Source organism: Mustelus asterias, chromosome 5 (genome assembly GCF_964213995.1).
Source record: "Mustelus asterias chromosome 5, sMusAst1.hap1.1, whole genome shotgun sequence".
NCBI lineage: Eukaryota > Metazoa > Chordata > Chondrichthyes > Carcharhiniformes > Triakidae > Mustelus > Mustelus asterias.
In genome coordinates this window covers 88,775,651-89,064,008 of record NC_135805.1, presented here as the reverse complement: position 1 = coordinate 89,064,008, position 288,358 = coordinate 88,775,651, and the positions used below count along the sequence as shown (strand labels likewise).

Sequence of the window (288,358 nt, the reverse complement as noted above, 5' to 3'; positions counted from 1 at the left end):
TTGAAACTCTGATTTTCCAGCTTCGTAACTTGCAGCAGACCTCGAGGTAGAGATAATGCCACTGCTGGCCTCTAGCTTTTGGCCAGCAAACCACTGCAAGAGACAGAATTCTCACTCCAGGAAGGCAAGAAGACCTGCTTCCAGCTCGCCAGCAGAATCTATAATACCAGGGAGGAAAGAGAGAGAGAAAAAAGCTGCCCGCAACTTGAAAACCACACCAGCTTCTAACTAAAAGACAGCAGCTAGCAATCCAAAACTGAAAGTAAGGACTCTTGCCACCTCATCTGTCAATCATTCTTCCTCCAAAAATTCATGGTCATAAAAAATTCCAGAAAGTACATGAGGTCCGGAGTAAAAATAAACAAAACCCCATTTAAACAGCAATAAAAAGACTACTAAGCAGGCAGCTGGTGCCAAAATGAAAAAAAAAACTGCTTACAATCTGCAGAGAATGGGATTTAAAAAAACATTTCTTAAAGGCACACTAGCATCACACTCCACAGATGCTGCCACACCGACTGAATTTATCCTGCATTTTCTGTTTTTACTGGGGAAATGTCAAGTCTATGGGTGTTGCAATTTTCCCTTGATAGCTAAGATGCTTCAAGATGGTCAAAGTTAAGTTCTGAGTTGCAATGCCTGGTGAACCTTTTAGCCCAAGACAGTATCTTGCTAAAATAAAGTTGAATTGTGTACTAGGGACAGCTGTCTCCAGGGCCGCTAAGGCTTTATCGACCAATTGAAGTGGTTCCTCATGCTCATTAATGATGCTGCATTCCATTTTGCTGGCTAGTAATTTAATTAACAACCTCTCCGAATGGTGACGAGCTGAACATGAGTAAACAAAGATAACTCCTTGCAAATTGTGGACTTTCCTCAAGTGAAAGGCACCATTACTGCTCGATATTGTCATTATGGTTAGAAATGTCTCCACCATTAGTCACATATAAAAATTCTCTAGAAATACAGGGTGGAATTTTGAGCCTGTGTTAGCCGTCACCATAAACAGCGATGCAGGTCCAAAATCTCATGAGAGTTGGGAAACTCAGGAGATTCTCACTGGCGAAATCTCTTTTCCCAATTTTCCACGCTCCTCACCAGTGACCTAACGAGATTCCCACCAAGGAAGATCGAGAACCTCATTTTAATCAATTAAAATATCTTAAGTGACCCATCCTGCCTGCTCTTCCATTCTCATTGAATATACAATCCGCATCAATGTTTTACAACTGCTCCATAAAATCGTGAACCTGGCGACCTCACCTTTGAAGGGGATATATTGGAGGTGAGTGCGCAAGTTATCACCACCCATCAGGGAGTCCATTGCAAAGGGGGCACCAGAGAGGGCATGGGGGAACCATCTAGGTTATTCTTAGGGATGAGGGTGGAGGTTTGAACCCTGGCAGCTGGGAGGATTGCTGCTCGCAAGCCTCTGTGGGCCTTCATTATCATGGTGCTCTTGGTCTCCAAGGGGTCTGCTGCTTGGTACGGACTTTGTGCATCTCGGGTCATGACCGGGGTTTAAGCGATGGTTCCTCTGAGGAATAGCCTTTCTGGAGTGGCAGCTGGAAGTGGTTTGGAGTTGGAAAATCCACAGGGTCAGCACAGCGGGTGACTGCTGGCTCAAGGTGAGGTGTAGTAACACACCAGGTTGGATGGGCAATGTGGGGACTCTGACATGGAGTGGTGATTAGCTCTATGAGAGCAAGAAGACCTTGACACAGAAGGGATGATGAGGCCAGTCATATTTATTCCCCCCCCCCCCCGCTCCAGGTGAGCTTCGCTTGCACAGTAGAAAGTCACTTCACTGATTACATCCCTGACCCTTCTTTGATGAGTCAATTATGCCCATTAAGTCAGTATTGAAATACATGATTCTGCCATGGATTGGCACCATTTAGTTAACCTTTGGGAACTGCCCTCTACAGAGGAGGCCTCCTGCTTAACATCGGGGACCTGAGGTGGAGGGTGTTGCATGCAGCAGTCCCATACAACTGCAGAATACATTGGTTCACCGACTCCCAAGATACCTGCCCTTTTGCGGTCTTGTAGCGTCCATGGACCATTCGTTCATAAGTTGCCTTAGACTGCATCCCCTTCTTAATTATTTAAAAAATCTTTTGTTAGAGCTTTGTTTGCACTTCAGCCCCATGCTCCTGATCTATGGATAACCAGTGTGGAGAGGGGTGGGGAATGAGGAGGACCTCCTTGTGAACTTGCTCCTGGGCCTGGCCAAACTTGCCATAAACAGGTCCAGGCAAGAGGCAATCTGGGGGTTATCCAACCTGACTGCCTGCCCCTCTACCGCAGCTACATTCACAGTCGGGCATCCCTGGAGAGGGAGCATGGGGTGTCCACGGGCACCAAAGAGACTGGGGTGCCTTATCGACCTTGTTAATCACATTTGGTTTGATTTTTAATGTTTAATTTGTGATTTGTTTTTGTTTACGGCAGTTCCTCTTTAAGCTGCTGTCCCTTTTACTTCATCCCTCAATTTATTTGACTTAGTTTAATTGGTTAACTCAAAAGAGTTGGGAACTGAGCCCCCTCACATTGAACTCCATGGCTGGTCTTGCTGTTGGCAAGGGTAACCTCAGGACCCCCATTTGGTCCCAACGACAGGATCCCAAAGCTCAGAGCAAAATCCAGCCCATGTTGTGTGCAAAAGTTTCCTGCCACCTGCACAACATCCTGTTTTTCAGTATTTTTTATTCACTGCAGCCAGGACACTTCAATGATCTGAATGTGTTTTGTCTTGAATTCATTGAGATACCAGGGCAATCCAGAAGGATTGGTCCCCTACTGTTCCCTATTCCCCTTAAAAATAACAAAATGTGTCAGTAAAATCAGCTACTGCGACTCTTCTCAGGGCTATTCTCAGTCAGACCCCATCACTTTGGTGGAGAAGTTGCAGAGACCCCACCCCTTTCCCTGACTATCCAGGGAGCTTACCAATCGCCCATCAGGAGATTCCCAAAGAAATTCTGGGAAGTTTGTCTTTGACCAGTGTGAAATGACTCAATACCATTGCAAAGAACCTGCTGCATCCAGTACAATAACATAAACTGCCAGGAAAACAGAACGAAGCTGTGTGTGTGTGAAAGCGGACAGCTGCAAACTGCTCAGCCCACACAAATTTAAAATTGTAACTCTGGTCAGGCTGTAGGAGTGCAACTCATTCGGTTGATGATGACATGTTAAAAATATTAAGTGCACACAACTTGTTTAAACAGTTACTGTCGACAAAGTTATCAAAAAATAGCCTTGCACCAAATTTGTGTCTGTATTTCTTTTATATGAATCCACTTATTTTAAATAGCTTAATGCTCCATTAAAGAAGTGGAGAGAGACATTTAGTATCTGCACGTTGTGTTCCTAAGATGATATCATCAACTGTTATTCAATTTATGAACTTTAGAATCTGTAACTACTCATGCTGGACATAATTGTTTGCATTTCGAAAGCTATTGAGTTCAGGTGTTATTAATGTTTACTTTATTACAAGGAATACGTAACAAATTTTGGATCTGCCTGAAATATATTCTCTCAGATTTGTATTATCAGTCTGTCCTTTAAATGAATGTACACTGAGGAGTTAATGTCTACTAATCAGTATATAGTTTTACAATAGCAGGACCCAGTAACGGTATTTGACAAAGTGGATGCTGTGATCATAGTCGGTACCTTCATTCGCATTTCACTAATGTTCTCAAATGTGGGCTCAGGAAAATACATTTCCGGAGTTGAGTCCAGAAACAAATCATTAAGACATTTTATTTTAAAGACAGTAAGTGAATTTTGCAGAGCAAATCACAGTTATTTAAACATAATCTCATACCCTCCTCGTAATTAAGGAAAGAATAACCTGCCCTGATTAGCAGGTTATAAATATATTTGCTTTTGGTCAGTCTTGGCATTGGAATTGATTAAGGCTTATGCTGGACTTCTTTATTTCCAAGGTAAGTTTTCAATTCACACTTTCATGGTTATTATTCCAGTCTCTGGGTTACGAGTTCCATAACACCACTACACACACGTGTTCCTTAATACTACGTAGACAGCAGTTCTTCATTATTTGTGAAACAATCACATATAATTAGTACAAGCACAATGTGTTACATGATATAGAAAAAGAATAAACAAAATACCTTTCCAACCTGTATCTGATCATTGACCAATGTCATGGTATGCTTTGCCATGTCCAAGGTAATTTGAATAGTTGATCTTCTACTATTTTTAAAGTTGTTTTCACAGTTCTGTTTGTTTCACTATTAATACATCTTTTACTAGTAACAGAGAATAATCATGTGTTTTAAAGGCAACTATCTTCTGTGCCACAGATTCTAAACTTATTTAAAAAGTCTCATGCAGAAGTTCATTAAAGTGAATTCCATCAAGCGGATAATCCTCATCTCGTGGTCTAACTGTCTTCAAAGATTTTTTTCACGATTTGTCAGATTTAGCTCATTGCTTCTACACCCATGCTGATAAGCCCTTATAGCCATTTGTACTATAGAGGACCTCTGACAGCATCCAGGAAAATTCTCCAGAGTATTTCCCCCAATATCAGTGTTATCCATGATCTATAAAATTTATCACAAACCAGGTTAAAGTCCAACAGATTTATTTGGAATCACGAGCTTTCGGAGCGCTGCTCCTTCATCAGATGAATGGGGGTTAGTTCACAGACACGGTATATATAGGCAAAGACACAATTACAGGATAATTACCGATTGGAATGTGAAGAATGATTGGAATGCGACTCTTTACAGGTAATCAAGTCTTTACAGGTACAGACAATGTGCATCAAGAGAGGGAATACTCACAGGTTAAAGAGGTGTGAATTGTCTTAAGCCAGGACAGTTCATAGGATTTTGCAAACCCAGGCAGTATGGTGGGGGTTACAAGTAGTGTCACACTACTAGACTTTAACCTGGGGTCGTGAGATTTCTTACTGTGCCCATCCCAGTCCGGCATCTCCACCTTATAAAATTTATAATCTTGAATTTCCGAAGAAAGTCTTTTGATTAATCAATGCAAAGAACACTATTAGACATCTCGAGCAACGTTTTTGATGTGTAAATGGGGTCTTGAGCAAGGCAGTTCACAGAGAGTCTCCCATTTTGTAATCATGTGTTGCTTCTTGTAGAACCTGACTGTGAAAAGAGCAATACACCAGAGGAAGGACAGCTAGAGGACTTGTCCTTATCTAATGAGGAGAATTCAAATGTCGGTGAGCGAGAAGCAAAAGAGAAATCCTGAAGACGCCAGTTTGCAGTAAAAAAACCTTCTGGATCAGTTAATTGTCCAGTGTGATACTTGATTTCTTCATTTCACTCAAACCTTCCCCAATTCTCCTCTGCATTAACAGTCTCACTGCCTTCTCTGTCTTTCCACCCTGCAATTCAGAATCTCCAACCTCTGAGTCAACTATTACATACATGACTTCTTGACATTTGTGGCAATAAACCACACTACAGACAAATTTGAAAATAGAAAAATGTCTTTTCAATAATAGTCAAAACATAATTTGTCACCCATGTGCTAACCCATAATGCTTTTCTTTTTTTCACTGTTCTAGCATTCCTACAAGATGTTCTCCACGTGACTTTAACTTAGCTGGAGGAACGCTCATTCAAGTGAGGAGTCTTGAGTTACTCATGTTTGTTGAACTTTGGGAGTTCAGACCTGGGAGCAGGGCAGTGTTGTCCAGCTAGTTCTCTAACACCATGGCAGGAATTTGTTAAGATGGCATCTATCACACTTGCCTTTCTGGGATTTCTATTTTATTTTTGTAATATGTTTTATACTGTGATAGCCGACTCACTCTTTTGATATTTGTTTTTCTTGCTGGATCAGGCAGAGGAACGAATGCCTTTGCACCCAGGCATCTAGTATACTTACTTTGCACTTTCAGGTTCGATATAGCAGGGCCTTTATATATGATACATAGGAGTTCCAGTCAGAAACATTTGTTGCTCATTTTAGTCCAGTCTACCATATGTTGGGACCACAATTATCCAGTAAAAACTTATCTTATCTCTAATCTTATGCTGTGAAGGAAACAAGAATGATGAAAAGCAATGTGAGATTTCTGGAATGAGGCATTTCTGTTCACACCTTGGATGCATCACAGCCTCCATCTTTTCTATGTCCCCATTCACATTACTGCTTTTTGCCACACCCAATGAAAACCCTTCTTAATTGCTTCCCCCCCCAAGAGGTTGTCTCTGGGCTGGTGCTCCTTCAGTGTAAGATGTCTAAGAGGGATTGTGACAGTGACAAAGGCTGTGTCTTTTAGTCAGTCATCGAAGAGGTGGGTTTCTTCCTCCAAGGCACTCCTTCTTCTATAAAATTAAATACAGAGGAGCTTGTTTAACTATGGAGAAGGTGACGTTACCCTTTGGAAAAAAAAAAACAGGTGCTTTGTATTGTAATACTTGGAGAAAATACACAAAACATCTCTCACAGTCTCTCCTGTTCATCTGAAACTATCAGACTCCCTCTCCCACAAACTCAGAGTTCTGCGTGATGGCTCTTCCCCCTGATCATATTGCTCATGTAATTGCTAGTACTGAGATTTGCCTTTGAAGGGGAAGAGGGCAATGCTAAAGAAACGTGAATGGCATGAACCCTGTCTCCAGGCGAGCACATGCATTCCATGATAATGTTCAGACTGCAGCGTCGTAAAGGCAGAGACTTTTGGTTTAGGTTATCAGATAATGAAGTTCACAACAATTGTTTAATTTAATATCTTTATTGACCAACAGTGAATTACAGAAAGAATTGATAGTTATCATAATTTGTGGGAACAGAGTACAGTGGTTTTAGCACATTATGCTCTTATATCTGTTCTTTGTTTTCTAGCCTATGCTAACCATCAGCAAACCCTTTCTATTCTAACAGTCAACTGCTACCCACATCCACACTTACACCAAACTAGTTTTGCTTTAACCAGCATCACAGAACCATCTGGTTATGATACAAGGGCATGTTTCCTGTATCACTCCCCACACAAAGCTTATCTGTCTATATGTCCTCTTTCTGCACAACTGATACAGCTGAGTCAGAACATGAGGTTACTATTAATTGCTCACAAAGACATTGCAGGTTTAACAAAACTACGACCTCATCCTGATACAGTAATAGTTTTAACTGGTTCAAAAAAAAATTCAACATTCTAGGAAAAAAATATAAAACAACATCATGGCCAGATTAACAGCCTCTCACCAGTAGTCAGTCATTTGTTATTATTGCAAATTTTACCATGGCAAGAATGGAAGAATCAGTAATGTATAAAGTTTGTGACATATGTATTCATTTATGGTCATATGACTTTGGTTACCCACAGGGCCATCACTAAAAAACGATGAAAGGAGCAAATGCCTTGTCCATTCAAATTCAGCCTCCTTGAAGACTAGCTCAGTGGCAAGCTATGTAAGTTGACAGAGAGATTGGTGGTTAAGGTGATTCTCAAGTGTTTTCAGCAGTGTTATGATCTCCGTGGAGACTGCTAACTTTTTAAAGAGATATTAATCTCCCAGAGATTGACTCAAAGCATTATATGAAAAGATTCCACGTTTTAAGACTTTTACTGTAACAAACACACTAAAATCAAACACTGACTAAACATTACAGCCAGCATTTTCCGGCCCTGTCACAGTGGGACCCGTTGCACGTGATGTGGTGGGCCAGTCTAAGGTCCATTGACCTTCGGTGGGACCAGACGGTTCCAATGGTGGGCGGGCCGGAAAGGTTGCATTGTGCTGTTGGGAAGTTAGTGCTGGAGTGGGACTAATATCCATCCACGTGATTTTTCTTTTCCTAATCTGCTGGAAGTTCATCCCAGAATCCTCATTATGCATCAAGGGAGGATTTGGAGCAGTAATATCCTTCCTTATAGACTTACCATTTCAGGGAGAGAGAACAATTCAGAGCTGCAGCATTTGAAGCATTACAAACATCCGAAGGGAGCAAGGTTTCCAGTTGGCAGTGGTTGCCGATAACTAAATGTCTTGACTGTGAAACAACCTCAGGTAGACCATTGTCAGAAGGGCACTAGATTTTCAGATGCATTTGAGAACATTCTCTTGACTGAAATGAAGGCCAGAAGATTGTTGGGCACTGAGATCAGGAAATCCTATGAGAGAGTTTGGGCTTTCATGACGGCTTTTGCAAAGGTAATTTTGTGATCTCCATTACTCCAATAATTCTCACATAATATTGGATGAGGTTGAATGACTTCCCAAGGATAATTAAAGTAAGCCAGACACCAGCACAAAAGCATATCTCTTGCATTTACTGCCTTGGAGAATAACCTGGAGTTATGACTGCTGGATGTTATAACATGGCTATGTTTTAAACTGTCTCCTTTAAATCAAGTTAAAATAGAGTTGTGGAGAGAAGCATGTGATTTCATACAAAGTCTGCCCACAGACAAGCCCACATGACCATGTTGCCGTGGGATAAGGTACAAGTTTTAACACCTGCGCATAAAATAAAACACAGCTGTTCTTGCTGCTTGCAACCTCTCAGTGAGAGTCAGACAAGAAAGATTTAGGGGAGAAAATACACAACAATTGTTGTGGTGCCAGGCAGAGAAAAATTATTGCTTATGGGCTAATCAGTAAGTGGAGTGCTGTTGAGGCCAAAACCTTTATTCAGGAAAACAAGGATTGTGAAAAGTTAAAGACCACAGAACCATCAGAGGGTACTTTGCATTGGAAAGTCCAATCGATTTTCAGCAGATTGGGAGAAAAATCACATGGGGGACAGATATTAGTTCCACTTCATCACTAATTTCCTGACAGGACAATGCAAACTTTACTCATACTTACCTGTCCTTCACTTACCTTTCCTCTTTTGTATCCATAGTTCCATCATCCACTTCAGGAATAGAAACAACATCTGAAAAAATAATTCGCATTTAAATGATTGACAATTGCTTGCTTGATCGTACAAAATTTGAGTATTGCTGAAAAAAAGAGACATGCAGTGAAAGCTTTTCACCTTGCACATATCAGAACTCAAACAAGAATGTTAAATTTCAAAGGGAACAACAATTTATATTGTATGAGAAAGGGGATTCTGATTGATTCACAAGTCAGCTTTGCTTGGTCAAGACATGGCAGCATCTTTGCTGATGAGCAAACTAGTGGGTGGAATCACCCTGGCCTGGCTGACGTGGATTCAGAGCTGTGACCTGGAGGAATGTTCAGAGGAATGTTCCTTTTGCGTTCCTGCTCCCTAGTACTCATTCTTTCTGGAGATGGGCTCAGTGTGACAGTGACTACACACCCCCTGGGTCCAACTTGGCCCATTAAGGATCCTTTAAGGAAATGGAGGGAAAGTTTATGGCACTGCCAGGACCTTTCCAATGGTGGACAGGCCTCCTTGATGATGCTGGAGCCCATAAGGTATAGAGTACCTTCTCAATGGCATTTGGGGGGCAGGGGTGAGGGCACTGGTGCCTTTTTTTTAAATCGCCCCAGAATGTAACCACTGGGATGTGTTGGTCACAGCCATTGCCACAAACAATCTAGTGTAGATATTCCCCCTTCACATCAATGGTCTGACAGTTGTGGCCCTGAATGAGTGACACGTATAATAGAACAGGTGGCTAGTCCACCAACTTCCTGCCCACCCTGAACTGTTCCTTATGGCATCAGTGAGCCCACCTGCTCCTAAGCCTATTGAGGCTCTTAATTGGGAATTTAATGACAAGTTAATTGCCTTTTTCCAACTTAGCCGCAATAATACTTGAGGAAGGCGGAGGGATGGAGGCCTGGTCACTGTTTCACACCTCAGGCTAAAAGTTGGGAAAGAAGAGGGGATATCCCCCTGGGGCTTCCCTGTGTCCATAAAGGGCACCCTCCCAAGATGGTAACCTTTTTGTGTTTCCCCCATCCCTGGGCTCCAGAACCTGATGCCCCATCCACCTCCCATCCCGCCCTGGGATACCCAACCCCTCCCTGAACTAAAACCCCAGACTTACCCTAAAGTCTGACATCCATGAATCTTCTTTGAGAGAGCTAAGAGCAGAAAAGTGGGATCAGGAGAACCCCATGGGGATTCTCCCCATGATATAACCAAGGATCTTGTTAAGTGCATAGTTATAAAAAGAAACCGGGATAAAAAATATAGTGAATAAATAAATAAGATCAAATAAAAATCACAATGTAAAGAACAAAGACATGTAACTCCTGAAAGAGAATGGTAAACCACAGTACAAATAAAATCACATAAAGAAAATGCTGGAAATCTGAAATTAAAAAAAGTTAAAACACACAGCAGATGAATCAGCATATGTAAAGATGTAAAAGGTTGTTAACATCAGGTCAAACCATCGATCAGAACCAAAAACTCAAAGTCAAGCAAGCAGTTAAATCTCATTGGTTACAGAAAGGGTGCGGATCAACAGATACTGGAACCACAGGAAGGAAATTAATGGGTTGAGTGATCTGTGAGCTGTATTGTTTGTACTTGTTTTCACATTACATACCATGTAATGATATACTTTGAAGTTGTTCAGAAAATAAGTACGTGTATGTTTTTGAAATACCCATATTTTTACCTCTGTTCACTTCCAACAATCATAGAAATCATAGAAATCATAAAAACCCTACAGTGCAGAAGGAGGCCATTCAGCCCATCGAGTCTGCACCGACCACAATGGAGTTGTTCCCCAGACAACAGACATTCACGAGGTGAGAATCTATTTGTCCTCAGCTGGCAATGGGCCACAACAAGGTGGAAGAATAAAATATTTAGCCACATCCTGTTTTTCTTTCTAGCGGTCTTTAAAACAAAAATAGAACAGCAGAATGGATTTAAATTGTAAAGCTTCTACAACCATAACATTTGAGGATTGTTGAAAAAAGACACATGTTTTTAAAGCTTTTCATCTTGCATACATCAGGACAATTCGCAAGGATACCAGGTGTAAAGGGAACAACTGTTTATTGCTCCATGAGAAGAGAGTGCTGATTGGTTAGCAAGTGGTCTCTGATTGGTAGAGGCATTACCTCAGAGAATGCACCAGTTAACTTGGTGGCTGACAGTTAACTGCCAAGCTTTGTTTAAATTCCAATCAGGCAGGTTGACTGATTGATCAAGGCATTGTCTTGGTGAACCAATCAGAGAATGACTGTTGCCTATCTTGTTTCATTGAAACAGGCACAATGTGTGTACAGGTTCTTTCTGGCTGCAAAGAACAGTGCCATGTATATATATATGTAGCTTGTTTCATACATAAGTGTGCCATACTCCAAGCCCGATTCAAATTTGATGGATAGCTTACTTGTTCTTAACGTAACTATGAATCAAGCGATGTTGTTGAAAGTGCGCCTAGCCAATCTAATACACGCATATTGCAGGATTCTGAATGACTTGGCCAATTTTCACGTGGAACGCGAATGTCTGATTGTGTTGCGAAGACTCAAGGCTAGCCCAGACTTACAAATCTGTAAATCCGACACAGAAACTGAAATAGCCATCCTTAACAAGTGTGACTGCATCAACAAAATGCACGCCATTCTTAATGACAGGTCCAAATTTGTATCCATTGGACATGCCACTCAGACAGCTTAAAAATGCTTGCTGGACTTGTGTAAGAACAACAAGCTGCTGGGTATATATGATAGAATTCATCTTCATGACTCACTGTATCTGCATCTATATGGGCTGCCCAAGACACACAAATGTGATGTCCCTTTATGCCCTATCTTAAGTACGAGTATAAATTGTTGTTCCCTTTATATATGGTAGTCTTGTGAATTGTCTTGATGAGTGCAAGATGAACACTTGCATAGCATGGGTCCTCCTTGGTGAGGATGAGGAGTGGGAAAAGCACATCAGGCTAGCTAGGGCAACATGAGCAGCTTCAGGCAAGAGAAACAGAAGTACTATGAGGCCAAATTGTAGGTGCAATTGTAACCTGCAGAAATAGAATATCTTACCTCCTTTGGACCTCCTTCACCAGGATCTCCAGTGCTGCATCTGAGAACCTATGCACTCTCTCTCTACTGCCAGGCAGAGCTCTCCACTCTCTCACTGGAAGTGGGTACCAAGGGATCCACATTTACTGCTCTTTGAAATTGCATTTTATCAGTATTTGCAAGGTCAACCTGCAGGTTTCTGGTTTAGCATTTCGAGGCAAGTCTGAAGTATGTCAATCAGCAATTAAGACTGAAAAGTGTGCTAAATTCAGACTTTCAAGTAGGTTATTCATATTAGTACAGCAGTTATTTTGCACCTGTTTTCATCTTTTAGCCAAAACAACATCTTATAATTTCAATATGTACATTGCAGAATTTCTTGTTGGCAAAATTACATTTTGACGCAACCTGATTATTTCAGATCTGATGTCCCTTAGTGCAGAATGTGGAAGGCAGTCGACATCAGTTAAATATCAATGTTATGCATGCAGCTTTTGAACATTGTCACAACCCATCTTACGGGTTAAAAATGGACACAAGCGATAATTTCATGTAACAATATCCCAAGCCCAAAATGACACTTAAATGTGTTTTGTTCCAGGCATCAATCGCAGGCACTTAAAACAACCGCTAGGCACCTTACATTTATAAACAGGGTCTGGCACATGTTTTAGGCCTCCTCGAGAAACCTGGGTATCATACTGTTGAGTAGGAGCTAGGCTTTATCTTCTCCACTCCAGACTTTGCAGTGGCCATCAACAAAAGATCATTTGTTTTTAAATTTGAAGATGTTCCTTTGGTGCCAGGAGAAATGGGTCTGCTCCTCTGACTCCACATTGCACCGAGCACGTATCCAGATGGCAGCTCCCCACCCCACCCCACCCCCAACTCCTGTCCTGTGGTCACACCATCCTGACCAAAATCTACCTCTGGGCCATTGCCAGTCAGGCACTTGGCCCAAAATTCATCCTTTCCAAATGAGCAATCTGCCTGTGGAGTCATAACAGATGGCCTTGCCTTATACAAGTAACATTAATGATGCCTACAACCCAATTTCAGTCTCATCTCAGGTCCGCTTTCTATGTGTGATGCTCATTCCTGAAAATAGGCCAAAGGTTATAGGCACGGTTTTCCCAGAAAAATACTGAATGCCCAATGGGAGGGAAAACGCCTGTATTTTGGCCACACTTAGTTTAATGAGGCCATCAGGAGATTTATGCCAGTAAGGGATGGAGGGGAAGGGGGAACCTAATCCCGCCCAAGAGGCCGGCATCAGACTGCTGAGGGGGCCACTGCATATGCGCTGATCTCCCAGTATACTGGGAGATCGGTTGACATGCATCTCCCCCCAGGTCACTGGCCCCCCGATTGCCAGCCCCATGAGGAAGATATCAGCTTCAGTGAGACACTGTTCGCTTAGTCACTTCAAAAAGGAATCATTCCTGAATAAAAACGCCCTGGAATTTCATGGGGCAGTTTCTGCAGCCACAGAACAAGAACAGAACTACCCCAGTATTCAGTTCATCCTCTAATATAAATACAGCATCATTCTTCCGGAAAAGAGAACTTACTGAATTCCTAAGACTTTGGTTAGTACAATTAGTTCTGTAAGCAGATGAAAAATGCAAAAAAAGGAAGGTGCTGAGGAGCTTAGTCAGCAATGAGCATCTATCCTTCCCATGAGAAACATTGAGGCCTTGTTCAGATCCACATTAAAGATCCCATGAGATTATCCAAAGAAATCTTCCAGTATCCTGATCAACGTTCATTCCGCTGTTCTATCGATAAAATAGATTAACTGGTCATTCTTCCCAGGGAGGCATAACAAGGTGTCAAATAAATACAAGATTTTTCTTGCAAAATCTTACTTCCCATTGCCACATTTTCATTGCACTTTTGTGTCAACCATTCCTTGTTATAAATTCCTATGCCAACGATTTTATTGGAAACTGCCGATGTCAGTGTGTCACTCTATAATTATACCTGTCAGTGTTGAGGGCTAAAGTGCCTCAGTTTTACATCGCTCAGAAATTGCAATGTTGTGACCAAATCTGCTTCTCTGCTTCATAAATTGCTGCAGGTTCATTTAACTATAAACAGTCAGATGAAAGCAAGTAATGTATTACGAAAAGGACAAAAAGTATAACTTCAAAATAAAGGTTGAATGATTTTAGCACAATCTGTCCCAATCTTTCACCTCCTAACCCTGATTCATCTGAAGATTACAATTGATCATGACTTCTTATGTACAAAGGTTTTATCAAATGTAGTTCAAACAAAGAGTGGTACCTGAGGCTAGGGAAAGGAAAAAAAAGAATTGAATGCCAACAATTTGTTTGGAGCACTAATTTTGTCCTATCATCTCATCATCTGAAGACAATGACTTCTTACCAGCATACAGTTCCCAGGGAGTTGTCACTCTTTGTTACTTTGTCCAGTGAGCATTATGATGTTACAGGCAGAGTGTGTGGAGATGTTACAGTACTTTGACTTTGGGTATCGGGCATTTTATTGTTGGGGCATCATGATCAAGATCCTGTCACTCAGTAATTGCACATGTGCCCTTCTATTGTGGCATACTGGATAATGATCACTAACAGGAATCTGATCTGCTTTTCTTCTCCTGATTGCTAGTGCACTGAATCCAATTACAGTATCCCAACTAGGGCCCCATAAAAACACATTGGGCCATCAGTAGAGCTGCTTTAAACCAACAACTTAATTTTAAAAAATCACCAAATGCTTGTCTTTTAATACTACTGAAACAAATATAGCAATGGACTAGCAGTGATCTTCAATGGTTTAAGAACAATAAATTAGAAGCTGAATTTTGGAATGGCGCTTACTTGAGACAGAGAGATTGTAGAACAGAATGATTGGAAATTGATTATCAAAAGTCTACTGGCCATGTCTTAACTCACAGCTGGTTCCATTCACCTATCACCCCAGCACTTGCTAACCAGTGGCTTCTGGTCAAACAACAGTCTTGATTTTAAAATTCTCATTCCTATTTTCAAATCCCTTTACGGTCTTACCCCTCCCAATGTCTGTAATCTCCTCCAGCCCCATGACCCTCAGAGATATCTTCACTCCTTTAATTCCGGTCTCGTGTATCCCATGTTTATTGTTCCACCATTGGTGATCATGCTTCCAGATCCCTAGGCTACAAACTCTGGAATACCCTTCCAAAATCTCTCCATCTCTCCACCTCATTTTTCTCTTTCTCCTTAAAACCACCTCTTTGACCAAGTTTTACGTCATCGGACCTATAATCTCCTTATATGGTTCAGTGTCACATCTAGTTTTATAATTCCATTATAATATTTCATTATGTAGCATAAATATAAACTATTGTTGAAGAAAGGAGACATAACTGAAGTTAACGGTAGTGACTTTTAAGGGGCATCTTGACAAATACATGAATAGGATGGGAATAGAGGAATATAGTCCCCGGAAGGGTAGGGGTTTTTAGTTAAGTCGGACAGCAGAGTCGGTGTAGGCTTGGAGGGCAAAAGGGCCTGTTCCTGTGCTGTAATTTTCTTTGTTCTTTGTTTTAAAAGTAGTGAAGAGAATTAATAATACGGGAAGAGGTTTGAAGACATTAGAAGTGAAAATGAGGAATTAAAGTTTATTTACTAGATCATTAAATGCTTGAAACCATCATTATATGCACAAGCAGCTACCTAATTTAATAAATACCCCATTTATCGAATATATTCACAAAATAATTAATTATCTTCTCATTTAGGAAATAGAGGAGTGATGGAGCCTCATGGAGGAGAAGAATTAAACATGATCAGTTCAAGTTGTTTCCTCTTCAATCAAGGCAGAGAGATAACCAACATTGGTTGCCTCTCAGTTTTTCCATTTTTCTGCAATCAATAAAATTTGCTTTGTTTGTTATAATTCAAGCATAAAAATTAGAAGCAGTAGTAAACCACTCCAGCCTACTCTGTCATAAGGCAGCACGGTGGCATAGTCGTTAGTGCTGCCTGCCTCACAATGCCAGGGACTTGGGTTCAATCCCTGGTTTGGGTCACTGTCTGTGCGGATCTACACATTCTCCACGTGCCTGCGTGGGTTTCCTCCAGGTGGGCTCCGGTTTCCTCCCACAGTCCGAAAGACGTGCTGGTTAGGTGCACTGCTGTGCTAAATTCTCCCTCAGTGTACCTGAACAGGCACTGGAGTGGGGTGACTCAGGGATTTTCACAGTAACTTCATAGCAGTTTTAATTTAAGCTTATTTGTGACACTGATAAATAAACTTTTTAAAAACTCAATACAATCATGGCTGAACTTCTGTCTCAACCCCACATTCCTGGCTACTCCCCATATTCCTATTTCCCTGAGAGATCAAAAATCTATCTCAGCATTAAATATACTCAACAACGGAGCATCCACAACCCTCTGAGGTGGAGAAGTGCAAAGTTCACAACCTTCTGAATGTGGTTTCTCCTCATCTCAGCCCTAATTGATTGACCCTTTATCCTGTGACAGTGCCCCAATTTTCTAGATTCCCCACCCAAGGGAAACAACTTCTCAGTGTCTACTCCATCAAGTTTCTTCAGAATTGTATATATATTTCAACGTGATCACTTCTTATTCTTCTGAACTCCAGAGAGTATAAGACCAAATAAGAAAGAACGTGAACGTGGACATTTCAATGAATCAAGAGATTAAAGACTTTTTAAGGATCTCTTCAAGGTCTTCTCCTGAAAAAGGAAACTTAATAATGCAGGCTTTTCAATGATCGTAATGCAATGACAAAGGAGTAAAATAATCCCTTTGTTATACTGGTTGAAACAAAGCTTATTAAGGTGCAAGTAATTGCATTAGGAATATAAGGACTTTCACCTTCACCTGTCACAGGCAATTATTAATGTGCACTGAGAAGAGCTGAGATTTTCTTGTCTCCAGAGCAATAATCTGCATTCAACACATTACCACTCAGCAGCAGAGGCACCGGTTCTGTTGCAAACCTGGGCAGAAAAATCTCTGGTTGGTGACAGTTGCAGTGGTGACTCTAATGTGATTTGGGAAAGAGGGAAGCAATGAAAGCTAATGAGGTACTGATAATAATAGATGATATGCAGCGGTTCATTGAATATCAAACGTTAATTAGCAACAAAATTGCATTTTTCATTTCTATAATTTCCAATCATTTTTATGCTTTGAAGGAACCACTAACTTTAGCAGCAAAGGTGTATCCCTTTAAACCACACAATTCAGGGAAGTTACAACCAGCTCAGCCAATGAAATTGCAAATCAGAGTGGAATAATGTTGTAAATATGGCCAAAGAGAAACTGTTGAAATTGCACAAATACATTTTCATGTTTTCCCAGCATTTTTAAAAATTAATTCTGAGGATGTGGGTGTCACTGGCTAAACCAGCATTTATTGCCCATCCCTCATTGCCCTTGAGAAGTGATGATGAGCTACCTTCCAGAATCACTGCAGTCTTGTGGTGTAGGTACACCCATCGTGGTGTTAGAGAGGGAGTTCAGGATATTGATTCTGTGACAGTGCAGGGACAGCGATATATTTCCAAGTCAGGGTGGTAGATAACTTGGAGGAGAATTTCCAGGTGGTGGTGGTCCCATGTATCTGCTGCTCTTGTCCTTCTAGGTGGTAGTACTTGTGGGTTTGAAATGTGCTGTCTAAGGAGTCTTGTTGAGTTGCTGCAGTGCACCTTGTTGCTGCTATTGTGCATCGCTGGTGGAGGGATTGAAGATTTGTGAATGAGCTGTCGATCAAACAGGCTGATTTGTCCTGGGTGGTGCCAAGCTTCTTGAATATTATTGGAGCTGCACTCACCCAGGCAAGGGGAAAGTATTCTGTTACACTTTTGACTTGTGCCTTATAGATAGTGGACAGACTTTGGGGAGTCAGGAGATCAGTTACTCACTGCAGGATCCCAAGTATCTAACCTGCTCTAACCCAATCTGGTTGATTCTTAAATGGCCTTTGAAGTGGCCCAGCAAGCCACATAGTTATATCAAATCGTGAAAAAGTTTCAAAGGAACAAAACCAGACAGACCATCTGACATCGATCAAGGAACTGGAAATGTCAATGTTAAATCCAGTCCTGTCAACCCTGCAAAGTCCTCCTTACTAACATTTGAATGCTAGTGGCAAAATTGGGAGTGCTACCCTCAGACTAGCCAAGCAACAGCCTGACATTGTCACACTTATAGAATCATATCTTACAGATAATGTCCTAAACACGTTCATCACTATTCCTGGGTGTGTCCTGTCTCACCAACAGGAAGACCCAGCAGAGGTGCGGTGGCACAGTGGTAAACAGTCAGGAGGGATTCACCCTGGGAGTCCTCAGTATCAACTCCAGACCCCATGAAGTCTCATGGTATCAAATCAAACATGGGCAAGGAAACCTCCTGCAGATTACTGTGGGACATCAGCAGCAGCAGAATTAGAACATAGAACATAGAAAAGCTACAGCACAAACAGGCCCTTCGGCCCACAAGTTGCGCCGAACATGTCCCTACCTACTAGGCTTACCTATAATCCTCTATCTTACTAACTTCCATGAACTTATCCAAAAGTCTCTTAAAAGACCCTATCGAATCCGCCTCCACCACCACTACCGGCAGCCGATTCCACGCACCCACCCACCACCCTCTGAGTGAAAAACTTACCCCTAACATCTCCTCTGTACCTACTCCCCTGCACCCTAAACCTGTGACCTCTTGTGGAAACCATTTCAGCCCTGGGTAAAAGCCTCTGAGAATCCACTCTATCAATACCTCTCAACATCTTATACACCTCTATCAGGTCACGTCTCATCCTTCGCTTCTCCAAGGAGAAAAGACCTAGCTCTCTCAACCTATCCTCATAAGGCATGCCACCTAATCCAGGCAACATCCTTGTAAATCTCCTCTGCACCCTTTCTATGGCTTCCACATCCTTTCTGTAATGAGGCGACCAGAACTGGGCACAGTACTCCAGGTGGGGTCTGACCAGTGTCCTATACAGCTGCAGCATTATCTGCCGATTTCTAAACTCAATTCCTCTATTGATGAAGGCCAGTATTCCATACACCTTCTTAACCACAGCCTCTACCTGCGACGCTGCTTTGAGCATCCTATGAACCCGGACCCCAAGATCCTTCTGATCTTCCACACTGCCAAGCGTCTTACCCTTAATATTATATTCTTTCATCCTATTCGACCTGCCAAAACGAACCACCACACACTTATCTGGGTTGAAGTCCACCTGCCACTTCTCCGCCCAGTCTTGCATCTTATCTATGTCTCGTTGCAACTGCTGACATCCCTCTACACTATCCACAACACCACCAACCTTTGCGTCATCAGCAAACTTGCCAACCCATCCTTCCACTTCCTCATCCAGGTCATTTATAAAAATCACAAAGAGCAAGGGTCCCAGAACAGATCCCTGGGGCACTCCACTGGTGACTGACCTCCATGCTGAAAAAGACCCATCTACAACCACTCTTTGCCTTCTGTGGGAAAGCCAGTTCTGAATCCACAAGGCAATGTCCCCTTGTATCCCATGCCCCTTCACTTTCTCAATAAGCCTTGCATAGGGCACCTTATCAAACACCTTGCTGAAATCCATATAAACTACATCTACCGCTCTTCCCTCGTCTATGTGTCCAGTTACATCTTCAAAAAATTCAATTGTTCTCCATCACAATCTGTCACCTCATAGCCAGGCAGACCTCCCACTCCACCATTACCGCCAAGCCAGGGGATCAACCCTGATTCAGGAGGGCATGCCAGGAACAACACCAGGCACACCGACAAATGAGGGGCCCGATTTCACCATTTTGATTCAAAGTGCTGGGCAGACTTGAAACAGGGAGTGTTTCAGATCCGACTTTTAGACCTGTTCTGAGGTGTCCCCATACACACTCTGCCTGCAAAAATATCAGCAATTCTGAATCACACTGCACAAGCCTGTGGGTGGGGCTTAACATGCCCGAAACACTAGCTCCGATCAGAACCTCCAACTGCGCATGCGCAGAAAAAATGATAGAATGCCGTTCCCCTGCCACATCCCTCCCGGGCCAGATAATGCCTCCCCTTGATCCCCACAGGCATTGCCCCACCATCCCAACACTACTGACCTCCTTATCCCCCCCACCCTCCCACCACCCAGACCGATCGCGGGCTCCTACTCCCCACTCCCCTTCCCCCCATCGTTCTCAAGCCAAGTGGCAGCAGAGCCCCCTTCCCCCCCACTAATCTCAGGCAGAGTGGCAGCGGAACCCCCTTCCCCCCACCAATCTCAGGCAGAGTGATCCACCCCCCCCCTTCCCCCCTCCCCCCCCCCCCCCCCCCCCCCCCCCCACTGATCTCAGGCACAGTGGCAGCGGACCCCCTTTCCCTCCCACTGATTTCAAGCAGAGTGACAGCGGAGCTACCTTCCCCCCCTCCCCCCACTGATCTCAAGCAGAGAACCGTCGGATGCTCGGCACTTATCTCTTCACTAACCCTCACCGATGGAGCGCTCGAATTGGATTTATATGGAGCATGTGTGTTTCGCGCCGATTCCAGATGGGCGAACGCAATGGTAAAGGGGGAAGTGCCGGTAAAGTTGGGCGTGCAGCCCATTATGTCAATTTAAACACATGCAACTACATTTAATTGGCCGTCATGCCCGTTTCGGACTCAGCCCCGATTGTGGCCATTTTCGGGCCTTGGTAAAGGGGGAACCGGCACAGAGGTGGACACAGATCACGCTACGCACCTCACGGCCTACTTTACCAACTTGACCAACCTGGTGAAGCTACTACATAGAATTACTTGCATGCCAAACAGCATAAGTAACAGGCGGAGTTAAGCAATTTCACAAACAGATCAGATCTAAGCTCTGCAGTCTCATCGTATCCAGCCACGAATGGTGGTGGACAATTAAACAACTCACCAGAGGATCAGGCTCCACAAATATCCCCATCCTCAATGCTGGAGGTGCCAAACACATTTGTGCAAAAGATAAGGCTTTTGCTACAATCATCAGCCAGAAGTGCCGAGTGAATGATCCATTTTGTCCTCCTCCAGTGATTGCCAGCATCACAGATGTCAATTTTCAGCCAATTCGATTCACTCCACGTGATATCAAGAAATGGCTGAAGGCTCTGAATATTGCAAAGGCTTTAGGCCCTGACAATATTCCAGCAATAGTACTGAAGACTTGTGCTCCATAACTAGCCATGCGCCTAGCCAAGATGTTCCAGCACAGCTACAGCACTGGCATCTACCCAGCAATGGGGAAAATTGCCCAGGTACATCTTGTACACAAAAAATGGAACAAATCCAACCCAGCTAATTACGGCCCATCAGTCTACTCTCAACCGTCAGTAAAGGTGGCACAGAGATTAACACTGTTGCCTCATGGCATCAGGGAATGGGGTTCAATTTTGATTTCGGGTAAGTGTCTGAGTGGAGTTTGCACGTTCTCCCCATGTCTTCGTGAGTTTCTTCCAGATGCTCCGGTTTCCTCCCACAGTCCAAAGATGTGTAGTTTAGATGGATTAGCCATGATAAATGCACAGCATTAAGGGATAGGGCGAAGCGAAGGGCCTGGGTGGGACGCTCATTTGGAGGGTCAATACAGACCTGATGGGTCGCATGGCCTCTTTCTGCATTGTAGGGATTCTATGATTCTAAAGTGATAAAGTAACAGTACTATCGTGGCACTTGCTTAGCAATAACCTGCGCACTGATGCTCAATTTGGGTTCAACCAGGGCCAGCCAGCTATTAGTTTGGGATGTGTTTTATGGAGTAATATTTCCAGGGAGGAAGACTCAAATCTATGCAACTTATCACAGAGCCCTTGAAATGGTTCCAATGTGCTTTTTGACACATAACTTCCAATGTTCCTTTGCAGTGTGGTCACCACCAGGAATGGCAGGGTGGTTCTCCCTTGCTTAACTTGTACTGGTGATGAATCTGCTAAAGTTTCTGTGCGGAGCCTAACTTGTGTACTGTGCGCCAACAAGCAACGATATCACCACCACAGAAGAGCAAATTACTGCCAATGCTGGAAACCTTCAAAACGGAAAATGCTGGAAATACTCAGCAGGTCTGACAGCATCTTGTGAAAAGAGAGCAGAGTTAACATTTCAAGGTGATGGCCCTCAAACATACCTAACAAAGAAATTTGGAAATGGTTCAAAGACATGCAGCATGGTTCATCTTCAATGATTATGTAAAAACACCCATCGATGCTAGATTCCCTGGAATGGCCGATACTGCAACAAGGAAGACAGCTGAAGAGGCTTACACTGTTTTACAAAGTAAATCACCATGAAGTTGCTATTGATTTCTCACAATATGTTAAACAAGTTTTCTATGTTTCTATGAGGCTCCTGGATGAGTACATGGGACTTAATAGGATGGAGGGTTATAGGTAGGCCTAAAAGGTAGGGATATGTTCGGCACAACTTGTGGGGCCGAAGGGCCTGTTTTGTGCTGTAGTTTTTCTATGTTTCTATGTTTCTAAGTGTCCCCTGAAGAAGGGAAAACATCAATTGGTTTGTGCCTCCTCAATGTTGCACACAAGCACAAGCATTACTGAACAGCTTCATACTAAATACCAGACAAGACTAACCTCCCACCAGAGATAACTAACCAAATCATGTCACAAGAATTTTACATATACATTTAAAAGGGGAAATAAGAACAGAATGCAAAGTATAATAGGAATAGCATTCTGTCATGACAAATTCATAGTTGACACCTGTCCTCTCGTACCCTGTGAGTCACTCTCCTGGCTGCCATTCCAGGAACATTCACCAACCCATTCTAACCTCTTGGCCGGGATTTGTCGGATGATGGGATTTCCTTTCCTGCCATCTGAGGAATCAATGGGGAACACATCCCGCCAACACTGTCTGCCCCACAGCAATTTCACACTTCAATGAGCATTCATTGGCTGGAGGCCGAACTTCAGCCCCTCACTCAGAAGGAAATCCCACCAATCAGGTTGGCCAGTAGTTCTCCAGTCCCTGCAGTGCCAGAAGCTGCAGTACACAGGACTGTGCCTGCAATCAGCCCCCAGTGCCTCAGGGCCGGATTCCAGAGGGGGGGGTCTCAGGGCAGGGAGGGTAGGAGAGGCCTGGGAGGTGGGTGGACAGGGGGGGAATGGTGTGTCGGCAGGGTGGGAGGTCCTGCAGTTACCAGACCTTAAGTTTGGGAGTTGTTGTGGGACTCAAGTTAAAAGGGGACTGCTGATGGAGGCACCCCTGACCCCTTCCCACCTCAGATCTGAACCCAATTATTTTCAGGCTCCCCCGATACCCTGAAATTTCTCATGCCATCCTAAAAATTGAGGCTGCATGGGAAATATCCCTTTAAATGGTGAACAATTGGCTGCTCAAGGGCCTCAACTGAGGCAAGGGTAGACGGGCCATCCAAGCCCCTGCCTGTCCCAGTGTAAAATTTGCAGCAGTCCGGGGTGTGCGGGGAACCTAATGGGAAGCCCCATCTGAGGAATTTACACTCAGCCCTGCCTACAAAAACACAGTGAGGGGAGCATAAAATTCAGGCCTTTGTCTTCCTTTAGATATGCTTCACTGGAGGGATGAAGACCTAGTCAGGCCCTTTGCTTCCCGTCTGGATCCTGAAGCAACAGTTCTGCTGCCTGGACCAGTCAGGGGAAACCAGATGGCACTCACCAGAATGTGATGTGATTTGTGATGATCTGCTGCATCCCCAACAACCTGGTTATTATGAGGGTACAGGCCTCGACCCAGGCCTTCAGCGACCACCTCAGGAGGATGCAGAAAAAAGGAGAAGGCATTCAGCACCTCCACCATCTGACAGTCTGCCCATGAGCGTCTCATCAGATTCCAGGTCACCTGAATGAATCCCTAGATCTCTGTTGCTCAACACTTTCCTACTTTACCGTCCCTCTGTCACAGACCATAGCATACTGTCCTTGGGGCTAAATCCTGATATAAAATGCACAACAAAACAACCACTCAATACTAATTTTATCCAACAGCACCACTGGTATCCCATATAAAACCTAACTATTTACCCGTGTGAATTCTTTCGAGACTGACTTGGGACTGTTGTGTGCACCTAGGGTGCCCCCCTCGCAAGTGCTACTCCAGTGACTGGTGGAAGAATGGGGGTGGCTACAGATGGTCTCGTAGGATGCCCCTGACCTGGAGAGCCCCAGCTGTGGACTGCACCAGCTTGGCATGGGTGACAGAAGTCTTGGACTGGCTGGCTGAGAGACAACACTAAGCTAACCGGTAAAATGGCGGTGGTGGGAGGACAATGAGAGAGGACAGCAGGTTCATGCATCACAGAGTCATTGTCAGCCCCTGGGATTGGTCCTCAATAATCCCAGTAATCTGTTGGACTTCAGTGAGACACCGCAAACCCCCTTGAGCATTGGTACCCGTATTGGCAGCGCTTTGACTTTGCATGTCACCAAACGAGGCTTGCAAGGCAACAAGCAGAGATTTCATGATCTCAGACAAGGTTTTCACTGCAGCACTCAGACATCGTGTGGTTTCTGCCTCTGCTGCAATGGAAGCTGAGACATCAGTCACCAGGTACAATATTACTGTTGCATCTACAAGTGTTCTCAAGGACTTCGCCACCACTTCCATACTGAAAATGATATGGGCTCCAAGTCCTGTACAAAGCTCTGTATCAAGATGGAGCTGGACTCCTCCATGGTGCTTAGCAGTGAGATGAGGACCTCTGGCAGACCGGCCACTGTACCAATCATTTCTATGTGCAGACCCATCAGCATTGCCCTATATGCCACCGCAACAAAATTCTCATTGCAATGCTCTGAAGCAGAACAAATCCGAGAGTTCATCTTTCAGTGAGCTGGCAAATACGCTTTCTCCCTGGCTGCAGCCCATTTGTGCTCAGTGACTCATAGCATGCAGAACCTGTCTCCATACTACTTTTAAAAATATGCACAGTGCTCGAGACGCATAGTGCCAGAATCTGAGCTGGTAGCTACAAGTGTCAGATCTAGTAATGGTGTTTCTTCCTCTGGGCCTTTAGCCTCAAGCACCACTGGTCTGTTGGGCTTTGGGAAGTGAGAGTTGGGAGAAAGCCAGAGGTTCATTGTTACACCATCTGCAGTTGTACTTCATAACAGATCGCAGGATGAGGGTGAAGTAGGATTTGAGAAGGTACATGAAATAGGAATGCACAGTCCTCCTGGATGGCTTCAGTGATGGCCACTCCAATTATCTGTCTGCGTGCTGTCTCCTCCATGGAGATCAGCACATGCAGTGATGCCTAGCTCTCACTGCCAGTTTGCTGCTGCTGTCCTCTATTACCGGCCACTTAGTCCCGAAAAAGACAGAAGTGTGTTAGTTGTGCAGCACTATTTTTGGGTGATGTGCCTGTCATAGCTAAATAGTTGGAATTATGTGGAAGCTGTGAGAAATGGGTGTGAGATGTGCAATTGTGGTAAGTGTGAGGGTGAGTTGGAGCTTATGACTGGTTGGCATGAGTCCTGATTTTTAGAGATTGTTGAAAGGAATGGGGCTTTTAGTAAATTCTTTCACAGGATATGGGTGGCGCTGGTTAATCTGGCATTTGTTGCCCATCTCTAATTGTCTTTGAGAAGATGGTGGTGAGCCCTTCCTCGAACCGCTGAAGTCCATGTGTGGTGTACTGCATTGAGCAGTACTTGAGGATGATGCTGCAGTTACTAAGATATGGCATTTGAAGATGCATTCACTGACCTTGGCAACATATGAGGTCATTGAACATCTATGAACACTGTACCCAGATCCTTAGGGCCTGACTGCTCACATCGACTTCTGTGGTTTTTGTACTTTCATGTGTCTGCTGTATCTCATTGGAGAGCCTCCTGGCTCCCTATGGGTAGATCACCTCTTTCCTTTCAACCTTCTGCACAAAGACCTCCAGGACAACATCTGAGAATCAAGAAGCCCTCTCCATGATGTGCTGCACTATCACTCAAGTTTATTGATATTCTGAGTGTGCTTCTCAGCCAATAGAATCAGCTGCAGGAGCCAGAATCCACCTCCCCTTTAAGACATGCACGATGGCTTTAAGAAGATCATGGGAATGGGACTGATTGGATTGCTCTACAGAGAGCCTACATAGATGGGATGGGCTGAATGGCCTCCTTATGTGGCATAATGATTCTATGGCTGTGACTGTATTAAAGCTGAAATTCCACAGGAAGTTAGCTTCCTGACACACTTCAATTTTTTACTAACTTGTCCTGAGCAGGTTGATCTCTCCTCGATGACCTGACTTAAATGAGTCTTGCTACAGACCTGCTTCAATGCACAAGATGACCAAACTGGGAGGATTATTAGCCAGTGCAGTGATCGCTGTAGTTTAACACCATGAGGAGGAGCATTCCAAAGCCAGGGTTCCAGCTCTAATTACAAATTTACTGAACCCTGCTCAAAATGTCTCAGCTGAGAACAGGATTTGGTGTGTACGTCATATCTCATGGGTAAAATATCACAGCAAGGCATATTGCCGGGCAGTAAATGTTGGTGAGCATCTAAGGAATGAACATTTGGTCACCATTGGACCAATCCCAGTATAAATGTATACCTTCAGCAGAAAAGGTCTGTTAAAAAAATCAAAGCACAGGAAAAGGCAGCCAGTTGTGTGGATAATTAGAGAGCTGCTGCAATTTACATTTCTCAGTCCTTTGACAAGACTTTTCAACATTAAAAGCTCGTGAATGAAGATACTTTCCATTAGCTGTGCAGATCAGAAGGAAGTTGCAGGAATGGTCTTTGTGTCGTTGTCAGATGTAAACAAGGTATCAGCGATATTCCTCTATGTCGAAGTTCAGGTGACATTCTCTCTTCCACCTTCTCCCGTCGGGAAAAAGATACAAAAGTCTGAGGTCACATACCAGCTGACTCAAGAACATCTTCTTCCCTGCTGCCAACAGATTTTTGAATGGACCTACCATATATTAAGCTGATCTTTCTCTGCACTCTAACTATGACATTACATTCTGCACCCTCTCCTTTCCCTCTCCCCTATGTACTCTATAAACAGTATGCTTTGTCTGTATAGCAAGAAACAATACCTTCCACTGTATCCCAATACATGTGACAATAATAAATCAAATCAAAGTTCATATATGAGATATAGTCATTTGAGTGCAATACTGGAGAGGATCCAGCCAACAGCCCCCATCTATGTAGTAAGTATTTTCAAGAAAAACAGGCAGAAAATTGGTGGGGTAAAAGATAATTGTACGAAATGGCAGAATCGTTGGAATTGGTGGTGGTTAAATGATGTAAACCAGCACTCAGGCCCACAGTGATCACAGCTTCACTCCAAGGGACCCTTGATTTGAAAGCACTGATGATTTTCCCTCGGGAGGCTTAGTCAGTGAAGCACGCTCTTCATGGCTTGTCAATTTGCTTTAAATTTAGAGAGTGTCCCCAGCTTGCTCAGCAGAAAGCAACTTTCAAAAGGACAAGCCAGTCATTAGAATTTGATGAATGTTCCCAAAATCAAGGGCGAGGCCGACTGGCATACCGATAACCTGGGAATGGATCAAATCACGGCCTTGCAGCCTGTAGTTGCTTGCATGATAATGTCCACAATAAGTGTTACTGCTTACGTGAGCGAGTGGAAGAATAAGCAAATATTGGTGAGTCCAGGCGAACAGAGGCTTTGTTAGTCAACTTGCCATCCAAAGGGATTAATTAATATTCGAGAGAACACAGGCTCAAATCCCACTATGGCAGTTTGGTAATTTGAATTCAGTTCAAAGAAATAGAAGTAAAATGATGGTATCTGTAAAAATGATCATAAAATAGTTAGATTATCGAAGGACCCAACTGGCTGACTGGTGTCCTTTATGGAAGGAAACCCATCATCTTTACCTGATCTCTCCCATATGTGGTTCCGTTTCACACCAATGTGCCCTTTTAAATGCCTAAACAAAATATTCAATTATAAGTAAATGCTGGTTCTGCAGGTGACACCAACATCCAGAGAATGCATGAACAGTCTTCCTATTAATTATAGCTGAAAATATATTTCTATTTGGTAAATTTCAATTCTGAGCCTTTCAGTGGAGTTTGTGTCCTCCTGCTTATCAGGAATAGCAGGTTGAGTGAATTTGAGTAGGATATTTTTCAAAGTGCTGAGTCCTGCACTGCAGGGATATAGGAGGCAAACAGGGATTGCAGATAGCTTCATATAACCCGACCTTAAAAATTGAATGTGACTTCACAAAGGCTTGAACAATTGACCGATTACAAAGACCTCATTCTATTTTCAAACCCGACCACAGAAAGATCCTTAGGAACAAAATATATTCTCAAGTTCAAAACATTTTTATTCAGTACCATTTTTTGGGAAAAAAAACTGTCTTTCTTAACTGTATTTTTGGATGAGCCGTATAATAATGCATGCCCCTTTACAAAATAGGTTAAGGGTTATCACTACTAAAAATAGATTAATGATATCAAAGTATGTGGCCTAATCTCCATCCTGCACCAGGCCATGACCAAAATCAACCAGTTTAAGTTGTGGTATCTATTTAATAGAAGCTAATGATTTGATATACTTAAATAAATGTAAAGCCATTTATCTTTTTTGGAATTATACCATCCACTAAAATACTTCTAATTTGTTCTTGCACAGGGCATTTTTTGGCAGTCCTCCTGCAATTGGTATAAATACTGCAATTTTGCATATTGTGTGGTTAGTTGAAAGTTGTAGTGCTTTCTAGAAAATCATCGAGGGCCAAGTTTTCCTCCATTTGCTATTTGTGAAAAAGTATATGCAAGTAAAATAGTGGTAACTTTTCTGAACTGGTGATCCAAAGGCCTGAACGAATAATGCAGAGGATGAGAGTTTAAATTCCACCTTGACAATAAAAGTGTTCAGAAAGGTTGTTATAAAAACCCTGGTTCACTTAAGTCCTTTAGTAATGGCCACTTCCCTTCCTTACCTTGCTTGGTTTATTTGTGAGCTGCATCAAGCTGTGTGTAGATCCTCGGTACAGTAACAGCAAGTGCCACTATTTTTTGAGGTTCTACCTGTCCCAAGTGTTGCGGAGGATGGGTCTGGCCACATTTCCGCGGAACGCTCCAAGTAGTTGGACCGTACCGCAGCACCTGTCCTTCGTGGAGAAATTCTTCTGGAAACACACCTTTGACCACATGGCTATCAAGCAGTGGTCAGCACGTAATGTCCTTGAGGCCCTGAGAGAAAAGGAGACGGCAGATCCTGTCGGATGGTTCCCTGAGCGGACTGTCAATGTCATTTGGCAGAATGCCTCATCACCAGAACTCACAAACAAGCACCAAGACCTGGCTTGGCTGGTGGTGAGAAGGGCACTCCCCGTCAGATCCTTTATGCACGCCCGAGGTCTCAACCTCACCGCACGCTGTCCTCGAAGCGGCTGCGGGGCTGATGAGACGGTCGCACACCTCCTTGTGGAATGTGCCTTTGCAAAGAAGGTCTGGAATGAGATGCAGTGGTATTTGTCGCGGTTCGTCCCGAGCAGCTCGGTGACGCAGGACTCTGTGCTCTACGGGCTGTTTCCGGGGACACACACCGAGACAAATATCAACTGCTGCTGGAGGGTCATCAACTCGGTAAAGGACGTGCTTTGGTCCGCCCAAAACTTGCTGATCTTCCAGCTGAAAGAATTGTCCTCGACCGAGTGTTGCAGACTGGCACATTCCAAGGTCCAGGACTACGTGCTCAGGGACGCGCTCAAGCTTGGGGCAGCCGCCGCCAAGGCACAATGGGGAAAGGCCACCGTGTAAAGCGTCTCAACCGAGGCAGACCGAGGGCCGGGTAACTGCAGAATACCCTCGGCCTGCGTAACTGTGTGCCAACCTGAAAAATAACGGCACACAGTAAACTCTGACACATGTACATAGTTTTAAGAAATGAAATGTAACGAAATGTAATGTTTTTGTAAATAAGCACTGTATTGTACTGTAAAAATGATTCTTTTTTTGCACTGTTTATGACTTTTGGATCTGTCATTTTGCAATGTTTTATTGGAGAGTTTTGTTTTGTGAATAACGTATATTTTTGAAATTTACAAAAAAAAATTTGTGTCTCAGCCCCACACAAACATAGTTGATTCTTAACTCTGAAATGGCTCAGCGAGCGAGCTACTTAGCTATGTTTTGCACCATCAACTTTGCAAGAGCAACCAGGGATGGGCAATGGATGGCTGCTTTGCCAGTTATGCTCCCTTTTTTTTAAAGTAGGGGAACACCACGGTTCATTAACTTATTACACCGTGGAAAATATAGCCATAAAATATTAATTGAGATGTAGACTAAATTAAATGAAGGAAAACAGCTATTTCCATAACACTGATGCAGTGAACATGTGTCTTACAAGGCATATCTAAAGTAATATTTAAAGAGACAAATACTCAGTCACAAATTTGCCAACGATATCCTGGCTTATATAAAACTGCCTTAACTTATAGAATTATTGGGATGCAGTCATTCACTATGACTTACCTTCCTGCAATGATTACATGACATTTTTCAGCAAGCTTATCCAAAAGAAAGTTGCACTTTATTGTACCATTTAAGGCAATGAATCTTGTAAAGGCCTACAGTAAAGACATGACGACCATGAGCAATTGTATCCTCTACCAATTATCAATTCTTGATCCAACTGTGGAACAACGCCGAAAAAAGATTCAGTTCTTCAGGAGGACACTATTAGAGGTTTCATTGTTTGATAGTATCATTAAATTCATTGATTCAATAGTTTGGTTGTGGCTGTAAAAGTCAAGCCAATCATTAACTTTCCAACACAAGGTAATTGTAAAGACCTGCATGAGGCACCAAGGCTGAATCCAAGAGTTCGCTTCCCTGATTATCCAGAAGATGGAAAGGTTCATCTCATTTCATAAATTGCAGAAAAAGTGAGAATCACGAACAGCTTTATGCCATTGTTGGTTTTCCCAGTGTTAGGTGTGGTTATGATACAAGATGTTTTGGGGCTTATTAATTAATTTAACAATCCACAAATTCTTAAATTTTCTCAATATGCAGGTGATGTGAGATACTCAAAAAGGATCCACCACACAAATTGTCCAGTTCCAAGGGTCAAGACATAGCTCAGCCAATAGTTGGTACTGATGTTCTTTGAACATGCTAATAATCTACACTGGCACTGCCAGAGAACCACACATACAATTTAAGACCATAGGTTAGACTTTGCTAACAGTGTGGAGCTTTGCTGAACAGGAGAGTGGGTCACAAAACTGGACTGATTGTATTCAGCCACTTATCTGCAACACATGCCCCATTGGACTCTGCAATATAGGAGTACTGCCTTGCAAATTGTATTGCCTTGCCATAGGCAGTCCACAGAAAAGCAAACAAGACATATAACGCACTAAAGCAACACAATCTATCACTGAGTAAACATTTTAATACAACGGTTTTGATGCCTTGGTCACCAGGATGGGGCATACTCCCTTAATACTGCACTTGGGTGTCAGCCGAGATTTCTGTCCTCAAGTCCTGGCGAAGGGCTAGAACACAGGGACCATTAACAACTGTGCCCATGGCTGACATGCTACATAATTCTAACCTCAAGAATAGATGATATGAACTTGGAGGTAAAGGAAAACCTGTAAATTTAACTTTTAGATCTATGAATTAAATTAAATATGCATACGTTAAGGATACAGATAAAAGGTCATATCTCCAACAACGCTCTCTCCTATCTAGAAACCAGCTCCAAAGTGTTTCCAGCCAATCAAGGTGCAGGGCTTGAAAACTAGCCTCACAGCATTATTGAAGTAATTAGGTCGATGCTTTGATATAAGCTCGATAGCGATGAAGTAATTAATTGACAACCCAGGGAATAAGATATAGTTGAATTCTTGTCAGGAGCAATCTAAGTGTTCAGTCTTAGGTTTGCTGCGAGTTTAAAAATGCTTTGGATAATGTGGAAAGATAATTACACATTGAGCAATTTGCTGTTTCAGACTGTCTTACTGAAATTCTGAAATAACGTTTCCTCTGTTATTTGACTAATGATTCATTTTACAGTCATCCAAAAACTGCCATACCAGTGCATTTCTTTTATATGCTCAGATGTTAAGTTTTATGGAGTCTACAAATTGCATGAAAGCTTGAACAGAGAAATTTAAGTGAATGCTCTCAATGAAGCATTTCTTTAAAGCCAAAATAAATGTCTATTTAAGCATAAGTGAAGGAAGACTAATTAATATTCTGGGTGTGGATTCAAACAGAGATATCTGCAGATTGTTCAGTTTTGCATTGGGTTGTGTGCTGAGAACCACAGTAATTGCGTTATCGCATTCCACATTTGAATATACAGTATGTACTCATTGCAGATATTCAAAATCTATGAAATGATGACTACCCAGATAATCTACTCCACCTTTGCAAAACTGTCCATGCTCTCAAATAAAAGTGGTGGCCATCTTGAATGCAGAAAAACAATCTATGCTTGATCAGTTCAAGCGTCACATTTTCTAACTCGGTTCACTTATTTTCTTCTGATTTAGTTTTTCCACTGTTTCCCTGTAGCTCTGCACCATCTTTCCCTTCAGGTGCTTTGAAATTTCTGTTTTAAAGCTGCAATTGAAACTGCCTCTACTACTCTGTCAGGCAGTGCCAATTACTTGAAATTGGTGTCCGCTGATTCTTGGCCTTTCACTCAGGAAAACTGTTTCTCCGTATCTATTCTGTCCAGACCCTCCTGCTTTTAAACATTTCTATCAAATCTCCTCTCAGCCTTCTCTTCTCTAACCTATCCATGTCACTGAAGTTCCTCATCCCTGGAATAATTTTCGTAGATCTTTTCTGCACCCTATCCTCACATCCTTTCTGAGGTGCGGTGCCCAGAAAAGGACACAATGCTCCAGTTGAGGCTGAACCAGTGCCATAAGCTTCCTTGCTTTTGTACTCCATGCTGCTATTTATAAAGCTAAGGATCCCATACACCATTGAATGATCTTCTCAACCTGCCCTGACATCTTCAACACATGTGTACATATATCCCCAGGTGTCTCTGTTCCTGCGCTCGTTTTAGAATTGTACCCTTTTTTGATATTGCTTTTCTTCATTCTGTCAACCAAAATATATCACTTCAACTTCCCTGCATTAGGTTTACTCTGCCACAAGCCCACCGATTCCATTAGCCTATCTATGTCCTATTGAAGTCTATGCCTATCCTCCACAAACATAGAAACATAAGAAATAGGAGCAGGAGTAGGCCTTTCAGCCTTTTGAGCCTGTTCCACCATTCAGTATAATCATGGCTGATCATCAATAGCTTGATCCCTTTCACCCCAACAGCTATATCTAACTCTTTGAAAACCTACAATGTTTGAGTCTCAGCTGCTTTCTGTGGTAGCAAATTCCACAGGCTTATCACTAGGTGAATAAATTTCTCTTTATCTCAGTCCTAAAGAGTTTACCCCATATCCTTAGACTATGACCCCTCGTTCTGGACTGCCCCATCATCAGGAACATCTTTCCTGCATCTAATCTATCTCGTCCTGTTACAAATTTTTTGATAACGTTCCTCATGGTCAGCTCATGAAGAAAGTAAGGAGGTGTGGGATAGAGGGAAATTTGGCCGATTGGATAAGTAACTGGCTATCTCATAGAAGTTGGCTTTTGCTACCAAATAAACCTGTTGGACTTTAACCTGGTGTTGTTAAACTTCTTACTATCTCATAGAAGACAGGGGTGGTGGTGGATGGAAAATTTTCAGACTGGAGACCAGTTACCAGCGGTGTACCACAGGGATCAGTGCTGGGTCCTCTGCTATTTGTGATTTTTATCAATGAGTTGGAGGAGGGGGCTGAAGGGTGGGTCAGTAAATTTGCTGATGACACCAAGATTGGTGGAGTAGTGGATGAGGTGGAGGGCTGTTGTAGGCTGCAAAGAGACATTGATAGGATGCAGAGCTGAGCCGAAAAATGGCAGATGGAGTTTAACCCTGATAAATGCGAGGTGATTCATTTTGGTAGGACAAATTTGAATGTGGATTGAAGGGTCAACGGCAGGGTTCTGAGGAATGTGGAGGAACAGAGAGATCTTGGGATTCATATCCACAGATCTCTGAAGGTTGCCACTCAAGTGGATGGAGCCGTGAAGAAGACCTATAGTGTGTTAGCGTTTATCTCCACATCATGATTAGCGTTTATTAACAGGGAGTTTGAGTTTAAGAGCCGTGGGGTTATGCTGCAACTGTACAGGACCTTGGTGAGACCACATTTGGAATATTGTGTGCAGTTCTGGTCACCTCACGCTAAGAATGATGTGGAAGCATTGGAGAGAGTGTAGAGGAGATTTACCAGGATGCTGCCTGGTTTGGAGGGTAGGTCTTATGAGGAAAGGTTGAGAGGGAGCGAGGGCTTTTCTCTTTAGAGGGGAGGAGGATGAGAGGCGACTTAATAGAGGTTTATAAGATGATGAGGGGGATAGATAGAGTGGACGTTCAGAGACTATTTCCTTAGGTGGATGCAGCTGTTACTAGGGGGCATAACTATAAGGTTCATGGTAGGAGATATAGGAGGGATGTCCGAGGTAGGTTCTTTACTCAGAGAGTGGTTGGGATGTGGAATGGACTGCCTGCTGTGATAGTGAAATTGGACACTTTAGGAACTTTCAAGCGGTTATTGGATAGGCACATGGAGCACACCGGAATGATAGGGAGTGGGATAGAACAAAGAACAAAGAACAGTACAGCACAGGAAACAGGCCCTTCGGCCCTCCAAGCCTGTGCCGCTCATTGGTCCAACTAGACCATTCGTTTGTATCCCTCCATTCCCAGACTGCTCATGTGACTATCCAGGTAAGTCTTAAACAATGCCAGCGTGTCTGCCTCCACCACCCTACTTGGCAGCATTTCAGGCCCCCACCACTCTCTGTGTAAAAAAACGTCCCTCTGATATCTGAGTTATACCTCGCCCCTCTCACCTTGAGCCCGTGACCCCTTGTGATCGTCACCTCCGACCTGGGAAAAAGCTTCCCACTGTTCACCCTATCTATACCCTTCATAATTTTGTACATCTCTATTAGGTCTCCCCTCATACTCCGTCTTTCCAGGGAGAACAAGCCCAGTTTACCCAATCTCTTCTCATAGCTAAGACCCTCCATACCAGGCAACATCCTGGTAAACCTTCTCTGCACTCTCTCTAAAGCCTCCACGTCCTACTGGTAGTGCGGTGACCAGAACTGGACACAGTACTCCAAATGTGGCCTTACCAGCGTTCTATACAGCTGCAACATCAGACGCCAGCTTTTATACTCTACACCCCGTCCTATAAAGGCAAGCATACCATATGCCTTCTTCACCACCTTCTCCACCTGTGCTGCCACCTTCAAGGATTTGTGGACTTGCACACCTAGGTCCCTCTGTGTTTCTATACTCTTGATGGCTCTGCCATTTATTGTATAACCCCCCGTACATTAGTTCTTCCAAAATGCATCACTTTGCATTTATCTGGATTAAATTCCATCTGCCATTTCTCTGCTCAATTTTCCAGCCTATCTATATCCTGCTGTATTGTCCGACAATGTTCATCGCTATCCGCAAGTCCAGCCATTTTCGAGTCATCCGCAAACTTGCTGATAACACCAGTTACACCTTCTTCCAAATCATTTATATATATCACAAATAGCAGAGGTCCCAGTACAGAGCCCTGCGGAACACCACTGGTCACAAACCTCCAGCCGGAAAAAGACCCTTCGACCGCTACCCTCTGTCTCCTGTGGCCTAGCCAGTTTTCTACCCATCTAGCCACCTCTCCTTGTATCCCATGAGCCTTAACCTTCTTAACCAACCTGCCATGAGGGACTTTGTCAAATGCCTTACTGAAATCCATATAGACGACATCCACGGCCCTTCCTTTGTCAACCGTTTTTGTCACTTCCTCAAAAAACTCCACCAAATTTGTAAGGCACGACCTCCCTCTTACAAAACCATGCTGTCTGTCACTAATGAGATTGGTCCGTTCTAAATGCGCATACATCCTGTCTCTAAGAATCCTCTCCAACAACTTCCCTACCACGGACGTCAAGCTCACTGGCCTATAAGTACCCGGGTTATCCCTGCTACCCTTCTTAAATAACGGTACCACATTCGCTATCCTCCAATCCTCAGGGACCTCACCTGTGTCCAATGAAGAGACAAAGATTTCCGTCAGAGGCTCAGCAATTACATCTCTTGTCTCCCTGAGCAGTCTAGGATAGATGCCATCAGGCCCTGGGGATTTGTCAGTTTTAATGTTACCTAAAAAACCTAACACTTCCTCCCTTGTAATGGAGATTCTCTCTAACGGGTCAACACCTCCCTCTGAGACACTCCCAGTCAACAAGTCCCTCTCCTTTGTGAATACCGATGCAAAGTATTCATTTAGCTCTCCCCTATTCCCTTGGGTTCTAAGCATAATTCCCCTCCTTTCTCCCTGAGAGGTCCGACTTTTTCCCTGACAACTCTTTTGTTCCTGACATATGAATAAAATGCCTTAGGGTTCTCCTTAATCCTGTCTGCCAAGAACATTTCGTGACCTCTTTTTGCCCTTCTAACTCCCCATCTGAGTTCTTTCCTACTCTCTCTGTATTCCTCCAGAGCTGCATCTGTTTTCAGTTGCCTGGACCTAACGTACGCCTCTCTTTTCTTTTTGATCAGATCTTCAATTTCCCTGGTTATCCACGGCTCTCGAATCCTACCTTTCCTATCCTTCCTTTTTACAGGCACATGCCTGTCCTGCAGCCTTATCAACTGTTCCTTAAAAGACTTCCACATGCCAGATGTGGACTTACCCCCGAACAGCCTCTCCCAATCGACAGCCACCAATTCCTGCCTAATCCGGCTATAGTTAGCCTTCCCCCAATTTAGCACCCTACCCTTAGGACAACACTCGTCCTTGTCCATTACCATCCTAAAGTTAACAGAGTTGTGGTCACTATTTGCCACATGTTCCCCTATCGAAACTTTGACGACCTGACCGGGCTCATTTCCCAGAACTAGATCCAGTATAGCCCCCCTCTCTAGTTGGGCTATCTACATACTGTTCCAAAGAACCTTCCAATACGCATTTTACAAATTCCTCCTCGTCCAGACCCCCAGCCCTAAGCACTTTCCAGTCTATACCAGGGAAATTGAAGTCCCCCACGACAACAACCCTATTTTTTCTGCACATATCCAGAATCTCCTGACATATCCATTCCTCCACTTCCCGTGGGCTGTTGGGTGGCCTGTAGTATACCCCCAGCATAGTGATTGCACCTTTCCTGTTTCTGAGCTCCACCCACAGCGACTCATTACATGACCACTCTAAATTGTCCACCCTCTGCACCGCTGTAATATGCTCCCTAACTAATATTGCTACTCCCCCACCTTTTTTAGCCCCTCCTCTGTCTCGCCTAAAACATTTATGCCCCAGGATATTCAGCTGCCAGTCCTGTCCTTCTTTTAACCATGTCTCTGTCACCGCAACCACATCCAAATTCCGCGTAAGCATCAAGGCCCTAAGTTCGTCTGTCTTACCCGGTGTTACCCTCCTCGCATTGAAGCAGATGCACTCCAGACCTCCAGGCCCACTCAGGTCATCCTGCTCCAGAATGCTCTTCTTCTTAGCTAGCCATGCCCTGGCCCCGAGTTCGACCCCAGCCTTAGTACTTACTGACCAACTGTTTTGATCCCCACCCCCCTGCCACACTAGTATAAACCCTGCCGAAACACTCTAGCAAAACTCCCAGCCAAGATATTTGTGCCCTTCCAGTTAAGGTGTAACCCATCCTTTCCATACAGGTGCCATTCTCTCTTGAAGACTTCCCAATGATCTATGAATTTGAAACCCTGCCTCCTGCACCAGTCCTTTAGCCACGTGTTCAATTGTAGAATCTCCGTTCCTGGCCTCACTAGCACTAGGCACCGGGAGCAGTCCAGAGATTGCACTGATATGTTTCAGCTCTGCCTAACATGCTGGTATATGTCCTCATTCATGTTGAAGCTGACACTAAAAATATGCAGGCAGTGCCTCAGATAAATTTCTCTCCCATTCTAGACTATCACCAGAAACAAATTAATTTCTGTATTATCCTGCATTTACACAAGATGAAATGAAGGGTAGCCAGTGGGGTAGCATTCCATTTTTCCAATACTAACATTGATATGTTTTGCATGTATTTGCAGGGAATGAGCATCATTACTGAGAGAACCAGGAAAGCAGGGGAATCACACAGCCTTCAATAAGTATGAAAGAAATGTAGAGAGTCCGTTGAGGGATTGATGTAAGTATAATGTGAACACTTCCAGAACGGTTATCAATCTCCCTGCAGCCAAAGAATGCAATCCGGGAGATTTTGGAACAGTATTTTAAACTAATCAGTCCCATAACCTTTGTCCAAGGCAGATCATGCCTTACGAGCCTAATTGAATTTTTTGAAGATGTAACTAGACACATAGATGAGGGAAGAGCAGTAGATGTAGTTTATATGGATTTCAGCAAGGCGTTTGATAAGGTGCCCCATGCAAGGCTTATTGAGTAAGTGAAGGGGCATGGGATATAAGGGGACATTGCCTTGTGGATTCAGAACTGGCTTGCCCACAGAAGGCAAAGAGTGGTTGTGGATGGGTCTTTTTCAGCATGGAGGTCGGTCACCAGTGGAGTGCCCCAGGGATCTGTTCTGGGACCCTTGCTCTTTGTGATTTTTATAAATGACCTGGATGAGGAAGTGGAAGGATGGGTTGGCTGATGACACAAAGGTTGGTGGTGTTGTGGATAGTGTAGAGGGATGTCAGCAGTTGCAATGAGACATAGATAAGATGCAAGACTGGGTGGAGAAGTGGCAGATGGACTTCAACCCAGATAAGTGTGTGGTGGTTCATTTTGGCAGGTCGAATAGGATGAAAGAATATAATATTAAGGGTAAGACGCTTGGCAGCGTGGAAGATCAGAAGGATCTTGGGGTCCGGGTTCATAGGATGCTCAAAGCAGCGTCGCAGGTAGAGGGTGTGGTCAAGAAGGCATATGGAATACTGGCCTTCATCAATAGAGGAATTGAGTTTAGAAATCGGCAGATAATGCTGCAGCTGTATAGGACCCTGGTCAGACCCCACCTGGAGTACTGTGCCCAGTTCTGGTCGCCTCATTACAGAAAGGATGTGGAAGCCATAGAAAGGGTGCAGAGGAGATTTACAAGGATGTTGCCTGGATTAGGTGGCATGCCTTATGAGGATAGGTTGAGAGAGCTAGGTCTTTTCTCCTTGGAGAAGCGAAGGATGAGACGTGACCTGATAGAGGTGTATAAGATGTTGAGAGGTATTGATAGAGTGGATTCTCAGAGGCTTTTACCCAGGGCTGAAATGGTTTCCACAAGAGGTCACAGGTTTAGGGTGTTGGGGAGTAGGTACCGAGGAGATGTTAGGGGTAAGTTTTTCACTCAGAGGGTGGTGGGTGGGTGCGTGGAATCGGCTGCCGGTAGTGGTGGTGGAGGCGGATTCGATAGGGTCTTTTAAGAGACTTTTGGATAAGTTCATGGAAGTTAGTAAGATAGAGAGTTATAGGTAAGCCTTGTAAGTAGGGACATGTTCGGCACAACTTGTGGGCCGAAGGGCCTGTTTGTGCTGTAGCTTTTCTATGTTCTATAATCAGTCCCATGGATGAGGTGCCTGAAGATTGGAGAGTGGCAAATGTTGTGCCTTTGTTTAGAAAGGGCTGCAGGGAAAAGCCTGGGAACTATAGGCTAGTGAGCCTCACATCTGTGGTGGGTAAATTGTTGGAAGGTATTTTGAGAGACAGGATCTACAGGGATTTAGAGATGCAAGGACTGATTAGGGACAGTCAGCATGGCTTTGTGAGTGGAAAATCATGTCTCACAAATTTGATTGAGTTTTTTGAAGGGGTAACCACGAAGGTAGATGAGGGCAGTACAGTTGATGATGTCTACATGGACTTTAGCAAGGCCTTTGACAAGGTACCGCATGGTAGGTTGTTGCATAAGGTTACATTTCACAGGATCCACGGTGAGGTATCTAAATGGATACAAAATTGGCTTCTGGGTGGTTGTAGAGGGCTGTTTTACAAACTGGAGGCCTGTGACCAGCGGTGTGCCTCAGGGATCAGTGCTGGGTCCACTGTTATTTGTCATTTATATTAATGATTTGGATGAGAATATAGGGGGCATGGTTAGTAAGTTTGCAGATGACACCAAGATTGGTGGCATAGTGGACAGTGAAGAAAGTTATCTCCGATTGCAACGGGATCTTGATCAATTGGGCCAGTGGGCTGACGAATGGCAGATGGAGTTTAATTTAGACAAATGGGAGATGATGCATTTTGGTAGATTGAACCAGGGCAGGACTTATTCAGTTAATGGTAGGGCGTTGGGGAGAGTTACAGAAAAAGAGATCTCAGGGTACATGTTCATAGCTCCTTGCAAGTTGAGTCACAGGAGAAGAAGGCATTCGGCATGCTTGGTTTCATCGGTCAGAACATTGAATACAGGAGTTGGGATGTCTTGTTGAAGTTGTACAAGACATTGGTAAGGCCACACTTGGAATACTGTGTGCAGTTCTGGTCACCCTATTATAGAAAGGATATTATTAAACTAGAAAGAGTACAGAAAAGATTTACTAGGATGCTATACTAGGATGGTTTGATGTTATAAGGAGAGGCTGGATTGACGGACTTTTTTCTCTGGAGCGTAGAAGGCTGAGGGGTGACCTTATAGAGGTCCATAAAATAATGAGGGGCACAGATCAGCTAGATAGTTAATATCTTTTCCCAAAGGTAGGGGAGTCTAAAACTAGAGGGCATAGGTTTAAGGTGAGAGGGGAGAGATACAAAAGTGTCCAGAGGGGCAACGTTTTCACACAGAGGGTGGTGAGTGTCTGGAACAAGCTGCCAGAGGTAGTAGTAGAGGCGGGTACAATTTTGTCTTTTAAAAAGCATTTAGATAGTTACATGGATAAGATGGGTATAAAGGGATATGGGCCAAAGGCGGGCAATTGGGATTAGCTTAGGGGTTTAAAAAAAAAGGGCGGCATGGACATGTTGGGCTGAAGGGCCTGTTTCCATGCTGTAAACCTCTATGACTATGACTCTAATTTGTCATTAGCAACCACCAAGAAGGGGAAAGAAACTATGGGTGGAATCTTGAGCCCAGACTGTCCGCAAGGGAATGGCGGCACACGGGCAAAATCCTGAGAGTTTTGAAAAATGTGATTCTCGCCGGCAAAATCACGTTTAGCCATTTTGGACCAAGACCGCCGGTGAAGTGATGTGGAACATGCCATGAAACATCAGGAACCTTATTTTAATACATTAGCACCTCACTATAATGTGGGAAATGCCTATTGTATCAGAGGGGATATTGGGAGAGAGAGCAGATATGTTGAACGGGAAGCACTTGGATGGAAGTCACAGAGGGATGGAGGGATGAGGGTCTGGGCTCTGTTAGGACTCCTCAGCTGTCACTATGTTCTCACTCTTTCAGTGCATAATTTAGGAGAATCATGGAGCCTTTGGAGTTGGCCTTTCTAATCATCGTGATTGGCCAGCAGCAGAGACAATGACATGCTGCTGCACATGTCCAAGACCAGAGGCCTGCAGCGATCCAGGATCAAACTCGGAGACAGTAGCAGCCGAAAATCTTCAACCCAGGTGCTTATATCTTCAGATGTCCGAGCATCTGTCCAGGGGGATGGTGGACCACCTCTGCCACATAGTACATGAGATGGCATCTCATGGAACTGGAGGATGCCCAATACCTGTGGCCCTTAAAGTCACAGCCACACTAAACATTTTCGCCAATGGTTCCTACCAGGACAGCACAGGGGATATCTGCAGCATTTCCCAGTCTGCCATTCATAAATGTATTGGGAAGGTCACAGCCCTGTCTGCAATAGCAAAATGTTTATTAACTTGGACTGGGATCAGGTGACCCAGGACACCAGGGCCATGAGCTTTGCCCTCATAGCAGGGATGCCCCAGGTGCAAGGTGTCATTGACTGCACCCACATGGCTCTCAGATCACCATTGTGGCAGGCAGCATCACTCATGCACTGCAGGGGATTCCTCTCCCTCATGTCCAACTTGTCTGCAGCCACAAGATGTGCATTGTGCAGGAGTGTGCCTGTTTCCCGCGCAGCACCCGAGACATTTATATCTTGGGTCACTGGCAATTACAAGCTGCTTTGAGGGAGAGTGGCAGCTGGAGGGTTGACTCGGAGATAAGGGGTACCCACTCAGAACGTGGCTGATGGAACAGGAAGAGATGGGTGAGCGCCACATATCCTTGGATGATGAGGATGTTGAAGAGGGCTTCATAAAGCCGAGGAGGAAGAAGGCAGGGCTATGGACAGGGGCAGAATGGGCCACCAAGCAAGGGAGGCCCTTGTAACATCTCATTTTTGGGACGAGTGCGAGTAGCCTGTGTTAAGTTTTCTCCCAATGGGTGTGTTGGATCAAACAAAGGATGTGGTGCAGGATCATCAAATCATAACGTTGCACATATTCATGGGCAAGAGGCTGAAACCATTGACAGGATTCTGCAGGAGAATAATGATGACTTGCAGCAAGGGCAAAGCAATGCTCTTCTCATCCTCAGCGACATGTCTGACTCCTGTGTAATAGATGTTCCCTGCCAATGAATGGGCATATGGTGGGCTTCATAACCAGTTTAAAATTAACATCAGGTACTGCAGGCCCCTTTGGGGTAAGTGCTCAGATTTTCAGATTCAGCTTTCACCTGAGGTGGGCAGTCTCTCAGCATTTCGACAGCCCCTTGGCCTCTCGTAAACAGCTGCAATGTTGCACTACTGAAATACTCCAACCTTGATGCCAAGCGGGGTGGCGGCGGCAGAGAAAGGATGTCCCTTCAATGAATGCAGATGTGTGGGAAGGGTATCCAGGGGTTTGGGGCGGAGCCATTGCCTACAGCATAGCATCTGTAGTTTCTTCGATGCGGGAGAGACATTGCACAGCCACTCTCATATTCATCAGGGGCGGTTCACGTAGCTTTCGGCACCAAATGAGATGGTGGAGGCTCTGTGGCTAAGCAAAGTGAATATTTATTCAAGAACTATTTACAGTGGTGACCTTTCTACACTTGTGCCGACTTTCACCCGTGCCAACTAGGTGCCTATAACTTCCTACCCTTCCTGACTCTCACACTAGGTGCAGGTGCTTCCCAGGATCCACAGTTGAGATTGAGGAGGCCTGCTGACTTCCACACCCTGTTGCCTGAGATGACCTTGGTGGGTGTCCCCTGGTGGGCTTAGACCTTACAGTTTCTGGCCTGCTTTGGGCAGCACAGGTATTGCAGTGCCCCTCCCCTTGGTGTGTGGGGATGGAGGTGTGTCACTCACAGGGAGGGGAGACTCAGATGGGCTGGATAGCCCCAAGGTCCCCTGGGTGGAAGACCCCGGGTTGTTCCCCAGATGATCCTCATCCCTTTGGGTACCCAATTGTCCCAGTAGTCCTCCATAGCATGGAAGGGCATTTGGACTGAAGTCTTTGTTGCAAATCTTATTTATCTGCTTGATCAAAAGTAGTTTGTTTTTCTCTCTTGCTCCCTTAGACCCTGTTCACTCCATGCTGCCAGGATGTATGAAATGACATCCGCTGACATTTTCTGGAATATATACAGTCAGAGTTGGTAACCTGAGGTGCAAACAATGTTCTGCAGCTTTATGCAACCACACAACTTGTTCAGTCGACTTAATTTATTGTCCTTTGGTCTGTTTCCCCTGCAAACTGATCCACTCATGAAGATGCTAAGGTGCTGTACACAACAGCAGTACGGCACAAAGAGATATCTTCAGCTTGAAGCACATGATAAAAAATGATGGGCCGATGGTGCAATCCTGATGTATGGTACAAAATCCCTCTGGCATGTTACCAGTGTTTTTAATGGTGCACCTATCATTAATCACATATTGAATTTTTCCTCCTATAAGGACCTCCTAAACTAGTGGGACCAGGGCCCAACACCTCAATGCCACTAGAACAACAGGAGCCATTCACTCCACCGTGTGCAGGTGGTATGTCAGATTTATCCCCCCGGGTCCATTTAATGTAACTTTCTTGTGCAAAAGTGTTTTGGAAATTGTAACATGGTGCAAACTTGTTGCGGCATTGGGAGTCTTGTCTGTTGAGCTGGTGAGAGAACCATGCCGCCTTTTTCTGGGAAGGCCTGCTGTACCACAAGCCAATCAAGCAGTGGTGAGGCCAGCAGTGGGTCTTCCCTGGAATCAAGACTTCTGGGGGGGAGGGGAGGGGGGGGGGGGGGAGTATCGCCTGAGAGCTATTGGCCAATCAGAGGCCAACAGTTCTTGTGCTCAGCAGTCACTGAGGAGGCCAGGATGTGGCTGCTGCTGATGGAGAGGCACAGGAGTCCCAGGATCATGGGATGACCCAGGGCTGGTATTGGGGGTTAGGAATAGATGGGAGTCAGCTGCAGGGCAAGGGTTGTCTCTTAGTGGGGCTCCCTGCCCTTCTTGACGTTGAGTCCCTTGATCAGGAATGGAGTGCCTTTGATGGAGTGACTCCTCCTCCTCCACTGCCCCCCCCCCCCCCCCCCCCCACCCCTCCCCAACAACAGAGGTGACAAGCTGACAGGTCCACTTGCAGCTGGGTTAACAACAGTAGTGGTGGGACGAGGCCCTTGGACAGTCATTAATTGCTCATTTAAGGGTGGATGGGAAGGTTGATTACAGGTCTTCCCACTCAAAACACAAAGTGGTGGAGCTCAGTACACCACCTTTCCTTTCCATCTGCAAGCACACCACCAGTGAGAGAATAAGATTCCAACCAAAATCTGCTTGTGAGCTCTGAACAAAGAAATATTGAAAAGGGCAAAAAGAATCCAAATAGAAATGAGTTTGTGAGAACATTTATGTATTGTGTAGGATTCAAGAGGGCAATAGCCCAAAACAGGAGATAGTAAATTGTCCTCTATATTACCCCAATTTGCTTTTTCTATTAACTTCAATGGAAAAGCAAGTTGAGCGGAATTCAAAACAGGCTTTCATCTCTTTCACATTCCACCCAAGATGAATTTCACTCCCTATGTATTTAAAATATATTATTCAGTTGAAGGAAAATACACCTGTGATCAGAATATACCTTCAGACCTAAAATTGATCTCAGTTGTAACCCAGTGCTGCTCAATGATTTATTAAAACAATTCATTGAAACGGTTTTTCAAACCATAAAATGTAGCGCACGCTATCCATTATTACAAACACAAGTGATATAACAGCTATCTTTATTTGCTGTTGATCTGGTGATAAAATACATTTCATACAGGAGCTATATTTTGAATGTACATTCTCCATTATAAGAACAGGATTTTAAAATTTTTGAGAGAAAAATATAATCTGTAACAAGAAAGACAATACCAGAAACAAAGATTCTATGTTCTTTACAAGTGGCGTAATGTGGCAAAAATTCAATTGCCCCTGTGACAACATAGACCATTTACTGATACAGTTAAGTATTGAGTATTTTCAATGTTATTGACAATGCAACCTTTTATCTGCCATTGGGTGAATTTATTTGTTTTTTTCCATCAGGAAGTAAATGTGAAATATCTTGCCACTTATTTCCTTTTAACATAAAACATGATGTGCAACCAATATAAAGTAAAAGAAACATTATCTTTTAAATTCTTTAAAAATTATTTAATTACTTTAAAAATATTGATTTCTATATTGGTATTTGTGAAAAAGTTTTTGTTTTAAAACTATATATAGGCCTAATTTATTTTTACATATCTTCCATTATTAACTCAACAGACCCTCAAAAATTTGCATCAAAAGACAGAATATTAACACGCCTTCAAAGACAATGAGAAACAGTGAGAAGATTTTGTGCTATTTTTACAGCCCTTTTAAAACCAAAACTGACACAAATCAAAAACAAAACTTGGTAAAGCTACTGTCATGGTTGAGTGAAAATTACGGTATGCTGGTGTGCATATTCCCCATATAAAGACTTCATTGTTTAACAATGTTAAAAGGGAAAGGAAATTAAAAAAACCTTGCCATTATCAATAAATCAGATTATTTTGTTGGCCCCTTGAAAAAAATGTCCACTGCTTGACCTGTCTTTAACCTTTCCAATCTTTTTGTCCCATGCTTCAAAAGTCATAGGTGCCCTCTAAAATGTACTGAAGTCATATGCAACTGTAATGATCCATTATCAGGTTTCACTTGTGCTCACAATTACTGCTGAAGGAGCATTGTTGACCACAGGGTTATTATTTGGTCTGTGGTAATGGATTAGGGAACACTGGTATGCTAGAACTATGAAGATAAGTGTGCTGTTTACAACTGACCTGATCATCAGCATATTGCCTTCCTCAAGAAACTGAGATATCTGTTCTTACTGACAGAAAATAAAAGCTTCGCTTTTGTCATTTCGCAGACAGAGTTTATTTGACACACTATTCTAGGGCTTGGATCAATAATTTGTCATTTAGGAAAGCTTTTCTATGACAAAAGGGGACACATTGGAACATAATTATTTCAATACATTTTTAAATATAGTTATTGAAGTATGAAACTAATAATCTGGAAATTCCTCAACGCCATTTATCCTATGTTTTTTTTTGGAAATGGAACAGATTAATATCCTATTATAGTCTCCTCATTGTTCCTTGCATTGAGATATCAGGAGTTTAGAAATACTGTGAGAAAACATACAACGCAATCATCATGGGGTTTTCCATATCCTTAATCATACTGACCATTGGCAAAATTGCACTTTTTTTAAAACATTATACTCAATTGGATTTTGCTGACATTCAAATATAACCTGATGGTTAACATTTTTAAAACTTACTGCTGGATCCAGCAGATCGGTAGAGTCTTTCCTCATTCAAATTCAGCAATGCGCAGTTCATTTTTCAGTAACTTGATGTCAGCACATGGTTCTGCGTTTCGTCACAAATTCTAGAGACGCATCATCCTGATGGTACTTAATTTTACTTGCTGACATTACGGTTGCATTAACTGTATTCTAACATTTGCCAATCTCATAAATTCAAAACCAAGCACAGCAATTAACAAGCAGATTCCGCTTTGTGTTCAGGAGTTATCAGATTCTAACTAACCAGCCACCCATTGTGAAAAGTTGAAAGTTCATTGCCCAGGCCCCGAGAGTGGATAACATTTACTCACAAATCTTATTTCAGGGTGAGGAAATGACGTCAGCAAATGCAGTGTTTTCTGACTACGCAAATTTCAAATTTGCTTGCTCACATCAATTTATTTGAGGCCAAAGGTGGGAGGGCAAAAAAGCTAAAATATACTGGGCCTCTGTTAATATGAGCAGGTATTTAAATAATATATCAAACAAGTCTCTAGTAGTTACCCTGTTCGCTTCTGTTCAAAATTTTGTTTGAAAAAATAGAATAAAATCTGAACATGATCTTTAGTGCAAACTCTGTCTCATTTAACACATACCAGCCAAAGAAGCTTAGAAAAAGGTGCAATTGTTAATAAACTTTTCTTGCTGATTGAATATTTCTCTTGTGCATGGCATATGCCAGTCCAGATGAAGGAAACCTTGTTTATTTATCGTACCACCAGACAAGAAACACATAATTTAGATGGTCCGATGCAGTCATCATGACAAAATGCCCCGCATCCCTTACACATAATCATGGCTTTCAGCCTGCAATAACATTTAGAAGGCGAGTCCTCCATGTTGCCACCTTCAGGAAATGTTTGGGCAGATTGGCTGCTTGTATTTATTGACTGACCAGCAGGAAGTGTTGTCACAGTAACGGAGAATGACACCATATTTCCAGAGTTGTTTGAGACTTGGCTGTACACAGACATTCCTGTGACTGTGGAGCAATGGTTTACAGATGAAACAGAAGGAACATTGATACTGCTACTATGAACAGGTCTAAATGCAAACTGGGAACTTGCACGGTTTCCATGAGGGGGAAACTTTTGTTGGTGTTGAGTAGGCTGTTGAAATCCTACAGGCAGGTTGGATATCCTATAAGGGTCTTGGTGACTCTGCGTTAATTTGCCACCACCAACATGAGCTAAATTTGACTGGATTCCCTGATAGAATTCTTTAGCCACTTGTGCAGGAGACAGTAAAGGAGTGTTCTCCTTTCCAGTATGTCTATAATCATGTGTGGGTGCTTCCACTTTCAAATATCCACTGGATAAATTATCTACTCGAGGGCAGGCAATGGCGTCACCCGTTTGGGTGGGATCCTGTTCTGTTTTGATGAGTACAGATGGAGGATGACAGGGCACTGACCTGTTAATTGATTCTGATGTTACCTGAATGCTACCATCAACTTGTTTTGTTCTGTCTTCCTTAAGATCCTTGTCAGATGTTTCTATCAGACCATTTATACCAGCAGGAGCCTCGGTGTTCTGAATATGGGCTCTTTTCCAGCTCTCTGAACCTCTTCCATAGGTAGCTGTATTAAGAAGGTAATGGCCAGATACAGCTGGCTTAAGAGCAGACTTTGTGCCCATCAAACCAAATCGCGATCTTTGACCAACTGAAATACCTGCAGAGGGAAAAGCTGAACTGTTGACTTCGTGCTGTAAAGACACAGGAACTAAGATTTGACTCTGCACATTGCTCAGTATGGCCTGCTGAATCCTTTCTTGTGATGTGCTGTTGAGCATTTCTGGTTGACTGCAGTCTTGATCAGTGTCTCTGACTTGCTGCTCTTCATTGGTAGAACTGTGCTGTGTGGCCTGTTCAAACAACTTCTGTTGTCTGTGTTGATCAATTGATCCAACAACTTGTTCTGGTATTGTTTGAGATTGTCTTCCTTTGATAAGAGCAGTAGATACCTCACCAGACCCGTGAATCACAGTGGTGGCACTTCCCTCAGTCACAGATATGACTAATGTGCCATCAGGTGATGTCTTCATTTTACCATCGAGTGAAGTTTTAGGAAACTGAAATACAGGCTTCATCTCAACTTTGGTTAGAGGCTTAGGCAGGAATTGCTCTAGTGGCACTTCTTTCCCTTGCAACAACTGTGTAACCAATGGGTTATTGGCAGGGATGGAGGAACCAGTTTTTGGCACGGCTCCACAAACAGGTCCTTGTGTTTTAAGGCTAGGTACATTATGTGAAGTGCAAAGCGAAGGTGTAGATGTAGTAGATGCAATGATAGGGCTTTCTACATTTGTAATTGTTCCAGAAACTGGGGAGGCCACTTCCAAAGTTCCAGCTGTGCCTCCAGTTGCCACAGAAATAGAACCAGCTGCTGTGACAAACACATTGGCTGAAGTGGAAACCTGATGGCCTCTTTGTGTATCAAAAGAAATGGAGGGCAGCTGAGTATTTGCAGGCAGCTTTCTGTCCACATTTGATGCTCTAACACGAGAGTCTATCAAAGGCTGGTTATTCATTTCACCTGGTTTATTGTGCACTGCAAAATTTCCTGAGCTTTGAGTTCCTCCCTTTACATACTCAGAATTTCTGAAAACAGGTACAGGTTTCAAAACTGCTCTCGAGGTTGGACTGGACATCTGGTTTATAGTTTGTGTCTGCATTGGTGCAGGAGTGGCTTTTGTTGCAGCATTGCTTGTTGTCACTGAAGTTGTCTGCAAGGATGATAGTGAAGTCACAGATGTTGTTGCATGTACACTTGATATTGTTAATGCTGGTGTTCTAACTGTGGTTGCGGATTTGCTGGGGTCTGTATTGCTAACTGCAAATACGCACTGCGCCATGGGGGCTTGCTGTAATTGTGTTCTCGCATCCATATCGGTTGGAGTCTTGGCCGTTGCATCTGCACACTTTCTAGGTTGTTGTCCTGGACTATCAAACAAGGGCCCTCCAATACCTCGCCTGCCTCCAGTTCTGTCCATGTCCAGTGTGCTCCCCTGTCCTGAGATTCTACTGATCCCAGTCCCAGTCCCTCCTCCCCCTCCACTCCCTCCCCCCGGACCTGGGCCTGGAACTGCTCCACCTGCAGCTGCGGCTGCTGCTGCACGTTGTGCCTTGGCAAGTTGAGCTTTAGCTTTGATGTCTGCAAGAGTCCTGGCTCCAGTTCTCCCAGGACTAGTGACGAGCAGTGGGAAAGTGGCCCTTGGAGAGACCTGACCAGTCTGGGTAGGCACAGGTCTGATTCTTGAGACTGGAATCTGTAAGGGATTTAAAAGAAGAAAATTAAAAGGGCAATTATATGCATATTGAACTTTATATCTAGTTATAGATAGGAACAACAAGCAAAATTTTACAATCCCCTGTGGGTGAATTTGTAGATAAAGGTCCTATAAAACTCCATGGATGCCAATTCCGCCACCTACCACTGCTAACCTGGCAGCGATTTAACAGGTGGCGGGGAAGGCCTCAGGCACGCCACCTGCACTCGTGCCAATTGAGGCCCTTAAGTAGCCAATTAATGGTTATATCCCGCCCAGCTGCCATTTTTCAAGGTTGGTAATGGGCAGTAAGCCAGCAGGTAAATCTGCTTGGTCCTTTAGCACGAAAGTGAGTTCAAGGTGCCTCCTTCACGGGCCCTTTTTCTGATCAAAAGATCTCCGCCCAGAGTGTTCCTCCTTGTCTCCTTCCCCACCTGCCTGTACAACCGCCGCCCTGCGGTCTCCTATCCTGGCCCTACTGAGAAGTCCTTGCCACCACCACTCCACCTGGCTTACATGTCAGCTAGCTCCTGGTTCTTGGCGACTGCGTGTCACTCCCGGTCAGGCTACAGGGACCAGAGAGCTACTGGCCAATCTAATTTGCTGGCAGCTCTTGGATGTGGGCCTTCCTCCAAAGATGGGAGTGGAAGGCATATCTTAAGCCCTTTGATGTCCCTCAGAGCATTAAATGACTGCAGGGCTTGCAGAGCAAGTTTTATGTCTACCTTTTAGGTGGCCACCCATAAAATCTTGCCCAATGTTTTGTGGATTTTTGTCTTTAAAGTTGCATACGGTTTTTTAAACATAAGGCTTTCTAGTCCTTTAATGAAATTTAAAACAAAGTGAAAATATATAGTTCCTCACTGACTTTTTATAGAATGCAAGATAGAAACTTAAGGTGCTAGCAGTAAGTGTCTAAAGAGATTCGGAGCTCGCTTGTATCATGATGCATTTTCATTCCTCGCTTTATAATTAGAGGCACAGAGTACAAAAGCAAGGATGTCATGCTGAATCTTCATAAAACACTGATTAGACCCCCAACTGTAGTATTGTGGAAAGTCTGGGTATCACACTTTAGGAATGATATCAAAGCTGTCAGAGTGGATGGTGGTACCAGAGAGGAAAGACTTCATTTACAATGGGACACAACATAATTGGGATTGTTCTCCGTAGGGTGGAGTAGTTTAAGGGGAGGTTTTATAGCAAAATGGTTCATAATTTTGAATACCAAATTTCAAGGAAGTATTTCCAGTGGCAGAGGGATCAGTAATCAGAGGACACAGATTTAAGGCGATTGGCAAAAAACACCAGAAGCAACATGGAGAAACAATTTGCATGCAACGAGTTTTTAAGATCTAGAATGCATTCCTAAAAGGGATGTAGCAGCCAGTTACAAAAGGAACCGGATTAGTACTCGGAAAGGAAACATTTGCTGTGCTATGGTGTAAAGTAGGTAGGTTGGATAATTGCATAATACTTTCAAAGACCCAGGACAGGTAAGATGGGCTGAATGATCTCCATTTAAACTGTATCATTCTATGATTCTATACAAGTAAATATTTCCATTTATTACAGTTCACCACCTTCTTTTATCCAGTCTGTCCTCAGGTCAATGTCAGACTCATCAGCTGGAATTTTCCAGCTGTGCCCACTGGCAGGATCTTTAGGTCCTGCCAAAGGCAATGGCTTTGGGCTGGCTTGTTACATCTGCTGTGGAGGAACCTGCTGCGGCCAAAAATTCCAGCCCATCTCCAAATACATTTTTTTTCCCAAGTGATATTTGGTTTAAGCTACATTATGGAGACCAAGGAATCCTCTGGGGCATTGGGCTGGACTTAATGCAGCGTTTCGCGGCAGGAGACATGGCAGCCAAGCTCATTTATTGTGGAGAGGCTCTGTGTCAGTCTCCTGGCAATAGCGGCAAAAGCCTCCCCAAATTTATTTGGTGGGCGGAAGGTGCTGACCTCGGATTCTGGCTGCCGGTGAATGTCAATTAGGTTAAATTTATAAGCCAACTGACAGCCATTATCAAAGCTCACTACAATCAAACATATTTCCCATGTCATCAGAAGGCCGCCCAGCAAACCCTATAAGGGCAAGGTTGTGGTGGGGGTGGTTCCTCGCTATCAGGCACTCTCTGTCCGCTTAAGGATCCTGGCATTGGCCATGAGATTGGCCTCTGACCGCACCCCCCCCCCCCGCTCCATTTCTCCCCACCTCCATATGACCCTAACCCCACAATCCCCATCCTGCCATCACTCTTGGGACCCCATGATGATACTAGGCTTTTCGTGAGTGCATTGCCACCAGGAACCACTGCTCCTATTGGTGGCTGCAAGTTTCTGATTGGCCAGTGGCCCTGGCAGGCAGGATTTCCATCGCCGGAGACCCTCGTTGCAGGAAAGGTCCAATTGTGGCCACCTAAATGCCTTAAAGGCACTTGATTCCGTCAGCCACCCCCACGGAACTGATGGGGTTCCCTGCTAGTTCTCCGACCAGTGGGAGAGATTCCATTAGCCCACAAAATCCTGGCTATTGTATCTTGGACCTGGAATATGTAAAGAACAAGACGTTAAGTACCTTAAGAGGTGGGACTTTGAGTTCATGTGGCTCATCTTTGTTTCTGGGAAAATCCTTCGGTGGGGTCCGAAATAACTGGTGGTCCACAATGCGGGGTCTTTTCTCAGGACTGAGCAGAGACTCTCCTTCATTGGTAGACTTCCTCTTCAGACCCTCTGCAGTAACTTCCATTTGTTCAGCAGAATTTGGGACTTGGTCTTGTTTGGGAGACTCTTTGGTCTTGCTCTCCACTGATTCAAAAAGCTCAGGCTTTTTACATTTAGATGCTTCTGAACTCTCCGACTTCAGCTGCAGTTTGGGCTCATTTTGGTTTAATTTTGGCTTAGGTACCAAGGCTTTAGCCTCTGGTGAGATAACAGAGCCTATTTTTAAAGTTTGATTATCTTGCTGCAGCACTGAAGTAACACGGTCCACAGCCACCTTCTTCTTAGACAGGTTACTAATCTCCGAGGATTGATCGTCTTCATGGTTTTTAATAACTGGAGCTGATTTAGTGACAGATTGTTTTGAAGAGGCTGCAGATTTTGCTGTTTCTTCAACCTTTTCTTCTACTTTTAGCATCACTACTTCTTTGGTCATTGCTTTGTTGTCGGTTACTCCTTTTGGCTCAACTGGTGTTTCTGCCTTGATGGAAGTTTCTTTTTTGACTGATTGAAGAGGGGCTTGTTTGGATGGAGGGGGTTGACATTCCTCAACAATATTCGATAATGCAGTCATCTTTTCTGAGTCTTCCAGACTTATACCAGAACTGCAAAATGTTGAAGTTATTTGCAAAAAGTGTCAAAAAACATGTAAAATTAAAAATATTTTTTTAAAACATGTGTTCAAAAGCATTTACCCTCAAGCTTGTACAGATATGAAATAACTTTATTGCACCTCAATTATTCAAAAAATAAAAATGATGATTAACACTCACATTACTTAGACTTGTCTTAATTTAAAGCTAGTGCCTTAGTCAGTCAAGTGGGTAATTGTACAGCACAAATGATGACTAATTTGATATTCTGGTAAACATTATGAGCTACAGCCAATCAATGTACTTTTCAAAGATTACTGTTTATTACATGTCCACAACTGAAGGGGCATTAACATTCTGATCGAGTGCCTTTCCTTGTTTATCTGAAAAATCTATTTCTGCTTTCTGCCCTCCATAGAGATTAAGCCTATGAATTTTGAGGGTATATTTATAGCCTGCAGATGTGAAACTGGCAGCTGTAACTGTCCTATATAATGTAACAGAAAATGTTATAGTTAATTATTAGTGACTATATTAAATACAGGCTTCCTTTTGCCTTACCACTCAAAAGATGTTTCATTTACACTTGTTAAAAAAAACACTCTTTAATTAGATCTGCTGGCTCATACCGCAGGTCTGAAACCAGCACCTGCAGTAGAAGAGTGCCATGAATGACTGAATAGGAATTCCTTTGCTAAAAACTGAACACAATATAACCCTCATTGATGGTATACTTCAATAAAACAGAAATCAATATTGAATTAAATTGCTTACTTTTGACCGTAGTAATTCTCAAAAAAGCTTTCCTTCCATTGTTCCACCTTCTTTTCTTTTTCTATCTCTTGTCGTATTCTCAGCTGCATCTCTGGAGTGAACTCTCCTGTGGATAAATATGCAGAAAGTTTCTGAATATGCTTTACAGTGTGCACCGTAGTAGTATGAATGTTCTCATCTCAGCCACCTTTACAGAAGGATAATAAGAAAACAGTCAAATGTTCTGATTTACCAGATTTACCTGACTTAAGTATTCGAATCCATTCTATCACCAGTGACTTTAAAATAGATACCTATTTTAAGAGCGCTCTTTCTTGAAAAACAGACTCCAATCTTTTGACACCCGAAACAGATTTGATCGACTATAATGATTGCTGCTTGGCTAGAATCTGTTAGGTTTGCAAAGAATATTGATGTTTATATTGCCATTTGGAAATTCAAATGTGCTAAAAATAGGGAGGAAATATTTAGTACCAGAGAAATCAATATAGTTCTTGCCTCAGGAGGAACAGAGTCAAGTAGAGCTAAACAATCTGTTTATCTGTGTGTTATTGAAGAAAGATTTCAAACTAAAGTTTGGATGCTGTTTCCATGACTACGATCTGCGGTTTGAAAAATATCTTGCCTCAAATTATGACATTTCTTTTTCAGCCCAAATATAAAAACTGGAACCATTTCACTCTTCGCAATTCCCTCTACATAAATTGATGTTAACAATGGAAATGAATGATTCCCCATTCAAACAATTTTGCAGAATTGTTTTGTTCTTAACATTGTATGCAGCATAAACTGACTCACTTAAAGCAAAAACAATGCCTCTGACGTTAAACTTCAGCCATCAATTTAACTTAGGGTGGCACAGTGGTTAGCACTGCTGCCTCACAGCGCCAAGGACCCGGGTTCAATTCCAGCCTTGAGTAACTGTCTGTGTGGAGTTTGCATGTTCTCCCCGTGTCTGTATAGGTTTCCTCCAGGTGCTCCAGTTTCCTCCCACAGTCCAAAGATGCAGGTTAGATGGATTGGCCATGCTAAATTGTCACTTATTGTCAGGAGGACTAGTAAGGTAAATACGAAGGGTTACGGGATAGGGCCTGGGTGGGATTGTTGTCAGTGCAGGCTCAATGGGCCGAATGGCCTTCTTACGTACTGTAGGGATTCTATGATTCTAAATTCAAAGTAGCACAGAATATAAATATTTAGGCCTGAAAAGTAGGGTTTGATATTTAGCAGACAATGGCTTAACTCATTTGAATGAAATTCATCTCCACTACATGCGTTGAGTATCAACCCATTAATTTCATATGAACTCACAGTGTTCCTAAAATTGCTGAGGTTGGAATTTCAGAACAGCATATCAAATGTTGGAATGCTGATATTTCATATTGTAATTTCAGGGTGAGATTCTGCTGAGATTTTGACCGATGTGCATCACTGAGATAACAAAATACAACTCAGCAAAGGTATTATTTTCTAACTATTTACTGATATCACAAAATGTAAGAAAGAAATCTATTCCAATTCTCTCCCACAATAATTCCTCATCCTAATTATGAGGGCCAGCTGTATAAACTTGTCTCGTATTGTCTTGAGTTCCGAAGGTTAGAGCTGCTTTGATAAGTAAAATGATTACTGGATTCGACAGGACATATATATTGATAGAGGTAAAGTTTAGATGTGGAAACTGTATGCCCTGGTGCAGGAATTCAGAAAGAGAATGCATAATTTTAACATTAGAGCTAAACTACTTAGGAGTGAAATAAGAATGCACTCTCTCACACAGAGGCTAGTAGAAATCTCACACTCACTCCCTGAAAAGCTTGTCGCTGCTAAGTCGGTTGCAATTTCCAAGACAGAACTCAATAGGTTTTTCATCTATAAGGGTGTCAGTGTTTTTTGGGCAAGGCAGATAAATGGAGTTGAGGGAGAGATCAGCTATGATGGAACAGTCTGAGGAACTGAATGGTCAACCCCTGTTCCTGTAACGAATACAAGTTCATAGACATACATCATGGATCACTGGTCATTGTTGCGTACATGGGGTGGAACTGTAACTCTTATGGGGCAAACTGGTTTGTAAAGAATGCGAAATTTATTAACTTCAAAATAAATACTGGGATACCTTAATTTTAATGGCGTAGGATTTCATGCTGCCGAGATGGAGACAATTACTTTGGCCATTTATCAAATGTTAATGCAACACACCTACTGATATATGAGGAGAGATTGATTAGGTTGGATTGTTTTCGCTGGAGTTCAGACAAATGAGGGAAGAGGATCTCATAGAGACTTATAAAATTCTAACTAGACAGGGTAGATGCAGGGAGGATGTTCTCAACGGTGGGTGGGTCCAGAACCAGGGGCCATAGTCTGAGGATTCGGGGTAGACCATTTAGGATGGAGATGAGGAGACATTTCTTCACCCAAAGAGTGGTGAGCCTGTGGAATTCATTACCACAGAAAGTAGTTGATGCCAAAACATTGAATGTATTCAAGAGGCGGCTGGATATAGCACTTGGGGCGAATGGGATCAAAGGTTATGGGGAGAAAGCAGGATTAGGCTATTGAGTTGGACAATCAGCCATGATCGTGATGAATGGTGGAGCAGGCTCGAAGGGTCAAATGGCCTCCTCCTATCTTCTATGTTTCTATATAGCTAAATGTTCTCTATATGAAGCGGTATTCTGGCAACATTTTCATGGGAGCATTACACCAATTGTTTGTATGATGACCCTTGGGATTTGGGGAAACCTGTCATTTTGTAAGGTGTCCCTTTATTTCCAGGTGAAACTCAGGACTCTTCTGAAAAGGGTGTAATTGGATGGCACGGTGATGTAATGGGCGGCACGGTGGCACAGTGGTTAGCACTGCTGCCTCACAGCGCCAGGAACTCAGGTTCAATTCCAGCCTCAGGTGACTGTCTGTAGAGTTTGCACATTCTCCCCGTGTCGGCGTGGGTTTCCTCTGGGTGTTCGGGTTTCCTCCCACGATCCAAAGATGTGCAGGTTAGGTGGATTGACCATGCTAAATTGCTCCTTAGTGTACCAAAATGTGTAGGTTAGGGGGGTTAGCGGGGTAAATACGTGGGGTTACGGGATAAGGCCTGGCTAAAATGCTCTGTCAGAGATTTGGTGCAGACTCGGTGGGCCAAATGGCTTCCTTCTGCACTGTAGGGATTCTATGACTTCCTAGCAAACACTTCTGAGAAATATCCATGCAACCTGAGGTTGACATAGGGACAAATGTTATAAAGCAAAGGGTAAATAGACAGCTAATTGGAAAATCAATGTATAGTTTGTCTCTGAGCCTGCAGTTCAGAAGAGATCCTGCTGAAAAATCAGGGAGCGAACTCCAAGAATAAAGTGGGGGCTGGGTTATTGTGTGTGTCGTACAATTGGATAGGACAGAAATCTGAGAGAGAAGGAATTGATGACTGTAGATGACCACTGCTGTTTAGGTTTTTCCAGAGCCAACCAGACTATATAAAGTGATCTGAGAAGGAGCCTCTGGGGATTCCGTGCCATCAAGACTGTTGTGAATCTAGCCGGAGGGGTTCTGCAGGGGAATGCCATCTAGGTATTGGCTGAATCTGGGAACTTTGGATGGAATATAGCTGCTGGTGAAAGCAACTCGAGACCAAATCCATTTCTTGCGAAGTGAGAGATCCGATGTACCAGAAGCTGTTTTGGAAAGACGGAGGTTGCACGTGGTGCCATATTTGTGCCAGAAGTGATGTACATCTTGGCTGTACTGACTATTTAAAGTGAAATTGACCTTTTGAAATATGTTGATTTTAGTTGATGTGTTACAGTAAAGTTATTGAAAAGTGAAATTTTGCCCATCAGTTTTCTTTCCACTGGCACTCTGGGGATTTCTTTAAGACGTTATCAGTCTCTATGGGGATCGTGATACGTGTGTTATTTACTCAAGATTTCATACTGTTTTGTCAGAAATGTCCTTGTTTTGAAAGAACTGTTACATTTAATCTAGCTATTTTTAGAATTGGTATAAACAAGCAAAGTAGCAATGCACCATTGTATTTGGGACATGTTGTTTTTCTTCAGATAAGCATGAAGAGTTTTGAGTTTGTTTGAGGAATAGCATTTGAAGAATTAATAAAACTGTTGGCTTTCACAAGTTAGGGGTTCAAAGCAGAAACAAGATGGTTTTCTCAAATTCTTGTTTCAAAAAGAATGAAAGGCTCCATTCCATTCTCTGTTTGAAAGATAAGTTCCAACAAAAATGAGAGAAATGAAAGAGTCAAAACTTGTCATACATGACTGAACTTGCATATTCATTCTGAAGCGGTTCTACCAAAACTGATGCACTATTGAATTCCTCAATTGCTATATATTTGTTTTATAATACTTTTAATCTTTACCATTACTTGAACTTGACATTGCTATTTAATTGCAAAAGATTTTAATCATTCTGTTAAACATTGTTCTCTACAGGTGTATTTTAAGGAACTGTCTTTCAATAGTCTAACAGTCTGCAATGAACTTATGTTCTATGCTTGTAATGGTATATATCCCAAAGGTTAATAGTCATCCCACTTGCAGTAATAACAGCCCAGGTTTCACAGTAAGTAGTGGCCAGCACGACTGATCTCAAAGAAAGCTGTCCTCAAAGATCTAGCAACCTCCATGACATGAATTTCCCCTTTCCCAGTCAACTGAATCTGATGCAAGATCCAAAAGAATCTCGAGGCGTCCAGCAACACCAATGTCATCAAGCAGGCTCCATAGCCAATTACATTAAAGAGTTCTTACAGACAACAAATCAGGAAGTAAAATGCAACGATTAAAATTTTACTTCTTATGGATTTTACAGAAAGCAAAATAAAGATTGGGACATATACATGGGAAAAAGTTCTATAAAATATATTTATGTTACAAATCTATGCAATTATCATCGTATAGAAAAGTAATATTTTATATATTTATATTATTCACATATATAAAGGACCAGAAAGATTGCTGAGCAATAAATATGATGTAGCATGCTGTTAAAATCCAATGATACACCATTCAACAAGGCAGAATACTTTCAATTAAAAAAAGTGATAAGATAGCAAAAACGAAGAAGTTCACCTAATTTCAGATGATTTATAAAATTGCCATCTGTGGAAGTCAATGGGGTGTTTGCACTCTTGGCACAGGACCTCTAGCTTACTCCAGTTGGTCAAGTTTGTATTCCGGATTCTTTATTGCCGGTTCTTATTGACTATTTGCATTCTTGTACCTATCTCGGCAAGGAGGGAATGGTACAGCTACTTCTAAAGACTTGGTGGCACCCAGATTTGAATACAGCAGTGCAAACACAACTGGATCGATCCCTCATTTGCATGAGAAATAATAAGGGCAAAGGCAATAAATGCCCTCCCAGAACCACTCCCTTGCCAGATGGTCCTTTTGCCTGTATACAGCTTGATTTTATTGAATTACCAAAAGTAAATTGCTATAAATAGTGTTTCGTAATAATCGATGTGTTTAATAAATGGATTGAAGTCTTCCCCTCCACGAATTGTACTGCACATATGGTGGTGAAGTTATTTTTGACAGAAGTTATTCCCCGTTTTGGGGTACCCAAAATGGTGAGCTCAGATAATGGACCACATTTTGTGTCTCGGATCAATACTGAATTGTGCGAAGCACTCGTAATTAAACAACAACTGCACTGCATGTATCACCCGCAGGCAGCAGGAATTGTGGAAAGAGCCAACGGGACTTTAAAAGAAAAATTATCTAAATTGACTGAAGAAACTGGATTAAATTGGCTAAAGGTATTGCCCTTGGCACTGTTTCACATGCGGGTGACTCCACATTCGCGGACCGGACTGTCAGCTGCAGAGATAGTCTACGGTCGGCCAATGAGGACTCCCTGGGATGCCCATGAAAAACCCCTGGAGGGAGTAGACCTCCATGTGATGGGGGAACAGATGCAGAATTATTTGAAGCAATTAACACTTGCTCTGAAGTTTCTCCACTCACAGGTGAAACAGGCACACCTCCCAGAAAGCAGGGAGAGCCACCCCTCGATATCCAGTGATTGAACCCGGAGACTACGTATTGGTGAAGAACTGGGATAGAAAGAAGCTAGGACAATGCTGGAGCGGACCTTTTCAAGTGCTACTGACCACACCGACTTCCGTCAAGCTTGCAGGATGTCCAAGTTGGATACATCTATCCAACTGCAAGAAGATAGTCTCCAACCCAGATACGAACACAGGATGAAGATCTTCATTATATTTTTTGGACTTTCTGGACTATTTGGCCTTAATGGCCACTCGGTAGTGAAAAAGCGAACTACCCAGGGACTGCATGCCAATACCTATTTATATATGTCATATATTTATGCTGAAAAATTGAATGTAAGCAAGTGTTGGGTTTGTACCCACATCCCTGTCCATTCGAGGGAAGGAATACCTCTCCAATCCCTCCCATTCCAGATAGGAGAGAGTTGAATGGATTCTACATCAAAACCGAATAGGGTTTGAGGGAGACATGGTAGAATGGGAAGCGGCTGGCTATGAAATGACTACGTTTTCAGCTTGGTACCAGCCTGCTTATAATCATGCCTTGCTTCCACCCTCCCTTACCATCCCCTCGAATGATGTGCGAGGTTCCCTATGTTTTAGTAAATCAGGGAAAGGAAAGCTGATGGGGCAAAGTAGATGTAACTTTACAGCTGAGTGGCAAGGACCACTAGCAAACCTATCCACCAAGGGTATGTTTATTCTTGATTGGTCCAGGGTATGGAATATAACCTCTAATAGCTCATGGGCACATACTACCCCAATACCCTGGATGACATTGGCTGATGATTTTACGGCCTATAATGGAACACATTTCATATGTGGCACTAAAGCATACTTGTGGCTTCCTACCAATTGGATAGGATCCTGTTATCTGGGATATGTCGTACCCGACATGCACCACCTACCCTCACCCCTCGTGAGCCAAAAGGACCATTAGCGGAACCGAATGGTTCTTTATGATGGCCTTTCCACGATATGGAATGGGCAGGGCAGCCAACGAACTGATTCTTATGGCCTCAGCATTGGAACAACTGGCAAACGTAACAACAGCGGAAGCCAGGGCAACTGGACAGGCACTGGCTGAGGTCTCAGCTGAGCTGGTGGCTGTCCGGACCATGGCATTACAAAATAGATTATCTGTTTGCCTCGCAGGGAGGAACGTGCGCCATTGTAGGTCAGGAATGCTGTACTTATATCCCAGATGCCTCTGAAAATATCACCAACCTGGCCGACCATATTAAGAGACAGGCTGATCAAATTCAAGAGATTGGGGCTGTGAATTTCATGATTATGACCCACCGGGTTGGTTAGGATGGCTGGGTCACCGATTATTTGATTGGATCTTTAAGGCTTTTTCTTTAAGGATCTTTCATGTTACCACTACTGCTACTGGGGATAGGATTGCTTGGTTGCTTGTGCAAATGCATTTTTAATCGGGTCATGGATATACTTATTTAATTAGTTGTCATGATATTTGGTACAATATAAGCAAGGCTGACTCCGCATAACTTTAAGGCTGTATGAGTAAATAAAACAAGATAAGGTCAGGGATGATGGAGTCACCGACCTTCTTCTGTTACATCAAAGGACAAGATAAGGGTATGAATGATGAGACAAAGAGTTCTAGGAGGTCAGCAAGTTGTGCCATGATTAATGATATTGCTTATGATTCTATTACTGATCAAATTTCTGAATATGCTCTGGTCACGCAAACTGATAATGATTATATATAAATACTGAACTGATTCTTTGTGTAATTGCGGACTTGAGGAGGAATTAGCAAGTTGCATCAACCGCTCTCTGAACACAAGTTTTCAGCCAAAACTGCATACAGTCTTTAGTAAATAAATACTAGTTGTTTAGTCGGAACAAACTTTGTTGAGTTTTTCTATCACAGTCAAGAAGCAGGAAAGTTTCCACTTCAACATGCACACTTCTACAATATACCCTGTGGAATAGCACAGAAATTACTGACAAGTGACTTCTGAATTTCTGTGTGCAGATGTCAGTAGTTGCTGTTGGTTTCACAGTTGTAATGTTGGCAAGCATTGACGGTTTGTAAACTACTGGGCTGGGGTTGCGAGCAATAACACATCTTCTACTTCAATGCTGACATACTTTGGCATCTGGTTCCCCCAGTGGCACCACTTCAAAATTCTTACACTTGCGCTTAAATCATTTCTTGGCCTCACTTTTCTCTTTCTCTGCAACTACTTCCACCCAATGTTGCCTACTACCAACAGAGCCCCCACCATCACCCAACTCTCTTGTTCTTTCACCTCTGGCCTCATGTCTTGAATCTTCATAGTCATCTACTACTACTACTCCCTGACTTGGAATGGGATCAGGATACTGATCACCATTGATCTGCAGGAAAACAGAGTTGCCCTTAGAGGAAATATTGAGCAAACCCCTTGAAGTAGCACCTTGAAGATCTCAGAAACTAATAGATATTGTTCTCTATATTTCATCACCTAAAGTCTGCATGCCTCAAGTCAAAGCTGCTGCATTAGAGGTGGTGACATGTTTCATGGACTGTAACCTGGATTCCGGCTTCCCCAGAATGCTATCGAATGCTGCGAAGCTCCCATCGGTGTTCCCACAAATGAAAAAATGGCACCAAGATTCCTGCCATCTGCTGCAGTGCCTTCAGGTGAGTTTGATGCTCTACCAGTATCCTTCTTTTTGCAACAGAACACCTAGAGATCATCATCCAAATGCTCCTACCCTCTTTCAGCAACATCCTCCTCCACTACACTTCCTTTGGCTCCCTTACACAGCACGTAGCACCCAGTTTGGGTTACATATTTATATCTCTCTTTCTAGGCTGGTGAGTGCTTAGTTCATATGCTTATACTCCTAGGTTTTTTGCTGTACTTTTAGAGTCAATATTGGTCGAGAGCCTGTAAAGTGTAAAAGAAATGGATGACCATTCATCCATTCTGCCAACATAGGCTGCTGGATAGGAGTGTAATTGATGGCATGGATGAATTTCTGACTGACTGTCCAGGCTATTGAGAGTCCTGTTGCCATTGGATCAAATCCCCTCTTCGCTTCTTTCTTGTTGCTAATTCCGTGGAGGGAAAGCAATGGTGAAATGCTAGTCTTCCCTTTTCCTTTATTGTTCTGCAAATATATCATTGGTGTACGGATGTCAGAAAATTGACATCTTTTAGGATCTATGTACATTAGCAGGGTGTTCTGCCCAAATTTTACAAACGGCATAATGGAGTGCAATCCCCATAATTCTACTGCTTTCCGATCACATTAATGGACTAATGATGGCTATTTCTTCTCCTGTGATTGACAGGCATGCCATTTTTCTATGATGGGAATATAATGCATTTTATTTTCAATCATATACTGATTTATTTTAGAACTATTGGAGATTTCTGTATCACTTCTCTTACAGAGTGCTAATAGAGAAAGTATACACATGCATTGTAGAATTCGCCAGTCATCAAACAAAACTCTGCCAAATTTTGTTTGTTTGTTTATACTCTTATGCTTGTTGCTGTACGTTTAGTGATAATATTGGTCCACAGCCTGTAAAGTGTATTAAAAAAATGGATGACTGGCAGCTTGCTGCCAACATAGTTAGTTCTGTTGATCTTATGAGGGTTGGGGGTAGCCACTCACTTCCTGTGGCACCTCCTTCCAGCACAGTTTTGTGTATTGGCAGCTCTCTTGCTACTCACTTCCACAATTCCATTTTCGGCTTAAGAATATTTGCATCAGCCTCCAAGAGGGTTGAGGCTCTCCCTCTTCTGGTTCAGCTGGAACCGTGGCTTCACCAGCTGGGTGTGTTTTACGAGCTGTCCAACTTTGAAAGCTGCAGCCATACAATCAGTTCCTTCCTCTGGTCCCTCACAACTCCTCAATGGTGATTTTCTTGTCACAAGTAATGAGCTGCTGGTGAGACTTGGGTCTGTCTCTCGTCAGGCAATATTTGCTGACACCAGGTTTGCTGTCCATATCAGCATCGGTGTCAGGGTAGAGATTCTGCACTTAGTGATGCATCATGAGGCTTCTCAGAGAGACAATGCAAACAGGATTTATATATTTATCTAGCACTACCGGTTCTGAATCACTGATAAGTAGGTTTGTTTTAAGCATAGTACAGGGAGGTAGTTGGTATTAAGGTTGACAGTAATGATGGCCTGTCCTTTTACCATGGCACTCGCTAGTGTGATTAATATTAACTACAGATGAAATTTGAAGGTGTCAAGTCCTAATCCAGTTTCTGGTGGATTCTAGGGTAGACATTTTTTTTGCTTTTCCTGTATGTCTCATTCACTTTCACCTCATTATGCACTTCCCCAGTGTTCCTCACTGGTGTGCCGCTCAGCTCTTTGCTGATTTGTTCTCATGATCACAAATCAAACAGCAACTTTTGCTGCTACTCAGAGGATCTCCAAAAGCCACAGGAGCTAAAAGGCAGTGGGAGATGAAACATATATTGTCAGCTTAGAAAGAGTAGCAACCAGAAGAACCAGGTGAGATTTGAAGAGGTTGATAAAGATATTTGAGACCAACATTCCTACAAGTAGAGTGGAACAGGAGAGCCTCTTATTAAGCATAGATCACATGGATTAAAAAACACATTCTCAGACAAGGTGAGAAATACTTCCCAAGAACAATCCTGAGAAAGCAGTGTTGATACTAACGACCTAAGAAATTATATTAAAAAGCTGTTGAATAAAAAGTAAATTGAAAATTATGAGTAGAATGTATGCTCACAGCTTTACTCAAAAGTAGTGATTTTGATTTGATTAAGAAAGCCCACAAATGCCTCTACTTTCTCAGGAGGTTAAGTAAATTCGGCATGTCTGCTACTACTCTCACCAACATTTACAGATGCACCATAGAAAGCATTCTTTCCGGTTGTATTACAGCTTGGTAAAGCTTACTGCTCTGTCCAAGACCGCAAGAAATTACAAAGGGTCGTGAATGAAGCCTAGTCCATCACTCAAACCAGCAGCCCATCCATTGACTCCATCTGCACTTCCCGCTGCCACGGAAAAGCAGCCAGCATAATCAAGGACCCCACACACTCCGAACATTCTCTCTTCCACCTTCTTCCATCGAGAAAAAGATACAAAAGTCTGAGGTCACGTACCAACCAACTCAAGAACAGCTTTTTCCCTGCTGCCATCAGACTTTTGAATAGACCTATCTTATATTAAACTGATCTTTCTCTATGCCCTAGCCATGACTACAACACTACATTCTGTACTCTCTCCTTTCCTTCTCTATGTATGGTATGCTTTATTTGTACAGCGTGCAAGAAACAATATTTTTCACTGTATGCTAACACATGTGACAATAATAAATCAAATCAAAAAGGTGAGCTGCAGATATGAAATGGTCGTCTTAAGATTGCTGACCAGTTTTGAGATACAGGAATGCAGGCCAACTAGGACACCAGTTGGGGCACATACTCCTTGAATGGGGCCTGCGGAAGCACAGTCAGATTTTAGGTCAGAAGTTTGAAGTATTACCTAAATGTACAACAACATCTCATTTCTCACTGTTAATAATAACTGCATCTGTGAAATGTATTTAAAATACATTTTCAGTGAGGGTCTGGATACTTTTGAGGTTTCTGAAGCAAACATATAATTACATTATCTGGATCAGGATTTGTACTTCATTCAAATGACCACCCCAGAAAAAACCCTCAAGTCCTCATTCAATCTCAGCTGATTGATTTGTCAACTATAAAATCCTCCTATCCGCTAAGCAATATTATGGTTGTCAGGGAAAGTTAGAAAAAGTATTTTTCGTTGAGAAAATAACAGGCAGCTGAAGTGGAACATTTTGGTATGTAAAGACTGGTGCGCTTTTTCCCTTAAACGCACTAACTGACATTCTTGTCTTGTGATAACCATCAATTTGCCAACAGCACCTGGTGTGAACAGTGCGAGTTGGCAGTGCCAGATTTTATCACCCCATTCAGTATCACTTTGTGGTTTCACATGAAAGACATTCTGCTGATAGGTGTGCAAAGACTAGTTTTTTAAAAAAAGAGCCGAACAACAATTAGAAGTTCAAAATTAAGATTCATTAAGTTTCTAGCCAGGTATGGTTTAGGCAGGGCAATCTGATTTAAACCCACAGATGGCAGGTTCACAGCAGTGGTCCATCAGCCAAGCGCATGTCTCAAAGGTCTGAACCTATGGTTCTTCTTGTCCTGAGTAAGATTAGTATTGCAGTAACACAAGCATCAACAAGGTAAAACTAACCTGGCTCATGGTCTAATTCCCACTCACTTCACAATACTTGCAGTTAACTGTAGCCAGCTCCTAGAATTATAGCTTGGTGACTTTACTCTTCAGTTCTCTAGCAACCTCATGCTGAATGAAGACAAAAACTGCATTACAATTGAGCCAAACAAACCTCTTGTAACAGTACTGAACATGGATATCAGTGATGCTGCTGTGAGAAATGCTGATCGGAAATCAGGCATCTTTCTACAGGAATGATGAAATGTGGTAGAAAGTCAACCGCAAATTCCTACAGGATGTCTCCAATCATTGAATCAGAATGACAACAGGAAGACTTTGGGAGCACGTTATCTGCCAAAAGATGGTTTGGCTCACAGAAGTATATAGGAATTCATATTCTCTCTGGACATAACTTTATGTAAGTAACTTAAAATTGTCCAGAGTCAGATGAACTCTGTGTTTCTGAGACTAACAGAATTCCCACTCACCTGAAGAAGGGGCTCAGAGCTTCGAAAGCTTGTGTGGCTTTTGCTACCAAATAAACCTGTTGGACTTTAACCTGGTGTTGTTAAACTTCTTACTGTGTTTACCCCAGTCCAACGCCGGCATCTCCACATCATTTCTGAGACTAACCCTTTGTATACCTCACTCTTTTATCGTTCATTGGTGCCAAAGGCTCCAGCAGTGTAATACTCTCTCTAAATCTCTCCTTCTTTCCATTTCCTCGCTGCCTTTAAGAAGCTTCTCCAAACCCATTCTTTAACCTAGCTTTTAGCCACCCCTTTTCTTACATCTATCTTTGGGAAATTCTTTCATTTTCAGTGCGAATTGTTGTACCATGAGCACTTGTTATATATTATAATTGGATCCCTATAAGCTCTTCTGAAAAAGAGTAATGTTTACAAAGTAACAGAAAGCAATAGGAAATAATAAAAATACTAAAAAGGTGCTACGTATTTCAACAGATTACTTGTACAAGAAACCTTAATGAGTTTAAGAAGTAACTTGACAAATTCTTGTCAATAAATTGGATTCAGTGTTATTAGAAAATGCACAAATGGAATACTATGGATAGATGGCTTGGATGAACTGATACTACATGAAGCTTGAATAATCATAGCTCCTGAGTACCTAACACAGGATTCCTATGGTACATTCTCTCCACTAGCTAGCATCCCAAAGGCTTTACTTACTTCTTAATGTTGAAAAAATTGCTCGAGCAATTTCACACTGACCATTTTACGACAAATGAACTACTCAAGTGCTGAAAACTGCACAAATCTGAGTACAGACAGAACAGATGGTTTTAATAATAAAATTATGCAATTGTGTCACGTGCCTTTGCACGCACCATAACATAACCAACTAATAAGAAGCTATCCAGGCAGAAAGAGAACTGACTAATAGTAACATTCTCATAATCCTGTCGAGCTGATAAATTGTGATAGGAATGAAAATATAATTAATTTCACTTGGTAACTTTAGGTAAAATAATCCCTTTCTGTGCTATTGCTAAAAAATGGGATCAACAATTTGACCTCAGGTATTTTATGAACTAAAGAGGAACTATAGCTCACCCAAAGGGAAAGCTGCTAGTCTTGAAACTAAATAATCACTCCAACTGAATAAATAGTTTTGGTGGTATGAAAATCAACTATCCTCTAGTTAAAACTCGGATACTCTAATCTGACAGTTGGTACCTCACCTTAAAGTTGCATAACTGGTCATGTGTCACAGGCAATGAACCATTGTGTAAACCTATGTTTTAAAGATTCCAATTTTCAACTGAGGTTTCAGTAACAAGAAAGCACAGAAGAAAATAGATTGAAGGTGAGGGGCGGGAGATTTAGAGAAGATTTGAGGTAAAACATTTTCACCCAGATGATGGTGGGAATCCGGAACTCACTGCGTGAAAGGGTGATAGAGGCAGGAACCCTCACAACATTTATGAAGCATTGAGGTGAGCACCTGAAATGCTGTAACACACAAGATGACAGACTAAGTGCTGGAAAATGGGATTAGGATAGATAGGTGCCTGAAGGCCAGTGCATGAGCTGAAGGGCCTCCTTCTCTGCTGTAAAACTTTGACTCTAAAAATGAAGTCCCACAAATTCCTGGAATTATGTCAGTCTTTTGCCAGAAGTGGATTTGGGAACGTAGGCTCAAGATAGTTTGCTGAAATTCTGCCCAACTAGGCTTGGGGGGGAGGGGTGGGGTGGGAAGAGATTCTCCCAGCCCGCTGTGTTTGTCTAGCAGCGCAATGGGCCAAGAAGCATTTAGTGGGCTCCCCACTGGGTGCCACGGCCTCCGGGCGTCTCCGGGGCCAGAATTTGTGGCATCTTCAGCTCCACGCCAGAAATCAGTGTGGAACTGATTTAAATATTAAAATCCCTATTTACCTATCATTGGCAGGGCAGGCACTGAAATCTCCAGGCCCGCTAGCCTCACTCCCCCCCACACAGCAGGAGTGGTTCACTCCAGTGGGGTTTACTACTACTGCTCCCCACTAATGGGGAGCCCCCCCCCCCCCCCCCCCCCCCCCCCCCCCCCCCCCCCCCCCCAGGAGGTTGGGGGTATGGGAGGGCATTGCCAGTATGGCAGTGCCAGCTTGACTCCCAGCACTGCCCAAGGGGAAAGTGGTAATGCCCAAGGGGCGGGGCACCCTGGCACTGCCCACCCAGCATCGGGCAGTTCCGTTGGGACAGGGCCAGATGGGTCGGACCCTACAGGGGTAGACCGATGGGGGTGAGGTCCTATTGCCATTCTGAAGTTGGGATCAATGCTAGAGGGAGGGAAAGAGCTGATTGGGGCTGGCCATTGGGGTGGGGAGAAGGGTTGGGACTGCTGGAGGCGAGGGGGGGGGGGTCATCGGGGCTGGCCAGGAGACATCCAGGAGCCCAGCGATTGGGGTGGGGGGATCGGAGGGGCAGTGGTGCGGGGTCACGAGGCTGGCCAGAGATCAGGGGACCAGTAGTGCGGGCTCCCTGTGCATGCGCCAATCTTTGGTATGACCGATTGGCGCATGCGCAGTGGCCTGCTCAGCGCTATGCTGCCAGCCTCTTGGGCTGGAATAGGCCCCAGCCGCAAATTTCAGCGTGAATCTCCCTGAGGCACTCTGTGATGCACAAAGTGTGGGAGATTCATTCTGAAAATTTGGCTGAAGAAACCAGCGTGAGTTACTCCCAATTTTACACAAATTCAGTACCTATAATTTTTTGCCCCCGAGATCTTTAAATTCTGGCTGGAGGTTACCCATGGACAGATTCTGTTCCCATTTCAAAGAAATGTTGAGGGAGTTTTTGAACTTCGTTGGAAAATTCTTGCTTTTATGTCTGTGAAAGATCTTGATGGAATTAATGCACTTGGCCCGAGTGGGACTCTGTGGAGATCCCAAATCTTAACCAGAATAATGCAATCAATCCGAAAGGGGAAAAACTGACCTTTCTGATTATAGTGGTTTTAGCACGAGCTGAAAATTTCTTTTTAAAAGGAGAATAATTTTTCTCCAACCCATCTGGACCCACGGAGAGATTTGGAGTGGGCTGATTTGGCCTCGATTGGAGCAGGGGCCGCAGATATTATCATACCAAAGAATTAACTGCTGATTGTGCTCAAGCCACAAGTGACCATCCTCAGTGGGAATGTTTACATCGTACAAGTTTACATGAAAGACCGACTTTCGTCCACGGTTTAAAGTCTCTGGAGCCAGTGGACATAATTTTCACATCCCGCAGTAACGTCCCAAAATGCATGATATAGTACATTACTTAGAAATGAAATGACTTTTATCAAGTAGGTAGATACAACAGTTATTTTTGTGTGCAAAAATATCACATCGATGGGATGAACGATGAGTAATTTGGGTTTTGCTTTTCTAATGCTGCTATGGCACATTTAACATCCACCTGAATGCGACAGCATCATAACAGCTCCAACAATATAAAACTCCCTCAGTACTGCATTATTCAGGATTATGTGCTCATGGCACAGAGTGGGTCTTCAATTCTCAGCCTTCTGATTCAGAGCTCTGAATCCTGCCAACTGAGTCAATCTGACAATTGATGGATATTCTGTGCACAAATATACAACAATATTTTCATCTCTGAATCACAAAGCATAATGAACGACAGTTATTAGGAAAAGATGGAACTTAGGAAACGTGGGAGAGAGAGAGAGAGAGTGAGCGAAAGTAAAACTGTGGATGTTGAAGTCCTGAATGCGAATTCATTGAAAGCCTATTTCTCATTTTCAAATGCTACCTAGCTTGCGTTTTGCATTCTAATGAAAAGAATAAACAGTACTGTTTCATTCTTATGTGGCGACAGACAAGGAGGGGCGCTAACATGGTTTATAGCTCACTTACCTCCTATCTGAAAGACTTATGTTCTAAGAAGGAGCTTCATTGCACAGTTGCATATTTTGACTCCCATGGACATACATAGTGCTAGGTTTTGTTCAATTAGTTGCCACTTGTTGAATAAGAATTTCACCATAAGGGGTTGGAAGTGTAAAGCTACAACAAACCACAAAAGAGGAGGAGCACATTAACAAAACAGGGAGAGAGAGAGAGTGAGAGACGGAGAGAGAAAAAAAACATAATGCTTATACATGCAAACTGGCATGTTTCTTTCTTTCTCCCTCCCAGCTGTTAATAGCTGAAAAGCAACTTGATCACAACAGAGAGAATACATTAGCATGTACCTACAATTACTTAACTCTCACTGGAGGAGAGAGACTTAAAAACCACCTTGTCTTTTTTATTTTCTAGGCATCCATTATGAAGCTGAACAAGAAAATACAAAAATTATACCCTTGTGTCCTCCATCACAATAAGATGGACTAACAGTGATACATGTTAAACCACATGTTCTAACCCAGGATTTTCATGAAGTCAATTATGAAGTACATTCTGTTACTTTGGCGCAGACTTTGAATGAAATGATATAATCGAAGTTCTTCTAAGAAGGCAACATCACCTGATCTTAAATCTGGAGATTACAAGGTGCAACATAAATTGTAGATCATTTAATATGCACGTGAGGGGTTCTCAGCATTCGCTCAGACATTGCAATGTTAAGCTTTGGCTAAGTGTGGAGCTTTGGTGTTATAATCATTCCCTGAATTAGTTCCTTTCCCCATATCCAAACTGTTACCAAGCCAACCTTCTATCACCTCAGAAATATCATCCACCCACACCCTTCGTCCTCCCTCAGGGCTGCTGAAATTCAAATCCATACATTTATCAACCCAAGATCCCACTTCTTTAATGCTCTTGCTACCAGCATGCCTGCATTAACCTTGACAATCTACTCATTATTCTCCAAATTATATTAACTCATAACTACCACGTAAAATATTATTGGGCTCTACTCTCTTCTGCTAAAGCTTCTCATTCTTGGACAATCCTAAAATGCAAACATAACCCCTGGTGTTCTTTTCACTACTTCAACAATTTCCACTAACCCACTGGGCCAACTTCGTCTAAAGCTTCCCACTGTCCCAACTCATTTCTTTCTGTAGTTTCTCTCCCATCTCTCCTCACGTCCTCTCTGAGCTCACCTTGTCATGAGACCCTTCTCCTGCCTTTCAACTAAACTGTTGACGTAACTTCCTTTCCTGGTCTCTGTGCAAGATGATATTGTGAACAACTCTCTTTCTGCTGCTGTTCTCCCCCTCTCCTTTCAATCTGCAGTCATCACCGCTTACCTAAAAAAAACCCTTGACGCCGCATCCTTGCAAACTTCCACCCCATCTCCAATCTCCCTTTTGTCTTCACAATCTGTGAACATGTTATCATCTCCCAAATCTGTGCCCATCTTTCCCGGAGCTCCATGTTTGAATCCTTCGAATTAGGTTTCCGCCCTGCTACAGTAACGAAACAAAGCAGCTAATGTTCTCCCACATGACTATGAAAAGGTAAACTTTCCTTCCTCATCCTTCTCGACCTGTCTTCAGCCTTTGATATGGTTGATCACACCATCCTTTTCCAATGTCTCTCCACATCCTCCAATTGGATGGGACTTTTCTCATGTGGTTCCATTCTTATCTATCTAATTGTAGCCAGGCAATCACTTGCAGTGGCTTCTCTTCCTGTTTCCACACAGTTCCTCTGGAGTCCCCCAAGGATCTATTCTTGACCCCCTCTTGCTTCTCATCTAAATGTTGTCCGTTGCAAACAACATCTGAAAGCACAGCATTGATTTTCACACGTACATTGACAACACCCAACTCTACCTCACCACCATCTCTCTCGACTCCTTTACTGCTGCTAAATTATGAGAATGCTTCTCCAGCATCAAACACTGGATGAGCAGAAATTTCCTCCAACCAAATATTGTGAAGACTAAAGCTACTGGCCTTATATCTCCTTATTAGACTCAGCATCATATTTTGTTTTATAATGCTCCTGTGAAGTGCCTTGAGACAATTTATTACATTAAAAGATACAATATAAATATAAATTGCTATCATTGTAGACCATTCTTTTAGTTGCTATGTTCCTAGGCCAGAACATTTTTTTCCTAAATATCTTTTGTTTCTGCTGCAATTTCTGCTTACAACGCCCTCCTACAATGGTCATTTATTCCAGTTTCTGGCTCCTTCCTTCCAACATTCACTTTTACTTCTCTTCTACGTGGTGTCTACTTTGCACCTCCACTCTGTAATCTTTCTATATGTGGGGTATAGTAGAGAAATGCAAGCTGTTGGTGCTTTAATATAATACAACACTCCTTGCTAATACTGCTGCACAAAAAATCAATCGTGTTCCGGCACAATACAATAGTCCTCGTAGATTTTGACAATGCCAGGCTTCACATGCACTCTACCAAAGTTCTTCCAGGATCCGAGAAGGCAACAATCCATTGCATGGCTGTTATGATTCTCACAGATTTCTCCAACCTGCTCGGAGATATATCTCACAGCCAGGACAGCACGTTCTAGCCACCCTAGTGATAATGCTGTTTCTTTTGAAATAACTCCCTCCGATTTTTATTTCTTCCAACGTCACAAGAGTAACTAGGGAGTGGGTAGGGCCTCCTAAGGATCGACAAGAGATGGGTGAGATCCTAAATGAATATTTCTCATCAGTATTTACTGTTGAGAAAAGCATGATTGTGAGGGACCTTGGGGAAATAAATAGTGATGTCTTGAGGAGTGTACATATAACAGAGGAGGACTTGCTGGAAGTCTTAAAGCCCATCAAGGTAGATAAATCCCTGGGACCTGATTAAATGTATCCCAGGACATTATGGGAGGCTAGGGAGGAAATTGCGGGTCCCCTAGCAGAGATATTTGAATCATCAACAGCCACAGGTGAGGTGCCTGAAGATTGGAGGAGGGCAAATGTTGTGCCTTTGTTTAAAAAGGGCCACAGGGAAAAGCCTGGGAATTACAGGCTGGTGAGCCTCACATCTGTAGCGGGTAAGTTGTTAGGAGGTATTCTGAGAGACAGGATCTACAGGCATTTAGAGATGCAGGGACTGATTAGGGACAGTCAGCATGGCTTTGACAGTGAGAAATCACGTCTCACAAATTTGATTGAGTTTTTTGAAGGGGTAACAAAGACGATGAGGGCAGCGCAATTCATGTTGTCTACATGGACTTTAGCAAGGCCTTTGATAAGGTTCCACAAGGTAGGTTGTTGCATAAGGTTAAATCTCACGGGATCCAGGGTGAGGTAGCCAAATGGATACAAAATTGGCTTGATGACAGAAGACAGAGGGTGGTTGTAGAGGGTTGTTTTTCAAACAGGAGGCCTGTGACCAGTGGTGTGCCTCAGGGATCGGTGCTGTGTCCACTGTTATTTGTCATTTATATTAATGATTTGGATCAGAATTTAGGAGGCATGGTTAGTAAGTTTGCAGATGGCACCAAGATTCATGGCATAGTGGACAGTGAAGGAAGTTATCTAGGATTGCAATGGTATCTTGATTAATTGGGCCAGTGGGCTGACGAATGGCAATGGAGTTTAATTTAGATAAATGCAAGGTGATGCGTTGCGGTCGATCGAACCAGGGCAGGACTTACTCAGTTAATGGTAGGGCGTTGGGGAGACCATAAGACATAGGAGCGGAAGTAAGGCCATTCGGCCCATCGAGTCCACTCCACCATTCAATCATGGTTGATTTCAATTCCATTTACCCGCTCTCTCCCCATAGCCCTTAATTCCTCGAGAAATCAAGAATTTATCAATTTCTGTCTTGAAGACGCTCAACGTCTCGGCCTCCACAGCCCTCTGTGGCAATGAATTCCACAGACCTACCACTCTCTGGCTGAAGAAATTTCTCCTCATCTCTGTTCTAAAGTGACTCCCTTTTATTCTAAGTCTGTGCCCCCGCGTCCTAGTCTCCCCTGCTAATGGAAACAACTTCCCTACGTCCATCCTATCTAAGCCGTTCATTATCTTGTAAGTTTCTATTAGATCTCCCCTCAACCTCCTAAACTCCAATGAATATAATCCCACGATCCTCAGACGTTCATCGTATGTCAGGCCTACCATTCCCGGGATCATCCGTGTGAATCTCCGCTGGACCCGCTCCAGTGCCAGTATGTCCTTCCTGAGGTGTGGGGCCCAAAATTGCTCACAGTACTCCAAATGGGGCCTAACCAGTGCTTTATAAAGCCTCAGAAGTACATCCCTGCTTTTGTATTCCAAGCCTCTTGAGATAAATGACAACATTACATTTGCTTTCTTAATTACGGACTCAACCTGCAAGTTTACCTTTAGAGAATCCTGGACTAGGACTCCCAAGTCCCTTTGCACTTTAGCATTATGAATTTTGTCACCGTTTAGAAAATAGTCCATGCCTCTATTCTTTTTTCCAAAGTGCAAGACCTCACACTTGCCCACGTTGAATTTCATCAGCCACTTCTTGGACCACTCTCCTAAACTGTCTAAATCTTTCTGCAGCCTCCCCACATCCTCAATACTACCTGCCCCTCCACCTATGAGAGTTACAGACCAAAGAGATCTCGGGGTACATGTTCCTAGCTCCTTGAAAGTGGAGTCACAGGTGGACAGAGTGGTGAAGAAGGCATTCGGCATGCGTGGTTTCATTGGTCAGGACACTGAATACAGGAGTTGGGACATCTCGTTGAAGTTGTACAAGACATTAGTAAGGCCACACTTGGAATACTGTGTGCAATTCTGGTCACCCTATTATAGAAAGGATATTATTAAACTAGAAAGAGTGCAGAAAAGATTTACTAGGATGCTATACGGACTTGATGGTTTGAGTTATAAAGAGAGGCTGGATAGACTGGGACTTCTTTCACTGGAGCATAGGAGGCTTAGGGGTGATGTTATCAAGGTCTATAAAATAATGAGGGGCATAGATCAGCTAAACAGTCAATACTTTTCCCAAATGTAGGGGAGTCTAAAACTAGAGGGCATAGGTTTAAGGTGAGAGGGGAGAGATACAAAAGGGTCCAGAGGGGCAATGTTTTCACACAGAGGGTGGTGAGTGTCTGGAACAAGCTGCCAGAGGTAGTAGTAGAGGCAGGTACAATTTTGCCTTTTAAAAAGCGTTTAGACAGTTACATGGGTAAGATGGGTATAGAGAGATACGGGCCAAACGTGGGCAATTGGGACTAACTTCGTGGTTAAAGAAAGGGGTGGCATGGACAAGTTGGACCGAAGGGCCTGTTTCCATGCTGTAAACTTCGATGACTCTATGTCATCAAGGTCTAGCTTTTGAGTTGGGTGATTTGTCTCAATGCCTATATCAACCTACATTCAGCTTGACTGTCAACAGTTCTGTATGAAATTACACCAAGTTTAGATTTCAATCTCAAGAATAAGCAAATGTTCCACAATGTTGCTCATAACAAGTTTGAGGGATATATTATTTGGCAAAGACAGAAGGACGATATGGTATAATGAAGAAGGTATTATTGCGGCTGTTGTTGCTAAGGGAATGTTGATTACAAAAAAAGGTTGTGAAGAATAATATTATACCAGAATTGAAACAAATTTAAATAATTAGAAAATGTGATGAAATTCTACATTGGAAAAATTGTTTCATGTTCCATTCTGAATCATTTGGTCATTTTTTTACCACAGAAAGTTCGAGAAAGAATCATGCTGCTTGCATTGCAATCAACAGTTACTGGTTAGTTGCAGACATCACAATCTCTGCCTGATTCTGGCAGATGTGCAATTTAACTTTGCAAGTGTGCAAGTTAGAATACAATATCTGAAATGATGGGATAAGATAAGATACTAATAAGCTCACTTTGGTTTCCCTGTGAATTGTAGGTAATGAGATATTCATTATCTTTTCTAGATAATTGATAAATGATTCACAAGCATTGTGTTGGAAGATCATGGATCCCAGATGCTTAGCAGGGAATCTGATAACCCTTTCCTTTCTGGCTGTGAGCATCAAGAGGTAAAAGACACAGGATGTCAGAATTTAGATGCTATGAGGCAGTTCGGTAATAATGGTTGCGAGAAGGTTGAACTATAGAAGAGAATAGTGAGAAATTATTTTCTTTCAGCTACGTAAGATGACTCAGTCTCATAAGGAAGCATGGTGCAGGAAGCATTATAGTATTGCATCAAGGTAAGTTTAGTGAATTAAGCCCATCCTACCTGTTCTTCTAAATGTTCAGACCAAAATCAAGTGTGTTATTGATTCATATCAAACCTAATTTCACCAAGTGTTTGCTTACTCTGTCTTCAGGGGAATTGAAGAAAGACATGAAAAGAAAAATCTCTGAAGAAGTCACATGGACTTGAAACATTAACTCTGTTTCTCTCACCACAGATGCTGCCAGACCTGCCAGTTTTGCCAGCATTTTCCTGTTTTATTTTATATTCAAAAAAGACAAGTATTGAACAGGCAGCTCACATGACAGAGGGTCATCAACATATTATGCCCCCAGGTCACTTTATCACTTATGTAGATATAGACAGTGAGAGTCAATTCCCAGAGTCCTCAAAGACTAAAATTGAGCGGGGTGTGAAATCACCATCTGCTGAGCTCTTCCGTATCACAAGGAGTTTATGTCAGAATTGTACCATATTCTTTCAGTTCAAGAGTTAATACTATGTATCTGCGGCTATGATTCATGTCAGTGCCAGCTTTCTGGACCATTAATTGGAAAGCAGCAAAAGGAGGGGATCGTTCGGATGAGCAGTCCTATACCCAAAAAGGAGGGTGAGGGAATGTCATGCCGAGAAAACATGAAAGAAAAAAATTAACACTAAATATTAACATGGCTACTTTATCAAATTATTTTTAACAAATACAATGGGCAAAGGCTTTAAATTGACTAAAGCCATGACTGTCTATGATTCACAAAAGGAATTTCTAGCCTTCAGAAAACCACAACAACCAATAGTCCATTTTGCTGTTATTCCTACCAAAATGGATGACCTCACATTTACCAACATTGTAGAAAGGATATTGTTAAACTAGAAAGAATGCAGAAAAGATTTACTAGGATGCTACTGGGACTTGATGGTTTGAGTTATAAGGAGAGGCTGGATAGACTGGGACTTTTTTCTCTGGAGCATAGAAGGCTGAGGGATGATATTATAGAGGTCTATAAAATAATGAGGGGCATAGATCAGCTAGATAGTCAATATTTTTTTCCAAAGGTAGGAGAGTCTAAAACTAGAGGGCATAGGTTTAAGGTGAGAGGGGAGAGATACAAAAGTGCCCAGAGGGGCAATTTTTTCACAGAAAGTGGTGTGTGTCTGGAACAAGCTGCCAGAGGTAGTAGTAGAGACGGGTACAATTTTGTCTTTTAAAAAGCATTTAGACAGTTGCATGGGTATAGAGGGATATGGGCCAAATGTGGGCAATTGGGACTAGCTTAGGGGTTTAAAAAAAAGGGCGGCATGGACAAGTTGGGCCGAAGGGCCTGTTTCCATGCTATAAACTTCTTTGACTCTATAACCTTGTTACCCCGAAACATGCGCTAATGTCTCCTGAGACTGCAAAAATCAAATTGCAAGAAAATGCACTGAGGCCCTTTACATTTCTGAGGCAAAGTCCTCGCCAACAGAGTCTGTCTGCAAAGAAACCTCCTGTAAATCTATTAATGGATGTAACATTTAACCATCTCAAGAATCCAGGCCAGGAACATGCATCCTTTGTTTAAACCAAGGGGAAGTGGTGGGGGTTATGTCACATGATCCAGCCCTCCCCACCAAGCTGATAAAGCCTGTAATATTGCTCAATGAAGCTAAAAGAGGCAGTCTGCCATCTTCTATCAGCAAAACAGCAACAGAAACAGAGGTTTGTTTATGTGTAAATTGCCTGGTCCTCATCCACACTATTTTCTACTGGAATGGCTGAACTTCTGTTCCAGTGTCTACTACGAGACTAATTCATCTCTGTGTGCTTCTCCCATCGTGGAAGTCAGCATTACTGGAAATGTGGATTACCCTGCACCAGCTTCAGCCTGCTAACCTCTCGAAAGGAATACACCATTGAACTTTTGATTCTGGACTCAGGTTAAACAATAATTATTATTTTGTCTGTGACCTTTGGCGTGTACATTTTTCTTTCCATTATCTCTCTTTTATTGTATGAATGCAAAAAAAAGGCGGGAGGTTGCAAACCCTCTTCCCGTGTGTTGAGTGCGTGGAAAATAAACCAACCCTTCATTTACCCTTTCTGGTGTTTGCTCTCCAACGTCACCAGGAGTAGTACCCAACACCAGTATGCAGGAGACCCATGTCGCAAGATTGTTGCTGGAGCTTGGTGTTAAGCTAAGTAAAGCCAGTTTGCTGGGCTGGCCGTGGAGGTCCCAGTGAGCAAGGGATTCTTCATTGTAAGGGCAAACAGAGGTCTTCAGCTGTGGACAGCCCTTGCCTTCAGCGGGTCTCTCCATTGGGCCTGGGCGGCCCAAGTAGGAGGGACCCTCTCCACCAGGCTGCAGGCATCACCACATGGAAGCCTCTGCTTGCCACTGGGAGAAAATCAACAGTGGTGGGATGAGACTTTTCATGGTCCTTAAAGTGGCCTCCATGACCTCTGAGCAGGAAGAACATTTTCAACCCTCCCTGCCCGAAACATAATTGGGAAGAGGGCTAAGTGATGGGGGATTCCACCTCGTGCCCTGCCATCTGATTATATGGGTACCCCATCTCCTATGGATGTCCAGTGGGTTTTGGTGCGAGGGCAGGGGGAGAGAGAAAGGACGGGGGGTAGGGGGGGATTAATTTCTGCCCAACATTTCAAGTCAATCATTGATCTATCATCAGAGCTGGCAAAGGGTCATTGAGCTGCAACATTACCTCTCTCTCAGATGCAGTCAGGCCTGCTGAATATTTCCTGCATTTTCTGTACTCAGATTTCCAGCAACATTTTGCTGTCATTTTAACATGGAATAGGTGGCTACAAATTTAACAGGTGGAGGGAAATGAGGTAGAAGGGAAGGGATGGAAGGGTTGGGGTGGGGGGACGACTTCAGAGTGGGAAGTCAACAGCCTCATGCCCTAAAATTGATGGCTGGCAGTGAGGAGTGGGCAATTAAAAAAAATTGCTGGAGGATCAAGGAGTCCATGTTATGAGTGTCATGTAACTCATCAGTCAGCCAGATTGAAGTTTAACTAAGTAGTAATTGGAGTACGGCTATACTATCACTGAGCTTGCATATTCAGCTCGGAGGGCTAGCTCCTAGCTAGTCAGTACTGCATTAAAAGGATTAAGAAAACTGATACAAACAGAAACATGACAGAATCGGGTGATGGATATAGTATGACAGACGAAAGTGCTACAGGAAATATCACACCAAAAGGAATTGCACGCACATGCAAGGCTTTGAATATATTGTAGCTGAATCTCTCATGCCCTGGATCATGGTTAGGAAAAGAAAGTGGCAGGTCCTTTAGCTATGTTTGTTCTATCAGGTAGAAAGACAGTGCAGCAACCCAATCTGAGGCAAGTAAACAAAGGCATTCTTGCAGTGTTGTCTGTCATTGATTGCAGTGCCACACTTACAGCCAGAACAAGAGGCATTACTGCTTCAGTATTATCGAAGGGCATAACAGTGTTACCTATTCAAGGAATTTGTATATATGTTCGGGTATGTACATACAAGCATGTGTCCTGCACATTACTTTTTAAACCAGCAAACATCACTGAGGATATTTCTCAGAATTAGTTACCTCTTGAGGAAATCTTCTTAATCTATACTTGCTAAAAAATGAGCAACATTCCATGAATATATAAATTCTACCAAGCAATACTCAATTAACATGGCTGGAAATATACTCCACTCGAAAAGGACATTATGCGATCTATTTAGCTGCTTATTGCTAGATCAGCCTGCAACTGGAGAAAAAAAGCAAAGCAAGCAGCGTTTTATCAGTAAACCACAGGATATATTCTTGCAATTCATTGCTGAATAATCATGCCATTAACAGCAGAGAAATAATGCGTAGGTGCAGCCCATAATTATAGCATTACATCTATGTCCTAGCAAACCAGACAGTGATGAGTATGTTACCAAGACTGAGTGATGTTAAAAATTTAAATGTGGCAAGCTACAAAATAACTTGCATGGAACTACAAACTGCATTTCACAGAATCCTGACAGGGCAGAAGGAGGTCAGTCAACTCATCGAATCTACGCTGGTTCTCTGAAACAGCAGTCTACCTAATCCCACTCCCATATCCCCATAATCTTGCATATTTTTTTCAGACCTTTTTGAATACCCGAATCAAACCAGCTTTCATCTCCCTTTCAGGACTCCAACCACCCTCTGGGTGAAAATGTTTTTCCTCACATCACTCCTACTCCTTTTGCCCATTATTTCGAATCTATTGTGTCCTTATAGTAGAACACAAGCAGCCCTGATATTCAGAAGCTCAGACTCAATGGTAATACCTCCTAGTTGAATGGAGGCCAACTATTTGCTACAGGAAATAGTGAACCTTAAAAGCAAATTGAAGGGAACGGTCAGTGCAGGGAGAGTTTATGTTTCAGTTCTGACAAGAAGATTCAAAACCAACTACTTGGATAACCAGATTTTTCCAATCTGGCTACCTGTTAAAGTTGTTACAAGGTGTAACAGCATGGGCACCCAATAGGAATCCCAGGTTAGTCTGTGGTGCAATGTACTAATGTGCGTAGCACAAAAGTGGCAGTTCAAGAGTTTCTGGACAATACTGTTTTGCCAATATAAAGTGAATCATCCAGGTAGGAGCAGATGTGAGCACAAGAAATAGAAGCAGGAGTAGGCCACCAGGCCCTTCAAACCTACCCTGCCATTCAATGCGGTCATGGCTGATCTATACCGGCCTCAACTCCTTCTCTGTGCCATTTCCCCATTGCCCTCTATTCCTCAATCGATCAAATACTTTCCCACCTCCACTTTAAATACTTCTAATGATTCAGCCTCCACCATTCTTTGGGGCAGAGAATTCCAATGATTCCCCACCCTTTGCGAGAAAAAATTTCTACACGCTTCAGTTTTGAATAACCGGACCTTTATCTTGGAGCTATGTCCCCTTGTTCAAGACTCTCCCACTACTGAAAACATCTCACCATCGACCCTATCAAGCCCCCTCAGGATCTTACGTGTTTGAATAAAGTCATCCCTCACTCTTCTAAACTCTAAGGAATATAGGCCCAGACTATTCAGTCTTTCTTGATAGGACAACTCTCTCATCCCAGGAATTAGCCTAGTGAATCTCCTTTGGATCGCTTCCAGTGTTACTCTATCCTTGTTAAGGCAAGGGGACCAAAACTGTATGCAGTATTCCGGTGAAACCTCACCAACACCTTGTGCAATTGCAACAAAACCTCCCTATTTCTAAACTCCAACCCTTTTGCAATAAAGGCCAAAATGTTGTTTGCCTTCTTAACTACTTGTTGGATCTGCTTGCTAGCTTTTTGTGAATCGTGCACTAGAACACCTAGATCCCTCTGTACAGGAGATGGAGACCATATTTCGGGGTGGGTAGGGGGGAGCTAGGAGGCCCTCAAAGAATGTCCTCCAAAGGAAGTGGGACTGGTGGCTATGGAGATCGATTCTTGGAATCTGGCCCCAAGGACCTGGCAGCAGTGCCACAAAGGACCTAATGAGCGCACATGAATGCATCTGCACATGGCATCTCCTACCTTTCACATCAACAACCTCTAACGTTGCTCCATATATCATAACCCATCGCTCAGTCACTAGCAACTGCTAACACCCATGACACACCTAACGTTCATATACTCCCCACCTCATCTTCACAGAGCTTTGACTGATCCCAGCCTCATACACATCTCTCACCATTTCCAGTTCTTCAATTATGCCAGGAACATCATTTAAACAGTATCAAACAGTCACTGATATTCCACTCTCTCTCGAAGGACAAGGTGGCACAAAGTATATTCTTCCACTGAGCCCAATGGAGGTGATGATATCTTGAATCATGGGGCTGGCTCGGATAGAGCTCATATCATTCACTGTGACATTGGACATTGATGACAACAGTATTTTATTGCCTTATGGTCCTTCACCTCACCTCATCCTCACACAATGTCCAAACTGCAAGAGGTGTAACCATGGGTCTCTTGCTTTACATCCCAATGCTCCTGTCGCTGTCAGGGGGAATGGAAGAGTCTGGCTGCAATGTGGCACAGGGTATTGCACAGATCTTGAAGCCCATCCTTTTCACCTTGGAAGTGTTGGCCAATTCCACTGGCAGACCCAGCCGTGATGCAGTGTCGGGGACTGCTGTCTCCTGTCTCAGCTTCCACTGCACCATAGGCAGAAATCGCCCAATGTCTCAGTGCTGCAGTGGAAGTTCAGACTCAAGTTAGGAGATCTATACTTGCTGCCTTGCAGGCTCAGCTGGTGCCATCATGGGTGCAGACCTCAGTGCTCAAAGTGGCTGTCGGCTCTTGTGGCAGTCAAGCAATCTGTACACTAACATATTACTTGGATGCCGAGGTGTGTCCCTCAGGATGGGGCAGTGTACCATGAATCTGCTATCCTCTTTAAGGGTTAGAGCATTTGTGTCCCCACCACTGTTACTCCACTAGTGCCCCCGCTATTACCTCTTCTGGTAAGCCAACTCAGACTGCTGTTGCCTATGCTGAGGTCTTACAGTCCAAAGCCAGGCCCTCAAGGCTTAGGGTTGCTCAAGGTTGGGCTTGTAAGGCCTTCTGCGGCCTCCCTCATACAAAGTTAGTGGCTTTCCACAAATAATGCTATGGCCACTGGCACAATACGGCAAAGATGCACGAGATAATTGATTTCTGTTTGTACAATTAGATCCATCTTTGGATAGGATGTTAATAAAGTTTTTGTGGCTATTCTTTATTGTTGGATGGTCGCCAATGGGTTGTTGTGATGGGATGTTTCAAAAGGATGTAAAGGTGGGAAATGGTGTATCTAAGCTTGTCAAGCGAAGCAGTTTTATTGAAAGCAGAGTCGAAGAAAGTGCTCTGCGACACCCTCTCCACAGCAAGGGGATCCATGGTGCATTCTTCCTGCTTCCTTCTCTTCCTCCTCCTACACTGAGGTGGCCTCTGGACTCCGAGAGACAATGCCTGTGCCCTGATGGTGGCAAATTTTATGGATGGCGATTATAAACTTTGAAACCCAATTTGCCCCACCCCACCGGTCAGAGTGGACAAGATGGTGGAATCACTGTTCAAGCAGGTCAAATGTCTGCTCCATAATGCTTCTTGGTTGTCATCCTTTTCCCGCTGCCCTCGTATAATCGAGTGACAGAGGGGTTTATCAGCTCTATGTGCAGCGGTAGCTTTTGTCCCGAAGAGCCAACTTCTCATTCTCCATGGAGGTCAGAAGATAGTGGATTGGCAAAGGATGGTTACATCCTGGCGCTGTCAGGATAAGGGACATTAACAAAAATGGTGCATTGAGAGTAGTCATACACCAGCTGCAAGTTTATAGCAGTGCAGTTCTTATGATGCCTGTACCTCTTTCTGTTGACATTAATTGCCTGCAGAGTCATGCGCATGGAATGCATGGCACCCACTCCATGCACTCATATCCAGTTTGCCTCTGCTGAGGCAGAAAATGATGTACTCTCCTCGAGGGAAAGATAGCCTCCGTGACCTCCCAAATGCTTCAATAAATGGCTTACTGAAAAATGTTCAAGCAGGATCATCATTGCCCTACTATGAGGCTCCAGGTCAGATTGCAGTGGGTGATACACTTCAGTGACTAGCTCTTTGTGGAAACGGAGTTGCTTCAAGTTTTGCTCCTTAGTCAGGGGAAGTGTGAAAAAGGCTTTGTAAGCAGAGCTTTCTGTGGAGAACCCTCTTCTCCATCCTGTTTCTGTAGTCTTTTGCTGGTCATGTTGCAGATCCAAAGGTACTGCAAACACCGTCCTCCAACCTCAGTCACCAAATCCTGTTCCTCTCTGATTTTAAGCACCAAACAGTAAGTCAAAAAGTAACACAGTTGCAAACTGTTGTTTGGCTTTTTAAATATAATTGTTTCGGGGGATCCGAAGCTGTTGACACCTGTACAATTGGAAGTGATCAGCACACATGTGCACAGCACATATGCAGACCAAATTCCTGAAAGTAATGTCAAATCAGCTGCTGGAACGAGTGTTTGATCTCATGAGGGAACTATGCCTGACCTTCTAACACATGCACATCACACGGCATTGGGTGTTGTTCAAGCTATGGCATAAATGGTCAGTGTGCAGCTGAAACCATCTTCCTGTTTTGGCGCTTTCATATATAGGACTGGCACCAGCAGCACAACAGAGTCCTCTTCCACATCTTTTCTGTACTTTGTTAAATTAAAATTTCCAGCGTCTGCAGTATTTTATTTCTTTTCTGCTAGATTGGAAAAGATGAAAGTTTATTCATCAAAGAAGTTGGCAGGATGCCACTATAATTTTGCTTTAGAGACTTGTTTCTGCTTCACAATCTGAATGTTGAAAACCCTCCTCCAAAATTTAAACATGGCTTGGTAAATTTGAAACTAATTTCTTAAAATGCTATTTCAGGGTGATACTAGCAGAGATGAAACAATCCAACAGACTTGTAGACATAATTCAATGTTCCCATTAAGCATTTAACAACAAATACTGCGTGCATTGTTTTGTTTCTCTTCCCGCACCTCGTGGTGCACAAGGCAGACTTTCATCTGTTCTCACAGCGAGGTGTTTCCTGGAACAGGTTGCTCTGCATCAAGCATGGCTGACCAAGAGACTGTCCCGTTCTCACCGCTAGCCATTGGCACATCGGAAGGATTTTGCAGGTTGATTCTCAATCTGTTTGGCTGCATTATGAATACACCTTCCTTGGCCATCAAGTCCTCAAACCTGGAGCTTCTGGCTCACAGACATGGATGTCACCCACGGTAGCCCTCTTCTGTGTGCATTAGTGATCTTTAAATAAATGCTGCGTGCCCTCGCACGTCAATCCACCATTTACAGTTCAAAAGGATGGCACTTTTCTGAGCTGAATCATAATGAGCACTGGGAAGGTGAAGTATGGCATGTTAGAACTGCATCTTAATGTTGGGTTCACACCCCACTAAGTTTTACATCCCACTGAAATGTACACATAATATTATTTAATTATTTTAAAAGAAAGAAATATGAAGAAACGACATTCAATCCATTACTTTAAAGGCACAAGAAAAACACATGAGGCAGAATTTTACACTTCCCTGTCAACGGATTAGAAGGTTGGGGTTGGGGGGTGAGAATAAACGTTCTTGAGTGGGCTTCCCGCTAGATTCCCAACCTTCTCTTACACCAGTTGAGGCCTCGGGTGAACAATTATTAATTACTTAGGGGCCATTTTCTGCTCTGACTCAACTCTCAAGTTGGCAGGAGGTGTTGTGGGGTATGGGTGAAGGCTGGGTTCAGGCCTCGGGCAGGAAGCAGGGTGGGTGGGTTGCCTCCATCAGCAGGTCCCTCTTTACATCCCATCCCACCTCTGAAGGTCCAGTCACCGCTAAACTTTCCTCCCTGCCCTGGTCCCTCTGCCGACACCCCAATCCCCCTCTGCCCAAACCCCCAGGCATCTCCTACCCTCCCTGTTCCTGACAGTTTGGCTCTAGGGACTGGCATGCAGTCCCAGTCCTACCCATTGCAATGTCTGGCACTGCACGAGCTAGAGTTCTGCTGACCAATCTGATTGGCCAACAGGACTCTAAGGTGGGACATCCCCATCGCCATGTTTCCACCCCCCTACAGTGGTGGGTGGGGGGGGATGTGTTGCTTGCCAACTCTTTGGATGGCAGGATGGGAAATCCTTCATCGTAAAACTCCTAGCAATGAATAATCATGAACATTATTTGTCTATTACAAACTGAATTGTTTTTATCTCCTGTTACTTGAAATAAATACTTCCTTCTTTCACTACCTCAAAGCCTGCATCATTCCCCACAGAGGCCAGGTAATCATCTCCCAAACAACGGTCAATACCATTCTGTAACAGTTGGACAAGTTATTGGGTTGCTTGAGCCCATCACTGCATCCACATGGGGAATTGCTACATTTCCTTCTGGAATCTTACCATTCTAATTCATTGAACAATAAAACTTGTTATTTCGGAATTCACACAGAGAAGTTCCATGATTTGTACTTGTAACAAGGAGTCCTATCCCAATGTTGCCACATATTTAACATTTTAATAAGAAAAAAAATTGCTTTAACAACTACTTACCTTTCACACAGCTCTCTAAGATTAAAAGAATAAAGCTGGTTTTCATTCTGGTTTATACCTGATATATGATGCACAGATGGGAGGTTGAGAAGATTTTGGAGAAAACGGATATTATAATGGGCTAAACATGCAACTTAAAACACATTTTGGAACATGCAACATATTTTTCGATAAAACAGCATTTCACTGGGTTTTATATCATATTATTCTGGAAACTTCTGAAATATTTGTCTTGACGTGATTAAATGGTATCTTACAAGTGATACAAGTACATCACACATTGGTTGGATCTAGGGAGATACTCGTATCTCATTGCCAGCTATGACAAATACTACTTAATGTATAAAAGAGTTGCCAATAAAATTCAATATTTAAATTGACAACTACTGTATGCTTCTTCTTTTAGGTACAGGAATTCCAGTTGGGCATTTTAATCGCATTATCATTTTGTCTTTGCTAATTGAATTAAGTCACTCACCTTCTGATAGCCGTTCCTTCCATCCCTGGGCTGCAGAGGTAAAGAATTCATTATTCAGTGCTGAGGTGCTCAAACGCATCAAACCATCTGTACCCACCTACAAGAAAAATTAAAACACAATATTGGGACAAAAGTATCACAGAGGCAGCCACATGCACATTGTGGAGGAGGAGCCTTGGTGTACAACTGCTGCATTTACCCAGTAAGAAGTCTCACAACACCAGCTTACAGTCCAACAGGTTTATTTGGTAGCACAAACTTTCGGAGCACTGCCCCTTCATCGGGTGAGTGGGAGTTGTGTTCACAAACAGGGCATATATAGACACAAACTCAATTTACAAGATAATGGTTGGAATGCGAGTCTTTACAGGTAATCAAGTCTCAAAGGTATAGACAATGTGAGTGGAGAGAGGGTTAAGCACAGGTTAAAGAAATGTGTATTGTCTCCGGCCAGGACAGTTAGTGAGATTTTGCAAGCCCAGGCAAGTCGTGGGGGTTACAGATAGTGTGACGGGCGGCACGGTAGCACAGTGGTATGGACGGCACGGTAGCACAGTGGTTAGCACTGCTGCTTCACAGCTCCAGGGACCTGGGTTCGATTCCCGGCTTGGGTCACTGTCTGTGTGGAGTTTGCACATTCTCCTCGTGTCTGCGTGGGTTTCCTCCAGGTGCTCCGGTTTCCTCCCACAGTCCAAAGCTATGCGGGTTAGGTTGATTGGCCATGCTAAAATTGCCCCTTAGTGTCCTGAGATGCGTAGATTAGAGGGATTAGTGGGTAAATATGTAGGGATATGAAGGTAGGGCCTGGGTGGGATTGTGGTCAGTGCAGACTCGATGGGCCAAATGGCCTCATTCTGCACTGTAGGGTTTCTATGCTTTCTATGGACATGAACCCAAGATTCTGGTTGAGGCCGTCCACATCATCGCATTTACCCAGCCTCCATCGCATTTACCCAGGACAGATACAAAATTAAAATCACAGGAGGTGAACGTTGACTTTGGTGACAACGTAAAACAGCTAATAGCGAATGCCCCACCAATTCCATACTCCATCTGACTTTATTTTCCATTGACTTCAAAGGGAAAGAAAATGGACGTGATGTAAAACATACTGTTGGTTAAATATCGCTCATGTTACATTATTGCTAAAGTTAATGTTTCCTTTCAGTTTATATTTTCAAACCATAAATGGTGTTTTCTGAAAAATCAGGCTCCTCCACCATCACCAGATGTGAAATTGTGCAGCATTTAACCTACTCGGCCAACAGACATCTTAGATATTTACTGTAGATGTTCAATGAATTTGGTGTAGCCAGCCAGGACACTGAGAATCAAGCCCATAAAGTCCTTTGCCAAACAGAAGCAAAATTGTCCAATTTCATGGGCAGTGCCCATAATACAGATCCAATGATATGTTGGATTAAAGTGATAGCTAAGCATTCCTGATGATGACCTTAAACTGACATTGGGGCCTTTGCGTATGTTAAAGACATCAGAAACTGGGCAACGAATGCAAAGGGCATGCTCCACTCACTTTTTCTGATTCCGTCTGCTAACAATATGGCAGTAATGAGACAGCAGATTGCCATCAACAGGAAGATAATTATTTTATTTTAAGCCGAGCTAAATGTGGACCTAAGAGGAGCTGGATTCCTCCTTCCGTCCCCACTCGACTGTTGTTGGTTCCTGCTGATCCATGATCAGCCCCTCCTTTCCTCAGACTGAACAGCCAGCCCACAAATGATTTCGGGGAATCTAGCAGGCTGCCTCAGGAAACCTGTCAGGCATATTCAGCTCATTGGAATGATTCAGATAAAGCCCAGGCCCAGTGTGACTGCTTTGGAACTGGGAGCTCTTAACTTCAGAACTTATTGAATTTTATTGGCAAGTTTCCTCACAGTTGTTGGTGTTTATTCTGTGGGTATGGTTGGTGAGTCTCTGGAAAGGTTAACAATTGGGTCAGGGATCCTTTGACAGAGCACAGCACTTGAGAAATCTGACAGATCCACTGTGTTAGCATGCATTTTTTTCAATTTCATTTCTGCTGCATCCATAACAAATTTTCCCCCTCTTTGTTTCTTTATTTCTCATGCTTTTGATGAACACGGATCTCTTGTGCCTTCTTGGTACAAAATATTTACACATTCTTTTATCCATTTATAAATCTCCATTATCTCAACAATTTTCTTTTGTATTACACAAAAGTTCTCTATTAGCAGTTTACAGTCCATTTAACAGGTTAATTTGCTCTGTGGTGAGTGCATCTGTTAGTTCTGGTCCCTCATCTTCTTCCTATCACCTTTCTCTCTCTTTCTGCAACCCACCTTGCTGAAATGATGATGGGTTTTAGTCATCATCCTCTTAACAGGTACCAGCCCAAAATGTCATTTTTCCCTTTATAGATATTGATGACTTGTTTTGTATTTTCAGCAGTTTCTGGTATCTTTCCCCTCATAAAGTTGCCTCTTCAGTCTGTAGCTATAATGTCTTGACTCATGCCCCAACAAATATAGTAGAAGTTTTCAAATATGACAATGCTCCCCAAGTTTGCATTTGCCTTGTTTATACTGCAGTGGATGAGCAAATTTGTACGAGTTGTCTTGCTACTTTAACTTTGGAGACAGGAAATTAAATCATCTCATAAAATGATGTTCTGTGCTTCTGAAGCTATTTACCCTGACTCCTTCATCCTACTGGGCTGCATCTGGGGGCAGCACTCTTCTCCAAGTGGAGTACAATGAGTTCAATAAAATTGCATTCCGATGATTTGAGAACACAGCTGTCCTCAATGCAGTTTGCAGAGTTATTACTGCTGCCTCAAACACAATTAAAGTCGATTTGTACCTGCTTGGTGGTGTTGTTCAATCTGCCATATATGGCAAGTTTCATCAAATATAGAATTAACAATGCAGACCTGTAAGCCTCGTGAGCCACTCCTGCAGAAAGAAACAGCTGCAAAGAGGCTCAAATCGAGGGGCAGCTTCTTGCATCTCCACAGCTGCATTTTGCTGATTGGTCAATATATCTAACGTCTCAGAGGAATCCTTTCAACTAGGAGCCAGCCAAACGTGACCTACTTTGCAGTGTTCCGGTCACGTAAGGATTATGCTGGCCTCTGCAAAGCCCTTATACAGAAGTGGGGATAGAGCCAAACAAATTCTGTTGACTGTGACTGTGGAGAGGCATCTCAAGCAATGAAACATCTCCAAGAATGCTTTCTACTATCACTGCCTTGAAGATCTGAAGGTCGAGCCAGAACCAGCAGGGAACAGTGGTGAGGGAAGTTGCAGCGACATTACAATAGCAGAGGACAAATCAGTTGCTCATGTGTGTTCTAGCATTTGGTGGCAAAAACAAGAGCTGTACTTCTATTGATCGACCATATACCGACCTGTCTGTCCACCTCAGGAAGCAGGAGAAGCAGTCGTTGCTGGAAGTCTCCAGGGAAAACAGAAAACGTGTGCTTATTTATAAGAGCCCGCAAATTTGTGTTTACAAGTATGGAGTCCGGTGTCTCCACATCAATGTCAGTGGCTTTTGTCCTCTTCAGTTGTCCTAAAAATTAAACAAAGAAGGAAAATTTATTTCTTACTGTAACTACCTCAGAGCTGTAAGTTAAGAGTATTCTCAATTCCTTTCCACTCAATGAAATAAATGAGCTTAGAATTTCAGAATACCAGTTTAAAGCTTTTAAGGTAATATCTGAATGCTAGTTTAAGTCACTGGCCTGATGTTATGAATTCCTGCTACCCGTGGGCAATCTCATTTGTTGTGATTTTATGGCCATCAGCCAGACAAGGCAGTGGGCAATTGTCATATCTCTGTGCCAACTGTGTACTAACACTATTAATAGTTCATTATACATATATATTAAAAATTTCAATATTGTTGGTTGACTGCTATTCCAATTGATTTATAAACAGTCACACGTGAAGATTTAACCCAGCAGAATATAACCTAGTGTCCCAAATTTTCCAAAGTTATAGAAACACAGAAATGGACATTTGATTCTCCTGTTTTCACACACTGCAATTATCCTTTTGAGTACACAACAGATCAACAGTGAATTCAGTGAAACAGAAAATTCTAAGAATAGTACAGAATAGATTTTACCTACAGCTCTAAGCACTCATATCCAACAACTGAGCATTTCATTCTCTCTCTGGTTTCAGGAACCTCTTAAAAACAAATGACTGTGTTTATCATCTCCCCTTTACCTTCTGCTCAGAATCTGCCCCATAACCTTTGTAAAACTCTGCAACCTCCTTCCAGGCAATATAAATGTAACTGATACTTTTTCAACTCAATATTTTAAGATCAACACACATTAATTAAAACCATTCTTCAGAGGCCAAATTAATCTTTATCAATGCTATGAAACTGCATGATTAAAAATGTAACTATTGCTGGACTTCTTATAGCCAGTCAGCAAAAGAGGAAATCAGAATCTTTATGTGAGACATCTCAAATGTTTAGCTCAGAATGTGTTTTTTAAAAATTCATTCATGGGATGTGGGCATTGCTGGCAAAGCCAGCAATATTGCCCACTCCGAGTTACCCTTCAGAGTACCATTAAGTGTCCCTTTATATGTGCTCATGTTCCAATGAGTGCCCCGCATCTCGCTAAACATAAACTCAATTTATCCAATTAACAACTATTAATGGAATAATGATATTTTCCAAAATGTGACTGCTTTATTTTTTAAATAGTTTTCAGAACCTTGCACATCATTCATTTAGCATCTATTTGTTGAATGTACTTAATTGATAGAAGTCAAGCATTCCTATTATCATAAACATTTGATTGGTCTGTTTCAGAACTACTGCAAGTTATCTTTATCTTCTTTCTCAAGGGTCCAAGTTTCAATACATCATCAGCAATGATTTTCCTTTTGAAAAAGTTCCCACAATGAGCAAGCAGTCTTATCATTCCATCAGCCATTATTAAATACAGATGCACTCTGTAGGAATGCCATTGACCCAAGTAGGACAAAGGCAACAGATGCATGGGAACACCAGCATCTGAATGCTCTTCTCCAAGTCACACCATCATAATTCTTCACTGTTGCGAGGTCAAAATCCCAAATCTCCCTCTTGAACCTCACTGTTTGTGTACATACACCACATGGACTGCAGTGGTTCAAGGAAGACATTCACCACCACCTTCTCAAGAGCAATTAAGCAAGGGCAAGAAATGTGGGCCTTGCCAGCAACACTTGCATCCCAAGATCGAATAAATAATAAAAAAGGTTTCAGCACTTGATACATCACCCGAAAGTTACAAGATAACACCTTTATGGTTTGACAGTTCACCCTGAGTCCTTATCAGCAATTCAGGAGGAGCATTTTTATACAATTGGGACACTTTTTCAAAACTGGAAGAGTCTCAAGTTCCCACAAGGTTACATCCAATGCAAGTGTTCAATCACTTTTACATCACCGACTTTGGAATTTCAGAGTTTTATTATTCTAAATTTCAGTTGTCACAATTCAATATTACTTTTGTCTGACCACTGTCTAGTAGATGTACTTGAGAAACAACACTTCAAAGACTAGTTTCCTTCTCCAGGTTTATAATTAAGTCAAGTCAGCAAGGAAGCTCAGACAGTGGAATTGCATTTCCCAGTCACACTGCTGAATCCCTGAACACTGAAAATTGTGTGCAATGGTTCTTGCTTGTGTTCTGAGAGCATGTAGATCAAAAGGCTGAATCTGATTTTCTTCCCTTTCCACCACATTGATAGGAGACTGAAAGTACCACAGACAATGGAGGCTGGAATTCTTTTACAGCCTGAATTCCAGCAATCTCCTGAATAAAATATACATTTTTAGCTGTGTTGCTTTGTCCTATATTTTCTATTTGTAAGGAACTATAAATTATACACATTGAGACTCATTTTAAACTCACTTGCGTTGAGTCTCTCAGATCTTTGAGTGGGCTTCCTGCCCAGTCCTGGCAGACTTTGTTCCATTTTACCAGATGATGATGAACTTGAGGTTGAATTCTGAGGACTTGTTGAACACCCATCTGATTGTTTCATTTCCCAACCTGCAGTGACAGGTGATATTTTGTTTTTAAATAAAAACGAAAACTGAAGAGAACAAATATATGAAAAGCAATTTAAATAAGACACTGAAGTCAAGCACCAAGACAGAAACTTTCATTCAGGTTTACGAGTGTGCGTGTGTGCACACATGTCTGGGGCTGAGCTTTCTTCCCAACATACATTAACTTTATATAATAATGCCATCTCAAGACCCAGGCTGCGTGGGGTATGCCCATTCCTCCCGTGTCTGCATGGGTTTCCTCCGGGTGCTCTGGTTTCCTCCCACACTCCAAAGATGTGCAAGTTAGGTGGATTAGCCATGCTAAATTGTCCCTTAGTGTCCCAAGTAGGTTAGGGGGATTGGTAGGGTGAATGCTTGAGGTTACAGGGATAGGGCCTCGGTGGGATGTTCTGTCAGAGTTCGGTGCAGACTCGATGGGCCGAGTGGTCACCTTCTGCACTGTCGTGATTCTATGATACAATACCAGCCAGTTCTTGCTGGACAATGTTATGCATTCATGTACTTTTTCCAGTCATTATTTGCAACTTGATTTCTGGCTCGAGGACTTCATTGTTAGACTGTGATTCACCAGGGAGATTTGGTAATCTGAAGGAAATGATAAACCTAATAGCACTCGGTGAGAATTTCAAATAAATTTTGGATGCAACCTGGATGAACCAAATTCAAATTCTGAATTTTCTCAATTGGAATCCAAGATATTTAAAATGACAATAGTTAATAAAGTAAAGAACTCTGCACACTTGACATTCCAAATGTGACAGCTATACATTTTAAATATTTCAGAACAAGTAATTAATGTAAATTAATAAAACATGTTGCACAACATGTATGTACTGGTTACAGTTTTATGTGTACACAACTGTAACTATTAATTGTCGCTAAAGCAACTTTTCAATTGCTAACACATTTCTGGTTCTTTTAATAGTTCCCTTGGTACAGCTTGGTTGAACATTAAATATCAGTTCATATCAACACTTCAAAATTAAATGTTACAATGAGTAACAAAACAGTTAGGTTGGATATTGCCAGAACAGTTTAATATTTTTTAGCATTTTATGTTGTTATTCCATTCTTAGGTGTAATCAGCGAATCACTTGCGATGGCTCCCATTCCAGTTCCTGCATTGTTACTTCTTGAGGTCAGACAAGAATCTATCCATGGCTCTGTCCTTTTTCTCATCTCCATGCTGCCCCTCGGGCCAACATGAAAAAAACAGAGGGGAGTTTTACCCCCCCCACCCGCCACCGGAATTGTGGTGGGCAGGACACGGACCATGCAAAGGTCCATTGACCTCGGGCGGGATTTTCCGACCTTGGGGGAGCACAGTCGGAAAATTCTCCCCAGAGAATCAGTTTCCAGACTGCTTGTCTGATATCCAGTACTGAATGGGCAAAAATTTCCTCCAGCTAATTAATGGGAAGATTCAAGCTATTACCTTTGATCCTCATCATAATCTCTGTTCTCGAATCATTTATACCATCATTCTCCATGCAAGCTATCTGAGGGTGAACCAGACTGTTCATATCCTTTGTGTGGAGATGTCAGCGTTGGACTGGAGTAAGCACAGTAAAATGTCTCGCAACACCAAGTTAAAGTCCAACAGGTTTATTTGGTAGCAAAAGGCACAAGCTTTCAGAGCGCTGCCCCTTCATCAGGTGAGTGGGAGTTGTGTTCACAAACAGGGCAGATAAAGACACAAACTCAATTTACAAAATAATGGTTGGAATGCGAGTCTTTACAGGTAATCAAGTCTTAAAGGTACAGACAATGTGAGTGGAGAGAGCGTTAAGCACAGGTTAAAGAGATGTGTATTGTCTCTAGCCAAGACAGTTAGTGAGATTTTGCAAGCCCAGGCAAGTCGTGGGGGTTACAGATAGTGTGACATGAACCCAAGATCCCGGTTGAGGCCGTCCACACATCAGGACGGCCTCAACCGAGATCTTGGGTTCATGTCACACTATCTGTAACCCCCACGACTTGCCTGGGCTTGCAAAATCTCACTAACTGTCTTGGCTGGAGACAATACACATCTCTTTAACCTGTGCTTAACGCTCTCTCCACTCACATTGTCTGTACCTTTAAGACTTGATTACCTGTAAAGACTCGCATTCCAACCATTCTTTTGTAAATTGAGTTTGTGTCTTTATATGCCCTGTTTGTGAACACAACTTCCACTCACCTGATGAAGGGGCAGCGCTCTGAAAGCTTGTGGCTTGTGCTACCAAATAAACCTGTTGGACATATCCTTTGTGCCATATTTGAAAGAGAGGAGCTATTAACTACATATCCATTTTTAAGACTCCTCCTTACATCTCAGTAAGAGCATCTGACTCCCTTCCTTAGCTTTTCTGCTGCTGAAGCCCTCATCCATGACTATTTTACTTCTAGACTTGACATATTCTAACTTGCTCTTGACCAACTTTCCATATTCTTCCCTCCGTAAACTTGAGGCAATCCTGTGTCCTAACTTGCACCAAATTCCATGCACCCATCAGTCCTATACTGGCTTCTGGTCAAGCAATTCCTCGGTTTTAAAATTCTTTTAAAATCTTTCCAAGTCCTTGCCCCTCCCTATCTCTGTAATCTTTCTTCAAATCTCAGTACCCTGCAAGATACCTGCCTTCTTTCAAATCAGGCCTCTTGGGCATCTGTGATTTCTTGGCTATCCCTGTATAAATAACCCATTTTGTGCCTATTCTCTGTTCCTTCTTAGCTAACCAATTTTCTATCCATACTAATATGTTAACTCCTATACCATGAGCCTTTGTGGCACCTAATCAAGTGCATTCTGGAAATCCAAATTTCCCGCATTTACAGGTTCTCCCTTATCCAGGTTGCTGGTTAGTTCCTCAAAGAACTCTTTAAAAAAAAAATTAATCAAGTCTCATGGCCAGGATTTAGCACCCTCATTTGCTAGGGGCATGCATGACAACGGGAACACAAAAGCTCACGGGAGGCCAAAAATTAGGCAGCACAGTGGTTAGCACTGCTGCCTCACAACTCCAGGGACCCCGGTTCAATTTCAGCCTTGGGGTGACTGTCTGTTTGGAGTCAAGTTCTCCCTGTGTCTGTGTGGGTTTCCTCTGGGTGCTCCAGTTTCCATCACGGTCCAAAGATGTGCAGGTTAGGGTGCATCAGCTCTGCTAAATTCTCCCCCAGTGTACCTGAACAGGCGCCGGAGTGTGGCGACTAAGGGATTTGCACAGTAATTTCATTGCAGTGTTAACGTAAGCCTACTTGTGACACTAATAAATAAACTTTAAAAAACTAGTATTTGAGCAGTCAGATCTTGCAATGTGATTGTCTCTGCCCTCCACCACTAGGGGGCGAGGGGCAGTGCCAGGGCAAGGCTTCCTCTGGGATGGTTCATAGTGGGGGGAAGAGTTTCCTGTGTCCATGAGAGGAGGAGTGGTTGTTCCCCGTATGTATAGGGTGCTCATTGTTTTTATTTTTGGCTTTGTTGGAAATTGGGTCGCCCTGTAAAAACTAAAGCCGACACTGCTGGTGGGACAGGCTCTGCCAGTGTGGAGCCTGCCTCTAACATTTTAATTTCTCAAAGTGTTGGAAAAAGGTGGGAATAACCGACAGTGCAGATGGCACGCACAACGTTTTTCTTGCCTGAGTCAACACTTTAAATAAAAATGGAAAATTCCACCAAATTTCTCTTCCACAGAACCATGATGACTCTGCTGATTGCTTGAGATGTGCTAAATGCCCACCAATAACTTCCTGAATAACAGATTCCAGTATTTTCTCTCCGACAGCTAAGCTAACTAGCTTGTAGTTTCCTGCTTTCTGTTTCTCTCCATTCTTGAATAGAGGAGATACATTTGCTATTTTCCAATCTGATGAGACCTTTCCAGAATCTACGGAATTTTGGAAAGTGAAAAACAACACATCTACTATCTCAGCAGCCGCTTCTTTTTCAGATCCTAGGATGAAGTCCATCATGACTGAGGGAGAGGTCAGCTTTCAGTTCCACTAGTTTTCTCAGTACCCTTGCTCTGATGATTGCATTTTATTTTAGGGTTTCCCTTTGCTTTCACCTCTTGATCCACAATTATTTCTGGGATGGCGTTGGTTCCCTCTACCATGAATACAGAATACTGTGAATCTGTCCTGTAACTGTGAATATAAAGTGGCACTGTGCACAGTGGTTAGCACTGCTGCCTCACAGTGCCAGGACCCGGGTTCAATTCCTGGCTCGGGTCACTGTCTGTGCAGAGTCTGCATGTTTTCCCTGTGTCTGCATGGGTTTCCTCTGGGTTACTCCGGTTTCCTCCCACAGTCTGAAAGACATGCTGGTTAGGAGCATTGGCCATGCTAAATTCTCCCTCACTGTACCTGAACAGGCGCCAGAGTGTGGTGATGAGGGGATTTTCATAGTAACTTCATTGCAGCGTTAATGTAAGCCTACTCGTAACACTAATAAAATAAACTTTATAATAAAGATGCAAAATATCGATTCAATTACTTCGCCATATCCTTCTTTTCCATTATTAATTCCCCTGACTCACTCTCTAGAGGAATAAAACTCACTTTACTTACTCTTTTCCCTTTCAAATACTTGTAAAAATTCTTACTATCTTTTTTCTAGCTAACTTTCTTGCATTAAGGTTAACCCTAACCCTAATTTCCCCCATCTTATTATTCTATTCGTCATTCTTTACTGTTTCTATATTCAGACCAAACTTCTGACTTGTTCCTCAAATTTGTGGAATCGTACGCTATATCTTTCAATTTGCTACTATCTTTAACATCCTTAGTTAGCCACAGCTGGTCCACCCTTACCTGAGAGTCTTTCTTTCTCTCTGGCATACATCTTTGATGAGTGTTATGAAATAGCTTATTAAATGACAGCCACCACATTTCTATTGACTTATCCCTAAACTAATTTCCCAATTCACTTTAGCCAACTCTGTCTTCAATGCAAAATTCAATCATGTTATGATCATTGCCACTTAGGGATGCCTTTACAGTGGTGTCATTAATTAATTGTCTTGTTGCACATTCGCAGCTCTAGAGTAGCCTGTTCTTTGGTTGGCTAGAATGTGCTGCTCTAAGAAACCATCCAGAAACACTAAGAATTCATCATCCAGGCTACCTTTGCCTATCTGATTCAGTAAATCTATATAAAGATTATTAAAATCACCTATGATTATCACTGAACTTTTGTCACAAGCACCCATTATTTTTTCCTGTACACCCCATCCAATGGGGCCTATAAACTATTCCCTTGCATCTTACCTTTACTATTTCTCTTTCCAAACTGATTTATACTGTCATCTTTAGAACAAAGGTCATCCCTCTTTAACGTACCAGCGCCATCTTTAATTAACAGAGCTGATAGGTGTAGTTTATAGGCCACCAAATACTGATGAGTGTAAAAATGGTACGGCAATTATTATGGGGGACTTTAAACTACATGTCATTTGGTCAAACCAGGTCGGTTAAGGCAGCCTTGAGGAGGAGTTCACAGAATGTATTCGCGATAGTTTCCTCAAACAGTATGTAGTGGAACCTACAAGGGAGCAAGCTATCCTAGATCTGGTCCTGTGTAATGAGACAGGAATAATTAATGATCTCACAGTTAGGGATCCTCTCAGAAGGAGCGATCACAGTATGGTTGAATTTCAAATACAGATAGAGCATGAGAAGGTAAAATCCAATACCAATGTCTTGTGCTCAAACAAAGGAGACTACAATGGAATAAGGGAGGAGTTAGCTAAGGTAAACTGGCAGCAAAAACTTCATGGTGGGTCAATTGGGGAACAGTGCAGGACTTTAAAAGCAATTTTTCACAGTGCTCAGCAAAGTATATACCAGTGATAAGGAAGGACAGTTGAAAAAGAGGTACTCAGTCATGGATACCTAAGGAAATAAAGGAGTATCAAATTGAAAGAAAATGCATACAAAGTGACAAAGATTAGAGGAAAACTAGAGGATTGGGAAATCTTTAAAGGTCAACAGAAAGCCACAAAAAAAGCTATAAAATTAGTGGAATTCTTCCGAGGACATTACGAACGTGGTGGACAAGGATGTGGTGTATCTGGATTTCCAGAAGGCATTCGACAAGGTGCCGTACAAAAGACTGCTACATAAGATAAAGGTGCACAGCGTTACGGGTAATGTATTAGCATGGATAGAGGATTGGTTAACAGAAAGCAAAGAGTGGGGGTAAATGGGTGTTTTTCTGGTTGGCGATCAGTGACTACTGTGTGTCTCAGGGATCAGTGTTGGGACCGCAATTGTTTACAATTTATATAGATGACTTGGAGTTCGGGACCAAGTGTTGCGTGTCAAAGTTCATAGTTGACACTAAGATGAGTGGTAGAGCAAAATGTGCAGAGGACATTGAACATCTGCAAAGGGATATAGATAGTTTGAGTGGACATGGGTCTGGCAGATGGAGTACAATGTTGGTAAATGTGAGGTCATCCATTTTGGGAGGAATAACAGCAAAATGGACCATTATTTAAATGATAAAAAATTGCAGCATGCTGCTGAGCAGAGGGACCTGGGTGTCCTTGTGCATGAATCACAAAAAGTTGGTTTGCAGATGCAGCAGGTAATTAAGGCGGCAAATGGAATTTTGTCCGTCATTGCTGGAGGGATGGAGTTAGCTTATGAAGAAAGACTAAGTAGACTGAGACTATACTCATTGGAATTTAGAAGAATGGGGAGGTATCTCATAGAAACATATAAAATTATGAAGGAAATAGATAAGATAGAAGCAGGGAGGTTGTTTCCACTGGTGGGTGAAACCAGAACTAGAGGGCATAGCTTCAAAATAAGGGGGAGCAGATTTAGGATTGTGTTGAGGAGGAATTTCTCCACCCAAAGGGTTGTGAATCTGTGGAATTCCCTGCCCAGTGAAGCAGTTGAGGCTACCTCATTGAATGTTTTTAAAGCAAAGATAGATAAATTTTTGAACAGTAAAGGAATTAAGGGTTATGGTGAGCAGGTGGGTAAGTGGAGCTGAGTACATGAAAAGATCAGCCATGATCCTATTGAATGGCAGAGCAGGCTCAAGGGGCCGAATGGCCTACTCCTGCTCTTAGTTCTTATGTTTTATCTACCCCTCTACCTTTTCCCAACTTCCCATCCTTCCAAAATGTCAAGTACCCTTGCATATTTAGGCCCCAACCATTATCATCTTGCAGCCATGTCTCTGTAATTCTGTCCAATAAAAAAAACTTTGAAGCAATTTGCCTTGTAACTTTTTGAATCACAAATTTGACATGCTAAACTACTCAAATTCGATAGGCAAAATGTATGAACTTGAGCAATGTCATTTTTTAAAAATTCAATTGCTTTTAAAGTTGGTTTAGAACTAACTATTCCAAGATAATTATTTGAAATGCCTATGCACTTCACCATTATGGTCTTTTAATTTGTTATTGTTAAAATATTCTGTTTGAATAGCTTCCTTCCATTAGATGCAACTTTTTGCATATCAGAGTTCACCTTGGCTTGCTGGTAACTGTTAACAGCATCATTTCAGCCTTTGTGCATTCATTCTGTTGTTTATAATACGAAGCTTTGGATCATGTATAGACGATTTCTCACAGATTGTGGCTGCATCAGCATATGTACTTGGTGAATGATGCCTACATCTATTAACTCAGTTGACTGGACGATTGGTTCGCGATTCAGAGCAACGCCAGCAGCGCGGGCTCAATTCCCGTACTTGCTGAGGTTACTCATGAAGGTCCACCTTCTCAACCTTGCCCATCTCCTAAGTTGTGGAGATCCTCAGGTTAAATCACCACCAGTCTGCTCTCCCCCTTAAAGAGGAGAGAACAGTCAATGGTTATCTGGATCTATGGCAACTTTACCTTACATCTATCCACACAAAAGTGCATGCATTGCCTTACATTAATTTACATACCGCTGTTCTGAGACTACTTGTTTTAAACAAATAAATTATCCCATTATAGTCTCAGTCTTGTGTTTCGCTACAATTGTAACATATTTTGCTATGGCATTTCTTCACCGATATACATAAAACATCTGCGATAAAACTGATATATTCAAGAAGAAAATGTCCATTATATGTTCTTTTTTTGCAAAGAACACATAACTAACTATATTTGGGAAATAACTACTTAAAGCATACCAGTCTTTGAAGCTGTCTGGTCAGTAGCTTTTACAGACTTCAGTAGCAGCCGTGGGCTGGACGACACGGGTAAACCAGGCCGACACTGCTTTCTCTGTTGCTGCTGTTTGAGGGCCTGTGGGTTGGAAAAATGTTTTCTGCAGTCAATTGAGAAGCGTCTATTAATAGCAGCAAGTACATAGAAAAAACATACCAGGTGATTTTTTTTTCCTCTCCAGAGGCTGCAAAGTGTCATAATTGTAATAGATTTTCCTCAGGGATTCATAAAACCTCGAGTTTTAAAAAAAAATCCTTTGAAGTAATAAACAGATCAAAGAGACCAAGAAAATGCAGGGACAGTAAACGGTTGTCAGATATTGTAATATAATGATCATTAATAACACAAGTTATATGGACAGAGGGCCCCATTGCTTCAGTGTTTCATCAATGCACTTTATTGAAAAAAGATCTCAAAAAAATACTGATAGAATGCAGAGTGCAGATTCCGTAATTCCCAAATCACAGGTACATAATTTATCAGGGAGCATTCCTGCTCAGGAATTCTGCACAATTGAAATGGTACATGTGTTTATGTGCAAATGTTAGTATTCATAAACATCCCCTACAACATATTTTGGTAGCAGACATTTTGAAATGAGATCACTCAACGTAGCTATTGATCTACTTTATTTCTCCCCAAACTTTTATGCATTTCGATCAACTTGTGAGGTAAGTGTTTCTTGGTTTTATATCATAACACTAAAATTAATCATACTCTGATCGTGCAGCACGCAAGGTAAATAAATGGCAGAGGTCCTCTTCAGTATCCAAACTAAATACTTCTCCAGTGGGGTAATTCAACCTCTCAATAAATGTTTACGGATTCCAAAAATAGGAGCAAATGGATCAATTTTAAAACATATTTGAACCAAACTTCATTGTGCTTTTGTATTTTCCCACTGAACTAAGAATGTTCAAAACCGTTTTTCTCTCATGACCTTTGACAGGTTCAAGTCAACCCAAAAACTAAGTCCTAAATGTGAAATGTGGACTGCTTAAATACATTGGGCCAGATTTTTGATGGTTCAGAAAGATTTGGAGGGCCTTCAAAAATGGATGGTGGGATCTGGATTTAAAAGCCCTGCCCCATTTCTAGCCAAAATCAGTTTACCTGGTTGGATAAAGGGGGTGGGGTATCCAGTCAATATTAGTTGAGAGTTGAAACAGACTCCATTTTGGCTGCTGAAAGGGTCATAACCGAAAGGGTAGGTGTCATGAACTGGTGGAGTAGATGTAAACACTCGGGGCAGATAAAAACTGTATAATGGTCATGATCTGAAGTTTTTTTATGAGCCTGATTTTTAAACTTAAAGACAAAACAGGCTGCGGCTGTCACTGAGAGTTTAAAAACACTCTGCTAGATTGCTTTGATTGACAGGAATAAGTATCTAAAAAGTAGTATTTGGTCATACAGTTTCAATAGAGCCCTTTGTTGACATTTTTCCAAGGATTAGCATTATGATTTTAGGAATGCTTGGCTAAGTTTCAAAAACTAAAATGAACTCAGCGGAGGGTTTGGAGATTACAGTTTGATTGACAGCTTAAATAGGCTATCAAAGGAGTTGCTGAGGCGATTTTACAAGAATCTGGCAAAGTGTCAGGCTCAGTCAGCAAACTGGCATCTAACTCTCCAGTTGGATAAACAAACTTTCTCTCCAGATTTTGAGCCTTTTTAAAGAAAAAAAAAGAGTGGGTGTAGTTTATGTCTTCATTCTGGCGGATCGGGGACTCTTAGAACCAGCAAAGGGCACCACAGAAATCTGGGCGCCCTCTTTGATCAGAAATAAAAATAAACTCCTCCCACTCATCGGGTGCTCTTCCCCCCTCCCAACAATCACCGCTGGCATTTCCCCCCCATGTCTTAGTGACCACTTTCCTCCTTCCACCAGTACACAAATTAATTTCCCCCCCCACTAGGGTCTGACCTTGCCCCCTGACAAAGAGGGCATTGTCAAGTTGGCACTACCAAGTTGGACCTGGCAATGCCAACCTGCTAGTGCCAACCTGTGCCAGGGGCAGTGCCAGAAGATGTGGCCAGAGCACAGGCTGGTCATGACCCTCTTCCCAGGAGACTTTGCTCCTGGAGGGATCCCCTCGACAGGTTTACGTTTTTAAAAACCTGTCAAGAACCTCCACAGTGAGGTATGAATATTTAGTGAGGGGCGGGATCAAATGGTGAGGGAACTAGATAAATAGATTTAAATTTGAGTGAAAACTATTGAAGTAAAATGTCGTTGGTGAGCAATTGCGATCACCGTGCAATTCGCGATTTCCGGTTTTCTACAGATTTTCTGCCTCGGCCGGCAATCCTGTGCACAGAGAGTCTGGGTTCAAAATCCCGCCCGCTGTCTTTGTGCAAGAGTCTGAATAGAAGCTGATTTGTTTTTATAAGAGACTAACCGCGAAAAGCTTTTATGATTGGGATTTCTTTTCACCATCAAGTATGCAGGAGTGAGAGATTATGAGATTGTTCAGACTTTTCTTTATCACCAGATGTCTCCTGAAGTCTGCACATGATCGGTACTGAATGAGTGGCTATGCAGACAAAACGTACTGTTCATAGAGTACATAGGAGAGAAGGAAAGGGTAGCAGAATGTAGTGTTGCAGTTACAGACAGGCTGAAGAGAAAGTTCAGCTGAATATATGGTAGGTACATTCAAAAGTCTGATGGCAGCAGGGAAAAAGCTGTTTTTGAGTCGCTTGGTATGTGTTTTCAGACTTTTGTATCTTTTTTCCAAAGGAAGAAGGTGGAAGACAGTATGTCAGAGGTGCGTGGGATCCTTGATTATGCTGGCTGCTTTTCCGAGGCATCGGGAAGTGTAGATGGAGTCAATAGATGGGAGGCTGGTTTGAGTGAAGGACTGGGCTACGATGACAACCCTTTGTAGTTGATGGACGCATCATATGAAGTCTCTTTTTTTTTAAAGAGTCAGCTTTGTTTCTAGTACCTGAACAGTATACAGATTTTTATTCCACTGAAACTACCAATGTACTGACTAGCTTATTCTCTTGTTGCCTGATTCCATGTCAGAGTCCATAAAGGATCACACTGCCAGAGCTGGCACCTTCCAGGGATGAAAGTCAACTGATGTCCATACTTCAGTCCCAGCTGAAAGACTTCTTACCTCCAGAGTTGAGTGTCAGCACAGAAACCGCGACAGAATCTTTATCACTTCTGAAGCTGCACAATCCTGTACAGCAGTCTTGTCCCTGAGATAATTGTCTATTACAGAAGTTGGTGCTGTTTTGTCTCCATGGCCTCAGCAATTCTTCCCATTGCCCAGGACAGAGCAGCTGTACACAGAGAAGGTGGGGCTCTTACTACTAGCTACAGACAGTAGAAAGTCCTCCTGAAATTTCATTAGGAAATCACTTCTTTGTCTTTTCCTGAAAGGCTTACAGGAATCCTGTTGTTTATCTCCTTTGTTGTCTCAAGTTCATTGAAATCTCAAATCATCAATGACGTCTTCAGTCTTTGGTGTAGCGCTGAATGATATGGCAGTGACAGTCTTCTCTGGAGTTGAAGATAATGTACCTTCAGAAGCTCTTTTCCTCGGTGCTTTAAGGGGGAAACAAGTTCCTTAGAGTGACCAGAGTTACGAAGAAACAGAGAAACTAGAAGATGGAGTAGGCCATTCAGCTCTTCAAGCCTGGTCTGCCATACGTTTTGATCATGGCTAATCATTGAATATCCTGATCCCCCTTCCTCCATATCCCTTAATCCCTTTAGCCCCAAGAGTTATATTTAATTTTTTCTTGAAATCAAACAACGTTTGGCCTCAACTACATTCTGTGGTAGTGAATTCCACACATTCCCCACCACTCTCTGGGTGAAGAAATTTCTCCTCACCTCAGTTCTAAAAGGTTTACCCCTTATCCTCAAACTATGACCCCTAGTTCTGGATTCCCCCACTATTGGAAACATTCTTTCTGAATCTACCCTCTCTAACCCTGTTAGAATTTTGTATGTTTCTATGAGATTCACTCTCACTCTTCTAAACTCCAATTAATATAATCCGAGCCGACTTAGTCTCTCCTCACTAAGTCGTCTCACAACACCAGGTTAAAGTCCAACAGGTTTATTTGGTAGCACGAGCTTTCGGAGCGCTGCCCCTTCATCAGGCGAGTAGAGGATTTGGTTCACGAACAGGGGATATATAGACACAAACGCAATTACAAGATAATGGTTGGAATGCGATATGACAGACCTGCCATCCCAGGAATCAGCTTGGTAAGCCTTTGTTGTACTCTCTCTATGGCAAGGACATCCTTCCTCAGTTAAAGACACAGAAACTGGATACAATACTCCAGGTGTGGCCTCAGCAATGCCCTACACAATTGCAACTAAACATCCCTGTCCCCATATTCAAATCCTCTTGCTATGAAGGCCAACATGCCATTTGCCTTCTTTACTGCCTGCTGTACCTGAATGCTTACTTTCAGCGACTGATGCATGAGGACTCCAAGGTCATGTTGAGGATCCGCCTCTCTCAGTTTACACCTATTCAAGTAATAATCTGTCTTATTATTGTCAACAAAGTGGATAACCTCACATTTATCCACATTATACTGCATCTGCCGTGCAGATGCCCCCACACACAGCCTGTACAAATCATACTGAAGCATCTCTGCATCCTCCTCACAGCTCACCCTCCTACCCAACGTTATAACATCTGCAAATTTGGAGATAATATATTCAGTTCCCTCTTCCAAATCATTAATATATAATGTCAACAGTTGGGGTCCTGGCACAGATCCCTGCAGCACCCCACTAGTCACTGACTGCCAATCAGAAAAAAAAACATTTATGCCAACTCTTTGCTTCCTATCTGTGAACCAGCTTTCTATCCATCTCAAAACATTACCTGCAATCCCATATGCTTTGAGTTTACATAGTAGTCTGTTATGTAAAACCTTGTTGAAAGCTATCTGAAAGTCTAAATAAACCACATCCACTGGTTCCCCTCGGTCAACTCTACTAGTTACATCCCCAAAAATTCCATAGATTCGTCAAGCACGATTTCTCTTTTGTAAATCCATGCTCTCTTTGTCTGACTATATCACTGCCTTCCAAATGCCGAGTTATGAAATCCTTGATAATAGATCCTCGCAACTTCCCCAGTCCTAACATTAAGCTCACTGGTCCACAGTTCCCTGTTTTCTCTCTACCTTCCTTTTTGAATAGCAGGCTTACATTAGCTATCCTCCAATTCTTTTCTTCTAGTCCCAGAGAGTCCAAAGGTTGATGCTGTTCAGTCTTCTTTCCAGATCAGTCTTTCATTGAAAATTCCTCATCGTCCTTGCAGTTCAGTCATTCTGAAAGCTACATTCTTGCTTACCAGCAATGTTGGCATAGTGGCACAGAGATTAGCACTGCTGCCTCACAGCGCCAGAGACCCGGGTTCGATTCCCTGCTTGGGGCAGTGTCTGTGCGGAATCTGCACATTCTCCCCGTGTTTGCATGGGTTTCCTCCAGGTGTTCCGGTTTCCTCACATGGTCCGAAAGACATGTGGTTATGTGCAGTGGCTATGCTAAATTCTTCCTTAGTGTACCCGAACAGGGACTGGAGTGTGACGACTAGTGGATTTTCACAGTAACTTCATTGCAGCGTTAATGTAAGCCTACTTGGGGAGGGAGATGAGTAGGAATTGAAGTTGAAGTAGACATCTGTAGTTGTAGCAAGAAAGTTACAGAAATGCAATGTAAGTAGTTAAATACATATTTCTATATTGTTCGTGTCCACGCCTGGATGAATGGAGCTCCAACAACACAGAAGCTCAACACCTTTCAGGACAAAGCAGCCTGCTTGATTGGCACTCCATCCATGAGCTTAAACATTCACTCCTCCACTACCAATGCACAGTGGCAGCAGTTTATACCATCTACAAGATCATAGAATCATACAAATCCTACAGTGCAGAAGGAGGTAATTTGGCCCATCGAATCTGCACTGACAAATAATTCCACTCAGGCCCTATCTCCGTAACCCCCAAATATTTACCCTGCTAATCCCCCTAACCTACGCATCCCGGAACACTAAGGGGCAATTTAGCACGGCCGTTCAACCTAATCCGCACATCTTAGGACTGTGGGAGGAAACCGGAGCACCCAAAGGAAACCCACGCAGACATGGGGAGAATGTGCAAACTCCTCACAGACAGTCACCCAAGTGGGGAATCGAACTCAGGCCCCTGGAGCTGTGAGGCAGCAGTGCTAACCACTGTGACACCATCCTGGGAACTCACCAAGGTTCTTTGACAGCCATTTCTAAACCCACTACCTCTACCCCCTAGAAGGAGAAGGGCAGTAGATGCATGAGAACAACACCATCTGCAGGTGTCCTCCAAGCCACACACCATCCTGACATGGAACTATGTTGCCATTCCTTCACTGTCACTGGGTCAAAGTCCTTGAATTCCTTTCCTCACAGTTCTGTGGGTGTAACTACAATAGTGGGCTGCAGAGGTTCAAGAAAGCAACAGATCATCTGCTTCTCAATGGCAATTCGGGAAGGTAATAAATGCTGGTCCAGCTAGCAACACCCCCAGCCCATGAACTAATAAAAATAAAGTATACTTGGGGCGAGATGTAGTATAAAGGGTCAACAGGTGGGATATAATATAAGATGCAGATGATGATGTCGCACTGACAACAGTCGGTCACGTAGACTTGAGAGAAAGAGAGATTGGAGCATTATGCCTCGGAGTTGTCTGCCTGTAACCTGTTCAGATGTCGTTATAATAAACAAGAGTTAAGCAGATACCAGAGTATGAACTAACCAAGTACCACATCTGGAATCCAAAATAAAATGACCATCTAAGAACAAAATAGATACGGATTCAAAACATGCTGGCAATTATAGTTTGGTATGAAGGTATCTCATTTAAACATCCCCATTTCACATCGTATGTTAAGTATGGTCTTCAGTTGTAACATGAAGGGAACCGGAGTGTTGACTCATTAAATATACATGGGGTAACCCAAGCAACTTTCCACCAGCAAAGGAGAAAAAGAGTCCAGGGAATAAGAGTGTTACACATGTCAAAATATTGAAGCATATAAAGGAGCAAAACATTCGCTTGTCATAATGTGTTGAAACAAAAAATCTTAAAGTTTTAAAAACACAGGCTTACTGTCTGGAAGAATAGTTTTATCTGAGCATTACCAATTTCATTCCTTGTGAAAATATGTAGCTACATCCTCTGTTTTTACTGCTCTATTTTATCGGCACCTCACATCTGACTCATTTTGATTGGAAATTGCAGGGGCCCGATAGCTGCAGGATTCCACTCAATACCTGTTTCTATTCTAACTTATTCTATCCTACCTCTTATAAGCTTGATGGTTATTGCCCTGGGCAAAATTGCTATCTTTGGATTCTTTCCTTAATCCAACTAATCAGATTAGATTCACAGCATCGGCTGGGTTCAAGAGGGACGACAGCATTGCTTTTGCCTTTGCGCAGACTGAGAAGGAAGTCAGGAGCAGGTGAGAAACTCAAGGCGTTTTTTCAACAATACAAGTCTCAGAAAGGACTCAAAAAACTCAAATTTCTTCAAGGTTTTAGAGCTGTCTGCAGCTTTTGACATGGATGACTTCACCATCTCCACCAAATGCCCTCCATCGATGTGCAGCTGGATGGGATTTCACTAGCTTGGTTTCATTCTTACCTATCAAATTATTGTTAGTCATTAGAGAATGACTTGCAATGGCTTCTCATCCCACTCCTGCACCATAACCTATGGAGACCCCCAAGAATCTGGCCATGACCTTCCCCTCTCCTATCTTCTCACAGAATCACAGTTCTCCTCAGTGACGTCATCTGAAAACAGAGTGCCAGTTTCCATATGCAAGCTGATAACACCCAGCTCTACCTCATCACTTCTCTTGAATACTCTAGTCTCTAAATTGTCAGACTGCTTGTCTGACATCCAGTACTGGATAAGCAAAGATTTCCTCCAAATCAATATTGGGAAGATCAAAGCCATTGTCTGTGGTCCTTGCCACAAACTCCATTGCAAGTCACCAATTTCATTCATTGCCTTTGTTACTGTCTGAGGCTGAATTAGACTGTTCTCAACTTTTGGTACTAACTCCGAGATGAGCTTCTCACCGCATGTCTATTCCATCATTAAGACTACTTACTTCCATCTCCACAACAATTCTGGAGTCTTCCCTTACTTCAGCTCATCTGCTACTGAAAGTCTCATCCATGCCTTTGTTAGCTCTAGACCTAGCTATTCCTAACCAATGTTATTTTCTTTGTAAACTTGAGCTCGTCCGGTGCCTCGATATACAATATTGAATTTATTCCTAACAAAATTCACAACAACCCTGAGTAGTAAATCATCTCCTTCTGCTTCACATCCGTAACATTTATTTCAAAGCAAACAAGGAAAGCATGAATACATTAAACAAAACAAAATATTTTGATTGATGTGACATACTGCAACTTTATATACATGCTCACTGTTTCCCCCTCACAATCTCAAAATTACTTTTAACAGTTATGTTATTTCATATCTACAATTATTTTATTGCCAATATTGTCAATAATGTAAATGAGGAAAATGACACCTTCCATCTTTATCCAGTTCAAGTCAATTTATTTTCCTGGCTTGCTGATGTAATTGTGGGGCAAAATTTAAAAGTGAGCCAAGAAACATTGAAGTCAGGTAATGATTGTTCAATTTAAGGAGCCATTTGGTCCATTGTGCCTGCACCGGCTCTCCAAATAGGCAGCATGATTTCCTGCCATTCCCTTGTATCCCTGCACATTATTTATTTTCAAATAGTCATCTAATGCCTTCTTGAATGCCTCGATTTAACCTGCCTCCACCACACCAGCAGGCAGTTCATTCCAGACCAGAACCGTACGCTGTGTGGAAAATGTTTTCCTCACATCATATATGCTTCTTTTGCAAATCACTTTAAATCTATGCCCTCGAGTTCTCTGTCCAGCCCCCTCATGATTTTGAGCATCTCTTTCAAATCTCCTTAGACCACTTCTTTCCATGGAGAACAGTCCCAACCTCTGCAATCTATTCTCGCAACTGAAATTTCTCATTCCTCTTCTAAACCTCTTCTGCATTGTCTCCAATGTGCTCACATCCTTCCTGTAGTATGGCACCCAGAAATGTACATAATATTCCAGATGAGGTCTAGCGAGTATCAGCATAACTTCCTTGCTCTTGTACTCTATTCCCCTATTGAAAAAACCCAGAATATGATACATTTTATTAACCACTCTCTTCAACTGTCCAGCCATCTTAAATGAACAATGCACACACACATTCAGGATCCTCTGCTTCTGCACCCCTTTAAGAATTTTATCCTTTATTTTATAGTGTCTCTCCATGTTCTTCCTACCAAAATGCATCACCTCACACTTCTCTGCACTGAACTTCATCTGCAACCTATCTGTCCACTCCACCAACGTGCTGATGCCCTTTTGAAATCTAACACTGTCCTCTTTACATTTTACAATACTGCCAAGTTTTGACCAGATGCTGTTGAATGGAAAAATACTATACCACACAACTGGTGACAGAGAAAAAACATTTTAGCACATTAATTTTTATTTACATCTTTTTCATTTCAAAACGTAATTGCATTCAGGCAAAAAAATTGTGACGGTTATTCTGCACCCAAGCTTTGTTCTAGTGTATGCCATCACTTTTTCTGGAAAGAAGGTGGGGGGGAATTCTCCCATTTTGAGACTAAGTCCTGTGATGGGGATGAGAGTGTGGAGTGTTTTCTGCTGTGGAGACCAGCGGGAAAACACACCAAAACTTCCAGCCCCGACCTAATTAATTATTCACCTGGGTGTGTTCGGTGATGGGGCAGGCCTGAATGGTGCGTAGTCTGCTGTTGTGTCTGGGTGCCATATTGAAAAGGCCGTCAACATCCCTGACCCACCACTGATGAAAGGTGGATCTTCAGGACGTTCTGAGGCTGGAAGATGGACCCCCTCTAGGACACCAAATCTGGAAGGACCACATGCAGATGCTCCCTCTCACCCGCTGCTGTGGTGTTCCAGGATCCAGGGTTGTCAGCAACCATCCCAAACTCCAGAGGCATCCCAAAGCATTTTTCAGGTGAGTCCTGACGCCATGTTGTTTCAGACCTGTTTCGCACCGGCATTGCAAAGAATCTGGAATGGGGCAGGAGGATGCCTTTATCTGCATCCCAATTACAAGATGCAGTTGAGGTTCATGCTGGCTTCTGACTGCTATCCTGACCCATTAAGGTGACACCAGCAGAAAATCCTGCTGTAAATCCACACTGACATGAAACTAATTTCTGGCTTCCCATCCAACTCGATGGCGGGGACTTGGGAGGATTTTGCCCATGGATTTTTGAAAAGTTTTAGCTAACTATAAAAAAATCTAAAATTATTCTAAGGGCTATTACTAAAATGATACACTTTGTTACATATTAGATTCTGGCAAAACAGACTGGAGAGAAAACCTTGATCGCAACAGAATCTGCTGCATTAAAGCTGGATAATTTTATTTGTTCAGTTGTGGCTAACAGCAGCCAATGGTAATATAGTCAACTAAGAGTTTAAACTGGCAAACACCCTTCTAATCAGCAAGAATTAATTAACTGGGCTTTCTCCTGGTTGGAAAAATATCTCAAGTGTGAGGTGTCTCACAGAGCAATTCGGCATAAGAAAGGTACTGACCTGTTTGAGGGCCTTCTTGCTGTGCTTCTGGGATGGAGACATAATCTTATTCTGTGGGATGGAAGGGGAGGGGCAGCTTGACTGAGGTGAGGCTGGTTGAGGTGATAACCTGGATGAAACTTGGAAAAAGGAATGGAAAATTAATATATTCAGAAAATGAAATTAATCATGTAAACAGACCAACATCAAATTTTCAACTTAACAATCGTTCCTATGAGTTACTGAGTGATGTAAGAAGTCTCAGGACACCAGGTTAAAGTCCAACAGGTTAATTTGGCAGCACTAACTTTCGGAGCCAAATAAACCTGTTGGACTTTAACCTGGTGTTGTGAGACTTCTTACTGTGCTTACCTCAGTCCAACGCCGACATCTCCACATCATTACTGAGTAATAACATTTTAGTTTTATTTTCCACTCAAATTAAATTATGTTGAAATCATCACAATTGTTAACCACTGAGGGTAGACATCATCATGTTTGTATCGTATAGTAAGCACAACACCACATTCAGCAGAAAATAATAACGAACCACAAAACAAACACAACAGTTACCAATCAGTATGCAGTTGATAGATCCTAACACAATTCTCCAAAAGAATAACAGACATACTGATATTTGACCTCACAGACAATGACTGTCGAAAAGCTGGGGCAAAATGGAATCATAAAGCTGATTTTACATTTATGTTTTTAAACTGGGTACTTCAGGGTATTTTCCAGTGATCTGATGAAGAGTTAACTTTGCTTTGTTGGTTTATGCTTAAACCTAATCACTGAAATTAGATGGGTACATTCAAATCACAATATTCACTTTATTATGTGTAGAAGATACTTCATCATCATGTAGTTCATTCAGAACGACAATCTTCTGTTCTGCGCACTCACATTCATGTTATTATGATATTCAACCTTTGATGTCACGAGGCCATTGTTTTTATTGCCAGCTTCCTCCTCTTCAATCAATTCAACATCAAACCAATATTTTTGTTCCCTCTAAAAGCATGCAAGCCCGAAGCAAAACCGGAAAAAATAGGAATATAAAGATTTTGTTGTCACCACTTGATGCATAGCTGTATTGCTTTTATCAAATGCCTCGTAAATTTTGAGCAACAGCCATAACTAAAACCATTAAAAAGTCTAATCTTAGGCTAGATAAAATGGTATTTCATATTAATGAACAAAAAAGCATAACTTACAAGATAGAAATGGCAGGTCTGCTTGTAAATCATACAACATTTTATTGGATGTTATTGTCCTGCACAGCTCTGTAATGCATGTGACAAGAAAAGTAGGTCACACTTAGCCGAATGTCAAATGATAAAACAAAGTGAAAGGTCATAGCTGCTTGGTTGCTTAATGTTGTTCTTTCAAATGTTCATGTATTTATCACAACTTAGAGAAAATGTTAACAAAAAAGGCAAATAAGCTCCCCTCATTTTCAAGGCACCAAGTCCCTGATGTTGGCTAGCCTTTAAGGCAAAGGCTTAAGTGAAAGTTGTACTTTTACATGATAATGGGGGAGAAATTCATCGACAAGGCACCTCTGAGCATTTTAACACAAGTTTTGGTGGCCAGTCACTTTGCCCCATTTGCATTGGCCTGGGATGACGCTGATGATTGTCAATGAAGGAAGAGGAACAAAAAGCAGTGGAAATTCAAAAGAAACTTTATAGTGGGAAAAACCATAAGGTAATTGGTTAGAATATAATAGCAGTTATATTGTTAAAAATCATATGCTGTTATTAGGCAGGATTTAATTACTCAGGCTGAGAGTAAGAATGAGCTATAGGAGGATAGATAACAGATACTTCATCCTATATGCAATAAGCTCAACAAAGTTACAGGCAGAATTAAATTCCATGCGGATTCAACCAGCCTCTGGCCTGAACTCCAGCAGAGACTGGTATAACCCAATGTTTTTAGCTTTATATACCCAGGGAACCACTAGTCTCCTAAAGTTATGAAGGGGCATTATTCAGACTCTGGCAGAATTTCAGCACTGTGCACTCTTTTCCTAGCTCTTTCTACCTGAATGGTCAATCAAAGCTTTAAACAGAGAAAGCATGACCCATAAACTGACTCCAACAAACCTAGGTTAGCCACACCAGAATGAGTTTTCTGTTAGAGTTTGCGCCAATCCACTGGACCAGCAAAACTCAATGTGCATACCAGAAACCATGGAGACAAAAATCATGATATGGAGATGCCGGCGTTGGACTGGGGTAAACACAGTAAGAGTTTTAACAACACCAGGTTAAAGTCCAACAGGTTTATTTGGTAGCAAATGCCATTAGCTTTTGGAGCGCTGCTCCTTCGTCAGATGGAGTGAATATCTGCTCTCAAACAGGGCATACAGCGACTGTATGCCCTGTTTGAGAGCAGATATTCACTCCATCTGATGAAGGAGCAGCGCACCGAAAGCTAATGGCATTTGCTACCAAATAAACCTGTTGGACTTCAAAGTCAAGCCTGGCGTATTTAGCTGGTGTTGTTAAAACTCTTACAAAAATCATATCCAGACTCGGACTTCAGCAAGTTCATGAGCAGCTTAGATAAACAAGCTAACCATTCAAATGTGGTGAACTGAATAATTTTCAGGCAATAATTTTCTGTTTTACCAAATTTAATATTTTTTATGCCTTCATACGTGGGATGTAGGTGTTGCTGGCAAGGCCAGCACTTATTGCCCATCCTTAATTGCCCTTAAGAAAATGGTGTTGAGTCACCATCTTGAACTGCTGCAATCTTTGATGGGGAAAGTACTCCCATAGGACTAGCAGTGAAAATGCAATAGCAAAGGAACAATGTTTACTTCAAGGTTAGGGTTACCTCTCGAGCTAGGTATTGCTTTACACTTGTCATTAACTTTAACGTCATGTAGATTCATAACACCTAACATGTTTTATGGTAGAAGACCATAAAGTTGAGACAAGCCTGGGCTATTTCAGTTTAAAGTAGTTATCGCTCAAAAGATAGATGCCGTAAAAATAAATCAGCAGACCTAGAATTGTTTTATGAAATATATTTGTTCTTACTCCAACTTTTTAATCTTCCTTTCTTTTTCTTGCCTCTACTCTCCCTTTTCTGTAACAACTTCAACTTCATTGTGTAGGTAGCCCCTGGGCTCATTACTTTGGTTACAAGCATCACATGACTATGGACACGTAAATATTATTGAGCTGAGTGCTATCCCACCCACACACAGAGCTCATCGGGTAGATAAGAAGAAAAACCCTGGGTATTTTTTCTTCCTCAGTCTTGGGATGCGGAGTTCAAATACAGCACCTTTACCACCACATGACTCAACTGGCAAACTGACCTGGGGTCTTCCTGTTCTATAGTTCAATTACATATTGTTTCATCTAGCTGATCAAGTATTGCTGGCTTTGCAAAAGAAAGCATCAGAAATTGATTCACAGTGGAGGAACAAAGAACAAAGAACAATACAGCAAAGGAACAGGCCCTTCGGCCCTCCAAGCCCGTGCTGCTTCCTGGTCCAAACTAGACCATTCTTTTGTATCCCTCCATTCCCACTCCGTTCATGTGGCTATCTAGATAAGTCTTAAACGTTCCCAGTGTGTCTGCCTCCACCACCTTGCCCGACAGCGCATTCCAGGCCCCCACCACCCTCTGCGTAAAATACGTCCTTCTGATATCAGTGTTAAACGCCCCCCCCCCTCACCTTGAACCTATGACCCCTCGTGAACATCACCACCGACCTGGGAAAAAGCTTCCCACCGTTCACCCTATCTATGCCTTTCATAATTTTATACACCTCTATTAGGTCACCCCTCATCCTCCGTCTTTCCAGTGAGAACAACCCCAGTTTCCCCAATCTCTCCTCATAACTAAGCCCTTCCATACCAGGCAACATCCTGGTAAACCTCCTCTGCATTCTCTCTAAAGCCTCCACGTCCTTCTGGTAGTGTGGCGACCAGAACTGGGCGCAGTATTCCAAATGCGGCCGAACCAACATTCTATACATCTGCAACATCAGACCCCAACTTTTATACTCTATGCCCCGTCCTATAAAGGCAAGCATGCCATATGCCGCCTTCACTACCTTCTCCACCTGTGATGTCACCTTCAAGGATCTGTGGACTTGCACACCCAGGTCCCTCTGCGTATCTACACCCTTTATGGTTCTGCCATTTATCGTATAGCTCCCCCCTACGTTAGTTCTACCAAAATGCATCACTTCGCATTTATCTGGATTGAACTCCATCTGCCATTTCTTTGCCCAAATTTCCAGCCTATCTATTTCCTTCTGTAGCCTCTGACAATGTTCCTCACTATCTGCAAGTCCAGCCATTTTTGTGTTGTCCGCAAACTTACTGATCACCCCAGTTACACCTTCTTCCAGATCGTTTATATAAATCACAAACAGCAGAGGTCCCAATACAGAGCCCTGCGGAACACCACTAGTCACAGGCCTCCAGCCGGAAAAAGCCCCTTCCACTACCACCCTCTGTCTTCTGTGACCAAGCCAGTTCTCCACCCATCTAGCCACCTCCCCCTTTATCCCATGAGATCCAACCTTTTGCATCAACCTACCATGAGGAATACACTTGAAGGCATGTGCCTTTAAATAATAAATTGTGGCCAAATTACGTTACTTATTTTTCTCATTTAATAGAACAAAACTTAGGCACATATCATTTCTATCACACCACAGCCTAATTATGTTGTACTTGTGCAGTGACATGGCCAAGAGCAGCTGGACAGCAAAAGCTGGGAGTCAGTACATGAATGAATCTCCTTTCACTTGGTGCTGAACCTTGTGCCAGAACTCTACTGCCTCGCCCGCCACGGAATCACAGTGGGCAAGGGGCCAACAGAAATGTCCGTTGACCTTTGGTGGGAATTTATAGTCTTGCTTGAGCGAGGCCGTGAAATCCTGCCCATGATGTGAATATATTTGCACAAGACTGACAGGGGCACCTGTCGTGCCTCACCCAGTTTCCAGGAGTGGCCCTTAGTCTTAGTATTGGTGAGATATTCATATCATAAAAGATATATGGAAGGCAATTTTGTTGCAATTGACAATCATACAAATTTCCCAGCAGAAGTCACTATCTTTCAACCTGAAGCAGACTGCCAGCATGATTTTTCATTTCCCTAATTTATATATGTGTAGGCCAATAGCAGTGCTGTACCGCTGCCTTGGCTGAGATCAGCTTGTTCAGCACAAACTTGAAACCAAATCTGTGAAGTTCAAAGTCAAGCCTGGCGTATTTAGCTGACAGGCCACCGAGGGAAATTAACAACTACTTCCTGAAAAATAATACTGCAGGTAAAAAAGAAATACCTGGTTTCATCTGAGTTCAACTTCACATAACAGTCCGAGAAAGATCTCTTTGAAATTAGCTGAACATTTAATCTTGGAGGACATGCAGAATTTTGAACACAAGTGAACTGCACCCATTACAACTTTACTGTCTAACCCCTCCCTACAACCTGCTGCCCCATTTGTTCTTAAACAATTTCCGAGATCAAGGTTCACAGATGCTTACTTAGTTACTGAACTTCTCATTCTGGCCAATAAAAGGGAAGTGTAATTCTGAAGGTGGCAAGTTCTTTTTATTAGGCTGTTATTACAAATATCAAAGTAATACCCTTATGGGTGGTTGCTGCTGTGAACACACAGGGCACCGAATATTACAACTAAGTACAAGACCTTGGAAAGTCTGATTTCTTAAAGCAGTACCAGTTGTAAGCAAGTCTGTCCATATATACAGACACACAAGCATACAAATTAGGAAAATGAGTATGATTGTTTATTGTATTGAATACTAGGCACAACATATAAAAGATGCCAAAGCAGTATTATCAAGCACAGTTTGGAGTTATTCTAAACAGTCACAAAATTATAAACCGACATATTTCTCCCATAATGCAGATCCTGTCCCATGTTAAGGCATTTCAAAGCTGCAGCATTACTTCTAAAATGATTTGGTCACTTTCAGTTCTTTGGTAAATTTAGATTGCATTATATTGTCATTAAATTTTCAAAGCAGGCCTCAGAAATGAAAGAAGACATCTTTCAGCTTTTCATCAGCTTGAGTGAAGAAAAAATGCAGCTCTGCACAAAAAAATTGCCAGATTTATTTTGCAGGTCTGAAAGAGGACTCCCAGAGCTAACATGACTAAATAAATCTTGAGTTTGGGTTCCACCCACACCGGCCAAGACAACTGGGATTCTGCCTCCTTCAAAACATGAATCACTTTAACAGACAGTAGATTGACTAAAATACACAAGTTTCCCACTTAGTATCAGTGTTCCTTACCTTTGTACTGATCAGAGTAAAAGATTTTATTCAACATTTTCTTTTTCTGACTTAACCTCTGAACGGTTGAAGCTGCTGCCGTGCTGCTTATTTTTTGCCGTTTCCAACTGCTAAGCTCATTGGCTGAACAGCACAGTATTGCAGTTTATGTCAGCAAAATTGAAGTGTTTCTTTGAAAAAAAGTGACATTTCCGCTTTCTGTAACTTTATTTCTGTACTTATAAGGAAGCGGGTGTTGATTTTTATCAGCAAGTTTCCTGTAGCAAGAAGTATATGAAATAAATGATGTCATGTTGCAAATGCTATAGGGCAGAATGAAATGATCACTTTGTGAAGAATGTTAATGTGCAATGGAATTCATTGCCTTAGAGAATTAAATAGCAACTTTGAAGCTATATCTTTCTATTGATATTGACTGATACAGCAATCTGTATATTAAAGCTCTTGCTTTAAAGTGACTTCAATTACAATGTCCCCGCCCCTTATACATACAAATGATCGATCATCTGAATGCAGATTCTCTTATCTTACTAGGATAATTTTGATGACTTGGCCCATCTCCACGGCTATCCCCAGAGCACATTTGCTCAGAAGTGCCAAACCAGTGCAGATAGCTGGTCTCTTCTCTGTTTCTGAATAAAACCTAATAAAACTGAGATGAATGACTCACTGACTGACAAAATCAAGGAAACAATATTCACATTTTTGATTCATGCTTGCATATTTAGGCCTGCAGAATATTAAACTGCTAAGCTATCATGACACCCAAATCACTTATTCTGAAATGCAACAACCTGCATACACAGATGGGAAATGTGCATTCTCTTTGCAGATACTTTATACGAATTGGGGCTCTAAAATATATTGCCAATATTAGCTGCGTGAAGTCTTGACAAACAATCCTCAACCACATTACTGAATAAGGAACTAGAGTGTTGGTGGGTGGTGGTGTTGCAGGAAGTACATTCAATGCATTGTATTCACTTCCTGTATTTTGCATTTGAAAACACTTTGTACTCACAGGTGTTGGTTTCTCGTCAGAGCCGACTGTGTACTCACCTAGGAAGCGCATCAGTGACAGTAAACAACAACTGGCAGATTCTTACATCTGTGGACAAATTCTGTCCACAAAACCTAATTTTTATCACATTCTTGTCACACTTGCTGTCATTTTCTTCATTATAAATTCCTAACTCTACACATTTCATTGGAACTGTCCATGTAAACTTCTCAACCTGTCCTCCCTCCCTCTGACCATTTATGGTACTAAATGTCACCACTGGGAGCAGTGTATTATTACAAGTCTACATAGGAACTTGATAGCTCAATTTGCTGTCAAAATAATGCCGGGTAATGGCTCACAGCTGAAAAGCACAGATCAGCACGATGTTGCTGTGTTTGTGCAGCATATATATATATATATATACTGAACTCGCTGTTAAGTCTAGTCCATGTTAGTGTAAGTGCCGTATCCTGTTAACAACATGATAAATGTTAGATTACTGAGGTCAGCCAACTTCCTTAGCATTGAAACCTAATTATAAATAGCTGTTGGAGATTTTAAAAATGCAAAACATATATTTACTTTATTTTTTTCCTTTCTCTCTTAAGCCATTCTTTCCTACACTCCCATTCTCTTTCTGCAGCTGATTTGACATCAAATTCAAACATTCTATCCTACACTTCCTTTTCAGTCCTCGCACTGGTAATTTCACAATTCTTCTATCTGGTTGGTTAGGGAGATATGAGTTGCTTGCTTTGTTCACTCTGAGCCCAGATACCTGTATCCTTTGCTGCAACATTATCAGTTTGCACTTTCTGCAAACTGGCAGCAAAACTGAAGTACCAGCAAGTTTCATTCATGGCACCACGACACATGATGACCAAACATGAAAATATAAAAAAAGACAGAATGCTAGACTTTATAGTGAGGACTGAGTTACCTGTGCAACCTTTTGTAATATAAACTGTTAATTCGAACTGTATAATATGCCAATGACTCAATATACATAAGAACAGGAAGTGATGCAACATCTCATAATCTTGCACTCTCTTTTGCACCTCATGGAAAGATCAAGCCACTGTAAGATGTGATGCAATTAAGTCTGCCTCACTTGAAGAATACACTTCCCTGACTCCCTACCCACAATGCTAGAGTTCGACAAAAAAAACTAACATCTGCAACTTTGATCATGCCGACAGGTGAAGCAGGGTTCAAGGTCAGTTCATAGTTGCACCACGACTTTCAGATGTAATTGAAGTCAGCATTATGAACTTAAATCCCAACATTTATAACAAAAAGGCCTATTTAAACTTAGTGCTGTAATTATATCCACCCCCGATGACAATGCTCTAACACTACTTTTGCAGATCTCAGCTCTCAAGCCTGTACTGCTGAAAAACATTCACATTTCAACCAACTCTATGTCTCTTTTCTCAATTTCCATATGATTAAGCTGTAAATACTTCACAGAAGGACAAAATATCGGACTTAAAATGTAGACCAAATTACACCTAAACCCTCATCCCGATCTTCTCACCCTCCACTTCACTACTACACTTTGTCTTGGCTCCCAATGTAATTTATTATATACAATACACATACACACAGACACACATGCTCACACTCCATTCATGCCAACTTTATCCCATATTAATCAGTTTTGCTGATGTAAACTTACATGCATGTTAAATCTCACACACTGCACAACAGAACTTACCAAACTCAACTGGCTCTCTGTGGGAATCAACAGCAAAAGAAGACTGCGCATTTTCATTTAACTCATCCCTGCTGTTCCGAGTGGTATCATAACTTCCCTTGATATACATTTTCTAACCCACTTGTCAGTTGGCCACTTTTATAGCAAAGGCATTATCCAGCAGATGGATTCAAGACTTAAACAACAGAAAGAGCACAATTTAATGCTACTTGGAAGTGCTGATAGGAATGCACAAATGCACAGGATCAGAAATTCCAATTTCAGTCTATTTGGCTGGTCCTACGATGCCCATGTTATAATATTTTCATGGTTTAATTAAAAAGAGATGCACAGATCCAGGATTAACGGTTGTTAGCCAAACTTTGACTTTGGACAACGTAGATACTTGCCAGTATGAAAATAGAATTTAGTTTCAAAATTTTGGTCAATAGAATATGAAAAATAAAAACCCAGTCTTGCATTTTTGCTATTAATATAGCCAAGCCACATCTCAAGTGAAAAGTGAAAAACCAGTGATACAGGTAAAATAATTACACCAAAGTACCTTTGGTTATTATCAAGGCAGCATTGTATGTTGCTTGCTCTGGGTATCACTGCTGATCATAGTATACATTACATCAATGGGTAACTGTGCCTGAAATGTTAACAGAAACAGAACAAACTGGTATAAATAGGCCTGACTCTACTGAATTGGAGATTGAGGTAGGTATTTTAACAGAACTATATCATATCATTCTCATTATTGATTATACCTCAATCTTGTGCATCTAAATGGTAGTTTCTTGCCAAAGTTAAGGGCTGGAATTTTCTGGCTATTCAAGCCGGCGGGATTCTCTGCTCCCGCTGCAGTGAATGGAGATTTGGCTCAGTGCCAAATTCTCCATTCTTGCTTGCAGGGGCAGTGGGGCATGAACGGTCAGAAAACTCCGGCCAATATATCCAAAATAGAACAGTGAAACCAACTAGTTAAATTTTGTCAGTGTGCAAATTGCTTTTTCTTAATCTTTATTAAGCTCTGGTCTGATAACAGCTCTTCTAATCACTCCTCTGTATCTCTACTGAGGCATGCACGTGTATAACATTTTAAAATGCAGAAACAGAAGATGGCTTAGCTTGTTGAACCAGTAACAACTTCTCTGTACATAATCTGTACCACATTCCAGACTTATGTTGTTAGTGATGACATCTTGGGGCCCCAGTAACCACATTCAACTGTTACAACCATCTTCAATCAGTCACAGCTGTGACTCAGAGCTCGCAATCCAGAGGCCCGCACCGCAGGAAGTCGCTTTCTTAAAGCCACAGCACACCACTTCTTGGTCATTACTGGTTGATTAAACCATTTTCAAAGTATTATTATAGCCCTTTTCAAGAACACAAAACTAATTTCATAAAACACTGCAGTTAGCTTTTCACAATTATCAGCATATGAAACAAAAACAAATGAGAAACACAATCCGTAACAATTCCGCAACCTCCTCCAGCTGTACGCCCCAGCACATATTCCAGATCCTTCCAGCAAAAAGTAAAATACTGGGGATGTTGGAAATCTGAAACAAAAACAGAAAATGATAGAAATACTCAGCAAGTCAGTTCGCATCTGCGGAGCAAAATCCTCCAAGTCTGGTCTCTCCTGCATTCCCCACTGTCCTTGTACCTTTCATGAGGTTGCCAAATGTTTAACCATCTTGGACCCTATCTAGAACTTCCCTTAACCTCTGTGCCATGCTACTTTACTCCCTACTTTGAAAAGTCTGCTCAAAATCTTTTTGACTGTGCACTTGATCATCCTTCTATTGCTGCTCGGTGCATCCTTCCCTATGTGAAACACATAAGACAATTTATTGGATTCGAGGCACTAATCAACTACAAGTTGTTGGAACCAGAGCACTCTGTTTAAGCACTGTAAAGGCTGAAAGATTTCTTGCAAAAGAAAAACTGTCCCACAGTTGTTCGAATAGCAACCGTGGCTGCATGAAAACCACATACCACAGACTACAGCTAACTACACAATTCTTTCACGTTTGAAACCAAGTTCAAAAGAAGATATTATTTTCTTCATTTTTACTACAATGCTTGCAATAATTTCCAAGAAAAGGTTCCCAACAGTTTACATTTTATAAATTTCATCATGAATTATGCTACACAAAATGTCAGTCACATTAATAATGGATATACCTGCTGATTAACATCATTGATAAAAACATTAACTGCATTAGTGCTAAAGCAGTGACCTTTCTGCAACAGTATTTTTTCCACCCAACAATTTTTAACAACTTTAAACTTAATACCTAAATTTAGAGGCAAAAGTAAATGAACAATAATCATTGTTTTATGAGTTTCCTCGTTTTTATAAGAATTCTCATTTTTAATGTGGAAAACAATCAGTAACAGAACGAAGGTGGTGACTGCTTTGAGTCCACCTGTGCCAGCTGCAAAGTATCTCCAGGGTACTTCTCTCTATGGGTAAAGAATTGAGTCTTTTATTAAAAAGTAAACAGCTTTTGAGAGACTGTGTAGGTATCAGTGATAGAAGCTGAACAACTCCAATAATGCAAAATGTGTTTTACGCTACACACGAACCTTTTTTCCATTCATCCACCAAGAATTTATATTGAAAATCTAGCATAACATTTGTCTGCACCCATTTTCGGAGATCCAGACTCTCACTGCCTCCATAGGAGACAGAGAATTGATAGAAATTGATCCGGGGTGATCTACTGTTGCTGGTTATGCCTCCACAGGCAGCCAATTGATAGTAAACAGCTCTGTCCCACAACATCCCTTGTGGCAATGGTCCTCAGATAAGGTGGTTGGTTAAGTCTATTGGGGAGGTGAGGGCTGTTTGTGTACTGATCCTGACTTCTGGCTCCAAGTAAGATGTTTATTAAAAAATGTGATTTCAAAGATTAATCTTTGGTTGACAACTGTGGAAGCCACTGTAGAATCCTCACCTCTGTGTCAAGGGAATCGTTTAACATAGAAACATAGAAAAACTACAGCACAAAACAGGCCCTTCGGCCCCACAAGTTGTGCCCTGTGTCCTCTCGTAGCAGCCATTTCCACCCTGGGAAAAAGCCTTTGAGAGTCCACCCGATCTATGCCTCTCAACATCTTATATACCTCTATTAGGTCTCCAAGGAGAAAAGACTGAGCTCCCTCAGCCTATCCTCATCAGGCATGCCACTCAATCCAGGCAACACCCTTGTAAATCTCCTCTGCACCCTTTCAATCTTTTCCACATCCTTCCTATAGTGAGGCGACCAGAACTGAGCACACTACTCCAAGCGGGATCTGACGAGGGTCTTATATAGCTGCATCATTATCCCCGGACTCCTAAACTCAATCCCTCAATTGATAAAGGCCAGCACACCATACGCCTTCTTAACCACCTCCTCCACCTGCGGGGCCGATTTTAGAGTCCTATGGACCCGGACCCCAAGGTCCTTCTGATCCTCTACAGTACTAAGAGTCTTTCCCTTTATATTATACTCCTTCATCCCATTTGACCTGCCAAAATGGACCACTACGCATTTATCTGGGTTGAAGTCCATCTGCCACTGCTCCGCCCAGTCTTGCAACCTATCTATGTCCCTCTGTAACTTCTGACATCCCTCCAGACTATCCACAACCCCACCAAACTTCGTGTCATCGGCATAGCTTACCAATCCATCCCTCCACTTCCTCATCCAGGTCATTTATGAAAATGACAAACAGCAAGGGTCCCAGAACAGATCCCTGGGGCACACCACTGGTGACCGACCTCCATTTAGAAAAAGACCCATCTATACCCACTCTCTGCCTCCTTTGGGCAAGCCAGTTCTGGATCCACAGGGCAGCAGCCCCTTGGACCCCATGCCCTCTCACTTTTACTAGAAGCCTTGCATGGGGGACCTTATCGAATGCCTTGCTAAAATCCATATAAACCACATCTACCGCTTTCCCTTCATCAATGTGTTTAGTCACATTTTCGAAGAACTCCACCAGGCTCGTAAGGCACGATCTGCCTTTGACAAAGCCATGCTGAGTATTCTTGAGCATACTAAACCTCTCTAAATGCTCATAAATCTTGTCCCTCAGGATCTTCTCCATCAGCTTACCAACCACTGAGGTTAGACTCACCGGTCGGTAATTTCCTGGGCTATCCCTATTCCCCTTCTTGAAAATAGGAACCACATCCGCAATCCTCCGGCACCTCTCCCCTCTCCATCGACGACGCAAAGATCATCGCCAGAGGCTCTGCAATCTCTTCCCTCGCCTCCCACAGTAACCTGGGGTATATCCCATCCGGACCTGGCAACTTATCTATCTTGATGCTATTCAAAGATTCCAGCACAACCTCTTTGTTAAAGTCCACAGACTCAATCTTTTCAGTCCACCGTAAGCCCGCAGTACATCCACTCAGGTCCTTCTCTTCTGTGAAAACCGAGGCAAAATACTCATTAAGCACCTCTGCCATTTCTACTGGTTCCGTACAGGTTTTCCCGCCTTCACCTTTTATAGGCCCTATTCCTTCACGTCTCATCCTTTTACTCTTCACATATTTATAGAACGCCTTAGGGTTTTCCTTAATTCTACCTGCCAAGGCCTTCTCGTGACCCCTTCTGGCTCTCCTAATTTCCTTCTTTAGTCCTTTCCGACAAGCCGTATACTCATCTAGATCCCGATCTTCGCCAAGCTCTCTGAAACTTTTGTACGCTTTCGTTTTCTTCTCGACTAGGTCCCGCACAGCTTTCGTGCACCACGGTTCCTTTAACCTACCAACTCCTCCCTGTCTGCTCGGAACATTGTCCTGTAGAACTCTAGACAGACATTCCTTGAAAAACTGCCACCTCTCTTCAGTACATTTCCCCGAGAATACCTCCTTCCAATTTACTCTAATTTGCTGCCTTATGTCTTCATATTTCCCCTTACTCCATATAAACGCTTTCCTAGCTTGCCTGATCCTCTCATTTTCCAATGCAAGCATAAAGGAGGTAGAGTTATGATTGCTATCCCCAAGATGCTCTCCCACTGAGAGATCTGACACCTGTCCAGGTTCATTGGTCAGTATCAGATCAAGTACAGCGTCTCCTTTTGTAGGCGTGTCCACATGCTGTGTCAGGAACCCCTCCTGAACACACCTAACAAACTCCTCCCCATCCAATCCCCTTACCCTAGGGATATTCCAATCTATGTTTGGGAAATTAAAGTCTCCCATCACAACAACTCTGCTGTTATTGCAACTCTCCAGGATCTGTTTCCCTATCTGCTCCTCCACCTCCCTGTTACTATTAGGCGGCCTATAGAAAACTCCCAGCAAAGTGATCGATCCCTTCCCACTCCCAACGTCCACCCACAGAGGCTCTGTAGACAATCCCTCCACAGCATACACCTTCTCTACAGCTGTGACACTATCCCTGATCAGCAGTGCCACTCCACCCCCTCTCTTGCCTCCCTCCCTGTCCTTCCTGAAACATCTGAATCCCGGCACCTGGAGTATCCAGTCCTGTCCCTGAGACATCCAAGCCTCTGTAATGGCCACCACATCACACTTCCATGCATCGATCCACGCTCTGAGCTCATCCCCCTTATTCACTATACTCCTGGCATTAAAGTAAACACATCTCAATCCTTTGGTCTGAGCTCTCCCCTTCTCTATCCCCCATCCATCCTCCCTCTTGCACTGTCTATAACCCTTCTTTGTTTGCGAGCTACCTTCCTCACAATTTAACAAGGATTATGTCCCTAATTTACATATTCCAGGGCCACAGGGGGGGTAGTTATAGAACCGATGTCAGGGGTAGGTTCTTTACCCAGAGGGTGGTGAGGGATTGGAATGCCCTGCCAGCATCAGTAGTAAATGCGCCTAGTTTGGGGGCGTTTAAGAGATCCGTAGATAGGTTCATGGACGAAAAGAAATTGGTTTAGGTTGGAGGGTCACAGTTTTTTTTTTTAACTGGTCGGTGCAACATCGTGGGCCGAAGGGCCTGTTCTGCGCTGTAATGTTCTATGTTCTATGTTCTAATATTACAGACAGGAAGGGAATTAATTTAACAGCTCTGAATTTTGCCCCTCACTATCCATCCAAAAGCAGAAAGGTGTTTTTGATTTTTCATCTTCTCCAACTCTTCAGTTTGGAATGATCCGAGCTTCTATCAATAATTCAGACTACATTTCCCATGTAGCCCTACCTAAACCTCTCTGCTTCTTTACATTTCTGGTACTTGAAAAAGACTCTTAATACTTTCCTCACCTGCCCTGATGTCTTCTCATGTGGTTGAGTGTCAAATTTTGCTGATAATGCTTCTGCAAAGCAGCTTGGGATATTTTTATATGTTAAAGGTGCAATGTAAATGTAAGTTCTTGTTGCTGTGATTACAATCGTGATCACACTTCACAAGTACTACACTGGTTACGAAGCACTTTGGAACATTCCGAAGCTATGCAAGGTGCTAGATAAATGCAAGTCTCACTTTCCTTCTAAATTAGAGTCCTGTCATCATTAAAATATATCTTACAAAGAAATGGACTTGTGCAGAATGCATTGAACTCAAAGACAACAATACTGTAGGGTTATGCAATCCAATTATTTTTGTTACGGAATGTAAACTGAGGCTCACTTTGTGCAATACCAGCATATTACAAACAAGATCTATCTTGTTCAGCAGGAAAATGCAGTTATTAAAAATACATTTCCACAACTGTCAATTTTTGCAGTATTGCCAGCACTCCTTTGTGGAGCAAGATCTGAATGAAATGCATGTACATGGATTCAATTCCGACTGTTGCCAAAATACATTCATCTCTTAATTACTAATTTTAATCAGTTACTCAATAGAGCCGAAATTTATAGCAACACTGGCAGAAGGACAGTATTCTTCTTGCAACTTTGTCTTCTTGAGTTCTCTGCCTGAAGGCAGGTCTGACACACAACACTGCAATTTCTATCACTGGTCGAGCAAGGAGGCAAGTCTCGAATTCACCCCAATCAGAACGGGCACAGAATGCCAAGCAGTCGGCACCAATCTGATCCATGCCGGCTGCCTAATTTAATCGGACCTCCCAAGGAGTCCAAGTTGATGTGGCAACATATTTCTACATGCCAGTTATAGCATGAAACCATGGAGACTGATGCTAGAGGCTCCAATTTTTTTCTATCACACGGCTATTCAGAAATCTCTGCCACTCTTACCATCTGCTATTTGCACGTGGTGGAAAGATTTGCAAGTTGAAACTCAACCTGTTTGGCCACATTATGAACACACACCATCAAATCTTGGGAGTGGGTCCTGTGCCCAGAATCTCTGACCAGAGGCTGGGACACCATCCACTGTATCACAAGACTTCCTCCTAACTGCAGGGGGAGATGGTGGCATACTGGTAATTTCACTAAGTTTATTTGTTAGTATCACAAGTAGGCTTCCATGAACACTGCAATGAAGTTACTGTGAAAATACCACTGGACTAGTAATTCAGAGGCTCAGGCTAATGCTTCGGAGACATGGGTTCAAATACCACCACAGTAGCTGGTGGAATTCACATTCACTTAATTAAAATATGGAATTGACAGCTAGTCTGGTTCACTAATGTCCCTTCAGAGGAGGCAATCTACCATACTTACCTGGTCTGGTCTACATGTGACGCCAGACCCACAGCAATGTGGATGATTCTTAACTGTCCTCTGAAATGGCCTAGCAAGCCACTGAGTTCATGGACAATTAAGGATTGGCAACAAATGCTGGCCTTGTCAGTGACACCCATGAAATAATACATTTCAGAATAAATTAACATTGCAAACAATGAGTCTATGCACAGGGACTCCACACAGTGAATGAACAAACTCCACTGAGACATCTAATCACAAGTCACTACAGGTAAGATTATTCCGATTCTGGATTATTTTTGGTCAGAGCTCTGAGGAAGAGTCATCCAGGCTCGAGTCATTGGCTTTGTTCTCTCTCCACAGATGCTATCAGACCTGCTGAGATTTTCCAGCATTTTCTGTTTATGTTCCAGATTCCAGCATCCACGGTATTTTGTTTTTAACTACAAGTAGTTGTTTTCAAAATAAATCCCTAGCATCACCATTTCCACCAAAATGTGAACAAAATTTGGAAATGGTGTTTCACCCTTCAACGAAAAAGGAGTTTGAAATACAAATTATTAACCTGGGAAACAGCCAGAGGTATGATGTTGCTATTCAGTATTCTTAACCAATCCAATAACTGGCTGTAACGAATTAGTCATGTTGGACGAGAACCATTAATCTTTTGTAATGTACAGCTTTTTCTCATTTAGCATTTAGTTTTCAAACTCTGCATGTGCAGTTAGTGCGAAAAAACGGTTTTACTTCTTGTTTTATTACTTTAAGTTCCAACTTGAAATTGTGAGCTCCCAGTTACTAATGATTAATAATGGCAAGCAATAAAAACACTTTGGACCCGATTGCCATTTGTTCCATTAAATCATATTTGTGTTAAAGTACTAAAATTAGAACTGTAGTGAGATTTAAACATTTTAGGACAAGGGAGAATGCCAGATAATGTGCAAAGCTCCTCTTAAACCGAGCTCAAACTTGGAACTGTCCATATGGGAATTACATAGGAATGAAAAAGACCATACAAATTCTCCAAGGTGGGGCTTTCGAACAATTTAAGACATAAGTCCCACCTGCTGCCAATCAATATTCGTTTCAGCATTAAATGCAGTGAATCTGGAGTCAGCAGGGATCTGTTGGCACCCATCATACTAAACATTCAGGCCCACACCTTCTGCCTGGATGAATTTGGCTTTGTCCTGAAGTGATAGGGCACCATATGCTTGCATCTATTCAGAAGTGACAACTATCTAATGGAAACTTGAGCGCACCTCTTGCTGGAAGACAATGGGACTGAATCAGCCTGAACTTTAGTTCCAATTTCACAGACATGAAAAATGGAAACCAGGAGCGGTATTTAATGGAGTTGATGGGGGTCTTCACTGTTGGCTGGAGAGCCAGCAAGAGCCTCGAGTTGCTTATTTTAGGGAAGGCATGCTTTATTAAATGCCACCTCAGCACTTACCTGGATAGCGGCAGGAGTTTCTGAGGAGTGAGGAGGTTCGGTCAGCAGAAAGAGCAAGGTGATGGCTATCAGCTTTAGGGTGAGGAGTGGTCAGCCGAATCCCTCCAATGGCACTGAGTGCCTTTGAATGAGGGATCCCCATGGTAGCTAGCTAGTAATCCCACATGGGAAGCCCCCTGCACCCAACTGTGGCAATTTCAGGCCTGTAGATGTGCATTGATGGAGTTATGTTAAGCACCTCAATTCACAGCAGAGCAGGAAGGCCCTCCATGGGTCTTTCCACTACAGATTTAGTTAGATTAAAGCAGGAAGACAGCACAGTCTCTATCCTTCTCCCTCCTGCCTAATTAAATGACCCGTCATCAAACATGCCACAGGGAAGAGCAATAAATTCCACTCCAAGTTAATTTATTGTTCCCAGGAAAGAAGTTCGTAGTTTGAGGTCACATGATTAATTTTCAACCCTGAATTGCCTTCCAAATTCCACCTACTTCTCTTTCTTTCTCTTTTCTCATTGCTCTCTGTGCTCTGCGAGTCTGACTGAGCGTCACTGCTGTCATCCCACGTCTCGGGCAGATCCTTCATTTCATCTGGGACATCCTTCTGAGAAACCAAGAAAAAGAAGTGATATTACTGCAGTTCATAACTCTGATGTTACAATTTACTTTCGGCTGAGAATAATAGGCAATGAGCAAAAATCGTTGCTTCTGAAAAGCTGCTTGTTACAGTCGGCAGATTACTGGCAGTCAATTGCCTTGGGGCTTCTCCTCCTCCACCACAATAAATTTGTCAGAAATCCTGTTTAAGCATGCAAATTGGATTTACATGAGTAAATAGGGTTTCTGACCAACTTGCTCTGACGTCTTGGTAGCAGAGTGGGAGAAGCTCTGAGGAAATTCTCCCTCCTGTTGCAAACGAATTAAGTTTTGCTCAACCGAAAAATAAACCGATTTCCCCCCATATCCCAAATCTTCCGGGTCTGCTAAAAAGGAAAAATTATTAACTCCTGTTCAAATATTAACCCAGATTTTACAAAGAACATAAAACATCACATATTACACCATTTGATTCGTTTAAATAGATTAATATGCTCTCTCCTGCTCCTGATTTTCTGGACCCATATAGATCATAGAATCCCTACTGTGCAGAAGCAGATCATTCGGCCCATCGAGTCTGCACCAACTCTTCAAAAGTGCATCTGACCCAGGTCCATACCCGGAACTATCCCCACGCATTTACCTCACTAATTTATGGGCAGCACAGTAACAGAGTGGTTAGCACTGCTGCCTCACAGCTCCATGGATCTGAGTTTGATTCCTGGCTTGGGTCACTGTCTGTGTGGAGTTTGCACATTCTCTCCGCTTCTGCGTGAGTTTCCTCCGGGTGCTCCGGTTTCCTCCCACAGTCCAAAGATGTGAAGGTTAAGTTACTTGGCCATGCTAAATTGCCCCTTAGTGTCCTAGAATGTGTATTTTAGAGGGATTAGCAGGGTAAATATGTGGGGTTTCAGAGATAAGGCCGGGATGGGATTCTTGTCGGTGCAGACTCGATGGGTCGAATGGCCTCCTTCAGCATTGCAGGGGTTGCATGTATAATTCCCTTCACCCACACTTCTTGGGAAAGTGAGGAGCAGTTTAGCATGGCCAGTACCCCTAACCTGCACAGCTTTGGACTGTGAAAGGAAACCAGGGCACCCGGAGGAAACCCACGCAGACAAAGGGAGAACATGCAATCTCCACACAGTCAACCGAGGCCAGAATTGAGCCCGGGTCCCTGGTGCTGTGAGGCAGCAGTACTGGCTGTTGGTGTCAATTGTTGTTGTAAAAGCAAATTACTGCAGATGCTGGAATCTCATGTCCCCATGGCTGTCCTTGGCTTGTTGCAACATGCAGTGAAGCACAATGCAAAGTGGACAAACAACTTCTGGACAAACAATCTTCCGATTAGGCACTTTACAGTCTTCCAGACTTAACATCGAGTTCAACAACTTCGGAGTTTGAACTCTTTCCTCCAACTTCAGTCCAATTATTTTATCCCATTTATTTATTTTTTATTTCTCATATAATTTCATTTTTCCACCTTTTAAAAAAATCTAGCTTTCCATCTTTTTCCCCCCACGACTGTCTCCCTTTCCCTCACTCCATGAGGGACATCTGTTGCATGTCTCAGGTTGGCCTTTGATACTCTGCTTACCTTTGTTCTGCCATTTACATGTTCTGATCTTGTAATGGCCGCTATCAGCACCATTCTTCGCCATGATCACCACCATTTACATTCACTTTGCCCTCTTGTTTCCGTCATCTTTGTCAATCCCGCCCACCCATTCCCACACCCCCTCACCCTAACAGTATAAATATCATCCTATATTCTATTGTCTTCAGCTCCGACGAAGGGGTATCCGAACTCAAAACATTAACTCTATTCTCTCTCCTCAGATACTGTCAGACCTGCTGAGATTTTCCAGCATTTTCTGTTTTTGTTTTGGTTCAGTTGTTATTGGCTGGGGATAAATGAGTAAAGCTGTCAAATGAACTGGATAATGACGAAAATAATTTAAACAGCCAGATAATGTAAATGTGAGTCAGCTGATAGTCCAGATACAGTATAATACAGTACATTACAGATGGGCAGCATAGTGGCACAGTGGTTAATACTGCTGCCTCACAGTGGTAGATACTTGGGTTCAATTCTGGCCTTGAGTGACTGTGTGTGTGTGGAGTTTGGATGTTCTTCCCATGTCTGCATGGGCTTCCTCCTGGTGTTCCAGTCTCCTCCCACAGTCCAAAGATGTACAGGTGAAGTGGACTGGCCATGGTATATTGCCCTTTCGTCTACAGGGACGTGTAGGTTACATGGATTAGCCATGGTAAATGCATGGGATTACGGGTAGAAGAGAAGTCCTGGATGGGATGCTCATTCAGAGAGCAGTGCAGATTTGATGGGCCCAATGGCCACTTTCTGGACTTCGGGATTCTATGGTTCTATTTCTCTTCAGCTCCTGTTCCACATAAGCCTGGTGATAGTTACATTTATCAAACATAACAATCAATAATATGTCAGACGTAATCAAATGAGTTGGTACTTTGTCAATGTGAAGGCAAATATTCTGTGCCATGCCTCACTTGTAGAGAGACCTGGTTGTAAACTGCTGTAAATGTTACTCAGTCAGCCAAAGGAAGGGCATGAGTGCAATCCAAAGATGATTCTTCCTTTTATGAGGACCACCTGATTCTGCTTCTGACAGCACCAGTGGAGAAACTGGGCACTTCGTAAATAGGACAAAACTTCATCTGTAATTGTATCCAATTTTTATAGTAATTTAGTAAATTTGATTGTTTAGGTAATCAACACAGTGGACCGGATTTTCAAAGCAAGGTGTGGAACCCGACACTAAGATGAATTTTGAGTCTAGACTCTCGACCATGTAACTAACACAATGCTATTTTTAAATGCAGATGTCCTGCCTCGGAGGCAAGCCAATTAGAAGCGCTAAGCACAATCAGATGACAGAATGTCCTGCCTGGTGTTAGTCACAAAGGCAGGAAGCAGCCATGTTCAGGCCTTTGCTGAATAGAACAGGCAGCCCCTCTAAACTGCACCACACAGGAAAGTGGCTATGCATGCAAAGTAAGGGTACAGTGCAAGTTGGTATGTCAAACTTACACAAATAGACATAAACTTTGAGATTGAACCAGACACCTGGACACTAACAGGCACCAGACAGTTTGCTGATTTAGCCTTTGAATATCCCACCCTCACCCTCCCAGCTCCTTTCCAAGGTTTTAAAGAACTTTAGTGGGTTGTTGATTGGAGGCGAGAGGGTTTCCCATTCCCACTCATCCTTGCCATCTCACATCCCTAACTCCTACCCCCCAATCCCTTAAAAATTTCAAACTGTCCGAGAGGTATCAGGATCTGTGACAACCTCTGGGACTATGATTTTGGAATCAGTCCTAGAACATAGAACATAGAACAGTACAGCACAGAACAGGCCCTTCGGCCCACGATGTTGTGCCGAGCTTTATCTGAAACCAAGATCAAGCTATCCCACTCCCTATCATCCTGGTGTGCTCCATGTGCCTATCCAATAACCGCTTAAATGTTCCTAAAGTGGCTGACTCCACTATCACTGCAGGCAGTCCATTCCACACCCCAACCACTCTCTGCGTAAAGAACCTACCTCTGATATCCTTCCTGTATCTCCCGCCACGAACCCTATAGTTATGCCCCCTTGTAACAGCTCCATCCACCCGAGGAAATAGTCTTTGAACGTTCACTCTATCTATCCCCTTCATCATTTTATAAACCTCTATTAAGTCTCCCCTCAGCCTCCTCCGCTCCAGAGAGAACAGCCCTAGCTCCCTCAACCTTTCCTCATAAGACCTACCCTCCAAACCAGGCAGCATCCTGGTAAATCTCCTCTGCACTCTTTCCAGCGCTTCCACATCCTTCTTATAGTGAGGTGACCAGAACTGCACACAATATTCCAAATGTGGTCTCACCAAGGTCCTGTACAGTTGCAGCATAACCCCACGGCTCTTGAACTCCAACCCCCTGTTAATAAAAGCTAACACACTATAGGCCTTCTTCACAGCTCTATCCACTTGAGTGGCAACCTTTAGAGATCTGTGGATATGGACCCCAAGATCTCTCTGTTCCTCCACAGTCTTCAGAACCCTACCTTTGACCCTGTAATCCACATTTAAATTAGTCCTACCAAAATGAATCACCTCACATTTATCAGGGTTAAACTCTATTTGCCATTTTTCAGCCCAGCTTTGCATCCTATCTATGTCTCTTTGCAGCCTACAACAGCCCTCCACCTCATCCACTACTCCACCAATCTTTGTGTCATCAGCAAATTTACTGATCCACCCTTCAGCCCCCTCTTCTAAGTCATTAATAAAAATCACAAAGAGCAGAGGACCAAGCACTGATCCCTGTGGCACTCCACTAGCAACCTGCCTCAAGTCCGAAAATTTTCCATCCACCACCACCCTCTGTCTTCGATCAGATAGCCAGTTACCTATCCAATCGGCCAACTTTCCCTCTATCCCACACCTCCTTACTTTCATCATAAGCCGACCATGGGGGACCTTATCAAACGCCTTACTAAAATCTGTGTATATGACATCAACTGCCCTACCTTCATCAACACACTTAGTTACCTCCTCAAAAAATTCAATCAAATTTGTGAGGCATGACTTGCCCTTCACGAATCCGTGCTGACTATCCCGGATTAATCCGCATCTTTCTAAATGGTCGTAAATCCCATCCCTAAGGATCTTTTCCATCAATTTACCAACCACCGAAGTAAGACTAACCGGTCTATAATTACCAGGGTCATTTCTATTCCCTTTCTTAAACAGAGGAACAACATTCGCCACTCTCCAGTCCTCTGGCACCATCCCCGTGGACAGTGAGGACCCAAAGATCAAAGCCAAAGGCTCTGCAATCTCATCCTTTGCCTCCCAAAGAATCCTAGGATACATTTCATCAGGCCCAGGGGACTTATCGACCTTCAGTTTATTCCTAAACTGTCCTAAATCAGGTTCCAATCTGCCAGTGTTTGAAAATCCCGCCCAATGTTTCTGCGATAATAATTTGTCACATATTCAAACAATACAAAAAAAGATTTTTTTTTGCCATTCCTTCTGTCAAACAATGAAATAGCCTTCAGGAACATTCCTATGTATATTGTCAATGCTACTCTCTGGTAAACCCACCATCAAACATTTTAAACAGTGCTTTCCTTCTGAACTAGTTTTCTCTCTCTCCATAAAGTGACCTGGGCTTATACTTAATTGCCCTCGGGCAGCCAGAATGTGAATCAAGTGTGGATTCAAACTGCAGTCTCCTGCTGAAGAGACCAGCACTCTTCCAGTTATTGGTCAAATTATAAAATAAGATTCAGAACTAAAAGAAAATGCTGTGGAATTGTGTATTTGCCGTCACCTCAGAGATCCAGGTTCATATCCAATCTTTCCTGACACAATGACTTCACTTTTCAGGAGTGTAATTTAAAATGAAGGGGAAGTAGTCTCCACCCAGTTCCTTGTGGTTATGATCTTCGAACACAAAATCACCTATAAACTTGCGCTAATTCTCACAGGCATATCACAACGATGCAGGGAATGGAAAAATTAGCACTGTTGAAACAGTGGATTGTTCTTCCAATGGCAGATTAAAATCACATTATAAGGACTGAGTGAGAGAGTTTATTTCGCATCCACCATGATACACCTGACACGAGGCTTCTTAATACAAAAGTGCTTCACCCCTAGCACTGTTATTCTTACTTTAATCACCACCATTAAATATAATTTTTTAAAAATGAAACCAGAATTACAATAGGTTCGAAATTACCCTTTGCTCCTCCAAGTACACAAACAATTTTTAGATGACAGCATTATTGTAGTTCTTTACGAAAAACTCACCTTCAAAGTGTAAACTCCCATGCGGCCAGGTACCTTATAGAAAATACCCTCTTCTCCCCTAGAATTTGTGTGAAGCATAGCATTCAAGCAAGCCAATGGAGACGTGCCACTAGGAGGAACAGAAATAACATCAATTGAGTGTGGAGCATGGAATGTTTGTAAGTCAAGATCCAATGATTACAAAATTCTTTGATGTGTTTTTTAAAAGAAAGCTGCGCAACATGGTGCCAATCTTGCATATTAATGCCTTGTTCTGTAGCCAGAATTTGTCTATAATTCGCATCCACTCTGATTTGATTTTCTGAATAATCAGAATACAGTTCGAAAGGTACTTTTGTCATTCAGGGTATAGAACCTACAAAAGTCTGCCTTTGGAGTTTTTGGCAGCTCTCTAAAATGCTTACCTAATCACTACTATGAAGAATGAGGTGTCATAAATTGCAGTTCCAAGTATGCCTTGGTTTGTATCTGAAGCAGATTTCTGGAATTAGTATTGCAGTTATTTACAGGAGTGTTTCAGGCATCAACTTGTGCGCAAAAAAAGTATGAAAAACTTCCATATTTTATGTATGCTGGATTGCTAAAACTCCAGGATTGGCCAACAGCTTCCTGGAACTGAAGGTCTAACTCCAGGACACTGCTGTTTACAATCCTGGTAAACAATCAGCAAGACATTAGGAATTTCTTAGTCATTCTTTTCATCAGTTATAAATATATTGAAAATGGGGGGAAAAAGGATGTTTGGTTGACAGTCAAGCATTATCCAATTGGGAAATGAGTCTTTTTGCTTTACAGATGGCATAGGAAGGCAGTGTGTCAGAACGATTGATATGTTGGCCATCTCATGGCTGGAGCAAGCCATGTGAAAAAGCCTCCAGAAATATATTTAATCACAGCTGGCACCTCGATGTGTCAATACCTTCATTTTAAAAATTCACTATATTGCTGATGGTGTCTATGGAAGAGTGTTTGAACTGTTGAAACTGAAGTTCTTCCTGTAGGAAGTGTCACCAGATACCAACAAATGTTTTTCGTTGTACTGAGCAAACACGCTGCTGAAACTATATTATTCCTGCCTTTGTCACGATCAGACTCAACATTTCCAGTACGCTCCCAGTCATTCTCCTGTCCTCCAATCTCTGTAAACTTCAGCTCTTTTCGAACTCTGCTGTCCATAGCATGTCCCTTATCTGTGGCCCCCACACCTACAGCCCCTGCCCATCGGTTCCTGGTCTCAAAGCACCTCCAATTTAAAGTGATCATCCTTGTGTTTCAACCAATTCATGATTTTGCCCCTTTATCTTGTTAACCTCCTTCAGCCCCAGCACAACCCACTTGGAATTCTTCATCCCTGTGATACTCACTTTCTGTGCGTCTCCTTTTCTTCACCCCATCATTAGTGGCTGTTCCTTCAGCTCTGGAATTCTCTCCCTCACCGTCTCCTCGCCACCATTCCATCAGCCTCTACTCCTTTAAGACCCTCCTTAAAATTCACTTCTTTGATCAATCTTTATGCTCACCTTTTCTAAAATCATCTTCTTTGGCTTGCCAACCATTTCTGTCTGTCTGATTACACCTCTGTAATGCGCCTTGGGGCACTTTTCTATATTAAAGACAAGTTTTGTTCCAATGTCATTAAAACTTTTATAGGCCAACATTCAGGAAAATCTTGAACTTTATGGATAGATGCCAGATCTGAGATTAGCAATATGCTTCTTTACTGCAAAGGCAACAATGTTCTCTGACAGCAGTCAGGACTTTGCCTGATGTTTGATCCCGCTTCCTTTGTTTCAATACCGTTAATAAATTCACCTATTTCCAAATTTAAAAGTGGAACATTAACATTTTTTCTCTTTTAATAAATTGGTGGGCTTTCTATTTCAGTTCAGCTATCCAGCATTTGTAGTTTATTTCTTTTTTATGTTCTTTTATTCTTTGAACAGGTAATCTTAAAATTTCGTTCAATCATACATTTCCAGAACAGAGTGAATTGTTAGAGGTTGATTTGAATGGGGATTATGGATTTCACATTTCTGTTGGGGTTTTATTTTCGAACAACTTTCTATCAGGCTTCTGTGAGTTGTGTGTGTTTTGGACATGGCTGGTCTGCTCAGCAGTGTACTCTGGAGTTCTTTTATTTTGGGAGCACACCATATGCTAATATGGAAGAAGGGTATCTTTAATAATCAACTAGCTGGATTATAGAGGCTATTAGGTTCTGAATCACCATGAAGTCAAATTTCTGTGCCAGTAAGTGCTACATCCTGCTGGGATTGTTCTGGTTTTGCTTTTAGCATTTCTTTGGCTTTGTTAAATTCTGTAGGTGGGCCTTAAAATTGGAATATAATTAGTCATGTTGGCACAAGCTACAGGAATTCTTTTCATTTGGTTTTTGGACACAGAAAGCAGAAACAGCAAGCAAATTGTCTGATGCTTTCATGTTCTCCTGAAAGGTTGCACCTGAAACATTATCCCTCTCTTTCAATTGCAGGCCACCTGGATTGTATTACCACCATCTTCTACTTTATCTAATATTCTTTCCTTCACTTTTTGTTCTGCCAATTTTCTCTCCTTTGTTCTTCCTCCTTTTTTTGGAACTCCCACTTCCATTAAGTGACTTATCCATGGTGCCAGCACTCACAGAATCATAACGATCTATCCAGTCATTGATAACGTGTGTCCATCCTAAATCTCTCAATAGCTTACTTAACTAAACACATGCAGCAATTAAAAATATATATACCAAATCTAACTTTCACACGGAGTTGGTTCCACCTTTCAGTGGGGAAATAAAATCTTTGAATCTCTAATCTAACTTTAGAATTGCTAAATTAAAAAAAACAGAAAATGCTTAAAATACTCAGAAAGTCAGGCATTTGTGGAGACACAAATAGCATTTATTGGGCTTGGATTTTCAGCCTCTGTCAGGGCCAGGAGGAGATATAGTGGATGTTAAAATAGTCCCACTGGCTACTTTCCACACCCAGCCTTAAATTTATACAGAGGTGGGATGGGGACGAGAGGGGTCGGCAGGACGACCCGACCTATCGGGGTGGGTGAGACAGCTTGTGAAGAATCCACTGAGCCCATTTAAAGGAGGCAAGACCAGTTTAACTGCCCAGAGATCATCGCCCAGCAGCAAAAGGCCCGTGCACCAGATGAATCTAGGGGTCCTCCCTGTCTGCTTGGGTGAAAGAGCAGCCACAGGACGCCTTGTCCCCACTCCCACACCAGTGAAAGCCTGGCTGCAAGATCCAACTTCTAACCCGAGTTCAAAACAGTGGGAAAGATGGTCCCTTTCATCTTGAGACACCCTGACTCAGTTACCCTCCATTGCATCCTGCTGCTCCGATCAAGCTGGAAGACCTCTAATTGGTCTTCCAGAATTGAAAGCCTGCCAGCCTTCCTCTATTGGATGGCAAGCCCACCTCCTGGCGCCGTGTGAAAATTGGGGCTCCCCGCTAGGTGTGGGTTCGGGGCCTGGAAAGGTCTCTGTTTCCTACCGGAGAGAAAATCCTGCCAATTCTTTCGGGTTGATGACTTCTCATCAGAACTGGAAAATGTTAGAGATGTAACAGATTTTAATTAAGTACAGTAGCAGGGGAAGGTGGAGTGTGGGGAAATGGAGAGAAAAGAAGAAAGAATAAAAGGGCAGATCTCTGATAAAGGTTAAAATACCAAAAACAGCTGTCCAAAAAAGGGGAACAGTGGTTATGATTGGATATTATCAAACTCAACATTGATTCTGGAAGGTTGCAAAATGCCTAATTGAAAGTTGAAGTGTTGTTGCTCAAGCTACCATTGAGCTTCATTGGAACAGCGTAGGAGGCAAAGGACAGAGAATTCAGAGTAGGAGTAAGACAGAGAATTAAACTGACAGAATTAAAATATTAATTTGAGTGTCCCTGGACTCAAGGTAGGAATGAATAACCATAGCATTTGCTCAACAATCAGTGAATCATGCTGTGCACAAATATGAACATTAGCCAAGGATTGGAACAGACTCAGCTATGATACTTTGCATGGACTGAAAGCTATTGTAATAGACATCATCAAGAATTATTGCCAGTTTTCTAGAACCGGTTGTCGAGAGGAGGAAGAAAACAAAAAAAAGTACCTTGATTTATAATGGATGGCTCTGAAATGTATCCAATTACTTAATTAATCTTGTTGATTGCAGCGTCTGATACGTTCACTGAATGATAAACAATTATCCCTTAATCCTTTCAATCTTCACTCATGGGTATCTCGATATTTTATATGTGTTACAGATCACAGAGTCCAAGTTGCTTGGCAAAATGCACTTTTACATGCATGTTGTAGTCTGGAGCTATGGATAATGATGGCAGAGGCTCCAATGTTTTTTAATTGGTTCATAGTACATGGGCGCTGCTGGCTGGACCAGCATTTATTGCCCATCCCTAAGTGGCCCTGAGGGGGCAGTTGACAATCAACCATATTGCTGTGGATCTGGAGTCACATGCAAGCCAGACCAGGCAAGGACAGCAGATTTCCTTCCCTAAAGGACATGACTGAACCAGATGGGTTTTTACAAACAATTGACAATGGTTACATGATCATCATTAGACTTTTAATGCCCTAAACTCTCTCTCAACAGGAGATGTTTATTCAAGGAGGCTTTGGGATAGAGTGGAATATTAAAATGGTGATCATGAAACCATTGTTGATTGTTTGTAAAAACTTATCTGGTCCACTAATGTTCTTTAGGGAAGGAAATCTGCTGTCCTTACCTGGTCTGGCCTACGTGTGACTCCAGATCCACAGCAATGTGATTGACTCTCAACTACCCCTTCAAGAATGATTAGGGATGGGCAATAAATGCTAGCCCAGTCAGTGACACCTGCATTCCATGAACAAATAAAACACTGGAGCCATCACATGGCTGAACAGGAATCTTTCCTGCTTTTACTGTCTGCCATTGGCCTGTTGATAAATAAATTGTTTATGAATGCACTTGCCTTGACCATCAAGTCCCAGGACGGGATTCAAACCTGGAGCATCTGGCTGAGACGCTGGGTGTTACCCACTGCACCAAAAGACCTCCATCTTTATTGTGTAGCCACCTTTAATGTTTCAATGTGGATTCCTTACCTTCTATAATTTTGAAATCCAACTAACATTTAAATTAATTTGCCATTCTTCAGCACTTCAACTTATTTGGTCCATCACTCAGAATGCTTCCATTTTTTTTACTCTGGTTCTGTAACTTGGTGTTATCAGATTTTTATTTTAAAAATTGGTACAAGTAGTTTCCCTCCATATTGTAGTCCAAGGATAACTCATGAAATATTACCAAATTCAAACAGTACATGGAGCATATAAACAAAAATTTGCACTCATTTGGATTCCCTACTGCCAAACCAATTTATTTGGATAGATATTACAGTGGCCAATAACTCAATTACTTAATTGAACAAAAAACTGAAAGGCAAGTGTATGACTCATTATTGCAACCGTTAGTCCATATCAGGGTGCTACCTCGTAATATTTGACGGGGCCATTCTGTACTAAAACCCAAAACAAGTAAAAAGTATCAAAAACATGAGCAAAAAGGTTTCAGTCAGTTTTGTCTTCAATGGATATCATCACTAACATATACAGTACACAAGCTTTGTAAGTGCTGATCATAATTCCACACACAGAGGTTATTTTACAATTAATTGCACTTCATAAGCTATAACAATTAATATAAATTCTCTTCAAATACTTTCAGTCTGTGAACATTCATTGTGAAAAATGCATTAAATTGAGTAGTCATTTAGCAATTATATTCACTTTAATTAAATATTGTTCTAATTAAATTCTGGCCTATGCCTTGGCTCTAAGCATAATTCAACAAAACCCATTTCAGAAATTACAATCCCCTAATAGGCTGTTCCTCAGATTCAATCCACAAATCAAATAAACTTCAAAAGGATTCAACTTAATTATATTTTGCTGTATTTTTCTAAACTCTTCTGGTGTTTAGCTCGACAGAAGTGCTTGTCCCAACAGCTCCAGGAACCCTTGGAAAATGAAACATTTCACCAGAAAGATTTGACTCTCTGATGGGCAAATCTCAACTGAATTGACACTGTGTAATTGAATATCACAGTTATTATGCAACTATAGTTGGGAGATTTTCTGTGCAATTATTTATACATGTACACAATTGTGTTTGTTTCATTAATTGAGATTGCCAATCAGAGATTCTTTAACATTGTTCACAATAAAGATGCAAATGCAACTGGAATGATCAAAACCTGTGCATACATATGTACACTCTCGAAAAGAAAATCCCATGTTATAGCCCTTGTGGTGAAAGAAAAATATACATTTATGCTTTGTTAGTTTTATGATCAAGGTGAGATTTTTCTCGACAGATTTTTGTTGCATTTTCTCATTTTTTTTCAACAATTACATGATAATCTAAAATCAAAATCACCCAGCATATTTAACAGATAAATTAACTGCATATTGATTACTGTGCTCTTATCAAAATTTACCCAATGCTTATGCTAAAAACCAAATAAACATTTCAAGAATGTAGTTTGATAGTTGCCATAGTATCGAACAGCACAACTATTTTGTCACAAAACGCACACAAATCATCTTACAATCTGAATGAGGGTGTGCTTGTTTTGTTGAGAGAATACTATATATGCTTAATCAAAAGTCAGATTCTGTTAAAATACTGTCATCCAATTAGATCTCACGAAGTTCCTGGATCCTTGCAGTATTGACAAGCAAAAATTGAGCAAAAAAAATGTTCTCTTGAAGGATATCTGCAGCACCTAAAATGGTTCCTTGGTATCAAATATTCTCACCTGTCTTTTCCCTTGTCAGGAAATGACATGACTCCTCCTGCTGAATAAACACTCCTTGTGAAGTAGGGTATACACTTGCTTCAAAGATATGGAATGTTTACAGAACATTTACAACGTTTTGAAGCTTCAAAGATGGCATTATTTTTTTCAAGTGCTAAGTTTGACAAATTAGGTTTTCTTGCAAACACAAAATGCAAGGAAATAAACTTCAGTTTCATGTTCTTTACTTGCAATTTACTACAAGTCAAAAATGTCAAAAATATTTTTTCACATGCCCTGCGCTTTGCTGATCAATCTCCTGAGTGCTCGACAAGATTTTGTGGCAAAGAACTGCCTTAAATCAACTGGGACGTAGTTCCCAAAGACTGCAAAGATTTGGAAATCAACAGTGGCCACTTGAACAAGGCATAGGTGATTACAACCTTACCCAGTGATATCTTCAGGAAAGAAGGTGGGGTTGGGGTTTGGTAACAAAGGGAAAACAGCATTGTGATTTTAGATATTGTGAGTTTGCACAGTATATACCGTGGGAAAATGGGTCCTGGTCCTTACAATGGTTTGTCATAACCCATGTATAAAATCAAAGGTGAGATCTTAATCAATTCTCCCACTTTGAAGTTTTCCAAACTGCTGAAGACTTGTTAGTACTTCAAAGTGGTAGCTGTCAATCTCTAAGACAATCCCACGACAAATATTCCAACCAATACTTAAAAGTCTTTAGCACGTAAAACACAATGGAGGGAATTAGTAAACATTTATGTTCAATCAATTTTCATGCCATTTGGGAGTTTATACCCATCCGTTTAATGTACTCTAACAATGTGTGAGCCATGTCTGGAATTGGAAGTTACAGAGGTATAGTTAATAATCCTAATGTCCACGTGTATTTGAAGACCAAAGGCAAACTGATCGTCATCGTTCAGTTCCCCAGAAATGGTCAGGTTGTTCTATTACAAAGATCAATCATTTTAAATATCAGATGTATATACTAGTCACTTGTGCAATTTGGAAAGCAAAACTGATGCAGATTCCTGCTGGATCCCACTGTGAATACAATCTTCAAGCAAGGTGTTTCCTCACAGTTATTTATGTGATCAGCCTTGATTTAAAATCTGATGAAATTCTTGCCATAAACAAGCCAAACATCATCAAAAACGATGCAGCAGCTACGTGGACGACCACCTGATTTAATGAATCATCAAGCGACACTGCAACATTTGCAGACTTAAACCACTTTTTCTTATGAAGGCAACAATAAATTTATATGTTAGCTCCAAACAATTATGACCAATTTGAAAACGATACTGGGTTATTCTACAAGTTAACTCTTCTAGCACAGCTCATTGCTCACTAGAAGGATATATTAGGAATTCAGGTTTGTGACTCCAAGCTGAGAGTTCAAACTCATAAAATTATTCCAAAGGAGGATATATGAGGATGAGTTAGGCGGGATTATGGAGGTATCTAATGAAGAAAACAGTTGAAGTGTAACGTACTGAGGCACAGAGAGAAAATGTGGGTTAACCAGGACAGGGTTGATGGACATGGAGGTTTCCTTGTGGGATAGAATATGGGTGGCTGCTTTTTGGAGAAATGAAAAGGCCAGAAATATTCAGCAGGTCCGGGAGCATCTGTGGAAATTGAAACACAGTTAACGTTTCAGGTCGATATCTTTTCGCTCTAACAGTCGGTGATCAACCTGAGAAATTAGATGGAATTTTTCAGACTTTATTCCTGTCAGAACAATGGGACTTTACTTCAGTCAGTGAAGGAAAGGCTAGCATGAGCACTTGGAATTTTCAGGCTGCAGCAACCACAGTAACGGGAAGATGATCTGGGAAGGCTGCTCCCCCGATCTCCCATTCTTACCTGGAGGACCTGCTGCACGATTTGGGTACTTGAAGGCAGGGTCAGGGAATAAGGATTGAAAGCACAGCTCAAAATGAACTTTTGCCATCTAATCACCAAAACGCTAAAAAATGTTGTCTCAGCTCTGTATCATCTTCTTTTCAAGGAAGGGAGGGGATCCTTATGTAAACTCAAAAGCTAGAGGATTCCCAACTTCTTCATCTTCAATTTCCTTCTATATCTTGTGCTTCAATGGTAGGAAACAGTCAGATTTCCCTGAAGGCTACATAACGTCTGCTTTTTCTTGTCCATTGCTGTGTAATATCTGTAAAGTTCAATTGATTTGTATGTAGATAGATTTTTGTGCTAAATCTTGAGAGAACAAAATCCAGTCTATCTCGGCCTCAAGTATATTCAACAGTGGAGCATCCATGACCTCTGGACAAGAGAATTCCAAAGACTCACAACATTTTCGTGAGAAATTTCTCCTCATCTGAGTCCTAAATGATTGACCCCTTATCCTGAGACTGTGCCTCCGTGTTTTAGATTCCCCAACCAGCGGAAACAACCTCCCAGTGTCTTGCCTTATCAAGCCCCTTCAGAATCTAATATGTTTCAATGAGATTACTTCTCATTTTTCTGAACTCCAGAAAATATAGACCCAATTTACTCAGCCTTTCATTGTAGGACAACCCTGCCCCCCAATCCCTGGGACAAACAGAGTAAATGCTTGGTGTACTGCATTCAATGTAAATACATCTTTTATTCTTATTGATTACTTCAATTGCACACAGAGGGTGGAATCCACTGGTAGCAGTGAGGTTGTCTTTGGAGCCGTAAAAGAGCAATACTTCCGCTTGAAGGTAGGATGGATGGCAATTGGGTATTCATATGCAAGGAGTGTGGTGAACCACATGATGGTTCCCTCCAAAAATGTTGACACTCACTTCACTCCTTGCCCTGTTTTTAGTGACCTTTGATCCACTCCCATCACCCTTGATCAGCTGTCATTGATACTCAACCTATCATCTGGCACAGTAGACCTGCCCTCAGATAATCCTCAACCGGCCATCCATCATCCTTGACCTTCCCTCTATTACCCTCAACACTCAGGACTTCAACATTGATCTACCATATATAACACTTTATCTCCCCTGGACTGCCTTTTGAAATTGATCTTCCCTGTGTAGTCCAAATTCCTTTCTCGTACTCCCATGAGACTTTGTAGGGTTGTCATTTCCCTCCTTCAGTCAGCCAGATCTGTTTGAGCCTCTTAGTTGCTGTTGAGTAAAGGAGACATGAGTTCTGCTTCTTTGTGAAATACCTTTATTTCTTTGATCCAACTCCACACACAATTCTTCACCTACCCACAGTGCCACTTGTGGCCCCTTTATATATCAGTGACTTCTATTGAATAATTGGCTTCAAATTAGGACTTAATTGCATGGTTAACCCATTCCTAACATAGATCATCAAAGCCTCTGCATGGCACACAAGAACACAAACAATAAAAGAGTAGATTACACAGCCAATCGAGCCTGCTCTGGCATTCTGTATGACAATGGCAGATCTTGGACTTCAACTCCATTTTCCCACTAGCTTCCTATATCACTTAATTCCTGGAGAGACCAAAAATCTGTCTGCTCCAGCCTTAAAAACCAATGAGCATCCAGACCTGTATAAAAGATGCGAGTCAATTTACACAGGTGCAGAGAAATGTTGACTTTATTTGGTGTTAACGTTATTTTTCTGTGATCTCTTTTGTCAATGCCTCAATCTTTTTTGCAGACATTTAAGAGGTGTTAAGTACTTAAAGCTTCTGTTTTGACACTTTAATTGCTTGTTTAATTTACACTTCCACAGGGTTGCAGAAACAGTTTTTCCCCAAAAATTTGAATGGGTGTTTATTTCTAAGCCATTTCATACATGTCATTGTTACTACAGGATTAATTGGTTCAGTACATAGTTTATACAGGGTTATAGGCATGGAATGACAATTTATCAAGGAGGGTATGAGGAGCCATTGGAGGTTGGTGGGAGGCCCAAGTTGCCATGGGTAAGATCTTTTGAAGTTACCTTTCCAAAGATTCCCAAATCTAGACTATGGTTCATGGGTCCCCTGAAGGGCTGTGAACCACGAGTCATGGAGAAGCTGGCTCGACTCCACAGAAATTGCAGGAAATTAGAAATGCCTGTCTGCTATCATGCAGCCAGTGAGGTTGAATGTGCAGGGTGTGGGCTTGGTACCATCATCCTTTGCCCATGCCAGCAAAATATCGGGGGGGGGGGGGGGGGGGGGGCAGTCTGCCATTTTAAAATGGTTTCAACGTCATTCTGGCAACATGAAAATCCAATCCTTAATGTCCAGAATAGTCCCAAGGCTGAGACCAGATTAGAAGCAGGTGAAGCCTTCTTCAAAGGAGATTCCATACATCTCACTGATTCACACGATTAAATAAATTTATTGTCTAATTTGGGAGGTTATACATCTTGTGATCTCAGAGTGGAGGCTTCTGCTCATTGTCAGCATTGTTGGTTCACAGATGTTCAGCACTGAGACAGCAGCAATAAATTATGCAACTTCAAAATAAAGTAGAAAAGTGTTAATTTAAACAGTGCTTCTTGCTAACACCCAAGCAACTAATGAACCTTAAAGAAACAGGTTGCTACAGACTGTTCAATAGTTCAATAGAAATCACTGTTGCAAATCACAAATCAGGCACAAAATTGATGCATTAAACATTTTGATTTATGATCCAATTTCAACAAGGCTCAAATATTCTATCAGTAACAGAACGATTGCTTTCCTGTTGTGGAAATAACTTCACAGAGTTGCGATGCTTAAAGACTGTTTTGCCAATAATGGTCTGATAAAATATTCATGTTTCATTAATTTTACTTACTCACCAGAGAGTTTACAGATTAAAGTTTGCTGACACTTCAAATTTTGTGGCGACATTTAAGCAGACAGTGGCAGTAGAAATATCTAAAGTTGTAGGGAGTGGTGAGGTGAGAGATGCAAGATTAATGATCTAAAATTGGCTTTCAGCTGAAGCTTCGCTATCGAAACAAAACTAAAGCAAAATTACTGGCAAAAAGATGAATAAGTTCCTCTCTAATTTTCAGGAATGGTATGCCAGTTCAATTCTCAAACAAAAAAGTGAGCATCAGAAAATAGTTATTTCACTAAACTAAGAACACATGCAAAAATTGACTTTTAAGATCAAGTCAATAATATTGAATCTGATTGCATGTGTCCTGGGGAAGAAGGGCATAGGGGGCAGCTGGATCCAGGATGAGATGAATCATAGGATTCAAGGTAGTTAACAACTGTGCATGGATACATAAATTTAGACAGACCAAAATAACATCATGAGCCACAGAAAAGCAGAACTGGTGCATGAATGGAGGTACATATGCTGCAAAGTGTTTACACATGAATGTTAGAATTGGAGGATGTTCTGAACACCTAATCTAACTATTGGTATGACCAGATAATGGACAAGCACTTCACTTTCAAAGGTACAGAGTCATAGCCATTTGTGCTAAATACAACTGTGAAGTAAGTCAAGTTAATCCTGTGAAAGCAGGGTAAACTACATAATCAAAGACTTTGGATAACATTTCTTCAGGTGGAAACTTTGTGCAATGCTCCAATGATTGTGTAACGATGCTCTGATTCAGGAATTATCCATTAAAGAGGCAGCAACATGGAGAACAGACTTTCCTATGTCTGGATGTACAGATTTTAGTAAGAAGTCTCACAACACCAGGATAAAGTCCAACAGGTTTATTCCCCAAATAAACCTGTTGGACTTTAACCTGGTGTTGTGAGACTTCTTACTGTGTTCACCCCAGTCCAACGCCGGCATCTCCACATCATGTACAGATTTTAAACAGGACAAAGACAGGATTAAATATTTCTGAGTTGCCTCGAGATGGAGACGAGGGAGCTCAAGGCCACATGAGGCCCACATGTTGCAGTTTGTATAAGATTTGCTTAATTTCTTCAATTTAAAATTTTCTGCAATAGAAACCCAATATCCTCATTCCATCTTCAGTGAATTAGAGACTCACATACAGCCTAGTATGCAAGAAGAGGTGGCCATTACTGATGCATGCCTGCAAGCCTGTCATGACTGAGAGTTAAATATTCCAGGTTGTTTGGGGCTGAAAGAAAGAGAAACTGGAAGAAGAGGGGGGCAGCCTTAAAGATGAAAGATACTAAAAAAAAGCATAAGTAAGAGAGGATCTCGGTAAGAGAAACCAATCAATAGAGATTCTATGGTCAGAATTGAAGAAACAGAGAGGACTTAAAACTATGGTGGGAGTTGTCCACATGCCTCCTGATACAAGAAATAAAGCAGGTAGAGCTGTTTCCATGAGAGACTTTAATTTTTGTACAGATGGGGAAGGACAGAGCAGCTCAAGTCAGAAAGATAGTGAATTTCTCAACTGCATTCTAAACCAGTGATGGGAAACTGGTGAGTGGGCCACGAGTGGTCTTCCTTCATCTCAGTTAGCTGCAAGATTGATATCAGGCATGTTCACTAACTATGACCCTTGAATAAATTGAATACACACTGAATAGTTCATAACAAGTTATAGAAAATTGATATATTAAAAGAATTGTCATCAACTTCAAGTGGTAAAAAAAATTACTCTTGATTGGATACAGAGGGAGTGCATGGCTCTCTCAGTCAATGTCTTGCGCAATTAGCACGCATCTCACTTCATGTGATACGTATGTAAAGCAAGGGCACATCAGTCATGCCAGTAGGAAAAAAGCAAGATGGATGGAAACCAACAGAATTGTGACAACTCTGCACTTGGACGACAGTCAACACTATGTTTCATGGGCCGCACTCAGAACCCTGATGGGCCTCAGATTGCCCACCATTGTTCCAAATGGTCTTCTAGAATAAGGTAGTCTCTAGAACAAAAAAAATCGAGAACATGCCATTCTAGATTTAATAATGAGTAAATTGTGAAAGCCTAGGAACAATGGAAGTCCAAAGAAATTTAGAGGTCAACATATACAGATCAGTAAAATATAGTAAGCAGGTACACAAAAAAAAACAGAAAAGCAAATCGAATGTTAACCTTCAATAACCAGAGGGCATTTTGGTCCAGCTATGCAAAGCCTTGGTTAAACCAAATCTGAAGTACAGTTCTGGACACCGCACTTCAGAATGAAATATTGGCCTTGGAAGGAATGTAGCAACGATATGCCAGAATGTTACCAGAGCTCCAGGGAGTAAATGACGGGGGGCAATAAAATAAAATAGACTTATATTCTCTGGACTACAGATAAAGAATGATTTGTTTGATATATTAAAAGTTTTGAAAGGAATTCAGAGGAATGTTGCTGTCGCTGCTGCTGGGCGTATTTACTACAAGGGACATATCCTTAAAATGAGAGGGGTCATTCAGGAGAGAAGTTAGGAAACACTTTTTTTAAGGGTGGTAGAAATTTGGAACTCTCTCCTTCCAAAAGCAATAAAAGTGAGTCCAATTACTCACTGTAAATCTGAGGTCTTGCCTTGAAGAAACATTCTTCTGACAAAACAGCTACCATCTTCTAAATGCTGGACTCTGGGGGTCATAAAATTCTAAATTTTATTGCACCGTCATGTGTGGCCATAGCCTGAGGGCCAAAATGTTATTTCTAGATCTCTTATGTACTTATTGGTACATATTCAATGATAGCTAAATAAAACAATGAAAGATAAAGACTGGTGTCAAATACGCAGGTCACTATTTATAAAAGGAATCTGTGAACAAAGACCTGTCATTTTTGAGTCACATTCCCTCCTCCAGCAATACAAGATGTCATTCACAGCACGAAGCTTTATTTGTGCTTTTGTGTCTCCATTTACCATGATGGAGGCAGGAAAGATTTGAGACATTTGGAGCCACCCATTTCCTCTATACCATTGTTGGCAGAGAGTTCCAAATGATTACCACTTGCTGCATAAAAAAGTTCTTCCTTACGTCCCTCTTATATCTCTTGCCCAAAAACTTAAATCTGAGTCCTCCAGTCCTTGTACCGTATGTTAATATAAGAAGTCTCACAACACCAGGTTAAAGTCCAACAGGTTTATTTGGAATCACCAGCTTTGAGAGCACTTTCCTTCATCATTTGAGTTCCCTCACCCCCAGAACTATTCTGGTAAATCTCCACTGTACTCTCTCAAGGACCCTCAAATCTTCCGAAAGTGTGATGACCACCTGAATCCTGGATGCAATATTCTTGCTATGGCCTAACCAGAGCTTTCTGTATATTCTGTATAAACTCCCTGCTTTTATACTCACCTCTATTTATGAAGCCCAAGATCCCATATACTTTATTAACGAGTCTCTCAATATGTCCTGCCACCTTCAAACATCTATGCATATAAAACTCCAAGTCCCTTTGTCCCTGCACATTCTTTAAAACTGAACCATCACCTCTCTGGCCTCTCCCTATCCTTTTTGGCAAAATGCATCACCTCTCAGTTCTCTCCATTAAACTGTATCTGCCATGTCATGTCTTGCTGCAATCAATTGTTTGTATCCTGAACATTTGGCAGACCTCCAAGTTTGATTTAATTGCCAAATTTTACTCTGTTTTCCAGTATCCAAGTAATTCATTTGTATCAAAGAAAGCATTGGGCTCAGTACTTACTCTTGAGGAACACCACTGTCTACCACCCTCCAGTCTGAAGAGCAATCATTTATCATGACTTGCTCTTTTCTGTCCTTGGACCAGTTTTTAAAAAAAATCAAGCTGACACTCACCCTACTATTCCACAAGCCTTAATGTTGTTAACCAGCCAGTTATGTAGGACTTCGTCAAATTCTTTATTATGCTACTGATCTGACAAACATTAGGACATAATTAAATTACATGCTCTAGGTTTCAAATGTTCATTTCACTTAAGTTAGAAAGGAAGCTGTGTGGTCCATTTCAGGAAAGCACCAACCTACTTTCTGCATGTATTCTGCATTCTGGCTAGAATTCTATAAGGCAATATACAAATTTCTGCCACATCAAGAATTTTCATTGGGATACTTGGTTTCCAATCATGCGGAAGAACTTTAACGTGGTTTATTTCATACAAAAGCTATCAAAACTGTCAATACTAAATTCAATTTCATGGAAGGTTTTACACAAAATGTATTTCTGGCTATTTCCTACTGTATCATAAGAATAAATAAACCATTATTATAAAAAGGTGCACAAAGTCAACTCACAATCTGTTGAAAGGCCTGTAGTGTACAGCAAGAAGGAAGGCTAAAAACTAATCCGGCAAAAACCTCAAGTGCAAGATTCTAGCCTCTCCGTGCTGTGCTTGCAGTGACTTGACAGCAACATTTAGACCCACAAGCTAATGAACATCACAATGTACCAAAAGCCAGAACAGGCAGGCACAGACTTCAACATACATCAAAATAATGAAACTAATGACCATGTTCTTCAAAGCCAACAGTGCCATGATTGCTTTCAAGTCCATTCCTTTTCATTTATATGACTAATGAGGTCCACTAAATGCATGCAACAGTCATGTCTTGCATGAACCTAAGATCTGTTTTTTTACATACCCAATTCTTTATCTTTTGTAATTTAATATGGATAGAGTTTTTTTTTAAGGACAAATGGTGTGTGGTGGTGGAGAAGAAGAAAATTTTAGACTAATTGATTGATTATAAATAAGCAGATTCAGGAAAATGCACCTGATGTCATCCTTCATTTCTGCTGTTATATGTTTTGAACTTATCTATAATTAGTCCCTTTAGACCAAGTATTTAAATCAGCACCATTAAAATGAAAGTGGATTTTTCACTTAGAATATAACAAATACATGCTGTTGATAATTATCTTAAAAGTTAGACCATATTCAAACTTATTCACAGACAGTTTAATTCATGCACTAGAATAACTATTTGTATAATGTAAATGAAGAATGAAAAATGCAATAATGAAATTCAGATTTCCAAATCTTTGTTTCTTTAAACATAGAATCCCTATAGTGCAGAAGGAGGTCATTCGGTCCATCAAGTCAGCACTGACTCACCAAAAGTGCATCCCACTCAGGCCCATTCCCTCACCCTATTCCTTATAATCCAGCACATTTACCACGCCCAATCAACCTAACCTGCACATCTTTGGAGTGTGGGAGGAAACTGGAGCACCTGGAGGAAACCAACGCAGATACGGGGAGAATGTGCAAACTCCAGACAGACAGTCACCTAAAGCCAGAATTGAACCTGGCTCCCTGGCGCTGGGAGGCAACCGTGTTACTCCTAAATGCCTTTAACTTAAAATGGAAAAGAACAACCAAACTTGTATTTATGAAGTTCTTTATATTTACCCAGATTTTGTAATAGGAATAACAGTGAGGTGCACAGCGTTGGCTGTTATTATGCATGAAATCAGACAGCTACTTCTGGCAATCGCACAAGTGAGGCTAAACAGAGAAAACCTCAAGTTGTTGCCAGAAGATATCCCATTCCCAAACAGGGGGAGCTGTTTAGGGAAATTGGAAGATTGTGACAATCACTTCTAAAATCTCCACTCCCAATTCCCTTCGAAATCTGGGATGCCAGGCGACCTTTCAACTTTGAACACAGTCAGCTTTCCTGCCTAACAATCAGGAATGGGGGCACTAAGTTGTAAAAACAGAGAATGGATGCCTAACCCAAGGTTGCCTGTCAAATAAATTTTGGATAAATGACAAAACAAAACTACTCAATGGCCCATTAAATGTTATCCTGAAATGAAGAGCCCAAACTAACTAAAATGTTCAGTTTTCTTCCACTCTATCATTTTGCTACTTCCATTCCAGCATAAAATATACTAGAGTATTAATTACTGGCAAAGGCGTCCACATCACCCTCAGTTATTTTGTTATATAATGTTGGCAGGTTTGACATTAACAGCAATTTGCAATCAACATTGACGAGCTGCCCACACATCCTGGTGAGTAATGCGTATGAATCACATGCCTGTTCAAATAGATACCTTCAAGCCTGAATCTGAGAGACAGCAACACAACAGTAGGATGACTGATAGAAGCAAATGCTGCTTAATCAGAGGCTTTAGGGTTAAAATATTTATAATGCTTGTGAAAATGCTGCTATATATTTACAAAATGAGGCTATCAAGAACAGAATGAATAGTACAGATGAATTCCTGGTCAAAAGCTTGGCTGAATTTTCCCAAACCCAGGGTGATGAGCTTGGAGGCAGGGAGCCAGGAAAATTGGAAGAACCACAATGGAGATGGCTTCCTCACCGAAGTAAGGAAGCAACCGGGAAACCTTCCCCGAGTGGGCAGGGAGTAGGATCAGCTGCCCCCTCCACGGAGGCAGGAAGCCAAGTGAGATGATTAAAATCACAATAAGAGGTGACTTTGTGTTGCTGGCATTTTGCTGTTAGCAGACTGTGCAAAGGCCAGGGGGTCATTGGAGCACAATGATTCATCCAAAAGGGGTTTTCTCTCTATTCTAAGAGCCCACACACCTTTCCCTCTGTGTTGAGGTGTCCTTACAATCTCCAACCTCAGCAGCTCCCACCTCTCCTCGTGGGGCAACCTAGAGCCATGGGCTCTTAGAGTGGGCTGATGGCATTGGGAACCTACTCACCATTCTTACTAGGGCAGCAATGGTAGAGTCAACCAATTAGGAAGCTACCTCCAGGAAGATTGGATTGGAGCTAATGTTTCCCTCATGTGCGGGCTCAGGATATCCATTTGGCCCCGTCATCAGCATCCCAAAGCTTGCAGGAAAATTCAGCCTCTTACTTTTTTTAACCACTTTATGAGGCTTAATTGACTTATTCTTATGAACATTTCACCTCTGTTTCCTCATGACTTGTGCATACTTTCGTGGTCTTAACATGTACATATTTACGATGACAAATACTTGAGAAAATTGTACAAGGTTTGTTCCTTTGTAGACAGAGATGAGAAATTCAGGAAGGAAATATTTTTAGTCGTGCTTTTAATTTTTGTTTCAGCTGCCCAATTCTATATATTTCTATTGTGCTTGCTTTTTCAGAAAAACTAATAAATCTCCCATGATGCCGCACATAGGACGTGATGACCACATTTAGTATTTTAATTGTATAGCCACTGAGTATCATGTATGCTTGGGTATTATTTGGGGATTCACCCGTGGGGGATACTCTGAAAGGGGTGTTTTGGGAAAGTCGCACAGCGTGCAATCTGTGTCTCTGTAGGTAAAAACCTGTAGGAGAATTAAGAAAATGTTCTAGTGTTTCATCTTCCACCACCTCGCTACCTGAGGTTTGGCACTTTGTTCAGGTCCAGAAGGTTCGAAGATGGTGGGATTGCTAGACTCAGGTCAGGAAGAGGACAGAGAAGGAACAATAAAGGTTGGCAAAGAGATCTGCAGCACTGAACCTGTTTCCATTTCTTTACACTGCTCTGATACATTGTCGAGTGCTCTAAACAGTCATTTGCTTTTGGAGTTCAATGAATGTTAACATAGACAAGGAGAACCAGTCCATGGATTTTGTATAACAGCAGTTAAGACTTCTTCATTCCTTTATGAAACAAACTTTCATTTATTTCTTAATTCCTAATCTTCAACTTGATCTTAATTTTTTCTTCAGTATTTATTTATGTACCTTTACAACTTATCTTTTTTGCTTTCCTCTCCTGCTCCATCATCTCCCAGTTTTTACTCCCTGCAGCCCTGAGTGTTAAAGGATTCTGGTCAGGTTTCTAGAAGAGACAATTCCATTGAAGTCCTGCATTTTATGTTAGTTTTTTTTTCATGGGATGTGGGCATTGCTAGCAAGGCCAGCATTTGCTGCCCATCCATAATTGCCCTCTGTACTGAGCATCTCGATTTCAGAGGGCATTTAAGAGTTAACCACATTGTTGTGGGTCTGGAATCACATGGAGGCCAGACCTGTTAAGGATGGCAGATTTCCTTCCCTAAAGGACATTGGTGAACCGAATAGGTTTTTACAGAAATCAACAATGGCTTCGTGGTCGTCATTAGAGTTTTGATTCCAGCTTTTAAAAAAAATTGAACTCAAATTTCACTACCTAATGTGGTTTGATTCGAATCTGGGTCCCCAGAGCATTGCCCTGGATCTATTACTCGTCCGTTATGTCAATACCTTTATGTCATTACCTCCCCTTTAATTCCAGAAGATCTGACCAAGAACTACTGAAGTCAATCCCAGTAAGTTGCCTTTATCTCAAAAAGTACAAGAAGCTGTCTAGCCAGTTAATATTCTGCATCACCTGCAGCTGAAGCAACACAGCAATACATTAGCCTCCCTAGTAATAATAGCAAATCTAAACAGGGCACCTCTAAACAAGGTACCTTACAAAACACAGAGTTTTGGAATCGATACTGTTAAGCATGGAACCCACATCAGAAAACAACAGTTCAGGATCAAACAGCAAGAGCATACCATGTTTTCTCTATTTCTTGGTGAAATTATGTTTCTCATCTCATTCCCCATAGTTATATTAACGAATAAAACCTAAAATTTGACATGCATTTTTAAGATGTTTTAGAGTAGCGGCATGGCAAGAACACACAAGATCCACAAGTATGAGGTGAAGGAGTTATTCGCCTCAATTATGTCAGAAACTACATAAGTTTAGCAGCCTCAAAATTGGCTTTTAATATCCGTCATATAAAACAATTGATATCTAAGCCCACTTCTTCACATATGCAAATCTTGACAGTTTCTGGAGTTTTTTTTGTCTGTCTTTCCACAGTCAGATAGGCAGGCAGCTGTGCAACTGCTAACCACTAATTGTAATAAGCCATGCTGAAACAGAGCTCCTGAACTTTGTAAATAGCAAGCTTAATCACTGTAAACAAGCATCAATAAAATGATGATAAAATCAGGTATGAAATCAAATTAATCAGAACACAGAGACATACAATGAAAACAGTTGGAAATAGTTACTTTTATTACAATTGCACTTACCATTCATAGACTTCTATTGACACTGGTAATGGCTCAAAAAAACCCACTGGTACTGCAGTTCAGTGAGATACCCACTTCTCTTCAGACATAACTGAGACAGGAGCAGTCAACAGGAAAAGTATCACATATATGTGCCGAAAAATTGAAAGTTACATATTAGAAATAAAAAAAAACTTACCTCAGATCTCCAGGTCTGAAACATGAGGGGTCTGGTTCATTTACCTATATATAGAACCTAGTATTTCACATGTTACTAGTCCTAACATTTCACACGCAACAAACCCAGACATGGTGTTAACTTGCATTTTTGTTGTTGCAGTTACAATTAAAGAACGTCAGATCTGTGTCTAGACTTGTTTAGAGAACCAGTAACCACACAGCTGAGTAGTTACTTTGTTGGCAACAAGTACAATGAGACTCTCTCATTCTTACACGTCCAAGCCTGAATAAAAATCTCATAAAACTCCTCAATGCAGTCATAATCTCTTTAGGAGGAATAAAATCTCCAGATTCTCTGGCACTTTACATTGATACTGAGTAGCAGTGATTAGAAATGATAATACTTCACATATTGCATCATTACACTCTTCCCTTTTACGACCTATATAGCTTCCTTTGTCTTGTTTAACTTGAATACAACTTGTGCGTAGGAGTCAACATAAAAAGCTTCCACACCTGTGTTTCGTAAACTTGTCAGGTATAAAGAATCCTTGACACTGACAAAACTAAGAGTGATTGAGCGTCGCAGATTTTACCAAACATATTTCTAATTTATTCCACGATTGCCAAGGTTATTACTGAGTTTAGTGATCTGTTAGCTTGATAACTTTGGAATCCTATTAAGTGCAAACATTCAGTTGGACTTTTGCCAAATGACAACACAGGGTCAAAAATCACTGACTATGTTTCTAGAACAAAGACACTTACAGATTATCTTCCCATATTCCTAGGTTCTTTATGAGCAGACTGTTGCAGTAAAGAGCTGAGGTCTTCTTATACCAATGCTTTGAAGTTTAATTCTGAGCTTTTCTAGACATTCAAGTAACAAGGCTGTCAAGCAGCATTTCAAAGAAGCTGAACCACGGCCAACTCCCTTTACTGTAGCCACACCTCTTGTCTGTTCAAAGGCATTACATGAGTGTCACACTATAGATCATGTCTTTATCCAACCTTCCACCAGGAGGAACAGCTCAAGGAGATGGGAGGAAGAAATGGAGGGGCTAACAATGGACCCTAACCGCACCAATTTAAATTAAATGCCCGTCTTGATTTAGATTGATATTATCATTTGCAGTGAAGGTGTGTTTGCCAGAACTGTCTGAGTGAGGAAAATGCAACGGGGAGACTGTTCTTCCAACAGTACTCAAATGCTCCTCCAGGTGGGTGGAAATGATACTGCCAATTTCCATGGCTATTTTCTCAGGTGACATTATAGCCAAATGGGTTTTCAATTTCCATTTCCAAGCTCATGGCACTAACAAGTATTCCCAACTTGCAATTGTTTTCCCTAACCAATAATTAGGGCTCAGTTTTGATATGACAATTAACTTGAAATAACTTCTAAATTCCTACTTACCACTTTCAAAGATCTTTCAATTCTACTTTCCTTCCCTCCTATAATTTCTCCTGATATCTGCCAAGTTATCCTCAACCATAGGCCTTAGCTAATCGACATGACTGAGCCCCTGTTAATCCCTCCTACCCATTATTCCCATCACAGAACAGCTAAGACCGTTAATTCAGGTATTATTGTGAATTTGTACATGCCATTGAACAACGTTGTTCATAATACTCCAATTATATTGTTAAATAGAAGTTAGCAATTATTTATGCTCTGGCTCCAATCTGTTAAAAGGAAAGGTTTGCATTTTTGCAGTACCTTTCCTGACCACAGGACCTCCCAAGATGCTTTACAGCCAATAAAATACTTTGGAAATGCAGTCACAGTTGTAATATAGGAAACATGGCAGTCAATTTGCACACAGCATGTTCCCACACACAAGAGTTTGATAACTAATAGATGATATGTTCTTTTGATGTTGATTGCGGGGTAAATATTGGCCACAACACTGGGGATATTCCTCTGATCTACTTCAAAATAGAGTCAATAGATCTTTTAGGTCCACCCGAGAGGATATTTAGCAACTCAGCCAAAAGATGACATCTCTGACTGTGTAACGTTCCCCGAGTACTGCTTTGGAGTGTCAGCTTTTTGATTGTGAGCTTCAAGTTCAAGGCTTGAATCCACAACCTTTTGACTCAGGCAAACGTGCAACATAATTGTTCACAGTTACTGGTCAAGTGGTGTGCTGGAGGGCACTTGTATTCAGCCACGTGATCATGGTACAATTAATGGGAATAATGCACAGACCCATCCATCAGTTGACTAAAAACATTTAGTTGTTTCAAGATACATCATTAGGATAACAATAAAATAATCATTTTTCTAATCATTACTTTTTACCATTATCACTGGCATAATAGCTATAAATGTTCTTAAAGCAGACAGTAGGATTGTACAGCTGTTAAATATCTTTGTTTTAATAAAACCATGCTGGGCCAACTATAATCCACAGCTGAGTGTGCATACTTAAGCAGCATTTTTTTCTTCCCTCACACTGGAAGGGACAGAACAAATCAAAGCATTTCAACCACAAAAAGTGTGCATTTTGCAACATCTTACAGGGGAAGTTACATATGCACACTCCAAGGTCTAGCCAAGCATGTAATTGGTTTCTCAAGAACTGATGAAACCACACACTATAATAAAAACACTAGCCACTTGACCTTTGAGCCTCACTGCATGATCTAATTCAAAAGAAATTCAAGTACGATGTCCGAGAAAATGTTTTAAAAAATTGAGCCAACAATTCATGATTTGTGCCTTTCTGAAACCTCCAGCTCCTTCAATATTCTTTCTGCTACCATTAAATCTCTGTGTGGCCCATCTTACCCTCATCATTTCCTCAGTGATGGTTGTGTTTACTATTAGATGGAATTTATTGTTCCATAGAGAAGGGTGACCACATAAGTCAAACAAATGGTCACAAGTGCAATAAGGTTGCTCAGTTCATAAATATGCATTATCCATGTCTATCATCCACAATCTAAGGCATGTTAAGTGAACCTTGCCTTTATTGGTAACTTCCCACATATTCATTACTGCAGTTTTTTCCCACCCATTTAAGTGAGGCAGCAGTAAAAGATAACTATCATTGGAACTGTGACTATTTTTTAAATTAAAGCCTTAGTGATAAAAGCAATGGAGCATGAAATGAGCCTCAAGATCTGTGTGTTGTGCTGCAGTATATTTACTTGGATCAATGCCTTGGAACACAGAATTAAGTTTCATTGTGAAGGTTGCCAACTAATTAGGAATGCGAGGAATCAGAGACAGCTATGACCAATAGGGCTGATGTATGCAGGCATTTTGGTTAATGGTGAATATGAATGGACTATTAATAATTAAAAATGATTTTTAGAAAAATTTGAAGATAGCTGCTTTGTTCCTCAACCTCTCAGCTGCCTACGACACCATTTGGCACACTAGCCTCCTCTTAAAGCTTTCATGGTTCCTCCTCCCCAAATGACTATAAGCATCGGAACACTGTTGAACAAGTGAAGGTTCAGAGTTCACATGGACAGGCAAAAAGTACATGGAAAACACAAACCAATGGACTTCCCTAAGGCTCAGTATTGGCTCCAATCCTGTTCAAATTGTACACAAATGATCTTCCAAAATCTACTTCCTGACCTACTGGAAATTCATATGTGCTGATGACATCTGCCTCGCAACTTCATCACCTTGGACTTGTCAAAACGTGGACAATACTGCAACACATGGTGACTCAAGCCAAGCTCTGCAAATGCAGTATCCAGCTTAGTCCATGTTCATCATGCAAAAACCAATGAAGAGCTCAATGTCCAAATGAATCTTTCTCTCAGCTCCTTCGCTCTGTCGCATTTGTTCCGATGATGCCACTTTCCAAAGTGGTGCTTCGAATATGTGATCCTTCTTCCTCAACCGTGGTTTCCTACCTACAGTTGTTGACAGGGCCCTGAACAGCGTGCAGTCCATCTCCTGTGCCATGACCCTCACCTCCCTCCCAGAACAAGGATAGAGTCCCCCTTGTTCTCACATTTCACCCCACCAGTCTCCGCATGCGAAGCACAATCATCCGTCATTCTTGCCAATTCCAGTGTGATGCCACCACCAACACATCGTCCCTTCACTCCCTCTGTCAGCATTCTGCAGAGACTGTTCCCTCCAGAATAACCTAGTCCACTCCTCCATTATACCCAACGCCTCTCCCGTCACTCATGGCACCTTCCCATGCAATCCCAGAAGATGTAACACCTGTCCCTTTACCTCTTCTATGCTCATCATCCAAGGTCCAAAACATTCACTCCAGGTTAAGCAGTGTTTCACTTGCACCTCTTTCAATTTGGTCTATTGCATTCGCTGCTCCCAATGTGGTCTCCTCTACATCGGAGAGACCAAACGTAGACCAGGTGATCACTTTGCTGAGCACCTTCGGTCTGTGCGCAATCAGGACCCTGACCTTCCGGTTGCTTGCCATTTTAATGCACAATCCTGCTCCCACGCCCACATGTCTGTCCTTGGCCTGCTGCAATGTTCCAGTGAAGCTCAATGCAAAGCATCTCATCTTCCGGCTAGGCACATTATAGCCTTCTGGTCTCCACATCGAATTCAACAACTTCAGATGATTAGCTCTACCCCACATTGACCCCTTTGTTTTCATTTTATTTAATTTTTACCCTCTTCTTTACCTTTTATTTCCTTGTTGTCTTTCTTCATTTTTCTCCCCCGCCACTCTTTCCTTACCTTTTCTCCCCTTTTGCTTCCCCTTTCTCCCCCATTTTACCTCTCACCCACCTATCCCCCCCTCCCCCCACATCTTCATCTGCCACAGTTTACCCTCTGATTTCAGCTTCTCTGCCGTTTGGCCATTCACACCTTCTATTCTCTCTATGGACTGCCATTAGCAGATCAAGTCCAGAAACAACTTGATTGCCAAACTAGTCAGTTCAACGTTGGGTACTGCTACCATCACCCTCTGAACCTCAGCACTTGCACCCACACACATAGTAGCAGAATATTGCGCTCCTGTTTGGTCGGGATCACCGCATGCATGGAGAAACACATGTTAACACAGAGTTGACACCACAATGAATGCTACCATGAGTATTATTACTGGAACACTCTGCTCAACTCCACTCCCTTCGCTCCTTGTCCTGGCAAACATCACTCCTCCCCCTTCTACCGACTTGCAATCACCAATAAAATGATATTAAAAAGTTTGCAATGCCTCTCACCTACAACTTCATGCTGATCTATTCAGCCCACCCAAAGTACAACTCCCATCAAGAAGACTGATTTGTAAAAACCCTCACACAGCACTTTAATGCAAATTCCACCTGGACAAATTAATGGGAATCATTGGACACAAGAACAAGTATCTGGTCTCAAATGCAACCCAACAGCTGCCTGGTTTCACCATTCCAAGGAAAGAGTGATCACTTTCAACAGGTTCAGGACCAGGTATGGACCTTGCTTGGACAACCTCCACAGAAGGGGCATTAGCCCCCTTATTTGCCTGTGGGAGACAGAAAACTAGGCACCACATCATAGAAGAGTGTCCAATCCACAGACTCCATGGAGGCTTCTCCACACGCAATACAGCAGGACCTGAAGAAACTGCTTGGCTTAGGAACTTTGCATTCACTAAATAAATTAATAATTTGCCGATATTAAGCAATAACATAGATGAATACCTCACTTTATTTCTACTGCTGCAAGAAGGAAAGGCAATAAAACAATGAGGAATGTGTTGTTCTGAGGAAAAACATTTACTTGCAAATATAAGTTGCATAAAAACAGAGGAAGCAAATATAAAGCAAAAAGTGAAAACAAAATGTACACAACATTCCAGTTATGGCCTAACCAGTGCTTTATATAATTCCATTATTATATCCCTACTTTGTATTCTATGTCCTATCTAATAAAGGAAAGCATTCCAAATGTTATTTACCACCTTATCCGCCTATCCTGCCATCTCTTGGGACCTGTGGACATGCACTCTAAGATTTCTCATTTCCTCTGTCCCTCCCAACATCTCCTTTTATTGAGTATTCCCTTGCTTTGTTTGCCTTCCCCAAATGCATTACCTCACCTCACACTTCTCTGGATTGAATTCCATCTGCCATTTCTCTGCCCACTCAATTAAACCATTGATATAATTCCGGCGACAACAGCTACCCTTTTTATTATCAATTACAAAGCCAATTTTTGTGCATCTGCAAATTTCTAAATCAAGTCTCCCACATTTATATCCAAAATCATTAACATATACAACAGCGAGAGACTCAACATTGAGCCCCGTGGAACGCCACTGGAAACCGTTTTCATTCGAAAATACATCCATCAACCATTACCCATTGGTTCTTGACGCTGAGCCAATTTTGGATCCAACTCACTACCTTCCCCTGAATTCCATGGATTTTTACTTTTCTGAACAGTCTGTCACATGGAACCTTGTTGAATGCCTAAAATCCATGTAGGCAATCGCTACGACACTATCCTCATCAATCCTCCTGGTTACTTGGTCAAAAAATTTGATTAAATTCCTAAGACACAACCTTCCCCTACAAAACCATGTTGACTATCCATGATTAATCTGTTTCTTTCTAAAAGACAGTTTATACTGTCACTCAGAATTGATTCTAATAATTTGTTCACCAAAGTCAGACAGACCAGCCTTTAATTATTTGTCTTATCCCTCACACCTTTTTAAATTGATAGAATGTTTACAGACTTCCAATCCTCTAGTACCTCACCTATATCTCCTGAAGATTGGAGAATGATCATCAGAACATTCGCTATTTCCTCCCTGCCTTCCTTTAATAGCCTGGATACAATCCATCCAGCCCAGGCGATTTATCAACATTCAACGATGACAGACCTTCCAGTACTTGCTTTCTCACTATGCTTATTGTATTATTTCACACTCCTCATTGACTGGAATGTTTGCATCATCCCTCTCCTTAGTGATAACAGATACAAAGTGCTCATTCAGAACTCTGCCCTGGTTCAGCATCAGTGCTGAAGTTACAATGTAGGTCTCTGATAGCCCCTACCCTTTCCTTAATTATTATCATGCCGACTGATAAAATCTTCGGGGTTCCTTTGATTTTATCTGCCAATTTCTTTTGTATCCACCCTTTGCTCTCCTCATTAGCTTTTTTACTTCGCTCCTCTACTTTCCATACTCCTATGCCTACTACAGTATTAAGATTTTTGTGACTGTCATAAGCTTTCTTTTTCTGCTTTATCTTACCTTGCAAATAACCAGTGGGCTCTTGATTTGGCAGTATTGTCATTTTTCTTTGTGGGGATGTGTCAACAATGCGCTTGCAGAATATCACTTTTTTACGATTGGTAAAGCAAAGTAGGGATATGATAACGGAACTATACAAAATGCTGGTCAGGCCACAGGAATTTTGTGAACAGTTCTGGTCACTAATTTCCCTTCAAGTAGCTGCAACTAGTTCACTTTCGCCAGATCACCTCTCAGCTTTGTAAAATTTGTCTTCCTAATATAGAACTTTCACTCCTATTTTATCTTTGTCGTTTTCCATAATGATGCTAATATGGTCACTATCCAAAATGGTCACCCACTGTTATTTCATCGACTTGTCCAGATTCATTTCCTAAGATTAAATCTAGAATTGCATTCTCTCTTTTGTTGGGCCTGTAATGTGCTGGCTAAAAACGTTCTCTTGAATACAATTCAAGAAATTTGTGCCCTCTGAGCCTATTACACTATTCGTACCTCAGTTGAAATTGAAGTCCCCAACTATTATTTCCATATTGTTTTTGCACTCAGAAATCTGCCGACAAATTTGCTCTTCTATCTTCCTCTCATTATAGTATGGCTGCCCCCCTTTTTCCTCGGAATTCAACCCATATAACTTAATTGGGTGATTCATTTAGTATATCAAAGTTAAGCTCGCTGCTGTAATTGATTCTTTAATCAATAATGCTACATCCACTTTATTAAATATCCCCCTCTCTGTCCTGCCTGGAAATTCTATATTCAGGGACGTTGACCTACCATTTTTGCCCCTCCTTAAACTAAGCTTCTGTTACAGTGATTAAATCATGCTGCCATGTGTCTATTTGTGCCCTCAGCTCATTGGCTTTGTTTGGCATACTTCTTACATTTAAATATATAACTTTCAATATTGCCAAATTCCTGTGCAGCAGACCTTTTAACTTTTGCTTCTTCTGTCCTTCAGAGTCGCTTGCTAATTTTCTGTCTCGAGCTTCCTGCTCCCAATTTGTTCCATCTGAATCTACCCTCAGGTTTCCAATCCCCAAGCCAACCTGGTTTAATAAATAAACCAATAAAACTCGCAAATCTCCCTGCAAGGATATTTGTCCCAGCCCTATTCAGATGTAGACTGATTTGCACAGATCCCATCTTCCCTGTTCCCATGCCCCGGAAATCTGAAGCCATCCTTCCAGCACCATCTCTCCAACCCGGCATTCATCTGGTATACATTTCCATACTCATTAGCATGTGGCCTCGTGAGTAATCTGGAGATCATTACTTTTGAGGTCCTGCTTGCTAATCTCCTCCTTAGCTCCCTAAACTTGCCTGCAAGAACTTATCCCTTTTTCTACCTCTACCAACGTGAACCATGATTTCTGGCTTGGTGATATCCAGCATCTCTGCACCAGGGAGACAACATACCATCTTGGAATCACATCCTTGTCCACAGAAGTGCCTGTTTGTTTCCCTAACGATAGAATCCCCTATCACTACTGCTCTCCTGAATTTTCTCCTCCCTCCCTGAACAGCTGAGCCACCCATCGAGCTTTGGTCATGACTCTTGCTACTTTCTCCAGAGGAACCCTCTCCCTCATTGGTACTCAGTTCTGAATACCTGTTAGAAAGTGTGATGATATCATGGATCTGCTGCACTACGTACCTTGTCTTTCTTGTCTGTCAGACAGCCACCCAGTCCTTCTCTGCCTGTTCTTTCTTAAGCTGCAGTGTAGCCACCTTCTGACATGTGCTATCCACATAGCACTCATCCTCGCAAATGCACTTGAGAAACACCAACTGCTCCTCAAGTTTCAGGGTACAGTGCTCGAATTTTCTACTTGATGGCACTTTCAACACATGTCATCGTCCAGGACATGGGAAACATCCTGGAGTCCCCACATGATGCAGGATGTTCACTCTCAGGTATGAACAGCCTTTGATGCTTTGAATATTTATTTACTGCATCAAAACTGAAATTTCAGTAAACACAATAAAATGTTAGTTAACTCCTGCTCTGTCCTCACACCAGTTATTTTAAAAATCTCCAACTCTTGCCAGAACTCGCATTCTGTTTGTAGCATTCCTTTTTAAATCCCTGATTCTCTTTCTATCCTTGCAGTGTTCTAAAAAATTAAACTCCTGATTCTTGCTGGAACTCGCGCCCTGACCTCGTGACTTTTTTTTTCCAGCCTGACTCTCGCTGGAACTCTCACTCTGTCCTTGAAGTTTTTTTAAAAATCCCAATTCTCTCCAGAACTCTCACTCTGTCCTCATGCTGGTTTATTTCGCATCCCCAACAGCAAATTCTAATTCACTTCATAGCCGTTTCTTTCTTGTATTTGACCTGCACTGCTACCCTAGGTCAGTAAAGCTGCTTTAAAAATTCTTGTCATCATTTTCAAATAATTCCATGGCCATGTTCCTCCCTATCACTTTAACCTCCTCCCATCCAATGGCCCTCCGAGATCTCTATACTCCTCCAAAGTGCTCCTCTTCTTCTGCATCCTTGATTTTCATCGCTCCACCACTGATGGTCATGCCTCCAGCTGTCTAGATCCTCAGTTCCAGAATTCACCTCCCAAAACCTCTCCATCTGTATACCTGATTCTCCTCCTTTAAAATGTCCCTCAAAGCTCTCTCTTTGACCAATGTTTGGATTATCTGCCCAAATGTGTGTTTGAGTGTCAAGTTTGTTGATACCATACTATGAAGTGCCTTGGGCTGTTTTACAATGTCAAAGGTGCTATATAGTTGTTGTTAATTGGAAATCAAAATACACATTATAAAGCATAAAAGGAACATACAGCGCAAAGTAGATGGAACGATCACAAGAAACTTAGGTCTTGCAACATGTAAGTGAGCAGAACAATTAATGGCGGTAAAGCACTGGATACAGGAAGAAAAAATAAATGACATTTTTGACAGAGCTACAAGTCATAATAGATTTGCTATTCTCAGTGTCCAACCAATGAAGCTCTCTGGTTGATACTTTGTCCAATTCTAGCTACTGAAACATAAGGTGGCATTCAAGCTTTAGTGGTAGTGCAGAAAAGGACTGTAAGACTGACCCTTAATGCCAAAAGGCTGAGCTATAAGGGAAGACTGGAAAACCCTGGCTGACCTTTAAAGTTCGGAAAGTGATCTTTCTGAGTTGCATAACATAAGAATGTAAGAATTAGGAGGAGTGGCCCACTTGGCCCCTCTAGCCTGCTCCACCATTCAATAAGATCATGGCTGATATGATTGGAGCTTTGAATCCATTGCCTGCCTGGTCCCCATTAACACTTGACTCCCTCATAAATCTGTCTAACTTGGCCTTGAATATATTCAGTGAGCTAGCCTCCACTGCTCTCTGGGGTAGAGAATTCCAAAGATTAACGACTCTCAGAGAAAAGAAATTCCTCTATCTTAAATGCAAGATATTTATTGCAAAACTACAACCCCTAGTTCTGGACTGCCCCATGAGGGGAATCACTGCTCAGGAAAACGGAAGGAATAGATCTGGGATATTAAATTGTGAGAGCAGGACCGGAAGTTGCAGATACAAATGAAGTAAGGCAAATTTGGGAATGATGTCAGGAAATTATTTTTCTCAGAAGTGATGAACATAATGGAAAGGAATTCAAGGAGGATTAATGAAGCTGAAAATCTGACAGTCTTTTAAGAAGCAATTGCAGTTGAAATGGGAAAGGATTTAAGACCATACTGTATCGAAAAATTCCAATGGTCTTCCTCATCTGTAATTGTTTTGTGATATTGAAGTACAGTCACTTTTGTTACATAGGCAAACATGATGGCAAATGTGATCACAGCAAAGATCCAAAAACAGCAAATAAATGAATGACCAGTTAATCTGTTTTAGTTGATGGGAAGAACATTTCCCAGGACAGGAGAAGACTTACTCCTCTGCATCAAATACTGCCATGGGATCTTTTACATTCAACCCTGAGGCTGGCTTGGATTCATGAGAAAGACTTAATCCTTCAACAATACAACATACTCTCAGGATTGCAATGCAGTAACTGCCCAATATATAAGCAAGTCCCAGAATAGGCCAGAATCTTCTGACTCAGGCATGTGTGCTTAAAACTGAGCTGAGCGACAAAAAAAATCTTCCATGGGTTTCTTGTTTGTCTCTTCCCTGAGGGCAGATTTAATTTACAAAGTTCAAAGGACTGAAGCACGAGTTTCCTCTGGTAAGTCCAAAGATGTGCAGGTTAGGAGAATTGGCCATGCTAAATAGCCCCTTAGTGGCCAAAGATGTGTAGGTCAGGCGGATTAGCCATGATAAACACGTGGGGTTACAGGGATAGAGGGTGGGCCTGGGTAAGTTGCTCTTTCGGAGAGTTGGTGCAGACTCAATGGGCTGAATGGCCTTTTTCTGCACTGTAGGGATTCTATGGTTCTAAGGAATTAAGCATGCCCAGTTATAACTATTGCCCAGAACATTCACAGATTGTGAAATCAAGTAACATCACAATTCTATTTAATGTTTTCTTTGCTGTGACTATGCTTTGCTCCTCAGTTGCTTTAAGATTGAAGGTAAACTGCTCCAGCCCATCTACCATCCGCTGAGCTTCTTTCTGTACTTCAATGCATTACTGCTTCCTCAAATTTATTTTGCTACTGAATGGGATTTGGATAGAAATTAACTTTCTCCTGGGCAAGTGCCCATTTTTTCACAGGTTTTTGAATCTTGTAACAGTCTCCAATGTTGACTGTCTTCTCTACTGCTTCTCCTCCATTCTGGTATCTGGGTTTTTTGTTGCTCCTCTATATTCTTCACTTCACACAGAGTTTACTGCTCCTGCTCTGGGGATTCTATTTTTTTGCTGCAGAATAACCTTTGCTTTCTGATTTTTGATTGCTATCTTTTTCTGTTGCCTCCATTCATCCCTCAGTTAATACAGTGGATCAGATAGTGGAAATCACTGAGGCTTCTTTTACAAGCACTAGAACTCTGTGTCATTTACCATGCACAGTTGCTCTGAAGGTGGACATTATTTCCAGACATTTGACCTTCATTGCAAGGGGGTAAAATATAGAAGGAGGAACTTGTTGCCTCGGCAAAGCAGCCGGCATAATTAAGGACCCCACACACCCCGGACATTTTTTCTTCCACCTTCTTCCGTCGGGAGAAGATTCAAAAGTCTGAGGTCATGTACCAACCGACTCAAGAACAGCTTCTTCCCTGCTGATATCAGACTTTTGAATGGACTTACCTTGCATTAAGTTGATCTTTCTCTACACCCTAGCTATGACTGTAACACTACATTCTGCACTCTCTCCTTTCCTTCTCTATGAATGGTATGTTTTGTCTGTATAGCGTGCAAGAAACAATACTTTTCGCTGTATGCTAATACATGTGATAATAATAAATCAAATCAAAAATCAAAAAAATGCTGCCTGAAGTTACGAACACTTGGATTTTAAAACTTTCAACTGTCTAGCCTGTAGTCCTCGGTTCATCATAATACTTCTGGAGCTGTAATCTGATTAATTACTCTCTCACCTCCATCTTTGATGTCCTTGTCATAGAGGCATAGAGGTTTACAGCATGGAAACAGGCCCTTCGGCCCAACTTGTTCATGCCGCCCTTTTTTTAAAAAAAACTCCTAAGCTAATCCCAATTGCCCGCATTTGGCCCATATCCCTCTATACCCATCGTACCCACGTAACTATCTAAATGCTTTTAAAAAGACAAAATTGTACCCGCCTCTACTACTACCTCTGGCAGCATGTTCCAAGCCTCTGTGTGAAAAAATTGCCCCCTGGACACTTCTGTATCTCTCCCCTCTCACCGTAAACCTATGCCCTCTAGTTTTAGACTCCCCTACCTTTGGGAAAAGATATTGACTATCTAGCTGATCTGTGCCCCTCACTATTTTATAGACCTCTATACGATCACCCCTCAGCCTCCTACGCTCCAGAGAAAAAAGTCCCAGTCTATCCAGCCTCTCCTTATAACTCAATACACCAAGTCCTGGTGGCATCCCAGTAAATCTTTTCTGCACTCTTTCTAGTTTAATAATATCCTTTCTATAATAGGGTGACTAGAATTGCACACAGTATTCCAAGTGTGGCCTTACCAATGTCTTGTACAACTTCAACAAGACATTCCAACTCCTGTATTCAATTGTCCTCTTACTTCTGCCTCCAAAATTGGTTCCCTTTTCTCTCTCTCCCACCCTGATAGTTACCTTGATTGAGCTCCAATCTTGGTTTCCCCAAAGTCTAAAGGTAGCAGACTTGAACGTACCTGGCACACAATTGGTTTAGCTCTTCGTGACCAGACCTTGCTGGATCACATCAAGCACTATTGGACTCTTTGCCAAAACTGCTCACTAATCCAAGATCATTCTGGAATGAAAATAAAGTTCAAGCTTCTTTTCTCCACTCCCAACCATCAGCTCTACTTGACCTCACTCTGCTATAGAAAATTACTCACTACTCTAGAATTCTTTGAGATGGCTGTGGCAAAACATCTGCTTCAGGACACCACTCTAGCCATTTCTATCTTCACCTCCAACAACGTGCAATGTGCTCATGGACATTCTGTCACTGGAATAATGGACATCCATTCAGCTGCCTCTGCCCACTAAGCCAATTGTTCTTCAAATTCAGTCCCTACTACCCCAGCCCCAAATCTGCATCCTTTTCTCATTTCTCTCCCATCTCCCCTCTCCAACCTCGTATTGTCCATGAGACCCATCTCCTCTTTCAAATCCTATCTCATTAAACTGCTGACTACCTAACTTCCCTTGCTGGCCCCTGTACAATTGGTACTCTTCCCTTTTCAAGATGGCAATGTCACCCCTCTTCTGAAAAAACGTAAAGAATAAAAGTGGAAAATGATAAAATGTCTAACTTCAAAAAACATACTTGTACTCGTTTATCAGTGCCATATAAAAGTTAAAGTTTATTTATTCGTCACAAGTAAGTCTAATAAATACCTTAACTTGGGTCACAAATTTTGAACAGCAATAAGAGGAGATACTTAAAAGGTTGGAAGTTCTCAAAGTAGACCGTCACCTGACAAGAAGGGATGCATACTAGGTGTTTTTTTATTTGTTTGTGGGATGTGAGTATTGCTGGTGAGACCATCATCTATTGCCCATCCCCATCTGCTCTCGAGAAAATGGTGGTGAGCCACTTTCTTGAACCACTCAAATCCATGTGCAGTTCAGAAGAGTTCCAGGATTATGACTCATCAATAGTGAAGGAACAGTGAGATAGTTCTAAGTCAGGACGGTGTGTGGCTTGGAGGGGAACTTGGAGGTTGTGGAGTTCCCATTCATCTGCTGCCCTTGTCTTTCAAAGTGGTAGAGGTTGCAGGTTTGGAAGGTGCAGCCCAAGGAACCTTGGCAATTTGCTACCATGCATTTTGTAAAGGGTACACAGTGCTGCCACTATGCATCAGTGGTGGAGAGAGTGACTGTTTAAGGTAATGGATTGGGTGCCAATCAAGTTGGCTGCTTTGTTGTGGATAGTGTTGAGCTTCTTGAGTGTTCATAGAATCAATAGTGCAGAAGGAGGCCACTTGGCCCATCGAGCCTACACCGACAACAATCCCACCCAGGTCCCATCCCCATAACTCCACATATTTACAGCCCGAATCCCCCTGACACGAAGGGGCAATTTATCATGGCCAATCAACCTAACCCGCACATCTTTGGACTATGGGAGGAAACCAGAGCACCCAGAGGAAAGCCACACAGAGATGGGGAGAATGTACAAACTTCACACAGACAATGACCCAAACCAGGTATTGAATCCAGGTCCCTGGCGCTGAGAGGCAGCAGTGCTAACAACTGTGCCACCCCTATGGGGCACACATATCTTGGCAAGTGTAGAATATTCCTTCACACTCCTGACTTGTGCTCGGTAAGTGTGGATAGATTTTGGGGAGTCAGGAGATGAGTTACTTTTGAAAAATTTCCAGCCTCTAACCTGTTCCTGTAGTCACTGTACTTATATGGTTCATTAAGTTCTGGTTAGTGGTAACTTGTAGATGGTGGGGCATTCAGTGGGGCTAAAGTCCCTGAACATCAAGTGGAAATAATTGGATTTGCTATCACTGGTGATGGCCATTGTCTGGTACTTGTGTGGCATGAATGTTACAGGTTACTGAGGGAAGTTAGGATGGAAATATGGAAGCTCTGGCCATAATCATCCAATCGGTCTTGAATATGGGACTGGTAGCAACGTAATGGAGCGTTGTAAATGTTACACTCTTGTAATGAATGCAAGTTAACATGGATTTGTTAAAGTTAATTGTTTTGACTAAGCCAATTGAGTTAAAAAAATACCTTTGATCAAGTTCTTGGAGTGAGTGTAGTGCAGTTGATGGTTTGTATATGGATTTTCAAAGGCATTTGTTGAAGAACTACATGACAAACATTTTAGCAAAATTAAAGCCCGTGTAATTAAAATGACAGCAGTAGCAAACATACAAAATTGGCTAAAGAACAGAAGGCAGAGAATAGTGGTGAATGGTAATTTTTCAGACTGAAGGGAAGCATATCGTGCTGCCAGCGATCGGTATCAGGGTCAGTGCTCTTTTTGATATATATTAAAGACCCTGAACTTGGGTTTCCAGGGCATAATTTCAAAGTTTGAAGATGAAGCAAAACAATCAGGTAGTAACAGACTTCAAGAACATATGGACAGATTGGTGAAATGGGCAGACACATGGCGGATTAAGTTTAACAGAAACAAATATAAATCATATATTTTGGGAGAAGAATGAGGAAAGATAATATAAATGAAACAGTACAATTTTAAAGGGGTGCAGGAACAGAGATCTAGGTTCTGATTTGGTTTTTAAAATGGTGGGTGGGACTTGGATTTGAAAGTCCAGCCCCCATTTTGAGAAGTTTCCTTTTTTGTTGTTGAGGGAAGGGGCGGGTGTGATTCACATATGAGAGAAACTCAAACTCAGTACTGCCATTTAAATTCTGTGCTGCAAACAGACCTAATTTAAGGGCTAGAATGTGCAAGTTGTGAATTTTTAGAGTAATTATAAATGCTTTTGAAGGGGGAAACGCTGAGGTCTAGAAAACTGTCAGGCTGTACAGTTATTCAAATCCCCGGCCCTTTAAAAATGAAAAAGTCTGCCTGTGTCAGTAAGAAATAAACTTCAAGCCATGAAGTTATTCAAATTGACAGCCCTTTAAAAATACTTGCCTGTGTCAATGAGAAGTACACACAATTCATGCTGTGAAATTATTTAAATCCCCAGACCATTAATTTTTTTAAAATAGGCTGTCAGTGTCAGTGAGAGTTGAGCATGAGGAATCATTGGGAATGGGTCAAGGCTGAGGATCAAATATTTAACAAAAACAACTGATCCAAGAGATCCAAGGTGAGCCTTTTAAAAGTCCATCTCAACACTCAGCAGCTCCCGTGGCCCACCACCAATCCGCATCCAGGCTCGACTCCATCCCACAACCCCTTGTCTGTCTGAAACAAAGATCCCGCCATTTGGGTGAAATTTTTCTTGAGGTGGATGTGACATGCTGGGAGATTCTCCAATGTCTGCTACCCAACTTAGAAGTGAAAATCCAGATAATTGGTTGCGTGTACAAAAGAGGTTTGAAAGTAGCAGGATAAGTTCATGTTGGAAAAAAAGCACAAGGGATCCTTGCCTTCATTAATAAAAAAAACAGAAAGTAAGCTGTTCTGAAACTTTCTAAAATACTGATTAGACATCAACTGGAGTACTTTACCCAATAGTGGGCACCGCACTTTTCGGAAGGAATGCTAGGTCTTGGATTTGGTGCAGAAGAGAAACGAGGTAGCTTCTTTTTGCATGTTGAGTTATGATGACCTGGAATGCACTGCCTTAAAGGTTCTGAAAGCTATGTTTATAGTGAGATCCAAAAGAAAATGGTTAAAACTTGAAGGAAAACCTACACAGGATGTGGGGAAAGAGCAGAGTAATGGGACCACCAATGGGATCCATCATCTTACAAGGCACAAATCAGGAGTGTGATGGAATCATCCCCACTTGCCTAGATAGATGCAGCTCCAACAACACTCGAGAAGCTTGACACCATCCAGGACAAAGCAGCCCACTTGATTGGCACCACATCTACAAACATCCACTCCCTCCACCACCAATGTTCATAGAATCATAGAAACCCTACAGTGCAGAAAGAGGCCATTTGGCCCATCGAGTCTGCACCGACCACAATCCCACCCAGGCCCTACCCCCATATCCCTACATATTTACCCACTAATCCCTCTAACCTGCGCATCTCAGGACACTAAGGGGCAATTTTAGCATGGCCAATCAACCTAACCCGCACATCTTTGGACTGTGGGAGGAAACCCACGCAGACACGAGGCAGTAGCTCATGTGCACTATCTGCAAGATGCACTATCTGCAAGATGCACTATAGCAAATCACCAAAGATCCTTAGACAGCACCTTTCAAACACACAACCACTTCTATCTAGAAGGACAAGGGCAGCAGATACATGGGAGCGCTACCACCTTGCAAGTTCCCCTCCAAGTCACTCACTGTCCTGATTTGGAAATATATCGCTGTTCCTTCGCAGTCACTGAGTCAAAATCCTGGAATTCCCTCCCGAACAGCATTGTGGGTCAACCCACAGCACATGAACTGCAGCGATTCAAGAATATGGTTCATTGCCACCTTCAAGAGCACCGAGGGATGGGCAATAAATGCTGGCCAGCCAGCAACGCCATGTCCCACGAATGAATACAAAAAAATCCAAACATTTATGGAGAGCTCTACAAAAGAGCTGGCATGGGCACCATGGGCCATACGGCCCCCTTATGTGCTGTACATTCCATGTGTTGAATGTAATGGCAGCAGCAATGGCCTGAACAGCCAGAAAACCAGCGGCAATCCTGCCATAGCCATCTCTAGGAGCTGTGATGCAATTCTACGTCCAAAAGACAGTTAGTTGCCTGGCATTGAGGCTTCCACTCCCCTAAGGGACAAGATCCTAAGTACTAAACCCAAATACTGCCAGCCAACCAGAATGCTGCCGAACTTCAGTCGAAATAGCATCACTACGAGCGGTGGCCATTGCTTATACTGCAGTTGGTCTAGACCATCAAGATGCAGCAGGCCTTGGAACCCAGGGAGGTGGGTCAGGCTCTGAGCCTGCAAGAAGGCTTCCAGCCTTCACATGACAGTCTTTCCTTGTGGAACTAAGGCCCCTTGCTGCTGGTACCCTATTAGCAGTGGCAGATTACATACTTTAGCTGCCATTAATTAGCTGCTAAAGAGACTCAATCTTGTAAATTGTCCTGATGAATGCAAGACAAAAAGCTTGGACAAATGTCTTCTTTTTTCAGCAATATTCCAAATGACTGGAATTTTCAGCTTCTGCTTCCATATATGGAAATCAGGTTTTCCTTTATAAAGGACGGAGAACTGTAGGGTGGAACTTAATCTGGCCCCTGGGAGTGGAATGGGTTGCAGGTTGACATCCGATGAGCAGTGGCAGATTACACCCTTTAGTGGCCAGGCAGGAAGACCATCCCCACCCCTGATTCTATTGGACAGAATCGGGAAAGTGACAGGGATGCCACCCTCTACCTTCCCTCCTGGTAGTACGACATCCCCAACCCATAACCCATTCGACCCTCTGTCCTTTGTAAGGAAAACCTGATTTCCATATATGAAAACAGAAACTGAAAATTCCAGTCATTTGGAATACTGCTGAAAGAAGAAGACATTTGTCCAAGATTTTTGTCTTGCATTCACCAGAATAATTTACAAGAAAGTTAATGTTAAGGGGAAACAACAAATTAATACTGTGTGAGAAAACAGCGCTGATTGGTTGGCATGCGGACTCGGATTGGTAAAGGCGTTGCCATGGAGAATGCACCAGTTGATCGTGACTCTCCCCAATGAGACAATACCTAACCAGCCCATGCTTACAAAACTCAAAGCGCATTGTCCAACATGAGATGCGATTCTGCGATTGGACAACATTTGCTCAATAATACTCAGTTTGCTAAGAATTATGCTGACAACCAATTTCAGATTGTCAGTCGGGTCGTACTGTGGCATATTTGTATGTACTGGAAGCTACATATATTAACAGACAGGGCCCCATTTTTTGCAGACGGAAAGAACATATACACTCATTGCACCCGTTTCAGCAAAACAAAATAGGTGACAGCCATTCACTGGTTCATTCCCCAGGGCAATGCCTTGACTAATCCGTCAAGTTGCCTGGTTTAAATTTCAAACAAAGCATGGCAGTTAACTGTTCGTCACCAGAAACTGATACATTCTCCATGACAATGTCTTTACCAGAGTACCCTTGCCAACCAACCAGCAGTCATCTCATACAGTAGAAATTTGTTGTTTCCACTTATATTGATATTCTTGCAAATTGTCCTGATAGGTGTGAAATGAAAAGCTTTGACAAGTGTCTCTTTCTTCCACAATATTCAAGTTCTATACCACCAAATGATCATTGGGAATACTTCATATCTATGGTATTTTCAAGTGTTATATTGCACTAAAATTTATAAAATTTCAGTAAAATTGTTCATTTTTTAAACAAACATCTAATGAAAGTCAACATAAAAATAACAATGACAAACCATTTCAAAACTCCACTCTTATCTCACCTACCGGAGTCTGATGTACAAGTATATAGCATTGCACATATCAGAAAGAGATTCCAGAGCATATTGCTGAGAGCAGAAAGTGGACACCAAGAAGGAGAAAAAGAATGTGCAGAATGAGGAGTTAAGAAGGCAAGGCTTTAGCTTTTGAAAACAGAAACAAAGGAGATAAGGCAGAGGGGCTTAAGCGAGGGAGCTGCACGAGGTAGGGCACTGGGTTGAATGTGTTGAAGCAATTAAGACATAAATCAAGCTGTGGACCAGATCTCAGGAGTAAAAGCAGTGAGTGGAGCCATAACGATGAAGACAGTTGCTGAAATAGGATGGGTGAGGCCATTTGAAGACAAGGACAAGGATCTGCAAGTTAATTTTTAATGAGGCAGGGTGGCTGATGCTGCAAGGCCCCGAATGGTTGTCAGCCTGAACAATGGCACTCAATGGGCTGTGGTTTGTTAAAGGTAGAAAGAAATGAGAGAAATCAAACCTCCAGATGTCAAAGGCATTATTTAGAGTTTGTGAAGCAGCAGAATAAGGACAGACACCTACAATTCTCAGATGATGACAAATGATGGTCCTATTCACAGGCTGATGTGAGAAAAGAAATTCAAATGAGGATTAAGGCACAATGCTGAGGCTGCTCACCACTGGGCTTAGTCAAGTTAAATACAGTTAAGAGAAAAAGCACTTAGAAGCTACCAATAGCTGAAAAGGGTGGCTGAAGTTTTACCTTCGTTGGACTTGAGGAAATGTTATTTCATCTAAATCATAATGTTGGACAGATAACTGAATAGGTGAGCAACATCTATGCAATCATGAAAGAAGGTGGAAAGATAAATCTGTGCATCGTCAGCATACAAAAGGAACCAATCTAATGCTTCAAGTTGATCTCACTAGAATAAGCATAGAGACAGTGAAGAGAAAGGGCAAAGGATGGATCTCTGGACTGCACTGTTGGTTACCACTGGATAAATGTCTGGAGAATACATACCATTAATTTTTGGTAAAGTTATGAAAGAAGCAGAAGAAACCAGTAGAATGATGCTGAATCACCAAGGAGAAATATTTGTGGAGGGCACAATGATTAACAATGTTAAAGGCAATGGATAAATTGCAAAGGATAACGAAGGACAGCAAGCTGCATCATTGTCACAGAGGATCTTATTTGTGGCATAGACAGAGCAGAAAAACAATTGCTGGGTCTCAAACCGGGAGGGGCTGTCTGGTTGTGAGACAACAACATGTTCCAGAATCTGTAAATTTGACCGCATTTGAGAAATTTGCTGTGTTTTTTCTCATGTGGAATACATTATATAATTACACAGGCCGACTAGTCAGTAAACTGGAGGGCTATATTCTGTTTATAGAGATTGCCATTTACAAAGAGACTGTAAAAGCACTCACCTGATCTCCTTGAGTCCTTCACGCTGGATGACTTGTAGGATTTCCTTGTGGCTCATTGGTGTGTTTGGGTACTTCTCCAGTACCTGATAAAGATGTACAGCAATGTCAGCTTCAACTGTGTATTCCTGGCTGGTAACCACACTTACAGGGAGTATCGAGTACACATCTAAATAATCCAAAAGCTAACTTAGCAATATTCTGCTTTAACATGAGAATTGTTTTTAAACACATGACATTATTAAACAACGAAACATGATTAAGCTTTGGTATTCAACAGAAAGATAACAATATTGCAAATGTGACACTATACAGATTGAAAGGTTTTTTAAACTGTTATTCAGTTCATGAAAGCAGCTTTCCAAACAAATTTAGAAGAGAAAATCCAAACTTATCGAAGGTGTCCATTTCCACTGAATGAATTAGGACTGCATCATTTATACTGAATATGAAACATAAAAGAACTCTGGCAGTCTAAGATATACACAGTAAGAAGTCTCACAACACCAGGTTAAAGTCCAACAGGTTTATTTGGTAGCAAAAGCCACAAGCTTTCAGAGCGCTGCTCCTTCGTCAGGTGAGTGGGATTTCAGTTCACAAACAAGGCATATAAAGACACAAACTCAATTTACAAAATAATGGTTGGAATGTGAGTTTTTACAGGTAATCAAAGGTACAGACAATGTGAGTGGAGAGAGGGTTAAGCACAGGTTAAAGAGATGTGTATTGTCTCCAGACAGGACAGTTAGTGAGAGTTTGCAAGCCCAGGCAAGTCAGGGGGGATACAGATAGTGTGACATGAACCCAAGATCCCGGTTAAGGCCGTCCTCATGTGTGCGGAACTTGGCTATCAGTCTCTGCTCACGATTCTGCGTTGTCGTGTGTCGTGAAGGCCGCCTTGGAGAACGCATCCCGAAGATCAGAGGCCAAATGTCCGTGACCACTGAAGTGTTCCCCAACAGGAAGAGAACACTCTTGCCTGGTGATTGTCAAGCGATGTTCATTCATCCGTTGTCGTAGCGTCTGCATGGTCTCCCCAATGTACCATGCCTCGGGACATCCTTTCCTGCAGCGTATCAGGTAGACAACATTGGCAGAATTGCAAGTGTATGTACCGTGTACCTGGTGGATGGTGTTCTCACGTGAGATGATGGCATCCGTGTCGATGATCCGGCACGTCTTGCAGAGGTTGCTGTGGCAGGGTTGTGTGGTGTCGTGATCACTGTTCTCCTGAAGGCTGGGTAGTTTGCTGTGGACAATGGTCTGTTTGAGGTTGTGGGGTTGTTTGAAGGCAAGAAGTGGGGGTGTACGGATGGCCTTGGCGAGATGTTCATCTTCATCAATGACATGTTGAAGGCTCTGGAGAAGATGTCGTAGCTTCTCCGCTCCAGGGAAGTACTGGACGACGAAGGGTACTCTGTCCGCCGTGTCCCATGTTTGTCTTCTGAGGAGGTCGGTGCGGTAAAGGACTACAGATCACGAACCCACTCAGGTCAACCTATAACACAGCCTATGCTGAGAGACCTTGCTGTTGCACCTCTCTCACACTCCTCAACCACCTCGTGCACCCGCTCTACAGCAAACGCGCATCCTGGAAACCAAGATAGAGTCCATATTCCCAACTTGCGCTCACGACGCAGACCAGCTGCGAAACTCTGCCAAGCAGACGAGACAAAGGAACTATGCCATCTACATGCACACCAAGAACAGGAAACTAGAGAAACTCGGCATCACCACCAGCAGCAACCAAGCCTCCCTCGGTACCACAGTAGAAAACAGTACCACTGCAGGGAAGTCCATTGTCAACTTGTCGGACTACACACTTCAACCAGATGAAATCGAAGTTCTCAGCCGAGGGCTCAATTTCTGCCCCACCACCAAAATAGACCCCATCAGTCTCACAGCAGACACAGAGGAATTCATCAGGCGAATGGGGCTGCGGGTGTTCTTCCACAAACCCCAAGAGGCAACAATGAACACAATGAGACAGCCAATGAACCGGAACAGCCGACAGCGGGGCAGCAACCGAAGAGGAAAGAATCGAATAGGACTTCTCCGGAAGGCCGCTGCCCTCGACTTGACATGTCTGCCCAAGCCGTCAGGAGGTGTGTCAATGCCAGATTCATCAGCCGCGCTCACAAGACAGCCCCGAACATCACCCAAGCACAACGCAACGCCATCCACACTCTCAAGACCAACCGCAACATTGTCACCAAACAAGCAGACAAAGGAGAGGCCATCGTCATACTGAACAGAACGGATTACTGCAAAGAAGTGTACCGACAACTGAACAACGAGGAACACTACAGAGTTACCCGCAGATCCGACCAAAGAACACACCCGTCAACTTAGACTGATCAAGACATTTGATCCGGACCTTCAGAGCACCCTCTGTACTCTCATCCCCGTACTCCCCACGTTGGAGATCTCTACTGCCTCCCGAAGATACAAAAGGCAAACACATCCGGCCGTCCCATCGTATCGTGCAATGTGACCCTGTGCGAGAACCTCTCCGGCTACGCGGCGGCATCCTGAAACCCATTGTACAAAGAACCCCCAGCTTTTGTCGCGACACTACGGACTTCCTACAGAAACTCCGCACACATGGAGCAGTTGAACCAGGAGCACTCCTCGTCACAATGGATGTCTCGGCACTCTACACCAGCATCCCCCACGATGATGTCATTGCTGCAATGGCCTCAGTACTTAACACCGACAACTGCCAATCTCCAGATGCAATTTCACAACTCATCCGCTTCATCTTGGACCACAATGTCTTCACCTTCAACAACCAGTTCTTCATCCAGACACACAGAACAGCCATGGGGACCAAATTCGCACCTCAATATGCCAACATCTTCATGCACAGGTTCGAACAAGACCTCTTCACCGCACAGGACCTTCAACCGATGCTATATACTAGATACATCGATGACATTTTCTTCCTTTGGACTCATGGTGAACAATCACTGAAACAACTATATGATGACATTAACAAGTTCCATCCCACCATCAGACTCACTATGGGCTACTCTCCGGAATCAGTTGCATTCTTGGACATACGCATCTCCATCAACAGCGGTCACCTCGGCACTTCACTGTACTGCAAGCCCACGGATAACCTCATGATGCTCCACTTCTCCAGCTTCCACCCTAAACATGTTAAAGAAGCCATCCCCTACGGACAAGCCCTCCATATACACAGGATCTGCTCAGATGAGGAGGATCGCAACAGACACCTCCAGACGCTGAAAGATGCCCTCATAAGAACAGGATATGGCGCTCGACTCATCAATCGACAGTTCCAACGCGCCACAGCGAAAAACCGCACCGACCTCCTCAGAAGACATGACGGGACACGGCGGACAGAGTACCCTTCATCGTCCAGTACTTCCCTGGAGTGGAGAAACTACGACATCTTCTCCGGAGCCTTCAACATGTCATTGATGAAGACGAACATCTCGCCAAGGCCATCCGTACACCCCCACTTCTTGCCTTCAAACAACCCCACAACCTCAAACAGACCATTGTCCACAGCAAACTACCCAGCCTTCAGGAGAACAGTGATCACAACACCACACAACCCTGCCACAGCAACCTCTGCAAGATGTGCCGGATCATCGACACGGATGCCATCATCTCACATGAGAACACCATCCACCAGGTACACAGTACATAGACTTGCAACTCGGCCAACGTTGTCTACCTGATACGCTGCAGGAAAGGATATCCCGAGGCATGGTACATTGGGGAGACCATGCAGACGCTACGACAACGGATGAATGAACATCGCTCGACAATCACCAGGCAAGAGTGTTCTCTTCCTGTTGGGGAACACTTCAGTGGTCACGGGCATTCGGCCTCTGATCTTCAGGTAAGCGTTCCCCAAGGCGGCCTTCACGACACACGACAACGCAGAATCGCTGAGCAGAGACTGATAGCCAAGTTCCGCACATGAGGACGGCCTCAACCGGGATCTTGGGTTCATGTCACACTATCTGTAACCCCCACGACTTGCCTGGGCTTGCAAACTCTCACTAACTGTCCTGGCTGGAGACAATACACATCTCTTTAACCTGTGCTTAACCCTCTCTCCACTCACATTGCCTGAACCTTTAAGACTTGATTACCTGTAAAGACTCGCATTCCAACCATTACTTTGTAAATTGAGTTTGTGTCTTTATATGACCTGTTTGTGAACTGAAATCCCACTGGCCTGACGAAGGGGCAGTGCTCCGAAAGCTAGTGGCTTTTGCTACCAAATAAACCTGTTGGACTTTAACCTGGTGTTGTGAGACTTCTTAGTGTGTTTACCCCAGTCCAACGCCGGCATCTCCACATCAAGTCTAAGGTATCACAATGTATGCATTTTCACCGAAAGATCATTTTAGCAGAAGTGAATAAAACAACTGCAAACACAGTAAGACAAGAATTTACTCACCAATTTTATGATGATGGAAATGCTAGTTACCTACCATGGATATCAACTTCCTTACTCATTGAAAAAAATCTCAAAGACAATATAGAATCAAGATTTGCCTTCATCGGCAAGTCAATTTGTGCGCCTATGAAACTGCCTTCATACCTAAAGAGTGTGAATTTTCACATTTGGAGTCCAAAGTCCAGTAAAGAATGTTTTGCAGTCCACTCCTAATCGAGCACACGCCCTTTGCCCTAACAATGACACTGAAAATACCTAACAAGTGAGCAGGTTTCTAAGTAATGTCAGGGAGGGATCTGCGTGGGGCACAGAGAAACCTGATGACGTCCACCCCAACCCCCTCTCCCCAACAGTTAGAAGAATGTCGCTCAGCCAAAGCTTTTTTCCTGGTATGTTTCCCATTTAATTTCAATTTTTTTTGTTTTTTTGATGAATTGGAACTCAAGATCTTCTTAAACTTGAAAGAATCAAATGTGAACATTCCTGTGGTAAGATAGTTTCCCATGAATAAAGTAATCATGCTGAAATAGGGGCTGACCTCACGTTTCTGAAAGCTATTCAGAATTGAAAGATAATGAAAAATGTATATTGGCTATCAGTCAACTGCAATGATGCACCAGAGTGTAAACAGATCCTGAAGTAAGGGGTCAACAAGAATCAGGGACCAAATCTAAGTTGCCCAGAATAAGCGTGAAGCAGTCAATACTGACAGCTAAAAGAAAAAATTATAATGGCAATGGGGTTTTTTTTAAAACTAAAATGTATGTCAAATTATAGGATTGCAATAAAAATTAAACAAACCTATTCAGATATAATATACAAAATAAAAAGCTTACTTCCAAAGGTAAAATTCCTGTCTGACGACAGAAGATGAAGAATCAAGTGTGTTATTCATAGAAATAGATCTGATATATTTCAGTGGAGCTAGATCACTTAATCAGAATGACAGCACGAGGTGAAAATTGCTTGAAAGATAGCAATTCCCTTTCTTGAAAGCAAACAAATCATAATCATACACAAGGGTTGAACAAACAAAGGGGATCTTACATCAACTACAAAATCTTTACGTGAAAAGACATACTGTCATATTTTATCCTTCTTGGTGCAGGCAATGGCATAGCTTGCATGAAGCTAAAATTGCACAACTGACTCCAATCGTTCTTTTCAGGTATCATATATGTACTTCACATATGAAGATAAGAGGATAAGACCGAAAGACTGCCGGGAGGACAGCTACAATGCAGACCAAGGCACAGTGGCTGTTGAGAGGAGGAGGCAGGTAGAAAATAATAGGAAGGTGTTAGTATTCTGAGACTTTATAATTTGAGGGCTAGATAGCATTCTCACAGCCAAGAGCAAAAATCACAGACGGTGTGTTGCCTCGCCAGTGTCCCAGGGAAAGGATATCTCATGGCAATCAGAGAGGAACTTGGAAAGGGAGGGAGTAAATCCACTCGTTGTGGTTCAAGTTACAACAAACAGGAAGGAGGGTCTGCTGGAAGATTACCAGGAGTTAAACTCTAAATTAAATATCAGGACTTCCAGGGTAATAACCTCTGGGTCACTGCCTAATCAGGAGAATTAACATGTGGCTAAATGACTGGTGTGGGAAAGCAGGATCCTGTTCATGGGGCACTGGGACAGGAAGCTGTAACAATTGGATGGACTCCACCTGAATGACATGCAACCCGTATCCTGGCGGAAAGGGTAAGTAAGAGTAAGATTGGGGACAGATCCACAAAAAAAGGTAAGCATAACAGGGAGAAACTGGTCTGCAATGAGTGAATTTGTGTCAGGACCTTCAACCTCATGAGGTTATGGTGGGGTAGGTAAATTCCTGCCCATCCCACTATGATTCCAGAAATGGGTGAGTCTCAGGAAAGGGTCTCATTTCTCTTGAAAAACGATTGAATGGTGACCGAATTGAGGTTTTAAAAATCTTAAAGCTTTGGATAAAGTGGATACAGAGAAAATGTTTCCTCGTATGGGAAAGAGCATAACTAAAGGCCATCAATATAAGATAGTCACCAAGAAATCCAATTGGGAATTCAGAATGAACTTCTTTTTCCAAACAGTGATGAAAATATGGAATTCGTTAGCAGAGGGAGTGGTTGAAGCGGATCATATAAATGCATTTAAGGGAAAGTAGACAAGTATATGAGGAAGAGGAGAATAGAAGCATTAAATGATACATTGAGATGAGGAAACATGGGAGGTGGCGCAAAAGAAATATAAACAATAGCATGGACTGGTTAGGCCAAATAGTCTGTTTCTGTGTCATTTATCCTACATAATCTTATGTATGTAAATCTATGTAACTTACTGTTACCTTTGCTCTTAAAATATTTCAATTGCTGACCCATCTTGCAATGATACCTGAATGTTAACAGGCAAATACCCATCATAAATACAAGCATTTACTGAAGTTCCAAACAATGGAAAATTATACAGCTGTGTTTGTCATCATGGCGGCAGTATACCATAAGTATCAATTCTCTACCACCTCCACACCATTATGGCAAATTTCTGAAAAAAGCTTGCTATTTCCTTCAGCTTCGAGAAAAATAACGGAGAAAAAAAACTCATAGGGTTAAGCACCCTGGACTGCAGTCACACTCCTTAAACTGACTTAGAAACTGGCATTGCCAAGACCTGTGAATGAATCTATTACCTTGCACGCTTCAAGGACAGGCATAGAGGAACATAAAGCCATGTGTGGGGGCAAGGAGGATCATGACAATTGTTATTTTAGGCTGAAGTGTGAAAAGAAAACAATACATAGTGGAACTTCATATACACATTCTGCAGCAATCTTAGTTCTTTGCAGAATTCTGTAACATTTAAAATCAGAACAGCGACTGTCAAGTTGATTTGTCACAGGTGGAGGAGACAAGATATAACAAAGGGAAGAAATCTACACACAGAACATTTGTTCTCTATTCATGTAATTGGAGAACTGTGTTAAGTAGCAATAAAAACCAGAAAAGGCTTAGAATTCGAAAAGCAGTCAGTCAGTATCTGAGCACAGCAATGCACTTTGGATAAGAGCATTTGGCAAAATGGAATTGAGTTCTGTTCTGCTGAGAGATTTCACCAGCAACAATATTCTTTTCTTTCAGATGCCATCTAACTTACCGTTATAATTTCCAGAACTTTTGGGCCAGAGTTTGCTCCTGAGCCTTAAAAATTTTCAAGCTGGATTGGAAGTCGGGGTGGGCGACCCAAGGAGAGGTGAGGAGGCTGCCGGATGTGGAGGTCGGCTAGGTGGAAGGCTGCCTTGGGGCTCCATCACCATGTCCAAAAATAAAAACAAAATGTACCAATTCTCACTCCTGCACACAAACTCCCCATGCTCCTTTCATGCCAACCCATGCCACAACATGCTCTCCACCTACACTTCATGGCCAAAGTACATCCCTCAAAAAGCCTTACAGTCCCTCATGACCCCCATGCCAAGTTTGCCATCTACTCCCATAGACCCTTATATCCTACATGCCTACCTGTGCTCCCCACCCATAAAAACACATGAATTAGCAGCCAGAGTAGGCCATTCAGCTCTTTGAACTCAGCCATTCAATAAAAATACGGCTGATCTAATTGTGGCCTCAACTCCACTTGCCTTTCTACCTCCTGTATTCATTGACTCCCTTGTCAACCAAGAATCTATATTACTCAGCCTCAGAAAAAATATTCAATGACCCTATTTCCACCACTCTGAGGAAGAGAGAGTTCCAAAGACTTGGGACCCTTTGAGAAAACAACATTCTCCTCAGCTTGCCTTAAATGGGAGACTCTTCATTTGTAAACTGTGTCCCCTAGTTCTAGTCTTTCCCATAGAGGGAAACATCCTCCTATCCCCAGGGCCCTTTATTGCCCCGATGCCAACCTGTCCCCGTCCAACCACCCGCATGGTTCTTTTTAACACCATGTTCTGAACTCACCCCATGACCCTTTATAGAACCTCTGCCAACTTGGAGCCAACTCACACCTCCCGCCCACCACCCTTTCCCCTTCCACCAAACATAACAACTCACCTAGTATCCACATTGGGAAGCCCTAGGGCCCATGCAGAAATGAGAAAGTTCTACAAAATAAAGCTCTAAGTGTCCATTGCAAACTTCACGATATTGAAAAAAATATCTAATTCACAAAAACACATTTACTACATTTGCATTCCTCCAACGAAATAAAATATCACAACAAACATTTCATTCAAGTGCCTCCTCTCAAAATGCATTAAATTCAGTTTGACATCAAAGAGTTTATAACCACCTGTAGCTGTCAATCAGACTGTGAAATGGCAGGTGCCCTACTGCGCTAATAAGTGGTTGTGTAATCAGTCCTGTGGTCCAAATCCAGTAATGAAAACCTCTAGGCTTATGTTAACAAGCAGAGTGAAGTGACAAGCAATCATTTTTTCTTTTCAAATGTCTGGGGTGTTTTAAAGATATAAACAGCAGGGATATTTAAAGTCTTGACATTCCTGAATACATATAGATAGCTCCCTTTGACAGATGCTTTTGTCATATCCTCTTTACACTTTTGACAGTTGATTTTGACAGGTCTATTAACAGCTCCAATGAGCTTAACAGACATGAGTTTATGCACATTTATGACTAATTTTAACAATTACAAGCAGCAACGTATCTCCTAAAGGTACCTGACCTCCGCCAAAGAGCATCTGGCCTCCACCAAAGGTGTCCAGGGATCAGATTCATAAGGGTATCGGAGCTCTCCAAAAAAACAAATTCATAGCTGATCTTACCAGGTTTATTCTGCACACTTCAAGTTTAATACGCCAAGGCTACTAAAATCTCACATCAGTGGAGGCAGCTGATGATTTAATTGGCCAGCTGCCCCTGTAAAATGCACATGTACAAACTGCATCTGTCTCCATTCTTGCCCCTGTGAAAATAGGAAGTTCTGTCTTCGGGGATAGGTCTTACAATTTTCGGACAGTTCTGCTATTTTCACCATGATTGAGAAGCTCTTCATCATGGCAAAAATCTGGGCCTTGGCTCTTAGTTCAGGTTTCCATCATCTGCTGGTTTCGCCGGGGGAGAGTGCCCATTCATTTGTAAATGATATTCATAGTCCCAAGATGTCCTTAGCCGCTGTAGCTTTCCCATCAGGACGGAGCAAATCAGCAGCTGGAGGGGAAGTGCAAAACTTTGCTTTGTGGTTTCTCCCTCATGAGATCCTTCATTAAACACTTCTTTATCTCTACCACTTAGCTGCAAATTGATGGAAAACATAGGACCATCTGACCTTTGACTGCCTTAATTTTAAAATTTTCATAACTGTTTTCAAATCCTTTCTTGCCTGTGTCCTTCTGTGTTCTCTGTAATCTCCTCTAAACCCACAGGCCTCAAGATATCTGGATGGGACTGTTCTCCTTGGAGAGAAGGCGGCTAAAGGAGATTTGATAGATGATAATGGCGCTGGACAGAGTTGATGAGGATAAACTGTGCACGCTCATAAAAGAATCATGAACAAGAGGGCACAGATTTAAAACGATTTGCGAAAGAAACAAATCTGATGTGAGAAAAAACTTTTTCACACAAGGAGTGGTTTGGATCTGGAATGCACTGCCTGGAAGTGTGCTGGAGGTAGGTTCAATCGAAGCAGTCAAGAGGGCATTAGTTGATTATTTGAGTAGAAACAATAGGGGCAATGCTCCCAAAAGTGCTGAATTGGTGGGAAAACCGTTCTAGATCACGACTGTTTTCTCAGTTCAACTTCCCACCTGAATCTCCCCACTCTGTGCACTGCAGAGGTCCCAATCGTGAATCTCATTAAAAACTCGGTTGGGGGGGGGGCCTATTCACACGGGAGTCTGACAGTTCTGGAACTCTGCGCATGTGCAGTGGCCCCGATCTGTCAGTCTCTCCATTTGCTGGCCAGCTCGATCACTGGCCAGTCCGGAACCCCCTAAGTGTTGCCCCCCCCCACAAGGCCCGATTGCGGCTCCCATGACAATTCCTGGGCCAGCCCTGAACCCCAGCCCCCCCCTCCCCCACACTGCCCCGGAGCGCCCCAATGTCCAGCCCCCCCCGGACCCAGCAGTGGTGATTCCCACACCCACGACCGCGGGGTAATACCCCCCCCCTTGCCCCCCAGAGGCAGACCCTCCCCTCACCCCGATCGCTGGCCTCCTTCCAGCCCAGACCGATCGCCATGCAGAATGGCAGCGGCATCCCCGATCCTCACCAATCGCCCCTAGGCCCCACCCACAATAGGCCCACCCCCTTGGCACTGCCCGATGGGCAGTGCCAAGGTTGCCCCTGGGCAGTGCCGGGGGCACAGGCTGCACTGCCAGGGTGCCCATGCCCAGGGGCACCAACCCCGCCACCCGACCCCCCCCGGGGGGCCCCCGATTGCACTTTCCTTCATTCCGGCAGGGTCTCGTTAGTTCCCTGAATGTGGGGAGCTACTCTAAACCTCGCCGGAATGAAGTACTCCTGGAGGGGTGGGAGATTCAATCGGGACCGGCAAGTTCCCAATATTGAAATGCTAAACATTTTAAAACTACATTAAAAAAAAGGTTCAAATGACTTGCCTTTCTTCCTGCCGGTTTCCAACGTGGTCTGGACTCCGACTGTTCTCCGGCTCTGGGAGATGCGCATACGTTAATCCCGGAAAAAGGCCGACGATGCGCATCTCCCCGCCCGACCCACCAGAAAAGTTGCGGGTCACAATGGGAGAATCGCCCCCAGTGTGTGGAGATTCAGTGAAAAGGCAAGGGACTAAGCCACAATGCTTGTTTGGAAAGCTGGTGCAGATACGATCAGCCAAATGGCCTCCTTCTACGCCATAACAATTCTGTGATTCGGTGTTTCCTTTTGTCAACGTGTAATCAAGAATGTCTATCTCGTAGTTCTTAAAATTTAAAATACATTTTTTATGTAGTGCTACCTAATTTTCAAGGAAGACCTTAGAGTTGAATGATTTTCTAAATGGCAGTCAACAGAAATTTTTCTGGTTTCGATGCCAGATGACTAAATTTTCATCTGTAAAGTGAAAATTCTTCCTTCCTGTCGCCTTAACTGATGTTTGTAGCTCAACTATATGTTCAATCAAAGAAAAGGAACAGTGAGCACTGCTTGGTACCAACCAGCATTCAAGCTATAGTGCATACGCTTCAAATGTCCTTAATTTTATGTCATACATGTAAATCAAAAATTACTCAGTTATAGTAAAAAATGTCACCAATTATTTGTAAACTTGTTTAGTCCCATTAATGTGTTTCTGGAACTCAGAACAACATCAGACAACAAATCAATTCTTTGCAAGCAAATTGAATTGCTCCAGTGAGGTTTCAACCCTCCTCACAGAGCACAAATGATACTAATGGAAGCCATGAGTGGTATTCTATGAGATTATGGTGCCTTTCTCCTTCACGTTTTTCTCAACCTCGCTGAGGCATTCAACATGGTTGAACACCGTGCTTCCTCGATACCTCTCCTCCCTGATCCAGTTTGGCTGGATTGCCTCGTTTAATTCCACTCTTAGTCATGCAATTGTAGCCAAAGCACCTCGACCAAGAGCTTCTCTTCCCATCCTTGCACTGCCATTTTGTTACCAATCAAACAAATCAACAGAAAATATTGCAACTTCCTTTTTTGCGACACGTTGGAATTCTCACAAAATGGCAAACTGTACAGGTCCAAAAAATACTTCACTGTTCTACATTTTTGTTGGCAAAAAGCAATGCATTATGTTTCTTTTATTTGCTGGACGCTAGATGAGAATTCTCTGGAATTACACACAACAAAGTGCACTCTTAACAGGCCATAAACTTGGCAGTAAGATTTACAATTCCTGTAAATAACATTCCTAGCTATGAATTTGGAAGACAATAGAAACTCATTAAACTTTTAACCTTTTGAGTTTGGATTACTGTTAGATTTTTCAAGTCTATACATTTCCAGATAAATTAACAAGATGCAGTGGGTAATTTGTTGGGGACGATTGTGAGCCTACACTTGCCATCCATGCGAATGAGAGCGGGAGCTCAAGATCTGGGAGTCACAGTTCACACCAGCGAACTCACAATTTTGGATCTTTCCCGCACCTTGCCGGCAACATCATCAGGTTCACAACTAGAACGGACATGAAACTGCTTTACATGTATCTGAATAAATTTTGATATCATTAACCTGCCCCCTCACCAGATATTGACCGCCTGTCGTATATTGACAACACAGTGACACGGGTTCACCTCGACAAGAACCTGTGTGGGGCCTATGATCGGGACTAGTAGGGTAAAGATGTGTTGACTCTGATCGGGGCGAGGATGGGAGCCCCTGAGACCTCAGGTGAGCTGGGGGGAGGTTATGATCGGGGTGCCCTTTAAAGATGGTGCCCGTTCTCTCTGCAACTGGGTTTTGCCGATGTGTTGAGGCCCCACCCCACTGTAGGACGACGTGAAACATGCTCCCTTGATTTTTTTTGGTGGAGTGCCGTAACATCTGGAGAGAAACATGCTGGCTTTCTCGCCGGAAACAACACTTGTCATTTTTTGGTACATATTAGCCCGCTGTCTCCAGTTTAGACTGAATGGAACAGTTCTTCCAGCTTCAATCAATACTTCACATTTCCACACATGTTTTTAATGGGATAGAAATATTCTCAAATGGATAATGACATTGCCATTGAGTGCAACTTCAAACTGCATTAACTGTGTCATTAGTTACAATATATTAAATTTACGATTTATGAAACATTCCATCAAGATTAGTTCAATAAAGTTCTAAATCAACAGAAAATGCTTTTAAAAAGTGCCAGGTATATGATTATTCAAGAGCCATTGAATTAATCGAGCTGTTATGTTTGATATGAAGCCTATATACCTTTGACATTTCATTGTTTTATGCAAAAATAAGGCTGTTGCGCAATAAAATATCATACAAGAATTCACTGAACAAGAGGCGAGTGAGATTTTCTTCCAAACTAGCTCCCACCAGAGCAACTCCCACCCACAAAGGAATGGCTTTGCTTTTGCAATAATGTTTTAATGTATTTTGCTGGTGTAGAGGAAAGCCAGAAAGTAATTGAATAATGGTAATATCATTTAGAAAATCAATTCTATGGTGAGATTTTCCAGCCCCTCTGTAGCAGGTTTTCCAGTGGTGGAGGCAGTTCACCATTGGCTACTGACAGGATTTACTGGTCCTGCTGAAGTCAATGGCCATTTACGTTACTCACTGGCCGTGCTGCCGGGGAACCCACCCAAGGGCGAGGGAGCAGGTCACCTTTGGACTGGAAGATCCTGCCAGCGGGAAAGTCTGGAAAATCCCTGTCTTAATTTCAAGTTTTTCAGCCACTTCTCATATTCAGTCATGGATCAGCAGGCTAGCAGGAGGAATAGGTGAGGAAAGTAGAATCACTGCAATTCAAATTGCAAAAAATATATTTGGTAAAAACAAGACCTCAATGTGTAGATTTCTTAACCTACCTCTTATTGCATTAGCAATGAATAAATAGATGGGTGTACCATAATCAAGTGGCACCTTCATTATTGCTGCAATGGAAAAGCCTCTTGATGGATATGGTAGTTGACAGAATTAAAAGCCATCAATTTTATCTGACATGTACAGTACAGCAATTGACAACACATGGGAATGAAGACAAGCATAATATATCAATAAATAAATCAAGTTTGATCTGTTTTTGAACTGTGAAGTTCACTAATACCAGAGGAATTTGTTTTTAGCAGATGGTGCAATAAAGCAAGGCTTCGCCCTCAATTGGGCGCAGATCAATGTCCCCTCTAACTTCAATCTGCTGTGCACGACTGGCTTGTTGCACTCGTGGTCCCTTGCAAGATTGGCCATGCAGGCACAGATCTTTAAGGGAGCATGGGTTGTGCATGGCCTGTTTGTTCCCTAAAAGGCATATTCCCAATTGGTGCCCATTCACACAATTCAGGAGGAAAATTGGTACAGATACCTTGTCAATTCCAGATAACAGTATAAATCTAAATACAAGAGAGAGTGCAAATCAATGTTTTGATCTATATATGGTAAAAGTCATGATGAAACTTTTAAAATAGCAAACTCATGAATATCACATTTGCAGGTCCTCCCATGCCTAATGGAGGCACCTGGTTCCCCCACCTTCCTCGCCAAGATCCCGATCCTGGGTTCCTCCATGAGGTGAGACTGCCTGAAGTCCCAGCAGTTGCCAGTGCTCCTGCTGCCGCTGGTGAGGTCACAGAGCTGCTCATTGATGCAGTGGGAAATTTTGAGGTTCAGGAGCTCTAAGAAAATGTGTTGGCCATATCATTTGCAAATCTATTATTATGTTGTTTTCCTATGTAGTAATTGTTTCAGTCCCTAGACATCAGTAAAACTATGCTTTTTAAGTGAAAATTGTAAATGCCAGTAGGCTTTTTATTTCAAACCATGTGGTACTTTGAAACGTTAATCTTTAACATAGCTAGATTTCATTATGTAGCAGTTTAATTATTTAATTCAATCCTTTTAAAAACATGAATTACAGATGACTTTAGTCCTGACTGGGGGATGGTATATAGAGAGATTACTGCTTTCCTTAATTTATATTGATAATCCTGGGTAATCCTTATTGATAATAAGGCCTGGGTATACAGGGCACAATTTCAAAATTTGAAGAGAATGCAAGACTTGGAAGTATTGTGAATTGTGAGGAGGGTAGTGATAGAGCTCAAGAGGATATAGAGAGGCTGATGGAGTGGGCAGACACGTGGCAAATGAAATTTACTGTAGAGAAGTGACATATTTTGGTTGAAGAAAGAGGAGAAACATAGAAACCCTACAGTACAGAAAGAGGCCATTCGGCCCATCGAGTCTGCACCGACCACAATCCCACTCAGGCCCTACCCCCATATCCCTACATATTTTACCCGCTAATCCCTCGAATCTACGCATCCCAAGACACTAAGGGGCAATTTTTTAGCATGGCCAATCAACCTAACCCGCACATCTTTGGACTCTGGGAGGAAACCGGAGCACCCGGAGGAAACCCATGCAGGCACGACGAGAATGTGCAAACTCCAGAAGTGACACAAAGTAAAGGGTGGAATTAAAGAACAAAGAACAGTACAGCACAGGAAACAGGCCCTTCAGCCCTCCAAGCCTGTGCCGCTCCTTGGTCCAACTAGACCAATCGTTTGTATCTCTCCATTCCCAGGCTGCTCATGTGACTATCCAGGTAAGTCTTAAACTATGTCAGCGTGTCTGCCTCCACCACCCTACTTGGCAGCGCATTCCAGGCCCCCACCACCCTCTGTGTAAAAAACATCCCTCTAATATCTGAGTTATACATCGCCCCTCTCACCTTGAGCCCGTGACCCCGCGTGATCGTCACTTCTGATCTGGGACAAAGCTTCCCACCATTCACCCTATCTATCCCCTTCATAATCTTGTACACCTCTATTAGATCTCCCCTCATTCTCCCTCTTTCCAGGGAGAACAAGCCCAGTTTACCCAGTCTCTCCTCATAGCCAAGACCCTCCAAACCAGGCAACATCCTGGTAAACCTTCTCTGCACTCTCTCTAACGCCTCCACGTCCTTCTGGTAGTGTGGCGACCAGAACTGGACACAGTACTCCAAATGTGGCCTAACCAGCGTTCTATACAGCTGCATCATCAGACTCCAGCTTTTATACTCTATACCCCGTCCTATAAAGGCAAGCATACCATATGCCTTCTTCACCACCTTCTCCACCTGTGCTGCCACCTTCAAGGATTTGTGGACTTGCACACCTAGATCCCTCTGTGTTTCTATACTCTTGATGGCTCTGCCATGTATTGTAAACGTCCTCCCCACATTATTTCTTCCAAAATGCATCACTTCACATTTATCTGGATTAAATTCCATCTGCCACCTCTCCACCCAATTTTCCAGCCTATCTATATCCTGCTGTATTGTCTGACAATGTTCATCGCTATCCGCAAGTCCAGCCATCTTCGTGTCACCCGCAAACTTGCTGATTACACCAGTTACACCTTCTTCCAAATCATTTATATATATATCACAAATAGCAGAGGTCCCAGCACAGAGCCCTGCGGAACATCACTGGTCACAGACCTCCAGCCGGAAAAAGACCCTTCGACCGCTACCCTCTGTCTCCTATGGCCAAGCCAGTTCTCCACCCATCGAGCCACTTCTACTTGTATCCCATGAGCCTTAACCTTCTTAACCAACCTGCCATGTGGGACTTTGTCAAATGCCTTACTGAAATCCATATAGACGACATCCACGGCCCTTCCTTCGTCAACCGTTTTTGTCACTGCCTCAAAAAAACTCCACCAAATTTGTAAGGCACGACCTCCCTCTTACAAAACCATGCTGTCTGTCACTAATGAGATTGTTCCGTTCTAAATGCACATACATCCTGTCTCTAAGAATCTTCTCCAACAACTTCCCTACCACGGACGTCAAGCTCACTGGCCTATAAGTACCCGGGTTATCCCTGCTACCCTTCTTAAATAACGGTACCACATTCGCTATCCTCCAATCCTCAGGGACCTCAACTGTGTCCAATAAAGAGACAAAGATTTCCGTCAGAGGCCCAGCAATTTCATCTCTCGTCTCCCTGAGCAGTCGAGGATAGATGCCATCAGGCCCTGGGGCTTTGTCAGTTTTAATGTTCCCTAAAAAACCCAACACTTCCTCCCTTGTAATGGAGATTTTCTCTAACGGGTCAACACTTGCCTCCGAGACACTCCCGGTTAACACGTCCCTCTCCTTCGTGAATACCGATGCAAAGTATTCATTTAGGATCTCCCCTATTCCCTTGGGTTCTAAGCATAATTCCCCTCCTTTGTCCCTGAGAGGTCCGATTTTCTCCCTGACAACTCTTTTGTTCCTAACATATGAATAGAATGCCTTAGGATTCTCCTTAATCCTGCCTGCCAAGAACATCTCGTGACCTCTTTTTGCCCTCCTAACTCCCCGTTTGAGTTCTTTCCTACTCTCTCTGTATTCCTCCAGAGCTCCATCTGTTTTCTGTTGCCTGGACTTAACGGACGCCTTCCTTTTCATTTTAATCAGATCCTCAATTTCCCTGGTTATCCACGGCTCTCGAATCCAACCTTTCCTATCTTTCCTTTTTACAGGCACATGCCTATCCTGCAGCCTTTTCAATTGTTCCTTAAAAGACTCCCACATGCCAGACGTGGACTTACCCTCGAACATCCTCTCCCAATCAACGTCCACCAATTCCTGCCTAATCCAGCTATAGTCAGCCTTCCCCCAATTTAGCACCCTCCCCGTAGGACAGCACTCATCCTTGTCCATTACTATCCTAAAGTTAACAGAGTTGTGGCCACTATTTGTCACATGTTCCCCTACCGAAACTTTGACGACCTGACCGGGCTAATTTCCCAGAACTAGGACCAGTATCGCCCCCTCTCTAATCGGGCTATCTACATACTGTTCCAAAGGACCTTCCAGTATGCATTTTACAAATTCCTCCCCATCCGGAACCCCAGCTCTAAGCACTTTCCAGTCTATACCAGGGAAATTAAAGTCCCCCACTACAATAACCCTATTTTTTCTGCACCTATCCAGAATCTCCTGACATATCCTTTCCTCCACTTCTGTTGGGTGGTCTGTAGTACACCCCCAACATAGTGACTACACCCTTCCTGTTTCTGAGTTCCACCCACAGTGACTCAGTACATGACCCCTCTAAGTTGTCTACCCTCTGCACCGCGGTAATACACTCCCCAACTAATATCGCTACTCCCCCACCTTTTTTAGCCCCTCCTCTGTCTCGCCTAAAACACTTATACCCCGGAATATTCAGCTGCCAGTCCTGTTCTTCTTTTAACCAAGTCGCCGTCACCGCAACCACATCCAAATTCCGCGTAAGCATTAAGGCCCTAGGTTTGTCTGTCTTACCCATTACGCTCCTCGCATTGAAGCAGATGCACTTCAGACCTCAAGGCTCACTCAGGTCATCCTCCTCCAGAGTGCTCCTCTTCTTAGCTAGTCTTGCCCTGGCCCCCAGCTCAACCCCAGCCTCAGTACTTACTGATCTACTCTTTTGTTCCCCACCCCCCTGCCACACTAGTTTAAATCCTGCCGAAACACTCTAGCAAAACTCCCAGCCAGGATATTTGCTCCCTTCCAGTTAAGGTGTAACCCATCCTTTCTATAGAGTTGCCAGGAGCAAATTCTAAAGGAAATGCAGGAGCAGAGGTACTTGGGTGCATAATTCATTGCAGGTGGCAGCACCGGTTGAGCTAACAGTTAATAAATTGTACTATACATAGGGTGCAGAGTACAAAAGTAAGTTATGAACTTCATAAAACACTTCCACAGGAAGGATGTGAAGGGTTTAGAAAGTGGACAGAAAAATATTACAAGAATTGTTCTGAGGATGACAAATTTCAATTATGTGGATAGATTGGCAAAGCTGGGCTATTCTCCTTAGAGAAGGCTAATCTATTTGGTCAGCAGCACCCTATGGCAGGGAGGAATTGGCATCGTGAAATCCAGGAAAATCCAGCCCTACCCCTTTGTGTTCATTACAAAGTATAATCAGGGACAGAATTATGGAGTAATCAAGTGTGCAGAAAACTATACAAGCTATAGCACCTGTGACAATCATAGTCACTTATCATCCTTGCTTGAGTAAGTTGTATATGATGTTAACAAACAAACCATTACAGACACTTGGAGATAAATAGGAATATTGCAATTCTTGTAACTGTTACACATGCGAACATTAGTGTTACTCAGATCTTTGACAGGTTGAGGGTTCAAACTTGACTCCAGTACTTGAGGATATTGACTTAGTGCAGTACAAAAGAACTGCTGTATTGTCTTCTCGGTAAGATGTTGAACTTTGGGTCTGCCTAACCATTCAGATGGATGTGAAAGAATACAGGGTGTTATTTGACGAGCAAGCAGATGTCCTGGTGTCTTGACCAACATTATTATTTCAACCTAACATTTTTTAAAAATCATTCATTTCACTTGTCGTTTGTGGGCTCTTGTCAGCAAATAACGCTACATGAAAACAGTGATGTCACTTCAAAAATGCTTTAATGACTGTGAAATATGTTGGGACAGATGGAAGAACTGCATTATATAAATGCAAGTTCTTTCTTACTTTCACATTCTAATAATATTCCCAGTTTGTCGAATGCATTCAATGCGAGGGCGGCATGGTAGCACAGTGGTTAGCACTGCTGCTTCACAGCTCCAGGGACCTGGGTTCGATTCCCGCCTTGGGTTACTGTTGGTGTGGAGTTTGCACATTCTCCTCGTGTCTGCGTGGGTTTCCTCCGGGTGCTCCGGTTTTCCTCCCACAGTCCAAAGAGGTGCGGGTTAAGTTGATTGGCCATGTTAAAATTGCCCCTTAGTGTCCTGAGATGCGTAGGTTAGAGGGATTAGCGGGTAAATGTATAGGATATGGGAGTAGGGCCTGGGTGCGATTGTGGTCGGTGCAGACTAGATGGGCCGAATGGCCTGTCTCTGCACTGTAGGGTTTCTATGATTCTATGATAGTTATATTGCAAAACCTCAAGTGAGACTGTTTTGCAAGAAACAATTTGGTCTCACACAACATATAGGAGGAAGAATATAACCTGGTTTTTCATAATGGGATCAGTGGGGTGGGTTGGTGTGGTGAGGGCCTAGTTTCTGATCTGCTCGGTCAAGAACCAGCATAAGAAACAACTCTGTTACAGATAGCAGAGAAACACAAAGATGTGTCCTGTAGTATGAACCTGAAAAAAGTGTGTCAAAGAAAAATCAACTCTTACAACATGAATATGTCTCATGACGTTCCATTCTCAAGACTTCTTGAAGTGCAATGACGCAACTATTGTTGAAGAAGTTACTGAACCTACAGAATGATATTTGTCACTGGTACCCATCATACAATAACAACACAAAGGTCTGCATCTGTGTGAATCTGAAATAACGATTTGGAAATATCAGGAATTGTTTGTTGAGCTAGTTCTAAGAACTTTACCATCCCTGGGGAATTCAAAGTTTCCTGCATTTGAAATCAGACTTGTCGTCTTATTATCCAACGGTTAATAGATTAAAATGAATTCTGAAATAAGAGAATTCTTACTGAGTTACAGAACAACTTTCATTGCAACTATAGATAAAAGTTCAGCGGAGTTAATAGCAAGAAAAAAAATCAAAACCATGTTGTATATTTTTGGACAAAAGTCTGAAGCTAACATAATCAAACAGAAACCCGATTAAAAAGATCAACAAAGAAGTACGATTACGAGCATTCCTTTAACAAATGATATTCAGTTAGAGTACACCCAAAGCTAAAAATTGGAACAAGCTTGATGAGAAGATTGAAAAACCAGTACCAGGCTCCAGGATCATATAAAATGTAGACAGCTGCTGCACCATCCATAGGAATTAGAGACAAGGGAGATTGTGTTAGGTTAAGACTTGTAGATGAAGAATAGGTTACGAGCAGTACCAAACAAAATTTAGCTTGAAGATATTCCTGTACAAATGTTATTTCCGAGTTGAAGATTCATTCCAGATGGCAATTGTTCCATCAGTGAAAACAGGAACGCCAAAACTTGAAGTAAATATTTTTATTGGCAGAACTATAAATGAATAAATTCATCCTGATGACTCGTTAATATCAACAAAATGCGCTGGGGTAAAATATTACTCTTCAAACCGAGGGCAATCTATCCAGAAACTCAATTTGGATATGCTTGTTTCATGAACTCAAAGAAAGTGTGTGGTGAGAAAACATTTCCACTTTTAAGAAATTTATACTTTGCCAAGTGTTTGAGTGATTGGAATGTTTCTTTATTCAAACAGTTGCCAAATTCTGGTGCCTGTCAAAAGAAGTCAAATGCCATTTCCTACTTGGAAAAAAAAACTGTTTAAAAACAAGACAATGTTGGCTTAATAACCCATCTTATCAGAGTTGTGAAAGCAAGTAGAAGCTTGATTTATCAAACAGACAGCCTCAGAGAAAAAAGGAGTTTGACTTTTCAATAAACAAAAAAATACAGGTGGAGGAATTACAAGCATGCCCCATCCCCGACTGACTTTTGTTCTTCTTTGATTAGAAATGCTCTGCATTCAGGCAGCCAGTTAGGTTGAACTTGAACATTTCCAAATCAAATGTCGTTTGTTTCCTGTTTTGTCTAAATATTCACAATGAGGTGCACATAATCATTCATTTGTTATCTCAGAGATATATATGAGAGAGCTAATGTATATCTTCGACCTATGTAAAGGAACAAGAACCCTATTGAAGACAGAGAAAAGTAATATTGAAGTGTGAAAATTGATTTCTGATGGTTTTGCTGTCTTGAAATGTTGGCAAAATACCAGGTTTCAACATGAAGGATATGCAACCCTTTCAACAAAAAGAGTAGTGAGCGAGAGAATGAGTTTAAACGAGAGAAAAACACTGGCTGAACTTCATGAGGTAAATGGCCTGTTTCTGTATTGCATCATTCTACAAATACATCAGAAACATGATGGACTGATTTGAACCATGGATAATTTCTTGTGATTTCTCTTCTGGTGAAACACGAATAACATAATTGGAGAGACAAGCATTTGATTTCTCTATAAATATTTCATCAGTCTTGTATAAATCACACCTCAGTCAATACCAGAACTAATGTTGTTTCTCTCAGTACCATCACCACCAGTCAGCCACGGATTCATCTTTGACATCCAACCCATTCCCCATTCCTCATCTCCATGCTACTGATCTGCATCATCTAGAGGCATGGAGATCCGTGTTCAGCTGTGTGCTCAAGATATTCATTTCTACTACTCCACAACTTCCTGTCCCTTGGACTGCTTCTGCGTTGTCTAACATCAATGGCAGAATTTTCCAATTGGGGTCAGGATCCTGATTTGGGATCAATGCCAGGTCCAAACCCCACACTACTTCAGAAACAGTCAGCTGATATCATTTTGGAAGAATGGATCAATTAATTACCAGAGGTAATGCTCAGTGTTCAATTCAGAATGGTGGGCTCTTGAAGCTTAACGGTCAATAGGATATTCTCAAGAAATTAAGGAGCTGCAGCCTGCTGCTGCAGGTAAGGGAGAGCCTCAAAACATAGCACATCTTAAAGAACTAAACTAAAGAAATGGCCGCAGCTGCCAAACCACAAGTGTGGAGCGGGAACTTAATAGTTAACAATCTGCACAACCAGGGGTTACCACTGACCTGAAACTGAACTGAACCAGCCATACGACTACTATGGCTGCACGAGAGGTGTGGCTAGGAAACTTAACAATTCACCTCTGGATCCCCCAAAGCTTATCCACCATCTACAAGGCACACGTCAAAAGTTGATGGAATATTTTCCACTTGCCTGGATGAGGGCAGCTCCAACAACAACCAAAAAGCTTGCCCCCTCAAGGACAAAGCAGCCCGATTGGTTGGCACCCCATCCACAAACATTCACTCCCTCCACCAGTGATGCACCTGGCAGTAGTGTGTACCATCTATAAGCTTCACTGCAGAAACTCTCCAAGGTTCCTTAGAGAGAACCTATCCACTGAGAAGGACAAGGGCAACAGATACATGGCAACATCACCACCTGGAAGTTTCCCTCCAAACCACTCACCATTCTGACTTGGAACGATATCATTATTTCTTCACTGGGTCAAAACTCTGGAACTGTCTCTATCACAGCACTGTGAGTGTACCAACACCAAGAGGCCTGCAGCAGTTCAAGAAATTAAGGAGCTGCAGCCTGTTGCTGCAGGTAAGGGAGAGCCTCAAGACTTAGCACATCTTAAAGAACAGCTCACCATCACATTCTCAAGGGCAATTAGGGATGGGCAATAAGTGCTGGCCTATCCAGCGATGCCCACATTCTGTGTACAGATTTTTAAAATGTAGCTGTTCTGCAGGCCTCCAGGAAAATGGCCGGGAGTCAGGACCGTGGCGGAAAACTGGCGTGTCGAACAGTATTGGGAAATTCTGTGTCAGCCCGCTTCCTTTCCCATCCTATATCAACACCAAATTCCTGCCCCAGCTTTCCCACTAGAAAGCCACTGCCAAATTAGAATCCACCCTTAGCACTGTCAGTGTTTCCCAAGATCGGTTAGAAATATATTTAAATTCACTATCAGTTTACATTCAAATTCTTTTCAAAAACATGACAATGTTTGACATATCAACTGTGAAATATAAATAATAAAACATTTATAATTCAATCAGGAAAACAACGCTGCAGGAAATATGTACTCTGCAGTTCAAGGGGACTTTTCAAAAGGGATGGCTTCCTTTTCCTCGTGCATTCTCTTTCACACACACAAAGTCATGCGGTTTAAAGAAACTAAATTTCATCTGACTAAAGCTTTAAAAATTGGTTAATTTGACGTTTCTTCAAAAAAGAATTGAAAAAGAGTAATACTACCAGAAGCTGTACATTAACAAATATTCCTGACACATCCTGAAATATTGCATATTCCACACCTACAATGTAGGATGTTTTTTCCAACTATTAAAGTCACAGTTCTGAGCAGAAGTCCAAGCCTAAACATTTAGCAGAGGCTGAGGTTTTCAGGTAAAAATGTTAATCACGCTATTAGAAGATAAAAAGAACTTTTGTGAAATATATACTTTTGATGTTTTTATTTTGTTTAAAAATTGATATGGAGAAAAAAAATCAATTTGTAAAACAAAAAGCAGACAAAATTTCTATATGTTTTTAGATTTAAATTGTTATTTTTTCTTAGTTGGTTCTTCTGACTGGTCATTGTTTTTATCCCCCACAAGGTGTTGCCCACTGGCAGTTTTCTAGCTTTACTTTCCATGCTTATTCCTTACCTTCAGTTTTGATTTTCTGTTGTTTTACCATCAGTCAATCAGTGACATGTGACAGCAAAATGCTGGCAACAAAAATACTGAACGTTTAGGTGTGATTGAGAAAGACTGACACCAGGAAGCAAGGTGAATACATGCAGGAAGTACAAACCTAGACACAAGTTTTAATATAGATATTGTTTGCCTCAACTTGACTCAGTTTGTAGCATCCTCACCGCTGATGAAGATTGTGGACTGCACTCTACTGCAAATTGTGAGAACATAAGGTCAGCTGACAGTCTTTTAAAACTATTTGCTGCATTGTTGGAGATTCCATCCACTGGTTAAGACTTTAACCCAAGGTCAAAATGTTACATTGCTCCGGTGGGCACAGCCCACCTGGAAGCACATGAAATTGAGTGAGAAAACATTAGGTATGTATGGGTGTCAGAGGACTTGATTAGCTGTAAAGACACGCATTCCAATCATTATGCTGTAAATTGAGTGTGTGTCTTTATATGCCCTGTTTGTGAACAGATCTCCCACTCACCTGACGAAGGAGCAGCGCTCCGAAAGCTAGTGGCGTTTGCTACCAAATAAACTTGTTGGACTTTAACCTGGTGTTGTGAGACTTCTTACTGTGTTTACCCCAGTCCAACGCCGGCATCTCCACATCATGTCAGAGGTGCACCAGCCGACAATCACACAGGCAACTTAGCCCATTTTACTTAGCTAAATTTTACATGGCCCATCTACTTTTATGGTTGGCAAGTGGGCAGGTTGGCCAGGCAGCCTTTAATTTTTGGCTCCAACCCTGGAGAGATGATAACCTCGTAGTACTATTGCTAGACTATTAATCCAGAAACTCAGCTAATGTTCTGGGGACCCGGTTTCGAATCCTGCCACGGCAGATGGTGGATTTTTATACAATTTTTAAAAAATCTGGAATTAAGAATTCACTGATGATCATGAAACCATTGTTGATTGTCAGAAAAACCATCTGGTTCACTCATGCCCTTTAGGGGAGAAACTCTGCTGTCCTTGTATAGCCCACATGTGACTCCAGAGCCACAGCAATGTGGTTGACTCTCAATTCCCCTCTGAAATGGCCTGGCAAGCCACTCAGTTGTCAAGAAGATAGCTCACCATCACCTTCTCAAGAGCAACGAGGGATGGGCAATAAATGCTCGTCTAACCAGCAATGCCCATGTCCCATGAATGAATTTTTAAAAAATCCATAGCAGGATAAAATGTCAGGGCTTGAAATAAAGTTTAAAAAGGTGTCTGGGGAATGTGCTACCTAGATAAGATTTGTAGCATTTTTCCATTGACATTTATCTTGTACAGGTCTGCAGCTCCCTGAGACAGCCCCGCAGTGGCTGTCCCCATGAGGAAGTCCATTAGGAGCACTAATCCGGACCTTCCTTTTCCTTGACACCCACTCCCTTCCTGTCCTCCCCAGCAGTGCTTAGCCTTTCTAAGCACACACTGACTGCCCGTTAATTCAGCTGCCAGTGTGACCATGTGTTCTGGGGCCAATCACAGCTGGAAACATGTTTCATGCCAGCTTCTGGGTCCGCCAAGTGCACATGCCAACGAACAAAAAATTCAGACCCAAGGACTAACCTGCCTGTTCTAGTAGCCAACCTATAAGTTAAAGATTTCATCACTGAAGCGTAGAGAGTTCACCTGATGTCTTGGTTAAGGTTCTTTCCGTAACTGAGAAACATAGGATTTTCACTTTCAGAGGAGCCCAGAATGCAATTTCATTGAATTACTGCACAAGAAATGGTGGAGAAAAATAAAGTTTGAATCCTTACTTCAATCTGAACTGCAATGGTAATTTAAATGAGATGGTTTAAACTATTAAAGGAATGTAAAGTTTTTCTGTGCAGCTAAAATGGGCTGATGGACTTAGCTCATTCATAGAATCCCTACAGTGCAGTATGGAGACCATTCGGCCCAACGTGTCTGCACCAACTCTCTGACAGAGCAACCCACCCAAGTCCTATCCCCATAACCCCACGTGTTTACCCCACTAATACCCCGGACATACACATCTTGGGACACTAAGGGGCAATTTAATATGGCCAATCCACCTCATCTGCAGATCTTTGGACTATGGGAGGAAACCAGAGCACCCAGAGGAAACCCACGCAGACACTGGCAGAATGTGCAAACTCCACACAGACAGTCACCCAATGCCGGAATTGAACACGGGTCCCTGGTGATGTGAGGCAGCAGTGCTAGCCACTGTGTCACGGTGCCACTCCATTCTTATCAGTTAACAGTATAAACAGATGAAACTGATCTGCACATAATTGTTTCTGGAGCCTTGTTCTGTGTGAAATGACTGTTGGATATGTTCATTGAGCATCAAAACATTTTCTGAGGGAAGTGATGAGACACTGTAAAAAAAAAAAAATGCAATTCCTTCCTTTGTTTAAATCAATAAACCACCACCTCAGGAAAACACAAGTCAAAAAACCCCTGAAATTTTACCTTCTTTAAGGATTTCTTTTTACAGTGATAATCTTCAAATATGAAGTAAAAATCACTTAAACACTGATCTGAAAAACAAATTTAATGCTGCAAAGACGACAGTATTGTACACATGAATTTGCTCAATGATGGAACATAGTTTGAGGAAGCATTGGAATTGTAGGGGCAAAACTCAGTCGATTACCCTATACATGGTATTTATTGTTTGAAGTTCCAACCACCCACAGAGAACAAACTCTGAGTAAATGATCTATTCTTTCTGGGTTAGATTTGGTACAATACATATACATGTTTAGGCATATATCATCTGGAAACCTTAGGTGTGGCCTCATTTTATATATGGTAATTATGGGCATGATTCCAACGACTGCTTTTGAAGACTGTACTCTAAGCAGTGAAATCTCATCTGAACTATGCAGCTATGAATTAATTAACCAAATTATTGGAATCTTTTGACTGTTCAGAGGCTGTTTGTAGCACCATTTGAAGGTGGCGTATCCACTTAGTTCCAACTGTTGGTGACCCAGATCTTCCAAAGGGCTATCATTGGATTGTCGATCTACTCAAAAATCATGCCCCCAACCCCCAACTTTGCTATGTATTTCTTCCAGGAATTTCCAATCCGTTTTCCCAGAAATGCAGGGCGCACGTCCCTTGGAGAGCTCTGTTGAAACATAGCGTCAGGGAAAGACAGGACATGCCCCTTTCTTACAGCACCATTTGCCATATGGTAAATTTAAATGATGAATTTGAAGGTTAATGAAGTGGATGTAGGGATGAGGTGGGTAGTCAGGTCTGGGGGTTAATTGGGTTGTCGGGGTGGGGCATCAAGGAGTAGTCAGGTTGGGTCAAGAGGTTAGTCGAGTGGGGTGGGGGTGGTCACTGTGAATGATTGGGGTAACTAACTCAGAGTCAGAGACATGTGCGGAGGATTCAGGGAGCAGTGAAATTGCCCATTGGAGGTTCAAACATCCCAGGCAATTCCCATGGAGGTCAGCGCATCAGGACTTCCACAGGGTCCAGACACACCTCAGTCGTACGTGCAGTCTATGATGATCTGGAGACTGGAAGATTTGTCCCAGTCTAATTTGTAAACCATCTGCCATTTATTTTGGGGGCTGAGAATTCACCGCACTTCTGGTGGACTCCTGACATAAAAAGTGAGCTGAGGTGCTGTGGAAGGACCATGTATGAAACCAGGGTTCCAAACCTCTGGCTCCTGGCCTTCCCTAGCAGCTTCTGTAGGCCTTGCTTGGGGCACAACTTCTGCTCAGCATACAGTCCCATCTATTGAATGGGAAATAACTGACAGGAAGGACACATAGACTGTGAGTTCTGTCTTCCTCAGCATAATAAAGCAAGTGGAAATGGGTCCATCTCGAGTTCCAAACCAGATTTGGAGTCCAGAACCATGGATTATAAATAAAACTGCAATTCCCAGCTGGAACCCTTTATTTAAGGATGTAATATCATTGATCGAGGGAGCTTTCCCTAGATTATCTACTTTATTCCCCCAGTCCACTTTTAATCTGAAATGTACTTAAGTACCCTGTGATAAAAATTAGAACTCTTCTGTGACAGTCAGGGCACTCTAAGGTGTACTAGATATCTTCTAATGTTTGTTTACGCCTTGTTAAGAATTGGAGGAAAGATTAAAAATTGAAATTGGAATAAAATGACTACAACGGGATCTTGATCAACTGGGTCAGTAGGCCGAGGTATGGCAGATAGAGTTTAATTCAGATAAATGCGAGGTGTTGCATTTTGGTAAGACAAACTTACCTAGTTAATGGTAGGGCCCTGGGGTGTGTTATCGAACAGAGAGACCTAGGGGTGCTGGTACATAGCTCCTTGAAAGTGGTGTCTCAGGTCGACAGGCTGGTGAAGGCGGCATTTGGAACACTTGCCGTCATCAGTCAGAGCATTGAGTACAGGAGTTGGGATGTTACGTTACAACTGTGCAAGACATTGGTAAGGCCACATTTTGAGAACTGCGTACAATTCTGGTCACCCTGCTATAGGAAGGATGTTATTGAACTGGAAAGGGTGCAAAAAAGATTTACAAAGATGTTACCGGGACTAGAAGGTTTGAATTATAAGGACAGGCTGGATAGGCTGGGACTTTTTTCCCTGGAACGCAGGAGGGTAAGGGCTGACCTTATAGAGGTTTATAAAATCATGAGGGACACAAATAAAGTGAATAGCCAAGGTCTTTTCCCCAGGGTAGGGGAGTCCAAAACTAGAGGGCATAGGTTTAAGATGAGAGAATAAAGTTTTAAAAAGGGACTCCAGGGACAACATTTTCACACTGAGGGTGGTACATGTATGGAATGAGCTGCCAGAGGAGATGGTAGAAGCGGGTATAATTACAACATTTAAAATACATTTGGACAGGGACATGGATGGGAAAGATAGAGGGAAATGGTTCAAATGCAGGCAAATGGGACCAGTTCAGTTTAGCTAACCTGGTCAGCATGGACGAGTTGAGCCATAGGGCCTGTTCCCGTGCTGTATATCTCTATGACACTATGCAAGGGTGAATTGAAGGGCAGCTGTCTGAAGGGATTAGGATTTGCGAATTAGTATATCAGTGAGAAAATGTGTTTGCCTATATGTGACTCGGGGAAAACAACGGGGTACAGAAGAGCTAACTTCAAAGTGGAGAGCCAAGGAATTTGACACCGTGTTAAAAGTTGACTCCACAGGGTGGGTAACATCAAAGAGAAAGAACGAAATATCCTTAGCACAATAATTGGAGAAGGGGGACACAATACCATCAGTGCCACACCCAGCTGCAGAAACAGTCTCGCGAAACCAAGTTATTGGTATTTACACCTTCACCCAAACTGTAGACAGTTTTCCCAAGCGTAGACAAATAACCTGTGTGTGGTAATTATCTGCTGGATTTAGCTCATAAATATATAATATTAGATGCTGTTTGGCAACAAGGGATGACTCAGAGTTCAGGAAGCATAGGTAACTGAGAATAAAGGGGTGACTTCATGCAATATTGTGTGTGAATAGCCATCAGTGTAGTTAAATGTACTGTTGTAGTATATTGTAGTCCTTGACGTGCCTTGTCTTTTACATTAATATTCTTCATCAATTGATTACACAACAACTGGACTATTCCTCCCTGTTTCTCATATCTTTCTTTCAGTATACCAAATTGAAAACATATACCACTAAGAATCGGGGTTCCAACCCAGCCTTCTGGGTGTTGGGAAATCCCTTACATTAAACATCAGTGGGGTTCTTAACAATTTGATATACAAGTCTTGTTTTTGGTATTTAATTTTCTGACAGCTCAATTTCTCTTGTAGCCCCGTCACCATTTTGTGCCATAACGTTGTACTTGAATAGACGAGGTCAAAAAGGAGGAGAATCTGCTAAAAATTATCAGTGAATGGACTGTATTCTAAAACAGAACTATTCATCACAGTAGTGAATTAATCTGATAGCTGCAGATGCTGGATATCTGAAACAAATATAGAAAATGCTGGAAATACTCAGCAGGTCAGGCAAGATCTGTGGAAAGAAATAGAGTTAACGGGTAAAATTTAATCAGGAAGCCTGGGGTCTTGCCCATCAGCTGGAGAGCCAGCAAGTACTACTCCATGTCACCTCCTTTGGGGAAGGCCTGGCAGATTAAATGGCCAGCAGTGGGCCTTTACACTCCCACAAGATGGTCAGAGGCCAGCAGCTGTCTATTGCAGACAGCACCAGCAAGAGGGGTGGCAGCTGCCAGCAAGTCATCTACCAGAGACCCCAGGCCAAGATAGATGGGGCTCACTGGAGAGAGTGTGAAAGGTCAGAGGCAAGGGCAGGGAGGTGGCCTTCAGCAGGCCTCTTCCTGATGCCGAGTCCCTCAATCAGACACTGAGGGCCTTTGAGTGAGGGACCCCCAGGAGAGTAGGATAAAGTCCTCAGGTAGGAACTAGCTGCCCACTAAAGAGCTTCAATTGGTCTCGGGGGCAGAAAGGCCATCCAGAAGCCTTTTCACCTCGGATTTACTTGAGGCAGAGGCGCCTGCCATCTGATTACATGCCTCCTGCCTGTAAATTCCTTTGTGGGAGAACATTAAATCCTGCCCAACATTTCAGATCAATGACCCTTTCTCAGAACCTGACAACTCAGGCAGTTTTGCAAAATTTGGTAACAAATTTAATTTTAAATAGCAACGCTGTACATGTTAATGTCAGATTATTCTTTCAACATTAGAAACAAGAGTTTGGAGCAGTTATGAGTAGCCAGAAGGATCTTTATGAAAATGAGGGACACATTTTCTAGCCTGTTGAGGTGTAAGTGATTAGAAAGCATAAAGGAATTATCATAGAAACCCTACAGTACAGAAAGAGGCCATTCGGCCCATCGACCACAATCCCACCCAGGCCCTACCCCTAATTGTGAATTGTGTTGGAAAATCTGAAACCAGTTCCTAAAGGATATATTGTTTAAAAACTACCAGAACATTTACAGTGCTCAAGAGGCAATAACTCCAAACTTTTAGTTTTCATTCAGTGTTGTTGAACGTAAGTAATGAATATAGACATTTTGCTAACAAATTGCGTTCAATTTGATCATGCTGTATCTTGTTGCTCTAATATCTAAAAATGCCAGTCACTGAGGACCGAGAGGAGTAAATCACCACACAAAATATACTGAGAAAAGGAAAGTTGCAGAGCACCCAGATACAGAACAGGCTTCAATTTTCCACAGCCAAGAGTGCCTTGTGCTCACTCATGTGGGCTGTCTTTTATCATGTATTGTACATCAATGATAGAAAAAGGAGAATTTAATTTTCTATCACAAAACCTCTAAATGTTGAAAAATATTTCAATCTTTACATTATTCATAGCTTTCTACAGTATAACATCTGTTAGATACTTATGTATAATGTTACAAGGGCATAACTAAATAAATAATTATTCACAAAAGTAAACTATTTCAATATACAGCAGAAAAGTTGCTTCATCTCACAAAGGGCTTTAATAAAAGAGCCCAGAAGATACAACAATTTAAAAAATGACAATGTATTGAGATAAATAGCTTTAAGAATTCACATCCCAGCCAACTCTGCCCTCTACTGTTACAATGACAGAAAGGCGGACAAAGAACCTGAAATCTTTTCATCTTATGAAAACATGATGGTTTTTGGAAGAATGAAAATGTTATTGTGAATGGCACTTATAATCGCCATGAGGATTTTAATAGAATATCATGATGTGAAATTTTTTACAATATTGGAACTGTTGCAATCAACATTTACGTTTTGCCCTTCCAAAATTTGATGGTAACCAGAGAGAGCATTTCAAATTGTATACAAACACTATGGTAACACCCAGGTGATGATGATGGACACTGAGGGGGATTTGAGGGGTGATAAGCTGATCACAAAGTGATGTATTAGCACAACATTAAAGCATACTGACACCCCCCCCACCCCAAACCACAGGGCTGACAACACAGACTGCAAAGTCACATGTTGGTAAGCTGTATTAGTATGTCTTGGAGACAGGCACCTCGGGGAGAAATATCGCTTTCTATAGATGCTAAATTGGAAGTCCACAAATTATTTTCTGACAACCTTTGGTGATCAGTCTGCTGATCTGTATATATGCTACAACTGAAAAACTTAACAGTTTGGGTTAAATTGATAGGACGAGATTGTTTTGGCAGATAAGGCAAAGGAGAATCCAAAGAGCTTCTACAAATACAGAAAGGGAAAAAGAGTAACAAGGGAGAGAGTAGGACCTCTTAAGGATCAACAAGATCACCTATGTGCGGATCCACAAGAGATGGGCGAGATCCTAAATGAATATTTCTCATCAGTATTTACTATTGAGAAAAGCATGGATGTTAGGGAACTTGGGGAAATAAATAGCGATGTCTTGAGGAGTGTATATATTACAGAAAAGGAGGTGCTGGAAGTCTTAAAGCGCATCAAGGTAGATAAATCCCCGGGATCTGATGAAGTGTATCCCAGGACATTGTGGGAGGCTAGGGAGGAAATTGCGGGTCCCCTAGCTGAGATATTTGAATCATCAACTGTCACGGGTGAGGTGCCTGAAGATAGGAGAGTGGCAAATGTTGTGCCTTGGTTTAAAAAGGGTTGCAGGGAAAAGCCTGGGAACTACAGGCCAGTGAGCCTCACATTTGTAGTGGGTAAGTTGTTGGAAGGTATTTCGATAGACAGGATCTACAGGCATTTAGCGATGCAAGGACTGATTAGGGCAGTCAGCATGGCTTTGTGAGTGGAAAATCATATCTCACAAATTTGATTGAGTTTTTTGAAAGGGTAACCAAGAAGGTAGATGAGGGCAGTGCAGTTGATGTCTACATAGACTTTAGCAAGGCCTTTGACAAGGTACCGCATGGTAGGTTGTTGCATAAGGTTAAATCTCACGGGATCCAAAGTGAGGTATTTAAATGGATACAAAATTGGCTTCTTGACAGAAGCCAGAGGGTGGTTGTGGAGGGTTGTTTTTCAAACTGGAGGCCTGTGACCAGCGGTGTGCCTCAGAGATCGGTGCTGGGTCCACTGTCATTTGTCATTTATATTAATGATTTGGATGAGAATATAGGAGGCATGGTAGTAAGTTTGCAGATGACACCAAGATTGGTGGCATAGTGGACAGTGAAGAAAGTTATCTCCGATTGCAACGGGATTTTGATCAATTGGGCCAGTGGGCTGACAAATGGCAGATGGAGTTTAATTTAGACAAATGCGAGGTGATGCATTTTGGTAGGTTGAACCAGGGCAGGACTTATTCAGTTAATGATAGTGTGTTGGGGAGAGTTACAGAACAAAGAGATCTGGGGTACATGTTCATAGCTCCTCGAAAGTTGAGTCACAGATGGACAGAGTGGTGAAGAAGGCATTCGGCATGCTTGGTTTCATCGGTCAGAACATTGAATACAGGCGTTGGGACGTCTTGTTGAAGTTGTACAAGGCCACACTTGGAATACTGTGTGCAGTTCTGGTCACCCTATTATAGGAAGGATATTATTAAACTAGAAAAAGAGTGCAGAAAAGATCAACTAGGATGCTACCGGGACTTCATGGTTTGAGTTATAAGGAGAGGCTGGATAGACTGGGACTTTTTTCTCTGGAGCGTAGGAGGCTGAGGGTGATCTTATAGAGGTCTATAAAACAATGAGGGGCATAGATCAGCTAGATAGTCAATATCATTTCCCAAAGGTAGGGGTGTCTAAAACTAGAGGGCATAGGTTTAAGGTGAGAGGGGAGAGATATAAACGTGTCCAGAGGGGCAATTTTTTCACACAGAGGGTGGTGAGTGTCTGGAACAAGCTGCCAGAGATAGTAGTAGAGGCGGGTACAATTTTGTCTTTTAAAAAGCATTTAGATAGTTACATGGATAAGATAGGTATAGAGGGATATGGGCCAAATGCGGGCAATTGGGATTAGCTTAGGGGTTTAAAATAAAGGGCGGCATGGACAAGTTGGGCCAAATGGCCTGTTTCCATGCTGTAAACCTCCATGACTCTATGACAGGTTGCACAGGCTAAGTTGATATTCCTTACAGTATGGAAGATTATGCGATGATTTAATTCAGGTATTCAAGATGATTAAAGCAGTTGATAGGGTAAATAGAAACTTTCCTCATGTGCTGGAGTCCAGAACCAGAAGGTGTAATATTAAAATTAGAACTTGGATGTTCAAAAGTGATGGCAGGAAGCACCTCCTCATACAAAGCAGAGGGGAAAACTGAAACACACACCTCCAAAACGTTGTTACAGTTGGGTCAACTGAAAATCTCATATTGGAGGTTGATTTGTTTATATTTCAATAAATTTGATTATAATTAGTGGCTTACTCCACATTTGGAATTCCCCTGCTTTTCAAAAACGGAAACCAAGCAAAGAGAACCTGCAGGAGGCCGGGGGGGGGGGGGGGGGGGGGGGGGACATGACTGGGCAGTACCCTGGCACTACCCCTGGCTGGGGAGCACCAAGACCCAATGTATCCAATTCTGGGCACCACGTTTTAGGACAGATTTCAAAGCCTTGATAATGCCAAGGGTGGAGGACCTTGGTTATGTGGCAGGACTAGAGAAGCTCGGGTTCTTTTTTGAATATAAAAGGTTTAGGGGAGATTTAATAGAGGTGTTCAAAATTATGAGGATTGTAGAGGAGAAACGGTTTCCATTGGCAGGAATTATCAGACGGTGCAGATTAAAGTAATTGGCCAAAGAAGCAGAGGATGAGGAGACTGTTTTTCAAACACTGAGTTATTATGATCTGGAATGCACTGCCTGAAAGATGAGTGGAAGCAGATTCAATAGTAACTTTTGAAAAGGAATTGCATAGATATTTCAAAAGGAAAGATGAGCTTTTCTATGGGGCAAGAGCAGGGGACAAAATGGATAGTTCTCTCAAAGAACTGGCACATTCAGGAATGACCAACATAAGATATATCCAAAGTACACCAAAATTGAAACATGACCATTAGTAATGAGTATGACTCCATAATAACATCAAACAGAACTGACAGCTTAAAAAGAGAGTTTCAGCTATTAAGAGATGTTAGAGGGATTCGAAATACCCTAGGACTAAAATACTAATAATGACTATTAAAACAGAGTGGATTAACTTAGAATGAGAATCACAGACTGCCCTATACATATATTTTACAGAGGTACTGTCTGCATAGAAACACATATAACCACAGTTAGAGAATTTAAACATGTATTTCTGAAAAGTGTGTTACAGCTTGGCTAATGGCACAGAGTTCACAGGCATCATGGGAAAATAGTCAAGTAAAGTGAACAATACAATCACAGAAGCATAGCTCTTATCGGCAAGGACTCTAGACAGTCCTTATGAATTTTCTATTCATAAACCAAGGACAAAGCTAGCGATTAGACAGTTTAATGAATAGACAAAGCTTCAACCAGATAGAGACTGGAACGAGCAACAGATGGGCATGGGAAAGACAGGCAGAAATCATTAGAACTCATTATTCCTATGCTGTCAGAGGATAACTGTTATTGGTCAAGGTATATGACATTTACTAATAATGATTGACCTGTACTAATGATGATTGGTTCATTTCTGACTGGGATGAGCCAGTGGGCATGTAAAATGACTTTTGGAAACTGTATAATTATATTGCCAATGTGATATAACTTCAGAAAAATGTTGGAGACTGCCCAGCATTTGTCTCCCAGCATACGTTGGTCAATAAAGAAACATCTTTCACCAGGATATTGTAGTCACGAGTCTTTGTATGACCTAAAGTTAAGCGCAATACTTAGCCTCTGAAAAAACCCAACAGGAGTTTGACTGAAAAATGGGATTTTCAGGGTATAAATCTTACGATTAGCCTGGTGCCTCATGAACTGAGTTCAGGGGTAGTCACACAAGGGAGGAAATTGCTGAAGAAATGTTGCACAAAGGAAAGGTTCAGATTCCTGAGACATTAGGACAGAAAAGACTTAAACTCTCTAAAGTTGCAACCACCACTCCTGGTGGGAGAGCAGTCTGTGCATGAGAGAAGGGAAAGGGAAAGAACAAAAAGGAGGGAAAATCCAAAACAGCAGAGGGTGTAGTAAAGGAAATGATGGAACAAGCAAATCAGATGGAGGAGGAATTTACTGCAGAAAGGCTTGTGCTATTATTAGGAATAAAGCGATGCAATAGCTCTACAGAGTTATGGGCCTGGGTTTTTATTCAGGTCTTCCAAGTGATTTCACTGACTTCAGATGCATCTTTTTACGCGAGGAGTGGAGTGGGTACAAGTTTGTATGAAATGGGACTTTACGAAATGGTGCTTTTCAGAATAACATAGAATTCTTTGAGAGTTAGGCAGCATGGTACAAGGCCAAAAATGTTGTTTCTCTTTTCACTCCGGAAAAATACAAAATGTCCCTAGAAATGTCGAGGTCTCCTGGTTCAGGCTTTCCTATTGTCATTCCCGAGTCTGTAAAATGACACCTTATCCCTATAAATGTCCAGCAAGGGCTAACAACTCACATGAGGTAAACTAAAACATGACTGAGTTAAAATTGAGGACGGGTGGGGCTAAACCACCATCCCCCCACCCCCCCCCCAGCACCTTGGATACCTGTCACATAATTACTGACTGCAGCCATTCGAATAAGCAATCGTCAGAGGGTAAACAATCAGCCCCATGAAATACGATGATCAATGGATGCCCGGAGAGGGCAGACAGCAGTCCTCATGAGGCAGCTGCCTGACCTTCAGATGGAGGAGGACCAGAGGAAGAGTTTCCTAACACTTCGACCACTGAGCAGAAGGCTGTTGCCACAAGCTATGGAGGTAAACACACTCTCCAGGAATGAGTAAACTACTCTCATCTGTCATGGGTAAACTACTGCTTCTTGATAAACTACCTTAAAATCACTTGAGATCTTGGCCACTTATTTTAAATAATCTGCGACACCAGAACCTAAATGCTTACATTTAATAAACAAGATAGGTTAAAACCAAGAATCCCATTGCTCAACCGACATCAGACACTGATTAGGGGAGAAATATAGTTCAAAGATCTCGACTGCAGCCAACTGTTAAGAGGGCAGAGAGAGAGCACAGTGAAGAAGAATGGGAATAAGTGGACCAGCATTCAGCCTGTCTGCTGTGGTCAAGGCCTCATGATTCTCAGAAGGTTCCATGAAGGAGATAAAGGCAGAGAGGGTAAGGCTACCCAGAACTGAGATAGGATGGCAGTCACACCATATAAAGCACCTCACAAATTGCAAAGCAGTCCTGAAAATGTTATGAATGACCTCACAAATGTCAGTGCACATCAAAGTACCTGTGTAGTAATACTGAAAACTGAACTTATCGCCAAACCACCCATAGTCACACAGGGTAAAAGAAGAAAAGAATGAGACATTTGATGTGCGCAGGATATCTCAGCCTCTCAATCAGCACAACCCTTTCCCATCCATCTAATGTTTCTTATTCACCTTCTGAATACAAGAATTGTGCTGTTTGAGGGAAAAGCCAAGCAATTACCACATAGTTTGCATCTGAAAGCATGATTACAATGGAATGTCTACAGACACCTTGGTGACGTTCAAGTTTGCACTAATCCCAGGTTTTTCTATATCTTCACGTTCTTCACAAGGAAAAGGACACCCACAGTCAGTAGCTATGAGGTGCCATGGTTAGAAGTGGGAGAACCTTCAGACTCTTTGGTAAGAATGAGGAGGAAGCTTTTTAACTTTCCAACATACACACTCGGGAGGCAGTAAGAGATGTCAATTTTGGAGGAGAGATGTCTCGAATACAGCAAGTGCTTCCATCTTTGGACAATCTGATTTATTTGAAAAGTCAACTATCATTCTAAGGGCGCACACTCCTGAAATGAGTGGCCTTTGTATCCCTCATAGATATTGACCTTTTACAGAAAGCAGGATCTAACAAGCAGCCTGGCAGATCCACAGCACCATTCTCACCCCTGATTCATTGACTCTGAATCATTTAAGTGCATCATTTAAGGATCTATCTAATAATTACTCATGTTATGTCCAATATATTTTAAAGCATTAAAGTTTGCTGGTGATGTGGGGGGAAAGCTGCTACCGCCAAGCCAGCGTGCATCAGTGTTGGTCCCCAGTCTGTAAAAATGGGAAGGGTTGGTGGCAAGATCTAAAAAACTGATGGTTGATATGAAGGTGGTCATCCAGCATTATGGTGACCCCACAAAACATGGGAAAAAGCTGAAAGAGAAAAGAAGGAATGTGAGAAGGCTGTTACCAAATCAAGTTGTCTTTTCATGTTGAGCAGTGATATATCAGATTGTAATCATAGAGGGATAAATCAATCTGAACAGAACTTCATCAAATTTCGAGCCTCAGTCTAACATCTCATCCAAAGCACAGCTTTCCAACAATGCAACATTTCCTCAGCACTAAATCAGCGAGTTCACTCCTAATATGGTACAGAAGCTCCTATCTACTAATCCAAAAGCAAAACTATAATGAATTGATACAAGCAGACACACAGAATATAAAATAATTAAATACTAGTATGAAGTTAATTGTTTTGTAAAGTTGTCAAAGATGAAAAGCAAAATCCGACACTGCCAGCAGGTTCAGTAACATTACAACAGCGACAACACAGCAAAACCTTCAACCTCACATAGTGCAATATTTTCCAGCCGCACATCCCAGTTGTAACTATTGTTTCTCTGATTCTCGATATTGCACCACTAATCCACCACCAGAAGCCAATCCTTCAGCCAAATGCTCATATCTGATGGAATTTTTGTTTTCCTGCTCCTTCCATTTGAAGTAGATCCAAATTCTATCCATCAGCCATCCCCAAACTCCCTGCTCAACATCTAACATGATCGTAAAGGGGCACAATATGATTGGGGAATGGAATTAACTGCTCCTTAGAATGGGATGGCAGGTCAGAAGGGGGAACCATAAAGCTGGGTGCCATGACAATGGTACAAACCCACCCACTTCTTCTGAGACTTTACCAGTGGTGGGGTAGATGTTGAATGGTCTGCTCATCCATGGGCTAATTAAGGCCATTAACGGGGGACAATTAATGCCCCATTGAGGTTGAACACTCACCTCAAACCAACTAAGGATCCGACAGCTATTAAATGGCTACAGGGCAAGACAGCCAAGAGATAGATTTTCAGGAGTGTCTTACTGACAGAAACCAAGGTAGACAGGTGGAGAGGTAAAGTAAGGGTATTCCAAAGTTTGGGGCCGAGGCAACTGGAGGCATGGCTACCAAAAGTGAAATGATTAAAATTAACAAATCCAGAGGCCAAACAAGCATCATGACTTGGTGTAAATACCCTGCCTTTCCACCATTTCTGCACATTACTTGAATAGAAACCATCATCTAATACCCTCTTGAATGCCTTGATTGAACCTGCCTCCACCACACTTCCAGATTGTGCTTTTCAGACCCAAACTACTTCAAGTTTTTAAAGTTTATTTATTAATGTCACAGGTAGGCTTACATTAACACTGCAATGAAGTTTGTTATGGTTCAGGTCAGAAACTCCAAAGTGTTTTTTGGAGCCCGCCTGGATCATAAGTTTTGCATCTTAAATTTGGCCAAGAATGAGATGTTTCACTTCAGGTATGATTCAAATGGCCCTCTAGGGAGCATTTATCAAACAAAGTTTATTTAAGAATAGTTAACATGTATCGTAAGAAAACTAGCAAGATCTTTCATTAATTGCAACCAACAGAACAACCAGTATAATGTATGACCCTTAACAAATATATCTCGTGTTCCAATCAAACCAATCCCGTAGACAAAAGGCCCTTTTCACAGGTTTAGTACAGCATAGACTAATGCTCATGTGATACTGGACTTGAGACTTTTGGATGAAGTCTGAAGTTCTCTGGATAGACTCAGAACAGTTTGAAGTCAGAACAGCTTTCAAAATGCCAGAGACTCCAGGCAAGCGACCAACAGCCGATTCCCCCCTTCAGAAAGGCAAGGCCTTGCTGTCAGTTAACCAGTAAAATTTCCAAAAACCAGAGAGAGAGACTTTTTTTCAGCTTGAAGCCCCTTCTAAAACTCAACTCTAACTGCCACTCCAAACTGAAAATGAAAACACTCCTATCATCTGACTTGCCAACCAGTCTTTTCCCTAACAATGCAGTCATAAACATCCCAGTAAAAATAAACAAACCCCCGTTTAAGCAGCAATAAAAGAACATCTCCAGTCAAACAGGGGCCATAATGACATCAGCTAAGGCTATGAGCTGAGAAGCACTGACTGAGAGAGCTGCAGAGATCATGATTTTTTTAAAACAATCTCTTAAAGGTACACTAACATCACAGTGAAAAGTTAGTGAAAATCTCCTAATCTCCACCCTCCAGCACCTGTTCAGGTAAACTAAGGGAGAATTTAGCATGGGCCAGTGCACCTAATCAGCATGTCTTTCAGACTGTGGGAGAAAGCCAGAGCACCCAGAGGAAACCCACGCAGGCACAGAGAGAATGTGCAAACTCCACATAAATAATGACCCAAGCCGAGAATATCTGAGGCTCGTGGGGCTGGAGGTGATTACAGAGACGGTGCAGGGCAAAGGCAAAAAGGGATTTGAAAAGAGGTATGAACATTTTAAAATTAAGGCAGTCATTCTCTGCTAACTGGTGGAAATAAAGAGCTGTTTTGTGAAGGGTCTCATGAAGGAGAATCCAGGGCCCCTTCCCTAAATGGCAAAGTTTCACACTTACCTTGAATCTTTCTAATTCTCTCCAGCTGCTGAGAAAGCTACAGCGGCTAAGGACATCTTGGGACTCTGATTAGCCTTTACAAACAAATGGGCACCCCACCACCCGGTGAAACCAGTTGTGCTAAAATTGCAATTAGTCAGGAATGGAACCACTCCATTTGAGGCCAATAGGGAAAGTTAAAATTGCCCACATTTTGCATGTGGCGTACTGTTTTAAAATGAGGGGTTGCCATGTTAGTTCAAAGATGAGATTTTTTTTCCTCAGAGGATTGTGTGACTTTGGAACTCTCTACTTCAGAAGGCGGTGGAGACAGAGTTATTGAACATTTTTAAGGCAGCTGGATAAGGTAGATAGACTCTTGTTTGGCAAAAGTTATCGGGGAAGATGGAAATGTAGAATGTCAAACACAAACAGATCAGCCATGATTTAATTGAATGACAGAGCATGATCAAGCCACCAAATGGCCTACTTCTTTATTTCGCATGTTCTTTAAAAATGCATGCATTTGGTGTAGTTAAAGTAGTGAAATCTCTGTCATAGGCATATTTTCTCTGCATACTGAAGAAAAGCAATTAAAACTGACAATAGCATCTTGTTTTGCTTCATGGTCCATTCACCCTGTCCTCGTTGGGCTACACTGTTCTGTCCCATAGAATCGAATTTTAAAATACTTATCCTCATTGACAGATTCTTCCATGGCCTGACCAAAACTTTTCTCTGCACCCATTTCCAGCTTTATGTTCCCTCTCACAACCTCCTGCCCTCTAATTCTGAACGACTGAGTTCCATACTTGTTTCCCACCATTATTAGCGGCCTTGTCTTCAGCTCTCTTAGTTCTATTTTCTGCAACTTCATTCCTAAATCCTTCTGCCTCTACTCTCCCTCTGCCTTTAAATGTCTCAGAAAACCCATTGTTTTGACCAAGCCATTGGTCACCTCTTGATTTCCTATAATTGCTTGGAGTCCATTCCTCTCTGCATCCTTGAAGTCCTTGGGATGTGCTGCTACATAAAATATGATAGATAAAATGTGGTTCTGGTATGTCAGCCTGACTTTCCTCTCTGTACAGACGCTGCCTGACCTGCTGAGTGTTCCAGCATTTTCTGTGTTCATTTCAGATTTCCAGGAGTTGCAGTGTTTTGCCAGATTTTGTGATGGAAAACATGATATATCATCAAATATGTTAAGAGCAGGATGATAATACTGGTTAACTTTGGCCAGGTCACACTAAATATGACAGAAAATCATTTGTGCTACAGTTGTTTTTAAAACACATAAAAGGATTCAACAGCTTACCTTGCTAGTACTTTCAGTGCATATGGCTCTGCTACCCCAAACCACTTGTTTATTTGGAATTAATGAGTGGTCTTTATACAGTCTCTCAGTTTCACCAATGCCAAGCCCCTGTAAATTCAACTGAGTGCCTATGAAGAAGTATAGGATTCACCATCTGATTCACAAGGTTTACCACAGGAAAACACTAAAAGCAAGGTTATTTACAGCATCGAGATGTCCAAAAATAATGATCCAGAGGAACAGCAATTATCAAGGACATCTCTCGTATCTCAGGAGAACATTTTTTGACCAATAGTGTCAATAAATCATTCTATTTGCTTTGGCTACTGTATACTCAACTGCACTGTTAAAATACCACAGTGCATCAACAGGAGCATTTGACAAACTAAGGAACTTTGGAGAGCAAGATAACAAAGTTAATAAGAGCAAAATATGATTCTTTTTGGTCTCCTCATGTTGAGGCTGTGTCTCAAACATCAATATAAAAATGCACTGCAACTTTTAGAATCATTAAATTAATAATCTTACTTCATCAACTCCAGCAATCCACTCAACAGACACAGAACTTTCCCCTCGAAATAGGCCAAACTAACATGACGCATGTTCAAGCAATTATTGAAAACTCTCCAGTCCTTTTAAATTGCTTTTCAAAACAAAAATATTATTTGTCTTGGCGTTGAGATCATGCTTACCATAAAGTGATTACTTCATAAACTAAAACCAAATGCTCCAAGGCATAAAATAAAACATTTTCAATGTGTTTCCATTACAATCCCAACATCTCTCGGAGTAATTTCCATATTTACAACTACATGCAAGCAGAATAACAGACATTTGTTAATCATAGTTAAACAGATTTTCTCATTGCTTAAAAATTATTCTGTTTTCCTTATAACTGCTATTTACAGAAATATCTGGCTCAAGGACTGTCACATTGACAGGGAATTACTAATATAAAATCAACTCCTATTGTTCACAATCCCCTCTGCCACTCCGATCGGTGGGGTGAGGGAGGGGGTCCTCCTCTGCCACTCTGCAGCTCCAATTGGTAGGGTGAGGGGAGGGGGCCCACTGCCACTCTGCCTGCGATCAGTGTGGGGGGGGGGGGGGGGGGGGGGAAGAGGGGGTGCGATCGGTCTGGGTGACAGGGGGGCAGCAGGGGTTACATTTCCGGACGGTGTGGAGCTCATGATCAGCCGTGGCCCCTGCGATTGCAGGTGGGGGTTGTTGGTTGAGGCTGGCTGCAACAGCAGAGGCCTGACAGCTCTCTCTCCCACTGTCAGACCTCTGCTGTTGCTATTGCAGATGTGCAGCATCAGAGGTCTGCACATGCGCAATAGTTCCCTATGCTGCTGGCTGGCGAATTAAGCACCATCCACTGCCTGCAGCAGCTAGAAACGGTCTAGCCAATTTTTTATGCACTATGTGCACAAGATTGGGCATAAAAACTCACCCAAAAAACTGATCTGCAACTCTCCCATTTTCACACTAGTTGGACACTTAGAATTATTCTCGTAAAATTCCGCCCATAATCATTTCTTCAATGTTTCTTGACTGCCTCCCTTCTGAAAGTGGGTAATATAAAATTTCAAAACAGCTAATGGATTTGCTTGGTTTTCCAGTTCTGCTAATGGTCAAAGAATCTTCAAACTAAAGAAATATTACATGGCTTTTTGTATGGAGACTGCATGTTACAGGTATTTTCTGCCAACTCTAATTGCCTTTTTAGGTCATTATACAATTCTAACAGCACATAGAGCCAAATGTTTTCTTTTCATGGAAGTAAAAAGTACAGGCATCAAAACAACTTATTTTAAATCCCTCTGACTGTCCTCTGAGTACGTTGGATGTTCCAGCTTTGTCATACATAGTCTTCAAAACATGCTGAGCTAAATTTCAATACATGCTGGTTGACTACAGTATTTCCAGAGAGATTACAAGGAGGTAGTTTTCCAAGCAGAAATTTGTAAGGCTCTTTTTTAGGGTGTCAATGTATCATTTGTACTGACCACCTTAATGTTGCTTGGCCTGAGACAGACACCGCCCCCCCCCCCCCTCAATCGCCTCTTGGCAATTTAACTAAGCTCGCCCCAAAAACGGGCAAGAAAATCTCCTGTTTCCCGGCCGTTGGGCACTTGGAATTTTTGGGGGAAAATCACACCCAAAATATGAAAATAAATCCTGTTGGATACACATTTCTAAATGTTAACCTATTATACAAACTATGAATACAAAACCAAGGTGTGGATTAGAATCCACTGGAGTAAACTGGAACTCAATCATAAAATAAGTCTACATCAGCAAATTAATTTGGTCCAAATCACTCTGTGCAAAAATTGCAAAACAATGTTGCCTGACATTTAAAAAGTAATCAAGTTGCCATGGGAAAAATAAGCAATATCCATGAAGAGCTCCAACAACCTAATTACCCCATTTTCATTCTTGCTCTATGTGAAAGATTGGGCTATTTAAAACCAGTACGTTAGCACAATAATACAAGATTAATTGCTTATGTTCAGTTAACCTGATCCCAAGCTTCATGTGCCTATTTGAGTGTTACATTGTACTTTAGGGCTGAGAGTGTGTGTGATAGACATAGAGAGCTGTCATGATTTACTTATGTCCTGCACACTAAACAACTGATGCCATCAGTAACAACAATGGAGTTGAGCAAAACAGATCTGATAGAGATCCAGGACACAGCACGCGAATATGACTTGTGGTACTGATGCAAAGGTTGTACCCGCAAAAAGACAATAATACCAGGCAAGTGGTGGGGTTGTGGGGAAGTGGTGCAAAAACAACTAGATTCTCCAACTCCACATTATGTTCCATCCCCACTTTTGTAATATGAGCAAAGTAATAACTGCTTAGATTATGAGAAATTAGAACCTATAAAAGGGAATGTGAAGTTAAATATCCCAGCTTGTAAATGCCTTCAACCCACCAACATTCTCCACATCCCACTCCCACCCTGACAAGACAGCCTCAAAAAACAAAACAGCTTTAAAAGGTAATGTCAATATTACATGGTCCAAACATGGTTGTAAAATCAATGTACTGTTTTTATGGACGGATTTCTGCTGTGTTTCCGTATTGTAATGACTTCTTGTCGCCACCAACACATTCTGGAATCTTCCATGTGTTCACTAAAGCTGCTGGAGATCATTACCATTCAAATCAAGCATTGGATTCCCCAAGTCTTGTGCTTCAGGTCCCACAACTCCTAAGTTGTGGCTAGCCTTCTCACCAGTCTCTGCTGGAAAGTTGGTACATCCCCACCAGCACCCTATTTCTCTGTGAATCAGCCAGTGCAATCATTGGCACTACTTAATCTTGCCTGTTGGAAGTATCTGAACTGGTGCTTGGAAGTGGGCAAGCCAATGACACGGGGGTAAAATCAAGGACTTGCAGCAGAACCAGCCTTGGGACATATGTACAATCTTATCCTCAAGCACCATTTCTTTCACATCATCGTCATAACATTATCTTCATGATAATTCCTAGGGAAACCTCTTTCTCCTTGGCCTCCTCCTCTACGGTTACCAGCCTCTCCTGGACCACTCCAACTACCATAATAAGAACATAAGAACACAAAAACTAGGAGCAGGTATAGGCCATCTGACCCCTCGAGCCTGCTCCGCCATTCAATAAGATCATGGCTGATCGTTTCGTGGACTCAGCTCCACTTACCCACTCATTCACCATAACCCTTAATTCCTTTACTGTTCAAAAATTTATCTATCCTTGCCTTAAAAACATTCAATGAGGTAGCCTCAACTGCTCCACTGGACAGGGAATTCCACAGATTCACAACCCTTTGTGTGAAGAAGTTCCTCCTCAACTCAGTCCTAAATCTGCTCCCCCTTATTTTGAGGCCATGCCCCCTAGTTCTAGTTTCACCTGCCAGTGGAAACAACTTCCCTGTTGCTATCTCATCTATTCCCTTCATAGTCTTATTGGTTTCTATAAGATCTCCCCTCATTCTTCTGAATTCCAATGAGTATAATCCCAGTCTCTCCTCATAGTGGATCTGAATGAAAAAAGGTCATAAAACTAAGAATGCAAGCATATAACCCTCTTAGGAGGTTGTAGACACAGATGGTGGGAACACCTCTGAATCTCTATGGTTTCCATGATGTGGAGATGCCGGCGTTGGACTGGGGTAAGCACAGTAAGAAGTCTCACAACACCAACAGTTCAACAGGTTTATTTGGCAGCACAAGCTTTCGGAGCGCTGCTCCTTCATCAAGAGGTTCACACATCTCTTTAACTTGTGCTTGGCCCTCTCTCCACTCACATTGTCTGTACCTTTAAGACTTGATTACCTGTAAAGACTCGCATTCCAACCATTATCTTATAAATTGAGTTTGTGTCTCTATATGCCCTGTTTGTGAACACAAGTCCTCACTCACCTGATGAAGGAGCAGCACTCCGAAAGCTTGTGCTGCCAAATAAACCTGTTGGACTTTAACCTGGTGTTGTGAGACTTTTCTCTATGGTTTCACAGGGTTGCCATGGTAACAGTACAGATGTAGACCCACAAACCAGCTGCATGTACTGTCCATCTCCCAGAGGTAGAGCAGCGACTTGCCAGCAGCATTGTGACATAGTCTTCAAGCTGGGTGGAATCAACTCAATGCCATCCACTTTGGAGGCATTGTGAGGTTTCTCAGTCCCTCACCCATTTCTCAGGAATTGCCACACCGAACATGCAATATGCTAACGGCACAATTGATAGCAGATTTCACATGTATTTTGATCCACAAGGCAAGCCGTCTAAATTTCCATAACTCTACTCAACATGATTGCTGAATGCACATAAAATGATCAAAGTATAAACTAAGTTGCTTTGAACAATCCCCACCCAAATGGGCTGTGATAGATCTCACTAGCGATTAAACAGATGCGATAAATTTCAGATTTTCAATTTATTAAAACTATTGCAACTGACATGACCAACATTGATAATTATACTCTTCTACTTTTCATTAGCCCATAGAGTTGTTGTGCCAACTTTTATCAGAATACAAATTATTTAGAAGATTATATGCTTAGTGAATAAAATATAATCTACTCTTGCTCTTGATTTTAAAATTGCATGCCCCAGCATAGGTAGTGTTTTTCTTCACAATCTCATGTAAAGACTCGATAGAACCTTGATAAATACAGCCAGAAAGGCAGGAAAAATCATATCATGGCTTCAAAGGACACCAAGAATGGAATTTAATGCTCATGGCAGTTCACTGGCTGAAGAGACAGTGGCAACTCCACTACTGAAATTCCTAACCTCTACTCACCTCGATTTAGTGTCAGTCAGGTTGATGTCAGGAGTCCTCGCCACAGAATCAGTGGCGACTGCCGATATTTTAGGAAGCCCAGGCTGCAGGGTGCAAGTCTGGAGCAAGGGCAGGATTGCCGGGGCCAACAGGGAGTCCCAATGATGAGAAGAGGGCAGGGAAAATGGGATTATAGTTTTTCAGGTAGGTAAGCATCTTCACACTTCGGCAACTCATTGGGCATGAGTTATCCAAATGGGAGGAAGAGCCCAACAGGCGGCAGGCATACCTGCCAGTGTTTTGGTAAGTTGCCCACACAGCGTGGCCTCCACCCAGCGGAGGTTCAAAATCAGCTGTGGCAGGATGAGGCCCTTAAGTGGCCATTTAATGGCTTCTATTGGCTTCTGGGCAGGAAGGCTCTTCTTGATCCTTTCCTCCCCGGATTTAAAGTTTAAAATTTATGTATTCTGATCACAAGTAGGCTTACATTAACACTGCAATGAAGTTACTGTGAAACTCCCCTAGTCACCATACTCCAGTGCCTGTTCGGGTGCACTGAGGGAGAATTTAGCATGGCCAATGGAGAGTCAGGGTGAAATCAGGAAGGTGATGGGCTCCCCATCTCACACATTCCTGTCTGTGTATAGAGGTCACTCCACCTCCCAGCCTACCTCTGGGTGCATAATTTAACTCTGCCCAAATGTGTAAAACTAGAAGACATGGAATTAAGTGAAAAGTAAATCTGGAATCAATGTTAAGAAAATGATATTTGAAGTCAGTGAGAAGAAAGATACTGGAGGCGTAAAAAGGTTCCGATTATTTCAATATCATGAAAAACATTATTAATGTGTGAAATGCAACAATGAACTTCAATGTGTCAAATTATGTTTTCTTACGTTCCAAAGTTTGCTGTGCTTTAGGTAAATAAGTCACCTGGAGTTTCTGGGAGGACCATACTGAATGCATTAAAAAGTAATGCCAGATAGGATAATATCTCATGAATGTCACACTTTCACTGAGGCTGTGCCACAAATAACATTCACTATGAGATTGCACAATATGAGTTTGCACAATAAACATGAGAAAAAAAGCAGATGTTAAAAAAGTTCACTTCAGTTCTGCTCTAATAATCAATTTTGTTTATCCTGAAACATTTACAAGTTTCCCACTCCAAGGAAAGCAGATTATTTTCTGACAATAATATAAAGTTTTCCACTGGACAGCAGGAATATAGCTCCGTATCAAACTTATCAAAAAGCTCACTACTACATGATTGTACAAAGATGTGTGCTCTGAACTTATAATGCTTTGGGCATAGATTTAGTTTGAAAATGATATGATGACCCCTCAAGTCATTCAAGTCCATGAGCATCCACCCAGTGTTAGTTCTGCATTAGAGAATCCCCATAATAACATGGTCCATCAACAACAGCTAACACAACATTGCACAGTCCTGCACACATTGTGATACATATTGAAATTGTTCTATAGCAGCCTGTTGACCCTAATCGAGTTTGTTGGGCTGACAGCCACATCATTCTGTTGATAGAACAGGTACAAACAGGTTGGAGTCACTTGCATTTAATGGTATTCCAGTTTCTTCTAAAACATAAGAGCACTATTGTCCCTGAAGACTCAGATACACAATATGCCATGTAGCCCACATCCATTCGCTCAAATAGAGTGACACTAATAACTTCAGGTAAACCACAGCAACCTTTACAATAACAAAGATGTGCGGGTTAGGTTGATTGGCCATGCTAAAAATTGCCCCTTAGTGCGTAGGTTAGAGGGATTAGCGGGTAAAATATGTAGGGATAAAATAGGTAGGGCCTGGGTGGGATTGTGGTCGGTGCAGACTCAATGGGCCGAATGGCCTCTTTCTGCACTGTAGGGTTTCTAGGATTCTATGAAATATAATATGGTCAGAACGTGAATCATTATAGATGTCACTCAGGTTATTGAACAGCAGTGGTAACATCAAGAGGAAAACAAAAAACTCTTCAAAAATCTGTCCATCCTGCAAATACTATTAGAGATGATTATAAGTATTAATCAAAATAAGTTGACAGACAGTCAAAAAGCAGTGCACCATCATACAAACTGTCACTCAAACCCAAAATGGAACGCCTGAATTTTAAAATTCGCATCGGTGTTTTCAAATTCAAACTCTTCCTTGCTCCTCCCGATGGCTGCACCATACCCATGATATCTCTGTACTCTCTAAATCTGGCCTCCTGTACGATCCCCATTTCTAATACCTCACTTTTCAGCTGCCTTTATCTTAAGCTCTGGAATTCCCTCCATAAACCTCTCCACCTCTTTATCACCCTCTCCTCCTTTAAGACACTCCTTAAAACCTACCTCTTTAACCAAGCAGTAAGCCGTCCAAATATCTCCTTCTGTAGCTCATTGTCAAATGTTATTTGCTCATGCTCCTATGAGGTTCTTGGGCTGTTCTATTATGGAAAAGGTTCTTGGGTAAATGCAAGTTGTTGTTGCTTGCAATAAAGAAAATCCATTATCTGAAAGAAAGTTAATTTTGTGCAATTTTCAATTCCCCTAATAAAAGTAGTTAAAAGGGGATAAGTAGATATCTACATATCCACCAGAGTGGCTCTTGACCTGACTGTTTTCAACAAGACATCCTGGGTGATACCATAAAGTACTCTCCATCAATATCTGGTTGTCTCATTTACCACTTCCACCGTTCTTTTTAACATTGGTGACTTAAGGAAATTGAATTTCCTTCATAGTAAATGGATCTCAGCACATCCCAAACCTTCATATTTTATTACCAATTATCTTAATTTTTTTGTCCTCTTCCTTCCTGCCAACAGTGGAATTTCTTCTTATTTACTCCATTAAAAACCCTTCAGAATTCTGAACAGCTCAAGTAAATGTCTCATTGACCTTCTCTATTCTTCGGAGAACTGTCCAGATTGTCTCGTCTCCACATAACTAAGTCCCTCATGCCAAGTAACGTTCATTTAAAACCTTTCTGTGCTCTCTCCAGAGCCTTGAAATATTTGCCAATGCTAGAAATTGCGAACAAACTAGTTCCCACTGAATCTGAACTTGATTCACTGACTGCAATTAATGATTGACAGTTACTCTAGTCACAGAATCTAAAATATTTGCATTTATTAAGTGTGTCATGCAAAATGTCTCAAAAGGCTTCACACAATACACTACTTCCACAAGGAGGGATGTTGGCAAATATGGCAGCCATTCTGAACCCACTGGCATAAAGTGAAAGGTGGGTAAGTATACCCTGACTAACTTTAACCAGTTTGCAATCACCCTTTTTAACCCAGGCACGTTACACAGTGAGATATACAAAGGTGACAAGAGTCAGGTGAAGGTCCAACAAAACTTTACTGAGCACTTTATCAAGGAAAAGCACTACTTATCAGACTTGACTATTGTACTTCAATTAAACTCTATCAATCTCTTCACAGGACTCTTCAGTAAACAGTCTCAAATCTACACTAACTATCTACTTCTAACACCTGCTTCCAAGGATTCACTACACACTATTCACAGGTTCCTGTCACTGCATTTAAACTGTCTGAAAAGATTGGTAACACCCATTCAATAAGGCTGGGACAGGCTGTTCCTTGATCTTCGTGGGTTGGCTGATATTTCAAGATCTACAGGCATTGATTTGAGCTTCCCTTCTTGTCTAGAGCTGGTTCTGGTCTTCAGGTTATCTCACTGGGGTGGTCTTCTGGATCTGGTCAGTCTGATGATGCTCGCCACGAAGTACAAGGAGTTGGAGGTGCTGTGCTGCTTGGTTGCCAGTCAAAGGTGCTCTCTGTAAATGCTGTTGAAGAAGGTGTAAAAGCAGAGAGTGCTGTGGCACCAGTTTGTCCCTTGTATTGCCATCTTCGCTCCCTTCTCTAAGATTCTGTGGCCTGTGTCCAATACTAACTTCGGACAGGGGCAGGAAGATCCAATGAGATGACTACTTTCCAGATCTGGAGGCCACATGGTTTTGAACTTTCAATTATCAAATGCTGTCCTTGTTACGCTATGTCTCCGGCCTCCCACTGAGCTGGGTGCCACCAAGTGTGTGTAGCATTCTTCTAACAAAGTAGATTCACTGGAGGTGCAAACAGCAGTTCATTCTGAAACAATGTGGCCATCAGCATCTGGCCAGGCAGTTCCAGGCCTGCCTGGTTTCGACAGAAAGTTGATTGTCCAAGGCCTGGCTACGTGAATATTGTCTGTTCCAGCTCTGCAGTTTGCAAATTGCAGAGTCCAGCTAAGTTTAAACCTGGCATCCACATTTCGAATTTTTATTCATGCTCATGCAATGAATGACTAGTTCGACTGTTTTTCAATATCACATACACATAGCTCACAGCAGAGACAAGAAGAATTAATGTGTTTTTTCAAGAACTAGACCAAAAACATTATAACCATAGAGTCATAGACTGAATCACAGATCAAACACAGCAAAGAACTAACAAGCTTAGTTCTGTTTGAATTCTTGATCAGGACTGAAGTTACAGCTCAGTTTGTGCACAACTGAATACAACTATTCCTGCCAGAAACTGCTGGACTTTCTCAGTACACTACAGTTCTTCCCTAAAAATATTGCTCATCACTTCCTTTCTGCTTCAGGAATCAATACCTTAATTTTCTTGAATTTTTAAATTTTTAGCTGCATTCTTGAGAAAGTTCAACTACTGAGAAAACAGAGCTGGAAGAAGGAAACTTGACTCTGATCTGAGGCAGGCTAACCTATTTTAACCGGGGTGGCAACTTGATGCATTAATTATATGGTGTCGGTGCCCTGAATTACATAAAATCAACCAGGGTTCATATTCCTAATCATCAGCTAGAAATGTGCATAACAAATGACAGATAATTTTGGATTTGGCAGCAATCTTCCCTGACTATCCTGTGTAGAGTTTAAGAGACAACAGGCATTGCTTAGGCTCACACACAAATGGTAGTAGTCATTTGAGCTGGTCAGTGGCAAGTATCTGTGGGATTGTATCCCAGGAAGGAGGGGAAGGCAATCGAGAAAATTGTTGACAAAGAGAAAACAAAAATTACAGCCTTCTCATGTTCCCAAAACCCATTCATAAATATTTCACACACCACAATAAGTTGAAAAATAAATCATCCAAGTTGTTCAGAACTAGTACAGTGCCATAAATGTTACCACATTGTAACCTGAAGGTTTTTCCTTCTTTACACTGAAACGTTCTGATTGCATTTTTAAACTAAAAAGAATTTCTATTTATTCAAGCCACAGTGACTGATTCAGATTCTTCACGAAAACACATCAAGGCACTGACAGCATATTTTTTGATGTGTAAAAAATGCTGTCATCTATTTTTCATGCAATTCCAACATTATATTCTAATATGGTGCTTTACTGCAATTAAATAAGATTTTGAACTATCATATAACAATCTGCATTGTAGAGATCGATATTTCCCCACTTATTATTAGTGTGTAAAAAGAAAATTTAGCTAACTCTTTAATACCACCTCCCATGACAGCTTCTAAAATACATTTGTCACAAAATTAACATCTGAAGATTATTGTTATTATTAAACAACACCCAACATGGTTACTCAATCGACATCAACATATGTCAGGACCACTTGCAGTGACAGCATGGGAAAGATGGTACGTGGCTGATCTCCTGCAATCTCCATGAGAGAGCTTTGTCTTCATCATTACAATCACAAGTGTATCTTAATTAACAGTCATTTGTTACTAAACTACACTGGGCTTTTTTTTGGTATGACTCAGTGTTAAATGGTTATGAATTATCAGGATTTTAGCGAATTGAACAGCCTAATGGGGGTCATATAAATTAACTGCGAACATGCATACAAAAAAATGTTGAAGTGAAAAAAAACGGGTAAATTTAGCTGGGCGAATTTTGAGAAGAAGCAACCTGCAATAGCGTGCAATGACACAAGGCATAATGCAACAGTGTACACTGTTGACCAGGCTGTAAATACAGGTAGAACAAAACGTGCAATCTGAGGAACAGAAGCATTTATTTCATAACAGAAATGATTTACAAAAATTAATACAATTGTGCCAATTTTAATGAAAGGAAATGAAAATAATTAAATCACATGAGGTCGAAATTAACTTCTGAATTGGACCTATTTAAATTTCAGAATTTACCCAGTGTAGATCTCTTTGGTCTGTGCGCCCAACTCTAACCTGTTCTGTGGAGTACATACATAAATAAACGAGGTATTCATTGATTGCTACAATGTTGAATAGTTTCTTGGGAGATAAAATCAGAATCTAAATTAAGGTTCAAATGGGGAATTTCACAGTAACTTCATTGCAGTGTTAATGTAAGCCTTACTTGTGACTAATAAATAAACTTTAACTTTTCCAGGACAATCACTATGTTTAACCTTCACAAAAACATTATCTGATAACTTAAATTGTGCACTGTATCACCATTTCTCCTACCTTTAAATTGAGTTTGTTGATTCTTTTAAAAGCACATAAATGCTGAAGATTACAGACAACAATGAAAACACCTTTGTCGACATGCGACAAGTCTCTACTTCATAGGCAAGGCCAAGTGAAATATAAAATTCTGAACTTTCACCATTGCCATCCACATCACCATTAAACTTATTTTGCTCGATAGGTAGACTGTAGCAATCCACAAAAGGTTAAACTGAATTGCTTATACTATCAAATTATGTCGAGTGACACATATCAATCATTTAAAACTTTATTTACCAACCTGTGGGAAAGTGCTGCTGACAATACCAAGCACTCCAAATTTGCAGCATTACACCAGCAACACACTGCGCCCTCGAAGCCCTTCTGTATTTCCAAACGTTATAGTGTTGCAGCTGGCTGCTTTCCAAGCGCCTGTTGTTTTTCAGTTTTTTGTAATCTCCGGGAATAAAAAACACTAAAAGCAAAACCTGATGTCCTTCAAACATCTCATCTTCCTCACAACTAGGCAAATGTCTGAGAAACTGAACAGTTTAGGCTGCATTGTTTGAGAAAAAGAATGTACAGCAAGTCCTTCAAATCCAGCTTCCATTTGTTGAGTAGTCATTAAAACGAACTTCTCTCAAATTACAGAGACAAGTTACTGAAGCAGCCTCAATAATGTAGGAATGAAAGCTATTCACCACAGGCTTAGAAACAGTCAACTTTAAAAGGCTGCATTTGAAAAGAATTTTGCAGCTGCTATTAGGGGAAATTACAATTCAACTTGCGTGTGGTTCAAGCATCTTTTTCCAGATGTTTAACCCACTGTTGTGCAGTGGAGCAGAACAAGTTCTGAACATGGTAAACAACCCCATATATGTAAATGCTGACTTGTTTTGCCAATATGTTCTTCTTACTAAGGAGACCGTATCTGTTGTTAATGGATTGTGCAAAGATTCACTTAAAGTTTAAGAGGCTTTCTGGTTGATTTTCAAAGCAGAATGTGAAAGTGTTCATGTCTTGGCAATCTACTGTGCTGGACATACACACGTCTCAATGTGATAAAATAGGAAATTGGTCTCTCGTGTCAATTCCCCATTCACTGGGCTGATAGCACGAACAAAGAACAATTCAGCACAGGACCCACCAAATGCGCTGATATGCAGTTTCTATCCCTCTGTTCGCCTCACGTTCATGTGTCTATCAAGATACACCTTGAACGTTGCTAACATGCCTGCTTCCACCACCTCCACTCGCAGTGTGTTCCAGGCACCCATCACCCTCTGTGTGAAAAACTTTCCTATGTGTCTCCCCAAACTTACCACCTCTCACCTTAAACCTGGGCCCTCTAGCAGTCAACCCTTCCACCCTGGGAAAAAGCCTCTGTCTATCCACCTTATCTATGCCTCTCATAATTTTGTAGACTTCCATCAGGAGAAAGTTGAGAAACTTTCCAGAAAGAATGGAAATAAATAAATTTTATAAAAATAAGACAACTGAATTGTTTAGCAGCACGAACATGAGTGAACACATAATTTGCCTACCTCTAGTATTGGAACGGTCTACACAAAGAGCAAGGTGGGGGAAACGGGCTGCTGTTTCTTTTAAAGGACATCAGGGAGTGATTTTGGACAATTCTTTCAGCCTCTAAAGAATCTCCAAGATGAGGTCTTGGCCTGCAATACCATTTTAACCAGTGTGGCGTCTAAGATGCCACCTTGGTAAAAGATTTGAAGCTTGCATTAGGAACAGCCACCAGGAGGATTGTTAAGGCCCTGATTACCACTTTAATTGCTTGTTGGCCATCATTAATCAAATTTCACAGCATTTTGGTGGACAGCATTTAACATAACACCCTCTCTGAACAGCAACCAACTGAAGAAAAGAAAGCAAGTTTTTGCTGAGAATTCAGAGCACTCCTTAAAGGCATATCACTTTCTACAGATCACTTGTGATGGTGTGAAGAGAACATTTACAACACATCAACAGTCTTTCTGGGACATTTTATCAAGACTTCACCAATATTCTATAAACATTTATTCTGGAAAATTGCTGAGGATTTCACCTAAAAAGAATGAGGGTTGTGCTGCTGTACTATATTGGACAATGTACAGGAGTCACCATGGGAAGCAGGGCATCAGACATGCCAATTCACACAAAGCAAGAGGTTTGATTTCTCAGTCAAATTCAGCTTCATCTGCAATCATTCTGTGCACGTTCTCTGGTTCGGACCTACACGTATGTACCCGATGAAGTATGCTTGTGCCTCCACTTAGACTCCAGAGAGCTGTCTGCAGAGGGATCCATCCATAAGTGAGGGCCTGCCAAAGCACGTTGCTTTGCAATCCTGAAGCTGCCTTGTTGCCTGCCTTGCCAGGACTATGTAAAGCCTGAAGCTTATCCCTTGCCAAATAGTATTCCTAGAAATCAATTTTTCATCTTACATTGTGAATTAAATGCTTTTTAATCACAGCAGAATTTTGAGAGTTCATGGCAGTTGCATGTTAACCTCAATAGTAACCCAAGCGACTAATAGTAGAGTTGGTAAGTTGTTTGATTTCAATTTATAGTGCTACATATGAGGCAATTGGTTGATGATTTTAAACACAGCAGTGAGGAATGGCCCCCCAATAACTGCGCTCTGTGATTCAGACTACAGGATCATCTGGAAAAAGGCAGCTTCAGATTTCAAGCTCAAAGTAACAGTGCTTCAGCTTCTGGATTGCTCTGCAGTGAGCTTTCGAGATACATCCATGGTCCCTTTGATCATTGTACCAAGTTTCTTGATTTTTTTCAGAATTTGTCTCTTGTTTTATGAGATGGCAAGGTTGGTATATCTGCTGTTTGGTCATGTTATTTCTCTAAGCGTCTTATTTGGTCTGCAGGAAGTATGGGAGGAGACTAGACAAGAGAAACATCAGGTGCTGCAGGAGGATAAAATTGGCTCCTTCCCCCATTGAAAATACAGGACATTCTTTCTCTTCTGGATGTTCTCCACCAGGACTCCGGAATCATATCCAAGAACCTGTGCACTTTTTTCATCGGGTCCTGAGCTACTGTAAATCAGTGAGAGTTTTAACAACACCAGGTTAAAGTCCAACATGTTTATTTGGTAGCAAATGCCATTAGCTTTCGGAGCGCTGCCCCTTCGTCAGATGGAGTGGATATCTGCTCTCAAAAAAAACTACTGTAAATCAGCCAGTGGACTCCAAGCCTTCAGTGAAAGTGGGTGCATGGGACATACAAATATTGCTCTGTGAAAATTGCTTCTAAAGAGAGCTGGAATACTAAACGTACAGGTTTCTGGTTTAGCATACAAATTATGGTAGTCATCAATTAGGATCAGAATTGCATGTTAAAATCAGACTTACTGGGGACACACGATTCTGATGTGTTGAGGTTTTAATGAGCATGTTCGAGATGCAAAATGGGTTCCCGCCGAGCTTCAGTTACCACCATCAACCCACCATGAATGTTGGCAGAGGAAGATCCCGGACTCATTTCCTAACGTCGATTTTTACATCCTTCCATGTCTTCGACTCCCATCTGCCACAAATTCCACTGATGGTGGGAGAGGATGATTCCACTCATTGCATTTTTAAACATTCAGGATGGTGGCAGGGCAGTGTAATTGTCTTCAGATTGTCAAAGGAAGGGAAAGGCTAGCGTTTGTACTTCGGATTACAATCCATTGAGCTCTTGATGCAAAGTGAGTGGGTTTGGACAACAGTGAAGATAATAGGGTTCAATGGAAATGGGTTCCATGCTTGAACAGTCTGCTGATGCTCTCTTAGAATAATGGATGAAGAATAGTGACCTTGCCAAAGTGTTGAAAAGCTGAAAGCATCTGTAGAATCAGTGGTCTCAAATTTAATCATCTTCCTCCACTGCACCATCAAACCCACTCCCCTTAGTTGCCTCCCTCTCAGGGCAGAAACTGTCATAAGGGTTTAAAATTCTAAAAAGAGACTCATTAGTTTTTAAAGTTTACCTTTCTCTGAACTCTGTGTGGGCTAAAGATGTAGTATTCCCCAAGGTCCCTCAAGGCCAATCCCAACATTCAAACCATCTTCAGGGTATCTCCAATCTTAGTATTTCCACGATATCTGGTTAAAAGCAAACCCCTGCAATCTCCCCTCCCTTACCAGCCCAGCAATATCACATAGCTGCAGGGAATTCCATCCATTCACTGACTCTCTGCCTCCTGCCATTAGATTCCCACTCCCATCTGCCAACCAGGTAGTCAATCTGCCCAGATATCGAGTGGATCTCTGGAAACAATCAAACAAGATGAGCAGGGCCCCCACATTCCCAACCTTGCCAGATTTGTTGTTCTCTACATTCACATTTACTGCTTCCCTGCAAGAATCGAGACAATCAGTCAGCAAAATCTAGAGGAAAGGGGATAAACTCTGAGGGAAAATCCAATTATGTTCACAATGAAGAACAATTTCTTTCGATTTGTTTTGGATTAGGTTAAAAAGTAATTGTGCACACATTGCAAAATCTACCATTCAAGCGAGCAAACTTTGTCAGAAGCTTCACTTACCTTATGCTAATTTTATGAACACATGATGATGCCACATGCCTTTTCAGTTGTTAATTCCAGAATACAGTGCCAGGAGTAACCAATCTCAGTCCACCACAAAGAAACTGCAGTCTTACTCCTCATACTGCCATTCTGAACTACATACATTTGTTCGTAGACATGCAATGGTGGAGTGGAAGTGATCATAGAATCATAGAAACCCTACAGTGCAGAAGGAGGCCATTCGGCCCATCGAGTCTGCACCGACCACAATCCCACCCAGGCCCTACCCCCACATTTTTTACCCGCTAATCCCTCTAACCTACACATCCCAGGACTCTAAGGGGCAATTTTTTAACCTGGCCAATCAACCTAACCCGCACATCTTTGGACTGTGGGAGGAAACCGGAGCACCCGGAGGAAACCCACGCAGACACGAGGAGAATGTGCAAACTCCACACAGACAGTGACCCGAGCCGGGAATCGAACCCGGGACCCTGGCGCTGTGAAGCAGCAGTGCTAACCACTGTGCTACCGTGCCGCCCTGCTAAAAGTGATAAAAGTTTAAAAATTAAACCAGCAAATCTTAAGTTAATCATTGACAAGCGAGTTGCAGAATTCAATGTACAATAAGAAACGATAGAACTGGCAGCTTTTCTATTTCATTATGTCTTGTTTCAGCCAAATATCAAAGTCGAAGTTTACCCAAAATTTAAATATACAGAACTCATAGGCCCAGGAAAGTTCCATTCAGAAAATGTCAATAATACTGTATCAAAAATGTAAATAGAGTAGACAAAAATTGCTAGAAACAGCAGGTATGATGACAGTGCTGCACATCCATTCAATGTTGTGAATCCTCAGCAAATTCACGGTCTCAGTTATGCTGCTGTGGAACAGGTCACGAGCAGATAAAACCAGAACATGTTCCATTGAATATACAGTTCTGGGCACAAATTAGTTGAGTATTCGAATCTTAGATGGGTTCTCTCAGTCTTTCATCTTTTCCAGATGGATAAAATAACTCGCCTACCTCAGACCTTGAAGGGCAAAAATACACTTGCCAGGATTGAGCTGGGCTTGACATACTGCTAAAGGAACTCAACTTTTACCTCTCAGCTGTACTATCTTTCACTCATTGCTCTCCAGGGAAAACCACAATGGAGGCCATCCACGGCTGTTCTTGCCGACTAACTTACCAGCAACTGGTTTCAAAGAAGCAATGGCAGAAAAGGTGAGTGCTGCCTAAAGAAGCAGAGCATGAGAACTGAAATAAAATATCCTGGAAATGGTAGCAGCAGACTGCAGGAGCTAGCATTTATCTGGTGTTATTCTCACACTAAAGAGCAACTGGTGACAGACTGTATATACGCATCTAGCGAATAAGATTCCCTGAAAAGCTGCCCCTGAAGCCATTGTGCAGTCCATTAAAATAAGTCAGCAGGAGAAAGAATGAAATGGTAAAAGGTAAAAACAAATAAACAAAAAAAATCAGCACAGCGCACCCATTGTGTACAGCAATTTAGAGATGATGGAGGGAGTGAGAGGTGGTGGTGGTGTGGTAGAGCTGGGTGTCATCAGCATACGTGTGGAAACAGACATGTTTTCAGATAGAAACAGAAAATGCTGGAAATACGGAACAGATCAGGCAGCATCTGAGAGAAAGTCAAAGTTTCAGGTCAAAAACCTTCTATCAGAACTCATTTTTGACCTGAAATGACCTGTTTTTCTCACCATAACACCCAAGGAGAGAAAATCCTACTCAATGGTGAAGCAGGTTCAAGGGACAGAACGACCTTCTCCTGCTCCTAATTCTTGTGTTAACAATGCCGACTAACATGAGAACCAGGAAAGGAAGCTAGACACCATGCTCTGTACATGTCAATGGCTCAATGACAACACCTGCAACTCTCAGCAGCAGGGGTGGACATAGCTACAAAATCCTCCTCTTGCTTTTGTCCATCTAGATGTACAGAAAGTCATCTTCCAGCATACATTTACTCCTAATGCGGACTCCATCCTTTATCATTAAACAGGAATATTTACATTCCACTGAGGAAGGAAAGCTGATGCAGATACAATGGGCCAAATGGCCTCCTTCTGCACTGTAACAATTCTTTGAATCAAACTCGAAACACATGTAGAGTAGGGAAATAGATGATCTTCTACAGTTAAACTAATGAACCACACTGAATACAATAGCAGTACCTAGTTCTCTGTGCAATGGAAGCAGTGAATCATCGAGAGACCACAATGCAACTCTTAATTTGATATTGTGCCAGAAATCATATTCCCTGTGCATTAGAATTGAAAGCCTGGCAGCTCAAATGAGTAATTAGTTGTTCCAGATGTTCCCAGATTCAGCTCAAAGTACTACATGGTCAGTGAACCTCACCCACATTATGGTAATAAACTTTACAAATGATGAGCAGCAAAGCATATGGGACTGAGGGCTGACAACTCTGGGTGGACGCATTAATGGAGGCTTACATCAAATGATCTGCTGCCTCCAATTACCCTTCTCAGTCAAACTTCCTTTATTCCCCGATCTCCAATATTTTCATCATCAATAAATAGTGCTTTTAAAAATTGCAAATTTTCTTCAAGTGCCCAAGTATTTTATTTTTCTGAGGCTGCAGTGTCCAAGAGATTTACTTTCAATTCCTGGTCAATCCAGAATAACCTTGCAGGATCCAGTCACTCGCACATGCTGTAGCACTGCAAGAGCTTGTTGCAAAATCCATCGCCCCACCTTGCTTCCCACCGCAGACTGGTTAGCACCAGCTGATACACCTTGTTAAGGAGGTTTTCTCCAAGGGAAGCAAAGGTTATCCAAAACACAGCACGATAGGCAGCTTTGGCTTGACAAAAGACAAGAAAAATAATTTATATTGGCCAATCTTGTATGTTTTAAGAGTCACAAATATCTCACCTAAATGATTTGCAAGATTATTACAAATGTGTACCTGAGTCAAAAAGCAGAGAGATAAGGAGAGAAGTTGAATAAACAGGATAGTAATAATAATCGGTGACTTATTATTCAAAGAAAAACAGAGGAAAAATGTCACATTAGTTAATTCTCCTCCTGTTGACTTTTGAGGAAATAACATTGTTCATAGCGAGAGGCCACGGGTGTATTCTGCAGATCAATCTAAAAATATCTGAATCGTCACCAAAACTCTAAATTTAATCAGTTATTCAACTTATTTATACCATAACCCTACACCACTGTTTCAATTTCCTTCCCAAAATGCATCACTAGGTCTGTCATCACATACCTTAATTTACATTTGCTATCTCACTGAATTACTTTTCCTATATCTTGACAATTATCCCCCTCCCCCGTCTCTTGTCTCTATCCTTTACATGCAGAGTTCCTCTGATAACCACTGCCACTAAGACTATTTTACATTCTCCAGCCCATATCTTATTTTCCTAGCTCCTTTAGACCTTTTGGTAAAAAACCAGCTGTGGGACTGAAGTGCTGCTTTTTCTTGAATAGGAGCCCAGTCACCAACCACCTCCTCTTCTGCTTGGCATGACCTTGAATAAATACCTTTAACACTGCTCACATACTCCAGTTTAAAAATGTTGCTATGGGAGACTGAGCTGTACTTGTCCTTTTTTAGGCTATGTGGAACATTCTTTGTTTCAATACTACTCAGGTTTCCTTTATTCATGTCCTCCTGTTACACTGGTGACTCATGTGGATTTCTGCTTCCTGCTCTCACACTGTGATCATGAAAACACCCTTAACTGTGCCCTAATTTCCATCCATTCCTGACCTTTACATAGTTCGTCTCGGATTTTCACTTTCCTTCTCTCTTGCCAACACTGTGGGCCAACATCCAAAATGTTAACCTGCTTTTGGATTGCAAGATATCCATTAGAAACCCACTAATGCTAACAATTCCTGTAAGAATTCATCCCTTTCTTCCAGTTTCTCAGTCTTTGTTGCAGTTACTGTTACGGCTCCATTCTCCTTTTTCCTGATTTTTAAATATCCTTTATTTTTTATTCTTTCAGTGGATGTGAGCATCGCTGGCAAGGTCAGCATTTGTTGCCCGTCCTTAATTGCCCCTTGAATCAACTGGCTTGCCAGACAATTTCCAAGCACAATTAAGAGTTAACCACCTTACTGTGGGTCTGAAGTCACATGAGGGCCAGTCTGGGTGAGGAAGGCAGATTTCTTCCCTCAAGGGCATCAATGAACCAGATGGATTTTTACAACAATTGATCATCACTGTCCTAGTCACCATTACTGACCAGCTTTATAATTAAAGATTTATTCATTTAACTTAAAATCCATGGTGGATTTGAACCTGAGTTTCCAGAGCAATAAGCTGGGCTGCTGTAATACTAGTCCAGTGATGTTACCACTGTGTCACCATCATCCTCAATCATGTGGGAGCCCTTCACATCAGTGTAAAAGATGCCCAGTGAATGAGCGATCTCGGCCTCTTCTCAGGGTTCCCTGCATTACAGCTGACTGTCTTCAGCCAATTCTTGATCTCATGTGGAGTGAATCGAAACGGCTGAAGGCACTGGATACTCCAAGGGCCATGGGCTCTGAAAACTTTCCAGTAAGTGCTGAAAACTTGTACTCTGGAACTGGCTGCATCCTTAGCCAAAAACTTCCAGTATAGCCACAACACTGGCATGTGCCCAACAATATGAAAAATTGTCCTGTTATATCCCGGCCAGAAAAAACAGGACAAATCCAATGCAAAGGTGAGGGGGGGGTGACTGGCAAAAGGGGAACGTGCAGGGGGGTGATTCATCGGAGGGGTCCCAATGCCCTGATGCTGACGATCTGTGTTGCCACTCCATCAGTCTAAACTTGATCATCAGGAAAGTTATGGAAGTAGTCACTGGCTGGGCTATCAAGATGTGGAGATGCCGGCATTGGACTGGGGTGAACACAGTCAGAATTTTAACAACACCAGGTTAAAGTCCAACAGGTTTATTTGGTAGCAAATACCACCAGCCTTCGGCGCGCTGCTCCTTCGTCAGATGGTGTCCATCTGACGAAGGAGCAGCGCTCCGAAGGCTGGTGGTATTTGCTACCAAATAAACCTGTTGGACTTTAACCTGGTGTTGTTAAAACTCTTACAGGGCTATCAAGCCCATGGGCAATGCCAGCCTGGCACTGCCTGACTGGTACCCTGGCACTGTCCACTGGGGACCATAGTTGTGCAAGGGCAGTGCCAAGGGGGTTGGGCCAGAACTGGATCTATGATGGGGGGGGGGGGGGGGGGGGAGAGAAAGAGGAGCTTTGCAGGGGTAGTGATCGGGGAGGGAAGTGGAACTCTGCAGGGGTGGTGATCGGGAAGGGAGCGAACTCTGTAGGCAAGGGTGATGGTTGAGGGAGCGGAGGGGAAGCAGTGATACTGGCGGCCAAGAGCTCAGCAGCTGGCTTCCCCAGTGAGCCTACTCCACTGCGCCCCTCCCTATCCCGCCATGACTGCTGCTGGAGAAAATTGCACCCTGGCAATTTTTTTGCACTAAGTGACATAAGATCGCAACTTGCAGCTCGCCCCAAAAAAAGTGTGGTTCTCTCCCACTTTCTCGCTTATTCGGCACTTAGAATTTTTTTTCATAAAATCGCTCTGAGTGTCATAAAAACCTGAAAACTGGAGTATAAAACCTGCACAATCTTCTCAAACTATAAATTTTTTTGGTAGTTGGGAGATTCACTCCAGTAGGGAGTGGAGACTAAGCTTGTCGGGGAAGCCAGCTGGCGACTACTCGGGGTGCCATTGCAGAGGCGCCCCGATCTCCCAGTCCACTCAGAGATCTTCAGCCACCACCCCTCCTCCAAGGATATTAACCCCCCACCCCAATCATCTGCAGTGTAACCCCCCCAGGGCAACACAATCGCCAGCATCATAACATCGGGACCCTCCCGATGAGTCCCCCCTATGACCCGCTCTGCAGCTCATCCTCTCCTCAGCCTCCCTTTGCCAATCATCCCTCTGCACATCCCCCATTGCCAAGCACTATTCATCTCCTGATCAGCTCCCTTGCATACCCTCACTACAGAGCTCCACCCTTGCCTTTTCCTCGCAGAGCTCCCCCTTGCCTCCCCCCTGCAGAGCTTTCCTCCTTGCCTCCACCCCACAAAGCTCCTTCCCTTGCCTTCCCCTTCTGTACAGTTCCCCTCCTTGCCCCCCAGCATTGGCCCACCCCCACGGCACGGCCCTGGCATTATGTTGTCTAGTGGGCAGTGCCAGGGTGCCCAGTGGACACTGCCCAGCAGACACTGCCCAGCCATGGTCCTGACCATCTGGGGGCTTCAATGGCCTCCAACCCCATCAGGTGTAAACCTGAAGCATTAACTGAACTTTCCCCTGATGCATGATCACTGACGATGCATTTCCAGCAATTTTTGATTTAATTTTAATTAAGTTAACACAAGGTATGTACAATCTACAATCTTTCTTCCACCGTCAGGTGTGTACGAAAAATAAAGTAATAGCAATCAGCACAAGTGTAATTTCTCAACATGAACAAGTCCACATTTTCAACTTCAAGTTACAAGAAACAAACCACAGATATCTAAGTTAGCATGAACTCTCAGACTTGGGCGAGATTTAACAGGGCTCATTTTTAATAGGGCCCACTCCTCTGTGATCACTTACCTTTCAAGTTAAACTCCAGATTTGCAGTTCTAGTCTGAACTATAATCAAACACTTAATTTTCTGAAGTCTATTCTGAACGTTTTGCACTTTGTACTCTGCCGTTAAACATATAGCCCTGAGGCTGGATATGAGATAGGAGAGAAACAGAGATGCTGTAAAAGATAAACATAAAGCACATTTCAATAAAGGTGTGAGAAAACAACCATCATTATTGCTGGAACCTTAATGCATGTATCCAAATCATGCCTACATTATATGACATGTTACTGTTGTGCTCTCGTACTTTTTCCAAGACCCTCAAGTTATAATTTTTTAAATTCATTCTCAGGATTTAGGCATTGCTGGTTAAGCCAGTATTTATTGCCCATCCCTAATTACCTTTGAGAAGGTGGTGGTGAGACACCTTCTAGAACCACCGCAGTCCATGCTATTTGTTCTTATTAGTTCGACTACTATTTGTTCTTCCAAACGGACAAGCTACAAAGCAAACAATGCTTTTCATTATTAACAGGTTTTCAATCCAGCTACAGAGTGCCATTACTTTCATCTCCAAAATATTCAGATAAAGAACTCTATCAAAGCTTTTTTTAAAAATCTTTTCAATTATATCATTGAACAGCCTCCTCTACAAACTTAGCTACTTCCTCAAAAGAATTCCAGAAGCTTAGTGAGCCATGGGCCTAACTTCAAGCTAATTCGTACAGTTCCTGGGTTGTTCGGATGAACCTTAGTAGCATCCAGCAAAATGTTTACAAGGCATTTCCCCTGCACTTACATTAGTCCAAACTAGTGCTAAATTTTCCAATTCTAGTTTTTTTTTTCCCTTTTTAACAACCAGGACTGCATTATCTAACCTCATGCCCTCGAGCACAATGTCCTAGAAACGACCTTTTTTCTGATAGTATTAATAAAATCTAAATGCTTTTGTCTGACATTCTTCTACTATTTTAGCACAGACAGGGCCAGGTTTATTTTAAATGGAGTCACTTGCCATTAAAACACCCCACAGAGGAAGACATAGATAAACATGTTAATTTTTTGTCAGCTAATATTAAGTTGTGGGCTAGTGTGTTTATGGAATTCCAGAAACCAATTAGGAAACCTCATTCATCAAAGTAAGACAAACAGAAACACCACAAATGCTAAAATATCTAAAATAAAATGAGGAAGTGCTGAAAATAAACTACAGGTCCATCAACATCAGAAAAGAGAAAAGACGGAGCTAGAGTCCAGGAAGATACATACCCTTTGTCAGAACCAAAAAGCATGATCTACCCTTTATAGAACTGACTAAAATAAAGCTGAGAGGGGAACACAACAGGTCAACATCAAGAAATAAAGATATTAAGTTCTCATACAAAGAACAGCTAAGAAGGTTTAACCTCCAGGAATGAAGTTTGTGAAAATCTTCAAAGAAATGAAAAGATTTGAAAGATTTGAATGGATCAATTCAATCGGGAAAAGCACAAGAAAGTTAAAAGATATGTTAATCAGCCCCAACAAACTGAAATATGAATCAAGAAACTGCCTGTTAATTGTGAAGTCAACAGAGGTTTGAAGTTTTTTTTTCATCGGATGTGGGTATTGTTGGCAGTTGTGGCCCATCTCAAACTGGATAGTTTGCTCGGCCATTTCAGAGGGCATTGAAGAGTCATTACTATGGGTCTGGAGTCACAGGACAGGCCAGGTAAGATTAATTTCCTTCAATAAAGGCTATTATTGGATCAGATGGATTTTTATGATAATCGATTATAGTTTCCTGATCACCATGACTGAGACTCGCTTTATATTCCAGATGTATTAATTTCTTTTAAATTCTACCCATGCTGGGATTTGAATTTGAACCTGTGTTGAACCCCCATCAGCCTGTGCTCTCCAGTCAAGGGGGAGGCCCATTAAACATCTCCATTAAACATAGCCTTAAGTGCATGCAAGTGCTATCAGTACAGCACTTTGACTCACGCACCATCCATGATAATAACTAAAAACAGTATGATGGCTCTGACTGTTGCCATGAGGATCAGGCCCTGGTAATAACAAACTGCACTGATGCAAGTGCATTTTGCTCATCAACAAAATTACACCACAAACAAATTGAAGATGCACTAAAATTGATAGGTCCAGCAAACATAGTTAAATGGTCATTTGCTTTATATTGCAAAGAGTTTTATGCATCTCAGAGTTCCTACTCCCTTAAGTGTACTGTTTCAGATATTCAAACAAACAGAATGAAATTTCCATTAACACTTGACTTGTATTCAATTGCGGTTTGCAAAATAAAAAAGACAAGTCTTCGAAATTTCACAATTCAGTTCATAGAAATTAGTTATAAATACCATAGAGAAATGTTTTTCTCTTGATATTGAACAAGACTAGAATTGTGACACATTAGAAGCAAAAAATACTCTCAATAAGGTAGGAAGAATATCCAAGAGCCAACATAACATATTAATGCAATGTGGAAGCAGTTAGATAATGGCAGGTTCAAATTACTTAGCACTGATTTGCATGGCTACCTTAGATAAATCACTGCCCCATCTTCTGTACTTAATGAACATATTTTTGGCTGAAAGGTCAGTAACAAAGGGCACAGGTCTCCAGTGAGCATTCAAAGTGCAAATTCCTTACTTAGTAGGGAGAGTCCTACAGGCGTTGATATTGGGGTTGCTGTGCTTCTCAACATTTTTTTTTTAACCAACTTAGTGGGTGCAAAGTTATTCAAGGTATGTAAATTAGCATACGGTACAGAGTTTGTTACAGTGATCAGTAATGATTAACCATCCAGAGGGACCCGGACAGGCCAGGCCAGGGGCAGAAAGATGAAATAGAGAGTTCAAGATGGCTGAGTATGAAGTCATAGGATTAGATAGATTATAAATGAAATGGTTATTACAGCAAAGCAAGAAAAATGCCAAGGAGTTTTGATAGAAAGGTTGGTAGAACTATAAGTTCAATGTTATCACTGAATGAAGAAAGCAAATAAATGCTAGTACGTGAATTGAAGGGGATTATTTCCAAGTCAAACTGACTTCAGTGAGATTACATCTAGAATGTTGTATTCCATTTTAGTCTCTGCATCACAGGAAAGATGCAAATTGTTAGAGGTAATAAAGAAGTGGACTGTGAAGGGCTGATACCTGAAGTTACAGGGTGGTGTCATGTGAAAAGTTTGTGTATGGTGGAACTTTACTCAGTAAAAATGAGGAGCAGAGAGGTCTTCAAGATTTTCACAGCAATGGATAATTTGGATTCAGGAAAATTCTTCTGTCAGCCACAGGATTCAAGGCCTTGGGGACTTGGAATATTGAATGTTGAAAGAAAGTAGGAAACCTAGGTAGCGTTATTTAGTAAGCAGGTGATTAACCGGAAGCAATGGCAACTCTTAAAAAAGGACCAATTGTTTTATCTTGCGCAAAATATTAGGGGCGGCACGGTAGCACAGTGGTTAGCACTGCTGCTTCACAGCTCCAGGGACCTGGGTTTGATTCCCGGCTTGGGTCACTGTCTGTGTGGAGTTTGCACATTCTCCTCGTGTCTGCGTGGGTTTCCTCCGGGTGCTCCGGTTTCCTCCCACAGTCCAAAGATGTGCGGGTTAGGTTGATTGGCCATGCTAAAAATTGCCCCTTAGTGTCCTGAGATGAGTTGGTCAGAGGGATTAGTGGGTAAAATATGTAGGGATATGGGGGTAGGGCCTGGGTGGGATTGTGGTCGGTGCACTCGATGAGCCGAATGGCCTCTTTCTGTACCGTAGGGATTCTATTCTATGTTACTATGCTATTAAACAATCCTTTCATTCTACACCTATTTGAATACAGATTTTGCATTTCTTGTAGCTCCCCTTCAAATAAATAAACCATATAAAACACTTTAGCAGATGATTTCCCAATAACTTCAAGTTTGACAGAAAAATTCATAGACAATACCACACAGATGATTTTTATTGCATGATGACTGTTCGCTTACATTAACAAATTCACCTCTGTACATATTGCGCAGCTTTCATTATGATACAAGATGATGCAGCTTAATCATGTAACATTAAGAAACAAGTGTGTTATACATCAGGAAAGAAAGCAAAATACTGTAGATGCTGTAAATCTGAAATAAAAACAGAAAATAGAGGAGGCAAGGCAGATCTGTGAAGAGCAAGTTTGCGTTAACAGTTCCTTTCAATGATCTTTCATCGGAACCGGGAGATGTTGCAGGTCGACAGTTTATAAAGGAGGAATAGGGACAGAGAGGGCCCAGAGAAAACAAATGACTTACCTTTTGGGAGAAAGCAGGACCTGTGAGGGACACTTTACTGGGAAGGGAATAAAAAGAGAGCGAGGCTCGTGGCCTTCACTTACCTTTTGAGAGCAGAGACAAGCAGACCTTGTCGTGAGGTAGTGGGCTGAGTTTGAAAAAGAAATCCAGACGTGACATCACAGGAAAAGAATAAGTTCATTGATTGGTGAGAAGCTGCTGTTAGGGATTGTGTTTGGATAGCTTAAAATAAAATATATAATTTATAAAGAAGTAGCGCCTTGAATTTCAGTAAGAAGCAGTAGAAATTGAGAAGTAAATTCGAATTAAGTTAAGGCAAAATAAGATAAACTTAGAGAGCGGAAACTGAGGGAGGATAAAGGAACAACAGAAAGGGCAAAGCTGAGAGGGGAGCTTGATTGGTAAAGGAGTGTGAGAAAGAGCGAGACGGAGAGCAAAGTGCTAGTTTGGATCTCCTGAGGTGAGGTTAGGATTCAAAAGTGATGCAGGGAAACTGAAAGCAGCTGATTGGGTGAGTATGGTCAGGTAAGTATTCACTACTTTTATCGCATATAGTTTTCAAGATCTTATTTTGTGGGTCATCGTTTGTAAGGAATATATTCTGCAAGGAAGAGGGGGCATAGAGTAATTAATGTTGTTTGATATTATGTATCTTCCAACGGTTTTATTTAATTTAAAGGGATAGGAGTGTTCAAAGCGGTGGTGTGCTCTTCCTCCTCTACGTGAGAAGCCAGGAACATTTCCAGTACCCAGAGACAGCACATGTGCAGGAAACAGCCCGAGCTGGGGATACTGTGAAGCATTTGCAAGGTGCAGGATATGGTGGATAGCATGCACAAGAGAGGTGGTCACACTGCAGGCTAAGACTCCACAGGCAGAAAGGGAATGAGTGACCACCAGGCAGAGCAAGGTGACTAGGCAGGCAATGCAGGAATTTCCTGTGGCTATTCCCCTTCAAAATAGATATACTGCTTTGAATGCTGTGAAGGAGAATCGCCTCTCAGGAGAAAGCAGAAAAGCCAAATTCAGTACACCACGATTGGCTCTGCAGCACAGGGGAGGAGTAAAAGTATGGGAATGGGAGTGTAGAGGATTCAATTGCAAGGGGAAGAGATAGACATTTCTAGATAGGCCAAGAACGAGACTCCAGGATGGTATGTTGCCTCCCTGGTACAAGGGTCAAGGATGTCTCGGAGCAGCTACAGGCCATTCTGAAGGGGGAGGGTGAACAGCCAGTGGTCATAGGACACATTTGGTACAAACGAAGTAGGTGAAAAAAAGGGATGAGGTCCTAAAAGCAGAATATAGAATCAGGAAGTAAGCGGAAATGTAGGACCTCAAAAGGTCGTAATCTCAAGTTTATCACCAGTGCCATGTGCTAGTCAGGGTCGAAATAGAAGGATATATCAGATGAATATGAGGCTGAAGAGGTGGTGTGAGGGGGAGTGTTTCAGATTCCTGGGACATCAGTTGAACTGGAGTTGCTAATAACCACTGCAGATGAACTATGCATGCAGTTATTTTTATTCATATAATTTTATAGTTATTCACACAACGATGAATTGCATAACACAATACGGACTGTGACAACAAATGGATCTCACTTCTGAGCTTCCTTATGCAAATCATTAAGAGTTTCTAAAATGTTTGTGATAGACAGCTTTCACATTACTCCTGACTCAATCATATACCACACTTTTTTGTTAGGATTCACAACTTCTGTACTCACTACCATTTAAAGACGCAGCAAAACTGGTTCCACAGAATAGGTATTGCATTTAATGGTCTTAGCTCTGAATCTGTCTCTGCGGCTCCTCTTCTCCACTTCAAGAATGATCCAAAATACAGTATTCAAACTGAATGCATAGTATTCAGCCAACAAGGATGGAATGAAAATATCCGATATGATGATCTTAAAATGCAGGCTACTTTTTCATGTCAACAGTAATGGCACGTTTCACAGTACTTGCAAAGTTGCAAAAGTCAAAAATATTGGACATAGAGACTTTTCGATCAGCAACAAATAAAGCATCAATATTAAGACCACACTGCCTACAGAGCAGAACAATTGAAGGCTTCGTTTGCAGCCTCATCCTTCAGATCAACTTGCATTTTCTCAAAGATTTGGAGGACTTAGTTGAGCACCAACACAAAATCAGAATGCACTAAATTATAAGTGGCTCCTAAGAGTAACCACAGGATCTGCAACAAGGGTGCCAAGCGTGTAATTCAATTGCACCCTAGTTCAAGAAGGACTTGTCACTACAATCAAATTGTCTCTTATTCATGAGTTAGGAACACATACCTTTCCCACCAAGCCATTTTTAAATTCTTGGTAGGGCATTAGTTCAAGGCAAGGGCAAACTCATCTCTACTTCTATATCCAAATCAGGAGGGCAATGGCAAATTGGAGGCAAATAATGTCAGAAAATTGGGACACAGTGACTGAATAAACAGCAGCAGATGAAGGAGAGGGAATGAAAAATCTAGAATTAGAAGAGTGGAGGGTGCTGGCATGGCTATAAAGCAGAAGGAAATCACTAAGTTAAGGTACAGCAAGATAGTCATGGATTTTCTTTTTCATTTGCTATTGACACGCATCATCAAGATTCAGATTCACAATGGATCCAACTCATCAGTGCTGTTTTGCTGCTATGTTTAGCCGAAAGGAATGAAATAAGGAATGGTGACTGAAGCAGTAACATCGTTGCAAGGCAACAACATATTCAGGGCTTTAGATACGAAGAGGGCGTTTGGGATAGAGTGGCATTTGGAGAGAATGGGGGTGCTTAAGGTGGATTTCTTGAGCAGTGATAATAAAAGTTTTGAAAGAGGTGTACACAAAGAAGGGCAAGAGGGACAGGGTTAATAACGTTAACAAGCAATTCAGGTGAAAAAATAAAGTTGGATGTCCAGGAGTTGCAATGGACAAGGGTGAGTATATGCTTCATGAATAAAGGGTAAAATAAGTAACTGGATGGTTGTGGGGAGAATGGGACGAAACTACAAAGAATGGGGATAGTGACAGCACAGTTAGGCAACGTTGAGATGCTCGCAAGCAGATGAAGATAACTCTAGGGTAATGAGCGATGGCAGTGGCTGCAATAAAATGGACTAAATTTAAGGTACAAAAATACCAATGAATATAAGGATCAGGAATGAGGAAAGTCCAAATACACAGTTGGTGGTGAAAAGCACAGGGAGAGATCTTCCCATCCCACCACTGTCAATGGGATTTCCCATTGTTCGCACCCTTCGCCACTGGGAAACCCGCAACGGGGAGTCGCCGTCGGTGGGACCAGAAAATCCCGCCAGCGGAATTCACACCTACTGTGATTTTCTTTCACAACTGCAATCTTTGTGGTCTCTGATGATGCTTCTAATTGGCCCTGAATTGCTGCAGTGTTATGTTGTGTACTTTTTGCTCACTGTAAAGTTTCCCAAATTTATTTCCAAAGTGGCAGCGAGTTCAGACATTCATCCTTCCAACATGAACTGGATTTACAAGGTCCTACCATTTAATAATTCTATCATCCCGATTCTGATATAATTAGCACCTGCAAGAGCTATCATAAATGGAAGAGTAAAGATGTTGTTCAGATAATATTGTGGTAGCCTTCCATCCTGTGAGACAATTGTTTGCACTGTGATGGTCAACTCTGTATCAGGCATTGCCTGGGGTGACTCAAGAGCCTCACTCCAGCATGGCAGTCTCTGCCACACTTGCTGCAGAGGACGAAAGTGGGCTGAGAAGGTGCTCGATTTGCTGCCCTCTTATTTTCTCCTGGCCCCCTTCTTGGCCAGCTGAGCTTTTCCAATGATGCTTCAAACAACCAACCTCCAGAGATCAGGGCCATCAGCCACTGTCTCCCAACAGTCAACGTCCACCATCTTTATATCTCGCTTTCAGGTATCCTTGTTGTGGAGGTATGGACACACAGGAGGTTTGACCCAGTGCCCAGTTAACCATACAGAAGGTCTTTGAGTATGTGGCCATCATCCATCCAATGAATGTGGCCGAGCCAGTGCAGGCATTGTTGGCTAACTAATAAGTGTATGCTGAATGAATGAGCATGCTCCAGGAATTCAGAGCTGGTGGCTTTGTCCTGCCAAGACATGTCCAGGGTATGTTTGAGGCAGCGAAGGTGAAAACTGCTCAGCCTTTTCTCCTGCCCAGCATACATTGTCCCGGTCTCACCACTGTAGAGGAGTGTGCTGAGGATGCAAGCTTGCTGTACTTGCAGTTTTGTGTCCTCATTAAGTTGCTGTTGTTCAACACTTTCTTACTGAGCTTGGAAATAACAGCTGCACTTTTACGATATGTATGTTGATTTCAGCATCAAGTGACATATTTCTGGTGATTGCGGGGCCTGTGGCTATCAACAACCTCCAGTGCCATACTGTCAATGCTGAAGGGTGGCAACATTTGTCTCTCTGATGCTGATGGTCAAACCAAACTCTCTACAGGCAAGAGAGTATGTCCATTTGCCATTGCTCCTAATGGAATACTAGCACAGCATCACCAGTGCAGAGGAACTCACTGATGAGGAGAACATTGTGCACCTTTGTGTTGGATCTCAGGCTTTCCATCAGTGCGGGTATGTAATAGACACCCTCTGAAGATGACCTGAAGGTATATAACTTGCATGCCTGAACTGATGGAAAGTTCTTCAGACAAATCTGGTATAAACATCAGTAACACAGAGAGAACTGTTACAAAAGGACAGAAAATAAATATATCAATAGATTAAAACCTTCCACTTCCTGAGAGTTTGTTTTAAGATTAAGGGAGCCAGCACACACCCAAATGTCCTCAAACCTAACATCTTAATTTCTGTTAACTTTGGAAAATTACAAAATTCTCCCAAAAATAACGTACTAAATATTTTAAGGCAGTTCGAATGAACTCAGCGTTCTTCCTTTTGGAACTGTCCGTGTCAGTTCTTTCTGTACTCTTCTGGAAACAAAGAGTGCCAAAATGCTAAACCATTTTCTCCATCAAATAAAAATTACTACTTGCAAATTTGCTATTTTGACAGTAACTGGGGTCGTTTAGTGTCTATCATATGTTAATCTTTTGCCTTCGTGTTGTGAAAGTACCAAGCAAAGTCTCATTGCATTAATTTTTTTCTTAGTATGTGGTGATATCAGCAAAGCCTCAGTTATCTCTCATTCCTCAATACCCAGAGAAATTAACGGTTGGCCGAGTCCTTGAATCACTACAATTCTTGTGGCGATCATCCTCCCGCAATGCTTTTCGGAAAGGAATTCAGAATAATGAAGGAACAGCGATACCTGGCCAAATCGGGGCAGTATGTGGTGTGAAGGCGAATATGGAGGTGATGGTGTTTCTACAGCATTGCTACTCATGTTCTTCTTGGTGATGGAGGTTACAGGAGAGACAGATGCTGAAGAAGTAATCCTGCAGCGCTTACGTTTTGTCAAAGCAGCTCAGATATTAGAAAGATTAGAGACCTTGGAGTCAGAGCCAAGTGAATCGTAATCGGGATGGATCACAAGCAGATTGGATGCTGAGAATTTGGAAATAATCGGAATTCAGTGCAAAGGGAGAAGATGGCTCCTCATGTCCAACTCAAAAGCGATGGCTCCATGAACTGATGGATTCTACGACCTGACTCCTGACGCTGGACTTAGTTTACTCCTATGTCCAGCAAGAGTAAAGCCAGTCCAGCGTCAGAAGTCCTGGCGAGGGGTTGAGGGTCGTGGGGGGGATGCAGGTTTAAGAGGCTGGGGGGAGGTTTAAAAGTGGGATGACCTTGGAGGGTAGTGCCTCTGATGAGTTCAGGGGACCAGCAAAGGAGGTTCCCCCTCCCACCCAACATGCACAGTTAAAGCTGTTGGATGTCCTCAAAAGCAGCCAACAGCTTGCAAAGGCAATACTTCCTCCCAGTAGGTGTTGCCTTAAGGCAACAAATGCTGCTGCCAGTGTTAAATTGTTAAGGGGCTGTTTTCAGGATTGTGGACAGGTCTCGCCTAACCCTACCCCATCCAGCCCTTTGCGCCAGCTGCCCTCGTCTTAACTTTCAGCCATTCCCTGCTACCCCTGTGCTCATTGACAAGCAAGGTACGGACTTTAAAATTCTCATCCTTGGTTTCAAATCCTTCCATCGACGTGCCGCCGCCCCAGGACCCCCCAGTGCCTCTGTAATCTCCTCTAACCCTACAATCCTCCGAGATGTCTGCGCTTCTCTTCTTCAGGCCTCCAAATTTTAAACTGTTCCACCATTGGTGGCTTTGCCTTCAGCTGCCTAGGCCCCAAGCTCTGGAATTTCCTCCCTACACCTCTCTGCCTTGCTTTCCTAAATTAAGACATTTTTTAAAGCCTATCTCTCCTTGACCAAGCTTTTAGTCATCTGACCCAATGTCTCTTTATGTCGCTCGATATCATACCTTGTCTTATAACATTCCTGTGAAACACCTTGGGATGTTTCATTGCGTTGAAGGTGCTATATAAATATACATTGTTGTTGTAAATTGTTTTCAGATCGAAAAATTGAACCATTTGGACCTAGTTAACAAAGATTTGAGATTATTTTAAGTTTCTAGTTTGAATGGAGGGACTGCCGCAACCCACAGCCTGCAATTCCTGAGCCATGTGAGAACTTCACAACACCGTGTGTTCTGGAGGCCCATGTTTGCAGGAACTGTCTCCAGCTGCTCAAACTCATGCTGAGGGTTTCAGAGCTCAATGGGCAACTGCATTCACTTCACAGTGGCAGGAAGTTTCCAAGGCGATGTTCAGGAGATGGTCACCCACCAGCCAAAATAGCAGGTGGGTGATAACCCAAAAGATTAGAAAGAAGCAGGCAATACTGGAATTCTTCTGGTGTGTGGCCAGTCTTAAACAGATATTCACAACAGATAAACAACTTGCGGATAGCGATGAACATTGTCAGACAATACAGCAGGATATAGATAGGCTGGAAAATTGGGCTGAGAAATGGCAGATGGAATTTAATCCAGATAAATGCGAAGTGATGCATTTTGGAAGAACTAGTGTACGGGGGAGTTATACAATAAATGGCAGAGCCATCAAGAGTATAGAAATACAGAGGGGCCTAGGTGTGCAAGTCCACAAATCCTTGAAGGTGGCAGCACAGATGGAGAAGGTGGTGAAGAAGGCATATGGTTTGTTTGCCTTTATAGGACGGGGTATAGAGTATAAAAGCTGGAGTCTGATGTTGCAGCTATATAGAACGCTGGTTAGGCCACATTTGGAATACTGCGTCCAGTTCTGGTCGCCGCACTACCAGAAGGACGTGGAGGCTTTAGAGAGAGTGCAGAGAAGGTTTACCAAGATGTTGCCTGGTATGGAGGGTCTTAGCTAGGAGGAGAGATTGGGTAAACTGGGCTTGTTCTCCCTGGAAAGACGGAGAATGAGGGAAGACCTAATAGAAGTGTACAAAATTATGAAGGGTATAGATAGGGTGAACAGTGGGAAGCTTTTTCCCAGGTTGGAGGTGACGATCACAAGGAGTCACGGGCTCAAGGTGAGAGGGGCGAGGTATAACTCAGATATCAGAGGGACATTTTTTACACAGAGAGTGGTGGGGGTCTGGAATGCGCTGCCAAGTAGGGTGGTGGAGGCAGACACGCTGGCATCGTTTAAGACTTAACTGGATAGTCACATGAGCAGTCTGGGAATGGAGGGATACAAACGAATGGTCTAGTTGGACCAATGAGCGGCACAGGTTTGGAGGGCCGAAGGGCCCGTTTCCTGTGCTGTACTGTTCTTTGTTCAACATCAAATGCTCACAAAGATGACAAGACCCCACAGGATTGTAGTCCCAAGCCTGGCACCATGAGACAAAAGCTGCACGGGGTGAGGGGCAGAATGAGTAATTCAGTATGTGGTGAGACCACATTTGGAATATTGTGTGCAGTTCTGGTCACCTCACTATAAGAAGGATGTGGAAGCGCTGGAAAGAGTGCAGAGGAGATTTACCAGGATGCTGCCTGGTTTGGAGGGTAGGTCTTATGAGGAAAGGTTGAGGGAGCTAGGGCTGTTCTTTCTGGAGTGGAGGAGGCTGAGGGGAGACTTAATAGAGGTTTATAAAATGATGAAGGGGATAGATAGAGTGAACGTTCAAAGACTATTTCCTCGGGTGGATGGAGCTATTACAAGGGGGCATAACTATAGGGTTCGTGGTGGGAGATACAGGAAGGATATCAGAGGTAGGTTCTTTACACAGAGAGTGGTTGGGGTGTGGAATGGACTGCCTGCAGTGATAGTGGAGTCAGACACTTTAGGAACATTTAAGCGGTTATTGGATAGGCACATGGAGCACACCAGGATGATAGGGAGTGGGATAGCTTGATCTTGGTTTCAGATAAAGCTCGGCACAACATCGTGGGCCGAAGGGCCTGTTCTGTGCTGTACTGTTCTATGTTCTATGTTTTAGTATCAATAAGGAATTCAATGGTCCGAGAGACAGTCAGGAAATTCTGTTACTATTATTGTAAGACTTTATGGTTTACTGCCTGGCTGCGGCCAGGGTGCAGGACATCACTGACAGGATGCAGACCATTCTTCAGGGGGAAATAAAGTAAAGTAAAAGGACAAGAACAAAAAGTCACAGTCCATGTCAGAATCAACACGCAAGGAGAAAGAGGGTTGAAGTCCTGTAGTAAGATTTTAAGGAACTTGGCAGTAAGTTAAAAAGCATGATCTCAAAGGATTACTTCCAGTGCCCTATGCTTCTGAGAGTAGAAAGAAGAGGATATGGCAGGTTAATGCACAACTAGGTCATGGTACAGGATGTGGGGGACCAGAAGAGGGCAGGGGGGTGGTTTCAGATTAGGGACATTGGAACAAGTTCAATGGTAAGAGGAATGTGTTCAAGTTAAGCAAATTGCGCCAACATCAAGCTGGGATCAATATGGTGGGTTAACTAGCACTGTGAATGTGCATTGAATTTGGCAGAGGCTGCACACAGGAAGTAGTATTAAAAATAGAAACAAGGTACACAGATGGCTGGGAGGGACAGAGTTAGAAAAAATACCGAATTAAGTGGGATCATACTGTGCAAAGGACATAGAAGGGGAAGGATGTCCGCAACATATTCAGAAGAAATTTCTCGATCAGTAAGCTTCCTGCCCAATGAGGAAGGAGGTATTGCTCGATCTAGTGCTGGAGAATGAAGTGGGTCAAGTGGAGAATGTCAGAGTCAGGGAATAGTGATTACATTATTGTAAAGTTTAGATGAATCATTGAAGACAATCAGAGAAATCTAGAATAAAAATACTTAACTGGAAGAGAGCTAATTTCAGAAAATTGAGAGATGTTCTGGTCCTGGTAAATTGGTGGCAATGACTGTTAAGCAGAATGAAATGCAGCAATGCCTTCTCTTTAACATAGAACATAGAACAGTACAGCACAGAACAGGCCCTTCGGCCCACGATGTTGTGCCGAGCTTTATCTGAAACCAAGATCAAGCTATCCCACTCCCTATCATCCTGGTGTGCTCCATGTGCCTATCCAATAACCGCTTAAATGTTCCTAAAGTGGCTGACTCCACTATCACTGCAGGCAGTCCATTCCACACCCCAACCACTCTCTGCGTAAAGAACCTACCTCTGATATCCTTCCTATATCTCCCACCACGAACCCTATAGTTATGCCCCCTTGTAATAGCTCCATCCACCCGAGGAAATAGTCTTTGAACGTTCACTCTATCTATCCCCTTCATCATTTTATAAACCTCTTTTAAGTCTCCCCTCAGCCTCCTCCGCTCCAGAGAGAACAGCCCTAGCTCCCTCAACCTTCCCTCATAAGACCTACCCTCCAAACCAGGCAGCATCCTGGTAAATCTCCTCTGCACTCTTTCCAGCGCTTCCACATATAGTGAGGTGACCAGAACTGCACACAATATTCCAAATGTGGTCTCACCAAGGTCCTGTACAGTTGCAGCATAACCCCACGGCACTTGAACTCCAACCCCCTGTTAATAAAAGCTAACACACTATAGGCCTTCTTTACAGCTCTATCCACTTGAATGGCAACCTTTAGTGATCTGTGGATATGGACCCCAAGATCTCTCTGTTCCTCCACAGTCTTCAGAACCCTACCTTTGACCCTGTAATCCACATTTAAATTAGTCCTACCAAAATGAATCACCTCACATTTATCAGGGTTAAACTCCATTTGCCATTTTTCAGCCCAGCTTTGCATCCTATCTATGTCTCTTTGCAGCCTACAACAGCCCTCCACCTCATCCACTACTCCACCAATCTTGGTGTCATCAGCAAATTTACTGATCCACCCTTCAGCCCCCTCCTCTAAGTCATTAATAAAAATCACAAAGAGCAGAGGACCAAGCACCGATCCCTGTGGCACTCTGCTAGCAACCTGCCTCCAATCCGAAAATTTTCCATCCACCACCACCCTGTCTTCGATCAGACAGCCAGTTACCTATCCAATCGGCCAACTTTCCCTCTATCCCACACCTCCTCACTTTCATCATAAGCCGACCATGGGGGACCTTATCAAACGCCTTACTAAAATCCATGTATATGACATCAACTGCCCTACCTTCATCAACACACTTAGTTACCTCCTCAAAAAATTCTATCAAATTTGTGAGGCACGACTTGCCCTTCACGAATCCATGCTGACTATCCCGGATTAATCCGCATCTTTCTAAATGGTCGTAAATCCCATCCCTAAGGACCTTTTCCATCAATTTACCAACCACCAAAGTAAGACTAACCGGTCTATAATTACCAGGGTCATTTCTATTCCCTTTCTTAAACAGAGGAACAACATTCGCCATTCTCCAGTCCTCTGGCACCATCCCCGTGGACAGCGAGGACCCAAAGATCAAAGCCAAAGGCTCTGCAATCTCATCCCTTGCCTCCCAAAGAATCCTAGGATACATTTCATCAGGCCCAGGGGACTTATCGACCTTCAGTTTATTCAAAACTGCCAGGACATCCTCCCTCCGAACATCTATTTCCTCCAGCCTATTAGCCTGTAACACCTTCTCTTCCTCAAAAACATGGCCCCTCTCCTTGGTGAACACTGAAGAAAAGTATTCATTCATCACCTCGCCCATCTCTACTGACTCCATACACAAGTTCCCACTACTGTCCTTGACTGGCCCTAACCTCACCCTGGTCATTCTTTTATTCCTCACATAAGAGTAAAAAGCCTTGGGGTTTTCCTTGATCCGACCCGCCAAGGTCTTCTCATGTCCCCTCCTAGCTCTCCTAAGCCCCTTTTTCAGCTCGTTCCTTGCTAACTTGTAACCCTCAATCGAGCCATCTGAACCTTGTTTCCTCATCCCTACATAAGCTTCCCTCTTCCTTTTCACAAGACATTCCACCTCTTTTGTGAACCATGGTTCCCTCACTCAGCCATTTCCTCCCTGCCTGACAGGGACATACCTATCAAGGGCACCCAGTATTTGTTCCTTGAAAAAGTTCCACTTTTCATGAGTGCCTTTCCCTGACAGTTTCTGTTCCCAACTTATGCCCCCTAATTCTTGCCTAATCGCATCATAATTACTTCTCCCCCAATTGTAAACCTTGCCCAGCCGGACGGCCCTATCCCTCTCCATTGCAATAACAGAAGACACCGAATTGTGGTCACTATCTCTCTAAAGTGCTCTCCCACAACCAAATCTAACACTTGGCCCGGTTCATTTCCCAGTACCAAATCCAATGTGGCCTCACGTCTTGTCGGCCTATCCAAAGGTAAGATGAGTTAGGTACAGTCCAAGTACATGCTTATAAGAGCAAAAAGGTAGGATAAAAGCCAGAGTTTTCTGGATGATGAAAGAATTCAAAAATAGGATGCATCAGAAAAAAAGTGATACAAGAGGGGAGAAAAGACTGTACAAGATTAGATTTTTGGCTGACATAAAAGGGAATCCAGAAGTGTTCCACAAGTAAATTAACAGTAAATAGGTTATCAGAAGGGTAGAGAGGTTGATTAGGGGTTAAAATGGAGAAATACTGTTGGAGACAGTCTAAGTGCCTGAGGTACTTGATGGGCATTTTGCATCAGCGTTCACTAAAGAACAGAACTTTTCCAAAGCTGTGGTAAATGAGGAGGTTGCTGAGTAATCGAATGAAATAATAGATATAAAGTGGGGTGCTCGGAAAGCTAACAGTACTTAGCATCACCCTGTCTGAATTGAATGCAACCAAGGTTGTTCAGAAGAAGTAAGGGTAGAAATCGCAGAGGTGCTGGCCAGATCTTCCAATCCACTTTAGATACGGGGCAACACAAGGAAAATTATTTTTATACAATGAATTGTTAGGATTTGGAATACAGTGCCCGATAACTTTCAAAAGAGAATTGTATAAATAATTGAAAGAGAAAAAGAATTGTAGGGATATGGGGAAAGAGCAGGTGAGTGTGAATATCTAGAGTGCTCTTCAAAAGAGTCAATATAAATTCAATGGGTTGAATGATCTTCTGTCCTTCCAGGTGGCCCAGGTCATAGGTTTGGAAGCTGCTGTCGAAGGAGCCTTGGCAAGTTGCCACAGTTGCATATGGAACCCACTGCTGCCACTGTAGGCCAGTGGTGGAGGGAGTGAGTGTTGAAGATGGTGGATTGGGTATCATTCAAGAGGCTACTTTGTCCAGGATGCTGTGAGGGCTGTTAAGCATTGTTGGTGCTGCATCCACCAAGGCAATATAATCACATTCTGGACTTGTGCCTTGTAGATAGTGGACATGAGTCAGGGGGTGAGTTACTTGCTCAGGGTTTCCCAGCTTCTTACCTGTTCTTGTAGTTACAGTATTTATATGGCTGATTCAATTATGCTTCTAGTCAATGGTAACATACACAATATTGATGGTGGGGAATTCAGCGATGACAGTAGTGTTGAATGTCAAGAAGAAATGATGAGATTCCCTCTTGTTGGGAGATGGTCATTGTCTGGCACTTGTGTGGTGCAAATGTTACCTGCCACTTATCAGCAAAGCCTGACTGTTATCTTGCTGCGTGCTTCATTGAGAAGGTATAGGGCAATGGGGTTAGGGTACATAGATTAATATTTTGAAATCATAGATGCTGTCCCCAGTTTTATGTAATGTCTGAAGTTGATATTCTTTGTGGTAAAATATCAAAACTTGAGTCAACTTGGAAAGTAAAGTTGATTGCATGAAAATTTGCAGTATAAACCGAAGAGCTTGAGATGGATGAAAATGTGCTATAGTGCTACAGCTGGTAGAATGATATCATTACAGCTTGGTTCTAGGCAGTTTCCATATAAATCATAGAATGTTGAGGCACAATCGGCTCAACAAGCCTGTGCTGGCTCTTTGAAAGATGAATCCAATTTATTCAGTTCCCCTACTCTTTCCCCTTATTTACCAAATCCCATTATTAAGTTCTATAAATGTGGATGTGAGTGTTTATACTGGGGAAAAAAACTGACACACAAAACTAATTCATACAGATGGTGACCTCCACCAGTGTTCTCCCACTTGTCCACTGAAACTTTGGCCGTATTCAAGTCACAAAGACCAAATTGTTTACTATAGTTTTCTCTGAACATGTATGAGCATATGTGGCTTGAAACAGAATTCAATAAGGCTGAACCATGGCTAATGGACCAGTAACACTGGAACTGCTCCTAAGGAGCATGAGTGCTAATCAACACAAACACTTCAGCTACAGGATACTTTAAACTGGAATTAGTGGGCATATGTTTAATAGTTCAGGCATGATGCAGATGACAGTTTGCAAAAGTCAGTAGAACTGCGCACCAAACAATGCATTGTCACAATGGTATACATATAAAGGATGTCACATTATTTAGCCTGACTGACAAGCAGTGGTCATATATGTAAAGCCTGTTGGGACAGGGTCAAGGAAGTAGATGGACAAGGGGATCTGAAGATCTGTTATCATGGCAAGACAGTGATTAGCAGTTGGATGGAGGGAATAGTTCGGATTGTTCAACGTGATTACCATCTTTCCTCGCCCCTTATGTTGGGATTTCAATGCTGCGGCACTAGAAAGTGGCTAAATAAATTCTGGTCACAGTCCACGCCTTACAATGCTCACCTTACAGCATTCCACAGGCAACTATAGCCATTTAGGAACCTGTGTTAAGGTACCTTCTGGCTGCAAGTCATGAGCATTATGCTGATCTTCACAGAGCTTTAACCAACTGTTAGAAGACAAAGTGCAGAGATTAAAAATAAATTTAGATCACGATATCAAACATATTTTCGAACTGCAGACCAGTGTCTATTAGCTACTATTCCTATCATTTAATGGTTCCGAAGCCTTTACCTCTACAGGTTCAGTGTCTTAAAACTGACAACCACAGGACTGGGTCTATGCCAGATTTTGGACTTTGTAGGTTTTTGTGGAAAACAAAATCGGAATCTTCATCCAATTAATAGGACACCCGTGAAATCAAGCAAGTTTCTGAATGAAAAAAAGAATACAAAATAGTGAAGAAACTACATCTGAAAAAAAAGATAAAATGTTTAAGGCTGACTCATAGGTTGTGCTGAGTTCAAAACATGGTCATGCTAGTGAAGATACCAGAGAACTGCAGCTTCCTGTATGTGTGGAAATACAACCCCTCAGCTATTTTAAAGAATTTCAAGCACAGTTCATGGAGTGGATCTCACTGGCAGATCGGGCAAAGCAGTGTCAAGTGGTGTAAGGTCTCTCAGACCATTTGCAGTATGGGAAAAGACTGAAGCGTGAAGCTGATAACTAGTCCAGTATACACCATAGCTATTGCAGCACCTCGCTGAATTGTCCCACTAAGTTATTTTACACACAACAGAATCACCTGAACCGTTACAATGCAGAAGGAAACCATTTGGTTCATCGTGTCTGCACCAGCTTCCCGAATGAGCAATTCTCTTAGTGACATTCTCTTGTCTTCTCCCCATAACCCTGCACATTCTTCCTTTTCAGATAAGTGTCTAATTTGTTTTTGAATGCCTCGGTCGAATCTGTCTCCACCACACTCACACACAGTGCATTCCAAACCTTAACCACTCATTGTGTAAGAAAGCTTTTTCTCATATTGCTTTTGCAAATTACTTCAAATCTCTGCTCTAATTCTCAACCCTTTGACAAGCTGAAACAGCTTCTCCCTATCTATTCTGCCCAGACCCCTCATGACTTCGAATTCCTCTATTAAATCTCCTCTCAGCTTTCCTTTCTTCAAGGTAAACAGTCCTAACTTTTCCAATAAATCTTCATAACTGAATTCCTCAGTCCTAAAACCATTCTCGTGAATTTTTTCTGCACTCTGTCCAATCCCTTCACATCCTTCCTAAAGTGCAGTGCCTGGAACTGAATGCAATACTCGAGCTGAGGACAAACCAATGTCCTAAACAAGTTCAACATTGTCTTCTAAGTCGAGGATACTGTATGCTTTATTAACCACTCTCTGAACCTGTCCTGCCATCTTCAATGACTTAGGCGCATATACACCCAGGCCCCTGCACCCTCATTTAACAACAATTAAAATTGATGTGTCGCAGCTTATAAAACTGGACAGTTCTGCTTTTTGGATAGCCAGATTTGAGACACTGTACTTGTCTATTCATGTTTGAAAATGGAAGGCCACCAAATGCTGCATAATATGTCTAAAGTTTGATAAGATGCACAATCTTTCCAACTGTTAAACAAAGGAGTTTTTCAAGTGAAAGATTCCATTGAAGATGTCAATCAAATTTCTCTCTTATTTCTTGCACTCCTTTGTGTGCTGGTTTGAATTACCTGTGTGCTGATCTTTCAGAGGTAATAGAAACTCTAGTCGGGAAAAGAAAACATAATCAAGCCTTTTGAATGATATTAATGACAAATAAAAACAGAAACTAATGGAAATGCAAGCGGGTCAGTTATCATGTGCCAAAAGCACAGAGATCAGTAAATTGGGCTGGGACTTTCAAAACTAGAAAATGAAAGATGAATAATCATTTAATTAGAATCAGTACGAAGAAGTGGAGAGAGAAACAAACATGGTGGAATGACTGTTAAATGATGTAATAGTTCATCTGAACCAGATAATGGAAAGCAATCTGAAAGAAAGTAGTGAGGCCCACACAAGGAAAGTACAATAAAACAAAATACTAACTCGTGCCGGAAATTAAAATTGAAAACATTAACCAGAAATAAACAGGTTTGCAGGTTCCAAAAAGGGGAAAAACAGGACAACACCAATAATGGAGCATTCCCATCAGCACTCGATGCTATGAAGAGTTTCTATCCCAAATATCAATCATCTGCAGCACACACAAAATCACATCCACAAAATCACATCCACAGCTTCACTGTTGCAAATATAATGGAGGATGCAGATAAAAGCCTTGCGTTCTTAAAGTCATTGCTCAGACCAGAGACTGTGGAGAGTCCAGGGAAAAGAAGAGATATCAATGCAGAGTTAAACTTCCCCCAGTTGTACCAGGTAGTCAGAAGCCTACCCAATTATCCTTAAAGAAATTGCTGAAGACAATGTAAAATAAGGTCAAGGAAATGCTTAATTATTTTCATTGCATCTGTTGGTCTTCCTGAGCCAACATGAAAGCTACAGTACAGGGCCAGCCCATTTGAAGCCACCCTCACAACAATGTCACTCCTTCACACCTCACCAACCTCCTCAGGCTCCAATGGTCAGATGGCTCATTATGGGAACCAGCAGATTCATCTAGCTTCCCATCACTGGCAAACTGCAACAGATTGTCCAGTTGGTGACATGTAAACCCATGTGTCTGCGTGGGTTTCCTCCGGGTGCTCCGGTTTCCTCCCACAGCCCAAAGATGTGCGGGTTAGGTTGACTGGCCATGCTAAAAATTGCCCCTTAGTGTCCTGAGATGCGTAGGTTAGAGGGATTAGCGGGTAAAATATGTAGGGATATGGGGTAGGGCCTGGATGGGATTGTGGACGGTGCAGACTCGATGGGCCAAATGGCCTCTTTCTGCACTGCAGGGTTTCTATGGTTTTCTATGGTTTCTAAATACAGCCCCAGCCTCATCCGGCCTGAATCTCAAGCAAACTTTGCATAGTCAGCAGGTGCGCCATAATTTCTCTGGAGCTTATATTAAGCTTTATGGGAGAGTAAAAATGTAAAGTGGGAACAGGATGGAGTTGGTCAAGTGGATATCCTTGCAGATAAAATGCAAGTGGTGTGCAGAGCGATCACCTAATCCATGTTTGTTCCTCCCACCATGAAGGAAATCGCTCCACAAATGACAAATACAACAGACCAGATTGGAAGTTTATGTTAATTGCTGTTACATAGATAAATGTTCCAGGTCCTGCACAATGTTGCGTGGACGTAGATAGGTTGGCAAAAAGTGTAAATTTTTGGTGGTATCACAGGAAGGTGTTCAGAATTTCTTTTATGCTGCATTCCATTGTCTAATTGGCAAAGCTGGTAAAAGAGTATACCCAGGTGTCAGAGAGAAAACAGTCCTTCCTGAAATCAAACAGGAAATGGAAAGGTATTTTTGGAGGTAGGATCAGGTGAGAAATATGGGGGAAGGTAATCAGGCAAATGTGCTGTTGAAGTACAAGGGAAGAATTTTAAGTGGGGGGTGGTGGAGAGATTTTAATTGAAGCGTGGAACTAATTCAGGTAAAAACATGCTGGTTATTCTGCAATACTGATTGATGATTGTTAGGTTCCCCTTACCTTCTGCTGTTTTTTATTTTCTCCATAAAGCCTCGCCGCTCCGCAACCTTGCCACTACCATCACCAACCATCCATTCCAAACCGTCAAATCTTCCCCTCCCCAAAATCTCCAACCAGGATAACATATTTGTTGGATTCCCCTCATCTTTCCCTGTTCCTTTTCTTCACCAAATCCTCCCCACCCCACCAGCAAACATTGGCAGCCTCACATGCTCCAGTTGACACCACATAAGAGCAGCTACACCTCAAAGCAGCAACCGCTGTCTAAAGTTCACAGAAAATGAAGGTTCTTTTTTGATTGGGCAGAGGAAGTAGGGATGGGGGTTGGGGGGGTGTCAAAGAGCATGTGCATCAATACAGCTTTGAGAACAGAATCGACTGTACTTATCTATTATGGCCTATATGTGACTCCAGATCCATAGCAATTTCATTTGACCCTTAACTGCCTTTGAAATGGCCTAGCAAATCACTCAATTGTACTAAACCACTACAGAAAAAAACAAAAGGAATAAAACCATACAGACCACGTGGCATGGACCAAGGCAATGGAAATAACAATGGAATAGAGTGTCCAGTTGACCCTCCATATCCTCCTTACCAACATTTGCGGAGTTGCACTAAAATTGTGAAAGCTTTCCCACAGACTAGTCAAGCAACAGTCAAACATATACTCACCAAATCATACCTTACAGCCAATGTCCCCAACAACTCCATCGCCATACCATCCATAGGTATGCCTTGTCCAACTGGCAGGACAGACCCAACTTAATTCTGGCAGGGAAGAAGGTGATGGGGTTCTGGTATGCCATCATTCCGCCTAAATACATTCCCTTCCCGCCTCCAAGTTTGCTACCAACAGCAGCACAAGTTAATGCCCAACATCCCAGCTGTAGTATTGAAGACTTGTGCTTCAGAACTCGCCCCACTTCTAGATAAGCTGTTCAGGTAGAGATACAAATATAGCATCTTCGTGACAAGGTAGAAAATTGCCAGATATGCCCAGTCCAAAAAAAGCAGGACAAATACAATCTGGTCAATCACTGCCCCATTGGTCTACTCTCGATCACCAACAAAAAAGGTGTCAGCAGCAGTGCGATCAAGTGCCACTTATTCAACAATAACCTTCCCAGTTTGGGTTCAGTCAGGTCCAATTGGCTCCTGATCTCATTCTAGCCTTAGTACAATCATACAAATGAAAGCAGGATCAGGCCATTCAGCCTCTCAAATCTGCTCCAACATTGGATATCTTTTCTAAACTGATGTGGCCCTGACTCTACTTTCCTTCTACTTCCGTGCCTAGACAGCTCACCACCACCTTCTTAAGGGTAACTAGAGATGGACAATAAATGCTGGTCAGCCAGCGACGTCCATGTCCCACGAATGAACTAAAAAAAAATACTCCCATGCCCTTTGACTCACTTGTCAATCAAGAACCTAATTCAGCCTCAACAGTATTAAATGGCCCTGCCTCCACTGTTCTCTGGGGAAGAAAATTCCACAGACCAATGAACCTCAATGGGAAAAATTTGTTCCTTATCTTTTTATAACATCCAAATATGGTCAAAAGAGCTGAACTCAAGAGGTGAGGTCAGAGTGACTGTCCTTGACATCAAGGTAGCATTTGACAAGTATGAGTAGCAAGGAGACATAGCAAAACTGGAGTCAACAAGAATCAGGACAAACACACTCCACCGTTTGGGGTCATACCTAGCGCAAAGGTAAAATGGTGGTGGTTCTTTGGAGACCAATCATCTCAACCCCAGGACATTGCTGCAGGAATACCACAGGGTCATATCCAAGGGCAATTCCCTTGCTAACAGCACTGTGGTGCATCTACACCAGATGGATTGCAGCAGTTCAATAAAACGGCTCACCAGCACCTTCTCAAGAGCTATTGCGGATGAGCAACAAGTGCTGGTCTTGGTCAGTGACATTCTCATCCAATGATTGAATTTTGAAAATAGTGATGACACTCAGCATTCCGGGTTTCTTGTGGCCATTCTCCATCTGGCTAAGTCAAAACCCAGTACTGGTTCAACAACAATAACTTGCATTTATATAAACAGAAAATGCTGGATAAGCTCAGCAGGTCTGACAGCATCTGTGGAGAGAGAAACAAAGCTGATATTAGAAATCCAATATGACTGTTTTACAGAACTCAGTTCTTAAGAAAAGTCATATGGACTGAAAACACTAACTCCGCTTCTCTCTCCACAGATGTTGCCAGACCCACTTGAGTTTATCCAACATTTTCTGTTTTTAGTTCAGATATCCAGCATCCACAGTAGTTTGCTTTTATTTGCATTTAAATAAACTTATCTAACATAGTAAAAAGTCCCAAGGAGCTTCATAGGACTGTTCAGACAGAATTTAAGCCAAAACAAATAACTTGCTGTTACTTCAAAGAATTAAATAAGAGTTAAGCAATCATGACATTTTCTCTTGGAATCTCTGCTGATTATTATATTTTCAGTTTCTGGATGTTAGAACCATAGATCTTTTTCTATTACATCCTTAATTAAGGATTCCATTAACTTTACTATCACCAATGTTAAACTGCTTGGCCTATAGTTCCCTGGACTGGTTCCAACTCCCTTATTATATAAAGAAATCACAATATCTGTCTGCCTATTCCCTTTATTAATATTTTTTGTATAAATGTAGTAGTGCTTCCACTCTCTAACTTATTTAATGTGAGTGGATGGAATCCATCTCGACCAGGCATTTATTCTTACTATATTTGATTGATTTATTTCCCCTGCCCCTTGCTATCTCAAATGTCTTTAAATCCTTTTTGATCTCTTCTCTAATATCATGTCCACCATATTAATCCCCTGGGAAATACTGAGGCAAAGTAATTATTTAATATTTCTGTCATTACCTATGAGTTCACCATGTAGATGCTTGAGAGCCCCTCTCCTGGTTTTCATTTTGTTATTTGTGTCTGTATCATACTTTGCTCCATATTTTTATAATCCTTGATTATTTGCTTTGTCATTTATTTTTACCATGCTTTGTTTTTAATTATTTCTTAACCTTATGTCATCCATTTCTTTATTGTTTGCATACTTGAATCTCCCTCCCTAACAGCACTCTGGGTATACCTACACCACATGAACTGCAGTGGTTCGGGATGGCAACTAACCACCACCTTCTCAAGGGTAATAAATGCTGGCCTAGCCAGCAATGCCCAGATCCCAAGAATGAATTTTTAAAATCTTAGAGTATGTCTTTTTCATTTGATTTTTTTTTCTTTGTCTCTTTGAGCGGCACGGTGACACAGTGGTTAGCACTGCCGCCCCACAGCACCAGGGACCTGGTTCAATTCCCAGCTTGGATCATTGTTTGTGTGAAGTCTGCACATTCTCCGTGTGTCGGCGTGGGTTTCCTCCGGGTGCTCTGGTTTCCTCCCACAGTCCAAAATACGTGCTGCTTAGATGGATTGGTCATGCTAAATTCTTCTGCACCTCTTCTTGTCAGTTGATTTGTCATAGATTTATAACCATGGGAGATTTTAACTATGTTTACTCACTTCACGTATTCATTTACATATTTCTTCGTCTATCCTCTTTTCACTATCAGGTTGTCTGTCGTACATCCCAATTTGCAAGATCAATCCCTTCTTATTTTTTATTTCAATCCATATGGATTCTGTTTCTAACCTTCTGTTTGTTGTCAGTTTTTCAACCGCCTTTATGTTACCTCCAATTAGTACAACTACTGCTCTCCCTACTTTTTTCCTGATTCTTTCTGATTATGTTATAACCCACAATATTTTGTTACCAGTCCTGTTATGTAGTCCTGTTTCAGTGAATTCTACTATATCTGGTTCCCCCCTAGGGGCGGCATGGTAGCACAGTGGTTAGCACTGCTGCTTCACAGCGCCAGGGACCTGGTTCGATTCCTGGCTTGGGTCAGTGTGTGGAGTTTGCATGTTCTCCCTGTGTCTGCGTGGGTTTTCTCCAGGTAGTCTGGTTTCCTCCCACATTCTGAAAGACGTGCTGGGTAGGTGCATTGATCTAAACAGACGTCAGATTGTGGCAACTCGGGGAATTTCACAGTAAGTTCATTGCAGTGTTAATGTAAGCCTTACTTGTGACTAATAAATAAACTTTACTTTACATATAGTCTCCAGTTTCATTGTTTATACAAGTAAGTGAGCTACTACTAGCTCACAGTAAGTACTACTACTTTGTGTAACATATTTCGATGTTGATATTAAATAGCATAAAAAAGCAATAGAACTCTGCCAAATAACCAACACAGTGCAATGGAAGATCTCCACATTATAACAGGATGTATGTTTGGATCTGCGAGATTACTAGAACCATAGAATCCCTACAGTGCAGAAGGAGACCATTTGGCCTATCGTGTCTGCACCAACTATCCGAAAGGGCATCCAACCCCGCCCTATCCCCTTAAACCCATGCATTTACCATGGTCAATCCACCTAACCTGCACATCTTTGGACTGTGGGAAGAAACTGGAGCACCCAGAAGAAGCCCATGTATACACAGGGAGAATGTGCAAACTCCGCGCAGTCACCCAAGGCCAGAATCAAATCCGGGTCCCTGGTACCGTGAGGCAGCAATGCTAACCACTGTGCCACCCGCACTGTAGAGGATTGTGAAGCCAGCTCATGCCACTCTTGAGCTCACCGCTTGTTTCAGAATAGAAAGGTCCAGTTGCAGATGACCAATTTTCCTGACCCAGGGTTAGTCCACAGACAGGAAAATCCAAGAAAGAAGAGAAACATAGTTTAATATCAAAAACACAACAAGGAAGAATTATACATGCTGCAGTGAAATAAATTTGAATAGAAAGTTAAGGAGATCTGGGGTTCTGCTATGACAATAAGTTGAAACTATCACAACAATGTTGGATGGCAGTGAGGAGGACAAATGAATTGTTGGGATATGTTAAAAAAGAACAATATTAAACTGAATTAATTTTAAAAACTGTCGCTTTACAAATCATCAGTGTAACCAAGAATACTATGTCCTGTTCCAGCAACTGCAGTACAAATGGAACAGCAACACAAAGGTTACAGAAGAGGGCAATCAAAATGATGATGAGGATGAAGAGATTGATACGAGGAGGATTATGTAAATTGACCATACTCTCACTGAGAACAATATAATTGCTGTTTTTAGGATTCTAAGAGGACGTGATAATGGAGACCATGACAAACTATTTCACCTTTACAATAGAAGCAAAATACTGCAGATGCTGGAAATCTGAAACAAAAACAGAAAATGCTGGATAAACTCAGCAGGTCTGGCAGCATCTGTCAAGAAAGAAACAGAGTTAATGTTTTGTGTCCATATGGCTCTTCTTCAAAACTGAAGAGGGATAGAAATTATATATAGTTGGAGAGTTGGTGGGGTAGATGGGGCAGAAAGGTCAGGGATAGGGTGAAGCTAAGGAAAGATTTACAAACATGCCATGGGCACAAGACAAAGGAAGTGTTAATGGTGGCATTAAGGACTGAAGAAGTGTTAATAGTGGCAGAAAGCGGGATTGCAGAATGTGTTAATAGAACAAAGGTCATTGTTCAGGGAAAGCAAAACAAGCGACAGAAGTCCCTGTGGCGGAGGGAGGGGGCTGTATTAGGACAAACTATGGAAACAAAAAACAAAAAGGGGGTCAAGATGGAGAGGAAAGTTCACAGGCTGAAGTTGTTGAACTCAATGTTGAGTTCAGAACATGCCTAATTGGAAGATGAGGTACTGTTCCTCCTGTTTGTGTTGGGCATCATTGAAGCATTGTAGCAGGCCAAGGACAGACATGTGGGCATGAGAACAAGGTGATGAGCTGAAATTGCAAATGACCAGAAGATTGGGGTCATTCTTGCGAATGGAATGAAGGTGTTCTGCAAAGCAGTCACTCAGTCTGCATTTAGTATCACCAATGTAGCAGAGACCACATTGGGAGCAGCGAATACAATGGACCACGTTGAAAGTGCAAATGTGATGCTGCTTCAACTGAAAGGAGTGTTTGGGTCTTGAGGAGGGAGGAGATAAAGGGGCAGATGTTGTACCTTCTGCGATTGCACAAGGTGGTGCTATGGGAAAGGAATGAAGGGTCGGAGATGATGGAGAAGTAGACCAGGGTGTCAAAGAGGGAGTGCTCGGTCAACCTCAGTGAGGGGAGATCTCGGTTGAGGAAGGCGGCAGAAATTACAGAAGCACTGCTTTCAAATGTGGCATCATATGTCTGTTTATAATTTATTTATATTTATATCCTTCTCAGTTCTGAAGAATGGTCATATAGACTCAAAATGTTTACACTGTTTCTCTCTCCACAGATGCCTCCAGACCTGCTGAATTAATGCAACATTTTCTGTTTGTATGACTATTTCACCTTGCCCAAAACATTACAACCATCGCTTCTCGGCCTTTTGGCTAAGATCGAGTGTAGTATCGACATGCTGCGTTTGGTTGAAGTCATTAGGTTACATTTTAGCTTCATTTGAAGCAATTTTTTAAAGTGGCATCTCAGCCTTTTGGCTAAGATGCAAATGAGATCAAGCCTTGGAGGAGGAGCTGTGCCTACTCCAATCAGCTTGGATCATGTAGGTCAAGCCCAAGACAGGAGGTGAGAGCCCTGTCTTGTCAGCTTGGATCGGGAATGTCTCAACTTGTTGAGACTCTGAATTGGACTTGATTTGATTGAATTGGAATAAAAACAAAAAAAACATTACAACCAAGGAACACAGCCTATGCTTTTAAAAGGGTAAATTCACAAGTCATCTGCATAAATAATATTTCACCATATGGGTGAGGACTACTTTAAGGATTGGACTCCCTCAGGAGGTGCTGGAACCAGTTAAAATCGGCATGTGTTTGGTCTACTATTCTCGGGAGGAAGGTTACTTTAAGCTTTGGGCTTGCAAAGCTCTCCACCACGGGGATTTTCTTGTACCACATCTGCGTCTGTTGTAGACTAATTGATAGAGATTGGCTGCCATGATTAGGCAACCACTCCATTACCATTGTATAATGTGACCAGCAGGAAGGTGAACTCGGTGGATACATGCTCTTTTTTTGTGTCTATCAATTCCTGTGTTCCAGATAGTCATGTCAAATTTGGGATGGGTGAAATTGTGATCATCTCTAAAATTTCTGGACTATTTGTTAGGATACAGGGCAACTAATTGAAGTGAGGCTGACTGAACCAGTTTGGTATAAAATTAGAGTACACAATGCTTGAAACAAATGCACATGCAGAATAAGGAACAATAACAACTATACAGCAAACAAGTTCTGTTCAATTCAGGCTTTGCAAAAACTCACAATGATTACAGGCTTCAAATCACCCACTTCATTTAGAAAATCATGTATTTTTCCTTAAAACAATAAGAGCAACATGATGAACTGATGAGATACCAAAATCAAAGAAACAACAATCAAAGCTTCATGAGTGAGACAGCACAGGCTTATATATATTTGTATCTAAAACTCAATGTGGCAGGTTGTTGAATGATTTTTCACTCTATCAGTAAAAAGATTCTTGAAATTGATTTTAAACTTAGTTTTTACGAGCTTAAAATTAGTAGCCTGCTCACCTGACATAATTTGAACTAGTGTTCCTCAAGGAGATCTCCTCCTTGATTGCCTACTTCATTGAACATGCAGGGGAGGGGTAGCACCTCTCACAGACAGAATTGCTCATCTTAGATTGGTCCTCAACTTCACGCAGTGCTCACTGTAGCTCCAGATAGTTGTTAGCATATGATAGTGGCCACACGCAAGTAAACAACTCACAGATGGGCCAAACCAGGTGAGGTCTCTTGCCCGCAACAACTAAGGGATCTGTCTACCCTGGCATGTGTAGACTGATTCTGGGAAACTGGTGGATGAGATCACTAGTCTTGAAGGGTACATGCGTAGAGCTCGAGAAGACACAGAAGCATCCCGATTACCCATTCCATCAGGATCTATCTCCAGGTGTTTAGGCTGGTCCTGTGACCAAGGTAGGTCAGCATGAGAAAGTGAGGCTAACAATCCGCAGTTCTCTCTCACTATAATCCAATTCATGCACAAGTCATAAGATAAAAGCAAAATACTGCAGATGCTAGAATCTGAAACATAAAATGCTGGAAAATCTCAGCAGGTCTGACAGCATTTGTAGGGAAGAGCATGGAAGCCTTGGCTCTATTCTCTCTCTGCAGACGCTGTCAGACCTGTTGAGATTTTCCCACATTTTCTGTTTCATTCACAATCATGTTCATCATCCTTCTATCAATATGATGGATGACAGATGAAGAATGCATAATCAGAACTTTTCTGATCCTTTATCATAACTCTTGCATAAGACTTGTTGTTCTTCACCATATCCTCCCAATGCTTATGCTTTTTTACATAGTGTAACTGAGCAGAGTACTCCAAGCGTGACCTGGTTAATACAGTGTCGAGCCCATGACTTCTTATGTATTCCAGGTTTATTTTATTCCATAGCTACCTTGTCCAGGCATTGAAAGTAATGAGAAGGATGACATTTCAAGTTATCTCCTGTTCAATCTCCACTTGCTCTGCATATTTTTTTTTCTGAATCAATTCACATCTATCAGTGTTGTTTGTCTTCCAATTACTAGTCAATCTAAATCCTTTTAAACTCTACATGTTACTTTATTTTGAATTAGCTGTGTTTAGAATAGGGGTTTTAAAATATTTATATGTTGTTTTCACATTTCTTCCATAAAATTTTAAAACAAATTCTGATCTATGAATATATTATTAGTAATAAAGCTAATTCAAAATAATTAGCTTTATTACTAATGTTCATAGATCAGAATTTGTTTTAGAATTCAATGGAAGAAATGTGAAAACAACATAGAAACATTTAAAAACCCCTATTTTAAACACAGTTTAATGTGGATATAGATTGTCCTGCAGAGCTGGTCAGAAACATTACACAAAAAATGTACAAATAAATATTTTAAGTGAGCAATCATTAGATTTGGATTCATTAGGGCTAGTTTTACCAACAAAGGTAGAAGGGATGTGCACTTAAGTTGTGGTTTTAAATTTATTCTAACGGGTGCTATTCTGTAGTCAAAAGCAAAGTCACAATAAAAACACTCAATCAAGTTCATTACAACATGCATTGGTCAATTTTATTTTTGGTTGCCAAGAAAAGTAAGACCTTGGTTTCAACACATCAACTGGAAAGATCAAAAAGTGCACCCCAAGGAAACCCCATCCAACTTGAACTCATTATATCAAATTTAGTTCAGCTAATCTACGGACTGAATAAAGTCACATTACATTTAACATGACTTTAAGTTAAAAAAAAAAACAAACTTAGCAAATTTGAAGTATGCTGTGCACGTACATAGGTCAAAATGTGGTGTGTCAAATACCATGACTAGTGACCTTACTGAAAGATACTGAAACTGCTCCACAGTTAAATGGTTAAAAGCAAGAGTCTGACTCAAGATCCTTTGGGCAGTTGGCTTCACTGTGCAATTGTTAGTTGATCTATACCATTGCTCTGACATCATTCCAACACTAGTCTTGTACAGCTAATTCACCAGCTCCAGGATAACTTCGTTCCTAAATATTTTATCATTCCAGATCCTGGAATTCTCAAAGAGGATACGGGAACTGGCCCATCTGGACTCGTGGGATGTGACTGATTCAGCTTGACTGATGTTATGTACACAGCAACATCCACCATAGGTGCAACCATGTGGGGCAGATAAAAGTCAATATGTTACCCCTCCCCATTATTTTCATATGAATAGTTTCCCTCCTAAATCCTTCTATATAGTTGCAATTCTTAGTATCATGGACCAATGATACCATTGTTGTGCAAATACATCCAATGCAATGAAGAAAATCATATATTGAAAATTTTAACTCCACATACATTCCCTATCAATCCTTTTATGCATTATGAAATCCTAAGTTTGCCTTTATAATGTAAAGCTGTCATGTTGTACTTAAAGCCTCCTGCCTGTGGAGGCACTACAGCACCTGTAAATAGATGTAATTACAGCATTTCAGATTCATATTGCAAATATGAATGAAAGAATTGATAATGGAAACATGTGTGTCTTAAAATGAGTACCAAAATACCCTGAAGCGGCAGCAGAAGCACATTCTGGTGAAATTATTCTCCTTCTCAAACCCTGTTTCACCAGAAGACCATAGATGATCTTGACTCCCCATGTGCAAAAACAGGGAGATCCACAACTTCTATTAGTGACTATTGACATAAGACTTACGGTGAAGGTTTGTTACATCTCAGATCTCCCAACAAGTAATTTAATTTGAGCAGAGGCACTGTCAGCAACCAACAGAAACTGAAAGCCACACACATCCTAATACTTTACTAGCAACCACAGTGCAGAGGAGTAGCTTGTAAGAATACCCCAATCTGTTCCCACGTTATCTGTCAAGTGTATCTTTTGCTCTGTGGCATCGTTAGGTGCCAATCTCTGATCTGTCACACACTGACTGACGTCAAAGACAAAACACAGTGACATGATGTTCTCGTCGGGGGCAAGTCTCCAGCAGATCAGCTTTACTCTGCTTCAATCCAACCACATGATATATGCTACCTACACGTAGACTTTCACATTCACCCAAAGCATGCAAGCTGTAAAAATAAACTGCCCATTTCTGGAGAAGTAGCCTGATATCATCTCCCAACTCACATTTTCTTTTTGTTTTGCACAATCCCTCAAAAAAAAAAGCAAATTTTTTAAAAAACAAAATCTCATGACAGAAGGCCATGGGTCGTTCGCAAGGATCCATTAATCCTCCTTTTAGCTGGCGAGCATTTTATTTTTGCCCGACAGATCATGCAAAAAGATGTTGGGTCACAACAACAAAAGGAAACGAGGAACTTAAAACTGACAGTTCAGAAACAGGCAGCTGCACCACTGGCCCCTGAAGCGGCAGCAGAAGCAGCAGCAGCAATCAGTTGGTTATTTAAAATAAAATAACAACTTCCCGGCCTAAAGGGAGGCCTTGACAGTAAATGATTGCTGTAGTTTCTCCAGTAGGAGTAGGTCATGAACTCGTACACACACACCCACGCTCGCACACGCCGTTCATGTACAAAGTTTTTTTTTACCATTCTATAAATTATATATATATTAAACCGCCTCCCCCCCTCCAGCCAACAAAACAAAAAAAAAGCCAGGGGTGGTTGGGGGGGGTGGGTTAAAAATCTCGCACCACAATTGATTTTTTTTTGTTTTGTTGTTGTTGTTATTTTGCTTTTTTTTACCGTTCGTGCTGCCTCCGCCCAGGTTCGTCCTTTCTTTTTCTTCTGTTTCTCCTTCATGTCGGAAAAAAAAGGGCTGACAGTTGCTGAAGGTTATGGAGACTTTGTGCGGGGTGAGTGGGTGGGTGGAGAGCTGAGTAATGCAGCGGCTTCAGTCACTCAGTCTCTGTGTCTGTGAGTGTGAGTGAGTGACAGGCCGGCCTCTCAGCCCGCTGCGGCTGCTGCCATATTGCTGCTGGCTTTACTGTACATCCCCTCCCCCACTCACGTGACCCGCAGGCCCCCTTCTCCCCTCCCCCTCCCAGCCCAGAGTGCAAACACGTCATGTACAGTAAGACAGGAAATAACATCATTCTCTACTGGAGCCGCCAGGCTGGAAAATGCAACCTCTTTCTCCCTCCTTCCCCTTGCTCTGTGCAACCTCATCCTCCTTCCCCAGCATTCACCCACCATTCTCCCTCACACACACAGGAGCAGCCAGGCTGGAGAATGCAATCTCCTTCTCCCTACTTCCCCTTGCTCAGTACAATCTCACCCTCCTTCCCCTTTACTCAGCAGCAACTATGTTCACTCTCCATTCTCTCTCTCTCACACACACACAGGAGCAGCCAGGTTGGAGAATGCAACCTGTCCCTTCCTCAGCAGCAACTACATTCACTCTAAATTTCCTCTATCACACACTGGAGCAGCCAGGCTGGAGGATGCAACCTCTTTCTCCCGCCTTCCCCTTGCTCAGTGCAACCTCACCCTCCTTCCCCCCTTACTCTGCAGCAATTACAATTCACTCTCTATTCTCTCACACACACAGGAGCAGCCAGGTTAGAGAATGGAACTTGTCCCTCCCTCCTCCTCCTCCTTCTTCCCCTTTGCTCAACAGCAACTATATTTATTTTCCCCCTCTTTTTGTTTTAATTCCATCTCTTCTTGCTCAGATTAGAGTTTGCTAGTTTGCATCTACCCTCCGCCCCGAGAGATTCAGTCTGCTATATTCAGCAGTGTACAAGAAATCCGCTCAACTCAACTCCCTGCAAAATGATACTGCGTCCAAGAATCAGAGCTTTTCTTTTTAGAAGGAAGAGGGAAGCTGCTGCTAACTTTTGCACTGGATGGAGCTGCTTGCTGTTGCAGATTTGGGGATCTTTAAAAATGCGTGTGCTATTTTTACGCATCTGCAATTCACCCCGGAGCTGTTTTTTGTCGGAGTGTGGTGGTGTGGCTGACTGAGCTCCTCTGTCATCATCTTATACACACATATCAGCTATCACGTCCCGTCACCCATTTCTGTTTAAGCAAATTTAAAATAAAATCATTTTTTTCAAGGTAAAGCCACCACTGTTGTGCCTGTTCTTTGGGGATCCCAGTATTCCCAAAAAGCATAATTTTGTTTCGGGGTACTGGTGTGTTGGTTCATCATTATTTCACCCACAAACTGTGGGTCGCGACTCCCAGTGGAGTCACAGGATAAAATGTCGGGGTCGCAAGGTCCGAGATCCTACTTGCAGCCAGCCAGCTGGAACTCTTGCAATGGGCCACCTGGATAGAACTGCAGCTCCCTGGTGTGCATTGTGGGATCTGCTGGAGATGGCCTCCATTTTGCTATTTTGAGTTTGATCCAGTGGTGTTCACTGCAATATCCTCGGGAGGGATGTGGCAAGCTGCAGTGTTGGGATCACGCCAATTTACAAGCATTAAAATGGAGTCACAGTGGGAACAAGTCTGGGAAACACTGGTCTGAGTCAAATCATGTGGCAATAGTCACGTTGTACAGTAAATTTTGACATTCACCATGTCAAAAACAAAGATTTTTATGCTTTTGGGTAGGGCTGTAACGTACTATTGATGCCATAAATATAAATTAATGCCTTAATTTAAAAACTGCTCAACTGCTGTAAATTCATTCATATAACATTGCTGGGACAGCAGCATGCCAAGACTTTAATGGAAGTATGTCATGTAATTCAGCCTCAGTTTCATTTTGGCTTGGAGCAGGAACAGACACAAAGCTCTGCAAGTCTGATGTCTTCAAGCTTTCTGTCCATGTATAATCTATTCACATGTGTCTACAATAAATAAATGACCCTACCATGTGTTTGCACAATTCCTTATAATTGGTGCCATTATGTCATCATAACACACCGACATACAAACCTCAGTTCATTTGCAAAATCTATGCAGAGTGAAACCATGTGACATAGAGAGCACAGTTCCAGTCTGCCGTGCTCTGCCAATGGCAAAACCAGTTCATGTGGCTTTATTGTTGCAGCATCCCTGGTTCTTCATAATAAAGTTAAATCCACTGAAATATATTAAACTAAATTAACTCATGGGTTTATATTATGACCACTATCTTTTTTTTTACATTCATAGTAAGGATAGAGGTGGTAAGAATGGTCCATATATGTTGCTGACCAGTCGCATTGTAATGTTCACAAGTCACCTCAGCTTCCAGCCGAGTAATGTTACCACCCTCCAGGCAAACATCCATTTTAAGCTCTGTTGTAGAAATGGGAACAGGTGAAGGATTAGCCTGACAAGATCCTCAAATGTTTCAAATAGCCTGTTACAGGCAAAAAACCCCAAAGTAGAACCTTTAGCCAATTGATTTAGACATTTCACTTGGCTAAATGAGGACTGTATTTTACAGAATGGGTTTTGAAAAATTCAAAAAAGTTCTATATCCACATGAAATGTATCAAATTGTTAGTATTCATATGAAATAGTGATTAAAACAATTTGATTGTAGGATTTGTGGCATGCAACTGCCTGTTTTCAATCGGAAACAATTCGAGACCTTCTGGATTTGAATTGATATCCATAACACAGTAATTCTTTCTTCCATCTATGTGTCTACTATTCAATTTCTCTCCTCATTCCCCTTCTGACAGTCCCTCTTCTCTCTCGAGCACCCAGAGGAACGCAGACAACATGCAAACTCCACACAGACAGTCACCAGAGGCCGGAATTGAATCCGAGTCCCTGGCGCTGTGAGGCAGCAGTGATAACCACTGTGCCACCTTGCCGCCCACGGAGTTGAAGTTCTGTCTCCACATTGAATTCTGCTGTCTAGCTCTACCACCATGCTAAATGGGATAGATTTCCAACCGATCTAGCAACTCAAGACTGGGCATTCATGAAACACTGTAGGCCACTGGCAACAGCAGAATTGTATTCAACCATAATCTGTAACTTCATTGCTTGACTTAACCCCCATATCTATTACCATCAAACCAGCAGATCAAACCTGTCTGAGTGAATAATGCAGGAGGGATTGCCAGGGGTAGCACCAAGCATCCCTAAAAATGAGGTGTCAACATGGTGAAGCTACAACACAAGACTATTTTCATGACAAGCAGCTTGGATCTTGTTTGTCTCTCTTGTGGGGACCATGGGTTGGATTCAATTGGAATTTGAATTTGTTTTTGGAACAAGCAAGGAATGGATTCTGTTTTGCCTGGTCCATTCTGAACACTGGTTTTGTAACTTTAAGAATGCAGTAAAAAAAAATGTTTTTAATGTGATACAATGCCTTATCTTATGAGTTTGGATTTTGTTTGTCTCTTTTGTGGGGACCATGAATTGGATTCAATTTGAATTTGGTTTTTGGAGCTAGCAAGGAGATGAATTCAGATTTGCGTGGTCTACTCTGAGCATTGACTTTGTTACTTTAAAAATGGAATAACATTTTTTTGAAAAGGTCACAGATGGTGAGGCAGATAGAAGGATTCCAAAATGGAGAAAGCTGCCTCTAGGGACATGACAAATCCTCACAGCTTGTCATTCTTTTACAAGGAGCTCTGAAACTCAATTTCTGTCACATTTTGTGATTTGGGCATGCATTAGACATTTGCTGTCAGTTCTGAACCTAAGGTCATAATGAATTAGTCATTGTGAATGTCTAGTCCATTGTTTTAACTTTTTAGTCTGGATTAAAAGTTGTTAAATTCTTATTCTAAATTGAGATCGTCTCACTTTAAAGGATTGGAATTTAACAGACTTGGTGTAGGACACCATGACCTGCAAGTTCCCCTTCACACCACACAATATCCACAAGGAACTACAAAACATCGTGAATGAAGCCCAATCCATCACGCAAACCAGCCTCCCATCCATTGACTCTGTCTACACTTCCCGCTGCCTCGGCAAAGCAGCCAGCATAATTAAGGACCCTACACACCCCGGACATTCTCTCTTCCACCTTCTTCCTTCGGAAAAAAGATACAAAAGTCTGAGGTCACGTACCAACCGACTCAAGAACAGCTTCTTCCCTGCTGCTGTCAGACTTTTGAATGGACTTACCTTGCATTAAGTTGATCTTTCTCTACATCCTAGCTGTGACTGTAACACTACATTCTGCACTCTCTCGTTTCCTTCTCTATGAACGGTATGTTTTGTCTGTATAGCACGCAAGAAACAACACTTTTCACTGTAAATATATGTGACAATAATAAATTAAATCAAATCAAAATCAAATCAAAAATCAAATATCATCATTCTTTCACTGTCATGGGATCAAAATCTTGGATCTCCCTTTTTGGCTGCACAATGGGTGTATGTGCCTGCACCACATGGACTGCAATGGTTCAAGGAGGCAGCTCATTATCAGCTTCTCACAAGCAATTAAGGTTGGCAATAAATGCTGGCCTAAGTCAATGGTGCCCACATCCAATAAAAATAATTTCAAAAAATTATCCCCCTCTGCTTTTCATCTTCGTCCTTCATTGTTTTCTTGTTCCGCATGATTTCCATCACCTTCTCACACCTGGAGCATGTAACTCGAAATTATTGCTGGTGAGGCTACCAAATAGATGCTGAATTCATTGGAGCAGTTTATTTGATAACTTGATTACCACAGATATTAACCCCATATTTTATATAGCTTTATGCTGCTGTCAGAGTAGCAATGTCTTATAATGTGTCAGATCTTCAAATACTAAAATCTCAACTGGTAATTTGTAGGTTACTAGCATAAGAGGTTTTCGCTCTCAAACTCAGCGGGTGGCATGTTATAGCCTCCCTGGTCCGAAGTCGTAAAATCTCGCCTGAGGTCAACGGACCTTCCAATGCTGCGCCCCTCGCCTGCTCCAATTTCCATGGCAGGTGAGGTGGTAAAATTTTGTAGATACAAAACTAATACTGTCTTCAGCTCAGATAATGCTCTAAATGAGTAAAATTATTTAGACTGCATCGAAAATAGATATAACCAGCCTAAAACTATCACCGGTCCTCTTTTTTGTTTACACATCATACCTGCTCACACAGCAGTCAGTTTTAATCCGGCGTCTGGTATAGAATTTGATAGCAATGATCATTGGCATCCATCCATCAACAATATTTTAGTGGGTTTGGAAACAGAAGATGGAATGAGGAAATGGACATGACCAAAAACTGTTGGTATTGCTTTCAGCGATAGTTTGATGACAAACGTATTCTACTTGAGTCATGTTGCTGCTACATATAGCAGTGCCAGTGTCCACATCTATGTGAAATTTGACATCTGCAAAACAAATTCCCCTGCTATTAGCTCCGAAAAAGTAACTCAATTTTAGATAAAAACATCTTAAGCTGGTTTTCATACACTTGCCATGGCCATAAACATTTGTATATTGACTTATTTTCTGCTGAAATGAGCTGTTTTGTGGTGAGATAATATGAATTGAATATAGAAAATTGGTAAATCACATTGTGATCAGTTGAAAAAAGATCTTTGCAACAAAACAAACAAAATAGAAATATATGCCTCCATCTCTCCCAATCTTACATAAATGGTGTCTTGTAAAGCAGGCAAGCAGCACTTTCTCAAACTCTGGAGAAAAATGTCACAACCCCTGTCAGTTCTCAACCCATTGCACTTCAACAGCTGATAGCACAGTCACTTAAGTTAAATTTTAACTGGTTGAGACAAGAAAGTGTCCACATGATAGCAAGATGCAATAAATGCGCATGCAGTTCAGTAAAGCAGGAAATTACTGAAAGGTAATCAGAATCCATTTATAACTTCCCCCATCACAAAACAGCAGGCCAAGAAGCTTTGTTTAACAGAACATGACCATATACAAATACTTATAAACCTGGCTACCAAGGTACCATGTGTCGGAAATCTTTAGGTGCTCCATGAGTAGCTGATTATTCAAACATTTGATAATCTACAGGGCTGCTTTTAAAATGATTTTTCATATATCTCTAGGTCCATGCCAAACCATGACCTGCTCTAAGTTCAAAACCAACATTGGGGCAAATGGGCACACTGAAGGGGAACGATATGAACCTATGTGTAAATGGAAGGACAGATTTCATCGTCACTACCCATGCAACACTACATTCTGCAGTCTCTCGTTTCCTTCTCTATGAACAGTATGCTTTGTCTGTATAGCGTGCAAGAAACAATACTTTTCTATGTTAATACATGTGACAATAATAAATCAAATCAAATCAAAAATGTTGCAGTCTGGCTGAGCAGATCATTCAGCCTTTTGTAGGATCCATCTAATTTTTATTCCAGTGATCAAGTGTGTCCGAAAATAACCATGAAATTCACTCTGCCAATCTACTGTCCAGATAATGAAGAGGAAAACCTACCCCATAGTGAATAGATGTATCATACCTTATACATCTCTATGATTCTATGATTACATCTTTTTGCGCACCTTGTGGGACTCAGAAGTCAAATACAGTACATAAATATACACCCCAAAAACACATTGCTGTTATTCTGCAACATGATATGCAAGAAGAGAAAAACTCTGGAAAGCTTATTGTTCATACATATTCACTGCAAAAAATATATTTGTTTCATTGAAAGCTAATTTTTTAAACTGAAACTGTCAGAAGATTTTGTTTCTTCCAAGATTTCTTGACAGTGATGTGTAAAATATTTTAATCAGTTGCAAGTAATTATATTTGAAAAATAAGACTCTGTCACATTTAAGTTGAAGTGTCTGCATAACATGGTTGTCATGGCATCAAGTACTGGTTGTCATGACACAATGGAGCACAAGCATGAATCACAAGGTTTTATTGTGGTACAAAACTATTCTATCCGTGATATTTGATGCTGTGTGGCTTGATTCTCATTGAAATGATAATGAAGACAGTGTTTATCGAAGGTACTATTTAAGTTTGTAAACATTTGGACACAACTGGGACATCTTGCAAGCAAGCAAAAATTTAATTATGGAAGCTCTGGCACTATAATAACTGGGTTTGAATTTTGTTTTAAATTGAGGAATTGACACAAAGAAGCAAAGTGTAAAAATGGCAGCAAAAAGGTAAAGGCATGGGACGCATCGAGATGTAGTACCAAGGAGATGCAAAACCTGGGTTTTTAAAGTTCAGGAGAAACCAAATACCGACGGTGATAAAGGTGATAAATTTTAACTGCTAGGCGGGAACATGATTAAGCCAGCATGCCAGTATGAGGGTGACATCAAGCTGGTTAGGCGCACAACGTGAATGAATTTCTCCTTCTTTGGAGAGTGTGTTCACAGGTTAAGTGTGCTGATTTTAAAATCCCCCAAAAGTGACGTCAGATCACAATAAATTTTTTTATTCATTCGTGGGACATGGGTGTCGCTGGCTGGCCAGCATTTATTGCCTAGTTGCCCTTGCCCTTAGCATTTATTGCCTAGTTGCCCTTGGAGGGCAGTTCAGAGTCAACCACATTGCTGTGGCTCTGGAGTCACATGTAGGCCAGACCAGGTAAGGACAGCAGATTTCCTCCCTCTTGGTTTCACGGGTTTGAAGATGAGTGCAGATTTCAGATAAGTAATTAAATATTTAAATAAATAATTAAGTTGTATTTAACCAAGGACTCTGGCTTCAACAGCCAGTAGACCCATTTTCCAAGTTATGTGCTGGGTTTGTAGAGAAAGAAGAAATGACTGCAGCTGCAAGATATTGCTCTGAAGAATTTTGTGCAGGAGAATGCTGGGTAAGTCAGAGCCTGGAGTTTGACACCTGAAAGTGTGACACACCACTCACTCTTTCTAGGCTCCTCAAATCCTGAATTGTTTTGGTGCACTGTCTCCATTGACTTTCTTGGCCTTTTCTATCCACTCCCACTTGGTTGGAGAGGTCCACCTTTTCTTGAGAAAGATCACCTCATTGCACCCCCTCAGCTCCGATTGAAAGACAGGTAAGAGTGAGAGACCTGGGCAACAGGCTTCACAGGCTTCCATTCCTGTGGCTGCTGCAGCCTCAAAGACCCATGTACACTTGAGACATTATAATCCATGCTTTGGTACTTTAATTAGAAATCTTTCCTTTAAGGGGAGGCAGTGGCCTAGTAGTATTATCGCTAGACTATTAATCCAGAAATCTGCCGTCCTTACGTGGTCTGGCCTACATGTGACTCCAGAGCCACAGCAATGTGGTTGACTCTCAACTGCTTTGGGCAACTAGGGGTGGACAATAAATGCTGGCCAGCCAGTGACGCCCATGTCCCACGAATGAATAGAAAAAAGACTTAAGTGCATCATCCTGCCTACCTTCACTGATTGTTTAGGGAACTGGGAGATGGGCTGGTTAAAGAGTCTCAGCAAAGCTTGCTATAACTGTCAAAGGTTTCCACGGCTCCCACAGTTTCAGCAGGGATTAGGTTCAGAAAATTCCACCCTGTGTTTTTCAAAAATTGCAAGGACAAAATTTTCCATTGTTCATTAAACAACATGGAAGAGATAATGATGTAGTGACCCAGTTATTGCACTGTGAGAGTATTGGAGATAATGAATACTGGGCTGTTAATTAAGGTTTCAGTAGTGCATAACTTAAACAAAAGATAATTAAGTAACCATTTCAAAATGTAAACATATGATCATGTATTAGGCTAAAGCTTCAAAGGTGATCGATAATTGAGAGATAACAAAAATTTCCATGGTTCTAGAAGTACAAATGTGCAAACAAAACACTGATTGCAGGAAGGATGAGATAAATAAACATTTTTAGAATGTGAGAAGCAGAGTATGAGTAGTCTATTCGGCTCTTCATTTCTGCTCCACCATTCAATGTCATCAAGGCTGATTTCCTGCCTCAACTCCATTTTCCCACCTGCTGGCAAAACCTAAATGACACAGAAAGACAAAGTGAATGGAGAACCGTCATCACTGTTCTTCACACCTTTTCATTGCTTTGCATGTGGGAACTGAACATTTCCCAGATTCAAAGCAGAGAAAAATAAGGCATCTCATGTATTTGGTCTTTTTTTACTGAGAAACAGCAGAACAGCAGGTATGATTGAACCAAGATGTAGTATCATGTTATATTTTAAAAGAATAGGCTTGCAGACCACCAAGGTACAAACAAACAAGAGTTTTATTAGAAAAGTGTTTATTCTACAGGATATTAGGATAGATTACCAGTTTTCCTGCATTAATGGCCGATGACGCATGATTGTATCTTAAAGTAACCTTGTTCCAACTAGGAACAAAGTGAATCCATAACACTTTCCTCCCTCTTTACACCAGAGGCTCTTGAAATGAGATACAATTAAAGATCAAAATTCCCAGTATGAACAATTAATAAATACAACAGTCAATATGTTCAATGTTTCTGGGTGTTAGCTGGAGAACCTCAGCGTCTATTTTTACGTGTTGATTGTAACTTCTGGTGTTTTTGTTTTAGTTTGGACATTGTCCATAGTTGTCTTCACCAGAGACAACATAATGTTCAGAGGTTGGTTCAGTGTTAGCTGAGGTACTATCTCCCCAGCTGTTTCAGGTATTGTCAGGTTCTCAGGTATGTCCAGGTCTCACTTGGCACAGCTTGTTGCAGACTGCCAGTTGATTTTGTCTCTGGAAAACTGGTTCTGGTTGTCAAAAGTCGATCTGCATGACTTCTCCACAGTACATCGTCTTGAGTTCAAATGTTGTTGGAGGCTGGTCCTGTCTGTGTTAAGACGAATGCAGGTATCCATTTCTCACTGGTGATATAGTTCCTTGCCAATACTTCTTGATCTCTATGGAAAGCATGGCATTTAGCCTATTCTCACATTATATAACCTGACATTGCTGTTTCTTCTCTACAATTTTTCTTGGGCAACTTAAACAAATTAAATGCTATGTATAATCAAAGTTTTGTCATGAGCAATGCTGGAGAACATTGGGTTGTCTAATGTGTGATATTCCTGTTTGCCATCAGGAATTGGCTTAATTGTTTAGACAGTGAATCTTGCTCTCGAGTTAGCTTTAACGAATGTTTCACCGTCTGAACAAACAATTCTGCCAGCTCATTTCTGGCAGGATGATTTGTTAATTTGTTTATTAATTATTGTGAACTTCAGCCCATTGTGGCTCACAACTTGTTCAGGGTAATTGAATTTTCCAAAAATCTCACCCCGTCTTTTTATTGTTCTCTCCAAGGATGCTGTCTTCATAATGGCAACTTCAGGTCATTTCGAGAGCTGGTCGACCACAATGAGAAGCATACGCCTTCAAATGGTCAGGCATAATCTTTATGAACTTTTTTGGCCCTTTTGGCCATTCCCATGGGTGCTGCTGCTAGTGGGAGCAGGTTCCAAATTTTTTAAACAAGATGAACACCTTCTCCTCAATTTTGGTATCGAGCCCTGGCCACCAAAAATAGCTTCTGGCTATCTCCTTCATCCTTACTATACCATAGTGACCTTTGTGTAGTTGGTTCAGTACACGCTTTCTTAATAATGGTGGAATGATGACTCTCATTCCCCAGAGGAGCCGAACTGCTTGACAGATAGTTTGAGTCTTTGGGTGCCATGTGGCTTCAACTCTGGGTTTGCTCCTGCGGTCTTGCCATGTCCATAACTGTAGTGGTTCATTTCTGGTATATTTCTTAACTTTTCCTACAGTTATAGGAATATTACCTACTTGCTCGAAGTAGAAAATCTTTCCACTCAAACTGTTTATTGACAACTTGTTGGGTAATGGTAATTGGGAGAGCCTATCAGTGTTCCCAGGGAGATTTGGCTGATGATATTTTATTGTAGCTGTGTGTTCTGACAACAACAATGCCAATTTCTGCATCTGGCTTGCTGCCAGAGATGGAATCCAGGTATGAGGCCCAAATATTGTTGTCAGTGGTCAATGATCCGTCAATAAAGTCAATCTCCTTCCGTATAGGTATTGGTAAAACCATTTGATTCTGAAAATTATTCCTAGATTTTCTTTCTCTATCTGTGCATATTTCATTTCTGCTTTGTTTAAGGATCTTGATGCAAAAACCATTGGC

The 288,358-nt window shown here is 42.1% G+C and overlaps 1 protein-coding gene and 1 non-coding gene across 13 annotated transcripts; one reads left to right on the top strand and one right to left on the bottom strand.

Moving 5' to 3' along the window:
- Positions 1 to 45,158: 45,158 nt before the first annotated feature.
- Positions 45,159 to 277,422, bottom strand: asxl2 (ASXL transcriptional regulator 2). 12 transcript variants are annotated; one of them, XM_078213001.1, is made up of 13 exons: positions 277,166 to 277,362; positions 178,908 to 178,990; positions 136,901 to 137,009; positions 130,955 to 131,066; positions 113,609 to 113,677; positions 112,413 to 112,531; positions 101,685 to 101,799; positions 93,405 to 93,545; positions 90,888 to 91,051; positions 87,497 to 87,593; positions 54,139 to 54,244; positions 52,629 to 53,376; positions 45,159 to 50,048 (listed from the first exon to the last, which is right to left on the bottom strand). In XM_078213001.1, the coding sequence occupies exons 1-13, from the start codon at positions 277,220 to 277,222 to the stop codon at positions 47,487 to 47,489; spliced, it is 4,482 nt and encodes a 1,493-aa protein (XP_078069127.1). In that variant the 5' UTR covers positions 277,223 to 277,362; the 3' UTR covers positions 45,159 to 47,486. The 12 variants fall into 12 exon arrangements, with proteins under 12 accessions (XP_078069127.1, XP_078069128.1, XP_078069129.1 ...); XM_078213002.1 differs by lacking the exon at positions 113,609 to 113,677 and having other exon boundaries at positions 277,166 to 277,422; XM_078213003.1 differs by lacking the exon at positions 113,609 to 113,677 and having other exon boundaries at positions 178,908 to 179,073; positions 277,166 to 277,410.
- Positions 272,309 to 272,507, top strand: LOC144494501 (U2 spliceosomal RNA). The gene has a single exon (XR_013498072.1). It is a non-coding gene; the product is annotated as a U2 spliceosomal RNA (small nuclear RNA).
- Positions 277,423 to 288,358: the final 10,936 nt, after the last annotated feature.

What these genes read in the sequence shown, in the direction of transcription:
- asxl2 (XM_078213001.1), bottom strand. Translation starts at nt 277,222, where the DNA reads ATGAAGGAGAAACAGAAGAAAAAGAAAGGACGAACCTGGGCGGAGGCA. An exon ending in AGACCTGCCATTTCTATCTT is followed by an intron (nt 112,532 to 113,608) that starts GTAAGTTATGCT and finishes CCTTTTTCCAAG; the next exon opens with TTTCATCCAGGTTATCACCT. An exon ending in GAGAATTACTACGGTCAAAA is followed by an intron (nt 53,377 to 54,138) that starts GTAAGCAATTTA and finishes AACATTTTGCAG; the next exon opens with TTCTGGTATAAGTCTGGAAG.